This window comes from Vipera ursinii (assembly GCF_947247035.1).
Source record: "Vipera ursinii genome assembly, chromosome: 2".
Classification (NCBI taxonomy): Eukaryota; Metazoa; Chordata; class Lepidosauria; order Squamata; family Viperidae; genus Vipera; species Vipera ursinii.
Window position 1 is genome coordinate 123,924,353 of NC_139513.1, and position 220,966 is coordinate 124,145,318.

General features: G+C 40.6%; 6 protein-coding genes across 12 annotated transcripts; 4 read left to right on the plus strand and 2 right to left on the minus strand.

Annotated features, from left to right (window-relative positions):
• Positions 1–11,451: 11,451 nt before the first annotated feature.
• LRRC45 (leucine rich repeat containing 45) lies at positions 11,452–29,991 on the minus strand. The gene is made up of 18 exons (XM_083356510.1): positions 29,793–29,991; positions 27,580–27,891; positions 27,037–27,098; positions 26,211–26,281; positions 25,844–26,022; positions 23,977–24,105; positions 23,302–23,414; positions 22,633–22,691; positions 21,611–21,688; positions 20,070–20,205; positions 19,788–19,865; positions 19,179–19,290; positions 18,990–19,060; positions 18,194–18,286; positions 17,924–18,016; positions 16,988–17,161; positions 14,924–15,071; positions 11,452–12,554 (listed from the first exon to the last, which is right to left on the minus strand). The coding sequence occupies exons 2-18, from the start codon at positions 27,821–27,823 to the stop codon at positions 12,358–12,360; spliced, it is 2,037 nt and encodes a 678-aa protein (XP_083212636.1). The 5' UTR covers positions 27,824–27,891; positions 29,793–29,991; the 3' UTR covers positions 11,452–12,357.
• A 163-nt stretch (positions 29,992–30,154) lies between these two features.
• Positions 30,155–37,639, plus strand: CENPX (centromere protein X; the record flags this gene model as incomplete). Its single annotated transcript, XM_083357238.1, has 5 exons — positions 30,155–30,205; positions 35,823–35,874; positions 36,082–36,135; positions 36,712–36,800; positions 36,975–37,639. 5 exons carry the CDS (start codon positions 30,155–30,157, stop codon positions 36,987–36,989), a joined length of 261 nt encoding a protein of 86 aa, XP_083213364.1. The 3' UTR covers positions 36,990–37,639.
• A 10,373-nt stretch (positions 37,640–48,012) lies between these two features.
• On the minus strand, positions 48,013–138,973 carry ASPSCR1 (ASPSCR1 tether for SLC2A4, UBX domain containing). Of its 4 annotated transcripts, none has more exons than XM_083353947.1 (16): positions 138,815–138,973; positions 133,535–133,590; positions 128,698–128,812; positions 114,292–114,392; positions 96,261–96,318; positions 95,192–95,265; positions 94,177–94,603; positions 86,548–86,687; positions 83,798–83,879; positions 83,048–83,114; positions 79,783–79,845; positions 79,504–79,556; positions 56,583–56,634; positions 53,884–53,953; positions 49,809–49,996; positions 48,013–49,522 (listed from the first exon to the last, which is right to left on the minus strand). In XM_083353947.1, the coding sequence occupies exons 1-16, from the start codon at positions 138,914–138,916 to the stop codon at positions 49,509–49,511; spliced, it is 1,662 nt and encodes a 553-aa protein (XP_083210073.1). In that variant the 5' UTR covers positions 138,917–138,973; the 3' UTR covers positions 48,013–49,508. The 4 variants fall into 4 exon arrangements, 1 of the variants encoding a protein (XP_083210073.1); XR_014491366.1 differs by lacking the exons at positions 48,013–49,522; positions 49,809–49,996 and adding exons at positions 62,828–62,886; positions 65,603–65,669 and having other exon boundaries at positions 53,898–53,953; XR_014491367.1 differs by lacking the exons at positions 48,013–49,522; positions 49,809–49,996 and adding exons at positions 62,828–62,939; positions 65,603–65,669 and having other exon boundaries at positions 53,898–53,953.
• Positions 138,974–153,509: 14,536 nt separating this feature from the next.
• Positions 153,510–168,526, plus strand: NOTUM (notum, palmitoleoyl-protein carboxylesterase; the record flags this gene model as incomplete). The annotated part of the gene is made up of 11 exons (XM_083353099.1): positions 153,510–153,865; positions 154,908–154,960; positions 157,495–157,590; positions 159,712–159,772; positions 161,367–161,425; positions 163,970–164,072; positions 165,014–165,205; positions 166,228–166,328; positions 166,870–167,017; positions 167,547–167,594; positions 168,027–168,526. The coding sequence occupies 11 exons, from the start codon at positions 153,510–153,512 to the stop codon at positions 168,331–168,333; spliced, it is 1,524 nt and encodes a 507-aa protein (XP_083209225.1). The 3' UTR covers positions 168,334–168,526.
• A 7,963-nt stretch (positions 168,527–176,489) lies between these two features.
• MYADML2 (myeloid associated differentiation marker like 2) lies at positions 176,490–177,529 on the plus strand (the record flags this gene model as incomplete). The annotated part of the gene is made up of 1 exon (XM_083356511.1): positions 176,490–177,529. Exon 1 carries the CDS (start codon positions 176,627–176,629, stop codon positions 177,527–177,529), a length of 903 nt encoding a protein of 300 aa, XP_083212637.1. The 5' UTR covers positions 176,490–176,626.
• Positions 177,530–185,446: 7,917 nt separating this feature from the next.
• Positions 185,447–197,256, plus strand: PYCR1 (pyrroline-5-carboxylate reductase 1). Of its 4 annotated transcripts, none has more exons than XM_083354430.1 (8): positions 185,447–185,551; positions 186,000–186,232; positions 188,485–188,555; positions 191,207–191,386; positions 192,530–192,751; positions 193,599–193,691; positions 194,059–194,222; positions 194,318–197,256. In XM_083354430.1, exons 2-8 carry the CDS (start codon positions 186,166–186,168, stop codon positions 194,460–194,462), a joined length of 942 nt encoding a protein of 313 aa, XP_083210556.1. In that variant the 5' UTR covers positions 185,447–185,551; positions 186,000–186,165; the 3' UTR covers positions 194,463–197,256. The 4 variants fall into 4 exon arrangements, with proteins under 4 accessions (XP_083210556.1, XP_083210558.1, XP_083210557.1 ...); XM_083354432.1 differs by having other exon boundaries at positions 185,510–185,551; positions 186,132–186,232; XM_083354431.1 differs by lacking the exon at positions 185,447–185,551 and adding an exon at positions 185,696–185,936 and having other exon boundaries at positions 186,132–186,232.
• The last annotated feature ends 23,710 nt before the right edge of the window (positions 197,257–220,966 follow it).

Here is a 220,966-nt window from a genome sequence, read left to right on the forward strand (position 1 = left end):
GCCCGGGGCCGAGCGCTGGGAAGGGGCCGGCGGCCCTTTGTAATGAGGGGGTGGGGAGGATTGGAAGCCGACGGCTGCTCGCTGCCTGGGTCGGCGGGCCAGAGCCTTTTTTCCCCCGGGGCGAGACGGCTTTCTTACCATTACTTAAGACCTGCTTGTAGGATTGAGCGGGGAAGCTTTTCCAATTCAGGTCTTCGGATATTTATTAATTTATTTATTTTTTAATTTTTTTTTAAATTCCATTTATATCCCGCCCTTCTCCGAAGACTCAGGGCGGCTTACGAGCTTAGCGTTTGGCGGCTTAAAATAGGCTTTGTTCGCGGGCGCGTGGATTTACAGTTTTGATTAGTTTAAAAAAAACAACAACACCACCATAACCCACAACGTGTGGCCTTTCTGCCTGTCATAAAGGTGCCTTATTGAGGGCGAGGCAGTTAAAGGCCAGAATTTGGGCGGAGCCCGAACTGGCAGGCGGCAGCAACCCGGTCCAGTGTCAGCACCGGCCCATTTCGTTCGGGGCTTCGAGTTATTTGCATTGCTATTGCAACCCCCTGGCTGAGATCCCAGAACACACTATTCTGTGGTGGTTTGCTTATTGATTTGTATGCTTCTTTATGCACTGCCCGTTTCTGAAGACTCTGGGCAATTTTTTAAAAAGCAAAGAAACCCTTCCAAAATAATAAACTTGCTCATAAATGAAAAAAAAAAGAATAATACAAAAAAAAGGGGGGGGTAACCCCACATTTTGGTAGAGACATTTGCAGGGGGGGAGGTCCAGAAGGTTGGTTGGTGCCGTATATAATTGAAGCTGCGCTCCCTTTAATGTGTGTTACAAACCTATGAAAAGAGGCAGGGCTTCAATCTCACTGCTGTGCTCCCCATTTTGACTTTCTGGATTCCTCTAATTGGTATCCTTGTTTTGGCTGAATGAGATGTGCTAGTCCAAGCTACCTGGAGTGTCCCCAAATCTCCCCCCTCCCCCGTTTTCTGCCCTTTGAAGAACGGATGCAGGACTTGGCTTTGGCTAGTCTAAAGAAAAGAAGAAATGGGTGACAGGATAGCAGTATTCCAGTATCTGAGGGGCTGCCACAAAGAAGAGGGTGTCAAATTATTCTCCAAAGAACCAGAGGGCAGGACAAGAAACAACGGTTGGAAACTGATCAGAGAGAAGCAACCTGGAATTAAGGACAAACTTCCTAATAGTGAGGACAATTAACCAGTTGAACACCTTGCCTTCAAAAATCATGGGCGCTCCATCACTGCAGGTTTTTAAGAAGAGACTGGACAGTTACTTGTCTGAAATGGTATAGGTCCGTGGTGGCGAACCTATGGCATGTGTGCCACGGGTGGCATGCAGAGCCCTCTCTGTGGGCGCGCACACTGTCGCCCAAGTCCTAGACCTTCAGCTGGGTTTTATAAAACCTTTTTGCTTTAGGCCTCTGCCGCCGTGTGCAAAAAAAAAGAGGTTCAATCAATCAATTTCAACTTCTTGTGGGGAAAAAAAGATCTCGCAAAGTTGGAATTGATTGATTGAACTTTTTAGTCCTATCCAGTCTGCCATTACCACTGCAGCCATGCCCACCCAATGGGCCATGCCCACCCAATGGGCCATGCCCACCCGGCACCTGACGATACATAAGTGGGTTTGGGGTTGCAGTTTGGGCACTCAGTCTCTAAAAGATTCACCATCACTGGTATAGGTTCTCCTGCTTGAGCAGGGGGCTTTACTAGAAGACCTCCAAGGTCCCTTCCAGCTTTATTCTATTCTCTTAAATGCAGCTACTCTATCACCCCCAGTTAGCAAAGAGTTAATTCTGTCCTATGGTCAACAACCATAGTTCCCTGAGAGTTATTCAAGTGACCTACTTTAGATGGAGTTCTTGTGTGAAAGAAGAGTGAAGTTATTTGGCCAGCATCTCATCTCATTTTACTAAGTAAAGCTCTAGTTGTAACTATCAGTTTTTCTAGATTATTCCTGTATACGTACTTCTTAGTTTGCCAAGTTGAACAGCCTCTGGCAATTGGTCTCTTGCTTTTGGCTATGTGAGGATGGTCCATATAGGCAGGTTTGGCTTCTGATTGTATCTAACAGTGATCCGAAGCCTTTGGGGTTTACCAATAGAGTTAAAAGCTCAATTTGGAGAAACATTCAAAGTAAGAGAATCTCAGACGAGCAGTTGGCAAAGACAGCTATCCATAATGTCATGTGCCCTGGAAGTCAATTCTCTTTTTTCATCCACAGTACTCAGCCCAAAGAATTGCCAACATAGATTCCCCTCTTACTGATTTTTGTTACTTCACTGGAAGATACAGTCCAAAACAGAATTTTAAAGCCTGGAATATGAGCTTTTCAGTTCTCCTAATTAGATGTCTAAAACTTCAGACTAATCTGTTATTGCTTACGTTCATCTTCCGCTCCTTCAAATATAATCTCTGCCAGTCTTAAGAACTAGAGAGAGGAAACCTAGAGCAGAAGTTGAACTGTCTGGTTTCAAGTTTGAAGCTGGTTTTGCTTTAAACAGAGTATAACTGGGGTTGGGGACAGGTTGATTTGATGTTAACCTTTGATAGCTTCGAAACTGCCTATCAAAAGTCATAGTTTGGTGATTAAAAACTACATTCAATCCTGTGGCTCCTTTCAGCAAGCAATTTTTTCTCACAAGTGCCATCACCTGTATAAAAAGACACTTATCCACAGTCCATTTTCAATGCCCTGGCTGAGGGAAGGAGGTTCTCATCCAAGATTTGACAGTCCATGGCCCTGTCCATCATCCCTTTGATACGGTGAAGTTGTCCTATCCCCTTAGCAGAAAAACACCTCCAAAGCATAATGTTTCCACCTCAATGTTTGACGGTGGGGCTGGTGTTCTTGGGGTCATAGACAGCATTCCTCCTCCAAACACAGCGAGTTGAGTTGATGCCAAAGAGCTCAATTTTGGTCTCATCTGACCACAACACTTTCATCCAGTTCTCTGAATCATTCAGATGTTCATTGGCAAACTTCAGGCACGCCTGTACATGTGCTTTCTTGAGCAAGGGGTCCTTGCGAGTGCTGCAGGATTTCAGTCCTTCATGGTGTAGTGTGTTACCAGTTGTTTTCTTGGTGACTATGGTCCCAGCTGCCTTGAGATCATTGACAAGATCCTCCCGTGTAATTCTGGGCTGATTCCTCACCATTCCCATGATCATTGAAACTCCACAAGGTGAAATCTTGCATGAAGCCCCAGACTGAGAGAGATTGACAGTTATTTTGTATTTCTTCCATTTGCAAATAATGACACCAACTGTTGTCACCTTCTCACCAAGCTGCTTGGCGAGTCTTTTAGTCCATTCCAGCACTGTGTAGATCTACAATCTTGTCCCTGACATCCTTGGACAGCTCTTTGGCCTTGGCCATGGTGGAGAGTTTGGAATCTAATTGATTGATTGCTTCTGTGGACAGGTGTCTTTTTATACAGGTAACAAGCTGAGATTAGGAGCATTCCCTTTAAGAGAGCGCTCATAATCTCAACTCATTACCTGTAGGGAGCCAGAAATCTTGCTGATTGATAGGGGATCAAATACTTACTCATTAAAATGCAAATCAATTTATAACTTTTTTGAAATGTGTTTTTCTGGATTATTTTGTTGTTATTCTGCCTCTCACTGTTAAAATGAACCAACCATTAAAATTATAGACTGCTCATTTCTTTGTCAGAGGGCAAGCATGCAAAATCAGAAGGGGATCAAATACTTTTTTTCCTCACGGTACTTAACACTCATTGTTGGCTAGCAATTACTTAGTTTTTGTTTTACATTTTTATATGCTTGTTTTTAAAACTTCATACTATTGTACAATCACTGTTCTATATAAATACATATATTTGGTTGGTGGGGAAAAAAACAAAAGAACTTTTGTTTTAATTAAAAATCCTAGTGTCTAAGTCAGGATCACAGCTAGTCCAGACATAAATGTCTAAAATTATGTCTGCCCCTCACACATTTTGAGTTTTTCTTCCAGCTCTTGCATATATGTGGGGTAGGAAGTTAATTAGAAGCAGCAGCAGCAGAAATGCAACAGCTGGAGTGACTTAAGTTTGGCAGCTGTTCCTGCCACCTGTCTTTTTATTGGCCAAAAAGAGTGTTACAGATTAACTCTATATTTCATGAACATTTTTATAATTCAGTAAATATACCATATGAGTATATTATTATGGAGGAGTCTTTAATGAGATGTTAGACCTAAAAAAATTCCAGTCCTTCAGGAACCAAAATTACAATTCAAGAACTGCATGGAGGAGTTAAATCTGACTGATTTTTAGATACTGCTATGTTTCAGATAATTCAGAAAACTATTTTAGATTCACTCTCCTCAATCAAAAGATTAAACTTTGTAGGAGTATTTATTTCAAACACTTACATAGCCACACATCTTTTAAACAGCTCTGGATGGCTCATAACAATAGTTCAATTTAAACTAATTTCAACTAATGATGTAATAAACCATCTGGATCTTACTTTATTGAGTGAAGTTGAATTTATAAAACAGATTAATTCTGAGATATTACAGTAGTTTAAATAAAATGCAGATACAGCTCATTCCTTGTTTTTTTTAATAGAAGCATATATTACATTATATCATATAAGAAAAAAATTCATGAGACCAGTATGAAAAATATATTAAAAACACTTTGGGTCTAGATGTCTAGAGTTCCTACCAATAGTTTAAACAGAAAAATGCAGCAAATCCAAATGCAGTAAACTCAGATCGTCACGAGATGTTTTTGAGGTATTTGGCTCAAAGACAATTCATGAAAAACTGAGTTTACATGTTTGTATCAAATATCCTGGGAAAATAGCTGGTTAGATCTTGGCAAATAGTTTGAGGAAGAAAAAAAGATGAGCAAATTATTACAGATATTAAAAATGAGGAAGGGAAATTATGTAGTTCAACTGAAGACAACTTCCAACCCCTAGAATAGATCTCTTGAAGTTATGTTGGTTTTTGTTTTCATTCGTTCATTTTCCACAATTAGATTTTTTACACCAACAAGTGCAGCTACTTTGACTACTTATGAAATTAAAAATGTGATTTTACAGCTGAATAATTTTAAAGCAGCACAATTTGATGCTCTCCTGCAAAATACTATAAAACTATTGGACAAATTTTGGATGATTTTCCCTTATTGGAAATTCTCTATCAAATTAATTATTTTATAAATAGAATAAACAAATAGATATTTCTACTCAACCCTAGAAAAGGGTTTAACTCAATAGCAAAAACTTCAATCTTAAATAATGTGTTAAATTATGTAGAAATGCTTACAGTGGTATGGCCCTATTTTATGACCAGCACCCCAGCTACCTAAATTGCTTTAATATAGATGGCAAGCACCCATGTGGAAGGCCAAAGCAAAGATGGCAAGACAGAATAAATGTGGACATGAAAAATGCCCAGGTGGACACAGATGCTGCATTTGATCATGCAAGATGGCATTTGTTGACCTGCAGGAAAAATGTGATGATGATGATAAATCTTAAATTATAGTAATAGCAATAGCACTTATATATCATTTCACAGTGCTTTACAGCATGGGTACCTAACCTATGCTCTTGGCCAATGGGCTGCAGAAATGGCTGGCTGGTGCACACGTGTGAGCGCACATTACCCACTCACGCTAGCACCTGCGGCCTATTTGCACATGTGTGCAGGCGCAAATGGGGATGCTAGCATGGGGTGGATGTCTGCAGCCCGTTTGCGCATGCACTGCTAGCCCGGGTGATTTGCAAGGCCCATTCACGCATGTGCAAATGGCCTGCTAGCCACTGGGGTGTGTGTGTGTGTGTGTGGTTCATGCATGCACACAGTGCCAGCACTTGCCACATGCGCAAATGGGGCTGCTAGTGCCACACCAGTGTGTGTGGTCCCATGTGCGCACGGAAATGTGCATGCACCAATTTTGAAGCTGCTCTCCTTCCCTCCAGGCCTTGAGCCCAGAAACCTTGGATACCTCTGCTTTACAGCCCTGTCTAAGTGGTTTACAGAGTCAGCATATTTCCTCCAACAATCTGGGTCCTCATTTTACTGACGTTGAATGGTGAGAATTGAACTGCCGAACTGCTGGCAGTCGGCAGTCAGCAAAAGTAGCCTGCAATATCACTGCACTACCACGGCTCTTATGTCATGTCTATATTTCAGATTCCATTTATATAGAAAGTGCTTTGAATTAATGCTTCATTTAAATATATGTTTCTATATAGTGTCCTGTAATAATGATATTTTGGGAAAATTATTACATATACCAACTCAACTCAAATTTATAAATAACAATTTATACATGAATCCCTTGATATAAATTATGGATGGTTACAGTTAAATATGGCTTTATAAATACGTTTGTGTTTCTTTTCTGTTTTTTTTCCTCATAACTTGGTATATTTTTTTTCTTCCAAAATACTCCCAACTAAGTTTAGATAATACTACAGATTGTAGTTTAAACATATAAACTGATAGTAAATCATGATGGTAATTTATGATTAAGGTGCTCCTCCTTAAGCACAATTTCTTGGTCAGATTTAATGTATATTCTAGTTTCTCTTAAGATCATATAAATCCAGATATACTAGGTTTAACTTCTTTATGCTTTAAAGAATTGCGTGAATGAAATAGGAGTGGCACATATTTTCTGATTAATGCAAGTGTATAAAGTTATTGACAATGTATAATTCCTTTTTTCTTACAAGCTTACACTGTTGCTGACTTGTGTAGATAACATTCATAGAGTCCACAGATAACAAAATAACTACATAAAATGTAACTAGAGCAAATTCCTTTCTTAGCAACTGTTGGGTTTTAATGGATTTCTAGATGTGTTTGTTTTTGCAGTCTAACCCTGAACAAATTCACAAGTATTAAACCTTTAAAAAGATTAGAACACCATGCTAAAGTTCTTTATGTTTCTTCTCCCTACTGAAAAAGAGTTCCATCTCTCTTGAGTTTAATTTCATTCCTGTAAAATGAAAATAAATCTCTAGTCATACAAGAAAGTAAGATTACCTAATTAGTTAAAGATTCTCTCTTTAAAAAGCACTTTTCATGTTTTGCCCTTGAATTTTCTGTTCAAGTATTATTGGGAAAGTGTTTTGTCCATTTTTAATGGCTTTTCTCTACTTTTTGTCGTACTCTGTCGAATTTAGGTTTGATCACAGTGCCAATAATTTGTTTTAGCTGCAGTTTTCAAATAGCTACAGTTCTCAATGAACTGCTACTTTATATAGCAGCCATGGGCTATAATAAAAGCAAAATCAATAAGGCGTGAACATGGCAGCCACACAATCTAGCCATTTTCTAATTGCATGGGTGGGGAGTAGAAGCTTAAAAGAAAAAATGGGAGGGGAGGAGCCATTTGATGGTTTAATCATTTTTCTATTTGGAAACTATGGAAAAATGTGTTGCCTTTACCCAAAATTTTGAGATCAAATATCAGCCATCCAGGATCTTGGGATGAGGCTCCTAGGTCCAGAAATTGCTTTGTATAACATTTGAGGGGCTGGGTCCCATTAAATCCAATAGGCCTTCTTTCCAGAGGAGACGCAAACATTTGATCACTAGTGCCACGGCTGAAGTCAACCTTGCTTCCACAAGGTCAGTAAACCACTGAAAGCCGATCGGACTTGGTTGCCAAAATAGAAATGTACAGTAAGGGCAAGACTGATCTGCTGCCCTACCCTTTTAGCCTGGCATTCCATAAAAGCAAACCTAGCAAGAAACATTTCTTTTATACTCTGTCAAATGATATTACTGCCAAGGCATTGACGGGTTGCAGAGCACTGATTATTTCAGAAAGGCATGAATAAAGAACACTCAACTTTCCTGCAAAAACAGGTGGACAAAGGTTTGAAAAGGGAAAGACAATTTTCAGCCAAATCCCTAAATTCCAGGGAGAAACTTCCTTGGTGCTGTTGATTCGAAAATCCCCATTTCATTCCAACATTGTTGTTTTCTATATGAAAGATGGAAAAAAGGCAGCCACTTGGAATAGGAGTCGTTTCCTCATGCTTTTTGAATGCATCATCACTAAAATCATAGTCAAGAACTAGTCAAATCACCAGGACCAGATGGATTACACCCCACGGTTCTCAAGGAACTGGCAGACGTGATCTCAGAACCACTGAACTAAATTTTTCAAAGATCTTGGAGCACTGGGGAACTACCAGAGGACTGGAAAAGAGCTGATGTAGATACCATCTTCAAAAAAGGGGAAAAATGGATGCAGGTAATTAAAGACCTATCAGCCTGACCTCAATACTTGAGAAGATTCTGGAAAAGATAATCAAACAATGAATCAGCGAGCACCTAGAGGCAAACAAAGTCATTACTAAAAGCCAACATGGGTTTGTCAAAAACAGATCATGCCAGACAAATCTTATTGCATTCTTTGACCAAGTGACAAAATTAGTGGATCAGAGGAATGCTGTGGATATAATTTACTCGGACTTCAGTAAGGCATTTGATAAAAGTAGATCACAAATTACTACTTCATAAGATAGAAAAATGTGGGTTAGACAGCATCACCACCAGATGGATTCGTAGCTGGCTGACTGGCCGTACTCAGCATGTGGTCCTCAATGGAACTGCGTCTACATGGAAGGAAGTGTGTAGTGGGGTGCCACAGGGCTCTGTTCTGGGCCCAGTGCTCTTCAACATCTTCATCAATGGTTTGGATGAGGGGATAGATGGGGAAGTCATCAAATTTGCAAACTACACCAAGCTGGCAGGAATAGCCAATACTCCAGAAGATAGGCTTAAGATACAGAAGGATCTGGACAGACTCGAACACTGGGCATTATCTAACAAAATGAAATTTAATGGCAAAAAAAGTAAGATTCTACATTTAGGCAAGAAAAACCAAATGTACAGGTATATTATAGGGGATACCTTGCTCAATAGTAGTAACTGTGAGAGGGATCTCGGAGTCCTAGCGGACAATCACTTAAATATGAGCCAGCAGTGTGCTGCAGCTGCCAAAAAAGCCAAGTGTTAGGCTGCATTAACAGGGATAGAATCAAGATCACATGAAATATTAATACCATTTTACAATGCCTTGGTAAGGCCACACTTGGAATACTGCATCCAGTTGAGACTGGAAAAAAGATGTTGAGACTCTGGAAAGAGTACAGAGAAGAGCAACAAAGATGATTAGAGGTCTGGAAGCTAAAACACATAGGGAACGGCTGCTGGAGTTGGGTATGTCTAGTTTAATGAAGAGAAGGACGAAGGGGGACATGATAGCAGTCTTCCAATATCTCAGGGGCTGCCACAAAGAAGAGGGAGTCAAGCTATTCTCCAAACCGCCCGAAAGCAGGACAAGAAGCAACGGATGGAAACTAATCAAGGAGAGAAGCAACCTAGAACTAAGGAGAAACTTCCTCACAGTTAGAACAATTAACTAGTGAAACAATCTGCTCCAACACTGGAAGTTTTTAAGAAGAGACTGGACAGCCATTTGTCTGAAATGGTATAGGGTTTCCTGCCTGAGCAGGGGGTTGGACTAGATGACCTTCAAGGTCCTTTTCAACTTCACTATTATGATAACTAATGACACGTATCATAGGATGTATGTCAAAAGTAACTTGTTTTCCACTATGACAGCTTCCTAGCTTTGGTATGCACTATAGCAAAACCCCGCACTCACCCCCCATTCTTGATAACCTAATCTTTGTGCTGGAAAGGTCTTTTTTGTTCTGTTTTTCTTTACCTTCCTTTGCTAAACTAAAACAAGAAATAAGTTTTAAGTAAACCAAAAAGCTACAAGTTTTAATAAATTAACTTGTTTGCATCTTTTCCAAATCTATCTATCAGAACTAAGTAGAACTTACACAGTAGTTCAGGCACGGTAAGTTACATTGGCAGTTTTATTCTCAATCCTTTTAAAATGATTTCTACTACAGAATTCTTTTTTGTTGCACACCATTTTATTTAAGCTTCCCATGACAAGATTTATTTCTTGATGAGTCACATTGATATGTGTGAAATTTAGAGGTTTTGCTCTAATATGTATAATTTGAAAAGTCCTTACACTTAACTATATTTGCCACTTTAAAACCTATTCACCCATTTTAGTGTACTATCAAAGCAATATAAAGACATATGCAATTAAGTGTGTGTGTGTGTGTGTAGGTAAAGGTTCCCCCGCACATGCGTGCTAGTCGTTTCCAACTCTAGGGGCCGGTGCTCATCTCCGTTTCAAAGCCGAAGAGCCAGAGCTTGTCGAAGGACATCTCCGTGGTCATGTGGCCGGCATGACTAGACGCCAAAGGCGCACGGAACGCTGTTACCTTCCCACCGCAGTGGTCCCTATTTTTCTACTTGCATTTTTACGTGCTTTTGAACTGCTAGGTTGGCAGAAGCTGGGACGAGTAACAGGCGCTCACTCTGTTACGCGGTGTTCTGTTCCAGCCTACTACCGGCCCTGCAGAAAAGTCAGGGATAACCCCTTTACAAAAGGCAAAAGGCTGGAAGTAAGCCAGCCAAATTTATTTACAGAAAACAGATCCAAAACAGAGCAAACTGAGCAAAACAAAATACGAACCACTAAAACAGAAGCTGTTCAAACGGTTGCCTTCAGCGACCAGCCCTCCCACACATCCCCCTTTTAAACAGTTTCAAGGCGTGGCTTCTCTTTGCCTCCTTCCGAGGTGCCCCATTGCCTTCCTCTGTTTACTCCTACTTGACTGCCTCCTGCTTCGGGCGTCCTTGAACAAGGCCAGCTGTGGGTCATCCTCATCCAAGCTGTCAGGCTCACACAGCTGGGTCTGAGTAGTAACCAGATGGGAGGGGCCTGGCTGAGAGCTCTGCGATGCCTCAGAACTGTCATCTGCAGGCTCTCCAAACCCCTCCTCCTCCTTCTCCTCTGAATCGTCTTGCCCAACCCACAGGCTGGCACTGAATCACAACACACGGCACTCGAGATTTGACCCGCCAAACTGCCGACCTTCTGATCGACAAGCTCAGCGTCCTAACCCAGAGCCACCGCGTCCCTCTGTGTGTGTGTGTGTGTGTGTGTGTGTGTGTATGTATATGTATATGTATATATATAATAATATATATATCGAAATAAATGCAAGCTAGCTCCTATAACAGACATGTCAAACACAAGGCCCGGGGGCCGGATCCGGCCCGCGAAGTGGTTTCATGTGGCCCGCGAAGCCATCCTGGAAACAGTGAGGGAACGGCCCCCACTGCCTTGGCCGAGGCCCAGAAACCCTCCTTCTGCCAGAGACCCTCAGATCTCTCCCACTCCTGCCCAGGCCCCCGTAGGCACCCTTGATGTGAATGATGTAGAGCTGGCCACGCCCACCCAGTAGGCAACGCCCACCCTGGCCATACCCACCTGGCCCCTTGAGGGCAACCGCAATGCTGATGCGGCCCTCAATGAAATTGAGTTTGACACCCCTGTCCTATAATAATGGCAAAATTACAAATGTTTATTTTTCATACCAGTTATAAAACTAAAAATAAAAACCAAAAACCTTTCCTTGTTCCATGTGTGTCATCTTGTTCTCAAGACAACTACAGCTAAATCAGGTTGAGTTGGAAGTTATTCTAGCCTCTGGCTCACATTTCGAATGTTGTCATCAGTGAGAGAAGCTGTGTCTTCTTACTGAAACTGAAAAGGCTTGTGGATAAATCAAACCCCAGCCCTATTAGAACTGTTTCACCTTTAAGTCCAGAGGAATCAGGTACTAATGCCTAAGGGTTACTGTAAAAGAACTTCTTAGAAAACTAGACTTAACAGTGATATTCTCAGGCGTGGAAAATAAATTCTGTGTTCTACTAGATCAGGACAGCCCCAAATGACTCTAGACTCAAAGTAGTCCTTTTGAGATTATCTGGAACACTGTAGATCTTGTAGAAAATGAGCATAGGAAAAATCTTCATGATTGGCTGACTTAAATATTCCTTTTACTACTGTTGATTGATGCATTTAAGAGTCGGTCACATCAAAGCATTATTATTTTTTTCCAACAACAATCATATCACAGAAATGATGTGCATTTTGGATCTAAATTTGAGGCCAAAATCGGTGAGGGAGAACTTGTGTGTACATACATTATCTGTGGGTTACAAATAGGAAGAGATGATTTATATCTTGAAGACTATTCTTGCTGCTGTGGCTGCACAAGATTTTGGCAGAGAAACTAAGGCGGTTTCTAAAGCAGCCCCAAGTGCTTCATTGACGCTTCACACTTAGCTCCAGGTAACTGGCCGTGGAGATTCTTGGGTCTTCAAGAAACGTAAGCAAGCCTGGGCTGGCCACCATGATCCTCTTATGATCCCTTTCCTTGAGGACGGGCCTTATGAACTGCAGAACCTACTCACTTCTTGGGGCTGAGAGAGCCAAGGGGGGAACCTTGCACATAGGTCAGGATGGCATTTTGAAGGAAACTGGCCCGCTGAGCTTCCTCCTCCCTTATCCTGGAGATTTCTGCTTCCCGAACCCGTAACTTCTCAAGCAGGCTGGAGATTTCACCCTCTTTGTCCAGTAGTGCCTCCCGGTGGTTCCTGGACAACACTAGAAAAAGAAAAATGAAACATGAATGCATTTAGCCTTTTTTTTTAACTCAGGATAATGGACTCCCGATGATGGTAGAGGACAGGAAGGCCTGGAGGAACGTTGTCCATAGGGTCGCGATGGGTCGGACACGACTTCGCAGCTAACAACAACAACAATTCAATCCTTTAAAAGCAGAATACATTTTACATGGCCTCAAGAGAACTACAAGATGTTACATAATTTTTTAGATGATTGAAACATCTAGATGATGTCATTGTCTAAATTTAGAATGAAAGAGTAATCAAACCGGGATACATTAACTGTGGCTGATTTCTTCCTAAGGTAACATTAGCTTGGCAACAGAAAAGGTTTTCAGCGTTATTGAGCAGTGTCTGGCTTCAGGGTTTAGTGACTGTGGTTCACCAGCAACAGTGAGTGATATCTTTTAGAGTCAAGATGGTCTGCACATGTGGCTATAAAGACCACAGCTCAGTCAGTCCTTGCTCAGTTGCCTATGGCCTGACCGCCATGCCACTGAAGATGCCAGCCACAGTTGCTGGCAAAATGTCAGGAAATCAGTTGTTTAGACCACGGCCACTGAATCCTGAGGTTGCCAAGCAGATACCAGCCATGAAAGTCTATACTAGTATATTATCAATTAATTCTCCAGTAAGTAAGCAAATGGGCAACCATCTCCAGCCAGAGAATGGAATTGGCTTTCGGCAAGGAAAGAGGATGGGATGTTACAGGCAAGGAGATGGAAAAGGTGAGACTTGAGGTATCTGTGGACCAGATAAGCCAAACAGCCCCCATCACTTTTATCTGGAATTGCAGCCTTAATCATGTACAGCAAGTGAAGATGGCATGTAGGAATTATGATGGCTGTCCACACAGTCAGCTGGATGTTTAGACTGGATTTGGCATTTTTGTTCACTTATATCAAATCCTTCTCAAGGACCTGCGATAGGCAGATATTGCTTAATAATATTAATGGTATTGTCATAATAGGATGAAAACTGTTTCAAGTAAAGCTACCCTTTGCAATTGACTGATGGTGATTTTGTCAATGTCCACAGTGTTCAAGTGGTGCTCTGGATGTTTTGGGATTGCCCCCAAGGGGCTTTCTTTATCACAGCCACTCTATTTGAAGGTTTTGACATTTTGTTCCTTTCTCTTTCTATTCTTTCTCTTCTCTTCTGCTATTTCCAGCAATTCATTGTCCATGATCTGGACATTTTGTCTTTCTTATCAACAATTATTAAGTGCTGGGTGTTGTATGGCAGATGCTTATTAGGGGTCCTTGGTGCTCTCTGAGCTTGCTTGTTTTCTTGCAGACATTTCATTACCCTAACGGTTAGGGCCTAACCTAACTACTATAGGTAACATCATCAGTGCCAATAAGGAGTGCTGTTTGCTGTCAGTTTATATTCTGGTGTCTTGCCTGTCTGAGTGGGTGGAGGTGGTCTTAGGGATTCTTTGGTTGGGCTGTTTACTAGTGGCTCTGTGGCAGTTTCTTGATTGGGGAATTGCTTACTTGACTGTTGGTCTGAAGGTGATCTTGGAGTTAATCTATGCTGATCTGAGTGCTGATTACTGGAGAGGTACTGGAGTCTTTTTCTTTTGGGGGCTGGTTGATTGTCTCTTTCGCATAATCTGGAGAGGTTGTTAATGTCTATGTGTCTATTGATGGCTGATTTGTCAAGAGTGCCAGGGTTCTAGAAATTCTCTGGCATTTTTGGATTTGGCCTGGTCTAGGATTGTCTCATCTTCCCAATTAAAGTTATGATTAAGTATGTTGTGAAATCAAAGAAGTTTTGTCATGCGCTTTGACTGCCAGCTGGTGTTCATGGATACGTTCTGCCACTCTTCTGCTTATTATTATAACTGATAATAAGATGTTTATTGTTACTTATTATTACTGAGGTGCTCTCTGAGCTTAGTTGTTTTCCTGCAAATATTTCATTACCCAAACTAGTTAATATCTGCAGTGCTCACTATTGTCACATTCAGCTTCCTTCCTCTAGTCAGATTGGGATGATGGAGAGGGAAAATGGAAGTCTCACTCTGCCTTTTGGGAAACGAGTTGCTTGGTTACTCTCTACTCACGAGGGAACACCAAGAGATACATATTAACGCCTGACAGAAATGCCAGGAAGCAGACATGGTGGCAGTGAGAAGTAGATGGAATCTCCCACTGGAGACAAGCCCACACTGCTGAGAAAACCAAGTCTGCCTCCTGTGTCCCTATTTCCTCCCCTATGTTAGCTCCAGATATGGGTCCTCACTTACACGTCAGTTAGGTAAGGTATTGATTACGGGTGCAATATTACGGCACATCATATAAATTGCTGCAGGTACTTTGGTGGAAGAAGGCCTTTTCTAGTTACCTTTCAGCTGGCGCTCAAGGGCCGCAATCTTCCCTCGCAGCCCTTCTTGTGCTGTTCTCTCAGCTTCCAGGTGACCAATCTGCTCCTGCAGCTCCACACGCACTTTATTGACCTCGGAAACTTTCTCTTGTTCCTTACTGCCCAGCTCCTGCCATCCATAGCACAGTGGGGCAAAGTAATCAGCGGCTTGTGCTTCAAAATGTTGGTACTACAGACAAAGTCACCATAATGGCCACATGGTGCACACCTTCACCATCGGCCCAACAGCTCTGCCCTTGCCCTGTGTCTCACACTCCCTTTACCACTCTTGGGATACGTACGTTCCCAAATAAAATTGGGTACGATGGGAGGCTGCCTAACAGGATAGAGCACCTAAGCGACTTTGGGTAGTTGTGGAAAACAAAGGAGGTTCAGATCCTGCTTGTTACTTGGATGGGACACTGTCAGTAAATCCCCAATTTGTAGAGTAGACGAGGAATACTGCTACCCACCCCTCATTTGAGAAGGCAGCGATAGGATGCCACTCTCAGCCATTGCCAGGAAAGCTACACGGATGGGTCAAGTGCCCTACCAGGAGTCAGGCTCAATTTAAGGGAATTCTTTAATTTTTTATGATGAAGTTATGCTGAAACCACTAGAGATATTGCGAGTATTTGAGTATGAAACAGGAAAGGTGATCTTCTTTAAGGTTTTGCCAAGGGGAACAGGAACTGCATGCACCCCCAGCCAGCATTACCACGAGAAGCTCTTGGTTCAGATAAGGTGCTTCTAGGAACAGAATAAAACCTACAAATGTTAGGGGGTCATATATTATACTAAGTCTCTACTCTGGTTTGTGCTGTCAGTCACAAGTGATTGACTTCACAATACACTTAAGTCATAAACCATTGTTTACAACCTGCAACAACCAGGTATTATACGGGAGAACTTTCCTGGAGACAGAAAAAAAACTACTCGAAAGATGATCTTTGTTAACCAGACAATTTACTTGTCCTACATGTTTTATAGAACAGTCTACCATACCTAGCTTTGCAGTGTGGAATCCATAAACTAGGAGCATCTGAACTTTGACTGTTTTTTAAACCATGCCCTGTGTCTATTCAGAAGAGCCTGCAGATAGTCCTTGAGCTACAGCCATAATGGAGTCTGCCCATTATGGTCATAATTCATGATGGTCGTAAAATGGATTGGTCACATAACTGACCTTATGATCATTTTTGCAGCAGCTGTTAAGTGACTCACTACAGCCTTTAAATAAACCAATCACTCGCTATGGGCACAGTTTTGCCAAAAACCAGAGGAAAACTATCACATGACACCAGGATGCTGCAAACAGGTGTAGATGCGGTCTGGTTGCCATGTGCTCAAAGTGCAGTCCGATGACTATACGGTGGGTGGGGGAGGGGAGGAGAGACCTGACCATTGGAAGTTCAAACAATGGCTAGGTAACCGGTTGTAAGTCAAGGACTATCCCTATTCCCAGGTATGTACGCAAGGAACAGTAGCCTACTTACCAGAACCTGGTTGTTGGGAGGGGGGTAATTTCTTTATTCTTGTGGGTTCTGCCATAATCCTGGGGGGAGGGGGGAGCTATGGGCACTACAATGTATCCTCTCTGCTTTCCTCTATCTGCCTGCTCTTTTATATATTTCCCTTGATGTCGGTCTGGGGTAAGAATGGAATGTGCCTCCGGCCATCTGCCTTATCTCTAGCTGCGGAAGAAGAGGCACAGAGACTTAACCGCCTAACAGCCTTGGGAACGGGGCCTTACCAACCCCGTTCCCACAGCAGATTTATACCTGGGGATTGGGCCATTTGAACTGGCCAGATGGACTATTGGGGTGGGTTTTGCCAGTTGCTCTTTTAACCTATTGATTCACGCGGGAAACCCTCAGATCCTGCCTTCTATGCCTGCTGTCAACTTCTCCTAATAAAAGTTCCTTTTGGAATGAAGCTGTTCCAGGAGTTATGCTTTCTTGGGAAGAGGGATTGAGGCAGGTCCTTACACTACTGTTGAATGCTGATATCAGGCTTCTTCCTGTGGGACTTTTTCAACTCGCTCACCTGCTGAAGCTCTTCCAGTCGCCTCTTGAGTCCTTCCACCTGCAGACTCAACTGGCCTTCCTTAGCGTGTGCCTCTGCCACTGCTTGCTTCTGCTGCAAGCAGTAATTTTGTGCCTCGTCACGGGATTGCATCATCAGCCTCAGCTTCTCCTCCGCCTGCTCCTGGCGCTGTTGCTATTGCATTGCCCACAAAAAAGAGAGAGAGAGAGAGAGAAAGGAATAATCTTTTTTCAACCTATTAATGATATGTAAGAATTGGACACATCTTATTAATAAGGTTTTATTTTATTTCCATTATGAGTTTTAATCTGTTACCTGAACATGTTGATCTTTTTTTTAAAGCCTCTCTAAATTAGAAAGCATCATCAACTATCCCTCAACTTGGGTACCTCCAATTATACTGAGATGTAATCAAAATTCCCAGGTTGGTCTAGACTAGTTTTTCCTCAATCTTGTCATCTTTTAGAACAATGGAGTTCAACTGGTGAATGCTGGCTAGGGAATCCTGGGAATTGAAGTCTACACATTTTAAAGTTGCTAAGGTTGAAAAACACTGAGGATATTAGAAAAGAATGGATGCTTCCTTGCCACCTCCAACTTTTATAAGGAAGACTTAAAACACAGTTCATTCTCTTAATTCTATTTTACCTAATAATAACCCTGATGTGAGATAGAATAAACAAAGCCATCAGTTCTGGGCCAAGTAAGAGTGAAATTTTTTTGCTTGGTGCGCCTGAAAACGTAATGTTAAATTCTCCCCAAATGGACATTAATCCAATGTTCCAACTCTAGAAAACCTTAGCATGCCAGTTATAAGAAAATACCAGTCTCTGTCTATACTTCATTTTACTTTCTGATGTAGCATTGGCATGAATAGGGAATGGACAGATAAAATTATGTAGCAATGCTGCTTTTGAGCTGCCCTGTCAACCTTACCTCTTCCAGCCTGGTTTGGGTTTTGGCTCTGATGATTTCTTCCTCAATTTTGCCTCGTTCAATGAGGGCAGCAGCTTTCACTTGGCCCAGTTCCTAGTGACAAGGCAGAAGAACGACGCACTGCAATTTCTGATTGTAAAAGCAAACCAAGAAACCTGCTGTGGTCTGAATCTGGATACATATTCTTAGAGAAAATCCAAAGCAACTGAGGACAAGATTCAGCTGGTTTTCGGGAAAAAGTCCACAAAATTGGGAAGCCATTCCACTCACCTCCTCAAGCCCAATGCGGATGGCCTCCAGCCTTTGGATGCGCTCCTGCAGAGCACGTTCACATGTCTCCCTATGTTGAGTTATGTGTCCCACCTGCAGGTCAAGCACCATTGTTCAGAGGATCTTTAGCAGCACATAAATAACGATTGACACCAGCCTTTCTCTTGGGTAAATGGGGGACACACGAGGAATATTGGAGCAAACAAAATTTCTTTATTCAAGAAAGCTTGGGGCACATTTTCCAATTCCTTAGCAAAAAATCCAAACATAAAACTGTAATATGAACCCAGAGAAAGAGACTGACATCTTCTGTCTGTCTGTCTGTCTATATCATAGTTCTTAACTGCCCATCCTCCTCAGATATGTAATGAAGAAAAAAGAGGCCTGAATTTTGAAGGGTAAGGGTGATCCTACTCTAAAGGAAGGAAGACAAAGAGTTATTTAGGATAGTCTGATTCCCAAAACCCTGAACTAAAAAAGGAAAACATAATTGCCTTCCCTGGTCTCAAGACTCTTGGATTGTAGATGTGAGGCAGGGGCTCTGTAATGGAGAAACCCTGGAAAAGAGACAATTTCCTAGCATTCTGACCAAGTCTTACAACAGTCCCAAGGGTCTTCCTTTATTCATATGGCCAGGATGGAAGAGCTCAAGACTCTGGTAGGCAAGCCATGCTTCCATCCTATCTTATAAACAAGGGTAGAATGGGTAGAATTTATTTTCAGGCCAGAAAGCACAACTACTTCAGACACACTCCCTGTCCCTGGAGGAATGCTAAAATTCCCACAGCCTCCTCACCTCCTTCAGATGAAGGGATTCTGCATCATTCAGGACCTGCTTGAATCGCTTCTTTTCATTTTCCAAATGCTCTGTGGAAACACAAATATAGTGAGGTCCCCAACTCCTTTCGTCTTTCTTCCCTTTCTGAAGGACTCCAACAAAGCTCTCCTTTCACTCAGTAGCTGCAGACGTGTGAGTTACGCTCACCTTCAGCCTGTACAGCTCTCAATTTCATTTCTGCTGTTTTGTGGGTCAGCTCCTCCTTCACCTGGAACAGTTGCTCTTGCTGGTTTTTGCATCTTCTTTCCAGCTCATCCACCTAGAAGGAAATCCACTCGTAGCAGAGAGACAGACAAGCTCCCATCTCTCTACAATAGGTTGCTGGGAAAGAGTGTCAAGCACAAACAGGCAACCTGTAGTTCACAAGCAACAAGAAATCCTTGGCAGCCTTCTGTCTGAAGGGCTTCCTGGTGGCCCACCTAGCAACTGGTTAATGTCTATGGAATAGGTGCATTGTGTTGGATTGACTGCATTTATACATTTATGGCTCGTCACAACACAACAAGAACCTGTAACTCACTGAAGCAATTGCCCAAAGCTGCTATTGCCCAAGGCTGCATCCAGGAGCCAAAAGCTAAGTTGAGAGAATCTTAGTTGAATAACTCTTAACGCAGTGTGTCTCAACCTTGGAAATTTGAAGATGGGTTGACTTCAATGTCCATGGTGGCTGGAGAATTCTGGAGATGAAGTCCACACATCTACAAGTTTGTCAAGGTTAAGAAACTCTGCCGTGATGCCATTCAAACATTTTTTTACCTCATTTTTGAGCTGGATATTTTTCTCATTGGCTGTGAAAAGTTCCTGTAGAAGCTTTGCCTCACGATCAGAAGAATTCTGCAAAAGCAGAGATGCATCAGTCAGCCCTTCTTCCTTTTTCCAGTGTCCTTCCTGGTTTGATCCAAACCTCGGAGCAGCTTCGCACCCTTTCCCCACTAACATTGGGCTTGTTTCAAGCAAAGACATCTGTTTCAGATGGTGCCAGATATCTCGCTTGATTATATGCACTCCCTGACTCCTCAGATCTTCCCAGATATCTACCTTCTTGTGTTGTTGAAACTCCTTGGCGTGCTTCTCCACCAGTCTTTCTTGCTCCTCTTTTGCTGCACTCAAAATTTCTCCCAGGCTGCACACCTTCTGCTCTGACAGTGCCAAAGCTGCCTCTGTCATCTGGAGTCTGCAAAGCAGCAAGTTTCAAGTAAAAGCTACTTTCAAGGCTACCTTGAGGTTTTCTGAGCTAGCTGCCCAGCAATAAGAGCACCTGCACTGCAAAACAAGACTTGTTTCAGAGTAACAAGATGGTAAAGGAGCTAAGCAGTTCTTAAGTTTGTAACTACAGTAGTGCCAAATCTACCCATAAACCTCAACCTCTGGATTTGGAGTGTCAGGTTGACCAAAGCAGATCCAGAATTTGCACTCCTTGACGGCCTTTCTTAATACATGTACCAGAGACCAAAATCTCTGGTCATTAATTGAGACGGTCATTAAATAAGATGTCATGTGACCACTTCTCTCAATGACTGCAATCCTGGGACTCCCAATTGCAGTTGTTAAGTGATCTCCTGGTTTCTTTAGTGGACGGAGGAAAAGAGCTGCCTGCAAAAGGGACTCAGTCTCACATGGGGCTAAAACTCCAAGGACGGCTCTCACAAGAGGCTGGCTGGAAAAAAAGTCCATCCCAAATCTAAGCAGGATTTGGGCACAGACCATTGGCACCATGGGGCATTTGCAGGAAGCCCCCAGACACAAAAGGACTCTCCATGCTGCATCTGTCCCCAAACCTAAGCAAGGTTTTGGCCAAGTGTTTTCAGCACAAGGTGTTTGCAGCCAGCCTACAGAAACCAGAGGGAGTCGTCTTGTCAGGCAGCAATGGCTTGAGATCTTCCCTACCAGCTTCCACACTGACTTACTGGGGAAGCTGGCAGTGAAGACAGCAAATAGATGACTGTGGGACGTTTGTAAGTGTGCAATAGTTGCCAAAGCACCCGAATTGTAATCGGATGACGGGGCACTGCAATGGCTGTAACTATGGACACAGGTCACAAGTCTCTTCATTCAGTACCGTGTAAATCTGAATGGTTGCTAAATGAATAATTGTATAAGGACTACCTGTAGGTACATACATTGATTAATATCTGCTCCACACAGCATTGAATGAATTCTTGTGTCGCCGGCCACATTTTCCAACAAATATACTACAAGTCAAATTTGTTATTTGAAAAACTGTCTCCAGTATGCAGAACAACAGGAGCCTGGCTTTTTTTTAAAAAATCATCTTCTTAAATTCTGTCACACATTTTTACAATGATAGGTACATTCCCCATTTCTCCCTGCTCCTCCTCATTTGTATATTATTTTATATTTGTGTTTAGGAAGGTGAATAGTTCTATTTCAACAATTACTGAATTTTGTCCTCTCTGACTTATTCCTGTTCCCTCCTCTGGTTCCACAATTTTCCATTCATTTGAATCATGAAGTGGAATGCCAGCTGGACCATTCCGATTGGGAATCAAATCTGAGTTGGGACTGTCATCAACAACATTAGTCTAGTTTCTCCAACATTGCCAAGCTGTTCTCCGTACTTTGCTTTTAGGGAATTCATCATCGAATAGCGCTCATTCAGGGCCTCTTGCAGACGCCCGACTCGTGCTGCCGATACCCTGCAAGGAGAGCAGAGGGGATATCCATGTATAAGGGAACATTCACTGTGTAGAATCTTTGCTGAAAACTGACAAGAGAGGAGCCCTTGTGGCAACATAAGAGCCAGGTAATGGTTAAAAGTGCTCCTTTGGGTTTATTTAGAGTGCTCTCTCCCCATCCTGAGCTGGCAGAATACCATCCCGGTGTATAGATGATTGGTCTCCATCAGGTAGCTGCCAAATAATGGCATCCTTATTTACTATATATGGGCTTGCTTCCTTCCCTAATCAAATGTCACCAGCTGAGAGAAAAACATTTGCCAATGATTCTTTTGAATCTAAGAGGGGCTGGAGAAGACAAGGTTAGGGAGATATCTACTGGTAGGTTTAATCATTTGTCAAAATTCATTCCGATTTAGCCTAAGAAATGGATGCCAAGATAACCTTGTCAACTTTGTGAACTTCAACTCCCAGAATTCCCCAGCCAGCATGGCTGTAATTGAAGTTCACAAGTCTTAAAGCTGCCAAGGTTGGATACCCCTGGCCCAAAATATGTGTAATGTGGAGAAGGGAGGATGCAGGGATATGCAGCAGGGCTCTCTCCCACTGCACCTTGACCCTGCCTGTCACTCACTATTTTTAAATCAGGTTTAGCGATTTTTCAAATTTTTCCAGGGAGTCTCACTGTGTTGTGTAGGAGAGGGGTTGTGCAGTGCAGCAAAACTCCTGTTTCCCTGCCTAGGTGTCAGTCACCACTGGACTGGTGTTCCAGTGAACTCTTGCTTTAAAAATAGTCTGACTTAACAGCTGTTAGGTATGCAAGGGTGTTGAGTGATACAACAAGAAGGAAGGACCCCAGGCAACCCATCTGGCAGCTCTTATTCAGGTTTTATTTGTTTGTTTTATTTGCTAAATTTTTAAAACTGCCATCTCACACTGGAACCCAGCTATACATGTTGGCTTACCTGTTGCTCTGGTTTATTTCGTCTCTCTGCTTGTCAATGGTGTCCATTAGATCCAGGAACTGTAAAACAGATTTAACATTAACAGCATCCTTTCAAAGTACAAACATTTGGTACCCACACCTACTCTGCTTATAAGTAGCTAGTCACCTTATTGAGTGAAAAATAAATTTAGGCTGAAAGTTTCCAAAGTTAGGTCCCAGAGGGAAAGAAACTACTCTTTTTTTTTCCTTCTAGGAAGATCGGGGCGCTCTAAATAGTTTTATCCCCTTTTAATCTCACAATATAAAGAAGGCTACATTGAGAGATAATGTTTGAGCTCACACACTGCACTAAATTATAATGTTGTTTGATTTGGGTTGATGATTGTGATCCCAGTCAACTGTTCCTTGTTCAGTAAACCATGGCAAAACAAATCCAAGGCTTTGGGTGATTTCAGCCACTAAAGCAGGCATGTCAAACTTGCCACGTCATGTGACATCGCGTGATGTATCGGGACTTTTTCCCCATTGCCGGCAATGGAGCGGGCGCAGTTTCAGCGTGACGCATCTGGCCAGTGGGCCGGCAGTTTGACATGCCTACACTAAAGTAACTTAGTTTTCATAGTGGAGCAAGGTATACATTCAAGCTCCATCACCTGCCACAACTGTTCATTGCTTTTGATCAACTAACCTGTTTAGCTTTCTCTTCTTTCAAGCACATCACCTCTTTGCTGAGAATTTTTGTCATGTTACGACTTTTGGAGAGAATATTCTGACGCTCTTGGTTATGTTCCATCGCTTGATCTGAACCATAAAGAAACATGAAACAAAGTTAACGGTTCCCTCATTCAACAGGCTTGTAGGTGTATTCAGATGTTGTTACTTATGATCCTGCAGGGAAAAAAAATCACCACCTGGATCTGACAAAGGTTCTACCTAGAGCAGCATTTTTTTCTCTTAACATTGATTAATGAGTTATCACTTTGGAACCCACCCACTCTGTCAAAACAATCAATTTCCTTTATAATGTACCCCCCCAAATCTCTGAAGATTATATCCCTGTATACACTCATCTAATACCTACTCATTCTTAGAATATGTAATTTATTCATTACAATATTTTTGAAAACCCACAAGCTGGACGTAACAGCAGTGTCTTTAGACTGCTGTTGTCCACTCCCTGCCCACTTCCAGAGTAGCTCTCTAAATCCAGTTAGAAATGTCTCTGAAAATTCTGAAAAAGTCTAGGTTTTCACGCTGTAGCCCTACAGCCATAAAGGCAGGAGTCACACAGTAGAACAATCTGTAGCTAGAGTTGAATCTAATTATTTTTTTTATCAAGTAGAAAGCTGGCACAATGGCTTACCCACAGCCTTCAGGATATCACTTGGTACATTGTTCCCAGCTAATTCAAGCTGCCGTACTGTCCGGTTGTTATGAAGACAGTTCAGAAGTGCCCGGCCCCCCAAGAGTCCAATATTATTCCATCGCAGATCTAAACAAGAAGCAAACATTCATACAAGGTCTTGCATTCCCAAATTGGCAAACCAGTGGTTGAAACCAGCTGACTTTTACCAGAATGAATGCTAAACAGTATTTCTCAAAGGGTGCTGAGGAATTTATTACATTGCTTAGGAAGGCAGAAGCAAGTCCACCAGCATGGGTTAACTTTTGATAGTTCTGTACCAAATTGTACAGAACAGGGCTCTCAAGCTGTGCCCACAGTTGGACATTTCTGTTTCCCCCCCCTTATTTGGAAGACTATGTACAAAAGTATCTACTTTTGAACAGAGGTACTGCACTACAATATCTTTGCCAGCTGAGATACTTCATTAATTGTCTAAACATCAGCCCTAATTCTGCAAAAAGCTACGCCTAGCTTACACATAATTCATGCAATTTTCAAATTAGCAGGAATTATTTCCAGACTTCCAGTGGAGGTATGGTGAACTGAAGATGGCTCTGTGAAAGCAGAGCAGATATCTGTGGCAAAAACCAAGGAACCAGTGAGCAGACTGGTTTCTTGTTATCTTTCTAGATAAGGATAGGATAGGAGATTGTCCAGACGTGTTCTAGAGCTGCTCCTTGTAAGAAGATTCAGGACAGCAGTTTTGTCCAGTTATAAGACAATGGGATTAACCATCGTGCTTGCAATTATGGTGGAAACTTTTAAAGGTTTTTTTTTAAAAAAACAAACCTCGAACTTTAAAACCCTGAGTGAGGTTTTTGAAGAATGAAATCAGAAAACAGTAGCCACAATATCAGCAATGTCAGTAATGATGTCTGCTTCTATTGGTAGACTATGTCCAAAAGGTGTTATTGATGTAGAACAAATTTTATCTGACAAGAAGAGAGGAAATTGGATTTACAACTGACGGGCCAAGAGAAAAGGCTAAGGAAAGGATGTTGCACTGGATCTATAAAATAAATTGGATGAATTTAAAAGGGAAATATAAATTATAAACCAAGAAAAACTGTTTTTTTCCTACTCGATTAACAAAAGTGGCTTGTTAAAATCTTGAAGAATGAGACAAAGAAGAAATGAAGAGAAATCAAATCATATGACAATATCTGAATGAACTGAACTGTTAAAAGTAAAAGGAAGGAATAAAAAGCTGGTTTATTTGATCAAGGTATTACAACAAGATATGTTATTATTTTGGCAACCTTTTATGGACTTTCTACTGACACCAGGACTACAAATATGTTTTACGGATTTGTTTATAGAATAAGAGATGGGATATGGGATGAAGAAATATCCCATACTTTTTACAATGTTTTTCTTTCTTTAAGTTTAATTTGCATCAGTTTTAACTCTTATAATCAAAGTTCTTAATAAACCAAGCATGAAAAACAATTAGCAATCTTTACTTCCCAGTACAATGGTCTAGGTCAGGGGTCGGCAACCTCGGCTCTTTTATGACTCGTGGACTTCAACTCCCAGAATTCCTGAGCCAGCATAGCTGGCTCAGGAATTCTGGGAGTTGAAGTCCACGAGTCATAAAAGAGCCGAGGTTGCCGACCCCTGGTCTAGGTCAAGGGTGTCAAACTAGCCACATCACGTGACATGTCACAACATATCACGACTTTTTTTTCCATTGCCGGCAATGTGGTGGGCATGGTTTCACCCTGATGCATCCGGCCTGTGGGCCAGCAATTTGACACCCCTGGTCTAGCTGGTCAAAAGGGATGGGATGGGAGTCACCCTCTGTTTTTAAGAAGGCCGGCCTTACCGAGTTCTTGTAGACTAGAATTGGCTTTCAGTGCCATGGCCAGTTCTCCTGCTCCCTGATGGTTGATTTGATTATTGCGCAGGTCCAACATCTGGAGATGGTGGTTTGCACCAAGCCCCTCGCAGAAGACAATGAAGCTTTCTTCCCATACACCTAGATTGTTCCACTCCAAAGTGAACCTTGGGAAGGAGACAATTACGATAATAGAGGCTGATGCATAGAAGACATAGGTTATAGTTGAAAAGGGAACCCCGAATCCTCTCCCGAGAAGAAGACATAATACAAATATAATAATCCTCCTTGGACAATCTGAACCAATTGTTTGTCCACTGCTTGAGAGACCCTCCATATCCCTGTGATTGCTCACCTCTGGATAGTCTTGTTTTGCCTGAGGAGCTTTCCCAGAGCCTCAGCCCCAGCAGCTCGCAGGTTGTTTCCCTAAAAGAAACCAAACCTAGTTAGTCTCTTCATTTCTCAAAACATGGATTCATCCAGACATTAAACAGAACCAAGACTCTGAAAATTCAACACGACTTTCTCCTCTTCACACAACTTGTTAATTCATGCTCACTTTGCAGAGTTTGCACTTCTCACCACAGAATTCATACATTTATGTCCATTTCCATATTTTACATTTAGTGGGTCACACGTTATCTTTACGACTCTACCATTGTACATCATTTTGTGTATAAATAGAAAGGGAGCATGGAAATTTTATCAATAACTTCCCAGTATTGATTTGGAAAGAAACTATGGTGAAAATTGATGAAAATTTGAGTCACAAATATGCATGCATATGTACATCCATACACTTATGTGTGTGATAGTCAATTAATAACAAATTCAATAATATTCTCCAATGTCAAATTATGTAGTAAGGATTGGGAAGTATAAATATGCTTAAAAACAGAAGAGCTGAAAAACAATTCACCAGAAGTTCTTTTTTCTTTTACCTCTTATTCTATTTGTGCATTTTACATTGTTATTTAATTATTCAAAGATTAGATACTTATCTTCAACTGCTATTCTAAAACCAACAAGTTTCTTAAGGTTGCACACACACTATAGACTCCAGTTATATGTTTTGCCTCAGAAAGCTTTTCCACTATTTTAAGCCCACCCTGTTATTATTCCCCAAAGCAAAAGCATCCTAGACATTTTGCTACCCTAAGACTAAGGTGCAGCACACTCACCTTCAGATTTAAGAACTTCACAACTGTATTGGAACAAAGTCCGTGTAATAGCAGCTTGGCCCCTACAAGGAAAGACTCATATCTGAAAATGTTAGCAACTTTCCCAATTTAAAAAACCCCCACATTCACACATTGTACTGAATCTTGTTTTGTTTAACTATGATTTATTGAGTAAACCACAGTGGGTGAATTCATGCCTGATGTGACATGTGAATCCAGTGACATATTATTAAACAATATATAGATTTAGTTTGGCTGATCATGAGAACATACTCTTGAAGACTCTGACATTTCCCTCTCCTCCTATTCTTGGGAAGGTATATATTACCACATGTCCTTGTGCTAAGTTAATGACTAATTTCCACTTTAGAGATGACCCATCTAGGCAAACTGTTAGCACAGACAGTGTCTGATTACAAAGTGAAGTTAACAGCAAGCAACACAATGGAAGTGAAGGTGCCATGAACTCCAATAAATTTTCAGGACAGGAGAGAAATCAAGAATTGCCTTATGGACAGACGAAGTCCCACCTTCTTCACCCACCTTCTTCACTCAGCATGCAATCGTTCAATATGATCTCAGTGAACTGGAGGTCATCCTGCAAGAGCTTGCCAAGGACTCCGCAACTATCTACAGAAAGGCTTTGTGTGGCTAAATCCAAGCGGTTTCTTCCCGTGGCTTCCTCCAAGTGTGGCAGGATACTCTCCTGAGGCTCAGCACCACTCTCTTTGCACAGCCTAGTATAACACTGTCGGAAAGCATCCATCTCTGTGGCAGGCATCAGCATCACTCATTTCCCCCATGTAGATAAGGGGTTAAGACCGATGGCAAGATCAAAAGGCAGCAGCTGGTAGCCTGGTGGACAACAACAACCGTAGGTTATTGCCAGAGCACATATTGCTTAGTGATCTGATTTGAACCTCTATCTCCAAATGCTGAAGCCAGCCAGTACCTCTGTTCCTAGAAGCCTTTAGACAAACAATCAAACCTGTTTCAAAAGCTTGCTGTGGGTTGCTAGAACTAAAGCCTCACCCTTCAACAGCCAATGCCTACTTTTGTAACTAAGGAGACTGGAGCATGTTGGGAATTGTAGTTAAATGTCTTTTCTAAATCTTACTACCTGGGAAATAGGGCATGCTGGGAACTGTAGTTCAGAGGCATTTTAATTATTTCTTTCTCTCTACCAGAAACAGTAGATTTACTGTGTGATTCATACTTTAGGGAGCATACTTAAATAAAAAGATCAAGAGCAAAGATATCTGTTAAAACATATGCTAAGATACTGTTTTGGCAGAAAAATAAATGATTCAACTAAACAAATAATACATTTAGTGCTTGTTTTATGGCACAACTGTGTTTTGAGATAAAATATACCAATTGCATTCTATGAAGTTGTATCTTCTGGTGGAATTAAGAGACCACTCATTACCATAAGCATGTGTGCAGCCCTGTATGTGTGTGTATGTTTTGTACAGGATTCCTTGAAACTCAGTGTGTGGGTTTTACTGTTAAAATCTGGATAGCACATTCTGCAAAATGTACGACATCTGGCAAGTTTGTCTATTCTGTGTGTCAACAAGTTAATGTTTTAATTTAATTTAAAATGTAGGGATGGAGCCAAAGTTTTGCACAAAGGCGCCAAGTTGATACCTCTCTCTCCAGACATTTGTTTTAGAATCCAGTTGCCATTATAGTGTTGTGGTCTATGAGAAGGTAATGTAGCATACTATGTATAATTACAACTAGGCACTTTATGTTTCTGTATTCCAGGCAGTAATAATCATATATTTTAAATTTGTTCAAAATTTGAGTGACATATGTGTTTGTCACTCAGAAACTGAATCTACTCTCAAAGCCCAAACACTGAGACAATTTCACCTCAAACTGAAATGGTCCTTAAATCACCATGTAATAAGTCAGTTTTGAAGTCTGTGGACTCTTTTCTAGAAATACTTTGTTTCACGTGATATAACATTAATACAATGTAATCTTTTAAAATGTGAATTAAAAATGCTTGAAAATACTTAATGCATACAACTCACTAGTCCTCCTACATTTTATTTCAAAACATCCCAGCAATAATTTATTTTTAATCTTTTAGTGAACTTTCTACAGTTAATCTCTAAACATGTTCATCTCTCTTTAAATACTTACAAGAGGAAAAATTAAAAAATTAAAAATTGAACTGTAAGAATGATTGGGGGGGGAGAAAAAGGAAACATCAACAACTAAACATAACTTGTTGGCTTGGAACCACTCAAAAGGCACTTCTAAATTATTTTAGATTTAAACTGAGATCCTAAGCAGGTTTACTTTACTCAAGTCCTAACAGAATTGCCTTTAGGGAAAAAAAATCAGAACCCCTAGCCACTGTTTTGAAGCTAAATTACAGGACTAAATTCAGCGGAGTTGAGTTGCAAACAGTTCTATATCTATTAGTAGGTCCTACAGAGTTCAATATAATATTATGCCTCTAGAGAAATAGATTTCGGTTCTGAATCATCACTTGTTCACGTGAATCCACCTATTTTCTTGGATGGAGGTCCCACAAGCAAAGAACTAAAGTTTAGGACTATGAGTCAATAGGATCGACGCAACGACCACCCGCAGTCCATTCTCACAACTTTTCCGAAAACGAGGGCTGATGAGCAAAAGGCTAAGAAAGCGGAACCGCTAAGCAAGCGTCTACGAGAAGCTGAGAAATGCGTTCACTAAGCAGGACACGTTGGCAAGGATGGCGTTCCTGAACGACTTACTGTAATCAAGACTCTCATATTCTGATCGCTCCCCCTCCTTTCCCTATTTCCTCCATCCTGAGAGCCTGACTCGATGCTTTCGGGCACCGAACCCAGCTCAGTTTTTGTTTTCTTTCCTAAAACGAAACTTCTAATTTAAACCTTCCGCCTAACTTAAGCCTCCCGCCTCTTTTCAGATCAGCAGCTACCGAGACTAAAGGGCGGGCGAAAATCAACTACACGTCCCAGAATGCCTCTTGTTAAGAGTCTGGTGGCCCCGTTCTTCTCCGGAAGTAAACGGTTGAGGGTGGGACTCTAGGAACTACATTTCCCAACATGCCATGCGCCGTTCTGACGGTTTTAGCGCCGAATCTAACCAGGGAATGCAATGTGAAATGGAGACGAGGGAAGGATGCGCGGGAGGCTTCAAAAAGGTTAGGGAAACAGGCCGAGAAAAACAGTGGGGAAACAAAACAAAACAAAAAAAAAGAGTTCGGTTTGGACGGTCTGGGTTAGGATTCAGATGTGTGACAAAGGAAAAGAGGCGTAGCAATTCGAAGTTTTGACCGTACCGGGATGTAACGGGAGACGTAACACGTGGGAATGGCCGGAGGCTTACCATACAGAGCAGCTATCCCAGGGGGGAGTAAAGCGCCAGAAGTGTTGCTGCAAAAGTAGAAGAGTTTAAGGCTCGGGGATGCGGCTGTCCGGCAGGACGGAGGCTGCAACTTGAACTGAGGGAGGGGTAGTCCATTGGTCTATCGGCAGTCTGGGAATGGAGTCTGTGTAATAGGAATCCGTCAAGTTGAAATGAGGTCGCGTGGCTGAAAAGCAAAAATTAGTACTCTAGGCTAGGGGGAAATGCCCAGGAGATAAAAGACAATTCAGAGACTCTGGCGGCGCCTATAAAGTACAAGCTAGAAATAGATTAAGTTGGGGTTGGGCTATAAAATGAAATCGAGTCTCTCTGGTATCCTGGAATGGGGGCGCCGGAGGTGATTTCTTGTTTTGCCTCCCTAACATCGTCTACGGAGAAGTTTAATAAATGTTTATTATTAATATTGCTATTATGACATAATCTAGGACTGCTTATTCATCATGAGGTATTTGCACTAGCTTTACATTATAACGCGAAGGCAAAGGCGCTTTTGTTGTAGGAGTAAAACTGTATACTGAGCGTTGTACCTTGGCGCTATCTTTGTGACATGGATAAGAGCACGTCAAGGTTATGAACATGCAATTAGATATAAATTGTTATGTTCAAAAGTGGTGACAACTTGGATTAGAAAAGAAACAGCGTCAGACTTAATTTTGAATAATGCTTGGGATTTAATAGAGGGATGCAGTATACTGCTGAATTCATGGAGAGAGATGATCACAGTATTGAAATTGGACTATTGTCCATAAAATAAAAAAAATAAAATGTGATTTAAAAAAGGTCATGCATCCTCAGAATAATAGTTTGCTTAAAAATGTAGTGAAGATAGGATTAGGAAAGGTCTAATAGAATGGCAGTATGGTCAGGATAGTAAAGTAATGAAGGTGGGGACAGACTGCTAAAAGAGGCCAGGAAATGTATATAGATGTTGAATTCACTTTGGAGTAAAATGCTATCAGTACTGAATAATACCTTTCACTCAACTTCTCAAGCTGTATATTAATAACTATCATTATCCAGGAATGCATTTTAAAAGACACACAAATGTATCATTTAATGATTCTTCAAGTGAATGTTAGGTGTTGAATTAAGGAAATTCTTTGGAGCAATTCTAGAATGATACAGCAGATAGCACTAGAGCTTTCATTTCCTATTTTGTTTCTTATTAAGCCTGCAGTAAAACACAAATTGCCTGCTTCTTTTGTACAAAAGATGTATTTTTAAAAATTACTTCAAGAGCCTAATTGAATGCATTTTTAATTAGCCCAGTTTTATAGCTCAGTTTTACATTAAGTGTGCCTAAGCCCAAGTGCAAAGTTTCAGAAGACAAATCACAACTTGTCAACTTAGTAAAGTGTTGGCAAGTGCAATTGCAAAAGATCAGAAATCTTAGAAACTTGCTAGGCAGGATATATAATATTGAACTTGGTTTACCAGTAGTCTGACTTGATACACAATTGCATGCATAGGAAGACAAAGTACCCAGCTCTAGAGCTGGCAGAACACTTTCTTTTTCTTCTATTATCTTTCATGGAAGGAAAATTCTGGAAAAACTACCAAGAAAAGAGATAAAGCTGTGCTCCTCCTATTTATTCTGATTAGCATAAGCCTATGAAGGTTGTCACAAATAATTCCTTTCATCCCTCCCTGAAATCCAACCTTCATCAAGTTGAAGAAACGGTGCTTTAGAACGTTTGAAGTGAGAGAATACAGCTCCTTCCTGACATGAGCAAGAGAGGAAAATATTTTTTTAAAAAAATCTGTAAACTTGGCAGTTGTTGGGACGTTCTTTGTTAAGAATTATTACTTTGATAGCTTTTGTATTGTGTATATTTGTATATTACACAAATATGTGATCTGAGTAAAACTGAATATATTTTTGTATCATGTTACATAAATATGTGATCTGAGTAAAAGTGAGCAGAATAGCAAATTAGGTCTGCTTGGAAATACACTTTTTTCCCCATCTATCTGTCAGATATTTAACAATGGCTATTAGTCCATTTGAACTACTTTTTAATTGTTCAGTTCTTTCTAGTTTTTTCTTACCATGCTCATAAACTCTTGGTTCTCTTTATAATTCACAGAAATATTTCTTTTTTTAAATGGTAATTTTATTAAAGATTACAATTTACAACAATAAAAATTAACAGATTAAAAAAATAGAAGATGCAGAATAGGAAAAAATATAAAAAATAAAAGTAAGAATATAGTAAAGAAAAACAAAATAAATATAAAAGATGATTTCCCCCTTTGTCACAGCAAGTATAAACAATTTTAGTAACTTATCACCTTTTAAAATACAACAAATGATCTCTTCTTTCTTATTTTTATAAAATCTATATCCTATATCTTATCTGTAAGTGCATTCATAAAACCTTGTCATTTCGGGCATATCAGCAGATGTCCATTTAGGGTTACCAGAGGCAGGATATCTATTTTAGCCTTGATCAAATAAACTAACTTTATATTCATTCCTTTTACTTCTTATAATCTTGATCTTTACTCTCTTCAAACAATGTCTCAGAACTTGATTTCTTTTCAATACTTGCCCTTCCCACAACATTTTTCTTTAACATGCCTCTCTTGTAAATCTAGTGTAAGAAATTATCCATGTTAGTTTGTTATTTGTATAATCCTTTTAATTATTAAAACATCAGCATCTTTTGTATATCCGGTGTAACCTCTTTTTCCTTGTTATTCTTGTAGCCTGACATTTTTAAATCCACTTTCAAATTTGTCTCAATCATGTCAGGTAAAACCTCTTCCATAGCATCTATTTTCCTCTAATGCCAATTTTTATAGTCTTTTTCATTTTTAAAAGGATTCAAAATTGTATTTTCCCATGAGAAGTGTTCTTTATAATTAATTCCAAAAAGTTATTTCAAAGTTATCTGGACCCACAGCCATTTGAAACTTTTTAAAATCAAAATTTTAATCACCTTTACTGTTTATTACTTAATTTTTGTCCTTAATAACTTCTTTCACTAAGGATTGGACGAAAGTCATTTTGTGCTGTAAAATGTATTGCTCCAAAGGTTCCTAACAGCTGAAAAACTGTTAACAATAAATTTCCAAAAGTGATTAAAAAAGAAAGTACATGAATTTAGTGTCCTTTCAAAGGTGCTGATCCTGGTTTGATCAAGATGGTTATTCGCTCGTCTCTCAGAGCTCTAAACTCACCAATGACCTGCAGAGGGCAACTCTCTGGAGCACTTGTGGGCACTTTGAAATCCTCTTCTTGTCTGGAGAGGAATTACAAAAAGCTGTTTTTCTACGGATTGATCTTCAACTCGCCATTTCTTCCCCAGAAGACCAATTCATGGAATTATTTCCCTCAGTGTGTTGGTCTTCTAAAATGTCTGGGTGCGGTTTGATTAAGTAGTAAACTCACCAAGAGTACTTAATTAGTGGGGTGATTCATGTCCATCACATGTAAACTTTTAGTATCAAGTTCTGTTTAAAATGGTTGCTATATATCATACATGGATTCATTTACCAGTTTCTTCAGTTGCTAGAATTGCAATTACTAAACTGTAGTGTTCTGGCTCACCTTTCACTTTTGGAAGAAAAATGCAGCTTGTCTTATTAAATACAAATTAATAAAGTTTCCAAAGAAATCATATTTTTGTCATCACTTTTGTTTTCTAGTACATTTTATGTCTTTTATCAAAAATTGCTATATTGCTATGTAATTTTAGGTAATGTAGAATGCAGAATTGCTAGAATTTCTGAGGTTTGATGCACCGACTTTGATATTGTATCACTTAAAAAACCCCAACCTAAAAAAAGTTTGATACATGTGACCTTACTTTCTAGATTAATCAATAATGTATTGGTTTAGAGCTCAAGATTCAGAAATGGTATGAGTTTTTAACCAAGGAATGGCTGTGAAATTTGTAAACCCTGGGAAGATACACTTTTATATCCCCTTATAAATGCCCCTTATGCCGGCATCAACTTCCCTACCGCCCTGTGCGTTCCCACAGAGAGGGCCTCCTCAGGGTGCCACCGATCAGAGAATGTCGATTGGTGGCCCCCAGGGGGAGATCCTCTGTGGGCGCCCCGGAGCTATGGAATCAGTTACCGGTTGAGCTCCGGATGGCGCCTGATCTTCGCTCCTTCCGCCGCGATCTAAAGACATTCTTATTTGAACAAGCCGGCCTGGCTTGATGGGGGATTGGTGGGGTCTTTTATTATTATTTTAATATTTGTATTTACTGTTTTTAGTGGGCATATATTTAATTCTTTTTTAACTTTTGTAACTTTGTATTTTTTATTCTTGTTCACCGCCCTGAGTCCTTCGGGAGAAGGGCGGTATATAAATAAAATTATTATCATTATTATTATTATTATTATTATTATTATATTATTATTATTATTATTATTATTATTATTATTATTATCCAAGTGAAAGCCCATTGAATTCATTAACTAGTAGATGTATCTATAGATTTACTGTGTTAAATACTTAGAGGTTTTTCTGTTTTTGCACTGTCCAAAGTGCATAAAGTCCAATAGTTTTGAAGTTGAGACAAATGCTCCTTTAATTGGAAATAGTTCTTGAAAATCACAAACAAAATAATAGTTGTCCCAGCCAAACCAGTGGGTTGCAACCAGTTTTAACTAGCATAACAGTAGACGTAAATGTTGGTTGTAGAATAATAATATATCACATTATTTTTGAAATTGCATTGTTTGTTCTAATAAGAACAGAAAAAAATAAAGGAGGGTTGTTTTGCTTTTAAACTAGAAGAATTTTTCCCTTGAGGTGTGCATATTAAGATATTGCCTATGTGATACTTGACTAAAATCAGCTAAATGTCATTTAATACATTTAGCTCTATTTTCCTCTAAAAATTGTCCTATTTACTGAGGAAAAAAAGCCTCTCTTGTATGTCTTTACCCACCCACCACCACCACCCCAAAAAGAAACCACCTCTGTTGATAGGAATAATGGAAAATGCCTAACAATGTACTTTATTGGTTTTCTACCATTTCCAGAAAACCTAGAAGTAAAGAATAAAAAAACAAGGCATAGCCTTCATCGAAATAAGTAATTGTAAACAGGTGGGATGGCTGGTAGAAATGGATGGAGGATATACTGTTAAGTAATTAGAGTTTGGCCCAAGCAGCCAGAAGAAGGGTGGATGATGGGGCCTTCTTCTTGTGCAGGTATGAAGGCTTCCATAGTTGTTTCCCTCTTGCTCTCAAGAGAATAAGATCTAAACCTGGTAATGTATTTGGTCAGTTTCTTTTGATGTATTCCCCTATGCCAACAAGCTGACCTAAAATATATTACTTTACTTATTGAGTAGCTTTTTAAAATGGAAAGATAAAGAGATTCACTTTTTCTCCATTAACACTTCTTGACCGAGTCCCTTTCTGTGCAGGAGACCGTGAACAAACTGCTCCAGCTCCACTTCAAAGATGACAAAACGCGAGGTAATTGCTTTCCCTTCTGCCTCTGCAAAGAGGCCAACTGCTGCTGGACATCTTCCCAAATGTTTCTGTGGTGAGACCGTGCCCTGGAACATGAGAAATAACTGAAAAATAGTCGTGGTGTATGGGTTCCGGAGTTGCATGTGCATGAATGTGTGTGGGAAAAGGTGATGCTTAGACATGGTCTCAGGAACTTTCCTTCTCTTTCAGCCAGTGGTGATGCTGTGTTGTTGATGGCTGAAATGCTTAAAGTATTTGTTCGCGGTGAGTAATTAAACTGGACTGAGTCATAGAGGGGTGGGACAGGGCCTGTAGAATCTTAACGTTTTCTTGTGCAATTCTACATCCTATTTGAAGTTCCAAACTTTTTACTCATCCTTTGATGTTTTTAACAGAAGCAAGTGTATCACTCATAAATCTTTTTTATTCCAATCCCAGAATTAATTTCTCATCTTAATATTAACTGCTTAAATAAGTATGCATGCTGATAAAAATCAGAACTTTCCCAGAAATGTTAATTCATGAGTTACTACTTAGGTGGATGATAAAAATCAGAACTTTCCCAGAAATGTTAATTCATGAGTTACTACTTAGGATCCCTCTGCCTCTTATAATCTAGTCATATAACAAGTCTAGTCATGTGTCAAGTATACATATAAAGAGAGCACATGCTTGCTTACTAGTAATTTTCTGTTTTTATAATAATGGTGACAAGAAAAAGCATCACAAACATCACAAACCCTTTTCTATTAAGAAAAACCTTCCCGATATGCCATTTTTGCCCTCTTTCCCAATGTCCCACCTACTTATTTTTGCTTGCTATATTTGTGTCTTTTGCAGAAGCAGCAGCACGAGGGGCACGGCAAGCTCGGACTGAGGATGTAACTAGGGTGGAAGTGGAACACGTGGAAAAAATCCTGCCACAGTTGGTATGACAGCATCTCAGATTCCATAATTAATAGGTTACGGATATGGGCAAAGGGATCTTAATCTCCTTTTACAGGGATATGTTTAACTGGTAATAACTGGGCAAATGGAACTCAGATTTGTTAATTAATTTGGGGCAAATCTGTTATTTATGTTAAAATGCTTAATTTCCACAGCTTCTGGATTTCTAGAAACCTGATGAATGAAAAACCTGTATTCCTCTTACTAAGAAGATCTTGAGCTGAACTCAGAAGCAAAATGATTGATAGACTTGTAATATGGAATTTCCTACAAAATTTGCTGACTTACTGGAATGACAACTTCAACAACTTCAGCTCTGTTTTCTATCTCTTTTGGGGTGCTTAGTGGCTGTCCACTGTTGCCTAAAATAACTGAGTTTGTTGGGAGTTTCTTGTAACAAAATTCCTGGAGCAGATGGTAGCTATCTGAAGTTGTGCCCTGCCCTTCTGATTCCCATTCATAGTCAGGTAATGTCTTTACTTTTCTAATGGGAAAAACAGGTGCCACCTTCTAGAGGTGTGTGGAAAGGGTGAGTATGCTTGGAAGACTTGGCCACATCAAGGGCTCTTGTCACCTTCGGGAATGAGTGCTGTCTTAAGTTCTTAAACAGGAGCCTAGCTCCAAATCTGCCAACAAGCAGGTACCTGATCTTTATTTTATGAATAAACAGCCCCTGTCCTTCAATCCTTTCCCACATTCCACAGGGCCATGACATCAAAGAGTGCATGGAACCTTTTAACCATTTGATATTCCTCTAAGAAGCTGCTTTCCCTCTGCTATAAATTTGTTCTTACAAAGAAATGTCAATAAATCAAAAATAACCTCCCTCCCTTGTGTGGGCTCCTTGTTGCAATTAATCATAGAAAGTCAAGTATCTTCAAAGAGTTGTTTGGCCTCCCCACCCTGCCTTTTCTTTGTAGGACGAAAGAAAAACTTTCAGAAAGGGGCAGAATAACAAACAGCATGTGTGAGGATCCCACATCATGCAAGACCCAGCCCCTCTGTCAGCAGGGGAGGGGGGAAGCTGTGAAATAGTAAACCTTACACATGGAGGCAGGGCGTAGCCTAATGATTCTGGTTCTGTTGTGAAAGAAAGATCAGGCCTAAAAGAAGTGTAATTGTATCTTAAGGCAATGTTTTTCAACCTTTTTTGGGCAAAGGCACACTTGTTTCATGAAAAAAATCACGAGGCACTCCACCATTAGAAAATGTTAAAAAATTTAACTCTGTGCCTATATTGACTATATATAAAGTAATTCTCTTGAATAGGAATCAAATAAACACAAAGAAAGTATTTTATAATTACTTTTCAATTTTTCCCACGGCACACCGTGCCGCGGAACAGTGGTTGAAAAACACTGTCTTAAGGAACTCAGAAGTAAGCTCCACTAGGTTCAGTGGGACTTAGGGGACATAACTAAGGAGGACTGTGCTCTTGTGGATATTGGATTACAGGTATCATTACATCTGGTCATCAGACAAGCTGAAGCTGTAATCCAGCAACGACTGGGAGTAGCAAACTCACCATTCCAGATTTATATACAATACTCTGTGTGTGTGTGTGTGTGTGTGTGTGTGTGTGTGTGTGTGAAATTAATGATACTCATATCAGCTTTAAAGTAAGAATGGTAATAACCAAGGTGGTCAATGAGCGTTTCTACATATTAGCTTTGTACAAGAAATTACTATTGCTTTTCATTGTTTCTGGTACACCTAATACTAGTTACTCCTAAGACAAAGGAGACATATTAGCTGGGATGCTGATATATTCAAAACTATTTTAAGAAGCAGGTGCTTCCGACACAAGTGTAATGTAAGTATTATATTAACCATATTATCTGTTAAGAGGTAGATGAACAACCAGCCTAAATTTAGCCAGTTTTGAGTGAATGAGGATGTGAATGTTGATTTCTCCAACTGAAGCCAGATCCTATTCTAGAAGGGTTTTTCACATTGGCTTTATATTTACACATATAATCAAGTTAGGAAATATAATTGCAATCAAAAGTAATCAAGTTCTTGAAGCATTGACAAGAGGCCCTAGTTACTATTAGCTTATAAACTTACTTTGGTTGAAAACGATATTTGTCTAGCAACCTCAACATGATTATTACCTATATTATTGCATGTATTGAAACAAATTGCTCAAAATTTTCTTTTGGTTTGATTTTTGTATTCCCTGGAGAGCAAATAGCCAACACAGTTTCTCATATACACCTTTAACTTGAAACCAGTCTAAGATACTGCCAAAGGCAGGAAGCTCTGTACTCAAGGTGAAGTTAATTAAGAAACATACATGCATACAATTATTTCATTACAATCATTCTACTGCATATAATCATTCTCTAGTATACAGCTAGAATTAATAAAGTGTCCTTGTTTGGATTTTTCCAAGATAAATTCTAATTCTAGCCCAGGCAGGATGTTGAAAAAGAATACTGTAAATTAAATGTGACCTAAACGTGATCTTTAGGGTTATTCAGTGAATATGCTGTAAAGAATTGGTACTTTTAGGAATTGGATTAAGCTCTCTCACTAAATTGTGGTACACATAAAAAAAATATATAATTGCTTTTGTAGCGGCACCACTGAATCTGTAGAGGTAAGGCTGGAGAGTTCAAATCAGCTCTCCCTGAAAACATCCAGTCCTACAATCTTTAACTCTGCCTCCTGCCTTGATGCTGTTTTTGCTGTTGCCTCCTTGCTTTCAGGGGGATGTCTATACCTGCTCTTCACAACCGGCATGCCTTATTGATAAATAACAATGTGCATGCACCTTATTAATGAATTAAAAAAAGGAGAAAAAGCAGATAAAAACAATTTAACTGCCTCTTGGGTGAGAAACAGGCATGGCACTAGAATTGGGCCCTTCTATCCATGGAGAGATGAATCAATCTTTAAAAAAGTTGATCCATTTTTTTTAAGTATAGGTAGTCATTGACTTATGACCACAATCGAGTCCAAAATGTTTATTGCTAAGTGAGTCTTGCCCCATTTTATGACCTTTCTTGCCACAGTTGTAAAGCGAATCACTGCAGTTAAGTTAGTAACATGGTTAAGTGGAGCAGGCTTCCCCCATTTTCTTCGTTTCTCAGAAGGTCACAAAAGGGGATTATGTGACCAAGGAACATTGCAACTATTATAAGCCAAGACCCAATTCCCAAGCATCCGAATTCTGATTACATGATCATGGGGATGCTGCAACGGTTGTAAATGTGAAAAACAATCATAACAGTCAAAAAGAGACACTTTTTTCAGTGCTGTTGTAACTTTCAATAATCACTAAACAAATTTACATACAAAACCACCAGTGGTATAGCAAATAAAAATATAGGGCTAAACAGGGCTACTACAATCAGGCAGTGCCTCTAAAATTCAGGACAAAAGATTTGGCAGATACCAATGTAGTTCTAATGTGCTCTCCTTTAGATGCAAGTCTTATATAAAGGCTAATTTGCATAAAATACACGGGTTGAATTTTTAAGTTTGATTATTTGATTGTACAAACAGACAGAAAATGAAGCTAAATTAGTACATTCTTAGCTAACATTTCCTCTAGATCCTTGGAATTGTGCCAATGTGTTACTAGGAAAATCCTTTTTCCAAATTCTGATTTTATTCAGAGGTTACAGAATGTATTTTTCTTTTTCTTTCCACCCCTTTGGTTTGCAGCTTGTCTGCTATGTGAAAACTGTCTGCAGTTTCCAAAATTACAAAGGTTTTTTCACCTGGAAAGGGAGTGGTTGTGGGTGATCTCTTTTGGATACACGCTAAAGAAGCATTTCTTCAAGAAGATCCTGCCCAAGACAGAGAGACATACATTTCTGCCTGAGAAGCATTTGTCAATCATGAATGCTGGATGACATCAACAATTGTATCAGTTTTAAGACCAGTTATGGCAATTGAGTGTTTCAGATTTTACTCCAAGAAACTGCATCATAATGCCAAAGTAGTTATCTGCAATTTTTTTCAGTGCAGATGTACCTTTTCTTGGGATTTTGTAGCTGCCACATGATAAACCATACAGCTGCTGTAAAGAACTGCAAACAGGTGTTTGCAAACAGGCAGTGCAGAGGGTGGTGAGGATGGCCGAAAAGATCATTGGCAGTTCCCTCCCTCCCATCCAGGACATACCACAGAAGCGTTGTTTGAACAGGGTCCGTAAGATTATCTGGGACACTACTCATTCTCTTCACAACCTGTTTTCCTTGTTACCTTCTGGGAGGAGGCTTCGTGGTATCCGTAGCAGAACATCCAGATTCAGCCAGTTTCATTCCATACAGCATTAACCTTGTGAACTCTCAAGCTTCCTCCTTCCATTATATATTCAAGATGGACAGTATTTAATATTTTATTGTTATGTATATGTCGGGGTGTGGGTCTATACATATGTTGTATATAGTATGTTTTAGGTGTGTGTCATGTATGTGTTTCACTTTTAATTGAAAGCATTTGGGGGGGGAATGAATCCAAAACGCTGGACTATCCTAATGATTATTTCTGCAACATGGTGATTAGGAATTGCAAATGAGAGCTGGAAGACTAAGTTAAGATTACTTCCAGTCACAAAATGTCATTGAGTGAACTTGGCTAAGAAATAGTGATGAGGTAAGTTGATAACCCAATTTACCGCATAAACTGGAAAATAAAGCAGGAAGGGATACTGAACGTTATGTTGAGAATCTGGAAAAAATATATATAAATTACAAATAGCAATGTAAAGTTTGGCATGAGAGCATATAGTTTTTTTAATAAAATATTAATAGGCTGAGCAAGCTTTGTTTTTTTTGGAGTATAGAATAGGTGTGAGAGAGGATTGTCACACTTTCAAAGAATCTGCTGGCTATAAATTGTGTAAACGTACAGCTGCAGGCCAGCCTGCCTTCTCAAAACAGAGGTGCTTCCTCTTCACTTCTTGAAAGTGCAAGATAAAGCAAGCAATTAAGTCATTTGAATTGCCTACAGAGAATCAATATTTGGAAGCAAAAGTACTTTCTGGGATTACTGTGCTATTACTTTAACAGTTTTTCCAATAAATCTTACTAATCAGAGTTTGTTTTCCAGTCTTAATCACTACTAGTTTTATGTAGTGGTGGAGATGCTAGCCTAGAAATCAGGAGTTCTAGTCTAGGCATAAATGCTGACTGGGTAACTTTAGGTCAGTCATCCTCAGACCAATCCATCTCACAGAGCTGTTCTGGGGAAAATAGGAGGACAATATATGTATGTTCACTGCCTTGAGTTACTTATAAAGTAATAAAAGGGATAAAAATTAATAAATGCAAAGTTTTGACAATTATGCCTTTTTCCCCAACTAGCATTCAGTAAGAATTTATGCATTTGTGATAAGATCCATGTGTGTTTCCAGCTGAGAACAATCTAAAGCTAAGCTAATTTTCAGAACCGTAGTCCTGCTTCAAAACCAACGTTTTGAAACAGAAGCACCTCTGTGAAAATTGATTATTCTGCATTAGTAAGCATCAGATTTATTAAGTTCTTCTGGAAGTACTAGTATTCGGTATTAGATATAGAAACCTTTAGAAATGATGGCCAGAAGTAATTGCACCTATAAGTTAAAAAAGTTAAAAAAAATTGCCTCTTACTGAAAAACAGTGGGACAAAAAAAGCAGAAAACTCTTCAACTAGGGCTCTTAATTTGCTGATTTTACCTTGCAAATCTAATCTGGCATCCAGCAGAATGCATGCCAAAGTATTAAAACAAAATTCTCTTATTATTTTTTTTTAAAAAGCCACATATACTCTTAAACCCAATATATCATGCTAATACGTACAATCCTTTGAATAGAAGGGATGTAAAGATGTTGCAGCACAGAATATCAACTACCCAACTATACAACAGTATAGCATATAAAAGCATACTGTATGAAAGACCAAAACCAGCTCTTGTGTCAAGACTGACTGGTTCAAAGGAAACAAAACTTCCAACGCAGGATGCAGAAATAAGATACCCGCTAAGCTCTTATGCAGAGATGGACTAACTGAAAAGTATACAGACCCGCATTCTTTCAGCAAGAATAGGGTGATTGATGCAGACTGTTTTGTATAGTAACCTGAATTAGGTTTGTAATTATTTTTTTAGAGCAGACACTTTAAGTATTATGGGCGATAGTAGAGGGTGTGGGCAGAACTGTTCTATGGACTCAATTTTCATCTTATTTTAACTGACATTAAATATCACATTGTTTGCTGTTTTAGTTACCTTCTGTTCTTTTCACTCAGGAATGTCTTCCTTACCTTTTTCGTCCCTCATTCCCTCCCAACTTTCTTCAAAGCAGCTGGAAGCATTTGGAAGTAATTAGACCTGAAGGGAAATGTTGGCCAATCTAGGAGACAATGACAAGTGCCAGGAATCCTTAGTGCCCCTTCCAGCCACTTTCAAGTTCATTCAGATTGTACAGTGCTGTTTTCTTTGTTAAAAAAAAAAGTGGAGGCAAGAGGGAACTGGGCCAGATCAACCCCACTGAATGGAAAAGCTGGTTACTCTGACTGCGTCTGAACAGTGGATAGAGGTGAAATGTAGAGATTCAAGTGGAGATTGCACAGCCATTTTAAAGATATTTATATCCTTGCAGAAAAGACACATCCTTTGTTTGCCTAGTGTGAACTCCATTTGATCATCTTTCAAGATTATAAAAAGGCAGGCATAGATTAAAAAAAAAACACCTTGTGATGTGGATCACTTATTTCTAAGAAGAATATGCTGCTTCCTTCAGTGACATGCCGACACAGGAGAAAGATTCAGCATCTTTTGAGCAATACAGCACAGATGTTATTCGTCTAGCTTTGCAGCTATTTGCAGGGGTGCATCTCTTCTATCTGCCCATTCCCATGGTGAATAAATATAGAAGCTCTTGAATGCTTAAGTACTGTTGTCAAGTGAAAATATGCATGTGCAATAATTTGTAAGCAGAGCTATACAAAATGTTCCACATTCCAAATGAATGCTTTGAAACTCTGAGCTTCGGGTGGGGGGGGGGAAACCCCAGTGGTCTGAAGATTTGTTCTCTATTAAGGACAAAACAGGGCACTGTTTCAGTATTGTAGCATGTACTGCCATTCCCATAACTGAAGGAATGTTTTTTTTTAAAATAAGCCAGCCAGAGGCTTAAAGTGTATTAACCAATAAAAAAAGAGGAACGTGCCACCACTGGTTGAAGGTAACTGAAGGCAGGAGGGTACAATAATAAGAGTCAGCTAAGTTTATGTTCAGTGTTTGAAAATTAATTTTTATTAAAGAAAAAGACTTGCTTGCCTATTCACTGGGGTTTCAATTCATTCTTATTAGGAAGTTAGAATCCAATACTGGAATACAGTGATAGTATTGACATGTTGGGTTATCTTTTCAGGTAGGCTATTAAATGCAAACACCGCATTACATATAAGATAACCTACAGCAGGGGTGTCAAACTCAATTTCATTGAGGGCCGCATCAGCATTGTGGTTGCCCTCAGGGGGCCGGGTGGGTGTGGCCTGGGTGGGCGTGGCCTACTGGGTGGGCATGGCTAGAGTGTATGGCCTACTGGGTGGGCGTGGCCAGCTCTACATCGTTCGCATCAAGGGTGCCTGTGGGGGCCTGGGCAGGAGTGGGACAGATCTGAGGGTCTCTGGCAGAAGGAGGGTCTCTGGACCAGGGCCAAGGCAGTGGGGTCTGTTCCCTCACTCTTTCCAGGATGGCTTCGCGGGCCGCATGAAACCACTTTGCGGGCCGGATCTGGCCCCCGGGCCTTGCGTTTGACATGTCTGACCTACAGGATATCAATATCAATAGCAACAGCAATAGCACTTAAGACTTCTATACTCCCCCATAGCGCTTTACAGCACTGGATGGTTTACAATGTCTGCCTATTGTAATGTCTACAATGTCTGAGCCTTGGTGGAGCAGTGGGCTAATGCCTCCTTAAGTAACACCAGCTGCCTGCAATTAGTGCAGGTTCGCATCCCACCAGGCTCAAGGTTGACTCAGCCTTCCATCCTTCCGAGGTAGGTCAAATGAGGACCCAGATTGTTGGGGGCAATTAAGCTGACTTTGTAATAATGCCGCTTGGGGGGGGAAAAGCCCTAATAAGCAGGCATATACATAGAATGAAGGCTATTGCTAAGCACATTGGTTTGTGCTTAAATTGTAAGCCGCCCTGAGTCTTCGGAGAAGGGTGGGATATAAATGGGATTAAAATAAAAAAATAATAAATTGCTTCAACAATCTAGGCCTCATTTTACCGACCTCAGAAGGATGGAAGGCTGAGTCAACCTTGATCTCCAGACTGTGGGCACAGTTTGTCTGCAATACTGTATTCTTAACCACTGCACCACCATGGCTCCTAATGTAATGCTGTCTTGAAGTGAATCTGTCCTTAGTTGGGGTTACTTATGTAGCGAAATTTAGCCAGCATAAGTTTAAAGAGCACACAAATTATTATGCTGTAGTAGTATGGCTTCCCCATTTTACCTGCTTTTGTGGCTTTATGGCATAAAATAAAGGCAGAAAGGACTTGTTGCAAATCCCTTCTGCTCTTTTTGGCAGAACACTCAATATTTTGAATGTTCTATAGGAATATGGGGCATTCAGATTTGACATGGAGCCATTTTGTTTCAGGCAAAGTGTTTTATGGAGTTCTTGGTACTCTGAGCTTGGTTGATTTCTTGCATACATTTTATTACTCAACTACAGAACAACTTCAGTATTAGAGGAGAGAGGAGTTTGGTGCCTATTTATATATAGGATTTGCCCAGTCAGTTGGTGAGGGCATAGTTTTCTCCTTGGTATGTTTCTTGATTAATCTGTTTACTGCTTGCTTGTTTGAGTTGTTAATTCCTTAGAGTATTGATTATTATTTACTGCTTGTTTGTCTGGTATTAATCCTAGTGTTAATCCCTGCTTATTTGGGTATTAAATAAATAAATTGGTTGCTGGCAAGGTGTTCTGGTCTGTTTCCTTTTTAGTCTTTTTATTCTCTCTTTTGAATAGCACGTAAATGTTGTTTATCTCTATATAAGTGTTGATGGCTGATTTGTCTGAGTGCCAAGCTTTCAGGAATTCTCTTGTGTTTCTGAATTTAGCTTGTTTTAGAAGTCTCAGTTTCCCAGTTGAAACTATGTTGTGAAATAAAGCTTTCATCCTGTCTTCTGATTGCTAGTTAGTATTCATGCATGTGCTCTGCCAATGTTATGTTATGCTATATACTGTCTGTTGCAGTCTTTCCACTATATGTTGTAGATGACTCCATTTTTCTTCTTGGATTACTGGGTCTTTTGCTTTATTTTGGAGGATTTCAATTGGTTTGTGTGCTATGATGATGCCATGTGGTGTAATAGTCTTTAGTTGGTTTTGAGATGTTTTTGATGTACAACAGTATTATCATTTTCAGAGCTTGTGTTGATTGTGCTGTGAGGGATTGAGTGGTCATGCACTTTCTGATAAAGCTACATGGGTATCCATTTTGTCGGAAGATATTGTCTAGGCAGTCTATTTCCTTTTTCTAGTGTTCTGAGTTGTTGCAGTACATTTGTGCTTGCCTGAATTATGTTGTTACACAGCTCCTCTTCTGGGAGTTTGGGTTGTTACTTTGGTAGTGTAGTACTTGGTTAGCGTGGGTGATTTTTTGATAGACTTATGTTTCTAATTTGCTGCCATTTCTCTTTTGATGGATATCCAGGAAGGGCAATGTGTTGTTTTCTTCTTCCCTTGTGCATTTTATTCCTTTGAAGATGTAGTTTATTGTTTCATGTGTTTTCTCTGGTTGCTCCTTTTTTAATATGACAAAAGTGCCTTCCACATTCCAGATCCATATTTTTGGTGGTATGCATGGGAATGCTATGGTTTCTAGATACTGCATTAGAGTCTGTGCTATGGATTCTGAGACTGGATATGGGTGTTTCTCTGATTTATTGATATATGTGCCCATCAAACTGAAAGTGAGGCAGAGGTTGATGAGACAGACTGATGAGGTCCATGATTATGAGTATTTTGATGTTAGTGTATTTGGTTATGTAGGGTATGTTATATAGTACTGCTGCCGTGGATTCTTTCACTGGATCTGGGTCGATGGATATAAAGAGTGCTGTAACATTGAATGAAACAAGGATCTCTCCTTCTATTATTAGGTGTTTGATTTTTTTGAAGACACTTAATGGAATATTTGGTCCCCTCTGTGAAATGTCCAAGGTTTCTTGTAAGTCTTTTAGTTATGTTCTGTGTTGGGATCCTTAGTAACAATGCAATCAAACAAAAGAGATATGTTGAGCTTGTATATTTTTAGGTGTTGATAGAAGTGTGGGATGGTGGGTCTACATCTTTTCATCTCCCACCGTTCTTTTGTGATTTGACCTTTATTAATTATTTCATTAAGAATTGTCCAGATCTAGTTGTCTAGTTTCTGCACTGGGTTGGTGTTTACGGGGATGTAGGCTTGTCTTCCAGTAATTCTTTGGTTTTAAGTATGAACTGTGATCTGTCCACGATAACTATGCTTTGGCCTTTGTCTGCTGGGAGAAGGGTGATATTTTGTACCTTGGACAGAAAATATTGAGGGCTGCTCTGTCTTCTGCTTTGAGATGGTTCCGATTCTGTGTTTTTGTGGTCTGTGGTATGATTGTCTCCCTTATGTTTTCTTGGCTCTCTGTGGTATATCCTGTGCTTTTAAATGCTGTTTTTAAGGCTGCATAGATTTCTAATTGAATAGCATTATCTATGTTATAACTGAGGTCTTTCTGTAGGAGATTGTGTTCTGCGTTTTATGTACATCTCTAGCCTCAAGGAGCTATTTAGGACTTCTTAACTTTTATAGGAGTTAGCTAGAGAAGCCTAATATTCACCTGATTCAGCACTACTGTATTCTATAGAGAAGTATCTAGCTTCTTCATTAAATATGCCTTTTAGTTTAAAGCACACTGCCCGCATATGACCAAGCAGTCTTACGTTATTAACTACCTGGGTGCTCTAGTCAGCAAATGTATCTTGCTTTTCATTAACAGAAAGAATGATTCAGAAGACCAAATGTATACAGAGGTTAGACCTGAAATCCCTAAACCATTATAAGGTGAAGCAAACTAGTATATTACCAAATCGAAGAGCAGCATCTCCTTCTCTTATTAATTTTTACAATATAAGCTTGCACAAAATACAGAAAGGAACAATAAATTGAGGAAAGATAAAAAAAAACCTCTAAACATGTCCACAGCAAATATAGCTTTATATCATCGTAAAAATATCTACATTTTAAGCAAGGAATATGGTAAAGCCTTAATATAATAGACCGTGTTTAGCAGGACAGATTTTGTCTGTCCACTGTATGCTGCATATGCATAAAATCTCATTTCCATTTTATGAATTATAGTAGTTAAGGCATCAGGCTAGAAGCTAGGAGAACTTGAATTCCAGTTGTGGAAAAAAAGCCAGCTAGGTGACCTTGGGCCAGTCACTCTCTCTTAGTCCAACTCATCTCACGGGGTTGTTGTTGTGGGGAATTTAGGAGAAAAGAGTATTGTGTGTGTTGGTGGCTTTGAGTTATTTATAAAAATAATAAAGGTAGGATATAAATAAAGCTAAAATTCATTTGGGTTTAATCAACTTTCTGCTTTAAGATATCCCTTTCCCCTCATTTAAACTGAGGGCTTTGGTGTAATTTGCTGTCTATCCTAGGTACTGAAATTATCAAATAGAATCATCTGTACTCCTTCTTTACTTAAATCATCCCCTATTTTTTTTCTGAAATATTTAGGAAGCAGATCTGCTCATTAAGCAGAGAATCTTATATGGTCAAAGCTTCTCTGGTCCATTCATTTTAAGCACCATTTCTGCATCCTAGCAGTCCCCAATAGATCGGTTTATCAATTTCCTGAAAGACCTGTCCCTTCATAGAAAGGTAAAGATCTTCAAATTCAACTTGATTCCTGGAATGTACCTAGGAGGAACTGTGGGAACCAGACAGAGCAAGAGATCAGTGGCCAGGAGAAGAGGCAGCGTACCAAGGGTGGCAGCTAGGAGAAGGAAATATTTCAGACACCCCACCCGTAACTGACTTGCTGTAAACTCTGCCTAGGAACCAACCTTTACTATTTTAAAGATTATGTTTACTGTGATTATCACAAAACATGCCTTTCTGTAATCCTATTTCTTGAGTTAGCCCGCCATGTACAGCTTGACAGTGCTTGATATTCCCATACAATTTTCTTGCCAACAGTACAGAAGTGATTTGTTTTCTCTCCTTTTCCAGGGTCTATGGATTTAAAAGTCTTATGGTCTATTCCATCGAAGTATGACTTAGGTCTGACTCTGCTTAACATTTTCAAAATCAGCCACAACTGGCTCACAATTACTACCCACTATAGATTCACATTGAGTCCTATACTCTTGAAATTCTCAGCATCCACACAAAAAGATGGCAAATGATTTTGCCTGAATTTCTGTACCGACTCCATTTATGTCATAGGAAGCTGCAGCTTTCTCTTGCTTTATACCATCCAAATATGCAATGTATATGTCAACAATGCTGCAGAACACAGGCAACATTCATTCCCAATTTAACAGAACTGGCAAATGGAAACAGCATTCAACTTTATTTTGAAAAATCATTTGTAGATCATATATTTTAGCTTGTTGGAAGCAGAAAATGGTAATGTTGGTTCACAACCAAGCAAAGCATCTTTCTGCAGCAGGTATTATCACTTCTTCATCTCTTCCCACCTGAAATGCAAACATAAGGCAAATGAGTTTGTACAGTGGAGCTTTCGTGAACCTTTCCAAAGAAATAGATTTTCAAACAGAAATCCAGATAGTACATTAGCCTACTTAAAAACATTAAGCATATGCATTCTCACATTCTAAAGTGATAGGGGGAAATAAGTTTGGACTCAATGAGGGTCAACAGTTGGAAATAACTCCACACAAAATGGAGGAATTATGGGTGTGAAGACAAATTTGGATCTCTTTTTTCTGAAGAAGCATCTTATTATTACATGTAATGTGGTACCTGGCAGCTTCAGCCACTTTGGCACTTTTCCAGGTGGGGCCCTCCTTATTTGTGGCTGCGGTGTTTCAAGAGTTGTTGATTCTGAATGCTCTGCTACAATATTTTGGTTAGTCTCATTTGACATAGGTGAGGAGCTAGGAGCAGATTCCAAATGTTGAACTGTATGATCTACCAATTTAGACAGCCGCCTGAAAGAAAAGATAAATATTAGATTTTCATGTTGCTCCTCTCCATTATTTAAGTACAATAAATTGCACGTTGAACTAAATGCAAAAGCCAAAGGTGCTGTTTTTCTTTCAATTTCCGTGGAGTTTGCAAATAAGTGGTCCTTTCATCATTCAGATGGAATTTAGACAGATGTAAAATAACAAGTCTATATTCTGCCAACTGATAAATTCCACTGAAAATAATCCCACTGATCTTTGAAATAAATTATTCACATTGTAACACTAACAACAACAACAACAATAGAGTTGAAAGGAACCTTGGAAGTCTTCTAGTCCAACTCCCCTGCTCAGGCAGGAAACCCTATACCATTTCAGACAAATGGCTGTCCAGTCTCTTTAAAACTTCCAGTGTTGGAGCATTCACAGCTTCTGGAGGCAGATTGTTCCAGTGATTGATTGTTCTAAATGTCAAGAATTTTCTTAGTTGTAGGTTGCTTCTCTCTTTGATTAGTTTCCACCCGTTGCTTCTTGTCTTGCCTTCGGGAGCTTTGGAAAATAGCTTGACTCCCTCTTCTTTGTGGCAAACCCTGAGATATTGGAACACTGCTATCATGTCACCCCTCGTCCTTCTCTAATGAAGACATACCCAATTCCAGCAACTGTTCCTTATATGTTTTAGCCTCCAGTCCCCTAATCATCTTTGTTGCTCTTCTCTGTACTCTTTCTAGTCTCAACATCTTTTTTTTACATTGTGATGACCAAAACTGGATGCAGTATTCCAAGTGTAGCCTTGCCAAGCGTTATAAAGTGGTATTAATACTTCACGTGATCTTGATTTTATCCCTCTGTTAATGCAGCCTAACACTTTTTTGGCAGCTGAAGCACACTACTGGCTCATATTTAAATGACTGTTCACTAGGACTCCTAGATCCCTGTCACAGTTACTACTATTGAGCAAGGTACTACCTATACATTACTTGTGCATTTGGTTTTTCTTGCCTAAATGTAGAACCTTACTTTTTTCACCACTGAATTTCATTTTGTTAGATAGCGCCCAGTGTTCATGTCTGTCAAGATCCTTTGGTATCTTAACCCTATCTTCTGGAGTGTTGGCTGTTCCTGCCAGCTTGGTGTCGTCTGCAAATTTGATGAGTTCCCCATCTATCTTCTCATCCAAATCATTGATGACGATGTTGAAGAGCACTTGACCCACAACAGAGCCCTGGGGCACTGTCCATATAGATGCAGTTCCATAGAGGACCACACACTGAATACGGCCGGTCAGCCAGCTACGAATCCATCTGGTGGTGATGCTGTCTAACCCACATTTTTCTATATTATCAAGTAGTAGGTTGTGGTCTACTTTATCAAATGCCTTACTGAAGTCCAAGTAAATTATATCCACAGCATTCCTCTGGTCCACTGATTTTGTCACCTGGTCAAAGAATGCAATAAGATTTGTCTGGCATGACCTGTTTTTAACAAACCCATGTTGGCTTTTGGTAATGACTTTGTTTGCCTCTAGGTGTTCGCTGATTCATTGCTTGATTTTCTTTTCCAGAATCTTCCCAGGTATTGAGGTCAAGCTGATAGGTCTGTAGTTTCCTGAATTCATTTTTCCCCCTTTTTTGAAGATGGGAACTACATCACTTCTTTTCCAGTCCTCTGGTAGTTCTCCAGTGCTCCAGGATCTTTGAAAGATAAAGTTCAGTGTTTCTGAGATCACATCTGCCAGTTCCTTGAGAACCGTGGGGCGTAATCCATTTGGACTTGGTGATTTGAACTCATCTAGGGTGGACAGGTGCTCTCTTACCATTTTCTTGCCTATCTTAACTTGTGTTTCTAATCTGTTTTTTATGGTACTGTTTTTGATAGTTTGGACTATTTTTTCCTTTGTGTAAAGACGGATGCAAAAACCAAGATAAGTAGTTGTGCTTTCTCTCTGTTGCTTGTCACCTTCTTGCCATTTTCTCCCACTAATGGACCAATCATTTCCTTAACCTTTTTCTTGTTTTTACATGTTGAAAGCAGCTTTTTTGTTATTTTTGACTTTTGTCGCAAGCCTTAGTTCATTTTGAGCCTTAGTTTTCCTCATTTCATCTTTGTAGGCCCGGGCTATTTGCTGATATTCTGCCTTAGTTATGTGCCCCTCTTTCCACTTTTTATGCTTGTCCTTTTTGTCTTTCAATTTATCAGAGAGTTCTTTATGCAGCCATGCTGGTTTCTTTTGAGAGCTGATATTTTTCTTCTTAACTGGTATTTGCTAGACTGGGCTTTTATAATCTCACTTTTTAAAATTTCCCAAGCTTCTAGGGTTGTTTTCTCCTTGAGGATTCTGAAATCCTTCCCAAACTCGTAAGTTTATTGAAATTAGCTCTCTTCAACACTAATTTGACTATGTTCTGTATAATGTTGAATTCCAATATTGCATGATCACTCCCCCACCCAAGGTTCCTGTGGCTTCAACACTTTCTATCATTTCATCTCTGTGAGTGAGAATTAAGTCCAATATGGCTGATCCCCTAGTTCCCTTCTCTATTTTGGGGGAGACAACAGTTGTCTGCTAGATTTGTCAGGAATCTGTTTCATCTTCCACTTGGTGTAGAGTTTGTCTCCCAGTTGATGTCAGGGTAATTAAAGTCCCCCATTACTATTGTGATGTGCTTCCTGCATACCTTAGTTAACTGACTAGCAAAACGGTCATCTATTTCCTCTGTTTGGTTGGGTGGCCTATAGCATATACTGATGGCAATGTCATTTCCCCCCCTTTTTTATATTGACCCAAATGCATTCAAGACAGTTTTCATCATTGTTGTGCTGTATTTCTGCAGAGATGTAGTTATTTCATATAGAGAGAGCAACTCCACCTCCTTTTTTATTTGGTCTGTTTCTTTTAAATAATTTAAATCCCCCTAGCTTTGTGTTCCATTTATGGGTTTCATCCCACCACGTTTCCGTAATGGCAACAATATTATATCTGCCCTCATTTACCTGAATTTCTAATTCACCCTGCTTATTGCTCAAAAGCTGTTTGGTGATTAGACATTTGAGTCCTTTGTGACTGACCCTGTGGTTACTTTCTACATAAACTGTGTGGTGCCCAAGTTCCCCTATTTCCTTACCTTGATGAGTGCACTTGGCATGGCACTCACTATTAAAAGCTTGGTTTTGCTTGACAGCAAGGTTGATATTCTTATCCGCACACACATTTATGTTACATGCACTGATAACCCTATTAGTTTTAGATTGCCAGGGACAGGAATGTTCTATATCAATTAACTCACTGTCCCCATTTTTCAGTTTAAATATTTCTACAGAAAATCTGTGAACACTTCCTGGCTATCAAAAGACATGATCCACTATCCCTCATGTCCGTCCACAAAGACTTAGAAGGACACAAAGTTGATCTAACCGGGACCACAGTTGTAATCCAAGCAAAATCAAGGGGACAAAGAGAATTTCTCAAAGCTTGGTTCTCCACCAATAAGTCAATAAACAGACACATTGACAACAACCCAGTCTACCAACCACTGAGAACGGAAGAACTACTTCAATCACGAAGGCAGCATGTTAAATGAACAAACAGGCATCCCACCACACAGCCACAAAAATTACAACCTCCCACAAGAAACTGGACCACCTCTCAACAATAGCCAGCCAGCCAAACAACCTGAAAACAGACCATACTCAGAGGCAACCAAACGAACAAACACCATTTGCATCACCCAAACAATACTTAAATACCAAAGACTATATCCCAGCAACAACAACCAGCCAATCAAATAGCCCGAAACCAGACCATGACTCAGAAACATCCAGATAAATAATACCCACACCAATTTACATCACACAAAAAGGTATTTAAAGGCCAGATCAAACCAAAAGCCTAATTCATAATTTCTACTTACCTAGCTACTAAAATGTCAGCTTCAGAAGGGGACACAGCAGATTCCAGCAGATCCAATCTCAAATAGTGATCTGTAAAAATGGAACAATTTTAGGTGTTCTAAATAAGGTAACATATTATGCAAAGATATTAGATTCTTTATATAATCTTTGAAATAACATGCTTCAAAGAATGAAGCTACTAATGCATCTGTGTCCCTCTTATAAAATGACCTCTCAAGCCAGACTAACCCTCTAGATCAGGCATGTCAAACTGCCAGCCTGCGGGCCAGATGGCGTCATGCCAAAACTGCACCCACCCATTGCCAGCAATGGGGGAAAAGTCCCGATACGTCACATGACATCATGAGTTTGACACGCCTGCTCTAGATGCTTCTTCAAACACACAAGACATCTGTAAACATCTGAGATTCTACATTTTGTTATACCCATTATCTTAGATCCTATTCAGTGAACTGGGCAAGTGCAGATGAGTATTAACAAAAATAAAATTGCCAAACAGATTGCACATATGCTTCTCCTGTCAATTAGTTTTTGAGGACTTTAGGCTGTTGACCATTTTCAAATAAATAACACCATCAGAAGAGAGAACTAGCTGATATTTTCAACCTTCAGTATCATCTTATTTTAATCCGTCTTGTAGACCAATCCTCTATTTCAGTGAATTGTTGCAATCAATATATACTTTTAAAATAACTGCAACAGTATTACATAAATACTTGCTCTAGGACATAAGGTGAATCATAGTTTGAAGTACTTGTCTATGCTAGCATTTACCAGTGGTTCAAATAATTGCAAAAGAAAATATTTAAATTATAACTTTAATCCAATTTAATTAAGATTAAAATTTATGTTATATCATAATCCAAAATATATAAATCTTTTATAAAGTGATATATATCTAGAATATATAAATTTATGTTGGAAACAATGAAAGTGTCATTTTATCATGCTTCATGGGCATATAAAAACAGCAGAAAACAGGCTCAAATGCATAAAGTGAGTAAGAGGATTTTAAAGATTAATGTTCAACTGAAATCAGAACATTTCCTCCTGGGTTTAGAAAAGAGACTGGTACAAAAGAGCAATGGAATAATCTTTATTTACATATTTATTTAATTTCTATAGCCATCCATCTGAATCAATGACTTTGGGCAGCTTACAATTCAAACAGAAAAAATATATTACAATTAAAAATACTAAAACATTTTAAAATAATAAAAACACGAAAACATCCAGATTTTGTATATATAAGTACAGTGAAGATTATTGTGTGTGCAAAGATGGAAAAAATCTGGCAATATCTACAATGGAAGAAAGGTTAGCAAAGATGACAGAACTTGCTAAGGTGGCTAACTTCTCTAATAAATTGTTTGATCAGAAAAAAGACAATATCTACTTATTATTGACCAGAAAGCTCTTATAGACTTTTTCTGTAATGAAGAAAAATGAACTTGTGGTATATGGTTTTGATTATACACGATAAAGACTATGGAAAGAAGAGTCATGATGTAATCTTACAGAGAGAGGTTACTTATAACTGCTGTGAAGAAGATCAGAAACCAATTCTTTATATCTTCTTTTTTTCTACCTTCTTCTACCTTTTCTTTTTTGTATTTTTAGCATTTTCTTTTATTTCTCCCTTTTTCTGTCTTCATCAATCTACTTTATATTAATTCTTACTATGCTGTTGAAACGTGTGTGTTTGTGTGTGTGTGTGTGTGTGTGTATGTAAGTAATATCTGTGGACTTCTTGCAGATACTCCCCAGATACTTGATATTTTTTTTAAGTTCCTAGAATAAAGAGGCAGGGGAAGGATAGAAATGTTACACTCCTTTCTCAATGGCAATCATTTTGTAACCATGTTCACTAAAACTGAGCTGCAGGTGATGTAAATAAATGATGCTTTCAGATGTCAATTTATACCACTAACAACCAAAGGGTATCATGCAGCTTTGCTTCTTTGCTTTGCTTCTGAATATATCTTTTCTGTAAAAGTACAGGTAGCCCTCAACGTATGACCATAATCAAGCTCAAAATTTCTGGTGTTAACATTTGAAACATTTGTTGTGAATTTTGCCCCATTACTTTCTTGCCTCAGTTGTTAAGTGAATCACTGTTGATAAGTTAGTAACCAGATTGTTAAGCGCATCTGGCTTCCCCATTGACTTTGCTTTTCAGAAGGTCACAAAAGGGGATCTATATGACCTTGGGACATAGCAACAGTCATAAATGTGAACCAGTTTCCAAGCATCTGAATTCTGATCATATGATCACGGGGATCAGGTTGTAACTGTGAAAAACGGTCATAAGTCACTTTTTCCAGTGCTGTTGCAACATTGAACAATCACTAAACGAACTTTTGTTAAGTCGAGGACTACCTGTATGACAGGATTAAAGTACAAACAGAGTGTACTTTAAAATTCCACGAGTTGGATGATAAATCTTACTTGGAACTGTCCCCTATTATTTCACCTTCCAGATACTTCCCTTATTGATATTTTCATACTGGAGTGACTACTTCAGCAGCTATCCAAAGAAATATGCCTTAATTTAAAAAGTCCATAGAAACTGATATTCTATACATTTATTAATACCTCTATAATCCAGAGGTATTTTTTTTTAAAAAAAAATACATATCACAGAAAGATTTTCACACTTTATCTATGCAGCCTCTACTATGGAGACCCAACTACTCACCTTTGTGCACTTCAGATCCAAAATATACAATAGCAGCAGGGAAAAGATTAGCCTGCAATAGGGGAGAAATCAGAGGATAAGAATAAACATGCTGAAGTTGCTCATTTTCTATCAGTCTTGCAAGAATACTTCCTCATCAAATAGCAATAATTTTAATCCTAGACGTGAGATGGGACCCCATCTATTTCTCTTAGGAATACCAGACTAAACCTCCATTCTGGAAACAAAACACTCTTTAAATATAGAGGATCATAATATAATTCAACATTATAACTCAAATATTTATTTATTCATAGATTTCTTAGTTACAGATCCTGAAAATAATTTTTACCTTAATATTGTGAGTGGTATGTGGAAAATACTCTTTTCCACACCGACTGATTGTCATAAGAAATGTGATTTGAAAAACTGATGCTTAGCTATATGTTGTTTTATTCTTCTTTCCTATCTATTTTTTCTAGTGCAACCTACTTTGTACATTGTAATCTAAAGGCCAAGAATTAGCTTACGTCTGACTTGTGAAAATTGTTCTGTGAGCCTTTTAAGTAAACACGGGGTAAAAATGCTTTAAATAAATGATATATTGACATTTAGGAGATTACACATGAGAGGAGCCTCTCTCAGTATTTGTTCCATTCTCAGGCAACTGTTCTTGCCAGTCTCCCATTGAACCCATCTAAGCATACTAGACAAGATACTCAAGAGTTGTAATAGTCATTTCCTTCTTTTTTTTAATTATCTAACAAATGTATATACACCACAGTTGCAAGATGCTCAGTAGTTTACAGTAAAATATATACAATATATAACAATTAAATCTTCATTCTGACATACTATGTCTCTGCAGAGCTTGCTAATGTTATCAACAGAAATAGTTTTTATGACAAATCTATACACTAGATTACAAACTTGAGATTTTAAATTCGGTAACTTGCCAATGAACAACTGGCTAGTTTTGAAGCAAAGAAGTTCCCTGTGCAGAACTGTTGTGTATGGAACTCTTGCCCTATTATATTCAAAGGAATGCATAGAAGATTATTACTCTATAGTTATTATGCATGATTTTAAAGCTTTTGACAAACCTCCACCAAAATCTTCTGAGTAAAGTAGAAGAGAAGGGACAAGATTTTCATTATTCACTTTGATAATTTCATAAAATGTCTACCTTGGGAAAGTTTTATGTGCATGTATGTGGGAAAATTATTCTAAAATAAATAGTTTCTTAAAAATAATCTGAATGTATATCTGAACAGCAAGATCGCCACTTTAATAATAATAAAAACCCACCAAGCTGTGAAACAATTATTTCTAAATTAATAAACAGGCAGCAGAATAAAATGCAGTGAATACAAATATAAGCAGGATTTTTATTTCTAACAAACTCCTATCAACATTCATAAGGAAAGATAATTTCAGATCTCTTGTCTAATTACTAGAATGGTACAAACACACAGCTATTTTTGAAATGATGATTCCTGCCGGTATCTGGATACTGGAAAAATCCAGGTATAACAGTGGAAAATAACAAACTTTAGCAACTACTTCACCACAATCCCTGAGATACTGGCCAACAACATTATGCTCTAAAGAATTCTAAAGAATTGCCTTTGCGTGGCACCTAAGATTCCATCTCTCTTTCAGTGAATGGGTCCTCCAGAGCATCAACCAGATACTATAGTGGCAAAAACAGTATTTATTAGTCTTTTTAAAATATTTTTCTCTCCCAGACAGTGGGACACAAGGTTGGCTAACATCACCAGAAGCCAGTCATAAAGGCGGCTCTTCGTAAACGTTTTAATTAAAAAAGTACCAGACACAGTTAAGAAACTCCAAGAAAACTCTTATAAAAGCTTTGAAGTTTCCGCTGTCTTCATCTGAAGGGATCCTACTATTTAGAGAATGGATTAAAGGAAAACAACAACAACAAAACCCTCCCTCAGCCTCTTTGCATATACACACTATCCTTTTCACGCCAGCCACAGAATTGGAAAATGAGGTTTTGTAGTGTGTTAGTGTTGGAATTTTTTAATAACCTCTTCTTCTCTTTTTTTTTCCTCTCTTGCCCAATTATCGTGATGAATAATTAACATTCTGAAGGAGATAACTAAGCGCAGCATCTCGGAGCTCAAAGCCCTTTAGTTCAAAGCCCTGCCCTTATTCAGTTTCTCCAGTTGCCGCCACTAAAACTTCCTTGTCAATCATGCTCTGGGCACACACTTCAAAGCTTCAAGTGGGAATGGCCCCAAGGGGTCAGAGAAAATTCATGGCAGAGCCTGTGAGGGGAACACAAAGAAGAGGGAGAGAGCGGGCACAGAGGAACACAGCCCAAGAATGAGAGACACACGCAGTACAAATGCTTCTCTCTCTCTCTCTCTCTCTCTCTCTCTCTCTCTCTCTCTCTCTCTCTCTCTCTCTCTCTCTCTCTCTCTCTCTCCCCTCTCTCTCTCCCCTCTCTCTCTCTCTCTCTCTCTCTCTCACACACACACACACACACACACAGAGCTACCCTATTTTTACTCACAAGTTGACAAATAAGCCCAGCTTTAGCTTTCCAACTCCCCCCCCCCCTCAAACAATTCCCAGCACTGGCAAGACATCAGACCGAGGCGCTTTTAATTGGAAGAGACTTAAAGGAATGAGACAGCAGTTCTGGAGCACACAAATTTCAGTCGCCACCTCTCCCTCCCCCCCCCACACACAAAATCTATTTTCTTTCCTCAAGTTGGCCAATAAAAACTCTCTTCAGAGAGGTTGGTCCGTAGCTTGCTCTTTTTTTTTTCAGGCTAGGCACACAGCATGCTCATTTGGGCACCAATTGTCTCTTTTTGAATAATGTTTTACTGGAACCCCCCAAAGAACACTATGACTAAAAAAAATTGTATTGTGGCCTGTAAGATTTTGATCCAAGCAAGTGCAGGCTAACAAAATGATAAATTATGGATTTCTTGGATAGCTTGGACCTCTTGGTATTTTTTCTTAAGTACAAGAATTGAATACATATATCTATCCAACCAACCTAAGGATATACAGAGAAAACAACTTATCTCCACACCTTTTTTCCTCCCCAGACCCATCTTCAACACTGCTCGACAGTATCATTTTAACCACTTTCACTCTTACTTGCTTGGAATTATTACGTGAAAATAGACGACTTCAGGGAATTTCCAATTTCTTCATTGACAGAAACTTTGTGAACCACTCCCTATTTTATAGTATGAATGCCTATAGCTTTTGAATATTTAGAACTGCTCCTAACCCTTTTTATCAAGATAACACATTCACAATTCCTGCAGAACTCCTGAAAATCACATTTTTATTTACAGAGTTTTCAATTATACAGCTGAAAGCTTCTAGACTTCATAAAAATTATAATTTTCAAAATCAGACTCAGGTTAGAGGAGAAGCACTGCCACCAATCAAACAAAATAATTGAGAACTCAAATGCTGCACAATGTAGGAACTTGTAGATTTAACAGTTTAGCCAAGTTGAGTACAATTTTCTATCCCACTTGTGAAAAACATGCACCATTCTTCTACAGTTTTATAAAAACATTTGTGACTATTTGTTATAATGGTATTTTTGGAGTGTCTTTGTATTATCATCTCTGTGTATACAGATACATACATACACAGTACAGCAATAGCAATTCCACTTAGACTTATATACCGCTTCACAGGGCTTTACAGCCCTCTCTCTAAGCAGTTTACAAAGTCAGCCTATTGCCCGCAACAATCTGGGTCCTTATTTTACCGACCTCGGAAGGATGGAAGGCTGAGTCAACCTTGAGCCGGTGAGAATCAGCAGAATCAGCCTGCAATACTGCATTCTAACCGCTGCACCACCAGGGCTCTTACAAATTAAATAGATAAAAACAGAAAAGCTGTGGGAGAAAACTTGTAAAATAAAAGAGACGGTCATTAAATGTAATAGATCTCTGCTATCACAACATTTCAGCTTTAGTGCATCACTTTAACTACAAGGATTAAAAATACTAGCGTAATTACAACCCAAAGAACTGCCTTGCTGGATCAGAGCTAGAGCCCATCTAGGGCAGCATTCTCCTTCCAAGACAGATGTTTCTGGAAGATTACAGACATAACATGGAATTAATATACTAAAAGAAAGATATAGATATTCATGAGATTTAAGTGACTGGTCAGTGCATCAAACTTATGAATTGTTACCAATGTATGCACTGAAAAATAATATGGGTAGGGAATACGGCACGACAATAATTCTCTTGAAATTGTCAGGTCTTTTATTCTGCCTCATTTAGAAACAATTGGGGAAAAATAAATGGGAAAATGACAGCCTATGCAGCAAAGGGATCTTGGAGTCCTAGTGGACAATCACTTAAATATGAGCCAGCAGCGTGCTGCAACTGCAAAAAAAGCCAACACCTTTCTAGGCTGCATTAACAGAGGTATAAAATCAAGATCACGTGAAGTGTTAATACCGCTTTATAATGCCTTGGGTAAGGCCACACTTGGAATACTGCATCCAGTTTTGGTCACCACAACGTATAATAGATGTTGAGACTCTAGAACAGGAGTGTCAAACTGCCGGCCCACAGGCCGGATGCGTCATGGCAAAACCGTACCTTCCATTGCCAGCAATGGAAAAAAAGTTGTGATATGTCACGACACGTCACGTGACGTTGCAAGTTTGACAGCCCTGCTCTAGAAAGAGTGCAGAGAATAACAAAAATGATCAGGGGACTGGAGGCTAAAACATATAAGGAATGGTTGCTGGAATTGGGTATGTCTAGTTTAATGAAGAGAAGGACGAGGGGTGACATGATAGCAGTGTTCCAATATCTCAGGGGCTGCCACAAAGAAGAGGGAGTCAAGCTATTCTCCAAAGCACCTGAAGGTAGAACAAGAAGCAACGGATGGAAACTAACCAAAGAGAGAAGCAACCTAGAACTAGGGAGAAATTTTCTGACAGTTAGAACAATTAATCAGTGAAAAAACCTGCCTCCAGAAGCTGTGAATGCTCCAACACTGGACTTTTTAAAGAAGATACTGGACAGCCACTTGTCTGAAATTATTCTATTCTATTCTATTCTATTCTATTCTATTCTATTCTATTCTATTCTATTCTATTCTATTCTATTCTATTCTATTCTACTCTATTCTACTCTACTCTATTTTATTCTAAGCATACTTATCTTTGTTTACAATAAATACACTAAATTTGAGGTACAAGGTAACATATAAGCACCTGGAAAACTTTGATGCAGCTCCATATTTTCAGTAAATTAAATAAAGTTTAGTTTTGTTGTAGTCATAACCAATTTTGCATAGGTTCTATCATATTATTCAAAAAACAAATCTGGATCTTGGCCTGAAAAAAACAGTACATCCTCAATTTACAATGTTATATCTAGGCTCCACATTTTTTCCACAGGGATTCTTACAAAGTAGAAATGGTCAATATCTGTGGTAACATACTGCTAGTTTAGGAAGAATGTCAGAAAACATGTAAATGGGTGGTAGAGACCATTTTAAGACAGTGGGAAGAGGAGCTTACTAATTTGCCTTGGAGACTGACTTTTTGTTATTGGCTATGCTTTTGATAAGGGACGCGGTGGCTCAGTAAGGGACGCGGTGGCTCAGTGGGTTAGGACGCTGAGCTTGTCGATCAGAAGGTCGGCAGTTTGGTGGGTCGAATCCCGAGTGCCGTGTAACAGAGTGAGTGCCTGTTACTCGTCCCAGCTTCTGCCCACCTAGCAGTTCGAAAGCACGTAAAAATGCAAGTAGAAAAATAGGGACCACTACGGTGGGAAGGTAATAGCGTTCCGTGCGCCTTTGGCGTCTGGTCATGCCGGCCACATGACCACGGAGACGTCCTCGGACAAGTGCTGGCTCTTCGGCTTTGAAACAGAGATGAGCACCGGCCCCTAGAGTCGGAAGCGACTAGCACGCATGTGCGGGGGAACCTTTACCTTTACCTTTATGCTTTTGATAGCCATTTTGTGAGAGCATCTAAAATACCTGTAGTCACAAATTTGATTCAGCAGGTCCAAATGATTGCCTATCCCTTGTACCATGTGATCCTGATCAGCATTAAATTCCTTTCATGGAAAGGATGACACAATGACAATCATTTCCAAAAAGACAATGCATTATTCTAGTGCAGTCTTGAATTACAGTTGAAAAGTCATCATCAGTGCTGAAAAATGTGATGCGCTGAGTAGTAACTGATTAAACAATGAAACGGAGTGCTGTGGAAGTGTACTAACCGGATATCCTGCAGCAAAAACATGGATGCATGCCCATCATTCTGGGAAAGACTGTATATCTGGAAAATGATCAAAGGTAACAAATGTCCTTTGTTTCTGAATAACAAATGAACTGCAGCAAGACACCAGAAACATTGTTATTTTACAAGGACAACGCTTTGAGCCTTTCTTTCATGTGAAAGCTTAAGTATGGCTAAAAACGTTTTAAGTTTTACCTATTCCATTTTTGGGGAGAACAGGAGATAGAATTAAGGAAATAAAATTTCAAAATATGCTTATCTGTAAGTTATCCCTACATGACTGCATACTTTTTAGAAATTCACTAACCTTTTACGTCTTTGATGGTTTTGTACTTTCACAGTACATATTTCTCTTTTAATCAACAAACAATTGGCCTGTGCTTCCAGAGTTCTCCTTTACCTCCACATCAGTAGCATTTTATAGTATCTAAGTTCTGAACTTCTGAAGCCAGACTAAGATGTCTTTCAAGTGTAACAAATATACCTTCTGCACCAGATAATTATAATCTCTCTCTCTCGATTCACCTCAAGCAGCGAGCAGGTAATACAGATTTATTTTATGACATTAGAAGTCACATTTCATCACTTCAAACAAGAAGTTATGGAAAGCAGGCATATATCATACTTAAGACAAACTTCACATTCACCGCACCTTGCTTAGTACTTAAGATTTTTCTTTTGGGTGGGGGTGGGGGTGAGCAAGTAGTTGGTTGAAATTATCTGTCTGCATTTTCATGAATCATTTTTCAAGGGAAAAATCCTCTTCCCCATCACTCCCTTAAACAGCTTCACTTTTATATATTCTCCTGCCTATTGTCCAAGGTAAATCACCCTCCTACCAAAAGGTTGCTGGGGGGGGGGGGGGAGAAGATTTGCCAAGTTTATTCAGAGAACACATGACCAAATAGTAGCTGCTGTCTTTGGAGGGCTGAGGAAAGAGATTTGCAGCTGCCAAAAGGAGAAGCATTCTTTCCATGACACGAGTTGTAATGACTAGAGTGCCATGAGTCCACGGTTAGTTTGATGTGTAAAGATTAGTAAGTATATGAGAACATCAAAGGGGACATGCACATGAATGCAGAACTCTAAGCTAGTAGCATGAAATACCATATAATCCAGAACACCCGCCCCATCCCCCACCATTCACTGAACACAGAAACCAGCACTTGGAAAATTTAATTGGGGAGTTTGTGGATCAAAGCTCCTCTGACAGGAGGCAAAGAACATCTCCGGAAGGGATATAAACATGAGAGCCACGGTCAAAGGGACACCATCTAAATGGCCTTCTCTTAGTACCTGAGAACAAAGCTTCCCAAGCTGAGAAGATCCTGATCAAACACAGAAGGCAGCTGGGAAAGAAAGGCTTAAGAAGACTATTGTTTTTATCAGATAATGCCTAAAAGTTCAACTTTTACTCATCGGCCAGAGTGCTGCTAGCTGTTTCACCAGAGTGCTGGCTCTTTTAACATTGTAATGGATTTATTGTAAAACTTCAAATGCGCTGATTCATTTCCTCACTCCTATTCCTTGGCGTAATTATTTCTGCAATTCTATGTACACCCCAACCTCCCTGGTCCCACTATGCTGCCCCACTGTGACAGATGAATATGTTCCTGGGAGGAATGAACGAAGAATGTTTGGGGGATATTCCAGGAGTATATACTCCTAGTCAAAGCTGCTCAGTTGAAGCTGACACGACATCTATATTGGGCAGCAGCAATATAGAAAGAGAAAGGAGGCAGATAATGATTTTAGCAACAATGGCAAGGCATACTCTGCAGGACAGGGCAATGGTAAACCATTCCTGACTTTTACTAAGAAAACCACATGGACAGACAATATAAAATAACTGAAAAGATAATGCTGGATGATAGCACACACACACACACACACACACACACACACACACACACACACACGTCAGATGGCTCCTAATATGCCACTGAAGAAAATATGGGGTTCTTTTGGAATATCAAGAAGAAAATCTGAGAGTCCAAAGACAGAATTGGAACATGTAATGTAATTGTGAAAATGTGAAAATGATTCCAAACTAAGCGAAAGACGAAATGAAATGGCTACATACGGACTTCTTAGTCACGTGAACTGAAATAGACTGGAACTGGACACTTTCAGTCAGATGATCATACTGTTTATTACTCAAGGAGATGAAAAATGAAGAAAGAACTGTGTTGTTTTTAGTCAGGAAGACAGTACCTGGCTAATAAAGACAGTTCTTAGGTACAATGGAGTCAATGACCAAATAATATCAATTAGACTTTGTGGACAAGCGTTTAATATTACAATTATTCAAGCTTATACTCCAACCTTATGCAGAAAGAAGGTAAGTTTTACGCTCAGATCAACAGAACAGGCAAGCAATATGTGATGGTTTGGGTTGGAGCCAAGAATATGTATGTTGGAAATAACATGGACTGTATGACTTATGAAATAGAAATGATAAAGAGAGCAACTTCAGTGTTGCTAAGCCAGTGATTTTTCATTCGTAACATGGCTTTCCAATAACTGAAATGGCACCTCTATACATGAACATCACCAGATAAAATATAGAGAAATCAAATTCACTGTATTATTGGCATTAGGAAGTGGAAGAGCTACGGTATAATAGCAAAAGACATTAGCCAGGGTTCCCTGTGGAATAGATCACCGACCGCTCACGTGCAAGTTCCAAGTACAGCCAAAGCAGAAGGACAAAGCCAACCAGTTTTCCATAATACGATTCTGAATGTATACCCACCATTTTCAATGAAAACCTCAGGAATTGCTTTGAAGTCCTAAACCTCACTGATAGGCAACCAGAGGAACTGTGGAATGAAATCATAGAACTTGTTAAAGATGAATGTAATAAGGGATTGCCAAACAAAAAAAGCAAATGGGGTCAACAGATGACGGGAATTGCCAAGAAAAAGAGAAGCTGTCCCCAAGAAAGACAAAGAACTCAGGATGAAACGTGAATTTCAAATAATTGTTAGAAGAGACAAGAAGCAGTATTACATCGATATCTGTAAAAACAGTGAAGATGAAAAAAAATCTGGACAAAGAAGAAAAGTGTCCAAAAGATCCCCAAATTCAGGAGGTTCGAATCTCGAACTGATATGTTAAAAGACATCAAAGAAAAACAGTAAATTGATCCAAAGAAATGGAAAAATATACTATTACTTTTTATAGTTGAACGTTAACATCCAAGATATCTTAGAAATATTCCCTACTTATAAGAACCCCTAGTACAGTGATGGCAAACCTTTTAGAGACCGAGTGCCCAAACTGCAACCCAAAACACACTTATTTATCGCAAAGTGCCAGGGCCGCATCAGCACTGTGGTGCCCTCAGGGGGAGCAGGGAGGCACCTCTGAGTGCCGCCTCTGGCATGCAAAAACTGGGGGTGCAAAAATGGCTAGTGAGTATCACGCAGACACTCCCCCCGCCCCATTTGCAGCATATGTGTGCTCACAGCCCCATGCATGCATGTATGCATGTAAAATGCTTTCCCCCCTCCCTTTTCTTCCAGTCCACCAATCGACAATGGTTGGTGACCTCTGCTCCACCACCTCTACTCAAGCTTGCTAGTCGGCTGCTTTGTCTCCTATGTGCTGGGTGGGGCTCCTGCTCTGGGCGGCGGTGGTGGCCTGATGGACCTGCTGGTGGCAGCAGTAGCGCACGTGCCAACAGAGAGGGCTCTGAGTGCCGCCTCTGGCACGCGTGCCATAGGTTCTCCACCACTGCCCTAGTAGCTAAAAGTTCATATGAGAGTTACAATTAGGTTTTGGCACAAAACCTACTGACTAGAAAGCTAAAGCTTTTCCTTTGATATTATACAACATATATTCCTATAATGTGTTAAATGTGATGCATACGTTGTGTCTACTTACCAGTGGCTAATAATATATTTATAAGTGATACTGAGTGAAAATATTTAACTGTGTTACAAGTTTTCATATTACTGTTTTTAACTGCCAAGCTTTTATAGCAAAAAAAAGCAGTTATTACCACAGTTTTTTCCTAGTGCTTACTTTTAAGGCTTCAGAATTCTGTTCCTTTTATCAAGGACTTAAATGTCTTTTTATCTTACATTTAGTTCTAAATTATTCTCCACCTTCCAACCCTTATACTTCAGGAGGTCCTGCTGGGGGTTTAATTGCTCCTTTGTACTAAGTTGCTTCTCTGTCTCCCATTCCTTATCAGTTTGTAGGAGGGATAAAGCAATTATTTGTTGCTAACTGGCTGTAGCTGGTCAGTGTCTTTGGAAAGTTTGTGAGGCTATAAGGCTCTGTTACTCCTTTCTCAGTTGTAGTAGATTTAGATTTATTAAATTTATATGCCCCCCTTCTCCCCAAGGACTCAGGGTGGCTCACAACAATAAAAAATTAAAAAAAAATAAAGTACAAAATTTTAAAAAGAATTAAACAATGGAAGTAATAAATAAATGACAATTTATTGTCATTTAGTAGCTTTAGAGTCTCAAAGTTCAGTCCACCGTTTTAGTTTTTCCTCCTCTACACACAACTGGCTTCTTTAATTCTTGGACACAATTGCATTTCTCTCTTTGACATTTACACTCTGTGCCTACAGTACTAATCCTTTATCTCCTTGCTGTACAGGTTATGCTACTCTGATAGCTGAACGTGCTCTTGGAATAAAATAAAAAAAATGAGACAATGATTAAATATAAAGGAGAACAAATTAAGGATGTTAGATACAGCAATCTAGAAAGGCTAGAAAGTGGGAGACTGTGCCTTCTAATCCCACCTTAGCCATGAAAGCCAGCTGGTTGGGCCAGTCACTCCCACAAGGTTGTTGTTGTGGGGTAAATAGGAGAAGGAAACCTTATTGGATAGGTTTACTGCCTCGAGTTGTTTATAAAAATAATAAAGGTGGAATATAAATAAACAAACCAGCATTAGACACTGATAATAGTTTCTGCCTTTAAGGATACTCTATCAACAGTAAAAGAACTAGCAGTCAACAAATACGCCATGGATTAGCTCTTGTTAGGGTAGCAGTGAAACTGCCTTGGGAAAAAATATTCAGATGCTGTGATGTGTCAATACCTACAAATATCCAAAACATACAGACAACGGTTTTCCTTGTGACAATCTATGGAAGTGAAAGTTGGGAGTCTGCAAAAACACAGACTAGACAGTATATAGTTGCTTTTCAACTTAGGGTTAGAGAAGTTTCTTTAAATTAATTTGGATAGCCAAGAAAACAAACACATGGTCCTAGAAGAAAACAAATCAGAGTTCACACATAAGGCACAAATGATCAGAATCAAATTATCACATTTTGGATACATTATTGCAAAGATCTAACTGTCCTTAAGAAGTCCATAATGCTGAAAAAGATGGAAGAACAGAGATGAGGAAGACAACTAGCAGAAAAGTGGATGTATTTCATTACAACAGCAGTGAGTACATTGTTGGGAGATGTGAAGGGTCAAGTTTGGGATAAATTATCTCGTAAGATGAAGCAGTAGGCGTGAGCTTAAATGAACTCCAGAAGATGGTAGAGGACAGGAAGGCCTGGAGGAATGTTGTCCATGGGGGTCGTGATGGGTCGGACACGACTTCGCAGCTAACAACAACAATCTCGTAGGAAGTCTATGTGCTAAGAATCAACACTAACGTGCGTGCTAGAAACTAAAATGATTAATGATATCTGAAAGGAGAAGAAGCCCAAATTCTTTGCAATAAGGGTGTCTCAGAGAAACAAGATTTGGACAAATTGGATATATGCAGCAATCAGAATAATTGCTGGACCTGCATTTTCCTTCTTACTAATTAAACAGGCTTGGCTCTGAAATCATTGGGTCTAAACTGAACCATATTTACATGAATTGTGCTTCACAATAGAAAGACATTAATAAAAAGTCAATCTGGAAGTTGTTTTTGTTTTTTTGCTTCAAAAAGCATTTTAATAAATGTGGTCCCAACAACAGATTTCACCCTGCATAACCCTTTTACAATTTGCTATCAGAAGAAAACAAGAAGGAAACTTTTGAGGTCTTTTTAGTTCTTTTGATGAGGAAACTACAGCTGCGTTCAGTCTTTGTCCAAACTCTGAGATACCTACTTTCATTCTCAGCACAAATTCCCAGCACATATTTTAGAAATTTGCCAAACTAGTCTGCTCTAGTCCTATGAAGGATGCCTATATGTGTTCCTGCAGTGGAACAGTAAGGAGGAGTAAGGGAAAACATATCTGAGAAGTCCAGTTAACTTAGAACAAGGACATAAACCAGCTGGAGCTTGGCTAGAATTCTGCAACAGGGAAGTCTGCAGTTGATCAGTTCTGCCCTGAAGAACATTTTAAAATAATTCATGGGCCACGGGGGTAATGCAGCCAGCACAAACAGCCATAACAAAATATCAAAGCCGATGCCTTGAAGTCTTTATAACTTTCAAAAACGTCATGTTGCTGCCAGTCTGCACATTTGTCCTGCTGTAAACACACACATACAACAGGATGTTCACTTCAAATATAGCCTCTTTATTTTTAAGCTCATATTCATCTAATTTTCTTTTATCCCACAACTTACCGTAAGTGTTCTATTCCTCCATGGCTACCAAGTTCACAAATGAAGCTCTCAAGGTCTCTTCCGCCTTACAAGGAAGTAAGTTATTAAGTAGTAACTTAATAACTGAGCAAGTATTTACAGCACATCTTTAATATTTCCTTCAACTTCATCTATACTCCTTCAGCCAACACACAACCCTTCAGAGACCACTACGGTGGGAAAGTAACAATGTTCTGTGCGCCTTTGGCGTCTAATCATGCTGGCCACATGACCACAGAGACTTCCTCGGACAAACGCTGGCTCTTCGGCTTTGAAACGGAGATGAGCACGGGCCCCTAGAGTTGGAAATGACTAGCACGCATGTGCGGGGGAAACTTTACCTTACCTTTTACAAGTATGTGCTTCAACTACAGATGCAAAAGAAACAGATACTGAACAGTTTTTTAGCAAATGACCAGAAAAATATTTCAATGAAATGGTGTAATTGGAAGTAATGGAGCAGGTGGATTAACGGGAAATTTTGATCTATGTATTCTATCAAGAAACTTAAAATATTCAAATATTTAAAATATTTGATAAAATATTTAAAGTGTTCCAACACTTTAAAGCCACGGGACACGAAATTGATTTTTAAAAAACCAGAACTATCGCCAAAATTGAACATTTTAACAACAGAATAATCAGAGAAGCCATCGAGATAGAAAAACGCCCCCACAGCATGAACAAACGAGATGATACCTCTCGCCTACTAGCCATTTGGAAACCTGCCTTGATTGACAGATGAGTCCCAACCACCAAGAATGATACCAGACCCAAACTCATGATAACATCACATGACATCACCACCACACAACCATTCAAAAAGCAAATCCGAAGCCACAACAATAACGACACACAACCACAAAACAAAAACCTAACTACAGCTGCAACATTAGCTACTTTAAACCCCTCCAAACCACACAATAAGCAAACTGACACCCACTATAAAAACATGGCACCACCACAAACACGGAGCCGAACAAAAGCAGCACAACTCACCAGTTCAGGTCTAAGGCTGGCAGCTGAGACCAGCCCATCCACTCAAAACACATCCCCACCCAATCAGAACACAGCCCCCATTCAAAACACACTCCCACCCAATCAGAACACAGCTAAGCCCCCACCCAATCAGAGCACACCTCCACCCCATCAGAACACAGCCAAGCCTCCACCCACAGAACACACCCCCTCTGGCAGTTTAAAAAAGAAGAAAAAACAGCCACCATCACACACTTCTCCCAGAAGAATGAAGCTGAAGTCACCAGCCTGAAGATGGATGAGATTTCGTCGAAACGTTGCCCTGATATCTCCAATTCTACGTGGGAAAAAACCCAAATGACCAAAGATCTACGTGTGTGTGTGTGTGTGTGTGTGTGTGTGTATACATATATACCGGTACATGTATGACTGGTTGCACTATCCTGCAGTCACATGACTGCGATATATATGGGGTTTTTGCCAGTTTCCAGTATTTTTGCCAGTATGAGGCAAAAAAATGCTCATTCAGGAGAATGGGCTCACTCTTACGACCACATGATTTGCTTAACAGCCACATGATTTAAACTTACATTTGCATGACTTGCTTAATGACTGCCATAACAATGGATCTGGTCACCCAGGTAGCTTGACATACAAATGTCAGGACATAGAACTGAACTTCTGGTCCAAATTGCAGTCATAAGCCAAGGGCTACCTATAACTCGATCTAAGGATAGATAAATCCCTGGATGGATAAATATTTGGTACTGAAAAATACAATGCTTTTTTGTGCAAACACCAGTGGTGTTTAATATTTTAATGTAGCACTGGACACCCAAATTAATAGCTTTCTAAAAAAAAGTGGTAATGTTCAGGTTCTGGATGTTTGGCAAGGAATAAAACTAACTGGAAAGTTAACTTCTGGGTTTCTGAGTATTTAAGAGTAGCCACCAACAGTTCTGCTCAAAACATCAAGTTTCTGAATTGCTTTAATCTTCTCCCGACTTTTTCCAGCAGCCTAGGAAAGGATACATGACGTCTGAATAGATTCTTTCCCGTTGATTCAGAAACAAGGAATTTAAAAACTTCTAAGTCATCAAATCATTACGCCAAGGACCCACCCTAAGCCTCAATTTCTTTAATCCTAATTTTCTAGTAATGTCTTCCTGCACATCTAAACTCCCAGAGGTCTTTGGATGGATCAGGTAATACAGAATGCTCCAAGAAGCATTTAATTATTTAGGTTCTCCTGGTGTAAAATAGTGAATGACAGCTTTTGTTGTTGTTGTTTTCCCAGGAAAGCCTACATATTTTATCATCCTTGAAATGAACTAACCACAGTTAACAGCTCCCACCCAATAAAATGAGGACAAAAGAAGTACTTAGAGCACATGACTACTGGGACAAAACATTGAAAAGTGAATGCATCATAATTTTGATTGTAACTGTAATTACAGAATCTGGAGACTAACAATTGAGCCTTGGTGGAGCAGTGGGCTAATGCCTCCTTAAGTAACACCAGCTGCCTGCAATTAGTGCAGGTTCGAGTCCCACCAGGCTCAAGGTCGACTCAGCTTTCCATCCTTCCGAGGTAGGTAAAATGAGGACCCAGATTGTTGGGGGCAATAAGGTGACTTTGTAATAATGCCGCTTGGGGTGTGTGTGAAAGCCCTAATAAGCAGGCATATACATAGAATGAAGGCTACTGCTAAGCTTGTAAGCCGCCCTGAGTCTTCGGAGAAGGGCGGGATACAAATGGAATTAAAATAAAAATAAATAAATAAATAATTGTGATGTAAAAATTTAGGACTGCAGAAGCCTTCAGAGGAAGACGTTAATTTTTATTCTATCCCAGCCCGTAATATGTTGGAAGGACATATTGGAAAGGGGTTTAGTACTCTGTCTGTCAGCAGGATAAATCTGAAAACAAAACAGAACAAGGACCAAATTTGGTGTACAGGAAGAAGTTGGCAAAAGAAAAACTAGAGTTCAAAAATGTGCCAGATCCAGCTGAGGTTTGCAGAGATTAAAAATCTAGAATATATAAATCTCAGTGAATTCCCTAAGGTGAGGCAGTTGGGCAGTTATTCAGAAAGCTGCTGACTCTTCCATTCTAAGCTTTCCTCCTTCCTGGCTACATAATCCAGCATATGTAGGTGTCCTATATTTCCCAGTGCAAACATATATTGCATACCACACAAGAGAAGTTATGGGTCAGACAAGATGCAACACAAGAGGAATAACGGGTCAGACAAGGACAGTACAGGCACACACAGAGAAACAGGCACTGTACATGCATACAGTATATCCAGATAGGTCCCTGGGGGGACAAAGTAAAGATCATACATATTCCATATCTCCCTTTGTTACACAGAAAACAATATAATGTACCTGCTACAGCAATTGCTGGTGAAAGAGCAGAAAGGACTCAATAAGCTCACCTTGCTGACAGAAATAACACAATTGATTTTTTTTAAAATGACTACATATGTTCAGTAGCAACTGATACCTCTGACATTCTATATGTTGTCTTTTTTGCTGAAACCCCAATTTTATTTGGAAGGAGACACCATGACTACGTGTAAACCAGGGGTAGGCAACCTTGGCTCTTTTATGACTCGTGGACTTCAACTTCCAAAATTCCTGAGCCAGCCAATTCCTGTTGGCTCAGGAATTCTGGGAGCTGAAGTCCACGAGTCATAAAAGAGCCAAGGTTGCCTACCCCTAGTGTAAACTAACCAAGGATACTTGTAAACTCGAAGGCTGCATGCTTGCCAGATTAAGCCTGCTAATCTCACAGGGGCTTATTTTCAAAGGTGGCATCATAGACTCATCACCCTGCCTGGTCAAAATTAATTAACAAAATTAACCAACAAACAAAAATTGATACTCTATTCTATTCTACTTCTAACATTGCAGGAATCTATAAACTCCAGAAGTCCAATTGTCCCCATTGTGCTTTATACTCTTATTCTTAAAACAGTTCATCAAGATGCAAAGAGGAGGAGATAAAATGGGGAACAACGGGCAACGCAGCAGGATCAAGGAGTGGGAATATATGCCCAGAATCTGATGGCTAACGTTCAAAACGGGTGCAGAAAAAATGAACAGGAAATAAAGGAAAGTACCCTGTTATAGAGAAATTTTCAAAAAGTTCTCCAAGTCTTAGGAATTGACCAAAAAGTCAAGTTCAAAGATAAAAGTGTATGTCAAAGTATATGTAGATTAGGAATGTCTGGTTTCAAAGGAGGATAGACAATTAATGTTCTGATACAAGTCAGAGGGGGGGGGAAGATGCGTTATCTAGCAGCAAAAGCTTGGCAGTTATAAAACACATGCAGTCAGGAACAGCTAGGATATTATGCATAAAGCCACACAGTTGTAACATGAAAGTATAGATTCTGTCCCTTTCATGAATGCACAGACATGCACACTCCCACTAAAACAGTGATATTCAGTGGTACTATTTCTGCTGAATAGTATCATTGAATAATATGAATTAACATTTTCTTCAAAAGTGAATGACGTCCTTGTTGCTGTTTGATTAAAAGGTTCAAAGGCTGATTAAAGTTTGCAGCCCTTATTTGGTTTACACCCCACTGCTAATCTCAGAAGGCCAACCAAGATAGAAAAAAGTCCCATTTTCAGATACCCAGTTTTGCCAATATTTTATATCAGAAGCCCAGTTTGGCTCTTTTCCAGTAAGCCTTCTTATGGAAACTTCTGATTTCTTCATCTTCCCACCAGGACAGATGTGTGAGAATCGAAGATCACATTGGGTGGCAGCTGTGGGCAACATGGCACAAAAGAAGTAAAGATGGGAGGAGCTGCTTTCTCAGTAAGCGGGAAAGTCGCCCAGTTCAAAGACTCACAGGATCTTGCCACTAGCACTTCTGCTTTTAATTAAAATATCTTCAGTGGCTTTGAAGGAGGAGAATTACAGGGAAAGACACTGAACTGGCTGCTCCCCACCACAACGACATTGTAACTCAGAAACAAAGGCACAGAACCTTATGTTCCAGTGTTGAAGGCTGCAAGTGAATCTGAGTGGTAGACAGACTCAGGTATTAAAATCACTTTCAAGGCCGTTCTGCACCATCTGTTTATTGTCCAGTAAGAACCATTTGGTCCTAATTTGCTATATACAATCTTTATTACTTCTGCTGTTTAAGCTTACACGAGAGACTTCCACCAGCCCAGTGCAGTTCTTCAATCTACACGTCTCAAAAGAGCTGACCTTCACACTTTTGTGAACCCTCTGTACACCCGTGGAACAACTCCTTCTGTACTGCAATTAAAAAGTGCATCCCCTACACTGTGTTCATAACTACAATTGTAGAGTTAATTCAAGAGGCGCACTGCTGGTGAGCAAAAACAGTTCTCTGGATCTCTACTACAAAGGCTCAAAACAAGTTATGCAAAGTTTCATTCATTTGCAGTTGCTTCATACTGTTGAGACATGGGCACAGGGTGCATGATCTGCACAGGCCTACTCACATACGTGAAATATACTTCCATGTTATTGTTTAAGTAGATAGTTAATGAAAACAATTGGGCCATCTACCTTTTTCTTGAAAGAAACTGAGGTTTGTGTCCCTGCATTATGCTTTAGTGTAAAAAAGGGCACCATTTTTAATAGAGTGATAAGCTAGACAGAGCTAACCCAAAGACACTAAAACTCAAGACTGTATCTGCTCTACCTTGTTTCCAGGAATAAAGCAATATTTTATGAAATTCTCTAAAGGATAAACACTCTTTTGGTCTAGAGTTGCCATCTAGCCAGATCTTTTGTTTTCCTTCAAAACAAGAAAAAACTTTCTGCCCAGGCAACTACCCACAAGTAGTATGTTTGTAAAAGTAGAGTACTACCCTTTGGAAATACTTTTGGGGAAATCATGCTAATTTATGGTTAAAATGTAGCTCTCTGTTTTGCTCATATAGAAAGGCCCTTGGGACAACATCAAGAATTAAATAGTCTACGTATCACACAACCACAGCCTAGAAACAACAAATATGTAACAAGGCTGAAAAGAACATAAACTCAACATATTTTCCTAGTGAAAGGGGAAAGAGGCCAACGTAAGCATTGTAACAAGAAATAAAATGTTATTGGTAATTCATATAGATATACTTTTTTTGGAAACCCAAACTTTTTGGCAGGAGATCTTCAGTTAGACACATTTATCAAAAGGAACGAAGCCTCAAATTTCGATGCAAGTAGCTATAGTACCGACTTTATACGTTCGGGCACTCTTGACAGCAGCTGCACTTGTATCTCATCCACAAGAAGTCATGGAATTTGGAAAGATCAATTATAAACAACTTCAGAAGAACTCTAATCCTTTCCTAATTCAGTGTGCCGCCTGAGAGGCTATGAGATAGACTATGGAAATGAATTCCTAGTAAAACTCCATATAACCTATCAACCTCTAAGTGACTCTTGGTATATATCACATTCTGCAAGCAATATTTTCAGATCAGCTAAGCTATTTTTCATGCAAAAAAAATAATAATAATCATCCTGCAAGTCTCTTTCCATTCCACCTAAAATCTCACCCCCTTTATGAAAAGTAGCCAGTTTACGCAAAAATCTTTTATGCGGAAGAGTTAAACTTAGTCAGAGCAAGCTTTGCTAAAAATCGAGGACACAATTTTTCAAGGCCTCTGAAACAGAGAAAGATTGTTCACTTGGCAAAAGTATGCTCTTCTCAGAGGCCTGGGGGCTAAGAGATCAAAAGAAAGAGAGGGAAGAAAGAACAAGCTGCGTTGACCCACAACAGGGAGGAACTTTTACAGAAGTTAACAAATTAACCTCAACTAGGAGAAGCAGAGGAAGGTCAGTCTAGTGATCTTCAGAACAGATAATCAACACTGTGGGATTATAGTAACCATAAACAGTGACTGATACCAGGAAATAAAACATAACTCATCGCATCTGGGATGTAATGGTTGCACAAGGGATCCTATCTCCTTTCTATATCTTCCCAAAGTAGAGAGTCGTTTCATGTTTTGTATACCACTTTCAAGCATGACGGTGTTGCCTGATTGGTAAAAAGCCTACAATTAATGCAAAATATAATTCAGAACCTGGATAGCAATGTAAGGCTTACTCACGAAATGCCTACAATATAAAACCGACAAACTGTACAGGAGTTTTTAAATAACCTAAGGCTTACTGCTGTTGTTTTATTAATTCTGGGAAATGAACCCAGGATGATAAGATAATTAAGCTATCTACAATACTTTTAACACTTCCATTACAAGAATATGCAATTCTTTCATAACCCCTTGAGAGTGGTAGTACTGACTGATTAGTCATTAGGTCACGGGTGTCAAACTCGCCACGTTACGTGATGTGTCGTGACATATTGCAGCTTTTTTTGCGTTGCCGGAGCTGGGGTGGGCATGGCCTCCATATGATGCAACCGGCCCGCAGGCTGACAGTTTGACATCCCTCCATTAGGCCATATCAGAAAACAAAATATAAAACACAGAATAGTAATAAGACCATTATGTTAAAAATAGAATAAAAGAAATAAGCATAAGAAAATTGGCATAATTTGGTATAGACATATTCATTTCCAAAAAAGCAAGACAAATGAGAAGAACAAAATCTGTTCAGGGCACATATTCAAACCTTCCGTCCACATTAACACCATATTTTCCTTAAGAAGAGAAAGATTAGAATGAAACATGAATTGTTTTCTCTCACTTAATACCCCATGCACTTTGCAAAGCAGTAGTCATATAACCTAAAAATAACTTGGACTGTAGTATCGCAAGACAGTTGAGCTGAGTAATAAGTATGGGTAGTTAATGTGCCCAAATAAGAACAAGATACAAATGCTTGCAGGCAGAGGATAGACCAGCATTGTTATTATTTACCGATCAGTGGCTCTACAGAGAGATAATGTTTCCCACAGTCTTTTAAGAACTAGGAGACAGGCTTAAAACTTTTGGTTTGTTTTAGAAATAACTATGGGACAATTATTAAACAATATCATGGCAAACATGGAAGACTGACTAAATCAAAGGCTATTCTGTTTGGCATGTGAGACACATGTAGCAAGAATGTGCTACTCAATGTAAAGAAGGACAATATTGTCTTGCTCAAAGGAAACAGTACTGTAGTTTTAAAGGAACTAACAGAAGACAAGCAATTTAACTTATGGTGAAAAAAGTAAGGTTCTACTTTTAGGCAAGAAAAACCAAATACACAGGTACAGTATAGGCAGGACCTTGCTCAATAGTAGTAACTGTGAGAGGGATCTTGAAGTCCTAGTGGACTTCACTTAAATATGAGCCAGCAGTGTGCTGCAGCTGCCAAAAAAGCCAACACAGTGCTAGGCTGCATTAATAGAGGGATAAAATCAAGATCACATGATGTGTTAATACTGCTTTATTAATGCCTTGGTAAGGCCACACTTGGAATGTTGCCTCCAGTTTTGATCACCACATTGTAAAAAAGATGTTGAGACTCTAGAAAGAGTGCAGAGAGGAGCAACAAAGATGATCAGGTGACTGGAGGCTAAAACATATAAGGAACGGTTGCTGGAATTGGGTACGTCTAGTTTAATGAAAAGAAGGACTAGAGGTGACACAATAGCAGTGTTCCAATATCTCAGGGGTTGCTACAAAGAAGTGTGTGTGTGTGGGGGGGGGGGGTTGTCAAGCTATTCTCCAAAGCACCTGAAGGCAAGACAAGAAGCAATGGATGAAAACTAATCAAGAAGACAAGCAACCTAGAACTACGAAGAAATTTCCTGACAGTTAGAACAATTAATCAGTGGAACAACCTGCCTCCACAGGTGGTGAATATTCAAACACTGGAAGTTTTTAAGAAGAGATTGGACAACCATTTTTTTGAAATGATATAGGGTTTCCTGCCTGAGCAGGGGGTTGGATTGGAAGACCTCCAAGGTCCCTTCCAACTCTGTTATTCTATTCTATTCTGTTCTGTTCTAAACTTCGTATCACAATAATGCTCAAATTTACAAAGGAGTTTTAGTTCTCAAAAATCCACCTTAGGTATCTTTCTCCTTGCTGCATCCTGAAAGATTCCTTTTGCTGGACAAAAACTGTTAAATACATTACTTTATAGCATTAGAAATAGCTGAATCCAATACCTTTTAATTATTTAAAATTTTTGATCCTGAATTTGATTATTTGTCACTTTGTACTATTTCAGGCAATCCTATGTCTTAATTAGATGATCATGAGAAAAACTTCCATTGCTCAAAAACTACAATACTATGTATTCCTTTCTTAACTGATATTAACAATATAGTGAGATGCCATCTGTAACAGATTATCTCTAATTAGAAAAATGTTGGTAAAAAAGCATGAAACAGTTACTAATGAGCGATAATGCTGCTTGTTCCCCCTTAACATTTTGTGACAGAGAAACGATTATGTAATAAACATTTTCATCCAGAAGAACCTTAACTCCAAGAAGGTGAATTATTACCCAGTTAAATCAGTAAGAATTAGGATAAAGAAATTTCACTGATCCAGAAATGTAACATGTTAAAAACTAAACAGGGCCTAAGCCAAATCAAAATGTTGCTACTTTTCTGTAGAATTCCAGAATGTTCTGTTTATTTCTGGGCAACGTTGAACCTCTCCTGGCTTTCCAGGCTTGGTCCAGCAGTTTTCAAGAAGTAACTTCTTTGAAGGAAGATTGCTTTCTGGAATTCCAGACACAGCATTGTGAATAAAACAGGCACGTTTTAGGGCTGGATCACAGACTCAGCATGGTCTGGAATGAAACAATGTTTTCCAGATCAATGAATCCTGCATCCATTCTAATATCCAATATCCTCCTTCATGTTAATTCTGCCATTCTTTTATCAACAAACCATTATTCCACTCATTACCAGGTATTGGAGGTCTGGTAAGACATATTTTCAAAATTTAGAATAAAAGAACTATTGATAGAATCACCTATATGCAAAGCAAGAAGCATTTCAAGAAATTCTAGCACAAGAAATCAAGTCATTTCAACTGTTCTTCATTTGATAAAGATATACAAAAGTCATCATTGCTGATCTTAAAAAACAAAATTATTTTATAATTTTAAAAAATGAATGAGTTATATAACTACTACCTGAAAAAGAGTCAAGCCATCGTCACTCAGAATGGATCTGGGTGGTGTAATAACTACAATAAAAAGAATAATTTCATTAGGAAACAAAATGAAGGAAACAAAGGTGGTTTAGGAAAGATCTAGGCACAGTGAAAGTTTGTCTCACTACCTTATATATGTCTCACTACCTTATATATAAATACAATTTATGGCTTGTAAAAATAATTTTCTCCAAATCAATAGTAGCAACAGACCCAGAATGTTATCTGTAAAAATTATAAAACATAAATCTGAACTTACACAAATAAAATGGTATTTCTGAATTTGCAAGGAGACTTTTCACAAAGGCTCTCAGAGCACCAACTGTTAAATAAAGCAAAAAAAAAGTTTAGTATGAGCTGCACATACATTATGAGCACCATTCCCTTTGATGGTATATTTTAAAGAGAATACCAACTTAGTCTTATCTCAAAGACTGACGCAGTAGAAAGCAGAAACTTTAAATTACCACCATCTTTATTGAGTTCATCCTTTGATTCCAGCATTCATGTGGAACATTTTGCTTCTATATTTAAAATCTCCTTCTCCATCCTTAGAAGACTGGCTGGTGAAATGTTAGTTATCTTTCAACTATAAAAATTCTATTCTTGCAGGCAAGAATTAAAATTGGTTTATTTACACAAACTCTTCCAGAACATCTGTCTATCCCAAAGTGATAAGGGTTTTTTGTATGGTTTCTGTCTTATAATAACAAGATCTCTTGCCTTCAAAAACCATTGAAGCAAGAAGTTTGAATAAGGGAAGCTTTTGGTTACCCAAATATAACTTACTTTGAAATTATAAACAATAGAGACATTTTGAACACTGATGGGAAATTAAAATGAAAAAGCAAAAACAGGATACTGATTGAACATATGGATATTAAGTGCAAATCCAATTAAGATATGTTTTGGTTAGAAGAGTTATCTAAAACTGATATTATTGATATTATGAGAAAAATGTAACAAAGATGTTGATATTGAATTGTATATTTACTAATAACAATAAGAATTGTATTTGTCTAGCGTGGGAAAACAAGTACTATTGGAAGAAGAGAGGAAACATTTGATGGTGCAATATTGGATCTAGATTGAATAAATTAATATATACCACTGAATTACTAATGGACCCAGACAACACATTGTCTATTAAGTACTTGATTGTAAAACTAGAAAATTAATTAAATATTTTTTAAAAAAACAGTTGAAGCAGCACTGCTTACCTGAGGAATATCTAAGGAAAACATTTACTAGCAGACACTGGGTACTGCCATGATGGTAATGAGAGATGATACAAAGAACATGGCTATTTCTAAGTGGAGGTAACAACCAAACCATTCAAAAGCAAAGAGTAAGTAATACAGTAAAGATGCAGTGCTGTATATTTATGTTCTCCCAAATCTGCACATATAAGAATTGGAGATCCAGTTAAATCTCCAGATAAGCCCTCTATATAATCTTTATAGTAAGAGAAGTTGGTGGTATAAACTGTCAGACACGAGGATTGACAGTGTCAGAGGCTGGTGGATTTCATTGTTAGACATTTACAAGCAAAGAACTGATAATCATTCATTAATAATGCTATAGCAGTAAATTTGCATAGGATTAGGATGGATTCTCTAGATTTCCTTCCAATTCTATGATTCTAAGCTGGATCTCCTATCTGATACTTTCCACCTAGCCCAACTCAACATGCTGATATAAGAAAGCAGAAACATTAAAATTACCTACTCACAATAGGCTTGGGAAGGTCAGCAAGTGGGGTTTAAGGGGTTTAAGAGGAGGCAGGAAAATCACTAGAGTAATAGAGGAAGATACAGCAGGAGAAAGAGGGCGGGCCATTTTCAGTGAACATAGATTTGGTGTTTGGTACGAGTTCCACATTCCAGCGCCGTATGCTTAGCTTCAGACTCTGGCCAAATCTCCAGAGGCATGGACTTTCAACTGCTGCTCACAAATGTCAGGTCTGTTTGTAATAAAGCCTTCCTCATTTGTCATTTAATCATGGATGAGAGGGCTGATCTGGCATGTATAAGCCGGTTGGGCATGAAGGAAGAGATTGCCCCCTTGGAAACGTGCCTGGCTGGGTTTCAGGTGTAGCCTCAGCAGAAGAGTATTCATGGTATTCTGGTGGCAGTTAGAAGCATTATGCCACAGATTACCAGGCATTAGACTATTTTCCAAGTTAACATCTAGGATCAGGTACCAGAATCCTTGCTGTGCAGTAAAGTCTCTGAGTTCTTTGACTCAGTGGTCAGATCAACAGTGAAGTTCCACAACCTTATAGGTTTGAAGGATTTGAAGCTGCCTTCTCTGAGGGCATTCATGGATGCTATAGTAGCAGTGGACCTGACCATGCCTAATTATGCCCAACACATAATTATGGTTATACTTTGAACCTTGTCTTCCTGTTGGGGCACTGTTTGTGTGATCTGAATTGGAGGGAAATTATCATAACTTTCCTGCCAAGGTCAGACCACTTTCTGGTTACTCGGGGGGGGGGGGGGAGCGTGATGAACTTCCTAGGCTCTGGAAGGAGCTTGGGATGATCCCTGAAGGCTTTATGCATAGTTCAACTTAAGCCTTAGTTACTGCTTGAAATGAAAAGGCAGCTGGGCCTTTGTACATATTGTGCCCTTTCCTCTTCCTCCTGGATTATGGAAGAACTGAGAAAGCTTTGTGTTGCAAACCAATTGTACCTGCACATGGACATTCATAGTCACCTCCACAACAGACTACTGAATAGATCAGGAAACAAGCTGTGCCTGAGGCTGCCTTTGAAGAATAGCCAGAAAAATGAAGTTGATCAGAATGGAGCATATCCTGTGGGCAATTATGGCATTTTAGCTTTGCTACACAAACTGTACTAATTCCCAATAGGCTGGCATGTGCAAATCCAGCTGTTGTCACCTATAAAGGGCACAGGATACTTGAAAGACCACAACTCTGTGGTAGTCTCCATCTGCTATATTAGAGGTATTTTTGAGTCCAATCAAGTAAAGAATATTATCACGGTTCAGGCCTGGGAGGGATTAAACATTCAATGGGGAAAAGAGACATTTCTTTGGGTGCGTATCCTACTTTGCAGTTAGAAAGTCCTAGATTTTGCTATTTAAAGGTGCAAGGACTCTAGCTTTCCTCTTGACCCCCAGCATATTGAAGCAGAGTGGTTGATTCAAATTCTTTCCAACTCTTTTTTGGGCTCTGGCTGAAACTATGCTAGACCAACACCCTGTTTGTTCAATGGGCTCATCTGGGCATGAGTAATGCCGTGGTAAGTGGTCTGAAAAAGAAGCCAGCAGGCAGTTGTAGGAAACACATTCTGTTTAGAAAACAATCTCAGCTATCTCCCATATGACTCAGTTTTCCATACAACAAACTTTTAAAATAGCAGTAAAATAAAGCAGCTAGAGATGTGTAAATCTTGTTAAGTCACAAACATTAGCTTGATAGCAAGGCACTGTTGTCCTTTTTTTCAGTTTGCTTATTTATATAAAGCCGTAGATGGGAGATAGATGTACTCCTACCTGTTTCGCTAGGGTGAAAGAAACCTTGCAGAATGTGGCGATCTGGGAAGTAAACGCGTAATACCACCTAGTTGAAGGAAAAGAATCAGGCATCTACTCACGTAAACAGAAACATTAGGCTAGCTTCCTGCTCGTTTGAATAATACCGGCCCATTTTCAAAAACTTGCTTCTTTCCATGAATGGGCAATATAGCTTGGTGAGACTATACATGTAGTTTTCAAGCCTTTTTAGAATGGTGGAAACTGACCCACACAGATGTTTTAAAACAAACTGCAACATAAAAAGCACTCAGGGAAAGCCATGTTCAGCTGAAGTGGCAGAGATGGCAGGAAAATTCAAATCTTATCCTCACTAGAAATTAATTAGGTAATTTCTGGATTTGATCTAGAAGGTTGTGCTTTAAAAGTATTGTATAAATGCTAAGTATTCTCACTTCATTTGAGCAATAAAACTCTTGTATCTCACACCAAAAGAACAAAGAACATGCAGAATAAAACATGCAAGAAATCTGTCCTCTGCCCTGCTTTAAAAGTTATTTCATGGGGAATCCTAAAACAAGACAACACTTACTGCTATTCAATGAGTATTCCAGTTCTTCCAATTCATGTAAAAAGAAGCAAAAACAGTAGTGGAGGATTTTTTTATCAAGCCCACAGATTATTTACTACTTCTATATTCCTTTCGGTCACCAACACCTCTTTATTTCTAATTATGTGGAAAATTCATGATCACACAAAAAAAAAGTTTACCTTTGGATAACGCTCTAACTTTCCCTTTGTTTGAGCTTCTCGCTGTGCCTTTGTCATCAAGGGAGCTTCTTCTAAACTCCTCCTGAGAAGAGACAAGACTTAGCAGACTGCCATAGGTTCATTCATTCTGACACGATCCTTTTGCTATCATCAACTTCTGTGTATAAAAGTTCCCTAGCACACTAAAGCTTAGATTCTTCAAAAGACAGACGCAACTTGAATCCTGCAAAACCTGCACAAAGTCATTTTAACAAAAACCTGTTGTTCCATTTTTCCTAAATAGATATCAGACAATTAATTTTGAAATACTGGAAATAACCATATTTTTATATAGCATACCTATGCTCTGTAAGTAATGACTGCATCAGTATCTTGATTAATAACAAACTTAGACTGTCATAATGCATTGCAGAATTTGTTTTAATTAAGAATAATATACCATTTGCAACAGACATATATATCCTTATCATTTTTCTCCCTGAGGATATATCACAAAAGTTGGAATTGCAATAAAAGTTGAATCTCTGTTGTCTTATTTTAGAAAATTATTGTACAGATCAGTATGATTTATACACAATTTATCCATCTTTGTATCAACCTATAAAGGAAAAATGTCAATAAAAAGATAAATTTAATTTTACATATAATGGAACAAAATCAACAAAAAGGCAGACATAATTAATTTGGCATTTAAAATATTGATTCAAAACAGGTAAAAGTATTTATTATCAATGGAGAACTGACAGTGAGCTTAATAAATACAACCTTGCAACTCTTCTCAGTCAGAAGTCCTCCAGAGGGCTACTTCCTTAACTCAAAATTCCAGCCAGCAGGGTCGCGGCTGAAATATTTGAGAATTTAGGCCTGTGCATTTAGAAAGTGACCAGTTTGGGAAGGTTTCTTATAGACATATTTATAGAAATTAATTTATACCCTATCAGGTTTTACAGAAGAGTGAAAGAAAACCAGTCTATAAAGCATATGAATATTTAAAAAGCGTCAATAGCCGGTGTGCTTACAGAGTTTTAATAAATGATTTTGAAAAGCCAGAAGAAAACAATAGAACTATATCTTCTGTAATTTAGCACGCTGTCTTTGCTCATATTAACACAATTACTTTCATTCTATGTTATTTATTTAGCTCACTTTTTGTTCAGGAGCTCATGGTAGTATACTAAACATCCTCTGCTCCCACTTTTATCCACAAGCATCTCAGGTTACCCACTGCCTTTTTGCAACTGAGGTTGAACTTGGACAGAGGTTTTGCTGGTGCCGATGTAATATCCTAATCACTACTTTCAATGGGGCACCTGATGTAATCATCAATATACAATGTGAAGTATTGTATTATTTTAAATATTCTCCAGGAATTCTCTATAATCTGCTGCATCTATCAACAATTGGACAACCTCTGTTTCCTGTGACATTTCTTCCCTGTATATAGTCCCATTATATGGGTACTTTCTGGATTCTTTTACCTGCAGATGAAGACTCCAGATTTCAAATCAGTAATATCACAATTCAGAGGACACAGATATTGTGACTTAAAAGTAGCTCAGACTTGCTTTTTGGATTAACACTTGTGAAGACTTGCTCTATGATCAAAGGGAACTAAATGCGTTCATTGTGATATAAACAAAGAAACCATGAGCTTTGTTCACCATTCATCCATCCTTTTTCCAGTGTTTATAACAGATGCATCTAAGCAGATGACAGTGTAAAAACACTTCCAAGCAATTTTGTGACCTAGATGAATTGGCTGGTATTCCTGGAAAGTAATAAGAACTAAGAAAATCCTAGTCCAAAGAATCTTCAGCACTGCAAGAACCAGAAATTGCCATCCACATATATTTGCCAAGTCTTAGAGACAGAAATGTGTGTGGCTAAGAAAACTTTTCTACTTAAAAAGTCAAGTTACAAATTACAAAGGAAATTAAAGTCTAAATAAGGTACTTACAGTATAGAAGTGGATTTATCTGCTACTGCTGAGTCTACATTCATACTTTCTTTGAAGTACATGGTACTTTAATGTCTCAACAATCATGTTTAAGAAAATACTGCATCAATGTTAAATTATGAACTAGATTCTCTAGCATTAGAGGGAATCTGGTAGTACATTTTCTAACTAATTTTATGTTATTAACAAGTGTATTTTTTGTATGACAGAATACAAGTATCTTCTCAATAAACAATAATGGTTGTAGTTGAGGTTTTTTTTAGATTACTTGAAACTTTTAAATGCAAGTCCAGAAACTCTTGCTAAATGGTGCTGTTAAAGCCTTGTTTTTCATTTTGGAAAACTGTCTCATATGTAACCTGCAATTTACATAACTGACCTGTATTCCCTTCCCTCCACCCCAAGTTAAATCCTACATCAGTCTAGGTATTCTATGCCTTTGATGAAATAAGTGTGACTCATAAAGCTTATGCCTTTTAATACAGTTTGTTAATCGAAATAGGTGCTATTAGACTTGGTCTGAGGGAATTTTTTTGCTATCATAGACTAACTAATATAGCTCTCTTCCTACAAAGTTAGTACTTAGCGAAATCTCCCTAGGCAGGTGAGCATACAACTAGAAGACTACAAGAAAAATTTCCAAGAATATAAAGAACATTAAGTATAACTGGGAAGCAAATCCTGAGCATATTCATTGTTTAGGATTCTGTCAGAATCAGAGAAACAAATCTATATTATATACACATTGGCCATAAAAGATTATTACTTAACTACTAGTGAAAAATAAATTTACCTTTCATTCTGGAGCTGGGCCAAACGTTTTCTCACATCATCTACTGTAACCTCAAAGAACTCATCAGGAAGATCTTGTGAATCAGACTCCAATGGCTCTTGAAGATCAGGATGGCATACAATTGGCTCTCGCTCCAAATGCTGTACAGTGAATATAAATTAAAACTTGGTGCTTGAATCCATCAAGGCACAGAATCCACACAGCACAAGGAATATAATCTTTGCACTTAGAAAAAAATGAGTTTTGTGGTAACCCCACACAGCACAAGGAATATAATCTTTGCACTTAGAAAAAAATGAGTTTTGTGGTAACCCCACCAACATTTCTGAGCAATATATTTAAATTTTTCTGTTTACTACATAACTTCATAACTGACTATGCCATGATTTTTCCTAATGTAAACTCTATCCTAATCTTCACAGAGTATACATTATATAAAAACAGCACCATCCTCAGAATTCATGTTTGACTACAATCTTTAATCTATGTTAGAGACTTCCGGTGGCGGCGCGGCGCCGAAGACAGCCTCCCCGGGCTGCCCGCGGCTCAGCTGAGTTATTTTCGCCCGAAACAGCGCCGATCAGCTGTTTGGGCGAATTTGAAGCCCCCTCCTCGGGAGAAGAGGAGGGGGTGAGCTCCCAGGTAGGGGTAGAGTTCTCCAGGGCCGCCTGAGCTTATGGCTTGGGCGGCTGAAGGATTGAACTCCCCCGTAGCCTGGGATGCTCCCAGCTGGCCAGCGCCTCTGCTCCTGATTTCTTGGAGCAGAGCCAGGCGTCTGCGACCACCCCTGCCTGAAGGAATGACTATGGATTAAAGGAGCAGGCAGAGCGATACAAGAGGAAAAGGTGAAGAGGATTATTATATTTTACTCTCCAGCTTGATGGACTTTTTTGGATTATAAATCTGAAGTGAAAGTGCGTCATAATTGGTAAAAGATGGCGGCTAAACCACCCCCTAAAACTCTTCGGAGTGCTGGAACTTCTCCGGTGCAACAATCATTACTGCAGGCGCTGCATCCTCCTGATGTATTGACATCAAAGGACTTACAAGATGCTCTTGAAAAACACACCCAGGTAATTTTGGAATCAATTAATGATAGATTTGCACAGATGGAGGAGAAATTGGAGAAATTGGAGGAGAGAATGGAGGAGAGGATGGAACAGAAGTTCAGAGTGATGAAGGTAGACATCTTGTCTTCAGTGTGTAAAGTGGCTCGTTGTTTGGAAGAATTGGAGGAAAAGCTAGAAGATTTGACTCAAAAGAATGCTATATTAGAAGCAAAAGTATTGGAGAATGAAGATAAAATGGAAAAGGAACTGAGTCTTGCTCAATATTACCAGATGCAGTTTGCCATTAGAATTAGAGGCTTAAAGGAGAATATTAAGGAAGATCTAAAGCAGCTGGTTTCTGAGGCTTTCGAAGTAGTATTGAAACAGCCAGCATCTGAAATAAAAGGAGGCATGGATAAAGTGTTTCGTGTGAATTCATGGATTGCTGGACAGAGAAAGTTGCCTAGAGATGTGGTGGTATATTTTGCAAAAAGGGAAACTAGAGATGAAGTTATACGAGCTGCTTATGATACTAAAGTTGTGATTGCTAATCAAGAAGTTTTGGTCTTAAAAGAAATTCCTCCAAAGATTTTAAGGAGAAGGAAGGATTTTACATTTCTGGTGCAAGAGCTCAAGCAACGAGATATAAGGTTCAGATGGGAGATCCCAGTTGGGTTGATGGTGACGCACGAAGGTAAAAGGTACCGTCTGGTTACTGTGATGCAAGTGCGTGATTTCTACAATAATGTTTTAAATGCAACGCCATTAACACTTCTGGAAGCTGAAAAGGGATCTGGAGAAGGAGTGCATCAAGAGGCCGAAGATGGTCAGATAGAAGACAACGGTGTTGGAGGAGATCAAGATATAACTTCGTCGGATGATCCTATAGAACAGAGGGTGACGCGTGCTGCTGCAAAACGATCTAAGAAGAGAAAATAGCAGGATTTGCAGAAGTCTATGGAATTTCTATGACGTATTTATAGTCAAGTATGGGAGGTGGGAAAAGGTTTGGGTGTAGACGCAATATATTTTTATATGTGGTGGTTTTGTGGAAAGGGTGAGGTTTTTTGGATTAAAGTTTGGTGGAATATACAGAAAATTCTCAAATGGAGGTTAAAGTTTTGTTCGCAATCTTTTTTTTTTGTTTGGAATAATTATAGATGTGGCACTGGAAGAGGAACGGCCGATTATAGAAGAGTTGACTTTAAAGTTTTCTGATTTGGTTGAGGTGGCGAAGATCTTGGTTAATTTGAAAGATTATCTGTAAGAACGTTATATCATGGAATGGACAAAATGGATGGAGTCTATTTAGGATAAGTATAGGGTTGAGAAGTATTATGTAGTATTTGAATAACTCTTTTTTTTCTTTTTCTTTTTCTCTTTCTATCTTGGGGTTTTTTTTCCTTTTTTTTTGTTTTTAATATATATTTAATACTATTAAGGTTTGTTTTATCCTATATAAGCTAGAGAGTGTTTCTTTTTTTATTTTAGTTTGTTATATATATTTAATATTGCTAAGGTTTGTTTTATCCTATATAAGCTAGAGAGTGATGGATTTTAGAATTTATAGTTGTTAGTATATGGTTGTTTATGTTTGCTTTTTTATATATATATATACCTTGTATTTAGCTCTGGGAAGTCGGGGGGGGAGGGGGGGAGGTAGGGGGGGGAGGAGGGAGGGGGGGAGGTAGGGGGGGGAGGAGGGAGGGGGGGAGGGGGGGAGGTAGGGGGGGAGGAGGGAGGGGGAAGGGGGGTTTTTTAAAGGAAAATTGTATCTTAAAACTTTTCAATAATCTATGTTAGAGATATACTACCTTTCTCAGGCAAAGAAGTTCTGATTCTAGGGGTTAAAAACATTACTTTTTATATCCATATTATAAAAAACCCTTTAAACTCGAATTAGTTCCGTAAACAAAGAGCCACCATGCCTTAGCTGGAACTTTCTGGTGTCATCTAGTGATTAGCTGAAGTTTTATAGCCTGGATTTAGTAATCCTATGTAAGTTAGGCAGGTTATTTAAAAATGGAAGGAAGAACTTTTTATTGGAAAACATTGATTGCTAGTTACTTCTAAGCATTTATTATTAATAGTTTTAAAACCTTTGAAAGATTGTAAAATGAATATAAATAACTACATCATCCAAACAATAATACATACAGTTCATTTATTAAGTTGTTTGATTTGGGTGCTTTAGCGGCCAAATCAGTTGTTTAAAATAAACTAGAAAAGGCTTTTTATGGAAATCAAGCAGCAACTAATATTATCAACAATTTTAAAAGATTAAAATAAAATTGGATAATGAACGAGCTATTTGGAACTAAGAAAAAACGATGTTCAATTTTAGGAAATATCCAGGGTAGTTCTTTCAATGTAAAACCTATATTAGTTTCACATTTAAAAACAGTACTGCACTTTTCAAAAAGATTGGTTACTTTTTATTCTTCTTATATTGGAGATGCAATACATTCAAAGAAATATATTATAGCAATGAAACTTTTTTTGTTTTTATATCACTATTATATATATATGCATTTTTTTTCTTTTCCCTTTTTTATTTTATCTTTAGTTTGTTCTTTTTGGTTTTTTAAAAATCTTATTCTTAATGAATAGTTTGGAATCAAATTAGTAAATTTCATTTTCAACAGTTATTTGCTGTACAGTACTGTAATCTTTATTATTATTATTATTATTAATAATAATAATAATAATAATAATAATAATAATAATAATAATTATTATTATTATTATTATTATTATTATTATTATTATTATTATTATTATTATTATTATTATTATTAAAAACTTAGCAAATGTATCTCAATATGGCCTGGAACTATGTATCACTTATTCTTGTGTAAACGTAGATTTACCCATGGAAAGATGTCAATCAGATAGATAAACCTGCTGTAGAAAATCTAGACTCAGGAAAGACTAAACATTATAGAAATTACTGTATAGAAGTGGCTAGAAAGAAGAAAAGACTGCTTCTTTTAGTCAGTGACTGACTAAAATGCACACACTGATGTAGTTACACAATAAAATCTACTAAATGAAACTGCGCTCTATGAGAAATAAAGTTTCCATTCTGTGCATAAAACTTTCTTACGCATGGGCTAGGTTTTGCTAGCTCTGATAAACTAAATACTGTGCAATGGAACTTGGCTGACACATTACGAATCCAGAGCTATAAAGCGATGGCACCACTTGGTCTGTACGGTTAATAGGCTGCTTTGAAAACTAGCATCTTTGACCATTAATGATCTGCCTGGCCTGGCCCCAGACTCCATGAACTTGGATATTCCTATTTTTAGTCACCCATACCCCCACATCTTGATTTCTCTAGCATACCCTGTTTTTGCTCGCCTTCCCACCCATCTACCGTCCTATCATCCTGACTTCTCTCCAGCACCGCTACCCCTCCCGCCCTGAACAAGCCCTCTGGGAATAGAAGGAGCCTCTCTCAATTATCAGTAGAGACAACACAAATTACAAGGCAAGATTTCCTCTATTTGTGGGCACCGGAGGGTAATTTGGAAAGTTAAAAGAGTGAGGTTGCGTGGGTGGACCCTCAGCTACTTTTAGAAAGTTGAAGAGAGTCAGGTCTAACTAGAGGGTGAAGGAGCCTGATTGTAGCTTTCCCTGGGCATAAAGCACAAGGAGTACCCACGAGCTGCCAATCTGTCCTTTCACAATGACTACTGTCGCCTAACTCGAGCTCTTTAGAGGCTGGGCTGCCGTGTACATGAGCAATTGTCCTGAAATGAGAATCATGGATTCCTCCTCCTCCTCCTGGATTAGAAGAAAGAGAGTTGACAACTTCGCAAATCTGAGTAATTTGTCACTCAGCCCCATTAAATAGAAATGGGGTTGAGGGTCACTATTTCTAATTATCAGAACAGAATGGACAACGGGTGGTCATAGGGATGTTAGGGGACTGCATGAGAGCCCCTAACTATTTCTATTAATGCTTGATAAATAAATTTCACACAACTTCTGATGGAGTCCCCATAAGACCAAATAATTAATCCAGAACCTAAATACTATCAACTATATTCCACTAGATATTTTTTATTTATTATAACAATAGCAAAGAGTAGCAAACTAAAGTAGGTAAAGTAAGGAACTCACAAGAAACAGCAAATATAGCAATTAACACAAAGGAATGCTTAGCTTAAAAAATTAACCATGAGGGTGAAATTTCAGCTTCAGAGGCAGTTACCTCATTCATATAGCCAGTTTATTTTATGTTCTCTTTTTCCTCTTCAAACTGGTCTTCTATGCCCTACGTAAAATTTGTTATAAAAGTTATATGCCTGGAAAACTGAATTTTGTATCACATAAATATAATTATCCTGAGAAATATTGCCTATAACTTTCAAATGGTAATTGACACAGAATGTAGCTTGTGATAGAAACAGAAAGCATTAAACTTTTAACTCTCCTCTTAACAGCAACGATTTCCAAAATCTGAAGTAAACTCCAGAAGGGCTATGTCTAGAAACAAGTAATTGACTTGAGGATGAAAACAATGCAACACATTCCTCTCTACTATTAAATAAACCCAAGACACTGGCAACTCCCACTTGGCTAGGGATTACTGCCCAACACTCAAGACAAAAGCACTGGTCCTCTTGTACGCAAAGATTTTCTAGTAGACCACCAATACTAACTAGGTCAATTGCCAGACCAGCACTCTGTTTCAGATATGGAGCTACAGACTGATGAATAATAGTTCAGTTTCCACAACAGTTCTTAGAAGCAATTACAAGATTCCAAAGGAGGAGGACAAGCCACATATAGCACGGACTGGGTGACAGAATGATTAGATGGATAATTCTTTGAACTAGACAGTTCTTCCATTCCAGGAATTACAGCACGAGGCAGTTAAAGGAAATATAAACATAAACATACTAGTCTTTTTCACCTATTTTGGTATTGATTTCCAAACTCAACCTATGACGGAATCTTCAACTAGAGGATTATTATAGTGCTGTGGTTAAGCCACTCAAAGCTATCTATTACCCACCTAAATGTTACTGTGCTGCCCAATTAAAAGGTGAGGGGCCTGCTACAACTTCCAAAAAAATATGCCGGATAAGACTAAAACCTCCCGCATTGCAAAATTCTCTGATGTCTAGGGGAAAAGGGAGTGAAGCTACCTTCTAACAATTAATGTTTTGACATCAAAGTCAAAACATAGCTTGTCTGTGAACCAGTCCTAGCCCAGAAGTGGAGGGATGCCGGCACAGATTTTATCCAGCTTCTTCCATCAAATTAAAAAAGAAAAACCCACACACAGGCACAACATTAATGGGAAGATTCTTTTGCTAAAATGGACCTTTGATGTTTAAAAATAATTTGTTTTGTTTTGTTTTGTTTTCCCCCTTCTCCCCCTCCGGACTAAAAAGGGACAAAAAGCAGATGCCATGCGGCCAGCCCCATTCTAGGGCTGTTGATGAGAGCAAGAGAAGGGAATGGAAGGAATGGAGGAGGGAGTGCAACGTAATCAATCAGCAGCAAAGGCACCCAAGATCAAAGACTCTGAAAGCAGCAGTCAAAGTCACATGCTGTTTAATAGGAAGGAGGTAAGACTCCAGCAGAACCTGCAAGTCACTCTAAAGACAGCAGTCAACTGGGTCTGGGAAGGCAGGCTCCAAGAGCAATTCTTAAGTAGTCTATGATTTTGGCAACGTCAGGACTTTGGTCAAGGTTGTCACAGGGGTTCCCTTGGCTAGAGGCAAAACAATGTAAGAGGGTGCATCCATGTCTCAATCTAGTATCAGAACTGAACACGTCAATCGTACGTAGAAAGATTAAATGATGTTTTTTGTCCAGCTCCTAATAAAGAAGTAGCACAGCATTCATGAAGAACTGTCTTAGACCTAACAAGATGAGTGCTCTAGAAAATTAAAACAAAAGATTATGAATGATTTGAGTCATCCAGTTTGAAGCGTTCAAGAGCATTACCACTCACCTACGAATCTGTTTGCTATCACAAAAAATATAAATAAATCATATAAAATAAATTAAGGTTTAGTTATTTCAGGGAATATGACATAGTTTTATCTAAATTTGGCAGAATATATTAACACATTTTCAATTGTCCTAAATATTTTATCATTCTCTTACTAATCACTTTCTTTATTCATTTTTATATGAGTGGAGGGGAAAATAAAACTTCAGGAACTCCATGGCAGAAAGATATCCAAAGGAAATGTAACATTCTTAACTATACGAGGAACAAAATTCATCTTGGGGCATTATAATAACCACTGCAAATCAATCCTAATTTCGGGAGGCTTCAATGCCACCTTTTCTTTCTCTTCCTCCTGATTTACTTATAGATTGTGATTATTATTATTTTTTGCACCAATAAAACTCCTGTGGTTTAAGGAGGTTAAAAAATTTTCAACAATAAAGGCTAGAAGGTTTGCTAAATCAAGTCTTATTTTTGTTTCAAAGGAGAACAATGACAGTAAAAAAATCCAAAGTCAACATATCTTCTCCATCTCTTAAGGAGAACAGGCCTAGAGAACTTTCCCCTCCCAAAGAAGGGGAAGCAAGCAAACTAAATCGCTACCTCTTTTTCCGCCTTTAGTTTCTCTTGACTGTTCTTTGACTTCTTTGGCTTGGAAGGCCCTCCAGGACTGGACAGAGAACTTGGTTGGTTTGTCAGTACTGGAGATAGCATTGGTGTGGGAGAGCCACCACCCAGGTGCTGACCACTGCACATGAATGGGACAAATGAGGTAGGCATAAGCTCTGAAGGAGGACGAAGCTCCTCTGAATTATCCTGAGATCCTTTACTCCAGTTCTGCTTATCGGTACATTGGTTGGTAAATGCAGCCTCACTTGAGCAGGATGAGCTTGGAAAGGCAGGCAGGTGTGGAAAAGACACAGCCTTTGGCTCTTCTGTAGAAGCTGGCCCTTCTGTTACTTCTTTAGAAAGAATTTCATTGCTCCCAACTTCTGCATTGTCAGAGGAAACTGCCTTCTTTGTGTTCACTCTATTAAAACAAGAGTCATGAAAAAGAGGGCGCAAGTATGTATACGTAGACTGGAGAAATTATTTTCCTCTTCAGTCAAAAAGTACAGAAATATGTGGCCAATATATTATTGGGAAGTGGGATTCAGGTTTCTTTTCCAGTAACAAATGAAGCATTTCTCACACAGATCCGTAACCAAAAAAAGGAACAACACACTGAGATACTAACATGCCATAGTTTCCAACCATAAATCAAAAATACTCTGCCAAATTTAATGAAGTTTAAGTTTGATAAAGTGTTAAAATTTACGGTCTTAAAGGGCAATTCATGGAGAACAGAGAATTTAACTCTTTTTGGCAGTATTCTTGAAGACAGTTCAGATAACCTTAACTGGCACAGGTGTCTAATTGCAAAACACAGATATCTAATTGCAAAATGCGGTAGCTAAATAAGGAATATGTGTTAATGACACCGTTCTATAATGACTTGGGGAAGGCCTACTTGCTATTCTACTCACTCCCCCAAAATAAATTTATCCCTTGGGCAAAAAGAAAAGAAAGAAAAAACAAAAAGGGAAAGGAAAAAAATGGAAATAATGCTCTTCACAACCTGATAATGGCATTGCCTCCAGTCAGACCGAGCGACTTCAGACTTGTCTTCTCCAAAGCCGTTTTCCCAGATACCTACAGTAGGAAAAACCATACAGTTCTGCTTTATGAGTTTTGAAATGGCAACTCACTCAAACGTTATTTGAATACTTTTAAGTATCAATGAGTAATATATAGCAACCTGTCTCATGTACTCTTCCTCTAAATGCTTCTAGATCTATATTCTTGTTGATCCTTGTTCAGAGTGTTAAGGATTATTTTTTAAAAAATTATGTTAGTTCTAAATATAGAAATAAAATCCCACATTCCATTCTTGAAATTAACATTTAAAGAAATCTTAAGATAGCAGAACTAACAAGATATAACTGGAGATATTAAAATCTACCACCCGCCTTGATTAACTGTTCTCCAATTTGGAATTAAGCAATTTCATTACGTTTATGTTCTTCCTATCTTAGTAGTAATTTAAACATGCCCAATTGCATTTAGCTATATGATGACAAGTTTTTCCTCAGAGGAAGCATAAAAGAGACTTATTTTGCCTATCCACTCCTCCCCATCCCTTTCAGTATTCCACTTCCAGGATAGCAGAACTAGCACTGACTAGTATAAGGGTGATCTGTTCAGAACCTGGAAGGAGAGGTTGGCATTTATTCTAGGGTAGGTGATGAATGGTTCTAAAGTACTGACATATAAAAGCATTCAACAAAAATAAAAACCCTGCAGAGATCAAAACAAGCAAAAAGCAAATATTTATTAAGCTGTAACCACTGTTGTGATTCTTGAGTTTTATAAGAACTTGAAAAAACACTCAAAGAGATCATTGAGTATATTTTATGGGCTCCAAGGCTTGAGCTAAGCAGCCCATGATTATGTTCCAGCAGAGTTTTTTTTTCCCCTCACCCCACAAAATACTTCAAACTTTGAAGAGACTAAGTTCTTCCATTTCCCTTCTTCAGTGAGTCAAAAGGAGGAACGCGTTTTCCAGATTGGAAAGCTATGCAGAGTAATTTTGTCATTTTCAGTGGGAGATGAAGGGGAATGGTGGAGAAGCGGGTTTGTTGACTTACTTCATCTCGCATGTAAATACAGACAGGGAAGACTTCACTTTGCTGTTCCACATATTCCCTGCAAGGAAACATAAAAATGAAGCATGCCATATTGAAGAAAATCCTGTTCTGGTTTCAAATGTCCCCAAACAAATCTAATGTAAAGTCTGTGAATTTTCTAAGCCTTATCAGAGAAAAGACTATATAGAAAGTCCAGACTAGCTTATCAATATTAATACTCAATGGTTTCGTCCTCATCTTCTACTTACTGTGGCACAAAAGGCCTTGCAAAGTTCAGATATGTTCTTCATCTCTTTCTTATCCCAATCCACTACAGCACGGGTGTCAAACTCGCCACGTCATGTGACGTGTTATGATGTATCGCGACTCTTTTTGCATTGCCGGCAATGGGGTGAGCGTGGCTTTGGTATGATGAAACCGGCCTGTGGGCCGGCAGTTTGACACTCCTGCACTACAGAGTCAGACCGAAGTTGTAGTCAATTGAAGCAATATTTTCTCCATTCTCCCAACTTAACTCATTGCATATAAACAATTATGTAACTTCAATGTGAAGGCTGGCAATCATATGTCCAATTACTACTGGCCATTAAAACATGCTTCCTGTCTAGTTAATGAGCTCTGTCTTCTATGGCCATTTTGGCTTGTAGGAAACACCAAGACAGGCTGGTGCAACTTTAGTGCTATGGTTTTGACACAAGAATAGTAATCTCTTCAAAGAACAAGCATAAAACAAATTAAAAAATCTTGGCTGACAGGATTGTGGGAGTCAAGAAATGCTACAGATGAACTTGAAAGAGATATGTCAAGTTTCATGCAAGCTTCACCCAACCAACAGACCTTATATGTGTATCTGTATTTTTTAACATGGGCCAATTTACAGTATCTCCTACAAGACCAACTTTTTCATCTTTTTTTTTAAATCCAATCCCCTTTGTCCTCTACCTCCATTTGGACTAGGCCTGCAAGACCATAGCTGGAGAGTTTTTTGGCCTTATGAGTATCAATCCTGATCAACAGGCCAATGTTCTTATGGTAAAAGAAAAAAATCTGACTACTAGTCAGTGAGCATATCATGGAGCAGGATAAAACAGGAAGGAACTTTGTCAATCTCTGTATAAGCTTCTGACTGACAGGTCATGGGTTTTGTTTCGTATTCATGAAGAATACCTATACCACAGGTCGGCAACCTGCGGCTCCGGAGCCGCATGCGGCTCTTTGAGCCGTCTCTTGCGGCTCCCAGCCGCCCGGTGCGCGCGCACCTCTTCCAACGGGCAGTGGTGCGCGCGCACCTCTCCAAATGGAGAGTGGCACCGCCCGTTTGGAGAGGTGCACGCGCACCTCCCCGAATGGGCGGAGGTGCGCGCGCACCTCCCCAAACCTTTGGAGAGGTGCGCGCGTACCTCCGCGCGAATGGGCAGCGGTGCCGCTCTTTCAGGAAGCCCGCCGCGGCCAGTCTGTGAAGCTGCCGAAAGCGGCAGCTTAGCAGACGGGCCGCGGCAGCTTCCGCAAAGAGCGGCGCCCCTGCCCATTCCGAGAGGTGCGCGCGCACCTCTCCGAACGACCGGAGTTGCGCGCGCACCTCCCCAAACCTTTGGGGAGGTGCGGTGCCGCTCTTTCAGGAAGCTGCCGCTTTCGGCAGCTTCCTGAAAGAGCGGCGCCGCTGCCCCTTCGCTTTCGGCAGCTTCCTGAAAGAGCGGCGCTGCTGCCCCTTCGCACGGAGGTACGCGCGCACCTCCCCAAAGGTTTGGGGAGGTGCGCGCGCAACTCCGGTCGTTCGGAGAGGTGCGCGCGCACCTCTCGGAATGGGCAGGGGCGCCGCTCTTTGCGGAAGCTGCCGCGGCCCGTTTGCTAAGCTGCCGCTTTCGGCAGCTTCACAGACGGGCCGCGGCGGGCTTCCTGAAAGAGCGGCACCGCTGCCCATTCGCGCGGAGGTACGCGCGCACCTCCGGTCGTTCGGAGAGGTGCGCGCGCACCTCTCGGAATGGGCAGGGGCGCCGCTCTTTGCGGAAGCTGCCACGGCCCGTCTGCAAAGCTGCCGAAAGCGGCAGCTTTGCAGACGGGCCGTCGCCATCGGGCAACCGGGAACCGGTTCCATCTCATTTTTTTAAAAATGGCAGCCGCGTGCGTCCGCGCATGCGCAAAAAACCTTTTTGCGCATGCGCGTGCATGGACACACGCACGCGGCTCCCTCTTTTTTTAATTTGTGATGGAACCGGTTCCCAGTGGCTCTTTTTCTTTTTTAGGTTGCCGACCCCTGACCTATACCTTTGTGGTAAACCAACACAAATTATTTAACAACAACAACCAAAATAAGTACAGTTGAAGAATTCCAGAGTAGATGAGAGAATATAAGGAAGCAATAAAGCAGATGAGTGCTGGCTCAAATCTATATGTAAACTATTATACATACAGGGAACCATTATCTGCAGTCTCTTTGGTTTCATATATCTTCAATTGGTAAATTCAGATGAGATCACTATCTGTGTTAACTTGTTTTGTGTATCTACCATTTTGGGTGCATGTTCTGAGCCATCTGTCATTTTGCACATGCGTAGAAGTATGCACTGGACCTCCAACTCTCTGATCTTCCAGGAATCTTCTTTCCTTCATTCCTTCCCTCCTTCCATCCATCCATCCTTCCATAACTGCCAATTTGGAGTCATTTTCTGGAGCTCCAGATCTAAATCTCTCAGTACTGATACTGGTAGATTCAAGATTCTATTATACACAACTGCAGGCTTGAAGAGAACAAGGGCTTCCTATACTGCCATTGCTAGCTTTTATTCAGAAACTGGGTTAACAAGCAGATGTCTTTACTCTTATTCTTTACTTACCAAATAAGTCAATATGCACAAAGTAACTCTACAGCAGAAATAAACTTATCATAGTCCAAATTATCAATGGAGCATTTATGTTCAAATTATAGAAATAACAGCACAGATCTATCTTCTTTTAAAATTATTGATTTTCTTTAGTCTCTACTCTTTTGGACTTAACACCAACAGAATTTGAACACATTAGCATTTAACTATTTTGAATATCATGGAAATAAATACTAACTTGCCAGTATCTGCATTTTGACACAAATTTTATAGATAAGCCAAGAATGGTTTTGGAAGGAAGGGGAAATTTCAGACAGTAAGTCTACCTCTCTTGGAAAATATATGTCATATATGTGAACTACAGAATGAATAGTTCTAAAATAATGTTAAGATTAGTATGCATTTTGTATTTCTCTTCACAGAAGGCATTCTTGGGAAGGAAACTATGGTACCTACAGTATCTAAAATCCACAGAACACTTAATGCTAATCCTTGATTAGGAAGGAATTAGCCGTAGGTTGTGGTCTTTTTTAAACAGAACTCGATGTGTTTCAGTTCATTTAGATAATGTGATTTTAGATACTTGGTAAAGATTAAAAGATCCAGCAATGTAGTATCTATAAAAAAATAAAAGGTTTTCAATTAAATATCCAATACCACTAAACCAATAGTTAGTTTTCAGGACTGGAAGAAAAAACAACAAAAATTTAAATCTAGCAAAACTGAATTTGAAGTGACTTGATGAAAAAAACTCAAAATAAAATAATAAAAAATAGTGGAACAACAAATCTTCTAAGATCCAAGTTTTCTATAGCAATTCAAGCAGAAAGTATCCAACTTAAAAATATAGTAGGTCCTTCCAGAAGGCAATACCTGCCAAAGACTTACAGAAACACTGTGGAAAGATGAAAGTATTATTTTAAAATTTACGTAAACTCTTATTACTGACTCTTACAAATGGAAATTCTCCTTCTTTATAGTTTTTTCTTCCAATTATGACCATAAGTTGAATTTCTTTATTCTCCTGCCAGAAGCAGCCCAATATGTTTTGAAATAGCACTCCCACTTTTTTTCCACATATAAAGATGCTGAACGGATTGGCAGTCGAAACGTCAGCACTGGAAATGAAAAATCATCTTTAAATGTGCATGAAGACAGCAAGTCATATGGCACACAGCCTATCTGCCAATATTGTAAATCAGTGCCACTTATTAATCTCCTAGTATCTGCAGCATAATTAAGCCATCTTACTTTGCCTAATAATTGGGGTAAATAGATTTTGCATATCTTCTGTCTCTTTTTGCTTATATGTGCATTTATCTCATTTCCTGCTAATTCCAAAGACAGTTTTTGGACTGTGTTGAAATTCTCTACAAGACTGAAGACAACATGTGTGGCCCTTCAGACTTCTTTTACTCATGACCCTAATGGAAAAATATTGTTTAAATCACTTTATGTTATATTTATGATAGAGAAAAAGAAATACCTTCCTTTTGCAAACGTTTGCAGTTTGGGAGGCAGGGGAAAGCTGGGCCTAACAGATGAATTCTGCCACACAGAGAAAAAAATAAAATTATCCAGAAAGTACTTGGTCAAGGTAAGCAAGGGTTCATCAGTATTAAGGGACAAACTTATTTATTAGATTTATATGACTGCCACCTCAAATACACAATTTTGGGCAACATTAAAAATAATAAAACCACATTTTAAAAAAGTCATACAACACATAGCAGCTGAAAGAAAACCAGAAAACAATATCATACAGATGACACCACCAGGAAACTGGCTCTGTCACACACACTCAGGGCCCCAGGCTTGAGCACAGAACCAAGTCTCCAAGGCCTTGGAGAAGGACAGCAAAATCGGCCTCAATCTGATCTCCAGAGGGATATTCCAGAGGATGAGTGCCATGGGAGAAAAAAGTCTACTCCTGGGTCCTGCCAAAAAACATTCCCTAATTGATGGGGACTAGAGGTGCCCCTCCTGCTGGTCTAGATGGCACAAGTAGAAACAATTCAGGAAAGATGGTCCCATAAGTACCCTGGCCCAAGTCACGAGGTGACCATCTGCACCTTGAATTGCACCTGGAAACATACTGGTAATCAATGCAGCTTGCAAAGTGGAGGGATTACATGCATTAAAATGAGACCCCCTTCATTGCTCACCCTGCCACATTTTGTATTAAGTTACTTAATCAATTCTGCAGTCCATGAGCATGTTAGAGAAATCTCACAGAACGACAAGTCCCTAGACTATTGGTTCTGGAAACAGAAAGTTTCTCAAAACAATTTTGCTGCAGAAATTATTAAAAATAATCATTCAGAAACTTGAGAGCATAATCTGTCAACAAGTATGCTAGTAAGTATATCCTTAACTCAGAACATGACATGAATGCTGTGATCAATAACATATTAAAGTGTAAATCAGAAAGGGAGGTAAGCGTATTTTAAATAACGTTAGCCCAATTAAAGCTCTTGAAATTGTGGTTACTATTGTTCTTCTAAAGAATGATTGGCAAAAACCAGGGCCTGCTTCCTTATAAGACTTACAGAACCATAAACTGCTATAGCTATTCTGCTTCCTCCATCTCCAGTTTTCAGATTAGGGACAATGTCTATATTATTGTTACTAAATGCCAATTTTAATGTAGTGTCCCAATATTATATTTGGAGTGCAGAGGGATACCAACCTGAACTTCTTAAAAGCACCAAAGCTCTCTGCTTAAATATGCTGATCAATTTATCTTTCATTGAATTTGTTTCCCTATTTCTAAGTTCTTTTCCAGTTTGTGAGAAATACGCACATTTAAAAAAATTATTTTGAAAGGGTTACAATTCTCACTTATCCTTACGTTAAGCTTATTCATTTTTTCTACAAGCTACCTAACTGCAGAGGTGGGTGATCAGAGCCCTCAGGGTGGCTGTAACAAGAAAATATTCAAGACATACTTCTCCAAAGTCACAATAAACAGGAACCAACTTATTTGCAAAAGATAGGATCACAGGCAAGACTAAGAAAGCTATGATCTAGCAGATAAATTTCAAGAAAAGGGACAGCTCTTTTAATTTCAACACCTCTGGCATTATTATCCAAGACTGTGCTCTCTGATCAAATGTCTGCAAAAAACAACATACACAAAGATTCCCAAAGGACGGTTAGAAGCCAGCACGCCCCTCCTCCAGCAACTGTTAATCCATTACGTGCATTCTCTGAGGCAAGCAGACACATCAAACAGGCTGCCATTACTTTGATGTGCTGTTTTTCAGAAGGAGAACAGCAGGCAGATTAGATTCCCTCATGTAGGGATCTGACAGGGCCTGTAAACATCTTGTGTAAGGGCTAGAGCATGCTGGAGGAGGAGCAGCAGCAGCAGCTCACAATAGCTTCCAGACCTTCTTCAGACCTAATTAGCAGAAATGGACACTAGGGACCTGGGGGAAAATTCCAGTGGGTTGACCACACTTATCCCCTTCTGCTCCAAGAAGACGCACAGACCTCTAACAACATTCTCCATATGGGACAGTCAGAGAATGATGTTGAAGAGCTAGCAGGCAGACAAAATGGTTGTGCCTACCAGAATCTATCCTGAAATAGCTATTTAGCCAGATACTTCATGAAATACAGAAGCATTCCAGCTTATACAATGTGAAAATGCAACTAGGAGTTCAAACTGTTACTAAGCTAGCTCACATAAAACTTTTTTTTACTATTCCCTCAATTTTTTTAAAAAAAAGAAGTCATCCAAAAGTTCTTCCATCTCACACAGTATGAATGCCCAATGGTGTTTCAGGAATTAAGAGAAATTAGTACTTTTGTAATATTTACTGTATCTTGGGTGAGTTAAGCCAAATTTCTGTACAAGAAAACCAATTCTATTTAATACTTAAAATATTCATCAGAAGAACAAAAGCAGATATTGCACACGTTGGGAAAATACAGGGAGTGCAGAATTATTAGGCAAGTTGTATTTTTGAGGATTAATTTTATTATTGAACAACAACCATGTTCTCAATGAACCCAAAAAACTCATTAATATCAAAGCTGAATATTTTTGGAAGTAGTTTTTAGTTTGTTGTTAGTTATAGCTATTTTAGGGGGATATCTGTGTGTGCAGGTGACTATTACTGTGCATAATTATTAGGCAACTTAACAAAAAACAAATATATACCCATTTCAATTATTTATTTTTACCAGTGAAACCAATATAACATCTCAACATTCACAAATATACATTTCTGACATTCAAAAACATAACAAAAACAAATCAGTGACCAATATAGCCACCTTTCTTTGCAAGGACACTCAAAAGCCTGCCATCCATGGATTCTGTCAGTGTTTTGATCTGTTCACCATCAACATTGCGTGCAGCAGCAACCACAGCCTCCCAGACACTGTTCAGAGAGGTGTACTGTTTTCCCTCCTTGTAAATCTCACATTTGATGATGGACCTCAGGTTCTCAATGGGGTTCAGATCAGGTGAACAAGGAGGCCATGTCATTAGATTTCCTTCTTTTATACCCTTTCTTGCCAGCCACGCTGTGGAGTACTTGGACGCGTGTGATGGAGCATTGTCCTGCATGAAAATCATGTTTTTTTTGAAGGATGCAGACTTCTTCCTGTACCACTGCTTGAAGAAGGTGTCTTCCAGAAACTGGCAGTAGGACTGGGAGTTGAGCTTGACTCCATCCTCAACCCGAAAAGGCCCCACAAGCTCATCTTTGATGATACCAGCCCAAACCAGTACTCCACCTCCACCTTGCTGGCGTCTGAGTCGGACTGGAGCTCTCTGCCCTTTACCAATCCAGCCACGGGCCCATCCATCTGGCCCATCAAGACTCACTCTCATTTCATCAGTCCATAAAACCTTAGAAAAATCAGTCTTGAGATATTTCTTGGCCCAGTCTTGACGTTTCAGCTTGTGTGTCTTGTTCAGTGGTGGTCGTCTTTCAGCCTTTCTTACCTTGGCCATGTCTCTGAGTATTGCACACCTTGTGCTTTTGGGCACTCCAGTGATGTTGCAGCTCTGAAATATGGCCAAACTGGTGGCAAGTGGCATCTTGGCAGCTGCACGCTTGACTTTTCTCAGTTCATGGGCAGTTATTTTGCACCTTGGTTTCTCCACACGCTTCTTGCGACCCTGTTGACTATTTTGAATGAAACGCTTGATTGTTCGATGATCACGCTTCAGAAGCTTTGCAATTTTAAGAGTGCTGTATCCCTCTGCAAGATATCTCACTATTTTTGACTTTTCTGAGCCTGTCAAGTCCTTCTTTTGACCCATTTTGCCAAAGGAAAGGAAGTTGCCTAATAATTATGCACACCTGATACAGGGTGTTGATGTCATTAGACCACACCCCTTCTCATTACAGAGATGCACATCACCTAATATGCTTAATTGGTAGTAGGCTTTCGAGCCTATACAGCTTGGAGTAAGACAACATGCATAAAGAGGATGTGGTCAAAATACTCATTTGCCTAATAATTCTGCACTCCCTGTATGCCTCAGTAAGTACCAAATTCATCAATTAATTCCTCAGATAAATACATGTAATTGCCTAGACCAGACATGTCAAACACAAGGCCCGGGGGCCAGATCCGGCCCGCGAAGTGGTTTCATGTGGCCCCCGAAGCCATCCTGGAAACAGTGAGGGAACGGTCCCCGCTGCCTTGGCCCTGGCCCAGAGACCCTCCTTCTGCCAGAGACCCCCAGATCTGTCCCACTCCTGCCCAGGCCCCCATAGGCACCTTTGATGGCAATGATGTAGAGCTGGCTATGCCCACCCAGTAGGCCATACGCACTCCATCTGCGCCCACCCAGTAGGCCGTGCCCACCCTGGCCATACCCACCCGGCCCCCCGAGGGCAACCACAATGCTGATGTGGCCCTCAATGAAATTGAGTTTGACACCCCTGGCCTAGACAAAAGCAGAAAGTCTCAGAAATTAACTATCATCAAGGCTTGGTATTTTTTATTTTCTTTAAACGGAAGTGCTTAAAGCTAGAAGTCTATATATTCAAAATGCATGCTGTATTTCTGAGTTAGAATCCTTCTATGAGTGCAAAGCTGTGTCTAGACATGAGACCTATTTTATATTATATATTACTTTCTTAAGTTTTATTGTTTCAATAATTGAAACAAGGAATCTATACAATTCATTCCTATTAAGATTTTTTTATACAGAAAACCGTTTTATTATATTCACCGCCAGAAGAACTGTTAACAATATAGTTAAATAGATAAGAAGGAAATCTGTAACATATTCTTTAAAAACAGTCACGATTCACTCGATGCAGCATACTTGATGGCATCAGAATTTCATACATTTTCTTGTTTCGTTAAAAAAAAATCCACAACAACCTTCGGAAAGAGGAAATGAAGGGCTATTAAGGCTGCACCCACATGCACGACATTTACACCTGCAGATTGCTTCAATTTGCCGCTAGGTTAGGAAAACTGAACCTAGATTTTTAAAAAAAGACAAAAGACTGAAGTCTTAGTGATAGAGCATTTTCTTTTGAAGATATTAGGCAGTTGGAAGAAACAATGAGGGGGAGGAACAGAGGATCAAAAGGAAGAAAGGGGAGTGTTTCACAGCTGAAACAAACAGCTGTGTACAAAATACAAACATATTTCCCACTAACCATGCAGTTTTTTTATTGAACTGGATATCTCAACTGTTTTATCTAAATGTTACAGATTTTTTTTCCTTTTCAAACACTGTAGAAATTATGATCATGCAGGCGCTTTAATTTTTTTTTTAAAAAAAACCCTGAAACTTCCAATATTATTGGGAAGAATTATTGAGTACCACTAAACTATTGAAGATATTGTTTCCAAAAATGTATAGAAGTAAACCATTACTAAGCATCTATACCTCTAGAGAACTGCATTTCCATTCTGAGTCAGTCTAAATAGATGATTGCATTAACAGAAAAAAACACAAAAGTAAAATATTTATAGTCCATTGACTAACTGATTATGACATTGCCTGAGTGAAATTATAGTGAATAATTGCTAAAGCACCTTAAAAGGTACAGTTGAAGCCAACCCTAATATTTGTGTCCTAAAAGTAATTCAATAAATTCCACTTATTTTTTGTTTTTATAAGTTAGAAAGTTCAAGAACTGTAATGGCACAATTCTAGCGATCTTTTTTTACACACATACAGACACACACACATCAAACTAAAACAAATAATAATAATAATAATAATACAAAAATGTAAAATTAGTAGGCAGAGAAATTGCAAAAGTTGTATAGTTGATGCTCAATAAATGAAGGATTAATCATAAAAAGCAGAATACATTATTTTTAACAAAATAGATAGGGATTTAATTGATTTTTTAAAATCTCCACACTGAATACTAGTATCTCCACTGTTTTATTATTTAAAGAAAAAAATTCTACTGAAAAATACTGGAAAAAAATAAATTCTAACTTCCCTTTAGTTTACTTCAACTGATATACAATATTTATAAACATTTAAAATGGTCATATAATTTTAACTTCAGTTCTTTAATCAGTTATTTTTTTACTTAAAAACCATACTGTTTAAATTTCCCTTACTGTGCAATATATAATATATATGGAAGCCTTTCTTGGTTGAATTTAGTCAAACTTCTACTGTGAATATACGCTATTAATTTTCTAATTGCTGCACATTCTCCAAGTTTAAGTTCCCAATTTGGTGTCATCAGAAACATATACCTTTTCCAATGTTGTGCTAAATTTTCCCTGTTGCTGTCTACATGTATCTTAGCAAACTGATTTTTTTTTGGTTGATGTTTCTGGAGCTATGCCTATTATGCCTAATTTTTATAAAGTTGTTTCAACTCAACACTAGTTTATAAAATTCTCTGAATAGTACTATGTATAATTTTCCAATACTTACATGACCATCACATGTTGTAAAATGTTCCTTCTGTATCATAGGAGTTCCATCATTTATTACTATATGATTTATGTATCTTGGCAATTTACTAATGGAGTACACCACCTATAAATATTTTGTATCTGTTTTCTCTTAAATTGTAACCTGTCTCCGTATCATATTTAAGAGTCCTAACAACTGTTTTGGCTACAAGTGAGCTTGTCGATCAGAAGGTCGGCAGTTTGGCGGGTCGAATCCCGAGTGCCGCGTAACAGAGTGAGCGCCTGTTACTCGTCCCAGCTTCTGCCCACCTAGCAGTTCGAAAGCACGTAAAAATGCAAGTAGAAAAATAGGGACCACTATGGTGGGAAGGTAACAGCGTTCCGTGCGCCTTTGGCGTCTAGTCATGCCGGCCACATGATCACGGAGACGTCCTCGGACAAGCGCTGGCTCTTCGGCTTTGAAACGGAGATGAGCACCGGCCCCTAGAGTCGGAAACGACTAGCACGCATGTGCGGGGGAACCTTTACCTTTACCTTTTTAATGCTCTTCCAAATTTGAACTATTTTCTGATGTCATTAAAAGCAACTTTACTAATGTCGAAGAGTCCTTACAATTTTAAATCATGTAATCAATCACAAGTGAAGACAAGGATAAAGAAAAATGGGAATCATCTTTGCTGCTTAGCATAAAGTGCAAGGCACTACTTGACACTACTGAGTAATAGTAGATGAGCAATACCACTTTGATTTCCAACTTTAGTTTCATCACAAAAAATCAAAATATGTAACTATGAAAGACAAGGATGGAATAAATTTAAAGAAATAAGAGCTATCCAAAGAAAAACATATACACATTAACAAAGCAGCATATTCTAAGCTTGTACTACATTTTATAATTAATTAAAAGGTAAAAAAAAACTGAACTGAATTTCTGAAATGAACTTTTCATGTTCATGAGGTACCTTTGAAGCACACCCAAAAGTTCAACAGCACGGAACATGCATTTATCTCCAAATATTCCGGAATCAGTCTTCTAACTAACTAAAGTTAGTTGTGACCCTTAATCATTTGCTAAATTTGAAGTAAAGGAGAACTTTAAATAATATTTCTGAAAAGGGTGCTTATTCTAGACTTAGATTTATTTCAAGTAACCCTACCCTGCCTTAGTGATGCACAAGCGGACACAATTTAACACTTATGACTACTGCAGCATCCTCATGGTCACATGACCAAAATTTGGCCGCTCGGCAACTGGCATGTATTTATGATGGTTGCAGTGTCCAGGGATCATGTGATCACCTTTTGCAACCTTTTGACAAGCAATGTCAGCGGGGGAAGCCAGATTCACTTAACTATGCTATTAACTTAACAACTACCATGATTCACTTAACAACTGTGGCAAAAAGAGGTCATAAAATGGGGCAAAACTCCCTTAACCACTTGTCTTGTTTAACAACAGTAATTTTGGACTAAATTGTGGTCATAAGTCAGGTCTACCTGCATTACATAACCAAGAACTTGGTAATATACAGTTGAAACTGAGCAGAAAAAAATCAAGCTTAGCCTAAAGTGATTATGGAGCAGGATGATTGCGGAGCTGAAGCAATTTCCCTATGAAGAAAGTTATGATGCTTTGGGGGTCTGAATCAGGAGGTCCTTGTCACAGTCCTTTTCTTTAATCCACACTTTTCCAATGAAACTAAATGGCAGCTAAATTTTGGGAAGATCTTCACAAAGAGCACGGTTAAATTATGGAAAACACTAGCATATGTTGTTGAGAGGGTTGCTAACTTGTGTTACTTAAAGGGATTGGGCAAATTCAAGGTAGACAATTCTTATTTTACAACTTCTAATTAAGATAGTTATATATGGCCTTCACTAATAGAGGCGATAGCTAGCTAAATATCAGTTGCTGAGTAACAGAATTAGCAGAATATTATTATCATGCCCAGTTGTTTCCCACCAGTATCACTATGTATTAGCAGATAACACTGGATGATGTGGACCTTTAGCATAGTTATGTTTTATCAGCCCTTCTGGAATCTTTTTCAGAATGGATGTGAAGCAAAACAGTAGAGAGAGGAGAGAAAATCTCATCTACATAAAAATATTGCATTCTGCATTATGTAATTGTGAAAGGGGAATTTCTCATAGTCTGAAACTGTTTTCAAGCAAGGAACTGACTCCATACAAGACACTAATTTATTAAAGGGATTAATACAGAATTTGTAAAATGCAGCTGAAGTTTACTGAATAGGAAATGTGAGCTAGATAAACAGTAGGTGATTTATCAGATCAGTGGTGGAGACTAAATTTAAAAGACTGTTAAATGACAAAAAGATAAAACCTCTACCAAGGAAACTCTACACAATGGTTTGTTAGTGAGCATATTAAAATATGAACCAACACATGGACAGAGAGATAAGTGACATCTTTTGGAGATATTTGAAATTAGATTCTCTATGTAATCACAACTCACTGACTAGACATAAACAATATTATTTGTGAAATTGTATCTGGAATGTGTCAGGGGAAAAGTACAAAAATTTGTAAATCAAAGGTTGGCAAAGAAATAACAGTCATCTGTTTGTTGTTATTCATGTGAGTGTTCAAGTTGGCTCAACCATTCTTTCTTGATGGTCCTATCATCTCAGCTTTGGAAGTTCTACTCTGACAGTGAGTCAATGACTTTCTGGGATATTTCTGGAACAGTTCCGATTCTGAAACAAATAACTACCAATAAAACAGTTCTGTAACATAACGCATGGGTGATAGTAAATGTGTTTTAAAACAGAAGAGAACCTAGAAGATCCATTTAAGCACACACACACACACACACACACACACACACAATCAAAGAACAAAGAGGGACAAAAAATGCACATCAGTGATGGTCCTTTTCTAAGTATTAGGCAAGCCCGCTAAGAAGTGGTTTTGGGGGGAAGAGGGAGAAGGAAGAGAAAGATGCTTCAATATAATTTGCAACAATTGTTTACAATTTAAGAAGTTCAGCCTTCTAAGCCACAAAAAACAAAGTTAAGTAACAAATCATCTGTGAAGTACAGACTATTAGTTTGACATTTGTTTTTAAGGAGTCTTGAATCCACTTCAGACAGAAAGAACACTAAATGTAGGCTGCAGCAAGAGGGAGGCAAACCATCACAGAAGCTTTATAATTCACAGAATATATGAAGCATAGGCAAATCCTTTTATAAAAAATACCCTAAAAGACACAAGAGGGCAACGATCAAGCCTTTCTTTAAAAAATAGCACCTCAAATGCTTGGAAATGCCCAATCAATAATTGAATTGAAACACTCTAGAATCTCTTCCAACAGGCAAGAGAAAATATCCTCAATTCCAGAACAACTGTTCTTCATGTCCCCTTTTGATTACAGTATATCACAACCTAAGAAGTTGTACATAATATATACATATTAGTATATTATTAGTATACAATAAGCAGAGATGTTTAACACTAGAGAGAAAAAGTAAACAACTAGTGAAGCATAAAAATCGAGAATGGCAGAAAAGTAGGGTGATTGCTTTGTTTAGTGGTTTTTCTGCTCTTACCAGTCATTTCATACATCATCCAATTATACTTTTGTAACCAAAAGAATCAAGAGGAAGAAATACATACCAACTGCTTCAGTTTAAAAATTTTGAAGACTACATAAATATTCCCAGGCAGAGAAATATAACAGTGAGAGAACCTTACATAGGCATGAAACAAGTGTAAAATAATATTATAATAAACCATGACAGGGGAAACCAATGAAGACCAAACTGTATTTTGTATACAGTATTTTCTAACACATAACAAGACATATGTATTTACAAATATTTTATTAATTTTCTAGTTTTACAGTCAAATACTTAATAAACAATGTGTTGCCTGGGTCCATTAGTAATTCAGTGGTCTATATTAACTTCTTCAGTCTAGATCCAATATTACACCATCAAATGTTTCCTCTCTTCTTCCGGTAGTACCTGTTTTCTAACATTAGGCAAATACAATTCTTATTGTTATTAGTAAATATACAATTAAATATCAACATCTTTGTTACATTTTTCTAATAATAACAATAATGTCAGTTTAAGATATCTTTTCTAACCAAAACATATCTTAATTACATTTGCACTTAACATCCTTATGTTCAATCAGTAAGTATCCTGTTTTCGCTTTATTTTAAATTTTAATTTCCCATCAGTGTTCAAAATGTCTCTATTGTTTATAATTCCAAAGTAAGTTATATTTGGGTAACCAAAAGCTTCCCTTATTCAAACTACTTCATGCCAAAATCTAATATTTTAATTACAAATCTTATCTTTCTAGTTATAATAATACCTCTATTTCTAGCAATTATCTATTCACCAACACATTCAAACAGCTAATAGTATAATGTCCCATTTAATGGGTCAAAACCTCTAAGCTTTCTTCCTTTGCCAACTAACTTTCCAAGTCAATGCATTTGAATCATCAAGTAATTCTTCCTCTGTTTTTGTGTATATTGTTTAGAATAAAAAAGACCATTTGTTTAAAATATTTTTGGAAGAATGCTCAGCCCATTGATTCATTAAAAAGCCTCCCTCCTTCTCCAATTCCCCACAGTTCTCCTAACAGCTCTATCTTCCATTCAATCAGTTCTTCTTTTTCCTCAAATGTGTTCTGAATTCTTGATTGGTAAGATGTTTTTTCCATTTCTGATATTATCGCTTCTAGTTCTTCAATTGTCTAAGTCTGTCCGTTAGTTCCTTCCTTTAGGTCCTCCATCATTAGATCTGCTTCCTCTAGTTTTCCTTCTATTTTCTGGGTGGCTAGTTCCTTCTTTGTAGTCATTTTCTGGGTTTGTAAATTTAGATTAGAAAATTGTTCCTTTATCTCCTTTGTGTTATTTTTAGTCTCATCACAAGCTAAAGCAATAGTCTCTTGTACTGATTTCAACATGCAGAGAATTACTTTCTGATCTTCATCAATATTTTCTTGCTGGTACATCAAACTGAAGACTTTGGGGACAAGTGTTAGGGATGGTTTATTACCATTTAAAGCTGAGCATGGAACATGCATTCTATTTTTTGTAGGTGGTCTTTGTAGTAAAACTTGTTCATCAATCAAAGATTTATAAATATTCCATCATCTCAAGCAATGATGTGTGTTTCTCCTGCAGGAAAATAGTTCCACAACACAGCTCTGAAAGTCAGCTAATATTTATATTTGTAGTTAGTTCATCGTCTCTGCCACACCAATAAGCAGCCCAAGAGGTTTTTTTTCCCCTTTACCCAGCTGCAGTCTTCAAAAGTGAATGTTTCCAAGAACAGCAAGAGTCTTATCTGAATCTGGGCTTCAAGCCAAGTTTCCTTTGAGCATAACAAATTATAGTCCCGTAATTTGCCACTAGATGTCATTAATGCCATTTTCCAGCTTTTTAAATCCAAATTTATATTACCAGTTTTCAAGTCTCTTTTTTTTAAAAAAAAAAAGTCTCAAAAGCACGTTAGTCTCCAAATTTCAAAGCCATACATGTGTATTAATTCCAAGTTAAACTTGTAATTTTCTCTGTTTTCCCCCTAAGCAATTAATTTGCCACTTTTGTTTTCCTGAGGGAATGGGGTCTCTCTCATCGGGGAGGGTGCTTTGGGCAATTTTTGTTCCAGGAAAATGTCTTAGAATCATAGAGGATAGAGTCTCATCCAGTTTCAACCATGTTGCTGAAAAGTTGCTTGTTGGTACTTATTTTCTTCGTTTGTCAGAAGCTTCTGATTGGCTACATGAATGTAGCCAGTCTTTCCTCCGCCAGTTTGGAGGATTTCCTCAGATCAAACGGAAGGGCTGCCGCCCTCCCATGATTAATGAGGGTCCCCTCCTTGCTCGTCGCCTCTATGGGATGACTTTCAACCCTTTCCAGGGTCCCCAGTGGGGCGAAATCGAATGTGAAAGATGGAGCCCCGTCTTCCTGAACCTGTTCTGCCGCAATGTCAAAACCAAAACAAGACAACTGAACTATCAACGGATAGACTTGTGTCTTTTCTATACCCCTGAAACTGTTGTCTCTTTATTTGTAATCTTCAGTTGGGCAAAAACGTACATCATAGGGCAACAATTTCTAAATCAATGTATCTCAAATGAGTTAACTTACACAATGCACTCAAAATTCAGGACTCGTGACTCTTTGGGATTGAAATTCAGCAAATTTATGGCCACTTCAATGCTGCTGGACCACTGTGATCAGTCATGGTCAGGTGATTATCATTTCCAAGTCACCAAGTCAATGGGTATCTCAACAGGAAATGCAAACTCAATGGTGATTGCCCAAGCTCCCTGACAGTTTCCCACAATCAAAGGAAGGAAAGAAGGAAGATTTCCGATGCTCCCTGCCAGCTTCCTACAAAGAAACTCAATGGGGAAGATGACAGGAAGTTGGAAACCATTCTCACTTCTACTTTGACGTAATTATAATTGATTAGAATATCATAACATGGAAGAAGGGTCACCAAATTAAAAGGTCCAAGTTATATAATAATATCGATTAGTATGCATTTTACCTACCTTAGGCAAGAAAGGCAGGTGAGTGACACTGAGCTAGTCCCTCTCTCCTAGCCATGTGCCGGTTCAAATATTTTATCAGTTCATCAAAATATAAAACAAAGAAATATAAAGAAAAATGAAGATAATGGGAAAATAAGGGGAGAAAAGGGGAAGAGAGAAAAGTGTAGGGTAAAGGGGAATTCTCAGTCCTAACAATTTTTTGCGTGCCTGTGGTCATTGTGTTTCTGTTTAGGTAAGGAAATATATCTGAAATGATGATCTAATGAGTGATATGTCTAGTTTATTATATAGTTTCAGCCAGATTTGTTTTTCTTTTTTACTGCTTGTCTATAGATTCAGAAAAAAATGATGAAGGGTCCTTTATTGGTGTAACTAATACAGTATACTGTTCTTTCCACATGGATTTTGAGAAAATAATTCAAAGTTTACATTAGCTTTCCATTTCTTTAGCTTAATCATTTGTTTTAAATAGTGAAACCAACCAATTTCTTTAAAGAGAACATTATTTTGATCATCTTCAGTGTAAATGAATTGATGCTCCATGACTATCTTATTGCATATTCTTATCACAGTATGATCAAATTCTATCCAAAGTAGTGGCCATTACTACAATCTGTTCAATAAATGCAGGATTATAAGCGAAACTAATTATATTCCTAGACTGTATTTTAAGACAGATTTTAGTGAAGTAACAGCAGATACTCATTCTACAACATCTAGGTTGCCCATAACATTTGTTTTTAAATATTGTATGTTCATGTTTCTTCTTTGATTCTTATTCTTACACTCACCTGGTCTGTGCAAAATGATGAAGAATATCCCACAAGGTCTGACTGGAGCTAAATGTGTCCTGGAGTCTAGAACCATCATCCAATTGCAGTGCAATCCGAATCTAGGAGATAAAATATATGTGTATTGAAGATATACGCAAACTCATCTATTAGTAAAGCAGCTCATGAAACTTGTTCAAGATCACATCTGGCTAACAGAAATCTGGCCCCTGTCGTTGGTTTCAACTAATGCTTCAGAGCAGCAGGTATTTGTGGCATTTAACACTTATAAACAACATCTCTAAAACCAATAGCTGACAGCATGGATTAAGTTTTATTTTTATTACTGCCTTAGCAGAGTAATAAACATAAAAGAAAGTCCACTGTGGAATAATTCATTTCAAATTGCACCTGAAAGGTAATATTTTTACTCATCCAGTATGTCTGGAGGTGTCAGCAGGAGAATTATGTTACTCCATGACCTATTTGTTCCACAATAGTCAAGCTTGATAAGTGCCTTATTAGTGAACAATTTTCATAGAGACAAGCTTATGATAACTGAGAACTAAGTTCATTTCTTTGCATAATTTCAGGGTTATTTTATGTATTTCAACCTTTTTTTTTTAGAATTATTCCAGGGAATCATCCTAAAATAGCAAGCTTGGTATACATTCATAATAATGATTTTGAGAATGAAACTTTAGAGATTCTTCCATCATACTGTTTTCATTAGATCTTAAATCTTATCTGAACAACTTCATTTTCTAAAGGTTTATTTTCTTTACCTAATGTCAAACTAAGTTACAACTATAAGCTTCACTGAACACAGTGTCATTTTAAACCCACATAACCTGTTATTTTAGTAAGGTTCCAAGCTTACCATATTTTTTTGAACTCAAGTACTATTATTCTAGCTTACAACAAATTTGAACTCCAGTATCTAGATTAAAAAGGGACGTGGTGACTCAGTGGGTTAGGACGCTGAGCTTGTCGATCAGAAGGTCGGCAGTTTGGCGGGTCGAATCCCGAGTGCCGCATAGCAGAGTGAGCGCCTGTTACTCATCCCAGCTTCTGCCAACCTAGCAGTTCGAAAGCATGTAAAAATGCAAGTAGAAAAATAGGGACCACTACGGTGGGAAGGTAACAGCATTCCGTGCGCCTTTGGTGTCTACTCCCATATCACACCTCTCCTCCGTGCGCTGCACTGGCTTCCAGTTGCCTTCCGTGTGAAGTTCAAGGTGCTGACAATGACATACAAAGCCCTACATGGCATGGGTCCGGACTACCTGCGGGAGCACCTTCTGCCAATGTCAGCGCCCCACCGTCCTGTGCGCTCCCACAGAGAGGGCCTCCTCAGGGTGCCACCGCTCAAGGAATGTCGGCTGGTGGCCCCCAGGGGGAGGGCATTCTCAGTGGGTGCGCCAGCCCTCTGGAACAGCTTGCCAACCGAAATCCGGATGGCCCCCGACCTCCACACCTTCCGGCGCGAATTAAAAACTTACCTGTTCCAGCAGTCCGGCCTGGCCTGACAGCTCTTATTGGGGTCCCAGTTTGTATTTTACTATTGTTTGTTTTTCACTACGGTTCATTCTGTATGCCTATCTTATTCTGTACACCGCCCTGAGTCCCTCGGGAGAAGGGCGGTTTATAAAAACAAATAAATAAATAAATAAATAGTCATGCCGGCCACATGACCACGGAGACGTCCTCGGACAAGCGCTGGCTCTTCGGCTTTGAAACGGAGATGAGCACCGGCCCCTAGAGTCGGAAACAACTAGCACGCATGTGCGGGGGAACCTTTACCTTTACCTTTATCTAGATTAAAGGGATCCAAAAGAGCCAATTGGGCTCTGCATAACACAATAAGCTTATACCCCTCTATAACAAATGGCACACAGGAGATTACAAATGGCACCACTGCCTAATGAATTTCATAACTTGAGATCTGCTTCTTTGGGAATTGAAATACTTGGTTAACATGCTCTAAACACACTTGTACTGTAGGTTCTTTTTCCCATGCTTATCACCCATTTGTATTTTCTCTTTCCAAATTCATAACAACAAAAAATTCTTTAGAGAGCTAAACAAAGAGCCGTATTGGTTTTTCTCAAATTGATTCTGGACAAAGGAATATTTCTAGTTGCAAACAGGTACATTTGTTTATTTTATTAATTAAATCTGTTATCTGCCAATTGCAGAGGTTTACAACACTACATAAAACTAAAATTAAAACCAGAAATAATAAAATAAAATTTAATGAATAAAAATAGGTAAATTATAATAAATGCTTCAAAAAGCCAAGCTAATTGTCTTAATTCAGAACACATTTCAAAGACTGCAACAGCACAAAGGATCAACTAGGAGGAGAGGGAGAAGAAAGGTCCATGGGTGGCTTCCCTGGAAGAAGGAAAGACCCAGAGCTCCACCCAAGACTGTATAGAAGGGACTTGGGGAAACAGTAGGTACCGTATTTGTCTGGGAAAAGTCAAGCAGTTCCAAGTACGTTAGAGTAAATTCCAGCCCCTCCTGCTCCCTCTCCTTCCTTCCTTCCTTCCTTCCTTCCTTCCTTCCTTCCTTCCTTCCTTCCTTCCTTCCTTCCTTCCCCCTCCGTGTGTGTGTGTGTGTGTGTGTGTGTGTGTGTGTGTGTGTGTAGAGGAGGGAATAGAGGGAGACAGCAGGAAACCATGCATTGGATGAACACAAGTATTGTGTTGTAAATATCTGCTGTAAAATATAAGCCACTGTTTATAGTTAAAAGTATAAAGCTCTGAACTGTCTTGTTTTCTGTGTCAATTGCTACCAATGAAGAACAAACTATAACTCCAGTTCAAAAAGAATCCTGTCACACTGTGACAATCAACCACAATGCTGTTAGAATCCAATTGGCTTAGTTGCTACGGGTCTAGCTCCTTCAAAGAGAACCATCCATATATTCATTCCAAGAAAGGTTCTACTCATTCCAGTTTGGCTAGGATTCCTCCAGAATACAAATCAGTTGTTCTTTAGATTGTTAATTTGTGCAAATAGAATTTATTCAGAAAAGGCTATAGAGAGTTTTTCTTCAACACAGCATTTGGGCCCTGGTTGCCACAACTGAGAGTGAGACATCTATGGAAGACATATTGCTAGATTATTTTATTTATTACTCTAGCTCTATTTTATTCTGTTATTGTTATTAATAAAATGCTACGAGTCATATTAAAGCATAATAGTATGGAAAATAATATAAGGTGACCCTTTGAGAGCTGAATGCAACGAAATTTCATTTTAATGTATGTCGATTAGTGTACATTGAAAGTGACAATAAAGTTATTATTATTGTTACTATATAAACACTTGGGGAGACCATTTTTATTCCCTTCAGAGGTACACATCACACCAAATTAACCATATGGTTGTCAATCCATATCAATGAATAAAAATGTGGTATCTATCCCCATCCAAAGAACTTTTCTCTGATTAGAATTAAAAAAATCACATTAGCATATTATTTGTGTCATGTGTAAGCCTGTGACAACATATTTTTAATAAACAGATCTGGTAATAGTCATGTTAATCTATGTTATCTGTATCCAAGACAGTTTGTCTTTTACTTTGGAGCCCAACTTTGCTTTTATTCCTGGTCTAGTACGGAAAAAACATTCCTAGAGTCTAGATCAGACATGTCAAACACAAGGCCCGGGGGCCGGATGTGGCCCGCAAAGTGGTTTCATGCGGCCCGTGACGCCATCCTGGAAACAAGTGAGGGAACGGCCCCCACTGCCTTGGCCCTGGCCCAGAGACCCTCCTTCCTCCAGAGACCCCCAGATCTGTCCCACTCCTGCCCAGGCCCCCATAGGCACCCTCGATGCGAATGATGTAGAGCTGGCCACGCCCACCCAGTAGGCCATACGCACTCTAGCCACGCCCACCCAGTAGGCCATGCCCACCCTGGCCATACCCACCCGGCCCCCTGAGGGCAACCGCAATGCTGATGCGGCCCTCAATGAAATTGTGTTTGACACCCCTGGTCTAGATCCTCAAATATCTTTTAAGCAATATAAATCACATAATGTTTAATATGTTTTAACTGTATTCACTTGAGTTCTGGATTTGGCAAAACGTCTGGCTGAATGTAATGTTATAAAAAACTTATTTTTCTGATACTGATTTTGGAGTCAAAACTAGTCTACATATTGTAGCTGTATAATGATATATTTCAAATTAACAATAAGTAGAGGTAACAATTTATATATGCCATCTTCTATCTTTCATATGGACAAAAAGGATAAACAAAGCAGATCAGAATTATATTTGCTACTTTTGAGGATACACTAATTTGGATATACTGATGTTCTGTTTAAAAAAATGCAGAGAATATAACTTTTTCCTGTTTTAATATCATCTATACTACAGTTGAAAATCTGTGGTTCTCTAGGAGGTTACTGAATTACAACTCCAAGCATTCCTTACCATTGGCTTTGCGAGATGAGGTTAATGAATTATATAGCTCAACACAGCAACAAACAGAGGACCCACCTTGATGCTAATAAATTAAGTCAGAAATTATGAGCTATAAAATAGGTATAAGTTGCCAGAAGACCCTTACAAATGTTCAGAAACAAGTAGCAATTCCTAGTAGCAGAGAGAATATAAGTGTAAATTTGCACCCTGGGTTTTGATTCTGAGTCAGTTTGGTATTTTTTTTAAAAAAATACTTAAAACATCAAATGAATCTAAAGCAGGGCTTTTCAAACAGTGGTACGGGTACCACCTGTGGTACATTGGCACCTGGCAGGTGGTACGTGACCATCCTAGAAAAGTAGTGGGGGAGAGGAATGAGCTGAACCAGTGGCAGCACCGCACAAGCCTGAGCAAAAGATGGCTGGAGCTGCAGGGCTGTCAGGACTCAGCGGAAGCACCAGGATCAGCATTTCTTCGGGGCTGTCAGGGCCCAGCAGAAGCACTAGGATCAACGCCAGGCTGCAGCTGGAGCTCGGTGCTGATCCCGGTGCTTCTGCTGAGCCCAGAAGAAGTGCTGATCAGCTGGAACATTGCAGCATCTCCAGGGTCTTGTGATTTACATTCAGATGCTTGGCAACTGATTCATATTTATGACGGTCACAGTGTCCCAGGGTCATGTCAAGTGACCAAAACCTGCTGCAACCATCCAGCAGACGGGTGGAATCAACCCCTCCACCTGTTGTGATTCAGGGTCAGCCTGTGGGTTCGGCAGTTGGGTCGGATGACTCAGAGGAGGAGGAGGGGGGGTGTCGAAGAGCTTGATGAGAGTCCTCAGCCAGGCCCCTCTCATCTGGTCACGACGCAGACCCAGCTGTGTGAGCCTGACAGCGTGGATGAAGATGACCCACAGCTGGCCCTGTTCAAGGACGCCCGACGCAGGAGGCAGTCAATCCGGAGTAAACAGAGGAAGGCAATGGGGCTCCTCGGAAGGAGGCAGAGAGAAGCCACGCCCTGAACTGTATTTAAGGGGGAATGCGTGGGAGGGCTGGTTTGCTGAAGGCAACCGCTTGAAAAGCTCCTGTTTCTTGGTTTGTGTCTTGTTCTATTTGTTTTTGTAGCAATAAATTTGACAGGCGTAATTCCAGCCTCTTGCCTTCTTGTAAAAGGGGTTGTCCCTGCCTTTTCTGCAGGGCCGGTAGCAGGCTGGTACAGAACACCACCCTCGCTGCCAATCCTCAACAGAAATGCTCACAATAATGAAAACCTCGGACAGGAGGAAGAGTGCCGCTGGGCGGGCAGGCAGGTGTCTTAGTTGGCTGTGGCTTGGGGGGCACTTTTTTCAGTGCTGTTGTAACTTCGAACAGTCAGTAAGCGAACTGTTGTAAGTCGAGGACTACCTGTACTTCATCACATTTTTTCCTCTTTTTTTTTGGTCATCAAATTTTTGACACCTTGCTAGGAGACTGGTGGTACTCAGATGTTGCCATATCCTAAAAGTGGTACGATGGGTGAAAAAGTTGAAAATCCCTGATCTAAAGAGCAAGAGTACAGAGCCACCATAATTGGATATTATTCCACAAATAATTCAAGGATCTGAAGAAAAAGACAGACACAACTAAATCTTTCTAAAATGTTGACAAGAGTTTTCAAAGTAAACCCTAGATGCTACAAAATTTCATATACACCATGTTTTTGCTGGCAGGATGTTTTTGATGTCATTCTTATAGGATAGCTAAGAGAGTGACCTGGTAGAAGCAATTTGATGCTCATGGGAAACAAGAGCATCACATCAGTCACCACTCAGAAGGACCAAAGTACTTACATCCTTCACTAATAAGGCTAGCCCAGGGGTCGGCAACCTAAAAAAGAAAAAGAGCCACTGGGAACCGGTTCCATCACAAATTAAAAAAAGAGGGAGCCGCGTGCGTGTGTCCATGCACGCGCATGCGCAAAAAGGTTTTTTGCGCATGCGCGGACGCACGCGGCTGCCATTTTTAAAAAAATGAGATGGAACCGGTTCCCGGTTGCCCGATGGCGACGGCCCGTCTGCAAAGCTGCCGCTTTCGGCAGCTTTGCAGACGGGCCGTGGCAGCTTCCGCAAAGAGCGGCGCCCCTGCCCATTCCGAGAGGTGCGCGCGCACCTCTCCGAACGAACGGAGGTGCGCGCGTACCTCCGCGCGAATGGGCAGCGGTGCCGCTCTTTCAGGAAGCCCGCCAAGGCCCGTCTGTGAAGCTGCCGAAAGCGGCAGCTTAGCAAACGGGCCGCGGCAGCTTCCGCAAAGAGCGGCGCCCCTGCCCATTCCGAGAGGTGCGCGCGCACCTCTCCGAACGACCGGAGTTGCGCGCGCACCTCCCCAAACCTTTGGGGAGGTGCGCGCGTACCTCCGTGCGAAGGGGCAGCAGCGCCGCTCTTTCAGGAAGCTGCCGAAAGCGAAGGGTCAGCGGCGCCGCTCTTTCAGGAAGCTGCCGAAAGCGAAGGGTCAGCGGCGCCGCTCTTTCAGGAAGCTGCCGAAAGCGAAGGGGCAGCGGCGCCGCTCTTTCAGGAAGCTGCCGAAAGCGAAGGGTCAGCGGCGCCGCTCTTTCAGGAAGCTGCCGAAAGCGGCAGCTTCCTGAAAGAGCGGCACCGCTGCCCGTTCTCCGAACGACCGGAGTTGCGCGCGCACCTCCCCAAACCTTTGGGGAGGTGCGCGCGTACCTCCGTGCGAAGGGGCAGCAGCGCCGCTCTTTCAGGAAGCTGCGAAAGCGAAGGGGCAGCGGCGCCGCTCTTTCAGGAAGCTGCCGAAAGCGGCAGCTTCCTGAAAGAGCGGCACCGCTGCCCGTTCGCGCGGAGGTACGCGCGCACCTCCCCAAAGGTTTGGGGAGGTGCGCGCGCAACTCCGGTCGTTCGGAGAGGTGCGCGCGCACCTCTCGGAATGGGCAGGGGCGCCGCTCTTTGCGGAAGCTGCCGCGGCCCGTCTGCTAAGCTGCCGCTTTCGGCAGCTTCACAGACGGGCCGCGGCGGGCTTCCTGAAAGAGCGGCACCGCTGCCCATTCGCGCGGAGGTACGCGCGCACCTCTCCAAAGGTTTGGGGAGGTGCGCGCGCACCTCCGCCCATTCGGGGAGGTGCGCGTGCACCTCTCCAAACGGGCGGTGCCACTCTCCATTTGGAGAGGTGCGCGCGCACCACTGCCCGTTGGAAGAGGTGCGCGCGCACCGGGCGGCTGGGAGCCGCAAGAGACGGCTCAAAGAGCCGCATGCGGCTCCGGAGCCGCAGGTTGCCGACCTGTGGGCTAGCCCAATGCCTTCCCTGCCCAAGAACAGCTTTCAGATTATTGTTGGCTCTATAAAAGTGTTGACAGCTGACATCACTAGACCACGAGATGCACGCCCAAAAACCTATTCTGCCAATTACATCATTTTTCAGGCAAACGTTCAAAGCCAAGAATGTCACAAATACACATTTAGGCAACAAAAACTTTACAAAAATTCCAAGCTATTTATTAAAACTTAATCCAGAAAATAGAAAAACATGTCAATTAATTTCTAAGTTTACGAAGATGGAAAAACAACACTGATTAAGGGGTAAATTATTGTCTGACCTTTCCATCTGTGAATGTCCAGTCAATACAGGACTCTCAACTTTCACTGTCTTACAACTAATTCAAAAGTCAGGGGGGAGGGAGGGGGGATCTGTTATTACTCAATCAACCACCCTCACTGTGCTGTTCCCCACTTGGGCCCCAAGACGACTGATACAGTCAGGTTTTTAGGCACTTACAAAAAAAGATCATCATACACTCTGACTACCAGCTAATATTCATAATACACTCTGTCAATCTTCTGTCTGTTTGCCAATTCTGGCACTGTATGTTCTATAGGTTGTCCTCGACTTGCCATTGTAAGTGGCACAGAAAGAGCTGCCTGCCGAAAGAGGGCAGGCAGTTCCTTCTGTGAAAACAACCTGGGCACTGGGATGGAGAAAGGAAGCCGAGATCCCAACGATCTGAGCTCTTTCCTTTTCTGGTTCCAGTCCTAGCTCTCTTTCCCTGCTGTGCTCTAGAAAGTTAAAAAGACTTTCTAGCCCAGGGTGTGGGAAGGGAAACTGGCACGAAGCACTGAAGGAAACAAAGCTTGGAGAGTTTCCTTTCTCGGACATAAGAGGGCTAGTTCCCCTGCCCCCTCTGGGATAGAAAGGCCTTGCAGAAAGACTGAAAAATCATGCAAAAATGGAGCATGTTTTCATGCGATTTTCATAAATTCTGGAGGCTGTGCAATTTCCAGAGGTCCCCTTGCAAAACTTCCAGAGGCCACACAAGTATCATTTTTACATGGCCTCCACAGTCTCCAAACGTTGCACAAAAACACACTCCATTCTTGAATGGTTTTTGGAAGCCAAGCAAGGCCAAGCAAGAATAGAACTTGCTCTCATGTGGCCCCTGCGGAAGTTGTACGAGAGGGCTGTGTGATTTCATGCATTTTTTTTTAGAAATTGCAGAGGTTGCACAAGAAACGCCCCCAAGCCGCATCAAGACACCTGGGACTGCCTTGATAGGCCACGTACTCAACAGGAAAAGACTACTCTCTGAAGGTAGGTAGCTTGCAATGGATCCTTATGGAGGTAATCTCACCTTGAGGATGGCCTGAGGGAGACTTTCTGAGTGGCAGTGGAATTGCTAGGGCTGAAACTGAGGCCCAGGCTGCTCCTTTAAGCCCAGCCTCAGAGCTGCCATCCACTGCTGCTGTTCAGGGTGGTCTAGATAGGAGGGTCTGGCAGATGGGGGGGGGTAGGGGGGAATTATAACATCCCCATCATTGGAAGAGTGGGTGTGCTGCCAAGTACTCAAATTTTGACCATACCACTACAGGGGCACTGTAATAATTCTAACTTCAAGCAGGGGTCATAACTCTAGTCATTGCCATTGCAATTTCAAACAGCCACCGAATGAACGGTCATTAATCGAGGACTACCTGTAACAAAAGTTAACCGTATCAGGAACTAGGAATCTGGGCCTTCTTATTAAATAAACTGATAGAATAAAGGTATAGGGGCCTGGCAGATCCCAGGGAGAAGGGTGTTCCACAGAACAGTGTCTGCTCCAGAAGATATGCTTCCTAATTTCCACTAAATATCAACACTTAAGAAAAAGGACCTGTAGCATGCTTACTCTATCCAATCTTACTCTATCCAATCTCAAGGATGAGCAGCCCACATAGGAGCCGTGGTGGTGCAGTAGTTAAAATGCAGTACTACAGGCTAATTCTGCTCACTGCCGGGAATTTAATCCTGACCAGCTCAAGATTGACTTAGCCTTCCATCTTTCCGAGGTGTGTAAAACGAGGACCCAGAGTGTTGGGGACATTATGCTGACTCTGTAAACTGATTACAGCAGACATGTCAAACACAAGACCCACGGGCGGGGGCCCAGATGTGACCCCTGGAGCTGTTCCAGAAATGGCAAGGGACCGGCTCCCACTGCCCCAGCCCTGGCCCACCCCAACCTGGCTGGGCTCCCTCCCGTTGCACGCACATGAAGCGGCGAGCGCTCGGGGACTGGTGGTGTGCAGCAGCAGTTGCAGCTCATTTGCCTCACCCCATCCCGCCCCTCCTGGCCTCATCCTGTCACGCCTGGCCATGCCCCACTTTACTGGGCCTCTCCTCGTCTGGCTCTGCTTTGCTAGGCCTCGCCTCACCACACCCAGCTTCACTTTGCTGGGCCAGGCACCAAAGCACTGCTGAAAACAGCAGAGTCTGTGTGCGCGCCTGCCTTGCCTGTGTCAGCCAGGTTCTCCATGGCACACTACAGCTGATTCAAGGAATGGAGAGCATGGCTGCCGGGTGATCTTGTAGCAGGCACATATACAGACTCTGCTCTTTTCAGCGGCCCTTCTTGCTGCTGGGGCTGCCGTTCGCCTTCCTCTGCACAGCGCCTCCATGCCTTGGTCACAGCCTGCAAGGCTTACCTTTCAATGGGACCGCCCTGCCCCCGACTGGGAAAGCCACAGCTGGTGGCAGCATGGCCACCAGCAACACTGCCAATCTCTCCCCCTCCCCTCACCCCTTCCTGAGCATGGAGGAGACAGAATGGGACCTTTAGGCCATGAGTCTTCTGACTGCCAATGTGCGATAGGCGATCACAGGGGCTGTCGGGGGGACATGGCAGGTGAACGGCAGTGGTGCGCAGTTTCTGGCATTGGGAGGGGGGGTTGGAAGCAAAACTGCCCTTCTGGCAGGTGTAGTGTCAATCCTGGCGTGAAGGCAACGGAGGGGAGGGTGGACAAAAAGGAAAGCCACTGCTCCGCACATTTTTTTTTAAGCTGCCAGAGTCTCTGGGCAGAGGTTTCCCATTTCAACCCCTCCTCCTGTCGTCTCTGCTCCTGAAGGGCCTCTGCATGGCTCTCAGCTCACTTCTCCCAGAACCTGCGCACATGTTTGTGTGATTGTGTGTGTGCACATGCGTGCGTGGGGGGGGGGTCTTACCTGCTGCAGCCCAATGCTATGACATTGGGGAGAAAAAGAATGGGAGAGATAAGCAACCTCCCAAGAAGCCTTGATCAACCAGAAAAAGCATGAGACCCCAGAACATTGGTGGCTGGGCTTATAGCTGTAAGGATCCCATCCACTTGCTCAGGACTGACCAATTCAAACTCCTCCTTGATAACAGGGATTAGACATATTTTCCAAAGGATCTACCCAGCGGGAATACTAAGCAAAGTTGAGCATCTTTGTCTGACAAATGGTGAGAATGTTCTTCTCAATGGTCTTGGAAGAGTTCATATGGTTCCTCCTTATCAAGGAGTGATCTGACCACCCAAAAAAGGGTGGCCAGCCAGTTATCTGCACACACAGTTAAGAGTGGAGTAGTTCATCCCAATGAAGGCTCCTACTTGTGCTCAGTTGGCTTCATTTTTTCTTTATCCAGATGCACCCTAGGAATTGTCACTTCATCTCTTGGACACCCTCAGTAAACCATGGTATTGTACGAGATCCACATACACGTACAGACACAATCTGGTTCACTTGCCATGTGCTCATTGCAAACCACAAAAAGGTCCTCTACCAAAACATACACCAGAGTTTCAGGAAAATGCCCAAGCTCCCTCTGAAAACTGCATAGAATCCACCAGGCACCTGGAATGAGCTGAGTGAAAAGGCTTCACTTCCATAGAACTCTAAACCAAGAGGGAACGATCCATCCATAGCACAGGACCCTAAATACATATCACAACATCACTGACTTAAGGGAAAAACCAGATCCAATATGCGATGTTTGCTCACCACTATCAATTAGTTTGGCCCTTGAATAAGTTTGACCAGGTCCATGATTATTATGGTATACTTAAAGAAACTATAGTAACTGTGTACAGATAAGTATTTAACAGCATAATTCAGTTTATCTTGAATTTACATCTACTATAATCAAAGAAAGTGGTGGCTAAGTGGGTTAGAACGCTAAGCGGGCTAAGTGGGTTAGAACGCTGAGCTTGTCGATCAGAAGGTCAGCAGTTTGGCGGGTCAAATCCCGAGTGCCGCGTAACAGAGTGAGTGCCTGTTAGTTGTCCCAGCTTCTGCCAACCTAGCAGTTCAAAAGCACGTAAAAATGCAAGTAGAAAAATAGGGACCACTACGGTGGGAAGGTAACAGCGTTCCGTGCGCCTCTGGCATCTAGTCATGCCAGCCATATGACCACGGAGACGTCCTCGGACAAGCGCTGGCTCTTCGGCTTTGAAACGGAGATGAACACTGGCCCCTAGAGTCGGAAACGACTAGCACGCATGTGCGGGGGAACCTTTACCTTATAATTAAAGAGCTTATTCCAAGAACAATGTGCAGTCTTCTATTTTAGCCAACTAGCATCCACAAAAGTGCCAGATGAAATAAACATATTGGAAATCTTTCAATTTATCCAAAGCTATTATGGATGACATTTACAATATTCAGATGGTTCCAAACTAATTAAGTGTGCATATGGAAATGAACTTTCCTGTCTCTTCCCTTATTGAAGTCATGGATACAGCTAAATTGGCTGAGCTATGGTGTGAACTTTGAGGAACAATCTGTTTGCGGTTAGTGCTTCCACCCACTTTTCAGTTCTCTTGTCTGATGGAGCATCTTTAGATCAGGATGCTGGGAGGAGCTTCTCCAGGGAAAGAAAACTAGTTAACAAGATGTGGCGTGGAATTTGTAGTCCTCCAACCTTATTTCATATGCTGAAATTTGAAAACACACTATTCAAGACACTATTTATTTGAACAAGCCGGCTTGGCCTGATGGGGGATGGGTTGGGTTTTTTATTGTCATTTTTAATATATGTATTTACTGTTTTTAGCTTGGGCATATGTTTAATATTTTTTAACTTTTGTATTTTTGTATTTTTTATATCTCTGCCCTGTTCACCGCCCTGAGATGTAGTCCTCCAACCTTATTTCATATGCTGAAATTTGAAAACACACTATTCAAGACACTATTTATTTGAACAAGCCGGCTTGGCCTGATGGGGGATGGGTTGGGTTTTTTATTGTCATTTTTAATATATGTATTTACTGTTTTTAGCTTGGGCATATGTTTAATATTTTTTAACTTTTGTATTTTTGTATTTTTTATATCTCTGCCCTGTTCACCGCCCTGAGTCCTTCGGGAGAAGGGCGGTATATAAATAAAATTATTATTATTATTATTATTATTATTATTATTATTATTATTATTATTATTATTATTATTATTATTATTTACCTTAATCAAAGCTGCTGGGTTATCCCTGCAAAGCACAACTGGAGTGTAAAAAAGTATGTGATTTCCAAAAGTGATTTAAAATAAACTTTTACTATTTTTTTAAAAATAATTCTGTTAGATTTAGAAATGAAAACAAATATACACAATATTTTAAATAAATATTCAATAATAAGATCAGTTATAGTTCTTTCAAGATAGAAGCTTATGATTAAATATACCCACTTCTAGATATAAAAAGATATAACAGTCATATGATGAAGTTATGGTGTTTTCTATTTATATCTTTCTGACAGAAAATAAATCAAGGAATATTTTATAATTCACTCATCAGAAATATCTAATTTCAATAGTAAACATAAGCTATGTGCCACAAATCTGATCATGTGCCATAGATTTGGCTTTTACTCCTGACAATGTTCATAATGATTTCACACTGAAGGTCTGGAAATCCAAAATCCTCTTAAATACAAAATGGCAGCAAGGAATATTTAATTTAGCCATACATAAAAAGCAATATTGAATATTCAGGCTCACAGATTTTAAGAATACATTGAGAAACACAGTGACATTCACATACAACAGCACATGCTTGCTTGACTGGCTTCTCTCATTAATAAGTCAGGACAGACCCATTCATTTTTTAGAAATGATAATCAAGAGTGCTAACTTACTCCTTCCCAGATAAATCAAAGTTTTAAGCCAAGGGAAAGTATGATTTCAAACTCTGGCTTATTAACACAAGAATCAGATTTTCTAATTTCCACATAAGCAAACTACAATGCAATCAGCCAGGTTTGTTAATACCACCTACTGGCAGAAACAGCACATGCTTGTTTCCAGGTTGTGTAAAAACATGACTATAATTGAACTAACTATAATAGAACATTACTTTAAAAACTGGAATTCTGCTGTTGCTATGTTACCTCCATTCTTTTCTTTCTCTTTCTCTGAATTAATGTATTAATACAATTTAATACATTAAACTGTATTAATAAGAAGGGACAAAAAATGAAAAGTAAAATTAATATATTCTGTAGAGATTAAAGGATGCTTTTATACAGTCTTTTAAGAAGCATTGTGGTTGATTTAAATAATTTATATGCATACACACACACACACACACACACACAGAGAGAGAGAGAGAGAGAGAGCATAAGATAGACAGGGATCCTGCTGAGGGGGAGAAACATATCATTGTCTAAGAAAAATCTACAAATCTAAAGATATTGATAATGAATAAAAATAAAGTCATCACAAAGTGAAAAGTACATACTGTATTTTCAATCCCTACTCTATTACGAGAGATTGGCACCATCTCCAATTTGGCATTGTTGGGTAGATTGGCAAATCTCCACTGCAGAGAAAGATCCAGCACTGTCCTCTGAAATCTGCAAAACATACATTCCTATTAATAAGTTTTTACACTGAAGCTGCATCAATGTTTTTTTCAATATATTATTTCTCATATAAAAGAGATTGTATCAATAATCAGAGTAGAAGGCTAAGCTCTTAGTTGGGGAAACAATGATTAAAATGGTAGTCAGAAAGGCTAACTTTACATACAGGTAATCCCAGTCTTATGGACACTCATCCAGTGACTGTTCAAAATTACAGCAGTGCTGAATGGCCTTAAGAAGGGCGCCTGTAGCTGCAGCTTTTGTAGCACCCACATGGTCACGTGATCAAAATTTGGACACTTAACAGCCTACCCACACTTATGACCACAGAGGCATTTCAACTTCCACCTCCCTATCTATGTCCTTCTGATGTCTGTAGTCCTGTGCTTCACCTCCCTAGCTGATCTTCACTGTTTCTTGCTCCCACTGATGAGGCAAACTCAGCATGGCCCTTCACAAGGCAGCTACTGGCCACATGAGGCTTTCTTCCAGGTCACGTACAGTGACTTCCTTTCAAGACTGAGACTGGGACTGGGTTAGGGTGGCTAAGGCTTTGCAGTGCACTGCTGAGCTTTGTCCTGTGGCTCAGGGGGCCGCGTTCTGCAGCTCCAGGGATGTAATGCACCAAAAAAAAAAACCTTTATGTCATACTCCTGGGTTGGGTTATGTTGTGATTCAGGGTCAGCCTGTGGGTTCGGCAGTTGGGTCGGATGACTCAGAGGAGGAGGGGGGTGTTGAAGACCTTGCTGAGGGGGTTGAAGATCTTGCTGATGATAGCCCTCAGCCAGGCCCCTCCCACTTGGTCACCAGGGAGACCCAGCTGTGTGAGCCTGACAGTGTGGATGAAGATGACCCACAGCTGGCCCTGTTCAAGGACGCCCGACGCAGGAGGCAGTCAATTAGGAGTAAACAGAGGAAGGCAATGGGGCTTCTCGGAAGGAGGCAGAGAGAAGCCACGCCCTGAACTCTATATAAGGGGAATGTGTGGGGAGGGCTGGTTTGCTGAAGGCAACCGCTCGGATAGTGTTTCAAAGCTCCTGTTTCTTGGTTCGTGTCTTGTTTGTTTTTGTAGTAATAAATTTGGCAGGCGTAATTCCAGCCTCTTGCCGTTTGTAAAGGGGTTGCCTTTTCTGCAGGGCCGGTAGCAGGCTGGTACAGAACAGGTTAGGGCTGACCGTTGCACTGCAGCCCAGGGGCTACTTTTTGCAGCCCCAGAACCATGGCGACCCTCTCATCATCAACTGGAACCAGATGACAGCAAAGGTAAGCCGGGGAGGGCAGAGTGCAAGGTAGCTGCAGCTTCCTACGGCATGACAAGCAGCCCCAGAGCCATGCAGTTCTGCGGCTGCCTGCTGCCCTCAAGGTTCATGACAACCCAAAGGGCAGAGAGGAGGCGACAGGGAGGGGGAGTTGGAGGCAGTCCCTTCCCTTACTGAGACTCAGGACCGGAAGGGACCAGGCTTGGAATTGCTGGGATTGGGATGGGTCCTCAGCTAATAATCACAGTGGGGAGTGCAAGGACTGCGGCCGCTAAGCAATGCGAGTGTGTCAAATCTCACTTCACAACTGTATCACTTAGCAACAGAACTTCTGTTCCCGACTGTGGTATAAATCGAGGACCACCTGTATTGCACTAAGCCATAACATAATGTGTTTCATTTCATTGTATGAAGCCACTTATTGAGATTTTTTGTCACCAAGGCTTATGGATTAATTAATGTTGCATGTTTCTAATTGTGGTTTATTCAAGAAGTCATATTTAGACAAACCATGGCTTAGTACAATGTCTGAACCAATTAATGAGCGTGTTTGCAAAGAATGCTAAGCCAAATTTTAGATTTGGATTCAGTTATGTCATCCAAACCCAGGGACAATTGAGAGTAAAGCTAAGGATTAAAACTATTTGGGTATATGCCCACTGATCATTTTATAAAAATGAAGGGGCTGGGAAAAGAACTAAATTTACATAAGCATGATTTCAACTCAGGAAGTGTCAGCTGAGAAACCAAAATAAAGTTGTCTGGAATACCAGCTAGGAGGAGAACGAGATACAAACTATTGTCAGAATTTTTTCTGCAGCTGGGACCCATTATATTTGGAAATCAACACAAATACCACTTACTCTTTCTCATAAAATTAAAGGTAAATGAGAAAAACATAACCTACCACAATAGGGGAAACATACAGTTGCAAGAAAAAGTATGTGAACCCTTTGGGATTACGTGGAGTTTTGCATGAATTGGCCATAAAATGCGCTCTAAACGTCATGTAAGTCACAACAATAGAAAAACACAGTCTGCTGAAAATAATACTACACAAACATTAGCTGTTGTCATGTTTTAATTGAACATAAGATGGAAACATTCACAGTGCAGGGTGGAAAAAGTATGTGAACCCCTAGCCTAATGACTTCTCCAAGAGCTAATTGGAGCCAGGAGTGAGCCAACCTTAACTCCAATCAGTGTGATGATATTGGATGTGTTGCTGACAGCTGTCCTGCCCTTTAAAAACACACACCTGTTTTGGGTTTACTGGTCTCAAGAAGCACTGTCTGATGTGAACCATGCCTCGCAGAAAAGAGCTCTCAGAAGACCTATGATCAAGTATTGTTGACTTGCATGAAGCTGGAAAGGGTTACAAAAGTATCTCCAAAAGCCTTGATGTTCATGTGTCCATGGTAAGACAGACTGTCTACAAATGGAGAAAGTTTAGCACTGTTGCTACTCTCCCTAGGCGTGGTCATCCTGTAAAAATGACTGCAAGAGCACAGCGCATAATGCTTAATGAGGTAAAGAAGAATCCTAGAGTGTCAGCTAAAGACCTACAGAAATCTCTGGCACATGCTAACATTTTTGTTGACACATCTACAATAAGGAAAACATTAAACAAGAATGGAGTACATGGGAGGACACCACGGAGGAAGCCATTGCTGTCCAAAAAAAATATTGCAGCACATTTGAGGTTTGCAAAAGAGCACCTGGATGTTCCACAGCACTACTGGCAAAATATACTGTGGACAGATGAAACCAAAATTGAGTTGTTTGGGAAAAACACACACTATGTGTGGAGAAAAAAAGGCATAGCACACCAACATCAAAACCTCATCCCCACTGTAAAACATGGCGGAGGAAGCATCATGGTTTGGGGCTGCTTTGCTGCCTCAGGGCCTGGACGGATTGTTGTCATTGATGGGAAAATGAATTCCAGAGGTTATCAGGACATTTTGCAGGAAAACGTACGACCATCTGTCCGCCAACTGAAGCTCCGCAGAGGATGGGTGATGCAACAGGACAATGACCCAAAGCATACAAGTAATTCAACAAAACAATGGCTTCAACAGAACAGAATACGCCTTCTGGAGTGGCCCAGTCAGAGTCCTGACCTCAACCCGATTGAAATGCTGTGGCATGACCTTAAGAGAGCGATTCACACCAGACATCCCAAGAATATTGCTACACTGAAACAGTTTTGTGAAGAGGAATGGTCCAAAATTACTCCAGATCGTTGTGCAGGTCTGATCTGCAACTACAGGAAACGTTTGGTTGAGGTTATTCCTGTCAAAGGAGTGTCAACCAGTTATTAAGTCCAAAGGTTCACATACTTTTTCCACCCTGCACTGTGAATGTTTCCATCTTATGTTCAATTAAAACATGACAACAGCTAATGTTTGTGTAGTATTAATTTAAGCAGACTGTGTTTTTCTATTGGTGACTTACATGACGTTTAGAGCGCATTTTATGGCCAATTCATGCAAAACTCCACGTAATCCCAAAGGGTTCACATACTTTTTCTTGCAACTGTAATATTGATATTTATTAATAATTAATATTAATAAAATATAATGGGCAGTCCTTTGCGTAGTATGCTATCAACAAACTTAAATTTAGAGATTATATAGAATTTTGTACCCAAATTATCTAAATTATTAAGGCACTGATGGGTCTCCCTACTAGAACATGCTTATCTTACTGTAAGTAGAAAGAGAGGGATATGAATTTCCATTATAGTACAATAGATATGCTGCATTAGTGAATAGTTAACTTCTGTCAAAACTCATAGAAAACATGCTCTTTCAGAATCAGATAACAAAAAGTAGTATCTTTGGAATTACTACTATAAACTCTTTCAGATGTTTTTTCCTGTAAAATAATGGCAAAGAAGGAGGATAATGGCAAGCTGTCCACTGGTTGCTAATCTGCTTTCGGGTACAATTCAAGGTGCTGATTTTAACATTTAAAACCCTTCATGACATGGGACTGGGCTATCTGAGGGGCCATCTCTCCCTAGTTACATCAGCACACCCCATTAGACCTGGAAGAGAAGGCATGCTTGTGGATACCATCAGGTAGGGAATCTACATTTGGTGGGTCCCAGCAGATGTACTCTTTGTATTGTGGTGCCAGCGTTAAGGAACATTCCCCCACAAAAAAAATAGTTTGGTCCCATCCTGTTTGACATTCCAGAAGGCTTGACTATAAGACCAGGCCTGGGGATCCCACAGAACCAGAGACTTGGCTGGATGACTCCATCGTTGAGGTGAGCACTCTTATTCTCTCTCTGTGTAGGGTTTGTATATTTGTTTTTTATAATGTTTTGCTTTTGATGTGGATTTTTATGCTTTTATTTGTGTTGTTTTTATATCTATTGTTTTATTTGGTTGATATATGCCACCCAGAGTCACTTTTATATAATAAATAAAGCAGTAAGACTTACTTCAAATCATATTCATCAGGGTCAAAATTCTGCTTTCTACAAACTTCTTCCAAGACCTGAAGAAAAAAATATATAGAGAGAATTAATTTGGATTGGCATACACAAGATATTTCAAATAGATTAGTTTCTCCTCACTTATGTGTCAAGTAGGAATTCAAATTCACATCTATATAGGGAAGAACAACCTTTTTTCCTCATAACTTAAATCAACAGAAATGCATTTTAAGATCATATTAACTGGTCATGGATGATACTACTTTTCACAGCAAGTGGGGTCACTCAATTATATTAGTTCTAGAAACAACATAGTCATTGAATTATGGCTATAACAAGTGCCAAAATACAAGTAGTCCTCAACTTACAAATGTAATTGTGCCCAGATTTACAATCATAGGTCATGACAGTCATTACATGGGTCACCACTTGAACATGAGCAATTTTACAATCTTTTTTGCAGCAATCATAAAGCAAATGTAGCGGTTGTTATGCAAACACCACAGAAACATCATAAACTATGGTCACATGACCACAGGACACTGAAAATGACTGTAAACATGAGCCCTGTTTGCCAAGTATTCAAAATGTGATATGACTATGAGACCATCAGAGCTTCAAATCTGGGTTGCTAGCCCTAGGATGGTCTGTCAAAACTTTGACTGATTTTTAAGTGACTGGTCATAAATCAAGGACTACCTGTATTTTATGCTGGGAGGCAATAGCTATGGTGTTGAATATGTATCGAAATACCTGTTTTTCTGCTCAATATATGTCATAAGTTTATAGCTGTGGGGACAAATTTAGGGGAAAGCTTATGGCCTTGAATTTGCAGGCAACAGTTCAGAAAGATTAGAAATTATAAATACGTTAAATGTAAGTATAGGCATCTATCTAATCTCAAAAATCAATAAAATCAATTTGATTAATATTTAGATAGAAAGCATTTTCCTATAAATTGAACTTGAAAGTGAAAAATCTGTAGTAATAATAATAATCATCATCATCATCCTTATATGGATGGTCTGAAGCTGTATGGAAAAACACCATCTGAAATAGAATCGCTACTCAACACTGTATATATAGCTAAGATATTGCAGTGGAGTTTGGCTTGGACAAATGTGCCACACTTACTATCAAACAAGGAAAAATAGTGAAAATTGAAGGAATCAAGATGCTCCACGAAAATAACATTAAGAGTCTGAAAGATTACTACAAATACTTGGGTATCCTGCAAGCTGACAACATCACGTACACTGAAATCAAGAAAAAGACTAGAGGTGAATACATCAAGAAAGCAAAGAAGATCTTAACAGTCCAAACTCAATGGACGAAATACCATGAAGGCAATCCACACCTGGGCAATTCCAGTCATTAGATAAACAACAGAAATAGTGGACTGGACTCAAGCAGAACTAAAAGCAATGGGTAGGAAGACCAGAAAAATAATGACAATGATGCATGCCCTTCATCCATGCAGTGACATCTATCTACCAAGGCAAATAGGTGCGCACGGAATGTTGAAGAAGGATGGTTGAAGAAGGAAAAAAGGGCTTTGGAAGAATATCTGAAGTACATTGTCTTAAGCCTATATATGAAAATGCACTGAAGTTAGTATATCAGGAAGAAACAAGAAAGACCAAATGAAGAACAGAATGGAGGCATGGGAAGACAAAACACTACATGGTCAGTACATTAAAAAAAATAGCTGGAAAAGCAGATAATAACAAGACCTGGTAATGCTAAGAGCAGGAAAGTTGAAGAAATAGACCAAGGGACTAATTCTGGCTGCACAGGACCAAGCCTTAAGGACAAATGTATACAAAATCAAAATTGAAAAGACAGCAATAGACAGTAAGTGCCACATATGCAAAGCTGAAGAAACAGTGGACCACCTGGTAAGCTGCTGAAAGAAGATCGCACAGACTGACTACAAGCAGCGGCATGACAAAGTAGCAACAATGGTGCATTGGAAGATCTGCAAGAAATATCATTTGTCTGCAAGCAAGAACTGGTGGGACCATAAAATAGAGAAAGTTATAGAAAATGAAAAAGTTAAATTGCTCTGGGACTTTAGAATTCAAACAGACAAGCACCTGCCACATAACACCCTGGACTTAATAATTGTCAATTAGAAAGACAAAAAAGTCTAGATAGTGGACATAGCAGTACATGGAGACAGAAGAATAGAAGAGAAAGAACTGGAGAAGATAACAAAATACAAAGACCTACAAAAAGAAATAGAATGATTGTGCCAAAGGCAAGCAAGGGTTGTACCAATAGTAATAGGCACTTTGGGTGCAATCCCAAAACAACTGGACCAGCACTTGAACACCATCGGCATTGACAAATTCACCATCAGTCAATTGCAAAAGGCTATCATGTCCCCCCTCGTCCTTCTCTTCATTAAACATATCCAATTCTAGCAACCATTCATTATGTTTTAGCCTTTGCTCCTTTGATCACCTTTGTTGCTTTTCTCTGTACTCGAGTCTCAACATCTTTTTTACGTCATGGTGACCAAAGCTGGATGCAGTATTCCAGGTGTGGCCTTACCAAGGCATTATAAAGTGGTATTAGCATTTCACATGATCTTGATTCTATCCCTCTGTTAATGCAGCACTGTGTTGGCTTTTTTGGCAACTGCAGCACACTGCTGGCTCATATTTAAGTGAATGTCCTCTAGGACTCCAAGATCCCTCTCACAGTTACTACTATTGAGCAAGGTACCAACTATACTGCACCTGTGCATTTGGTTTTTCTTACCTAAATGTAGAACCATTGCATTTCATTTTGTTAGATAGTGCCCAATGTTCAAGTCTGTCAAGATCCTTCTGTATCTTAAGCCTATATATGACATGGCAGCATGTCACAACCTGCAAAAAGGAATGGGTGGCCAATGTGTTTGAATTTATATTTTAATATAACTGAAATATAATAAATATAATTCTTCAGCCATGCATTTAACTATTGAATTTCATTTTGTTAGATAGTGTCCAATGTTCAAGTATGTCAAGATCTTTCTGCATCTTAAGCCTATCTTCTGGAATGTTGGCTATTCCTGCCAGGTTGGTGTCTGCAAAATTGATGAGTTCCCCATCTATCCCCTCATCCAGATCATTGATGAAGATATTGAAGAGCAATGGGCCCAAAACAGAGCCATGGGACCCCCCCCCCACTACACACTTCCCTCCATGCAGATGCAGTCCATTGAGGACCACACACTGAGTATGGCCAGTCAGCCAGCTACAAATCCATCTGGTGGTGATGCTATCTAACCCCCATTTTTCTATCTTATCAAGTAGTAGGTAGGTCATGGTCTACTTTATCAAATGCCTTACTAAAGTCCAAGTAAATTATATCCACAGCATTCCTCTGGTACGCTAATTTTGTCAAGGTATTTTCAAACCACTTTCACACTGCTAATAAAACAATGTGAATATGTTCATGTGGCTAACAGAAGCAGAACTCAACTTGATTACCAGAAATGAAATATAACCTATATGATATAAATTTACTATGCTTAGTGTCTATGTTCATACATGACACATAACCATACAATTGTTTTGTCAATCTTGTCACTTGTACTTAATGGATAAGCCATACTTAAATAAAAAATGGCTTAGCACCAGGTGCCAAACTAGTCTGTATAAAAAGAGTATATAACCAAAATTTGTTTGCATGGTAAGAAAGAGTTAATGTGAACAAGCGTACTTATTTCTATATTTTCTTCCTCTCAGAGTTCAGGAAAAAATAAAAACAAGTTTAAACAAAATAAATCAATTGTGAAATTTAAATATTGCTTTATCATAGCAGGGCACTGGAAACATAGCTATAGAAGTCTTAAATTATGTTGCTATGTTAAATGGAAGACATAGCTCACACAAAAGGCATTAGCCATGTCCACATGAAGATAAACTCTGCATTGTGTAGGACTCTAACCATAAAAATTGAAACCCAGAATCTGTTATGCTTGCCATTATAGTGTGTATTCTCATTAACTGGATTTTTGGCTCACTGAATCATGTCAACACAGCAATAAATTTCACCCTATCAAGCTTCACACATCACACTAAGTCAAAAAGTTTTCTTTAGTTTGCCTTACTGTAATATATTATGAACAGTTGGTTGTAAGCCATGGGATATCATTTAACACAATAGGTGAATTTGAGCTTATTTAATATATTTAAAAACTGAGGCTTAACATGATGTATAATCTCTTAAGGTGATGACTAGTCTCTGTGTCAAGTGTAATAGAATATAAATTAGGATTCATTAGTGATATCCAGTACATCTATGAAGCTTTATAAATTGTCTGAAAATAAGCTCATCACTAAATTAGATTGCTGAAAAGAAAGTTTGAAAGAAAAACTACGAGTCATTGGATATGAACACACTATTTTAGTTTACCTCATGCTAAGCAAATCCAGTTGTGTTTAGCCTCTGGATCAGCATATCATGAGAACCCAGAAAAATAGATTAAGTAAAACATCAGTAAATTAACCATAGGAAGCATTTCATGCAAATACAGCAATTCATTTTTAATCTGGTTTTAAAGTAATAGTAAAAAAAGTACAATGGACCCCAAATGTCTTAAGTATCCCAATTTCTGATATACAGATAATTTCTCTTCAGTTCCTTCTCCTTTAGACAAACCATATTTAAGAACAGTTAATTCAACTGCTTTTATTATCCTAATTTTTCCAGATTCACATAACACTCTGAACCATATAGTAATCATACAAACTGAGTTGGCAGTAGCTTAAGTTGTGGCTGGCTAATCTGTGACTCAATAGATAATGTAACTACTACCTTCATTTTTCAGGGTAGCCCTTTCCCAAGTTATACTTAAGCAAACCTGGACCAAATCACTTTGGTATAGTACAGGGGGCCAAACAGACTCTTACGGGGACCAAATAGACTTTGCGAACTACAGGCGCTCTACCCTTCTGTTCCTCGTGAGAGAATGGAGAATTCACGGGAAGAGACAGCGTTCCACGGAACCCCCTTTCCCAAGATGCACGTGAGAAAACACAACCCTCACTTAGATAGCGCCGTCTTTCCCTTCTCCGAAGGCCTAGCTTTCTACTTTAACTACACGGTCACCACAAGCTTTCTGCCTTCCCCACAACAAAATTCTGTGGCCCCGAGAGCAATTACCTGTCCGCAGACCCAATCACAACTAGTCTGCTCACCTGTTTTCCAGACCAGGGCCAATCAGAGCGAAAGCAAATCCTCCCCCCCCCGCCCCCGCCCCCGCCTCGACCTGCCCGTCAGCAAACCCACCTGGATCAGCGCGGTGCTTGGGCCTACTCGGACCGTCACTCGCCTCCCGTTCGGGGCCAACACCGACACGACGGAAGTAGCCCCTCCGCCGGCCGCCGACATCTTTCTTTAGCTCGTTCGCTCTCCTCCTCCCTCCTCTTCCTAGAGGCCAGCTTTCCGCCAGCCCTCCCTCCCTCCCTCCCGCCCGTACGCACCAGGTTCTTCCGCAACGAAGCCGAATGGCCACGGCGGAGGGGCGCGGCTTCGACGTCGGACCACCCCGCTTCCCGCTTCATCCCTGCGGGTCTGTCTGTGCCTGACCCCGGCGACTCTTCTCTGTCAAGTGGAGAGAGCGAGCTTGGTTGAAGGAATTTCTTGGCACATGCAGCCAGCTTTGTCTGGACTCCCCTTTGGTAAAAAAAAGTGAACTTTTCGCCTTCCTGGGCTTTTTCCTGAGGCGTCTCCTCAGTTGCTCGCATTTTGCCGCCTTTTTTCCCCCGCTTCTCATCTTAAGCAGTCTGGAGCGCTTTTCAGCAGTCCACTTGTGCCCCCCCCCACCCGTGCAGGTGCTAAAATTATACGGGCCACCTGGGGAGGGGAGGAAGAGCAGCGTCTTGTACCTGTAATAAGATGGACAGGGAAGGCCCATTAAAAAAAGTGCTTGACTGGATCGTGGCTTATTGAATAAAGCACAATTGGCGTAGTTACTCACAAAAAAGCCTATCGGTGTGCTGCGTGAGTCAAGAAGTTTCTTCGGTCCTAGTCGTGGTTGCAAGTTGATAATTCTAGTGTTATCTTAGACTGAACCTTTAGAGGAATAAAACCTTTTTCACAAAAGATATTTTCCCATTGTTTATGGAATGCAAATGTCACTGGTTTCCATTTTAATCTATAATGTGATTTGTTTAATTTTTTATTGTTCAGGTTGAATTGCTACATATTTATTTTAATAATATAGTAATATTTAGATTGAATATTATCTATTTTTCAGTTCCCAAGGCATTTTGTCATTGGATAAAAAGTCACATAGAAATAAGACTACCACTTTCATCTGGCCAAAAACTAAAAGAGCATAATCTGTGTGTCATAAACATGTACTGATAGCAAACTCTGATTTACCAGCAGGAGAGAGTATATTTCTTTCAACCTTGGCTCTTTCAAACTCTACTTGCCAGATTTCCACCTTGACCTGACTTAAAGACCTAGTCTAGTGCTTGAAGAAGGAACTCCATAACTAATAGTTGTGAAAGGACTGAGTGGAGTGGTTATTTGCACAACAGTAATCTCCTGTTCCTGGCACAAGCCTGCATTAACTATTAGGTGAGCCTTTTTAAAAAAAAATCTGTTTAAAAATGAGAATGTTGAATACATTGTTCAAAGTCTAAATTTTAAAAAAATGCTAAGCATTCTGTGGATTCCATAATGCAACAGGAATCTCCATCACCACAGCATGAAGCCTTGTGTCATCTGTTTTGTCTAGTTACAAGGGGCTAAAACCCAAAATCTAAATCTAGAGCTGAAATCCAGGGCTTCTGAATGCATCCAACATGCTACTAATCTGAAGTCCTAAGAGACATTGGGAAATATATCGGCAGTAGTCTAGTCTCTCCAACTCTTCTTTCTCCTTCATTCTTTCTCTCTTCCATCAAGATGACAGAAATATTCACATTAAAATATTAATGTTCTCTGATGTGTTACAGATCATTCAGGTACATTTTAATATGAGCCAGTATGAGATACGTGCTTTTTTTTCCACGTTGAAGCACATCTCAAGAAAGTGGCTGAATTCATACATATTAATGTGTTTCATAGTCAAGGCTATGGTCTTCCCAGTTGCAATAAATGGCAGTGAAAGTTGGACCATAAGAAAGGCTGAGCGCCAAAGAATTGAGGCCTTTGAAGTATGGTGCTGGAGAAGACTCCTGCGAGTCCCTTGGACTGCAATGCGATCAAACTGGTCAGTCCTAGAGGAGATCAACCCTGACTGCTCTTTAGAAGGCCAGATCCTGAAGCTGAAACTCAAATACTTTGGCCACCTAATGAGAAGGAAGGACTCACTGGAGAAGAGCCTAATGCTGGGAAAGATTGAGGGCAGTAGAAGAAGGGGACGACAGAGAATGAGGTGGCTGGATGGAGTCACTGAAGCAGTAGGCGTGAGCTTAAATGGATTCCAGAAGAAGGTAGAAGACAGGAAGGCCTGGAGGAACATTGTCCATAGGATCGCGATGGGTCGAACACGACTTCGCAGCTAACAACAACAACAACAACAATGTGTTTCAGATGATTTTGATATACTACATTTTATAAACCCAACAAGCATGTGAATTATATTCAGTATGACTACTCACTCAGAGGGAAACAGAAAAATGATGTTTCAAAATATTTCGATATAACCCTTTTAGAAATAGTTTTCATTCTATGCCTCAAATATTAATACAAACCTTGCCTAATTTCCATACTGATTGATTGCAGTCATTCAATATTTCTTTTCTAGACTCAGTGCTTATATTGCAAAATCTTCAGTTGATTTCCCAAAGTCTTATTTAATATGAAAATACTTTTGTGATCAAGCCACGTGATATAAATGTGATTCTTACATCAGTAGGCATGCTATTTTTCCTTGTGAAATGTATCAAAAAAGGAAAATTTGTGTTAGTTAGTCTGTTAGCAACTGGTTCATCTGCACTGCTAAGCATTCATAGTTTCTTTAGCCAATAGGTAGGGATCATGTCTAGGCCAGGTGCTTTCCAGTTCTTCATGTTTTTGACCAGCTGTTGGATATCTGCTACTGTGATGGTGACTGGTCTTCATTCTGAGTAATTGCTATGGTCTGCTCTCAGGTCCTACAGCCACTTTTCACTAGAGGTGTGCATCTTTTTTCCATCTGTTCTTTCAGTACTGATTAGTTTATGCCAGGGGTAGGCAACCTTGGCTCTTTTATGACTTGTGGACTTCAACTCCCAGAATTCCTGGGAGTTGAAGTCCACGAGTCATAAAAGAGCCAAGGTTGCCTACCCCTGGTTTATGCTATTGGTGGCTCTGCTATTTCTGTGCTGCTGCACTGCAGTTAGGGGTACACCTTGGATGGTTCTTTGGAGAATACGGCATTTATCTTCTTGGCCTCTGTTTCTCTAGTGTATCTCCTTAGCCTAGTAGCCAGTGCCACGAACCTTGTTTAGCAATTCTCTTGGGTTTCACCTACAGCTATTCTTGATTATGTAGCCAAGTATTTCCAGGATTATAGTGGCTGTAGTGTATTAGTTGTTAATTAGTTTTTGTTATGGTAATAGGGATTGTCATGACCATACTATCTGATAGTACTTCTTTACAGAGCCTTGGTGACTGGTCTCAAGGGTTGATTGTAGCTAGTTTAGCCATTATCTTATGCCTCATATTTGCTGCTATTCTCTATAATAGAGGGGGTGTCTGTGATGTTCCAGCTTCAGGTATTGGCTCTTCCAAGTCTTCTTGAGTCCAAGATGTAATGCGTAGTTGGCCTACCAAAAGTTATAAAAGCAGTTTCCTCTTTACTATGTTGAAACATTGGGTAACTAGGTATTTCCCAGTTAGTTTGGATGCTAGTCTTCTGCCCATCTATAGTTCCCTCATATGTTTCATATACCCCCTCTCATTAGGTCTACTATTAGGTCTACTTTCCATCAATTCCTGGTTCTCTTGTTTCATCCATATACAATTTGTTCCAGCAGCCCACTTAACGTTGTGTTGTCCTGGTTCTCAAACATCTGACATAGACCTTGTTAATTCAGGTTATGTCCCAGCTGGCATGATTTTCCTAGTTCATGTCACTCTCATTTTTGTGGTAGACAGGTGAAGCATTGGGGGGGGCTTATCCCATGGAATAGGTAGGTTCTAGCTGGGATTTGAACCCTGATCTCTCACTTCAAAATCCATGCTGTAACTACTAAACTATCCAGCTGCACGATACATATTTATCTCTCTCACACATACTCCTTCATCAAACTTTCTAAAGTTTAATGGCAAATATAAAACGTTAAGTTAAAACAGGCTACATATTAAATTTTATGACTGAGGCATTTGGAAAGGAGATGGGCCTAGCTGACGGTCCTTATTAAGCTTGGTCGGTGTGTGTATGTGTGTGTGTCAGAGTTTCCGTGCTCCTTGAGTTAAAGCATTATATATATCTAGGCTAAGAAAGCAGTGGAGAGCTGCTACTAGCCAGAGTACACAGGAAACATGAACTGTTTGGTAAAGTAATTACCTTAAGTGGCAGGAATTGTTGAACATAGTAATGACAAAGTATTACTACATAGTGCTTGGCATACCACTAAATAGCCTTCACTGTATCAGTAGATAATGTATACTCTTACCAGTGTCAAAATAAAATTCAGCTCTCAATGTTGTATAAAATGAGGAGCAGAGTGAACTGTTTTAGCCTTTGTCCAGTGCAGATAATGTATTTGAGTGATTTAGAGGCAACCCAGATCATCTCTTTAAACTTGCCAGAACAAGGATTTATCATATTTACAACTTTAAACATACTGAAAATAATTAAAATAATAACCCGAAAAGGCACAGCTCATGAAAACCAACTGGCATGTATTTAAAAAGGCTATACAGCCAGAGCTTTTTCCTTCACCCAGTCTGAATCTGGGATGGCCAGTGTTCTTCTCTGAAGCATACAGCTGTTTTCCATTGTGTGTCTGAAAGTAGCACATCTTTATAAGAACTGTGTAACTTCTGTAAGAACACTCTTTGAAGTAACTTGAGCTCAATTATCCATGTTGCATGATTTAAACAATGACTCCATTTCCAAAGGCATATAATACAGTAATCACAACTGTTGTAAGAAGGTGAAAGGTCACATTTCATATCCAGCACTACTTCTAATTTGAAATAGTTGGGTAAAATTGGAAGCATCAGGGCACAGAGGAGGGGGAAGGGACTACCACCTGGAGCTTATTACAGTTCAGTAAAGAGAGATACATTCATCAGAGAAGAGGTGACTACACACTTTTCAATTCTCATGTCTTCCATTGATTTATAAAATAATTCTTGAAGTTCATTTATATCCCACTCTGCAAACCTCAACTCTTTTGCCACTCTCTCCACAACTAAAAAATGTTTTAGCTATCTTCCTATTCTCTTTTAACTTCATCAACATAACGCTCAAAAGACTTAGCTAAAGGACCCATAATTCAATCTCTAGCTTTGTAAAAGATATCATAGTCTTATATCTCCAGTGGGAAAAAATAGATGTTGTTGTTGTTAGCTGCGAAGTCGTGTCCGACCCATCACGACCCTTAGTGACTGTTTGAAGTTACAATGGCACTGAAAAAAGTGCCCCCCAAGCCACAGCCGAGCAAGATGCTTGCCTGCCCGGCGGCGCTCTTCCTCTTGTCCGAGGTTTTCACTGTTGTGAGCATTTCTACTGAGGATTGGTAGCAGGGGTCGGGGGGGGTGTTGGTTTTTATTCCCCTCCCCCTGCTGGGTGGTTCCAGCAGGTTTTGGTCACTTCACATTACCCTGGGACACTGTGACCGTCATAAATATGAATCAGTTGCCAAGCATCTGAATGTAAATCACAAGACCCTGGAGATGCTGCAATGTTCCAGCTGATCAGCACTTCTTCTGGGCTCAACAGAAGCACCGAGATCAGCGCCGAGCTCCACCTGGAGCCTGGGTTGATCCTAGTGCTTCTGCTGGGCCCTGACAGCCCCGAAGAAACGCTGATCCTGGCGCTTCCGCTGAGTCCTGACAGCCCTGCAGCTCCAGCCATCTTTCGCTCAGGCTTGTGTGGTGCTGCCACTGGTTCAGCTCATTCCTCTCCCCCACTACTTTTCTAGGATGGTCACGTACCACCTGCCAGGTGCCAATGTACCACAGGGGGTACCCGTACCACTGGTTGAAAAGCCCTGCTTTAGATTCATTTGATGTTTTAAATATTTTTTTAAAAAATACCAAACTGACTCAGAATCAAAACCCAGGGTGCAAACATTCCAGCTGATCAGCGCTTCTTCTGGGCTCAGAAGCGCCACGATCAGCGCCAAGTCCAGCTGGAGCCGGTGCTGATCCTGGCGCTTTTGTTGAGCCCTGACAGCCCTGCAGCTCCAGCTATCTCTCTCTCAGGCTTGTGCGGTGCTGCCACTGGTTCAGCTCATTCCCGTCCTCCGCTACCACTTCTCTAGGATGGTCGCATACCACCTGCCAGGTGCCAATGTACCACAGGTGGTACCCGTACCACTGGTTGAAAAGCCCTGTTGTAGATGACTCCTGTTTTTTCTTAAGGGCTTGTTAGGTCTTTTGGTCTGCCTAGAACAGTGGTGTCAAACTGCCGGCCTGAAGGCCAGACGCGTCATCCAGAAGCTGTGCCCACCCCATTGCCGGCAATGGCAAAAGCATCCCAATACGTTGTGCGACATCATGTGACATTGTGAGTTTGACATGTCTGGCCTAGAATGTTGGGTCTTTTGGTCTGCTTAGTTGGCATGTGTGCTATGTTGATTTCATGTGGTTGTAAGAGTCTGTTGGTGGTTTCTGAGATAATCTTGATGTATGGCAGTGTCTGTCAATGCTAACATCGGATGTTCTTGCTTTAACAACAAATGGAAATGTAGCCATCTTTTCTCTTTCTCTTTTAGAGTTAGTTCATGCTGGGAGGGGGATGTGGATGAGAGTTCAACTAGTCATAAAAATGATAACTCATCCGTGGGAATCCAAGGTTATTGCGCCCAGAGTTGATAAAGATTTGGCGGGCTGGAGAGCTGGGGAGAAAGCCTGCGCCTCAAGCTAATTGGGAAATGTGATTTATGACCATTAATTGGGGGAAGGAATTGTATTTTCCTACTTTGTGCCCAGGGGAGGAGAATTCAGTTTTTGGCTTCAACTATGTAGTGCCGATACTTTGTTTCTTGAATAAAAGATACTTTAAGGTAAAACAATGCCTTGAAGTTCTTTTGAAGAGTTTCATCTGTCAGAACCATGACATTAAGCCCAAAACTACAATTTTTACTTAACTATCTTGGGGTCCCGAGCCCCAGTCACTGTCCCTAGAATTGAGGGATAGACCGACAAAGACTTGGGGAAGATCTCAGCATAGAGAGGGAAGGAATGCCTGAAACCAGCACCCGCACAGCAGCTGCTACCCCAGAGGGGGAAGCGCAAGCCAGTGCACTGGTGGAGAAGGAACTTTTTCAGGCCTCTCAGTTGGGGGTGAGGCTCAAGCCGCGAGGACAATTAATCTGGTTGTCCGAATGGAGTAAAGACTCCAGAAACCTCGAGACAGCCTTGCCACAATCAAGTGCTTCGAAGGTGGACGAGGTTGAGCTGCAAAGAGGGGATTCCCACACGTTGCGTTCCCCAGACTGGTGGAGAACCACAAAATTGTCTACTGCTGAGGACTCGAGTGAGTGGAAGTACCTATCTACAGCCCGTACTCAATCAGTGGAGAAGTTGGTGGAAAGATTTGAAGAGCTAGAGATGAAAAGTGGAGAACAACCTTCCCATTCCCCATATGTGAGCAATCATGATGATCGGCAAGGCAGCTACTAACTCCTGCCAAGTTGAACCCCCAGTCCCACCTATGCAGATCAGGCAGCCTCCCTGTCCTCAAAGCCACCAACCGTGGCCTCCAGCCCCACGGGGAGAGACAGCTCCAGTTATCACCCCTCCAAAAGCTCAGATCACTGACAACGAGATAAGAACCCAAGCTGTCTCTGGGACAGCCAAACCCCGGATCGACACGCTTACCGGCCACCCAGCCTAGGGCTGTTCTGAACCAGCCTGCTACCGGCCTTGCAGAAAGGCAACCCCTGTATAAACAGTAGAGACTGGAGAGCGTCTGAGGCTGGAAAGCGTCTGCCAAGATTTATTACACAAACAACAGAACAAGAAACAAAACACTGGAACTTGAATCCTCAAACGGAACGGTTGCTTTCAGCAACCAGCCCTTCCCCAAACACTCCTTTTATTTAGAGTTCAGGGCGTGGCCTCCCTGTGCCTCCTTCCGAGGAGTCCCACAGCCTTTCTCTGCTTGTTCCTGCTTGACTGCCTCCTGCGTCGGGCGTCCTTGAACAGGGCCAGCTGTGGGTCATCATCATCCGCACTCTCGGGCTCGCGCAGCTGAGAAGAGGGCCCTGGCTGGGGGCTCTGCGAAGCCTCCAAGCCATCATCAGCAAGTTCGTCTTCAACACCCTCCTCCTCCCCCTCATCTGAGTCATCCGAGACATCCGAGCCGGCTGCCGGACCCACAGGCTGGCCCTGAATCACAACAAGGGCCAATAGAGCAATGGGGGATGTCACAGCCTCCTCAGGTGGGAAGCCAGCAGTTGATGGCAGTGCAGCAGCCGAGCTGGGGGTGGCCACAGTCCCAGAATGTGCAGCAGCAGATGGGGGCCTTGGAACAACTGGGGGTGATGCAGCCACCAGGGGGTCAGCAACCGCTGGGAGTACAGCAGCAGCAGTGGAGCTAGTCACTGCCTCCAAACATGCAGCAGCCACTGAGGGGCCTGCAACCAATGGGGATCCAGCAACAACTACCTCCAGGGCCACAGGGGGGCCTGCAGCAACTAGGGGCACCGCAACCCCCCGCAGGTCAGCAGCAGTGGGGATGGCAGCAGCCCCCCCATGCAGCAACCACTAGGAGGCCCGCAGCAACTGGGGGTGCCATTACAGCAGCTGCTGAGACCAATGGGGGTTGTACAGCAATTGGGGATGCCACAGCTGCTGGCAATGCAGCAACAGCCATGGGGGTGGCAACAGCCCCCAAGCGTGCAACAACTGCTGTGAGGCTTGCAGCAACTGGGTATGTGGCAGCTGCCATGGGGAGGCCAGCAACAGTTGGGGATGCAACATGTACATTGGGGAGGCCAGCTCTTAGAGCAACCTTCGATGGGGATCTGGAGAAGCTGATTTTTTTCCTCAACCAGGTACGCTCTCATTTGAACCACTGTGCCTATTTCTATCTGAATCCAGCCGCTATGGTCAATATGATTGGTTCCAGCTTGGAAGGAGAAGCATCCGAGTGGCTGAACAATTTATATAATGAGCAAGCACCTGAGTTGGAGGACCCCCATCTCTTCCTCCTAGGACTGACAGCAAGATTCGACGACCCATCCATTGCCCTCAAAGTGAAGGAACAAATCCACAAAATAAAACAAGCCGACAGGCTTGCACTGGAATACATACGTGAGTTTCACAAGATAGCTGGCCGAATAGAGAGGTGGCCTGAGCAATCCCTAGTCCATCATTTCAAAGAGGGATTAGACCACCTCTCCCAGGCCTGTATCTATCAAGCAGTCCCTGATCAGCTGCAAGAATGGTACCAAGCAGCAGTAACACTAGACCAGGGGTCGGCAACCTGAAACAGCAAAAGAGGCACTCGGAACCGGTTCCGTCACACACACAAAAACCTGGGAGCTGCAAAATGTGCATGCGCATGCGTGCATGCACACGCATGTGCAGAACAAGGCAAAACGTGCACCAGCCATCCTGCACTTAAAGCCAGACACCCTCCTTTACCCCCTCTGTGTGTGTGTGTGTGTGTGTGTGCGAGAGAGAGAGAGAGAGAGAGAGAGAGAGAGAGGAGACCAAGTCTGTTGATTTTCCAGCAAGTTACCACTGCCTCATCTCCTGCCCTTGTTGCCTCTCCTGTGGAGACGCGTTTGGGTCTCTCTGTGTCTCTCTCTGACACTCAAAGCCATCCTGCAGCAGTTTCAATTGGCCCCAATTGCCAAGCATCCCCATAGAAATCAATGGAACTCCATGGCGCCTCAAAAGGCCAGCAGCGGCACCTCCAAGTCTGTTGGCTTTACCGGCCAGCCACCGCCTCCTGCAGCTCTGCACCACCTTCTTTCACTCTGAACCATGGCTCACGAGGATTCTTCTCCCCACAGCTGCCACGTGGGTTCATCCCTTGCTCTGTTGGTGCTGCGAGCCGTGGGGAGGCCTTGCCCCAGTGGTGTTGCTGGCCCGCCTCCGCTGGCTCCTCTGTGCTCATCAGGCCACCTGGCTTCCTGGCAGCACATCCCACAGGGGAGGTCTGCTAGGGAGGCGGCGGTCTGGCATTGTTTCCCCCCTCGTGTGTGTGAGAGAGAGAGAGAGAGAAAGAGAGAGACCTATGGGAATGGCTGGTAGAGGTGCCGGCAGTCCAGCGTTGTTTCCCCCCTCGTATGTTTGTGTGTCAGACCCAGGGAAACAGCTATAAGAGGCAGCCGGCGTTGTTTCCCCCCTCATGCGTGTGTGTGTTTGTGTTAGACCCGCGTGAACATCTGGAAGAGGCAGCCATATGGAATTGCCAGCTGATCCTTATGGCCAGCCCCGATCTCTGCAAGTGGAAAGCGAGGGAGATTGTCAGGAGCACGAATCGGCACGTGCTGAGAAATGCCGATCTCGCGCTGCTGCAATCTCCCTCGCTCGGTTTCAGCTTCCCTTGCTACAAGAGAAAGCAGGCTGAAACGGAGCGAGGGAGATTGCCAGGAACGCGAATCAGCTGATTTTGCACTGCTGCAATCTCCCTCGCTTGGTTTCAGCTTGCTTTCTCTTGCAGCAAGGCAAGTTGAAACTGAGCGAGGGAGATTGTAGCAGTGAGAGATCAGCCGATTCGCATTCCTGGCAATCTCCCTTTCTCCATTTCAGTCTGCTTTCTGCAAGAGAAAGCCGGGCCGCAGTGCTGCCTCCACGGGTGCTGCTCTAGCGTGGAGAGGGAGAGGCCGGTCCCCATTCGGCCTGCCACTCCTGGGGGAGCCCTGCGCGAGCGGCTTGCCGGCTGCCGAATCCTGGCTTTCGAGCAGGAGCATCCTTGCCCTGCTTGCCCTTAGTTGGCACCGGGAGCAGCCACCGCCACCTGCCCCGCTTTTCGCAAGCCCTGCTATGCCACCGCAGGTTTCCAGCAGTGGGAGGTTCCGGGACAAGGGCCTGTTGGGGGTGAAGGAGTTGGGGCTGCTCCGGCGGGCTGCTTCTGTGGCAGTGGGGCATGCCGGTGCGCTGTGCTCTGCTGCGGGGACCACCCTGGGAAAGGTGGAAGCACAGCTGTAGTCAGGGACGGTCAACCACTCTGAGCCCTGTCTGGCCGGCTTTATGCCTCCATCCCCCAAGAGCAGCTGGTTGTGAGTTGCTAGCGTGCGGTTCCCTGGGTGCGCCTCAGCCCCGGATCTCCCCCCACCCGGGACTCCGGCCGCATCTGCAGAAGGCGAGCGGGGTGAAGGGCGCTTTGGTGCATCTTCCATCCCTCCCGTGTGAAGGGCGCCTTCCTGCCCCGCAGTCCACAGCAGCATTGTTGGTGTGCATGGATTGACTCTGAGCAAACTCAGAAGAAGAGAAAGAAACCTGATGCCCACTTAACTCTTTATGAAGCACCGGATGAAAGTTGGGGAAGATCTATCAATGATACTTGGAGGTTGCTAGCTCATGTAATAAGCTTTATTCCAGCAACAGAAATTGGGGCCAATTGAAACTGCTACAGGATGGCTTTGAGTGGCAGAGAGAGATACAGAGAGATATTTACAGCTTAAATTACCTAGTAAGAAGTTAGGACCGAAGTACTTAGGACCCTTCCCCATTGTAAAGATCATTAACCCGGTCACGGTGGAATTAAAACTTCCTAGGCTCTTAGGAAAATTCACCCTGTTTTCCATTGTAGCCTGTTGAAACCTTTTCAGGGTTCCACCTTAAGACCTCCCCCTAAGAAGGCACCTGGATCCCTTGTGGTGGCAGGACAGGCTCACTATGAAGTAAAGTATATTCTTGATTCTAGAATTTTTAAGAGGAAATTGCAGTACTTAGTGCAATGGAAGGGACGTCAGTTGTCTGAGGCCACCTAGGTGAAATCTAGTGATGTAAAAGCTGACAGACTCATTAATAGGTTCTAAAAGAAACACCCTAATAAACCAAGAGGCAGCCCCTAACCCAGACATGTCAAACTCGCGACGTCATGTGACATGCAACGTATCGAAGCCTTTTCGCCATTGCCGGCAATGGGGTGGGCGCGGCTTCTGGATGACGCATCCGGCCTGTGGGCTGGCAGTTTGACACCCCTGCCCTAACCTGTGCTTTTGTTCACATTACAGGATTTGTCCTTTTTGTAAGAGGGGGGGGGCGGATGTCAACGCTGCTAACATTGGATGTTCTTGCTTTGACAACAGATGGAAATGTAGCCATCTTTTCTCTTTCGCTTTTAGAGTTAGTTCATGCTGGGGGGGAGGATGTGGATGAGAGTCCAGCTAGTCATAACAATAATAACTCAGCCGTGGGAATCCAAGGTTATTGCGCCCAGAGTTGATAAAGATTTGGCGGGCTGGAGAGCTGGGGAGAAAGCCTGCGCTTCAAGCTAATTGGGGAATGTGATTTATGACTGTTAATTAGGGGAGGGAATTGTGCTTTGCTACTTTGTGCCCAGGGGAGGAGAATTCAGTTTTTGGCTTCAACTATGTAGTGCTGATACTTTGTTTCTTGAATAAAAGATTCTTCAAGGTAAAACAATGCCTTGAAGTTCTTTTGAAGAGTTTCATCTGTCAGAACCATGACAGTGTCATTCTTTTTAGGATTTGTGTTAGTTGTGCTGTATTGGGTTGAGTGGTCAGGGACTTTTTGATAAAGTTGCATGGATATCCATTTTGTTAGAATAGGTTGTATAGATGTTCTGTTTCCTTTTTCTGCTGTTCTGCAGTGTGTTTGGACTTGTCTAAATAAAATCCTCAGGCAGCTTCTCTTTTGGGAGGTTGGGTTGTTGCTTTGGTAGTGGAATACCTGATTAGTATGTGTGTTTTTTCTGTAGACTTGCGTTTCTAGTTTGCCATTGTAGTCTCTGCTGATCACAGTGTCCAGGAAGGATAACGAGTTGTTTTCTTCTTCTCTACTTATTGAGAATGTTATTGATGGTTCTGTGGATGTTCTCGAGTTGGTCCTTTTTTATTATGGTGAAGGTGTTGTCTATATATCTGATCCATATTTTTGGTTGTATTTGTGGAAGTGTTATGCTTCTAGACATTATGACAACTTCCACTATAAGTCCTGAAAGCCGTGGTGCCATAGGTGTCCCTTTAATTTGTTGGTAAATTTCTCCATCAAATTGGAAGTATGTAGTTAAGCAGAGGTTTATGAGATCCACAATCCTGGGTGTTTCAATCTCTGTGTATTTGGTTGATGCTGCTGGCATTATTTGCCATGGTTCCAAATAAGTCAGAATAAGAGTTCTACATTATCTAGAAGAGAGATTCTCACGGGGGTCCAGCAGGCCAGGCAGCTCATCTGGAGATGATATCTAGCTATTATCTGTCTGATACGTCTTGAGAATAAATTAATAAAGTGGGTCTCGCCCCACATCTCATTTACTGATTGGCAAAAGCCGTCTGGCTGGACAGCCTAGGGCAGGGGTCGGCAACCTTGGCTCTTTTATGACTCGCGGACTTCAACTCCCAGAATTCCCGAGCCAGCATAGCTGGCTCGGGAATTCTGGGAGTTGAAGTCCGCGAGTCATAAAAGAGCCAAGGTTGCCGACCCCTGGCCTAGGGCTAATAGTGCCGGTAGTTTTCTTTATCTCCTTGCTGCCATCTAGGGGTCACCGGGAATCTTGCAGCCCGGATATGGGAAACCTAACGGTAACTACCGTGAAACTTGAAAAAGTCGGATTCTGCCCTTGATGTGGGGAAGAAGAGGATTCGGAAATCAGCCAGGATCGAAGGCAGGTGGACTCTTTTCCCCAAAGAGAGCTTCGGCTCGAGAGAACGCCTGCTGCTCCCCACCAATACGGTGCACACGCCAGCGCCGAAGGGGCTGCCAGGCGCTGCCTGCGTGGTCGAGGGCATCCCGCATTGGGGCAGGGGACGGAACTCGAGGGAGCCGGGCGGTCAGGCGCGTGTGTGTCTCTGGAAGAGGAGGCGGGCTACCGTGGCCGATCCTCGAAGAGAAGAGCCGAGGCCCCGGAGTCTGCGGCTCGTCTTTCACCGAAGCGACCCCCCGCCCCATCATCAGCCCAAGCTCCGGCTGCGAATGAGGGGAAGGCGACCGCGCCGCGGCATCCGCCCTCGGCCGGGCTGCAAGTCACGGCGGGAAACCTGGGGAATTCAAAGCGGCGCCGCTTCGCCCTCCCCGCTTTCCCGCTAGGGAGGCCGCCCTGCGTTTGGGCGGGAAGCTAACGAAGGTCTCGTCAGACGGGACGGGAAAACGAGCGAAGAGGGCGACCGGCAGAGCGACGTCTGTTGGCGGGGAAATGAAAGGGAAACCTTCCCCCTCCCCTCGCCCTCCTCCCCTTCTCTTCCTTTCCCGGCGAAGGGGAGGCGGGGGCTCTCTGGCCGCGGCCGCCCCGTGCGACGCCCAGGCTGGCGGCGCCCCCGGTGGGCTCCCCGTGACTCCCTGGCCCGTCTTGTCATGTTTGTGGTTTGGGACGAGGCGGCGAGCCCGCGCGCCAAGAAAAGCCCAGCGCCCTCGAGCCCCGCCGCAGAAGCCGGCCCGCGCGAGCGCCAGGCACCGGCTGCCTCTAACTACGCCCAGACGCCGCTTCGCTCGCACCTCATTGGAGCGAGCCAGACGGGGCCGCGGCTGCCAGACCCCGGGCGAGGCGAGGCGAGGCACGGAGCAGGCACAGAGGCCGAAGCCCCCCAGCCCGCCCAGCGCCTTCGGCCACCAGGGGCGGAAGGAGCATCCCGCCGCCCGAGGCCAGGCGACCTATCCCTAGTCCAGCTAGCCGGGGCCGCTTCCCGGCCCTCTTTCCTTCCTCCGCGGCAGGTGGCTCGGCGTCGCGATGGGGAGAGGGAGGGCGCCAATGCTGCTGCTGCTGCTCTTGGGGCTCCTGCACTGGGGCCCTGGCGGGGAGGGCAGGAAGAGCTGGAGGCGGCGTGGACCGCAGCAGCAGCAGCAGCAGCCCCAGCAACCCGCCGCGGCGGCGGCCCGAGAGCGAAGCGAAGCGGCCGGGCAGCCGGTGGAGAGCTTCCCGCTGGACTTTACAGCCGTGGAGGGCAACATGGACAGTTTCATGGCTCAGATCAAGAGCCTGGCGCAGTCGCTGTACCCTTGCTCCGCGCAGAATCTGCACCAGGAGCTGAAGCTTCGCTTGCTTCTGAACAGCTCGGTCACCTGCAACGACGGCAGTCCCGCCGGGTGAGTGTAGATGCCAAACTTGCCGCGCCTCGTCTCTTTTCCGTTTCGTTCGATTGCCCGTCTTCCTGGACCTTATTTATGCCCAGTAGAAAAAGAGAACGTTTCGTTGAATGCTTCTTCGTCGACTTTGCTTCGTGTACCTTAATTTGTAAAGCTTTGCACCAGATTGCGGATCTGCATCCTCCCGTTTATATATTCTTGCCCGAAATGTCTGGAATGAAAAGCAATACTGCCGGAGGTGCCTTGATTTGCAAATCTTTAACTGAAGGCAGACAAAAATCCTCAGACGAGGGTGGAAAGAAGTCTTCTAGATTTCTGAGATATTGATATCCGATCCGTATTAGATAAATTTATTCTAGTGCAAAAGATCAGATGTTTGCAGAATGTATTGAAAAGATTTGGAAAGTTTCTCTGGGCTCTAATCAAAATGTAATTCTCAGCCTTTTCAGAATGAGCTTAGCTCTGGATCAGAACTTATTGAATTTTCTAAGCAAGCCTGTAGACTTTGTGTGTGTGTGTGTGTGTGTGTGTGTGTGTGTGTGTGTGCTTAATGCATAGCTAGTCCCTTTCCTTTTTTTTTCATAAAGCATCATTTTTACCCCAAGAAGAGATGCTTCAGAGAACACACCGAACTATTTAGTATTAATACTTAGTATTTCAAAAGTGCTGAAACAATCCATCCTTAGTGTTTAAGCTTTGCTTCCACCATGTGGCTGTTACTAAGAGCACAGTCAGTAACAGGTGGAATAACTCTTTCCTGCCTGGAAATACTTAGGAATGCTAGGAATTTGTTTAATGCATTTAGTTTGGAGCAAGATGAAAGCCGGCTTGGCCTGGCTCTGAGCCCCTGAGAAGGTCCTTTGATCAGACTCTGTTTGGAACTCTTCTGACAGCCATCCTGTTTCTTTCTCTTGTTCTTTAACCAAGCATTTTATGTAACTCTCTTGATATTATAATGAGTTGGTGTATCAAAGAGTTTGTGGTCGAGCGAGCCAGTCTCTCTAATTAAGTTCACGCTGCCTTCTATTTGTTCTTATTTTAGCTACTACCTCAAAGAATCAAAAGGCAGCAGAAGGTGGCTTCTATTCTTGGAAGGTGAGATTGAGTTTTCTTTAATTTTATCTTGAGTTTTAAAGCAAAGTTCAATGATTTCAGGCTCTTTAGGTTAAAAAAATTCAAGAGATGACAGAGTAACATCCCAGATGCTTTCTTCAAATGTTTGCAAGGAATATTAATATGTACTGCCTGCTTTCTCTGCAACCAACGTATTCATCCTTCCATCTTCACCGCCATTGTTGCACATGTGTCTTGCAAACTTGTGACAGTCTAATACGTCCAATAATTCTAATCAGAGCTACCTACATATAGGAAAAAAATTCACTGAGTTCCATGAGACTTATCCATAGGTTTTCTAACTTGGTGCACTTCACACTGAGTACAATTTCCAAAATCGCAACTCAGCAATGCAATGTCTGAAGGGCACCAGACAGTGGAAGGATGGTACATAAGGATCCTGTTGCCTTGGCTTAGTCTATCAATCCATTTCTTCTGTTTGCTTGTACTTTAATTTCATCTCATCCTTGTACTTTCTAGATTTTGCTGTATTTATTCAGTAACCCTGTGAAATTGGAAAGTTTTGATGCTTTTTCCTCCCCCCCCTTCTAATTCATAAGCTTTTCTATTTTGATGTCTCTGGAGATTCTCAATCATCCAGGTCATGGTTGTCACAAGGTGCTTTTCCAAAAGATAACTGACTTTCTTGGTGTTTTTTTTCTCTTTGAAAACATTTTGCTCCTCATCCAAGAAGCTTCTTCAGTTCTGACTGAATGGTGGGTAGAACGTTCTTGGGACTGAAGGTTGTCCACCCCAAAGATAAAACCTCCAGACACAAACTGAACAAGGTGGTTTATGCAGTGTAATGCAGTGAGACACGTGCAGATCTGTACATTAGGGAAACAAAACAACCACTTCACAAACACATGGCACAAAACAGGAGAACAAGCCCATCAAGATAGGATTAAGCAGTCCATCTACATCTGAAAGAGAAAGATCATTCTTTTGAAGGCAGCAAAGTCCACATTCTGGACAAAAAGGACCACTGATTTGAAAGAGGGGTCAAAGAGGCTAATAACTATGTTAAAATTGAACAGCCTTCTCTCAATAGAGGGGGAGGGAGATGACACTACCTATCTTCTGTTTACAAGAGAGTCTTTTCAGCAGTCCCCAGAAGGTTCCACCCCATCTGCACACTGATTCAGGTGTCTCTGATGATACAGTAAACCCTCAAGTGGACTGAATGATGCTCAGAGAGCTAACATGACCGCTAATGAGCAACCTTCAGACTGCTGACAACTAGATGACTGCAAAGAATATAAATCCTTCCATTCCCCACCATTCAGTTAGAACTAAAGAAACTTCTTGGATGAGAAGCAAAACATTTTCAAGGGAAAAAAACACCAAAGAAAGTCCAGTTGCCTTTTGGAAAAGCACCTTTGGGACATGTCTATTTTGATCTTAAACCATCTGTTTGGAAGTAAGTCCCGCTAAGTTCATTGAAATTTTGTTTCAGATAAAAACAATTAGGACAACAATATTATGCTACTTTGGAAGGAACTATCAACTTTTGTCTAAGGATTACTATTGTGATATTTTTACATTTATTATTCTGATAAACAAGAAAAATAAGAACTGTCAAATAGCTCTATTCTAATTTCAAGAATCTTGTCAGAAATCCTGCATTTTCTACATAGGTAGTCCTTGGTTTTTCATCTCAACCCTCAACGTATACCTTTGAATCTAATAAGGAAAAACAGGTGTGTGTGTGTGTGTGTAGTATATGTAATTTGTAATAATATATATATTACTCACAGACTAACGGCAGAGTCAAGTTTTTGTGGTTATGACCTGGAAGCAAATCCTATAGGATTTACACCCATGGATCCTATCCTAAGGAATATGCCTGTTGTGTGCCCTGTAAAGAGCAGAACTATCGTTATTGGCATTTGATTGCTCAGTCAGAAAATAATAAAGCAATCCTATTTTAATTGGATCACTTCCAGGTAAAAGAGGGTGTAATATGAAAAAACCAATGGCACAGACATTAATTCTTTGAAAGGTACTAGAAAGCTGAATGAAAGCAAACATGATTTGTGAGGAAGAAATTCAAGGCAGAACGTGCTGTATTATGAAAAAGATAGCAATCTGCCAGTGAAATCAGTATTGGGTTGCTAGTTACTTTTACAGTAGATGTTAAAAAGATGGCAAAGGTGATAGACTACAATGCAGTCCTATCCTATTCAATACATACTTTCGTATTTACAGGAACATAATATTGCTGTGTTCAGATGGGATTATTGCAAAGGAAGTTTGCATACTATGACAAGTTTAAGGTCTCGATCAAATTAGATTCAATGTTTACTTTATGTGGGATTTTATATAGCTTTTAAAATATGTCTGATCTATAAATTTGCATAGGAAAAATAATATCAACTGTTATAAAAACAATTTTATGACTAATTTAATTCCACCAGGCGTCTATTTCATAAATTATAGCCTAAAATGATGTGAATTAGTGATACAGGAAAAAGTTATTGAGATATCATCATCATCATTATTGTTATTGGATGCAGGAGGCTGGTATTGCTTCAGCAGAGAGAATTGCAACTCTCGTTATGAAACAATGAGGAGATTAATGAGTTCCAAGGAGTGGCCCCTTACCAAAACTGGTAAATGTTTTGTTCCTATTAGTCTGAGATTTACATTGTGAATTATAGATTGTTTCTGCTGTGTACATAAATGCCTAATTATGAATACATATATATTATCTTTAGTAATGTTCTGTTATTCATCTGAAATAATGTTTGTTTTGTTCACTTAGTATTTACACAGGTTTTTTTTAAAAAAAACAACAGGTAACATACCAGAATCAAAATAATGCGTGTAATTATTTTGAATTTTAATAGAAATGCAAAATCTCCAGTGCAAAATCTTTTCATTCTTTGCAAAGCAGATCTTCTATAAATTTATGAGAATGGGAAATATTTGAGTAGAATCTTAAGAGGCCACTGCAGTCATTAAATCTAGCCCTTTATTTAGAGTATTAATTCTAACTGATATATTGTTGACAGCTGACTGTTTAAACTTAGTATGAACTCATGTTGTAAAAAGAAGCCCACCACCTCTCTGATTAATTGGTTCCATTGACAATTGTAATCGGCTCCACTGTTGTTATTTTTTTCAATCAGAAGCTGCCCCTTCCATAACTTAAATCTATGATCTCCTGTTTTCTAGAATGGTATGAAATAGAAATGCCAGTCTTAGACTACACAACCAAGTTTGGATACTTCTGTTGCAAGAAGGGCTGTGTGATAATGAATCTGAAATATTTTTTTATGTTAGAGAGCAATATTAATCTCAGATCTAACTAGCCTTGGAAGGAGTGAGAGTAATAATTAGATGGATGTATCCCCTCTCTTGCTGCACCACATAAAAAGGTAAAGGTAAAGGTTCCCCTGCACATGCGTGCTAGTCGTTTCCGACTCTAGGGGCCGGTGCTTATCTCCGTTTCAAAGCCGAAGAGCCAGCGCTTGTCCGAGGATGTCTCCGTGGTCATGTGGCCGGCATGACTAGACGCCAAAGGCGCACGGAATGCTGTTACCTTCCCCACCGTAGTGGTCCCTATTTTTCTATTTGCATTTTTACGTGCTTTCGAACTGCTAGGTTGGCAGAAGCATGCAGATTCCCAAATGCGTGTTACAGAAGTGAGGCAAGAGGGGGAAAGGGACCCACTTTCCTTTTTGCCAATCTGGGTATGAAGCAACAGGGCTTTAGATAAAGTTAAGAGATCAATTTCTTTCAATCCCACCTCCTCATAGATAATCATAATCTGTTTTAGATTACACTGCTAAATGAAATATTTGCATATAGAATTGAAATTTGTAGTGATATTTGGTTATATATTTCTTTTACTTTATTCCCATATGTGTTTTGAGTACATCTAGATGGAAAAGTGGCATAAAAATGAGATATACCTATGCCTATATTTAGGAATTAAGAACAGTGCATTGTTGGCATCATTTTCTCTACTTGGTGCTGGATAAAGGTGTTGGAATACCGCACAGCTCACCTTATCCTTAGCCAACACTGGGCATGTTATCTGAGGATCTGAAGGATGGTTTGCAAAAACTAAATTATTTTCTTTGGCTGAGATCTTATATATCCAGACAATATTAATAAAACATTGCTGTCCTTATATGGCAGGTTTAATTATCATAGGAGAAAGCACCGGTTCAGAAATGGAGATTGGCCAACTTTTGCTGGCTCACCAATACTTTGTGACAGTGTTAGCATCTTAATGCCTAATTTAATAATCAGTTATGTTCAAAATGCTCAGCATGTTGTTAATTTTCCTTTGTTCCCTTGCTTAGATGAGTCAGTGTGTTCTTTACTTCTAAAACTTTTAGAGGCTGTAGTCTATCCAAAACATATCTGAGAACAAGGGTCCCTGAATATGCTGGAGTTACATTTAAGTATATTGTACATGTTTAGGTTTTCCGCTATGTAAGCCTGTTTAGACCAAAAAGAAGAAATCTTTCAAATATCACTTGTATAGGTTCTATTTTTATACACATGAAATACAAAAATGAAGTGTTAAATCTAATAATTTCCTGTCTTAATCTGAGAGATTTTTATTGTGACTATTGCATTGTTTTGGATGCTCTGGCGTATATACCTACAAATGTTTTTTTTAACCATCTGTCAGTGTATTAATACTGAATCTTCTTTGTTCTTTGCATTAAAGATATTTTTCTTTATGCGTTAGTATATATATATTTCTCCATCTACAGGAACAGGCATTTTGTCATCACAACCAGAAGAAAATCCTCACTGGTGGAATGCAAATATGGTGTAAGTAGAATAAACAACTGTGGGAGTTGAATGGAATAGTCAAGCAAAAATAAACAAGATAGAAGAATAGTAAACCAGGGGAAAGGAGAACTTAGCCTGCATGTGAAAAAACAAAGGACCAGAGCTTGCAAGTTATAATGTTCCTATAAAGAAAGCATGAGTAGAAATTTACAAATGAGAATAATTGCCAGACAGAGTGGACGGTTAGTACATTAAGAAAGTCTTCCAAAACAATTTAAAGACAATAAGGAGGGAAAATCCTAATGGTCAGATCTGATGTTCTGCCTGATTCCTGCCAGCAAGGCAGAAATACCATAGATGGGTAGGCTGGAAAGAAAAAAAAAACAGTATTACCCTAAGGCCTTTGTACTTTTCCCTTACTCAAGGGCTGTATTGGAAGCACCACTGCTAGATCTCTAAATGCAGAATGGCTTGGCCATAATGGAGAAGCCAGTGAGGGTGGATTTCACTTTTACGCCTGAGGAACTGTAGTCTTCGGTATTTCCTATAAGAGTAATTGACCTGAAAATTTTATTTTGATTATGTGCCATGTACACAGAGTTTGTCCAGAAAATAAATTCATACTAAGCCTTTTTAAAAAGTAACATAGTCCCATGTAAATAAGACTTCTGGCTAGGATGATTGGATAGCAGACTTGGGAAATAAAAGCAAATATCAGGCATTAACCCGAAAGCCAACTTGCGGGCTACTGTCTGTATGTAGTTAAATGTTGTTAGAATGGCTGATTAGAATTAGAATGGCTGTACTATTCAATAGGATATTTTTTTTCCCTTGCATGGCATTGTTTTTGGATAGCAGGGACATTCTTGAGCAAGAGTAATTTCTAATTCAAAAAGGATCTAGATTGATTATTTATTTATTTATTTATTTATTTATTTATTTATTTATTTATTTATTTGGATTTATATACCGCCCCTCTCCGAAAGGACTCAGGGTGCTGTACAGGGCAATTAAAACACTATAAACAACACATAATGTATAAAAATTAAAATGAGATTAAATAAAATAGCCCTAAACAATAAACACATACTAAAATTTAAAATTTTTAAAATTTAAAATCTAAAATCCCACTCCCTCAGTCCAGGCCGGCAAGTTCAAATAGCCAAGTCTTCATGTATAGCTATCAAGTAAGATGATGTTGATAGCTTTAATGGAGCCAAAAACAGAGGAGAAAATAGAAATAGAGAATCAAAACAGTGGCATTTACCATGCAGATCTATGAGAGTTTTAAAATTACTGAACGTTTTCCATGCTTGACATAAAAATAAAAATAAAGACCTGGTTTCTGTTCTTAAACATGTATTGGAAATGCACTAAACTTTGACCAACTGCAGCTCCCTGGCATTTAGCTCAAAGTGTTACAGGAATTTTCATATTTTTTTCTTTGATGCTTCATGCCCTGGGATATCAGTTATTGTATAAAAAGCTGGTACCATCAGATCTGAGTGAGCCGAGCTTAAACAATTTCCTCCTATCGCTCTTAGGGTTTAATTTGCTGGATTTTTACTCTTGTCTTACCCTTCCATGCATATCAAAAGAATATTGGTGCTCAAGTACATCTGTTCTCTTGCAGTTTCATCCCATATTGCTCAAGTGATGTCTGGAGTGGAGCCTCTGCCAAAACTGAGAAAAGTGAGTGCTTCTGACAGGCTCTTGCTGCCAAACAGGCATTATGCATTAAGGGGGAATCTGGCCTGAATTCTCCACAGTTGTGCAAAGGAAGAAAGGATTCTTGCCAGCGGGCAGGAAGAAATAATAAATATCCTCTAGAGATAATGCATCCGCTTGCAAGCCCTGCTTTGTCACGGTTCAGAACCCCACATGGGAGTAACCGAGCAACAGCCTGAGAGAAATGGTTGCATCTCAAGGGTCTGAGCAACTCTTTCATTTAGCTAAACTTGAAATAAGGAAAGACCAAATGGTGCCAGGGCTTCCAAACGGAATCGAGAAAGTTCTTGATATCTGTGCATGCGCCTGAGGGCCATTGCCATCTAGATCTATCACAGATGGCATGGGAAGGCACTGCGTGAACAGAAACATCCGTCTGGACGATGTTGGATGATAAGTGACCAAGAAACATTTGCTTTTGGACTAAAGAACAGCTTTGGGCAGTTTAAAATTTTGGGACTTTTCAACATAACTGACTTAATTGATAAATGTGGACATTTTGTATTTCTCTTTCTAGAATTTTATATTCTCTTTAGGATGCCTATCTTCCATTTGGTGTCCGTAGCTGACACCACAGATTCCTGGATATCACTAATATTGGAATGATCTTGCACGAAGAATATCAGTTTTCACAATGCTATCTGGCAAGACTCATATCTAATTAAATGAAAGATTTCTAACCTTAAAAGGGAAAGGTGTATAGGAAAAAAAATCCTTTATTTCAGTTAGTTACCTTTTTTGAAGTGGGTTGATCTCCTGCCTTGACTTCAGGGACAGCAATAGAGGAAGTTTTCTGAGCACCGCTATTTAACTGCCTTATCTGTATTCCCTTAAGGAAGAGTTTGCCTCACATTACATTAGGAATAAAGGATATTGTTTCCATCCTTGCACCCTTATGTTTTGCAATTTTTCCAGGCAGCTGTTCTCAAGGGAGGACCACAATGGCCAAACGCTTTGAGCTTCAGGATCCTGAGCTACAAGCGTTGTGCAAGAGAACTGGGATTGGCCATCTTCCCAGTTTTCCTTTTGCATGGAAAACAACTGAGGAAGTTGTGGCACTGTCAAGCCCCTCCGCTGTTTTCCATGCAAAAACGAAGACACCCTCCCCAAGTAGTATCCTCAAGAACTGTGTCTCTACATGTAGTTCTTTTCTACATTCTACAATAGGATGTAGCCTTACTTCTCTAGGATGCACTTCTCTTTCATCATAAGACATCCTTTATGTTGGCTGAAGGTCATGGTTTATTTTTTTATTTTTTTATTTTAATTCCATTTATATCCCGCCCTTCTCCGAAGACTCAGGGCGGCTTACAAGCTTAGCAGTAGCCTTCATTCTATGTATATGCCTGCTTATTAGGGCTTTCACACACACACACCAAGCGGCATTATTACAAAGTCAGCTTAATTGCCCCCAACAATCTGGGTCCTCATTTTACCTACCTCGGAAGGATGGAAGGCTGAGTCAACCTTGAGCCTGGTGGGATGCGAACCTGCACTAATTGCAGGCAGCTGGTGTTACTTAAGGAGGCATTAGCCCTCTGCTCCACCAAGGCTCAATTGAAATTGGTTGAAACTATATTTTCTCTTCTTCAACCTTCTAGTTTTTTAAGACAGAAAAGATGTAAAGTACGTTAGCCTAACTCTCATGTTGCAACGAGTCATAATATAACTGGTTTGATTCTGGCACAGAGTTATCGTATTTGTGAGCGTATCCACTGTGGTTTGTAAACTAAGACCAAGGCCTTTACACAGTCTGGAAGACCAGGCAGTTGTTGTTGGTTTTTGCTAAATCATAGTTTGAGATATTCTATGAATACAATCCCAGTTTCCAGTGGCAGGTTGGGTGGAAGCAGAGGCAGGCAATTGCCAAAGCATGCTACAATCTTTCTCAACAGGACATTCTCACAGGTGCTTCTTCTTTCGGTCTTCTGTTCTACTCTTCCAGTATTTGGATGGGGAACTTGTAGCTTCTAGATCAGCTGAACTTCAGCTCCCAGCTATTGAAGCTATCATGGCCAAGATAAGAGTTGAAGTCCAGCAATATTTTGAGGGCCACCAGTTCTGCTTTCCTGAAATAGGAGAAGTATATACCATAATTCAGATTCCCTGCTGTGGATAGAGATCCATCTCACTGCTATTTTTTAAGAAGCTTTCCCCAGAATTCTGTTCTTTCTTTGATCTGCTTATAAACCATGTACCTAGGAGGTCAGGCAAGTAAATGTTCAAAAACTAGTCGTAAACATTAAAGAATATGAAAGGGAGAGAATGTCCAGTTTGTCACACTCAGCAAATAAATAAAAGAATTTAGATTTGAAGCATGGTAACAGACTTGCAATATTTGCTAGATTCGTTTTTCCATTGAACATTCATTGGTAACTTATGGTATAAAAGTATATGTTTCAATATTCATTACTCCATATCTTCAACAGGAGTGGCAAAAAAATCATCAGTTTTACTTACTATGCTTGTTTTTTTTAATCTCTCCTCCCTCCCCTTAACTTCCTACAGATGAATTTGTCTTCATGGGTGCTCTCATCATACAAGAAGTTGTAAAGGAATTATTGGGGAAAGGCCTTGGAAATGCCAAGGTGTTGCTGTTGGCAGGAAGCAGGTATACGTCTGTTTATGAAGACACATCTAGTAAATGTATGCTTGTGTGTGAGGTGTTGAAGGGTATTAATAAAACATTTCAAAAGTAAATAAAGAAAAAAATAATAGAAGCAAAATTTTAAAGTAAGAAATGGAACTCAGGGATACCTATAAATAACTATGACTAACAGTACTTGCTGAAATGCCCAGTTAAACAAAATAGGGTGGGTTTTTTTTTGCTCTGAACATGATGTCAGCTCCAAGAGAGATTTTTTGGGGAAGGGTGTTTCACAGGTAGAGCACAGTCTTCAAAACATGTTTTGACAATTGTCCACCTGATTTTAAGATGTTGGAATCGACCTACAAAATCTATTCCCTTATGTTTTTTCTTGTTTGATAAAATCATTTTTGAGGCCATTCTGCCAATGCCCTCTCATGGTAAGCATTCAATGGAAGCCATGATGAGCTCACAGATCTTGTGTCACTATACAAATGATAGCAATTTATATCACTCATTTGTACAATGTTGTGACATCAGTCTTACGCAGCAGGGCAGTGAGTTGCTACCTGGAATGGGCTTTTTCAATATCCATTCTGCAATGTCTTCCAGTGAAGTACACTTGGTTGTCTTTTCAGAACCAAAGACATTTTTGTTTTCTCCAGATAAAACTACTGTTTAATCAATTCATTAACAGATATGCTGCTTAAAATCTTGCTAATTATTCTGGCTTCTTTTTGTTTAGCTTATGTGTTTTAATTATTGCATTTTAAATTCATTCTGAATTCATGTGATTTTTTTTAAAGCATTGTAAATGGCCCAGGGAATGAACAAATGAATAAGCAATTAAACTTGGTATTTAATTAACATTAATTGATGTGATGTGTAGACCTTGCCTACAAGCACGGTTCTGCAGGTAACAATATGGAGGAGTTCTGCTTCAAAGACTTCACTTGTCGTTGCAGTGCTGGTGGAACGGGGGTCCTCCTGAATGTGGATCGAGTGGCTGAACAGCTGGAAGAGCTGGGGTATCCTGGGATTCAGGTCCGTGGCCTTGCAGACTCTGGCTGGTTCTTGGATAATAAACAATATCGTAGGACAGACTGCATTGATACCATAACCTGCGCCCCCACAGAAGCCATCAGGAGAGGAATTAGGTACTGAAGTTTTTAACATCTTTCCTGGAAATCTAAAACTGGAGTGAAACATCCAGTGAGGCTTTCCCTTGATAGTTCAGATGACCTAGTCTTCAGGGAATGCTAAGTAATATTCATGAAATGTGGCTGTGTAAAAAGTACACAGTAGAAATTCTAGTAATCTATCAATAGACAGAGAAACTTAAGGTGTATTTCATTCCAGCAAGCAGCACGTGACGGGGTGAGCTCCTTTTCTTGCCCCAGCTCCTGCCATCCTAACAGTTCAAAAGCATGCAAATGTGAGTAGATAAATAGCTTCCACTTTGGTGGGAAAGTAACAGCGTTCCAGGCACCTTCAGTGTGTAGTCATGCTGGCCAAATGACCACAGAAGCCTCTTTGGACATTACTGCCTCCCTCTGCTAGGAAACAAAGATGAGCACCGCCCCCTAGAGTCAGACTCAACAGAAGAGGGGAAAGTTTTACCTTTTTAATTTTTTTTTAATTTATATACATTTTCAATGTGTGATTTGTCTGCCCTCTACTGTCCACTGTTTTTGGAATTTACATACTCAGTGCTTTTTTTGTAAAAGAAAAAGGTGCTGGAACTCGTACATGTCATACAACCCGCCTTGCCTACCCTACAAGGTTCCATCCAAAAAAGGTGCCGGAACTCCGTTCTGAGCGTTGTATGAGAAAAAAAGCCCTGTACATACTAATAAAGCAGAATACCGTACTTGTAGGTCAGGGCTGACATGAGAGGTCCTTGGTGCTCTCTGAGCTTGCTTGTTTTCTTGCAGGCGTTTCATTACCCAAACTAGATAACATCATCAGTGCTGTTCCTAGTCCTAGCACTGATGAAGTTGCCTAGTTTGAGTAATGGCACGTCTGCAAGAAAACAAGCAAGGCTCAGAGAGCACCAAGGACCCCTCATAATTTACATACTCTTGCCTCTCAGTCCAAGAAATTCTATATAGCATAGTTAACTATTTCTAGTAGAATGAATCTGGATAATTAACTCCAGCTAATTTTTTTTAACTCCCAGATATTGGCATGGACTTGTTCCTGAACGCTGCAAAATGCAGTTTAGAGAAGGAGAAGAATGGAATTGTTTCTTTGGCTATAAAATTTATCCTACTCTCCGATGTAAGTGTGCCAGTGAAGGCCTATTGCTGAGTGATATCTGAAATGCATTTCAGACAAATTCTCCTTATCAGTATAATTAATGCTAAGTGGCTATTATTAAGCATTGCTAGTATTGTCAACTAGATAAAGGTTTTGATTTAGTTAATTATGTGATTTTTACTCTCTTAATTGATTTGCTGAATACAAATAAATATGTATATTACTTTAATACTTCAGTATAAATGGGATGGGTTTGGGGTCAGCAAGACTGTTTTAATTACTGAAGAAAGTGTGGAATAACTTGCAAGAGACATATACGATTTAGCAAATAAAGACTACCGCGTGATTAAATAAAAATGAATTTAATAGTAAATGCACAAGAAAATGTTACATGGCATACCAGGATATACCAATATTTATCCTTAATTTTTTGTTTCTCTTTCTAAAATTTCCACATACTAAAGAAGTCTAATTCGTTCTTGGTTACTTAGTTTATCACTTAAGCCAGTAAGTTTATAGCCCTATAAGTGATGCTATTGGTACTAAATTCTTCTCTTTGTAGCTCCTGTTTTTGTGGTGCAATGGCTGTTTGATGAAGCTCAACTCACTGTGGACAATGTACATTTGACTGGCCAGCCTGTACAGGAAGGACAGTGGCTTTATATCCAAAACCTGGGCCGCGAATTGAGGAATACTCTCAAGGATGTGACGTTAGTTTTGCTTCATGTTTTTAAATTTCCTTTTAAGGAGATTTCCTTTCCTGGGGTCTAGGGATTTTTTTAAAAAAATCTTCCAATGATATGATACATTACAGTGTTAGATAAACACTAGAACTTGTTCAGTTAAAATTTTTGTTTGTATTGCTGTTAGTGGGAATCAGCACTGCATCTCAGGCCTTTTACTCTGCTAAAATTAAGATAAGGACACTGGCTTTATATTCCTGTCATATGACTCAGCTGTTTTCTCATGACAGAAGTATTCACAATACCCAGTCACAAGAGATAATGAAATTAAATCTGTGGTGACTTAGCTTCTCTATGTTATGTTAAGCATAGTGCTTCAAAGCAACTCAGGTGTAAGATCTAAGCTTCTTCCACCTAGCAACTTTTATAGGTAACTTTGTTGCAGCAAGATGCCTAATTTCTACTATGAAAAAACTCAAAGTTGGTAAAAAAGACATACCAAACTCTTTCTTTTTCTATCACATTGATTTTATGACTTTTCCCCCTTCTCATTCAGAGCCAGCTTTGCTCCAGCTTGTTTGTCTCATGAGATCATAACACGCAAGTAAGTATGTAGGGTGGAAAGGTGCAATGTCCTATTTTCTCATTTCTTCTCTATCAAATGAAAGGCATTCACTCAGTTATTTATTAAGAAAGTCTGGCTAAATGGGCGGTGAGCAGAAAATAAATTGAAATCTACAGTCTATTTGTAGATTTCTGGGTAACTTACATTTATAAGCGTTTGTGATTGGTAGAGGTGACATAAATTACCCCATGCCTTTTAATCGGACTGCTAAAAAGAAGGAAAAGTGGGGTGGGCAGGATTGATATTTTGCTCTAAAAAGACTAAATATAGCTTGGATACTGAGAATAAACGGTTGGTTTCAATAGACTCTCTTTGAGTTATGCCTGTCCTGTGATTAGTCACCTCTAAGGTAATGTTCTAAGTAGCATGCAAATTGTCACACACTTTCATCTATATGGGTTGCTTTTTCAGTCATTGGACAGACATCCAAGTGAAAGGGACCTCTTTGCCCCGAGCTTTGCACTGCTGGGATCGCAGTCTACATGACAACAATAAGAATGGGAAAGCCCTGTTCAAAGGCTGCCCAGTCCATCTGATTGACAGCTGCCCGTGGCCGCATTGTAACCCATCATGCCCTACCATCCGGGACCAATACACCGGCCAAGAGATGAATGTGATCCAATTTCTCATGCATATGGGTTTTGATGTGCAGAAGATGGCACAGCAGCAAGGGCTGGAGCCCAGTAAACTTCTAGGGATGCTGAGCAGTGCTAGCTAGAAGTGTATTCTCTTAATGACAACGGCTTGACTCTTGAGACACCCAAACATTCTGCCTTCTTTGCTCACGTACAGCACGTAAAGATCTACAGGCATAAGTAGCCAAACTAACGCACATAGCTCTTGCATAACTAGCCTATCAGAATCAAATGGACAGAATCTCATCTACCCACTTAAATGAAGCATTACCTCCACATTACTGCCAAGCAGTACCTCTGTTCACAAGGACAATCTATAGGAAGTAACGGGTGCCTAGAAGCTCCAGTTTCAAGAACCCATAAGGGCCTTCATGCATTTCATCATTTCCAAGGTATGTCTAGGCCAGGGGTAGGCAACCTCGGCTCTTTTATGACGCATAGAATTCTGGGAGTTAAAGTCCATGCGTCATAAAAGAGCCGAGGTTGCCTACCCCTGGCCTAGGCCATAGAGGGACTTTGGGGATGGGTGGGAGCACTGAATTATTCTCTCATCAGAAGTGAAGATACGACCACGAGGACTTCCTGGAGCCAGCAGCTCACCATGTAAGATACTGTACAAACAAAGCACAGCGGCTACAAATGGATCTACCGTGTATTCAATTTACTTTTGTATTGTTTTATGAAATGATTTTATTACTTGACTTTTTTTAAAAAAATAAGCAAGAAATATAAAATTAATGATATTGTTTTGTAACATATTTTTAAATAATGAAGAAAACAGCTTATGCTATTTTGGCAATGTGAAAATATTTATTTTAATATGTAAATGCTATTTATAAGGGCTGATCCAAGATATGCTCACATGTTGTAAAGTTGTAAATACTTTCTTGGGAAGGTTTTCCTTGTGAACACATATGTATGGGAGAGGGCAAGGGTCAGCATTGGCATATTATTATTATTATTATTATTATTATTATTATTATTATTATTAAATCCTTATGACTTCTTTGTACTACATTCATTTGTGGAAATGAAATGACTAAATGATGAGTGAAGGATTCAAGAAAGGGCTTTTTTCTAATGTAATCTATATGATGTTTGCACCTTTATTCATCTTTTCATTATAGGAAATGCACAAATTTGAGGGAGAGAAGCAAGGGCCACATAGAATAGGATTCTGATTTAAAGTGGGTATGTATGCAGGTGGTCCTCACTTAACAATAATTGGGGCTAGGAACTTCATTCCTAAGTGACGTGGTTATAAAGCGTGTTGTCATGTGAATACACCAGTTTACCATGGCAGTTGTGACAGTCCCAGTTGACATCATTAAGTGGATACTGCACAGTCACCATATCCTGTGGTCATGTGATTGCCATTTGCAACTTCCTGACGGCTTCCCCATTGACTTTCTTGTTGGAAACTGTCAGAGAACAGAGAAGAATAAACATAAATTCTATTTCCACTCCCCCGCCTTTGAAACAATAGTTATTTGGCCCTTCTTTTGCTAGTCTTGGGCAGCAGTAATTGACATAACAGTTCTTCCTAACCTGAAAATATCTTATTGTTGAATTATACACTAGTTCCTGTTGTCCAGTTGGCCCAAGATATTTTACTTCTCAAATAAGACAATCCAAATTATACATTTGTGTTAGAAATAAACCCAATAACACAGTGTTCTGTGCTTTAATGTTACTATAAAACCTGTTACAAGCACTACCATCCATGCAGACCATGATGCTGAAATGAAGACAGGTATGATAATTGTGCAAATGCAACAATTACATAAAATGCACACTTGCCTTAGGACATCAGATACATGTACAAAAATCATCCATTGTCATGCTCATATTGTCATTGTGCCCTCCATCCAGCCAATACCATGCCCAGTTGGGATGTTGCCTTAAAATTTTATTTCTACTAATAATAATATGAATGTATAAAGACCAGTATCTCAAGGAAAAAAATGTGAGTAAAGTGTTAAGAAAGACCTAATGTTACTTATTCTTGAAACCTGGCTACAATTGTGCTCCACTTCCTTGTCTCTAATATTTTCTAAAAGTAAACCTGAAAGTAGAACAAGCAATGATAAGACAAATCTGAGATACTACTGTTGTGAGGAAATATTTGTGAAGGCTCTCTAATGTAAAATGAATATGTAAATACTGTGTTGTTGCCACCTAGTGGTAAAGTCATAAAGTGTTTTTGAAAAAAGTAGTTCCAGGATAGTTGCCATATTGAGGACTGTACAGGTAATCCTCAATTTGCAATAGTTCGTTTAATGACTGTTCAAAGTTACAACAGCACTGAAAAAAGCGACCTATGACCATTTTTCACAATTACAACTGTTGCAACATCCCCAGGGCCATGTGATCAAAATCCAGATGTTTGGCAACTGGTTCACACTTTGCAGCGTCCCAAAATCACCTCTTGCAACCTTCTGACAAGCAAAGGCAGTGGGGAAGCCAGATTCATTTCACAACCATGTTACTAACTTAACAGTTAGTGATTCATTTAACATTTGTGGCAAGAAAAGTCGTAACATGGGGCAAAACCCACTTAACAAATGTCTCACTTAGCAACAGAAATTTTGGACTCAGTTGTGGCCGTAAGTGGTAACATGGTTGTATAGCAAAGACAAAAAGTCAGCAGTTCTTCCACCTTACTGTATTAGTGTTTGTGAATATTGTGGAATGCTAATGTTCAGAGCTAAAGCCAGTTTGGGTAGTGGTGGAGGCATCAGACTAGCGACCAAAAGACCATGAGTTCTGGACTTGCCTTGGGCACAAAGACAGCTGGGTGACCTTGGACCAGTCCAGGGGTCGGCAACCTTGGCTCTTTTATGACTCGTGGACTTCAATTCCCAGAATTCCTGAGCCAGCGTGGCTGACTCAGGAATTCTGGGAGTTGAAGTCCAAGAGTCATAAAAAAGCCAAGGTTGCCTATTCCTGGACCAGTCCCCCTTTCTCTCAACCCTAGGAAAGAGGCAAGGGTAAACCATTTCTGAAACAATATTGCCAAGAAAACTGCAGAGAGTAGTCCAGGCAGTCACTAGAAGTCAAAAATGTACTCAAAGGTGGGGGGGGAAATTTTTTTTTAGAACTAAGAGAATTTCATCCCTTCTTTTTAATCTTTATTATTTTGAATGCTGGCTCTATATTAGATATAAGAAAATGTTTCAGTGAATTGTGTTCCTTGTGGGTACTACAGTCACTGATTCAGATAATTTAATTAATTTAAATGTCTTCAATACAGGTAGTCCTTAACTTGCAACCATTCATTTAGTAACTGTTCAAAGTTACAACAGCAGTGAAAAAAATTACTTATGATCATTTTTCACACTTATGACCACTGCAGCACCCCCATGATCGTGTGATCAAAATTCAGGGACCTGGCAACTGCAATGTATTTGGACTGTCCTAGGATCACATGTTCACCATTTGTAACCTTCCAAGCCAGCTTCCAACAGGCAAAGACAATAGGGGAAGCCAGATTCACTTAACAACCACATGATTTACTTAATAACTACAATTATCCGCTTAACAACTGTGGCAAAAAAGGTTGTAAAATGGGGCAAAATTCACTTTAACAGCTGTTTTGCTCAGCGACATGCCTGTTGGGCTCAATTATGATCGTACATCAAGGAGTACCTGTAGTTGAATTTTTAGTTTCTGTTTTTTGAAGTGAATGGACACACTTCTGTAAAATAAGCCACTTGTAAAATAACATTAATGGTTGTCATTTCAATGCAGTCAGAGGGCATCTTCATGCTTAGAGGGACATGTGGCTGAACCCATTGACGGTCCCCCTCATCTTGTATTAATCTGCTATATCTAAGGTGCAGAAATATGGCTGGCCATTAGAGGACAGCAGAGAACAGCAGCAATTTCTGTATTTTGTTCCATTCTAATGTCCAGATTTGCAGTCCATCGAAGGTAGTCTCAGATAGATAGGTTTTGTTCTAAGGATTGTTAATTAAGATTTAGAAAATTACCAGTTCACCCTGTTGCCCGGTCACCATGGAAATGTCACTCCTAGCAAATTATCAGGAAACAAAGGAAGAGATAAGGCACCTTGCCAACTATGCAAAATTATCTCCTAACTTCATCAGAGTGCTATTCTTCAGCTTCTTCATGTTTTTGTAGACTCAAGGAAGCTGGCATGGTTATCAGGCCATCTCCACCTCCTGCTGACATGTGTATCCAAGGACACAATCTGATGCTACCCATTAAAATGGTATATGAAAGTAGTGAGAACAACTTGTCATCAATTGAAATGGATCTCCATCGGCAAATTTACACTCCCTACCTTCAGAAACTCCCTACCTTGCCAAGAGAGCTGTTTTTAAGAAGAGATTGGACTACCATTTGTCTGAAATGGTATAGGATTTCCTGTTTGGCTAGGGGGCTGGACTAGAAGACCTCCAAAGTCCTGTCCAACTCTTCGATTCTGTTCTGTTATCTATCTATCTATCTATCTATCTATCTATCTATCTATCTATCTATCTATCATCTATCTATCTATCACATTTCTGAACCCTCCATCTCCCTCACATATATAGATGTGCCACCTTCTCTGACTAGTGCAATGGCTAGGCACAGGTTGGCAGTTGTATCCAGATTCCCATTATTTCTCTGACATTTATCATTAGACTTATATCCCATCTTTCCTTCAAAGAGGCAAAGGAGGCATACTTAACATCTCCTCCTCCTATATTTCCTGAAAACAGCAATCCAACACCAAAAACAATACACAAGATAATTGAGTCTGAAACAGGGCGAGTAGTCCGTAGTCACCAAGTTTTCCCAATGCTAATCCAATTTTTAATCATTGTACCCCACTGATTCTCTAAGCCATGATAGTAGTGCAATTTAATTATTGTACAATTAACACTCTTTTTCCTTCCATTCAAGTCAATAGGAAGTTTGGGATGGAGGGGATAAAGAAGAAACAGCCCTCCACTTTCCTCTGCCTCAGTCTTACTATCATTGTATGAGAATACTGTCTAACTGCATCTATTCCCAAAACATCTCAACTTTTATATAAATCCCACATGAATAAAATGGCTGGGTTCACTATTATTTAATTGTAAATCACTAAATAAATATCTGAATTTGCACAAAAAATTAAGTCATAGTTTACAAACCACTAAGGCTGGCTTCACAAAACATACCGCACACATACTGTATACATGTATCTTATGCTAATGCCTTTTGGGATAAGCAACATTATGAATGAATGAACCTTTATTGTCAAAGTACAACTATGTGTACATTGAGATTAGCTGAGCCTCCCTTTGTGCTCCCACCCCACAACACACAGTGACAACAAACCCTCCATCTTACTACACCATGTAAACCAACTACACCACACACCGGTGTAGAAGAAGAATAAGAAGAAGCAATGAAAAGCAATTACATCCAGAGACAAAACAGCAGAAAACTAACTAAATTAGAGTTGCATTAAAACTATACCTCTTTGTTCCTTAAACAGCAAAGAGATGTTAGGTTTACCCAAGAAGTAAAGTTCCTGGGCTGTAGACCAGTGTTTCACAACCTTGACAACTTGAAAGCATGTGGCTGGAGAATTCTGGGGGTTGAAGTCCACAATTCTAAAAGTGAAGTGCAAGATAGGCGGTAAATAGATAGATAGATAGATAGATAAATAAGCTGTTCAAGAGAAAGAAGGGAAGAAGTGTAAAGGATGGACATGGGCTACAGTGACATCTGCAGCGAACCATGATGATATCAAAATAATGGTACCTTCACAGTCTTCCAAAACATCCTTGGTTCTACCATATCTATACCCTGATTTTGTTATCTAGAGCTCACTTCTCTCTTTTGGAGAATCTCATTCAGCTTTACCTAAGGACCAATTTCTTGGTCTCTTCCTTCCTCTCAACCCTTTTGCATGTTTCTTTATTTCTTTTGCATCTCCACCCTCATTTCTTATCTATAAGCAAACGTCCTCAACATCTGTCTCTTGGTCACTCTGTTTTGTATTCCTTCAGTAGCAGTTTCAGTTGAATCAGTATTTTCAATCTGAAACAAACCAAAGCAAGACAAGGTATTGGAGGACAAGAAAAACTATAGTTGAGGCCCAACAGTTGCTCTCGGGTGCAGAGTGAGTTCATACAATATGTTGTTAAATCAAAATGTCATTTGCTTTTAAAAGAGTAAAAGTTTAAATAGCCAGTCTTATTTGTACACCAAGATTTAGAATAGAATAACAGAGCTGAAATATACCTTGGAGATCTTCTAGTCCAACCCCCCTGCTCAGGCAGGAAACCCTATACCAGGGGTAGGCAACCTTGGCTCTTTTATGACTCGTGGACCTCAGGAATTCTGGGAGTTAAAGTCCACGAGTCATAAAAGAGCCAAGGTTGCCTACCCCTGCCCTATACCATTTCAGACAAATGGTTGTCCAATCTCTTCTTTAAAACTTCCAGTGTTGGAGCATTCGCAACTTCTGGAGGCAGGTTGTTTCACTGGTTAATTGTTCTATTTGTCAGGAAATTTCTTCTTAGTTCTAGGTTGCTTCTCTCCTTGATTTGTTTCCATCCGTTGCTTCTTGTCCTGCCTTCAGGTGCTTTGAAGATTTGCTTCTTCTTTGTGGCAATCCCTGAGATATTGGAACACTGCTACCATTTCAGAGACATACCCAATTCCAGCAACCGTACTTTATATGTTTTAGCCTCCAGGCTACATTTATATATAATCCCCTAGGCTAAAATGTGGTGCATTTGTAACTCAGTACAAAATCCAGCAGGTATTGTTCAGAATTTTGCACAAATCTTGATAACTAAATTAATTCATTCAATCATGATTCAGTTAAGTATCAGTTGGCATATACATGTAGATACGGTACAAAACAATGTTCTAATCTTACAAGTGATATTTTTTTCAACCCGCGGCTAAATCAGCAGGAACTACCATTTTTCAGTAAGCCCTTCTGAACAGATAAGCAGAATTCCTCAAAGCACAATATGACTTGCTTTACTATTGTATTATGATAAGTACTATATGTAAAAGTGTGGTCAAGGTCACAAGCAGCTCAGTCCCTTCAGAGGATTAGTGCTCTTATATTTGTGTATGTAGACATTGTATACAGTCCTAAACCATAAGCTGTCCGGAGATAGGCAACTAAATATACCATGATTGGCAAAGTACAGTTCATGGATCTCTAAACTGCAAAGAGTCAAAACTAAATAAATCAGGTTAAATTTGGCATAATGTGTAAAGCCAGCCAATGTGTTTTCCCATCCATGAAACCATGCTGATTGTTTAGGTGCTCAGGTAGACTTATGACCACAATTTTGGCCAGACGTTACACTGCTAACAAGTCAGCTGTTAAGTGAATCATGCCCAATCTTACAACCTTTTTGCCCGTGGTTATTGAGTGAATCACTGCGGTTATTAAGTAAATCACATGGTTGCTGAGTGAAACTGGCTTCCCCCATTGACTTTGCTTGTCGAAAGCTGAAGGCTGAAATTGCAAATGGTGATCTCATGACCTGGGATGCTGCAACTGTCACAAATACATTCCAGTTGCCAAGAGCCCAAATTTTGATCACATGATTATGGCGAGGCTGTAGCAGGATCTGCCATAAGTCACATTTTTCAATGCTGGTGTAACTTTGAATAGTCACTAAACAAATGGTTATAAGTCAAGGATTATTTTAATATGCCATGAGTTCAGCATTTTGACAGAAAAGTATATGCAGTGTACCTCTAATGCAAAGATACAATATATCTGGTATTTTTGCATTAGATGCCTTTCCCACCCTCGTGTCCTGCTGGATTATTTGTCTTTTGCCATTCAAAATTATTTTAGTTTATTTCTGCCCCAAAGATGAAAGGGGGAATACACGAAGCTGTTCTGGATGTAGCTAAAACCAGCTTCTCATTCCTGCACGCTCCATGCAATTCATTCCATCCTGGATAAGTCTATTAATATAGTCTTCTATTTATATGCTGGCCCTTTACAGCACAGGGTTGAGAGTTGCAGCTGTGCAACTGAAACAAGCCTCCTGCGAGTCACTTGGGAAAAAGTGATCAGTTAAGGCAGAGAGGAAAAGTAACAGGAGTGCAGGGAGTGCTTGGTGTGCAGAACCCAGCAGGGCAAGTTTGATGGATGGTAACTGCAGCACAGACAAGACAGGTCAATATTTTTACTGCAGAGGCAAGCCCGTCTCAAAAAGCTGTCAGAAACACGTACTATGCCTGCCGCATAAATAACAGCCAGCAAAGATTTGGGTGGAGGGGATACAGAGCTTCTTCTCGTGGCATTTCCTGCTTAGTCATTGAGCTTCTGATAGGACAAGGACAAGGGAAACCAGATTCAACCACAAAAGGGAATCTAGGACTTCCAATCCAGCAATGGAGAGATCAAGCAGGACATACCTCAATGTGGATGCAGTGGCCTCTTGGGTGGGAGTCGCTCGACTCTTGCAGGCCGTGTTTGGATGTGCTACCTTCAGCCTTGTGGCCCACCGAGGGGGATTCAGCGCAGCCTATGGCTCTTTCTGTATATCGGTCTGGTGCTTTTGCTTTGCCGTCACCGTCTTCATCCTCACCTGCGAATTTACTCGCCTCCATAGCTGCCTAAGCATCTCCTGGGGGAATTTCACAGCTGCTTTTGCCATGCTCGCCACCCTCATGTCCATCACCGCCGCTGTGATCTATCCACTCTACGTCCAGTTTGACTGCGATTCCAATAGTTGCGAGGTGAGAAACTTCCGCATTGCCAGTAGTGTTTTTGCAGGGCTTCTGTTTGGGGCATATGCCGCAGAAGTATTTTTAACTAGGGCCAAGCCAGGACAGGTAACAAGTTATATGGCCACAGTTTCCGGCCTCTTGAAAATTGTCCAGTCCTTTGTAGCTTGCATTATCTTTGGAGCTCTGGCGAAGGACAGCCAGTACAATAAGTACGCAGCTACCCAGTGGTGTGTGGCTGTTTACAGCTTCTGCTTTGCGGTGACTGTGGTTGTGGTGGCTCTCAACGTCACAGGAAAGACAACAACGCTGAAATGCCCCTTTGAGCGCTTTGTGGTCATTTACACATTCGTGGCTATCCTGATGTACGTGAGCGCTGCAGTGATATGGCCGGTTTTCTGCTTTGATCGTAAATATGGCTCTCCACAACGTCCCTACCAGTGTTCCCGAGCCATGTGTCCATGGGACAATCAAGTGGTCATTGCGGTATTCACCTATGTGAACCTAGTACTCTACATGGTGGATTTAGCATACTCGCAGCGTATCCGCTTTGTCTCAGCTCACTAATGCTCAGCTCGGATGCTACAAGAATCTTAAATTACTTCAAGAATGAGAAGGTTGGGACCCATTACAAAGCCAACTGTGACAGACAAAGAAAGAACTTCAAGTGTATCTATGAAAAACAGGATGGTTTGAAAAAATATGTAATGTGGTCTGACGGGCCATAAATGGAACATCTTCAGAATTCTAGCTCACAGACAGGTTTATTGTAGCATCCAGTTCTCTTAGATCTAATACTATGAATTCAGAAATAGATTTTGAGCTCTTATTTGTTGGAAGGACTCCTGAGTAATTTAAACTTTAGCAGTAATGGAAAGGCAGTTCAAATGCCAGAAAAAAAAGCATTTGCCCATCCTAAGATAAGTTTTTGTTGAAGGAGAACATAGTACCTTTTTTATAAATCTGGTAGGTATTGTAGGCTATTCCACAGTAGGAGGGAGTAAATCATCATGAAGATGATGAAATGATTTCAACTTCAACATTCCTCCAGACAAAGCAGAATTTCTCCATGCATGTGCTGGGTGGAGAGTATTGGGGTATTCTTGCTGGGAGCTGTTTGAAAAATATGTTGACATTGTAACTGACAACGGCAACAGAAAGGCTGCTGTGTTTTCAAAACAATTACTTCTAGACCTTCGTTCTCAATCTGCAGTCTTTCAAGAAGAAAGAATCTGAGGACACCTAAATGCCTGTGGGAACCATGGCTGCCTGCAAGATATATCTGCCTTTTAGATCATAGTATATTGATTCAGGCAAATGATTGCTAGGTGTAGTACAAACATGAAGGCTGCTTTTCCCAACTTGGAGTTTTCTTAACGTACAGGTAATCCTTGACTTACGACCACAATTGAGTCCAAAATTTCCATTGCTAAGCAAGACAGTTGTTAAGTGAGTTTTGCCCCATTTTTTGCTACAATTGTTAAGCGAATCACTGCAGTTGTTAATAACATGGTTGTTAAATGAATCTAGCTTCATTGATTTTGTCTGTCAGAAGGTGGCAAAAAGTGATCACAAGTTCCCGGGATACGGCAACCATCATTAATACATGTAAGTTGCCAAGCATCCAAATTTTAATTGCTGCAATGGCCATAAGTGTGAAAAATGGTCATAGGTCTTACGATCACCAAACAAATGATTGTACATTGAGGACTACCTGTATTGCGACAATAACTCCCAGAGTTTCCAGATATCATGGGGGTCACTGAAGAACAAGTTGTGTGGCTTGTCATTTAAAACGGACCTGTATAACTTTATAATGAATTCAATGAAGTGCCTGTTGCCTGAAATATGCTTGTTCTTAAATTACAGCTAAGAAGTCATTTGCAAAAATAATCTTGATGCAAATAGCAATACAATAGTTGATATCCTACAGTGTGAATCAGTATTTAAATAAATTCATTTTAAAGAAATCAGTGTGTTTGTCCTAATGGTTTATGTTAAATGTGTGTGAATAAGCTATTTCAATCCAGAATAAAAATGGTTAATTAGGAAAAATATATATTAAAAAATTTAAAGCACAAGAATTTAAACAATCAGAACTGAACTCTCATTGAATTGCTGTTTGTCATTTTGGGGCTTAACCTCAATATTGGACAATGCCAGTTTAATAGGAAAATATTACTTTAATACTGGCATATTTAAGGATAAGGCTCTCTCATTCATGGGTCAGAAACAATATGAAGGTAATGATACCAGATGCAGATGAGAAAAGGCCCACAGAAAACATTAAGGTTCAAGCTGCTTTCTTTCAAAACTCTTGTTATCAGTACAATAATGCCTCAGGCTCAGATTATGAAGGGCCAGATCATGGCAAGTCATCTAAGTCTCACAACAAACTAACAACTTTGAAAGGCAGAGCAAAGGCAATCTACTTGAGTAGTTGAGTTACACCCACAGCTAGAGCCACTTTGGAGTAGCTGCCACAGTCTTACATTTTGTTGGAAACAGCTCTCCAATATCAGACCTGTGTTCCTCTAGCCCTGCTCTGCTCTTGCGAGTTTAGACTATCACTCAGAGCAATATGTGGAAGTCTCTTACATTTGTATCCTAGATTGACAGACTACTTCTCTGGTGTTGCCTCACACCATTCTTGCACTGTTGGCTGTCTACTACTACTACTACTACTCTGCTACTTATCTCTTGCTGCTTTGACTGTAGACTGGAGCCCTGGACTGTAATCTGTATTTGCAGACTACCAGTTCTGTGTCTTGCTACCAGGAGATATCTCACCTTCCTCCTATTTATCCTGAAGTATGTGCACAACTAGCATTCTACCTGACATCTTAGTTACAATTACAATCCCATCATTAAATCAGTGTGATCATTTTAGTCTAAAATAGGACATCTCTTCTGACGATATTCCTCCATCAATTTTGTACAATCATCTTATCCTCACAGAAGAACTCAAGCAATCTCAGCAGTGATTCCAATGCTGGAAAAACTGAGTTTATAATATCCACGAGCTTCCAATCTGCTGTCTTTCCACAAAGCTGTGAGAAAAGAGTTTTGTTCCAACACCTGCTTGAGCACTAATGGTGGTACTGGGAAACTGTTCTGGTTTTAGTTTCATACTGAAATTTTATTGGATGTTCAAGCTATAAGTTAGTAGTGGTTTTAACTGGGGAATTTGGTTATATGGATTCTCTGTATTATATATTGTAAGCCATCTTGAATCTGTGTGATGGGGCAGTCTATACGTGAACGTAATAAACAAACACAGGTAGTTTGCGATTTACATCAGTTTGTTTAGTGACCGTTCAAAGTTACAACGGCACTGAAAAGAGACCAACTTATGATCACTGCAGCATCCCCATGATCAGGGGATCAAAATTCAGACGCTTGGCAACTGACTTACATTTATAATGGTTGCAGTGTCTCGGGGTCATGTGATCACCTTTTGCCACAAGCAAAGTCAATGGGGAAGCCAGAATCACTTAACAACCATCTTATTTTATTTATTTATTTATTTATTAAAAGGATTTATATCCTGCCCTATCTCCCGAAGGACTCAGGGCGGCTAACAACAAAACATATAATAAGTACAGAAATTAAGATAAAAATTAAATTTAAAATCATCAGTGCAATAAATTAAAATTAAAAACTAAAAATAAATTAAACATTGTAAATATAATTACTAACTAAACAACTACAGTGATTCACCTAACAACTGTAGCAAGAAAGGTCGTAACATGAGGCAAAACTCACTTAACTGTCTCACTTAGCAACAGAGATTTTGGGCTCAACTGTGGTCGTACGTCAAGGACTACCTGTAGATAAGTGAATGTAATGTATTTGTTTGCGTCTTATTTGAAACATGACTTTCCCTCCTAAAAATGGCAAACAAATAAAGAGCAACGCGATCACTTTCATTCATGTGGCCTGAATCAGGCATTCAGAGTTTCAGCATCTGATTAATGAATTGGCAGAGAAGATAAATGCACATTGTGGCTGGCAGAGGTGCATTTGAACAAAGCTACATAATTTTGGAGAGAGTGATTAGTTTTCAATTGTTTTGGAGAAGCACAAGATGTGATGATATAATTTCTCAGTCAGATATTATTTTAATTTGGTGGAATGAGGGGATTACTGCAATTATAGCTGATTCCAGTTAAAAATATACAAATTGAAAGAAACATATTACACACACACACACACACAGATCTCCAAATCAAGAATTAACTGCCTCACACCTGCTATGGCTATGCTACTTAAATTGCCCTGTTGCCTTTAAAAGCATCATTGATAGTTTGAAGAATGCCATTGCATTCCTCACAATATAAATTCTAAAGCATCATTAGAATTCCAAGGCAAAAAGAGAACAGAGGAGCATTTGTGGAATGTTCTACAAGTCAGCTGGAAATGTCATCCTAAGCTTTAATTCAAACAGTGACTTTAACTTATCTACTATATTATACAAAGAATTAAATAGTCTTAATTCCTTTGAATCTGCCAAGTGCTTCTTTTCTTCCAAGATTTTATTGGATCCTAAATTTGTTTGAGGTACACATTATTAAAAATTAATTTAACAGACAAATACTGTATTACTATGTAGCAAAAGGATTTAACTGGTCTTTCCCAACTATGTATCCACCAGATTTACTGAATTAAATTTCCCAAAATTATATTAGCAAGAAATGCAACACATCTAGAATGAACCAAGAGCTTGATTTTACCATGAACATATTCAATAACATATATTTATGCTGATATTTATACACTTATACAGGCACAGTGACCTATACTGTATTATATACGGTAAGCTCTGAAAGTAATTTGCATGAAATTGACGATGGTTATATCATATTTGCAGAAATCCACATAACCTCTGGATGACAACAACGAGTAAAATGTTTCTGTAGTTTATATATTGCAGCCGTAGTATTAAGGGGAAAGATTTTAACAAATTCTCTTTAAATATTTCTTACTTGAATACAGTTTAATATAAAGGTAGTCCTCGACTTACAACCATTCATTTACTGACCATTTGAAGTTGCAACAACAGTGAAAAAATTGACTTACGACAGTTTTTCACACTTATGACCATTGCAGCATCCCATGATCACGTGGTCAACATTTGGGTGCTTGATAGCTAGCATGAATTTATGACAGTTCCACTGTCCCAGGGTCATGTGGTTTACCAATCACTTCCCTTAAGAGTGGGCTGGGGAAAAGAGGAGAGGTTTTGATGGATGTGGGTTTAGTCATCTGTCAATACCTTTAAATAAAAGTATGGCTCAGCTCTACCCTTGTAAAAACAAATATGCTAACAGGCAGGCACAAGTCTAATTGGCAGTTATTATCTTATTGTTGTTGTTAGCTGCGAAGTCGTGTCCGACCCATCGCGACCCTATGGACAACGTTCCTCCAGGCCTTCCTGTCCTCTACCATCTTCTGGAGTCCATTTAAGCTCACGCCTACTGCTTCAGTGACTCCATCCAGGCACCTCATTCTCTGTTGTCCCCTTCTTCTCTTGCCCTCAACCTTTCCCAGCATTAGGCTCTTCTCCAGTGAGTCCTTCCTTCTCATTAGGTGGCCAAAGTATTTGAGTTTTAGCTTCAGGATCTGGCCTTCTAGAGAGCAGTCAGGGTTGATCTCCTCTAGGACTGACCGGTTTGATCACCTTGCAGTCCAAGGGACTCGCAGGAGTCTTCTCCAGCACCATAGCTCAAAAGTTATTATCTGCAGTACTACTTTTTCTAGTAACAAGAAAACCAGGATCTCTGTATAGTAGCTTTCTTTCCAGGGCAAGTTTTCTTTAGAGGATTTTAGGTTCATAATTTCTTTAGTGGTGTTGCTGCGATTCTTCCTACTTTCTACATTATTCTAGTGCACAGGTCTGCAACCCGCGGCTCCGGAGCCACATGCGGCTCTTTCAGCCGTCTCCTGTGGCTCCCAGTCCTCTGCCATGTGCAGTCCAAAAATAAATAAATAAGTGGGACTAAAAAAGTTCAACCAATCAATTCAAATATGCAGGGTAGGTGCACATCTCGCCTTGGCTCCACTCTTCAGTCAAACCCTGTTCTGCGCATGCATGCATGTATGCGCATGCGAACACATTTTTTTCGGCTCCCAGTTTTTCCTTTTGTGAGGGAACAGGTTCCGAGTGGCTCTTTCACTGTTTCAGGTTGCTGACCCCTGTTCTAGTGCCTATCATATCTATATAGAAATAACTCAACAGGCTGTTAGCTTTGTTACTATGGATGCTCCATACATACCACAATGAGCGTTCCAGAGACAAGCCAGGAATGGTGAGAAAATGGGAATTCTGCAGCCTTAGAGACCCTGTAGAAAAATTATCAGCAAACGGACAGGTAATAGGAAGAAAAGAAGGGAGGAGTCTGGTTTATTTTTGTCCTCACTGGTTTGAATCAGACATGGCTTAGCCTTAGGGAAAGAGACTTCTGGCTGGTTGGCCCATTTGGAATTTTGAGGCTGTATTGTAAGCACTTGAGATGCTATGGGTTGAGAGCTACTTATTGGCGATGTAGCTGCCATCTTATAAAGTCAGAAAACAACAAAGTCAGGTGATATAAAAAGTTGTGTGAAGCACCAAAAAGTGGCAAATTGATGTCACTTTTTTGGTGCTTCACACACACCACACATTGAAGACAAACATTAGTAATGTTAGTGAATTAGAATATAAAGCTGGCCACTTCTATATTAGCATTTTTTAATGATTCAATCTAGTACTTCTGAAAACCCATACTGTACTATACGGAGGTCAAACAGTTGTATCTTATATTAACTATGATCTTCTGGAACACGGAACATAGAATAATACAGTTGGAAAGGATCATGGAGGTCTTCTAGTCAACCCCCCTGCTCAGTATCAATATATCATGCTTTTTAAAAAGCCATTTCTCTATTTGAAGCACTTATTTAGGAAATGTGTATGCATGATGCAACTGGGAATACAGGGGGAGTCCCCTAACACTGCCTGAAACTTAGGAAACCCTTTTAAAAAGTTAGCATTCCACAAAAATCATGAAAGAGGCAAAAACAAAAAAAATTAACAGCTTCATGGGAAACAATAAAAATAGAAAACAATAGTAATATCAGCAGACAAGATGGAAAAAAGTAACTTTCTGTTATGCCTCAATATCAATATCTATCTATAAATCGATATCTATATCTACGTATCAGGGCCCAAAGAGAAAATATCTGCTGGGAACTCCACATAGGCGTCAGGAATGGCATCTGGTCAGTAAACATTCAGCTCCATTTAGTCACCCCACCCCCACCCCAAAGGGATTACAGGGTCGTAAAAAGAATATATAAGTGTGCAACAATATTTCTAGGGCTCACTGACACCATATATTTACAAAGCTGAATTAGTGGAGTTCTGCAGAGGTAATGGAAACTGAAGATGGCTCTGTGAAAGTGGTGCTAACAACTGTAGCAAAGATCAAAAAACTTATGAGTAAACTTCTTTGTATATTTATTTATTCTTAATTATATTCTTATTTGTTTAGCTAATTTATTGGCTACCTATCTTACCACAGAGTAACTCCTTTCTTTTTCTTCTTGCATTTTCTATCCTTTCTTTCAACTGTACAGCATTTTAAGTTTTGTTTGTGTTAGTTTTTACTACTGTAATTAAAATTCTTAATACAAATTATATTTAATACAGAGATTGGGGAGATTGGGAAGGGAGAACAGAAAATAGACCTAAATGATCAAAAGACTAAACAACTTGGCCCAAGTGGCAAGAAACCGTTGAAGGAATATTTCAGATCATTCAAATACGGACACGCTTCCGTAATGAATTCACTTTATATGAAAGTGGAAAATTCCTCTTTTCAGTTTTCAAGATGCATATACCCAAGATGAGTATTAAAGATACTTTACTGGAAATCTCACCCCCTCCCCAAAGTTGAATTAGCAGCCTTGCAGTTAGAAAGTACTGCTGTTAGATTCAACGACGTGATTTCCAAGCAAGTTTCTTTCCAAACACTTTCAATCGAGTACCGCATTTAAAAGGTAGCACTCTATTTCAGGGGTCTTCAAACTTGGCCCTTTTATGACTTGTGGACTTCAACTCCCAGAATTCCTCAGCCAGCTTTGCTGGCTGAGGAATTCTGGGAGTTGAAGTCCACAAGTCATAAAAGGGCCAAGTTTGAAGACCCCTGCTCTATTTCTATCACCTGTCTTTTAAGACACTTTTTTTTTCACCAAAGACTACAATTCCCAGGAAGCAGCGCAATCATCAACCCACATTGCATCGTACAAATGGAAACGCCCAGGATGGGGCAGCCATTACCGGCCAAAAAAAAAAAAGCCTGAGCATCGCTCGAAAAAAAATCCGCCCTTCCCCGCCTCCGCGGAAGACCGACTGATGCAACTGCAAACAAAGCTTGCTCCAATAGCTAGCGGCCGACGTGCCTGCTCAGCAGCTGATTGAAGGAGAGGGCGAGGAGGCCACACCCTCTCGTTCGGATTGGCTGAGGGATTATCTTTGTCCTGCGCTTTGCCACGGCTTCTATTCACCCCCTCTGCCCCGATCCTGAACGAGCCACGTGGGAGTATCAGGTTTGTTCGCTAGGGCAGCGTTTCCCAACCTTAGGAACTTGAAGATGCGTGGACTTCAACTCCCAGAATTCCCCAGCCAGCTATGCTGGCTGGGGAATTCTGGGAGTTGAAGTCCACGCATCTTCAAGTTCCTAAGGTAGGGAAACACTGTGCTAGGGGGTAAGTGGGCTCCGTAGAGATGCACCCTCTTGGGGGGGGGGGGCTGGGTCAGGGGAGAACCTGAAGATATGGAAAGGATCGATCCGCCATGCAAAGGGAATGGAAGATCGCCTTCAGGGAACGGGGACGGTAGGATGGGCAGGCAGAAAAGCAGAGCAGCAGCTGGGAGGTGGAGCCGGCTCTAAGAAGGGAACGAGATTAAGCGAGCTGTGATGTCAAGTTGAGGGTGAGCGAGTGTCAGCCAGGGATCCTGCAGTAGCCCTTCTAAACTTTTTTTTTTTTGTTCCAGATACTTGAATCTATCCATTCCCGAACTCCAGTGCCAAACCTGAAGACGCTTCCTGTATTTTGCAAGAATTATATTGCTATCGCCGGCACGTTTGGCTGGTATTCTCAATTTTTTTTTATTTTTATATACCAGGGATCCATTAGGTCACTTCTAGAAACTTGTTACCATGAGTGTGGGATTCATCGGTGCTGGGCAGCTCGCCTTTTCCTTAGCGAGGGGCTTCACGGCAGCAGGTAGGCAAGTGCGAGAAATTGGAACTGATTTAGTACAATAAACTCACTGGTACATCGGTGTCGCATTTATTTCTGCAGCTTTCTTACAAGTTTGCACAGTATGTTAGATGTCGTGTGATTTGTTTGCTTATAGTTTAGTGTATTGTGCAGACCAAATCAATTGGGTTATTCAATTAACCATATGTAATCAAGTAACGTGCACGTAATAACTTAAATGTGATATTTCTGAAACATTAGAAATGGTATTATTTTTTTACCTGGTCACTTGTGGTATCTGTCTCTCAGGTCTTTATTTTTTCCTTGACTCAAGCATACTTTGTATGTGCGTAATGGTACTTATTGTAATGAAAACAGTGCTACTTTTGTTCGATTACAATAGCACTAGATACAGGTTTGAAGCTAATCCCCTTTTGGATTTTGGAATTCATGTTACCACTCTGTCCAGATTAACTTCTTACAATATTTACTGCAGTATATGCATTATTGGGGAAATGTTAATTAACAAGATACAAGCAGATATATGTATGTTATATTTTTAGGAGAATCCAAATTGCATTTAAATACTAATATAGCAATCAGACAGCCCCTTCTAATTTCTAGGAGGTTTTTTTTTACTTCTTACGAAATAGTATAATTACAGGCTAGAAGAGTGGCTTACTGGTCATGGAAAAACTGCAAACATTGCAAAAGATAGCACAGATCTTTCCACAGATTTAAAAAAGTTCTCAAGGGTGTAGTTTGACATGAACTTTGCCTGCTTATATATTAAACTTAGTTTTGAATGTTCCTTTACTTTTAAAAAAATAGCAATAAATTTCACTTAAAAATATGAAAATCTACAATTGGATAAGAGGTAGTAAAAATTATACTGACTGAAAAACAGAATGGGTGTACTGAGAAGGGATATGAAGATAGTGACAAGAATAAAATGAAAACACAGGAGGCAGTGAGAGCAGGTAATGCCTGGCTCCAACAAACTTGATTGTACAGTATAGCAGGGGTCCCCAATCCCCAGTCTGTGGAGTTGTACTGGGCTGCGGCATGCCAGCAACCTGGCCGCACAAACAAGCAAAGCCCCATTTGTGGGATACAGGTAGCACCCAAGCACCTTCCAGTGTGTGGAAAAACCCTCTCTCCATGTAACTGGTCCCTGATGCCCAAAAGGTTGGGAACTTTTACAGTATAGGACTACCACAGCTGGGCAGCAGAAATTTAGTCCATCACTAGATGGCAGTAAAGAAATATTTAAAAAGATCTTTTAGTGTCCTCTCAGTGGTCTTCTAGGTTTGTTTAGTTGGCTATTGTAAACCTAAAAGGAAAAAAAGGCTTTCATGCAACTAGGGAGGGGAGATCCCTTTGAGTCAAGTGGCCAAGCAGGAGGGAGAAGATTATACTTTAAATAGAGGAGGGAACCCCTCACATGGGCCTACATTGTTGCAATAACATGGGAGAAATGGCTGGGTGACCTTCCTCTTCCCTTTCTCTCAGCCTGGTGGGATTCTGATCTGAACTCTCTCAGCACTGGAGGAGCCCATCTAAGAGGGGCTGTGAAACACTGTGCCTCTGATAATAAGACCTGAATCAACACATAACAACAACAACAACAACAACAACAACAACAACAATAATAATAATAATAATAATAATAATAATAATAATAATAATAAAGTTGGAAGGGACCTTGGAGGTCATCTAGTCCAGCCCCCTGCTCAGGCAGGAAACCCTATACCATTTCGGACAAATGGCTGTCCAGTCTCTTCTTAAAAACTTCCAGTGTTGGAGCATTCACCACCTCTGGAGGCAGGTTGTTCCACTGGTTAGTTGTTCTAACTGTCAGGAAGTTTCTCCTTAGTTCCAGGTTGCTTCTCTCCTTGACTAGTTTCCATCCGTTGCTTCTTGTCCTGCTTTCAGGTGCTTTGGAGAATAGTTTGACTCCATCTTCTTTGTGGTAGCCCCTGAGATATTTGAACACTGCTATCATGTCACCCCTCACCCTTCTCTTCATTAAACTACACATACCCAATTCCAGCAACCGTTCCCTATATGTTTTAGCCTCCAGTCCCCCAATCATCTTTGTTGCTCTTCTCTGTACCCTTTCTAGAGTCTCGACTTCTTTTTTACATCGTGGTGACCAAAACTGGATGCAGTATTCCAGGTGTGGCCTTACCAAAGCATTGTAAAGTGGTATTAGTAGTACTTGAATAAGATGTAGGAAGCTATAGCAAAATAAAACGCAATATTTATTTTTCTAGGGATTTTGGCAGCCCACAAGATAACAGCAAGCTCACCAGACACTGATCTCCCGACAGTAACAGGCTTGAGGGTAGGTTATAGCATTTGAAATATTAAAATGCTTCTTTTCTGCTCTCAAAACTCTCATAAAACTCTTGGTAGCTGTATGTTTGTATACTGAACTCTACATGAAATGCACACTGCTTTGATTGATCTTAATGACTCCTGGCAGTGAATCCAACTAACAAATCAGGTGTTTTTTTTGGTTTTTCTTGCTTAGCTTGACAAGAAAGTTGCTGGTTCATGTAGGAACAACTCATATCCTGATGCCAAGAACAAAACTGTGGCACCAGTTGAGCTTGTTCCAAGATGAATAAAGTAGAATTCCTAGTTTGTACATCATAGTCAACCGCAGAGCATACAATTTTTTTAACTATGATTACTAGCAGAGAAATCCAATGGATTTTTTAAAATTATTTTAATTCCATTTATATCCTGCCCTTCTCCGAAGACTCAGGGCGGCTTACAAGCTTAGCAGTAGCCTTCATTCTATGTATATGCCTGCTTATTAGGGCTTTCACCACCACCCCCCCCCAAGCAGCATTATTACAAAGTCAGCTTAATTGCCCCCAACAATCTGGGTCCTCATTTTACCTACCTCAAGGATGGAAGGCTGAGTCAACCTTGAGCCTGGTGGGATGCGAACCTGCACTAATTGCAGGCAGCTGGTGTTATTTAAGGAGGCATTAGCCCACTGCTCCACCAACGACTCTGACTCTGACTCTGATGAGATAGCAACAACAGGGAGCAGCATACCTCTAGTGGTAAAGCAGAATACTGGCTTTTAGTTCAAATAAGAACATGGGCATTCCACACTTCATCCATGTACTGAGATAGTTTAGACTTTTTTAGCTCTGATATTTTGTCTGTAGGAACTAATCTTCCCAGTTAGAACTTTTTCTGTTATTAGAATTGGGATACATTTCTTTCATATAAAAAAGAAAAACTGAGAGAAAATAGTAGGACTACATGTTACTCAGAAAAGGATATCCAGGTGATCCTCAAGGCATAACAGGCAATTTAATGTATGTTTGAAATTACAACAGACTACCCAAAATCACACATGGCCCCATTTCAAAGTTATGATGGCTGCAGCAGGCCTGCAGTCCCTCCATCCCATCTGGTGAAATCACTTGGACCTCCTTCTGATACAGCCATCATGCCTCATACTTACCTTCTGAAGCTCTCTGGACCTCATGTTGTGGAAGGCAAGCAGGCCATGTGTCCCTGGGTCACACAGTAGTGATCCAAATGTGGCTGCCATTTTGTCTTGCCCATTTATGGGCAGGACAAAATGGCAGCCACCAAAGAAATTTCTTCATTTTGTTACAGAGACTTTTGAATTTTGGAGAAAGCTTCTGCAGCACTGCAGAGCTTGGTAAGGTAGCAAAATGAAGCAATTTGTCCCACAGATGTGTGGCTGCAATCCAAATGCAGCAACCTGAATACAGCTGCCATTTTGTGGGTGGGACAAAATGGCAGCCACTTTTGGAACTGCCATGTGGCCACGTGAAAAAGGAAGTCATATCAGCAGTCTGGAAGGCCTCACAGCTCTTCAAAAGGTAAGTGAGAAGAAGGGTATTTGGCTTGGTGGGGTGGAAATCAGATCAGGGAGGACCTGGTGGGAATGGGAAAAGGTATATGAGAACCCAAGGCATGGAAAGTGGAGCATGGAGCGTCAGTGGTGGGGGAGGACCTGGAAGGGCCAGGGCAGGCAGGCCTGGGCCTGTATGAGACTTCCAAGAGGCTCCCCTGTCCAGAAGGCACCACATAGCAAACTGCATGTTCTTTTTGTTTATGTTTCACATGGGACAGGAATGGGGTGGGGGGATTTTTCGTTAGGTGACACCTGACAACTACCATGCAATATGACCATAATTCTCGAGGCCTGCCTATACTTTGATAGTTCTTTTTTCATTTGAAAAATAACTTTAGGATGAGATATGTTAGTGTGGAAATACTTGTTAGAAGGAAGATATAATCCTTTTTTATTTATTTCAAGGGCATGTCTTCTGTTGCAAATAGATATTTTAAAACATATGGAGCAGTTTTGATGCATCCAATCACCACCTTATGGTGGCATTGCTAAGGAATTACATGTTACATTTGTGTCCATAACACACTGTTTAATCCTTAGATTCTATCTTTAGGAGCATCATATTGTTAGAAACTAGTTGAAACCATACCCGTTTTTAAACTGCAGAATGTTTGAGTTGGTTTTAATTATAAAATATATTTATACAATTTTCATATATAAATACTAGAGTCATCATAGCATATAGTAAAACAGCATTACCATAAGTACTAAAATTGAATATATATCTAGATACTGAACACATTCCAAACAGGATATATGATTCTTCCCAAGAAGTTCTTTTCTATCCCTGTTTGTCTGCAAGCTGGTGCAAGTTATTTCCATCCAAAAACCTCACCCCAACCCCAGTAGTCAAAACAGCTGAATCTCTACTTTTGCCTCATTTTTTCGCCCAATTAAAATCAAAATACTGTATGAGATTATTTTGGCTTTAATCCATCACAGTTACCGTATTTGTCTTTAGTTCTAGGAAAATAAATATGTGCCCAACCTTGCCTGGTTCCTTGTTTAATCTAATTGTTCTTGTTATAAATTCAGCACAAAGAAAGAAATGCTTCAACAATTGCTATGCAAATTCTTAATTCCAGAAAATGGGTGTAAATTTCACCATAAGCAACAAGGAGACAGTTAAAAACAGTGATGTCCTGTTTCTGGCAGTAAAACCACCCATAATTCCCTTTATCTTGGATGAAATTGGCTCAGACATAGAAGATCGACATATTGTAGTCTCATGTGCTGCTGGTGTTACTATCAACTCAATTGAAAAGGTGAGAATCAGCACTCATCTGTATTACGTTTCTTGGGCCTAGATTTGTGCAAGGTTAGGGCAGCTAACAGATATTTCTGAAGAACAAACTAATAATGGGTGTGGTGACAGTGCAATGAATATAATTGCTTTGCTTATATAGAAAGAAGAGGAAACACTGTTGTATCTCTGGTTAGTGACCTAGTAAATATTGTAAGTAAGCTGGTTATATCCTGAATGAATTGGCATTAATAAATTATGTTTATCATCCAGAATAAAATACCATAAATTGTTCTAAATTAGCATAAACTATTGTGAATTAATATTATAAATTATGAATATTACCATGGATAAACTATTAGCGTTAGTAATGAGTATTACCCAGATGAAGTATCATGAATTAGTAACTCATAAATTGATGAATTATCTTGGAGAAATTATTATAAATTATGATTATTCTGGATAATATACCATAAATCATTACCCTGGAACAGTTATCTTATATTATCATAAATCATAATTATCCCAGATACATTATCATAAATTATTGCACTGGATAAGTTTTTATAAATTATGATTCTTAACCTGGATAAATTAGCATGAATTACTAAATTAGTATGAGTTAATAAATTATGGTTAATGATCTGAATAAATTAACATAACTTGTTCTACATTAGTATATAATTAGTAAATTATTCTGATTTAATTATAATATGCCTAATTGTCATAAATTGTGAGAAATTATAGTATGCCACCCTGTAGACATTCCTTAAATTTCAGATGGAGCTATTGGGCAGGTGTCACTAATGTATAACTTGGCTTTTCTCTACTTGGCATTTCCCAATGTGTTGGGATTACAACTCCTAGAATGATCAGTCCCTCAGTTAGGAAAATGGCAGGCTTCCACAGTGGGAAAAATAAGACATCCCCCCAAAATAAGACCTAACACCTCTTTTGGAGGCAAAAAATATAAAACCGGATCTTATTTTCGGGGAAGCACGGTATGAAGAGACATTCTATGGGTTCCAAATGAACATGCACTGATTCTTTACTACCTGTCTGTAACCTGACAGGGTTGGATTTGCTGGAGCACTTGTCAGATCTAAAAAATTTTTAAGTTCTGAATTAAGTATCCTCAATTGTTTCTCTTATTTTGTGTCTCAAGAAACTTTCTACCTTCTGCCCCACCCCAAAAGTGATCAGGTGCATGACCAACACACCAGTCATTGTGCGGGAAGGGGCCACCGTTTATGCCACAGGCTCGCATGCAGAAGTGGAAGATGGGAAGCTCTTAGAACAGCTGATGGCAAGCGTGGGCTTCTGCACTGAAGTGGAAGAAGATTTGATAGATGCTGTGACGGGACTCAGTGGCAGTGGACCTGCTTATGTATGTGCCATATATTTCCTTTAGTCTTCAAAAAGGATATAAAAGATTTGGGGTGGGGTGGGGATAGGGTTATATGCGGAAGTGTAGCTAACATCTTACGCCATATCTGATTTTAAGAGAAGGCAGATTGGCTTGCAGTATTTCAGAATGAAGCTTTATAACCAAGTGTTTGATTTCCTAGATATCATTAGAGCCGGACCACCTTGGAATAGGTGGTCTATTCCAATCTGTCCTAGGCTACCCACAAGGATCCACTGGTAAAATTCTGGGATACTGGTAGTCCTCAACTTACAATGGTTTGTTTAGCGACTGTTCGAAGTTACAATGGCCCTGAAAAAGTGACGTACGACCATTTTTCACACTTACGACCATTGCAGCATCACCATGGTCACATGTTCCAAATCAGATGCTTGACAACTGACTCATATTTTTGATGGTTGCAGTGTGCTCAGGTCATATGACCCCTTTTGTTACCTGATAAGCAAATTCAAAGGAGGAGCCATATTCACTTAACAACCATGTGACTACCTTAACCACTGCAGTGATTCACTTAACTACGGCAAGAAAGGCCATAAAATGGGGCAAAATTCAACAGCTGTCTCATAGCAACATAAATGTTGGCTCAGTTGTGGTTGTAAGTTGAGGACTACCTGTACAGCTGTTGCCTCAGACTGTGCTGATTGTGAATTCTTGACTTTGTAGCTGCAGCACGGTTAGAGGGCACTGAATTGAGGAACTCTGATTTAAATAATCAGAAAAATACATTGCATTGTTATGTTGCACAGGTGATCCAGAGGAATAATTATATGGTCAAATTTTTATTTCTCTTTAACTATTGATTTCCTAGGCATTCACAGCCCTGGATGCCCTGGCAGATGGAGGTGTGAAGATGGGCCTTCCTCGTAGACTAGCTGTCCGATTGGGAGCTCAAGCCTTGTTGGTCAGTATCTTAGCTTGTAATCATCAGAATGGTCATTATGACTACTCTGCTTCCTGATATTTGATAGGAAAAAAGTCACATTACTGTATTTTTTTAAAAGCTGGTGTTTGAAATTCAAAGAAGCGCCCTGGGTACCACCCAGCAATTAAAGTACAAAGAAACAGACAAACTACTGGATCATTCAGTCACGTGTGAGACAGGTTACATTTTTTTCTAATTCAATGGCTAATTTGCAGTGTTAAGGAAAAATTTTTTATCTGCCCTGATTTTCATTTTCTCCCTCAAAGATCCAGCTATAAATATAGGTTAAAGTAACATATTGCTGCTATCCTCTAAGTTGCCTTTGTCTTGTCTATCCAATACCTAGGGAGCTGCCAAAATGCTGTTGGATTCTGAGCAGCATCCTGGACAGCTTAAGGACAATGTTTGCTCACCAGGAGGTGCTACCATCTATGCTCTCCACTTTCTAGAGAGTGGTGGTTTCCGCTCACTGCTCATCAATGCTGTGGAGGCATCCTGCATCAGGACACGGTATGCTTGCACAGCGCAAAAAGAAATGCCCTCATCCACTCACCCCTCTTGAGCTACGTTCTCTGATTTGTTAATCCATTCTCTGTCTTCAACAGGGAACTACAGTGCTTAGCTGACCAAGAGAAAGTTTCCCCAGCTGCCATTAAGAAAACCTTAATGGATAAAGTGAAATTAGAGTCTTCCTCTACCAGCAAGGTCAGCCTATTCAACAAGAAGAATCCTGGCAACAAGAAGTACTAAAGAAACCCAGGCCTTTGCCTGAACCTGTTTTCTTTTTCTTTGAACACAGATTATTTTAAAGTGGGATGTATAGAAGGAGACGTACCCTGGATTCGAGATGTTGAGAGAAAGGCATTTAAATTTCCAGAAGTAATTATTAAGGTAGAATAGATAGGGCAGTGTTCTTGGGGACTGAAAGGAAAGTTTGCTAAGCACATTGATTTGTGCTTTAGATTGTAAGTCTTCAGAGAAAGGGCGGGATATAAATGGGATTTTTTTAAAAAAGTAGTTTTTTTCAGCCATTTCTCTTAGGGAGGAAACTACAGCAGTCTTCTTTTGAACTTGACAGATGATTTGTTTACGTTTTTCAGTCCTAATTTTCCTCCAAAGTTCTTCTTTCCTAGTTAATCTCACAGCAGTTTTGCACAACAGGTGACCCAGAGAAATAATTACATAGTCAAACAGAAAGCTATATCCAAATATTTCCAAGTCTTGTTCACGTGCATTCATTCATTCATTCATTCCTTATTTCATTCCTCCTTTCTCTCTCTCTCTCTCTCTCTCTCTCTCTCTCTCTCTCTCTCTCTCTCTCTCACACACACACACACACACACACACACACACACACACACACACGGTAGAAGCAGAATCTTCGGATCTTGTTTCTGCAGTGTCTCATTTTAATTCTTCACTGCTCTCAGGTTTCATATAGGTTATTTGTCTGAACTTATCACATGTTATACGCTGCAAAAAGTATCTATAGTAAATCTATAATCTCTTCGTTCCATAAGAACATAAGAATCTTTTAAACAGAGCAGTCTGATTCTCCATTTGGTCACATATTGTATCTACTCTGTCTGGCAGCAACTTTCCAGTCTTTAGCAGAGCTCTTTCTCATTTCTTGCTACCTAAATTGGATTTGCCCAAGATTTCAATCTTTCATTTTCATGCAGGTAATTTGCAAACTTCTAGTACATAAACTATAAGAAATCCCATATAGATTCTGAATCTGCTATTATGCCTAGATAGAAGCTATTCAAATTGTATGGGGATTATTTTCATAATTTTGATTTTCTTAGTGGAGTAGCTATTAACATAGAGTATTAACATTTGGCACTACAGTCAGAAATAAAAGAATGAGTAACGATTAGATCATTTGTGATCTAATCATGAATTTATTGGATTTATTCACAGCGTTCCTTTAATAGATAAAAGACAGACTGCCTAAGGCTGAAAAATGAAAAAAATATTTGTGAGGTATACCTTATAGATAGACCTGAAGTCTGAGAATTTATTATAGTGAGGTGCAGAGAAGGCAGCTCTCTTATTTCTTTTAATGCCAGAGTCTTTCTTTACTAAAATGTTCCCTGCCCTTTCTAGCAGATGGATATTGTTGTGTTATATATTGCTTCTGAGTAAAAAAAAATTCTACTGAGGAAAGCAGAACTTAGCTTTTTCTGTAGAACTTAAGTCTCTCTATATCCTGGAGGCAGACATGTGTTCTGGGCTAATTGGTAGCTTCAGCATGCAGGTCCTCCTAAAGAGCCCAAAGATTGTGAAGGTGTCGGTAGTGATTGTTCCCACAAAAAACTCAAGGGCAGAGCTTTTGTGAATGAGCCAAACTATGGATTCATTCTTTCCCAAGAGCTTAGCAACAACCATTCTGTCTTTAAACAAACCTCCTTGTTACATCTGAACTCAGGAAACTGCTTAAATAATAAAGTGACAATGATTCAGAATTAAACTATTTCCAAAGAAATATGAAGCAAGACTCTCTTGGGATGAAGCTTTTGCCTGTTTTTTATGACTACCCAAATGGTCAAAGAATTAGAGGAGAAAATATTTTTGCTCTAGGTCAGTGGACCGGTACCTGGCCATAGCACGCCAGCAACTGGGCCACACAAACAAGATGCAGGCAGCACACAAAACCACGCACCCTCCGGTCCATGGAAAAACCTCTATGGAACCAGTCCCTGGTGCCCAAAAGGTTGGGGACCTTTGCTCTAGGTACTTGCTGCAATTTTTAGATACTATTTTTCTGGAAATCTTATGTGTAGAACACTGATAATCTGTATTCCTCAATTATGTTTGACTATATCTGAAGGTTGATTGCAATGTCAACACCCCACCGCCCTGTGCGCTCCCACAGAGAGGGCCTCCTCAGGGTGCCACCGCTCAAGGAATGTCGGCTGGTGGCCCCCAGGGGGAGGGCATTCTCAGTGGGTGCGCCAGCCCTCTGGAACTGCTTACCAACTGAAATCCGGATGGCCCCCGACCTCCGCACCTTCCGGCGCGACTTAAAGACTTACCTATTCCAGCAGTCCGGCCTGGCCTGATAGCTCTGATAGCTCTGATAGCTCTAATTGGGGTCCCAGTTTGTTTTGTTCTGATTATTGTTTTTCAATACTGTTTCATTATGTTGCCTATCTTACTCTGTACACCGCCCCGAGTCCCTCGGGAGAAGGGCGGTTTATAAAAACAAACAAAACAAATAAATAAATTAAAGTGCTCAGTGGCTGAAACCTCATGTGTTTTCTTTCTTGCCTTCCCTTCAACAACAAACTCAATCATCAGTCAAAAGCCTTGCTTTTGCCACATCCCTGAATGGCAGAAATGGAACAAAATTTGGCTGAGAGAAAAAAATACAGTGGAGTACTGCCTGTCAGCAACTTGGAAAACTGATAAAGATCTGATTGTAATGATAAGGTCGGTTTTGAATTTAGAACACAGCTGACAACTTATATGTAAGAAATATATATTATATAGAAAATTTAGATTATCACATGCCTGTACGATTGAAGCTGATATATAAAAATAAAGCAATTAATATGATTTGTTTCTAGGTTTTTACTGGATTTTTGGGTTTATTTTGGTGCTATGAAAGAGGGTCAGTTTTGGAAGAATCTGAAAGACACATAGCTTTTCCTTCTCACTCCAATTCTTCAGTCTGATTTTCTCATTTGAATGTTGGTGTGTAAGTTTTCCAAATGGGATAGCTAGTCTATTATCCAAGCAGATGGGAATCGCTTCCAAACAGTTATGGCTGATTTATTTCTTTCTCAAAATGTGACATAAAAATATTTGGTCTTTTTAGTCTATAAAATCATATACACATAGTTATATTTTATGACATAAAACCTGTAATTTGTATTGGCTATGGTTTCACAAGATTAATGTGCTTGTTTTATTTGAAGAACTTTTCATTTTTCTTCAGTTACTTTTTATATAAGTAAAGAAAAAGGAAAAAATCAATTAGAAAACAAAAAGTGCGGACTCCTCCCCCAAGATGTCAGCTGAACAGTAGGAATTTTTCTTTCTCCTATCAACGATCGATTTTGCTGCCAAAGCTGATTCTTTGGCAGTGCTGCTCCCAAGATTTGAATGGGAGCATGTAGGAATGACCCAAGATAGCTTTCGGATGAATCCACCTGGGAAGAGGAATCTTGAAGATTGCAGTTTCTTATGGGAGCAATTGGGAAGTCACTGGTCATCCATCTTTTCTCTGGCAGTTCATTTTCTTAAGCATGCCTAGGTTTTAATTTCATTTTTTGAAGTTTCTGTTTTTCTTCTTATCTTTAAAAGTTGACTGGCTGGTTGAATGCTGATTTATTTTAACCTCCGGTTGGACTCTATTTAATAGGGGGGGTTGTTCCCCCCCAAAATAGAAAATAAATAGAAATTCTTTCATGCAGAACTCCTCTAGCTCACACATATTAGTATCTTTGCATGCAATGTTTACCTTATGGATTTTCAGTATTTTAGTCCAGAGACCATGACTTTCATTCCAAAATCTTCACTTTTAAATGCTTCATGGTTTAGTTTATATGTTTTGGATTGTTTTGCTGCAATAAGCAACCGCTTCAGATTCAATTTCTTCACTGACTATCAGACGTCTGGTAACAACTTTCCAGTTTAACATATTTTATTAAAAAGCATAAGCTTTCATGACCTACTCTCCATCAGATGCATGGAGTGTAGCTAAGTTTATGGAAGATTAAAATTGAGATTATGTGGGTGAAAGGAGAAGACAATGTCATTATGGAGGTTTTACATGAGACATAAATACCTTGCTGATTAACAACTATATGTTAAAAATCTACTGTTTATCTCCTCTTACAATAGCTTCACTGATTATAGAATATTATGTTTAGGATATGTTGAGACTGTATTCAGTTGAATCCATCCTTTCTTCCACAAACACAATATTTCTTCTGCCACTATAATATAACCTCAAAGCATAATACAGCAACCCCTGTGCTTAACAGTTGGCAAGATGTTCTTTCAAATACGACACCCTTTTCTCTCCCAATCAATCTAGTGTGGTTCTGACTGAAGAGTTTTTCAGTTGGGGCATCCTCTATGTTCATAGGATTTAAAATAAAATAAGAATGGAACAATAAGAATAAGAATAGAAATAGAAAATAGAATAGAATAGAATAACAGTTGGAAAGTACCTTGAAGGTCTTCTAGTCCAAACCCTGCTCAGGCAGGAAATGTTGTGATTCAGGGTCAGCCTGTGGGTTCGGCAGTTGGGTCGGACGATTCAGAGGAGGAGGAGGGGGGTGTTGGAGACCTTGCTGATGATGGCCTTGGGGCTCTGCAGAGCCCTCAGCCAGGCCCCTCCCATCTGGTCACGACGCAGACCCAGCTGTGTGAGCCTGACAGCGTGGATGAAGATGACCCACAGCTGGCCCTGTTCAAGGACGCCCGACGCAAGAGGCAGTCAATCAGGAGTAAACAGAGGAAGGCAATGGGGCACCTCGGAAGGAGGTAGAGAGAAGCCACGCCCTGAACTGTTTAAAAGGGGAATGTGTGGGAGGGCTGGTTTGCTGAAGGCAACCGTTTGAATAGCTCCTGTTTCATGGTTCGTGTTTGCTCTCTTTGCTCTGTTTGCTCTGTTTATGTTTTTATGTTAATAAATTTGGCAGGCTTAGTTCCAGCCTCTTGCCTTCTTGTAAAAGGAGTTGTCCCTGCCTTTTCTGCAGGCCGGTAGTAGGCTGGTACAGAACAGTTTGCCTTCAGCCTCCCACCCCTTATTATTATTATGGAGCAGCTACGTGCTGAGAATGCCCAGCTCGCCCAGCAACTCGCTTTGTTGGCAGCTCAGGTGGCTCAATTGCAAGCTCAGGTCCATGCTGCACCCCCACCATCACCCCCACCCAGGAGAAAATGCCAAGTTGCGATGCCAGATAAATTTACTGGCAATCCAGAACTGTTTCCTGCTTTCCTGGGACAATGCCAGTGACCGGGATAAGGTGGGGTTTGTGTTAAACCTTCTTTCGGGTGATGCAGCTCGTTGGGGCACGCCTCTGCTGGCATGCCTCTGCTGGCTCAACCTAGTCCATTGTTGGACAACTTTGTGGGGTTTTATGATCATATGCGTCTGATGTATGAGGACCCTATAAAGATGCAGACTGCTACTCGACACCTGAAAGCTCTGAGGCAGGGTCAACATCCCCTACAGGGCTATATCAGTGATTTTCGGCTGCTTAGCTAGGATTCCGCCTGGAATGAGGCTGCACTTGTGAATGCCTTCCAGGATGGATTGTTGGAGATGTTGGATGAGCTGGCCCGTGTGGATATTCCCTCAGACCTGAATGGGCTGATCCATCTCTGCCTGCGGATTGATGCTCGGTTGCAGCAGCGGAGGAGTCGCCGTGCCACCCCACAGACCCCTGCAGCCCCTGTTGTGTGTGAGACCCCAGTTCAAAGGGAGGAGCCAATGGAGCTGGGTGCCGCCAGGTCTCGTCTATCGGTGACTGAAATGAACAGACAACGATCGGGGGGTTGTGTTTTTACTGCGGGGACCCTGGGCATTTGGCTGCTTTTTGCCCAAAGAAGTGACAGCGGGCATCAGTGACCGAGTCTGCCCCGAGAAAGTCCCCTACTTTTCTGTCGGGAAACGCCCCAAGCCCGATCTAGACGGTGTGATAGATTGGGCGTCCCAGAACAACACTGAGCGACGTATTTCCGATGCTGCCTGTGGACCTCCACGGCATCTGATATTGGAGGCCTGTCTGATCCTTCCTGGCAAGCCAAAGGGGATTCCAGTCCATGGCTTAATTGACTCTGGGGCCACCACAAATTTTATGGACTCAGCATTTGTGGCCAAATGGGCTGTCCCCCAGTGCCCGGTGGATCCGCCCATGTTAGTGGAGACTATTGATGGTCGAGTGCTCCTGTCTGGGCCAATTATGGCCGCCACGTAACCATTATGTATGGCCATCAGTTCTCATGTGGAGGCCATCCAGTTCTATATCACCTCAGATCTGCATTTCCCCGTGGTCTTGGGACTGGCATGGCTCCGGGCGCATGACCCACAGATCTATTGGTCACAGAACTTGGTCACCTTCCCAAGCTTCAAGTGCGTGGACCACACACACCATATCTGTGCCGGCCAGGTGGAGGGTTCCCCAGGGGTTTCCCTGCCTCCTGAACTGTCCGACTTTGCTGATGTGTTCAGCGAGACAGAGGCAGATCAATTACCCCCGCACAGGCCCTATGACTGCCCCATTGATTTAGTCCCTGATGCGCCTCTCCCAGTGGGGCGTTTGTACTCCATGTTGGACCCCGAGTTGGCTGCATTGCGGGACTTTCTGGAGAAGAATTTGGCTCGCGGTTTCATCCAGCCCTCGTCCTCGCCAGTGTCTGCACCCGTGGTCTTCATTAAAAAGAAGTCCGGCGAATTGCGGCTTTGCTGCAATTATAGGAAACTCAACGCCAGGGGTGTCAAACTCAATTTCATTGAGGGCCGCATCAGCATTGCGGTTGCCCTCAAGGGGCGAGGTGGGTATGGCCAGGGTGGGCGTGGCCTACTGGGTGGGCGTGGTTAGAGTGCATATGGCCTACTGGGTGGGCATGGCCAGCTCTACATCGTTCGCATCAAGGGTGCCTATGGGGGCCTGGGCAGGAGTGGGACAGATCTGAGGGTCTCTGGCAGAAGGAGGGTCTCTGGGCCAGGGCCAAGGCAGTGGGGGCCGTTCCCTCACTTTTTCCAGGATGGCTTCACGGGCCACATGAAACCACTTTGCGGGCCGGATCCGGCCCCCAGGCCTTGTGTTCGACATGTCTGTTCAATGCCATCATGGTGCGCAATCGTTACCCGCTGCCCCTCATCCCCGAACTCTTGGACCGACTCCGGGAGGCTAAGATCTTCACGAAACTGGACCTGCGTGGAGCTTACAACCTCGTCAGGGTTCAGCCGGGTGATGAGTGGAAGACGGCGTTTGGTACTCGTTATGGACATTTTGAGTACACGCTGATGCCGTTTGGCCTGACCAATGCCCCCGCCGTGTTTCAGCATTTCATGAATGACATTTTCCGGGATTTATTGGATCAGTTTGTCATGATCTACTTGGACGACATCCTGATCTACTCCCCGTTGCATGAGGTGCACCATCAACATCTCCATCAGGTCCTGCAGCGACTCTGAGAACATCGGCTGTTTGCCAAGTTGGAGAAGTGCCAGTTCTACCGGGTGACCATCCATTTCCTGGGTCACCGCATTTCTCCTGAGGGCATCGCCATGGAGCCGAGTAAGGTTGAGTCTTTGCAGAGTTGGCAACCCCCGCGTCGCGTGAAGGATGTTCAGCAACTTCTTGGGTTCGCCAACTATTACCGAGCTTTCATCCCTGGGTTTGCTGCCTTGACAGCCACCCTCACCCGGCTCCTGCAGAAGAAGACTCGGTTCCAGTGAAACGCTCCAGAACAATGGGTTTTCCAGACTTTGAAGGAAGCCTTCATGAAGGAGCCTCCGACATTGCCATTGGGGTGGTGTTACTCCAGGCAACGACGCCCAGGGGTACCCTCTTCCCTTGCGCGTACTATTCACGAAAACTGAATCGGAGTGCAATTATACAATCTGGAAGGAGCTGCTGGCCATCAAAGTGCCGTTCAAGGCCTGGAGGCATCATCTGGAGGGAGCGCGGCATCAAATCGAGGTCCGGACGGACCATAAGAATTTGGAAAGCCTGCAGACCGCTCGGAATTTGAACGAACGCCAGATCCGGTGGTCTCTTTTCTTTGCGAGGTTCGACTTCCGAGTTCAGTACATACCCAGCGGGCACAATCAAAGAGCGGATGCTCTGTCCAGGAAGCCCGAATATTCCCGAGTGGAAGACAAGCTTCTGCCCAGGACAGTGATCCCTGTCGAGTCTTTTGCTGCGGTGTAGGAGCCGGTTGATATACGGGCTTGGATCCGGGAGGCACAGCAGCAGGAGGTGTGGGTGGCTCAGCGGAAGGAGGAGGTGGGGCCAGATTCTCCTTGGACGGTCATGGATGGACTCTTGTATTATCGTGACCGGCTCTACGTTCTGGGAGGGCCACTCAGGGGACTCATCCTCAGCCAGTGTCACGAGAACCCGGCGGCGGGGCATTTTGGCCTGTTCAAAACCCTGAACCTGGTCTCCCGTACCTTCTGGTGGCCCTGAGTCCGACACGACATCCACTCCTATGTCACTTCCTGCATCACATGCAGGCAGGCCAGGTCAGCGACAGGGGCCCCACCTGGATTACTGCAGCCCTTGCCAACACCCAAAAGACCCTGGGGGGCTGTGTCCATGGACTTTCTGACGGACTTACCCCAGTCCTCTGGTTTTACAACAGTGTATGTGGTGGCGGACATGCTGACCATGCTTACTGTCAGTCCGCGCCACTAGTTGTATGTTCATTCAGCAGGTGTTTCAGCTGCACGGCCTCCCTGATAGAGTCGTCTCTGATAGGGGGGGCAGTTTACAGCCCGCTTCTGGCAGGAGTTGATGCATGCGTTGGATATCAAGATTTGCCTCTTGTCCGCGCATCATCCTCAAACTGACGGGGGAACCGAGAAGGTCATCGGTATTCTGGAACAATATCTGCGCTGCTACATCAATCTGCAGCAGAACAATTGGGTGGACTATCTGGCCATAGCTGAGTTTCCATTCAACAATTCGCAGCACACCTCCTCACAGATGACACCGTTCTTGGCCAATGTGGGATATCACCCCCGGTTTTTCCCCCTTTCTCCCGTGGACTCACTGGAGCCGGCAGCGAACGACTTCATGGCAGAGTTACAGGCGATCCATCGATTGGTGCGACATCAGTTAGAGAAGGCCAAGGCTGATTACAAAAGGTTTGCTGATCGGTCAAGGCGAGATACGCCTCCACTATCAGTGGGAGATCGGGTCTGGTTGTCCTCCAGGAACCTACCATCAACACGGCTGGTGAGAAAGTTAGATCACCGATATTTAGGACCGTTCCCAATCAAGGCTGTCATCAATCCGGTCGCCTATCGCTTAACTCTGCCACGTTCCCTGCGTGTGCACCCAGTCTTTCATCGGTCTCTGTTGGTCCCCGAGCAACCGGCCTGTCCACTCCGCCGAGCGGAACCTCCATCAGGACCTCGTGATGGAGACAGCACCCCCGAGTACGAGGTCACCAGCATCAGGGACTCCCGTTGGCTGAAAGGTCGTTTCCAGTACCTGATTGAATGGAAAGGCTATGGACCAGAGGAGTTCACCTGGGAGGATGCGACCACCGTTCATGCCCCTGCTTTGGTGTCCGCTTTTCATGAACAATTTCCATCCCGACCGCATCCGGATCGGCAGACCTGGGGGAAGGGCCCTGCGGTGCGGGATAGTGTTGTGATTCAGGGTCAGCCTGTGGGTTCGGCAGTTGGGTCGGACGATTCAGAGGAGGAGGAGGGGGGTGTTGGAGACCTTGCTGATGATGGCCTTGGGGCTCCGCAGAGCCCTCAGCCAGGCCCCTCCCATCTGGTCACGACGCAGACCCAGCTGTGTGAGCCTGACAGCGTGGATGAAGATGACCCACAGCTGGCCCTGTTCAAGGATGCCCGATGCAAGAGGCAGTCAATCAGGAGTAAACAGAGGAAGGCAATGGGGCACCTCGGAAGGAGGTAGAGAGAAGCCACGCCCTGAACTGTTTAAAAGGGGAATGTGTGGGAGGGCTGGTTTGCTGAAGGCAACCGTTTGAATAGCTCCTGTTTCATGGTTCGTGTTTGCTCTCTTTGCTCTGTTTGCTCTGTTTATGCTTTTATGTTAATAAATTTGGCAGGTTTAGTTCCAGCCTCTTGCCTTCTTGTAAAAGGGGTTGTCCCTGCCTTTTCTGCAGGGCCGGTAGTAGGCTGGTACAGAACAGGAAACCCTATACCCTAAACAAATTTAGTCAGTTAATACATGAGAACAAAACTAACTGAGTTTTTTGTTTTCAGCATGACCATTCATGGTTTCTCTTTAGCTTCTAGAGATTATAATTGGATCATCCCAATTGCTGCTGGGGTGTCTGGCTTCATCCTGGTCAGTTTCCGTAGCACTTTATTTCTACATTTTAGCCATGGAGATGAATGACATACAATTGCAAAGGTATTCTTTTGGATTTTAAAAATCATTTCTAAAAGAAAATAAGTTATTAATCCTTTCATTTAAAATTCTTTTGCCCCAAGCAAACTCCACTTTGCCTTTTTCCTTCCTCTCAAGCTGTTTAAGAGTGATTTAAGGCTTCCAGTTTGACATTGCAGCAGGACGGGCGCAGGAAGACGGGGCTCCATTTGTGTAGCCAGTCAGAAGCTGCTGACAACGGAAGACAATAAGCACTAACAAGCAACATTTCAGCAACATGGATGAAACTGGGTGAAACTCTATCCTCTCTTTATGACTTTAAGACTTCTTCCTGAAAAAAATTGCCCAAAGCACCCTCCCTGATGATAGAGGGAAAAGAAATTTCCACCCCATTCCCTCAGGAAAAGAAAAGTGGCGAATTAATTACCTGGGGGAAACAAAGAAAATTACAAGATTAATGGAATTAATAGACATATATGGCTTTGAAATTTGGGGACTAAAAGTGCTTTTGAGACTTTAAAAAAAGATTTGAAAAATAAGTTTGGATTTAAAAAGCTGGAAAATGGCGCTAATGACATATAGTGGCGAGTTATGGCTCTACAATTTGTTAGGCTCAAAGGAAACTTGGCTTGAAGCCCAGATTTAGATAAGACTTGCTGTTCTTGAAAACTTTCACTTTTGAAGACTTCAGCTGGAAAAAAAATGGGGGGGCACTTGGGCTGTTTATTCGTGTGGCAGAGACGACAAACTACTTTTAAACCTGCCTGCCTGAACTACAAATATAAATATTATCTGACTTTCAGAACTGTGTTGTGGAACTATTTCCCTCCAGGAGAAACACATATCATTGCTTGAGATGATATAATATTTTGGATTACAAGTGTTTTGATTGATGAACAATCTTTATTATAAAGACCACCTAGAAAGAATGAAATGGATGTCCCATACTCAGCTTTAAATGGTAAAAAACCATCTCTAACACTTGTCCCCAAAGTCTTCAGTTTGATATACTACCAAGAAAATATGGATGAAGATCAGAAAGAAATTCTCTCCATGTTGAAATCAATACAAGAGACTTGCTTTAGCTCATAATGAGATTAGAAATGACACAAAGGAGATAAAAGAACAATTTTCCAAACTAAATTTATAAACCCAGAAAATGACTACAAAGAAGGAACTAGCCACCCAGAAAATAGAAGGAAAACTAGAGGAAGCAGATAGGACCTAAAAGAAGGAACTAACTGACAGATTCAGACAACTGAAGAACTAGAAGACATAGCGATAATATCGGAAATGGAAAAGACAACTTACCAATCAAGAACTCAGAACACATTTGAGGAAAATGAAGAAGAACTGACTGAATGGAAGATAGAACTGTTAGGAGAACTGTGGCGAATTGGAGAAGGAGGGAGGCTGTTTAATGAATATCAATGGATTCATTCTTCCAAAAATACTTTAATCAAATGGTCTTTCTTAGTCCAAACAATATACACAAAAACAGAGCAAAAATTACTTGATGATTCAAATGCATTTTGGAAAGTTAGTTGGCAAAGGAAAAAAGCTAGAGTAAGACTGAAGAAAATAGAGATTTTGATCCATTAGATGGGATATTATATTGTTAACTAGATGTTTGAATATGGTGGAGAATAAGATAATTGCTAGAAATATAAGTATTATCATAACTAGAAAGATAAGATTTATAATTAGAATATTAGATTTTGGAATGAGAAGGGAAACAGGAAAATGCTAAGAAGTTTGAATAAGGAAAGCTTTTGACTACCCAAATATAATTTATTCTGAAATTATAAACAATAGAGACATTTTGAACACTGATGGGAAATTTAAAAAATTTTTAAAGCAAAAACAGGATACTGATTGAACATATTGATATTAAGTGCAAATGCAATTAAGACATGTTTTGGTTAGAAAAGTTATCTAAAACTGACATTATTGATATTATGAGAAAAATGTAACAAAGATGTTGATATTCAATTGTATATTTATTAATAACTATAAGAATTGTATTTGCCTAGTGTGGGAAGACAGGTACTACCAGAAGAAGAGAGGAAACATTTCATATATACCACTGAATTACTAATGGACCCAGACAACATGTTGTCTAACTGTAAAACTATAAAATTAATTAAATATTTATTTTAAAAAGTGATTTAAATATGTACAGCCTAAAACAATGCTAAATGTGCATATTTGTAGATTATGATACACATTAAACTTGTATTTTCAGTACAGGTAGTATTTGAATTGTTGTTGTTAGTTGCGAAGTCGTGTCCGACCCATCGCGATCCTATGGACAATGTTCCTCCAGGCCTTCCTGTCCTCTACCATCTTCTGGAGTCCATCTAAGCTCACGCCTACTGCTTCAGTGACTCCATCCAGCCACCTCATTCTCTGTCGTCCCCTTCTTCTATTGCCCTCAATCTTTCCCAGCATTAGGCTCTTCTCCAGTGAGTCCTTCCTTCTCATTAGGTGGCCAAAGTATTTGAGTTTTAGCTTCAGGATCTGGCCTTCTAAAGAGCAGTCAGGGTTGATCTCCTCTAGGACTGACCGGTTTGATCGCCTTGCAGTCCAAGGAACTCGCAGGAGTCTTCTCCAGCACCATAGTTCAAAGGCTTCAATTCTTTGGCGCTCAGCCTTTCTTATGGTCCAGCTTTCACTGCCATACATTGCAACTGGGAAGACCATAGCCTTGACTATACGGATTTTTGTTGACAGGGTGATGTCTCTGCTTTTTAGTGTGCTGTCTAGATTTGCCATGGCTTTCCTCCCAAGGAGCAAGCGTCTTTTAATTTCTTGGCTACAGTCCCCATCTGCAGTGATCTTGGAGCCAAGGAAAATAAAATCTGTCACTACCTCCATTTCTTCCCCATCTATTTGCCAGGAATTGAGAGGGCCAGATGCCATGATCTTGGTTTTCTTAATGTTTAGTTTCAACCCAAGTTTTGCACTCTCCTTCTTCACCCGCAACACCAGGCTCTTTAGTTCTTCTTCACTTTTTGCCATTAGAGTGGTATCATCTGCATATCTTAGGTTGTTGATGTTTCTTCCGGCAATCTTAATTCCAACTTTTGATTCATCTAGCCCTGCCTTTCTCATGATGTGCTCTGCATATAAGTTAAATAGGCAAGGTGACAGTATACAGCCTTGCCGGACTCCTTTCCCAATTTTGAACCAATCAGTGGTTCCGTGTCCAGTTCTCACTGTTGCTTCTTGGCCCGCATATAGATTTCTCAAGAGACAAATAAGATGGTCTGGTATGCCCATCTCTTTAAGGACTTGCCACAGTTTGTTATGATCCACACAATCAAAGGCTTTAGCATAGTCAATGAAGCAGAAGTAGATGTTTTTCTGGAACTCTCTAGCTTTCTCCATGATCCAGCGTATGTTAGCAATTTGATCTCTAGTTCCTCTGCCTCTTCGAAATCCTGCCTGTACTTCTGGTAGTTCTCGATCCACATACTGCTGGAGTCTAGCTTGTAGAATTTTAAGCATAACTTTACTAGCATGAGAAATGAGTGCAATGGTGCGATAGTTTGAACATTCTTTGGCACTGCCTTTCTTTGGAATTGGAATGTAAACTGATCTTTTCCAATCCTGTGGCCACTGTTGAGTTTTCCAAATTTGCTGGCAAATTGAGTGTAGCACTTTTACTGCATCGTCTTTTAAGATTTTGAATAGCTCAGCTGGAATACTGTCACCTCCACTAGCTTTGTTGTTGCTCAGCTTTTCTAAGGCCCACTTCACTTCACATTCTAGGATGTCTGGCTCGAGCTCAGTGACCACCTCATTGTGATTATCAGGGACATTAAGCTCATTCTTGTATAATTCTTCTGTGTAATTTTGCCACCTCTTCTTAATCTCTTCTGCCTCTGTTAGGTCCCTGCCATTTTGGTCCTTTATCATGCCCATTTTTGCATGAAACGTTCCTTTCATCTCTCCAATTTTCTTGAAAAGATCTCTGGTCCTCCCTATTCTATTGTTTTCTTCTATTTCTTTGCATTGTTCATTTAAGAAGGCATTCTTATCTCTTCTAGCTATTCTTTGGAATTCTGCATTCAATTGGGCATATCTTTCTTTTTCTCCCTTGCCTTTCGCTTCCCTCCTTTCCTCAGCTATTTGCAAAGCTTCCTCAGACAGCCATTTTGCTTTCTTGCATTTCTTTTTCTTTGGGATGGTTTTGGTTGCTACCTGTTGTACAATGTTGCGAACCTCTGTCCATAGTTCTTCAGGCACTCTGTCTATCAGATCTAATTCCTTAAATCTATTTGTCACCTCTACTGTATATTCAACAGGAATATGATTTAATTCATACCTGACTGGCCTAGCGCTTTTCCCTACTTTCTTTAATTTAAGCCTAAACTTTGCAAGGAGAAGCTCATGGTCTGAGCCACAGTCAGCTCCTGGTCTTGTTTTTACTGACTGTATAGAGCTTCTCCATCTTTGGCTGCAGAGCATATAGTCAATCTGATTTCTGTGTTGACCGTCTGGTGATGTCCATGTGTAAAGCCGTCTCTTGGGTTGTTGGAAAAGAGTGTTTGCTATGACCATCGTATTCTGTTGACAAAATTCTATCAGCCTGTGCCCTGCTTCATTTTGTACTCCAAGGCCAAACTTGCCTGTTATTCCAGTTATCTTTTGGCTTCCTACTTTAGCATTCCAATCCCCCATGATGATAAGGACATCATTTCTGGGTGTTAGTTCTATAAGGTGCTGTAGGGCTTCATAGAACCGGTCAATTTCATCCTCTTCAGCACTGGTGGTTGGGGCATAGACTTGGACTACTGTGATATTGAATGGTTTGCCTTGGATTCGAACTGAGATCATTCTGTCATTTTGAGGATTGTATCCCAGTATTGCTTTTCCTACTCTTTTATTGACTATGAAGGCTACTCCATTTCTTTTGAGGGATTCTTGCCCACAGTAGTATACCTGATGGTCATCTGAATTAAATTCACCCATTCCTGTCCATTTTAGTTCGCTGATACCTAAGATGTCAATGTTTAGTCTTGTCATCTCTTGTTTGACCACGTCCAGCTTTCCTTGATTCATGGATCTTACATTCCAGGTTCCTATGGAGAAAAAATCTTTACAGCATCGGACTTTCCTTTCACCACCAGACATATCCACAGCTGAGCGTCCTTTCGGCTTTGGCCCAGTCGCTTCATTCTTTCTGGCGCTACTAGTACTAGCCCTCTGCTCTTCCCCAGTAGCATGTTGGACGCCTTCCGACCTGAGGGGCTCATCTTCCAGCGTCATATCGTTTTGCCTTTTGGTACTGTCCATAGGGTTTTCATGGCAAAGATACTGGAGTGGGTTGCCATTTCCTTCTCCAGTGGATCACGTTTTGTCAGAACTCTCTGCTATGACCTGTCCGTCTTGGGTGGCCCTGCACGGCATAGCCCATAGCTTCATTGAATTACGCAAGCCCCTTCGCCACGACAAGGCAGTAATCCATGAAGGGGGTATTTGAATTACAACAGTTTATTTAGTGACTGTTCAAAGTTACGACAACACTGAAAAAGTGATTTATGACTGTTTTTAACACTTACAACCATTGTGCATCCCCATGGTCGTGATCAAAACTCAGATTCACTTAAAAGCTGTTTACTAACTCAACAACTGCAGTGATTCACTTAATAACTGTGGCATGAAAGGTCATAAAAGGGGCAAAATTCACTTGACAACTGTTTTGCTTAGCAACAGAAATTTGGGGCTCAATTGTACTCATAAGTTGAGGACTACCTGTATTCCAATTTACAGAAGGCTACTGTGCTTATCTCTGTACACTCACTCTTTGGTTAGAGACCATTTCAGCAACTATTTGCAAATGTGATAGTAACAAATGGTAATAAATTCATTTTCAAATCAGTATGTTCATTTACAATCAAATGCATTCCTGACAACAAAGCACACTGTAATGAGAATAACACTGGAGTGGCAGGCTGAAACAACTTTATCTGAATGAGTAGGCACCAACCAAGGATCTTTGCGGCATCTCTCAGTGCAATGGCCAGCTCGAGACTCATTAGGCCAAGGGGATTAAGCTGGAAGAGTTACTTAGCAACCAAAAAAGACAGCTATCACTGGCCTCAGAAGTCAAAGAGGTGGAAGAAGCATCTCTCCCTAGCCTAGTGCAAAGGCCAACTGTGAGGAGAGGTGGGCTGAACAAAGACTATTGGCCAGAAAAACCTTGACATGGTCAGAGATCAAGGTGATGCCATTCCTAAATAACGGGAGCCTCACATCTCACGGATCTATGGGGACAACTCTTTGTACTTCACCACCATATACCTCAAACCCTTAACTGCCTTATTTGTTCAAATTTTTTGCCATTAAGAGTTCTGTTTCAAAACCATTTTAGTAAAGATATAAGACTTACCTGTGTGTCTTTGATTACTGTGGGACAGAACAGATTCTCGCCACCCTCTCGATCACCTAGGGAGAATAACAACTGGCCAACTAGTAATGGAAATTGTCATGGATCAACTTGCCACCAAAAAAACTCATTCATGCAGCAGGTTACGCTGCTTACAGCACAGCTACAAGCTCTACAAGCCTAGTCATTGAGGCAGCAACAACAATGCCACACCACACAAACCAGACATGTTCAGTAGCATGCCCTGAAAAGCGTGTTGAGGTGCTGTCTCAATTTCACGCCTTTTCGGCACAATATAACCTCTGTGAGCCTAAGAAGAAAATATTTTACCTCAGACAGACTTAGAGATGGATCTGTCATCAGCTTGGAGACTGTTAAATGGGCCATACTGTTGGTAATGCAGCAGAGCCCCCTGCTGGATAACATTGCTGAATTTAGCCAGTTTCAGGCTATTTATGCCAATCCCATAAAGGCCTTTGGGCCACGAATTACCACAATCAAGAACTAAAAGAAGGGTGTTGATATGTCATGATAGCCCAGCTGCAGGCCACTTTGCTTTCTTCAAGACTCTTTAATTTGCGAAGATTTTTGGTGTCCACAAATCTAAGATATTGTAAGTTGATATGTCACCTCCTGCTCTACCAGTAATAGAGCAAAAGATGTATCAGGCAAATCATTGGGATTTTTCATGCCATTATCTGACCCACTGTATCCTTGGATTTTATAATAGATAATATAATAGATCTACCAGCATCAAAAGGGAACATGACAATCTTGGTAGTGGCAAACACTTTAGGACTCACTGCACAGCTTGCCCAGGTCTGCTCACAGCCAAAGACACCACTCAGCTCTTTTCATAACATATGTAGTATATACATCAGAAGTCCCCAACCTTTGGACCACGTGAGTGGCTGGCTGGTGTGCACATGTACACAGGTGCGTATGTGCGTGCAGCCCCTCTTGAACATCGCTGTGTCATGGGCGTTCATGGCCCCCTTTGCACAAGCATTGCTGCAAGTGTCACAGGTATTTGCGGCCCAACTCGTACAAGGATCGTCACAAGCTTCACAGCCATTTGTGGCCCACTTGCACAAGCATTGCTGCAAGTGTCACAGGTGCTTGTGGCCCCTCTCATATGAGCACTCACAGCCCCACTTGCGCGAGCAACAGATGTTTATGCACACACACACGTATGCATTCACACACACCCTTAATACCATCCCTTCTTTCCCTGCTTCCCCCGACTCTGGGTTACCAACCCTGAAATATTGAGGAACTCTGGTTAAGTGATCACTTGGTTTCAGACCACAGACCACAATTCACTGCTATGTTTTGGTAAGAACTAAAGTCTAGGGGAAGCTATCATCAACCCATTTGCTTTTTAGAGCAAGTTTGCGTCTCCTTACTGGATCCACCACCCATTGTAATTGAAGGAGAACATCAATATGAGGCAACTCACATTCTGGATTCTTGTCACTTTGAGAGCTGTCTCAATGGATTGGAAGGGTTATGGACCAGCAGAGAATTCCTTGGAAAATGTCAATGATGTTCATGCTTCCTATCGCACATACCTGTTTTATCAACAGTAACAACAGAAGCACAGCACACTTGCTGCAAGCAATGGCAGTGGCACAATGGGCTGCTTAACAAGTGACCGCAGAAGAACTCAAGCAGTGGGGCAACAGTTGTCAGGGCATGGGAGGCCTGGCTGTGGTGGTCCTAAGATAAGACATTCCCTGAAAATAAAACCTGGTGCCTCTTTTGGAGGCAAAGAAAATATTAGACCGGGTCTTATTTTTGGGGAAATACTATTACTTTCTACTGATGGACTTGGTTTTGTATTCCAAATCTGGAGAAATTATAGTGCACAGTACTTATTTGGTAAAATTCCTCTAGAAAAATTGATTTACAAATAACTTTCTTCACTTGGTGTTGATATTCCTGGTCTTGGATTTATCAGGTTCAAAGGTAGGCAACATGATTTTTGTGGGTACTAGTGTGCCTGTAAATTATTCTTAGAAAATATTCATTATGTATGGCTGTACCTAGTGCTCTCTTTGGAAGTATATAGATAATGGGATGGAACAACTTCATTTCATTTCATTTTCATTTCATTTTATTAAATTTATATGCTGCCCTTCTCCCTGAGGACTCAGGGTGGCTCACAACAATAAACATTAAAAAACATAAAGTAAAAAATTTAAAAGAGAATTAAACAATAAATGCAAAATTACAAGACAATTTAACCCAGTAAAAAGCCTAATTAAAAATCGCAATCAGTCCAGGCCCGCTTGTTGGAACAACCACGTCTTTAGGTCACGGCGGAAGGACCGAAGGTCAGGGGCCATCCGCAGCTCCGGAGGCAACTCATTCCAGAGGGTTGGCGTGCCCACAGAGAAGGCTCTCCCCCTGGGGGTTGCCAGCCGGCATTGCCTGGCCGATGGAACCCTGAGGAGGCCGACTCTGTTGGAGCGAACTGGGCGATGAGATGTTGACAATGGCAGCAGGTGGTCTCGCAAGTACCCCGGACCTAAGCCATGTAGGGCTTTAAAGGTTATTACCAGCACCTTGAATCGCACTAGGAGGGTAACTGGAAGCCAATGCAGCTCGCGCAGGAGTGGTGTAACATGGGAGTACCGAGATACTCCCATAAGCACCCGTGTGGCTGCATTTTGCACCAGTTGAAGTCTCCGAGTGCTCTTCAAGGGCAGCCCCATGTAGAGCATTGCAGTAATCCAGGCGAGAAGTGATGAGGGTGTGGGTAACTGTGCATAGGGCATCTCGATCCAAAAAGGGGCACAACTGGCGCACTAGGCGAACCAGTGCAAAGGCCCCCCTGGTCACAGCCATTAGATGATCTTCCAAATTAAGCCGTGAATCCAGGAGGACACCCAAGTTCCCTTCGCCCTGTGCGTTCCCACAGAGAGGGACTCCTCAGGGTGCCACCGGTCAGAGAATGTAGATTGGTGGCCCCCAGGGGGAGATCTTTCTCTGTGGGCGCCCCAGAGCTATGGAACCAGTTACCGGTTGAGCTCCGGACGGCGCCCGATCTTCGCTCCTTTCGCCGCGATCTGAAAACATACCTGTTCGAACAAGCCGGCCTGGCCTGAGGGGGGATTGGTGGGGTTTTTTATTATCTTTTTATTGGGGTTTTTATTAATGTACCAACTGTTTTTATGGGCATGTATTTAATTACTTTTTAATTTTTGTAACTTTGTGTTTTATTCTTGCCCTGTACACCGCCCTGAGTCCTTCGGGAGAAGGGCGGTATAGAAATATTAATAAATTAAAATTAAATTAAAGTTGCGAGCCCCTTCTGAGGGGGGCAATACCTCCCCCCCATCAAAAAAGATGGAACTTGTTGGACAATACGAGATGCCGGTATCCACAGCCACTAGGTCTTGGAGGAGTTAAGCCTGAGCCTGTTCCTTCCCATCCAGACCTGCACCGCCTCTAGGCACTGGGACATCACGTCAAGGGCATCACTGGGTTGGCTCGGGGTGCAGATGAACCACTGGGTATCATCCGCATATTGGTGATACCTCACCCCAAAGCCATAGATGATCTCACCCAGCGGCTTCATATAGATGTTAAACAGGAGGGGGGAGAGAACCGACCCCTCAGGCATCCCACGTGAGGGGCCTCAGGGTAGATCTCTGTCCCCCTGCCAATACAAACTGCAAGCGGCCCGAGAGGTAGGAGGAGAACCACCGTAAAACAGTGCCTTCCACTCCCAACCCCTCGAGCCGTTGCAGCAGGATACCATGGTCGATGGTATCAAAAGCCGCTGAGAGGTCAAGTAGAACCAGGACAGAAGAACAGCCCCTGTCCCGGGCCTGCCAGAGATCATCCACCAGTGCGACCAATGCCGTTTCCGTGCTGTAGCCAGGTCTGAAACCAGACTGGTACGGGTCCAGATAGTCCACTTCATCCAGGAATTGCGGGAGCTGACGCACCACAACACTCTCAACAACATTCACTACAAAGCGAAGGTTGGAGACAGGACGGTAGTTGTTCAATGAGGCCGGGTCCAAAGAAAAACTTATAGCACACTTTATGTGCTTTATTAGGTCTTAATAACCAGCAACTGCTAACATATAATTATCAGAAATGGAAAACAAAATTGTTTCCTATCACATTTTCACTAGAGGAAGGGTTTATGTTAATTTCTAGATTTTATATAAATTTGCTGGTGACTGAAGAAAATCACAATATAATCTTATTTATCAGATTAGCCTCTGTTAATAATGGAAGCAGGATAGCAATTCATATTCCCACTCTACTTTCTTAAACTCCTCTAGTAGCATGGAAGAAAATATAACATTAAAGATCAACAGTATAGAAACCTGTTTTTACAATAGACATTTACCTTTACTAAACTACATAAAAATCATTGTCAAATGAAATGATTGTAAGACTGAGATCTATGATTAAAGCTTACTTAGAGCTTAGAGCTGTCCTTACTGATCAGACTGTCACCAATGATGTTGATATAAAACTTGTAGCGAGGGAATGGACAAATAAAGAATTGTGTATTTTTGCTAAAGCTTTATTCCAAAACTTGTCACTTCTAAATAAAATCAGGGAACAATTTTAATCAACTGTATTTTGGAGTGCTTAACCTTGCAGCCTTGAATAATGCTGACAGTGAAAGTCAGGTGTCTGAAACCTGCACAAATTTTTCAACAGATTTCTTTATATTATCTGAAACTGCAAAAACCTTCCCCTGACTTAGGACTTCTTGCTGAACTTTCATGTCCTCATTCTGAACTATGAATTGATATATGACTCTTGCATATGGAGCAGAATGAGAACAGAATATTTTCTAACAGTACTTGTTGGTTACCTTGGTTATAGAACAATTTTCATGTGATTTGTGTAACTGTAAAATGTACACAATAATTTTATGCACATAAAATATGAGTAGTTGTTTTCATCCTAGGACCCTCCAGATATGGATTACTATTTTCATAGTCCATAGTACACGAAAAGAAAATTATTGATACAAAGAAAAATGTGTGTCTGTCTCTCTGTGTGTTTATCTTTGTGTATAACTAAAGAAAAATTGAAGTGTGTGTATAGGTCTCCAGTATGAGAAAGAATGGAAAATAATATTGTTCAAAATTTTCTTTAAAAATACTTTAAATATTTTTTAAATATTAAATAGTAGCAGTAATAGGGCTGTGCAACTACCTGAATTTGAGGGGAAAATGTGATTTGGACATTTAACCTACCAGGAATGTCTTAGGCCAGGGGTGGCAAACTGCCAGACGTGGACTGGTTGCATCATACAGAGGCCCCGGGTCCAGCAATGCAAAAAAAGTCACAATACGTTGCAACACATCACGTGACGTGGTGAGTTTGACAGCCGTGTCTTAGACTAAATATCTTTTTCTAGGATGGTATGCCAGTAGGGGGCAGTCATATAAAACCTGGAAAAGACACAGCTGCTTTGAAGATGTTCTCAACAGAGGCTCTGCATATAGCCATTATACTGTGACTTTTTATGCTTTGAATCCAGGTTTCTGCACAACCATATAAAAGAACAAAATTTAGCATATTTAGCTTCTTAAGACATAGGATACAGATTGCACTAAATAGAATTAGCAACACGGCATATATTCACCAAATGCAGCCTATAAGCAATTTTTTAAAAAAATCCCATTTATATCCCGCCCTTCTCCGAAGACTCAGGACAGCTTACAATTTTAAGCACAAACCAATGTACTTAGCAAATTACTTCGCTAAACTTTAATCAAGGAACCCAGTATTTTCTGATATAGTTTTCCCATTCACATATTTTTGGCACAGTGTGTATTCTCCAGAATGCCATTCAGCTTCTAACCAATAGCTCAGAGCATTTACCGCTTTGACAGGCTAACAAATTCTTCCCATACATATTTTTAGATATGGCTTTCAAAAGAGAAATTACTAAGAGTGATTTGCAAAGAAAATGTATTCATGTTGGACCAGTTTGTCTTGACTGCTACAATATTTGTTTCTCCAGAGAATGCACTTTATTGTAAATACAAGACTGAGTGCTAACTGAACTCCATGTCATAGTTAAAGATTTTGCATTAGGAACATATGGTGCTTTCTGTCATTCTTTCCAGTTAGTTTTCTGCCTGCAGTGTATGTGTCTATTTTACTTCCTATTGCCCTTTCCATGGTTTTTATAGATTGCAAGCTCTAAGAGACAGAAATTCTGACCCATCCCGCGAAGTGGTTTCATGTGGCCCCACGAAGCCATCCTGGAAACAGTGAGGGAACGGCCCCCACTGCCTTGGCCCTGGCCCAGAGACCCTCAGATCTGTCCCACTCCTGCCCAGGCCCCCATAGGCACCCTTGATGCGAACGATGTAGAGCTGGCCACGCCCACCCAGTAGGCCATTCACACTCTAGCCACACCCATGCAGTAGGCCACGCCCACCCTGGCCATATCCACCCGGCCCCTGAGGGCAACCGCAATGCTGATGTGGCCCTCAATGAAATTGAGTTTGACACCCCTGCTTTCCATTGTTGGTTTCCTGCTTGCTTTATATGTTTCTAATATTGTTTTGAACATATTATATATTTAACATTTTGTAAACTTGTTTGGGAAATGTTTTTTTTAATAAAAACTAGTAAAATATATCCAACAAAGAATTTCTTTTTGTTTCAAAAAGGAACAAGTAGGTCAAGTTGATACAGCAATACTAGAATAACACTAACTTTCTATTAGAGGACTAATCTACCGTATGCACATACGGTATATAATAAATCACAAAATGTATATCAATTCCAGGTATTGGCTTTCTGATTGAAGTATTTATGTAACATTTAATTATATTACTGAAAAAGGCAAGAGATATATCTCTGTCTTCATAACTTTAAATTTGATAAAATAAATTCGATAAGGAAAAATTATCCATCTTGATGAAGAATTCAGATTATAATTAAAATAAATTAAACCATTTCTTTATCACCCTGTATTTAGAAAAAACAGGTTAAGCAACTAAGATTAGCTATTCTAGGAATGCTTTCGGACAAAACTATAGGAACAGATAGTTCTTGACTCTTAATTTTTTAAATGAAAGAGAAGCCCATCAAGAGGTGAATTTCTTTACTTTTTCCCTTTCTGCTAATTGGAGAAATTTTATTATGACAAGAGTTACCTGTTCTTCCAGAAAAAAAGAAGCAGTTTGGAATTAAAGGGTTTACCAGTCTCTGGTTTCTCCAACTCCCACCTGTTACTTCATCTGATGGCTGCTTTTGGTATAAAATACAAACTACAAGGAAAGCAGACACAGATACCTGTATATCTAATGTGACCTTTAGTGGTAAGCTTCAATCATAATACAGATTCTGGTTTCATTTTTTTAAATTGCATAAAGGTTATTAGCATTTTTCAAGAGGCTTTTAATCTACAACCCATTGAAATACTGTCCTTCACCATTATGTAGAAAAGGAAAAAATGAAAAACAATGCAGAATAATAGAGACAAAAAGGCCCATTTTTCAGGGGTTGTGTATTCAGAACTCGTTCGTGATTGGAGCATGATAAAGACTAAGCAAAACCTGTGTACCAGAGACAATTCAGTTTTGAGCTAACACACATTTAGAATGATAAAATGGGGCATGGGCTACCATAATATGGTTCTTGAGGAGGGATGACAAAAGGACAAACCCATTTTTTTTCCAAAAGGCAAACTGGTGCACTTGTTCTGCCCCCACTTCCCAAGGCTTTCTATTATCATTCCTGCCTTCACCCCCAGCCGTGAAGGAGGTGGGCACATTTCCAGATGAAGCACTGTCTCTCTCTACTCCTATTCTATCCTCTAAGAATTCCTATGAACTTCATGTAGATACAACTGCATATTTGGAAATAAAGATGGTGATGAGTGTTGGTACTTTGCTTTGCAGCAATCATCAACCAATTGTATTATTGTAAATAAAATAATAATTTTGAAAGATGAGGTAAGACACTAAGCAAACATTAAGAGAGTACCTGCAGGCACATTGGTGTCCACTTCAATGTTATCATAATGTGTCTGTGTATCCAAAACATTCAAGAAAAACAGGCCACATTTATAAAAAGAAATGAATTCTTATCTAGAAAATTACAATCTATTCATACTTTGCTAGATCTAAAAAAATGTGGTATCAGAGAAACTGGCTATATCAGATATTAATACTAGAACATTATATTTAATGCTGGAATCAATGGTGATCCAGAAACACTATATGAATTGTTTCCTCACATTGAAAGTTAAATTAGCATCTTTGGTAGGCTTCATAGTTCCAGCAAGGAAGCAGGTCTGTTGTTTTTTTCCCCATTTACTGTACTCTGGATGTATTAGACCCTGTTTCTCCATAGTTGACAAACATTGGTAATCTTGACATATCTGGAGGTAACAACTTGTGATGGAACCTGTCTCAAAGCTACAGTCCTACAGTAGCTCTGTTTAACATGGGCCAGTGTTTCATATATTCAGCCAATACCTTTTTTACACCTGACCATCAGTTCTTTCCGACTTTTCAACCTGAATAGCCATAATTTTTTATTTTTTTATTTTAATTCCATTTATATCCCGCCCTTCTCCGAAGACTCAGGGCGGCTTACAAGCTTAGCAGTAGCCTTCATTCTATGTATATGCCTGCTTATCAGGGCTTTCACACACACCCCAAGCGGCATTATTACAAAGTCAGCTTAATTGCCCCCAACAATCTGGGTCCTCATTTTACCTACCTCGGAAGGATGGAAGGCTGAGTCAACCTTGAGCCTGGTGGGATGCGAACCTGCACTAATTGCAGGCAGCTGGTGTTACTTAAGGAGGCATTAGCCCACTGCTCCACCAAGGCTTTCAGTTCTCCTGATTTTGCTACACTAACCATTAACAGCTTAGTATATTTATGCAGAAGCAATTTTGGAGGATAAAGCTTATCAAGTTACAGATTGTATCACCACAATTTTGTTCTCGATCTACTTAAATTTGGCTTCTACTAACTTTTGCAAGAGATTATTTTTACAGGGACGCGGTGGCTCAGTGGGTTAGGACGCTGAGCTTGTTGATCAGAAGGTCGGCAGTTTGGCGGGTCAAATCCCGAGTGCCGCGTAACAGTGAGCGCCTGTTACTCGTCCCAGCTTCTGCCAACCTAGCAGTTCGAAAGCACGTAAAAAATGCAAGTAGAAAAATAGGGACCACTACGGTGGGAAGGTAACAGAGTTCCGTGTGCCTTTGGCGTCTAGTCATGCCGGCCACATGACCACAGAGATGTCCTCGGACAAGCGCTGGCTCTTCGGCTTTGAAACGGAGATGAGCACCGGCCCCTAGAGTCGGAAACGACTAGCACGCATGTGCGGGGGAACCTTTACCTTTTACCTTTTATTTTTACAGTATGTATGAAACTCAAAGGAAACAAGTTTCTTTTCCACTGCAAGTTTGGAAGATGAAATCAATCTGATCCAGGGTCTATTGAGACTTTTTACTAAATACCGTAGTTTATACTAACTATGCCTTATCTTTAGCTTTGAACTGTGCTGCAGTATTCCTCTTCCCAGGCACCTAAGCAAGAAACAGCTGTGAGTGCAACTTTCCTGCATCAGCATTTTCAGCCCAGACCTCACTGCTCTTTACAATTTCCGCAGTTTTGAGAAAGTGTAGAGACAGCAAAGACTTAACACAAATGTGGGGAGGGGAGGGAGGTATTTCTTAAATGGGAGGAACAGCACCAGAAGATGGGCATCAAGAAATACTGGCTCGTTGTTAATGAAACAAAAAAGAGACTTATACTGTATCTGCAATTCCCATATTATGT

Bases quoted from the DNA above. Each gene is read 5' to 3' on its own strand.
- LRRC45 (XM_083356510.1), bottom strand. From the start codon at position 27,823: ATGCTGATGCCTGCCACAGAGATGGATGCTTTCCGACAGTGTTATACT. The intron at 26,023-26,210 runs GTGAGCAATCAC...CTCCTTCCCAAG, and splicing joins CAAAACAAGACTATCCAGAG to GTTCACTTTGGAGTGGAACA. The intron at 24,106-25,843 runs GTAAGGCCGGCC...CTTCTTGTTTAG, and splicing joins TTCTAGTCTACAAGAACTCG to ATCTGCGATGGAATAATATT.
- ASPSCR1 (XM_083353947.1), bottom strand. From the start codon at position 138,916: ATGTCGGCGGCCGGCGGAGGGGCTACTTCCGTCGTGTCGGTGTTGGCC. The intron at 114,393-128,697 runs GTATGTACTTTT...TTTATCTCCTAG, and splicing joins GAGTAGGGATTGAAAATACA to ATTCGGATTGCACTGCAATT. The intron at 56,635-79,503 runs GTAGTAGTTATA...CCCCTATTGCAG, and splicing joins ATGGCTTGACTCTTTTTCAG to GCTAATCTTTTCCCTGCTGC.
- PYCR1 (XM_083354430.1), top strand. From the start codon at position 186,166: ATGAGTGTGGGATTCATCGGTGCTGGGCAGCTCGCCTTTTCCTTAGCG. The intron at 186,233-188,484 runs GTAGGCAAGTGC...TTATTTTTCTAG, and splicing joins GAGGGGCTTCACGGCAGCAG to GGATTTTGGCAGCCCACAAG. The intron at 192,752-193,598 runs GTATGTGCCATA...TTGATTTCCTAG, and splicing joins GTGGCAGTGGACCTGCTTAT to GCATTCACAGCCCTGGATGC.